The sequence below is a fragment of the Centropristis striata genome, chromosome 18, assembly GCF_030273125.1.
Source record: "Centropristis striata isolate RG_2023a ecotype Rhode Island chromosome 18, C.striata_1.0, whole genome shotgun sequence".
Lineage (NCBI taxonomy): Eukaryota > Metazoa > Chordata > Actinopteri > Perciformes > Serranidae > Centropristis > Centropristis striata.
The window spans coordinates 17,675,007-17,963,364 of NC_081534.1; the positions used below are offsets into that span (position 1 = coordinate 17,675,007).

Sequence of the window (288,358 nt, forward strand, 5' to 3'; positions counted from 1 at the left end):
GTGTAATACATCAGGCAAAAATAGGAGCAGAACAATGCACATTTTCCATCCCTAGCTTCAGATTTATAAGACATTAGACAAGTACGATGTTTGGATCAAGCATCACTTCCGTTTATGAGTCGAGTTTAATCATGTTTGCATGTGCTCATGCATTGTTTTTATGTCGATACAGTTTGTGTTTCATGTGTTCGCAGCATATGCCTGCACACACGGAAGTACTTGTGTTTCTGTTTATTCCACATCTGTTAGTGTCCCACTGTGTGTAAATAAATCTTGTCCCTGAAGTGCTTTCCAATGGCAGTTAAATGATAAGTAACAATGTCTATCATGAGCACAAGGACCAGACTGGTGACGTCTTTGCTCCAAAGCTACGGCCTGTAAATCCAGATTGTTTCTATGTGTTGTTGTGCTCTGTGTGTGTCTGTTTCCTCAGACACTGGCAGAAGGGTGTAACATTTACAACCCCAAAAGTCAGACAGGGTGGGAGCGAATACATATAAAAGGCTCATGGAAACAGAGGCAAGACTTGGAGATAAATGTAAAAGTGACCAAGCCTGAGGCAAGAGGGGATCAAACAGCATTTGCAAACAATTCTTCTCATTTGTTTAAACTTGCACAGAGCACCAGATGAGTTTTGACATGTCGGATAATACAACGTGCCACAAGTAAAGTCGGTTTAGCACGCCTTTTGGCAGTTGACCTACTGGACACCATCTGAGCGGCCCTGGTCGAGCTACCTGTGTGGCTTTCCAACAGGTTTAAACAAATGCTAATAATTATTTGCAACAACTGTTTTCCCCCCCAAACGTCGGGCCAAGGCTGATTGACTTTGAGGGATCACAGCAGCTGAGAAGCTCCATTCAACAGCACCGAGACATGTGGGGAGAAATTCCAACAGAGTAACGCACATATTCCACCTTCATCTAACACATGGCAAAGAGGAATAAGTCAACTTGTCAGATTTTTCTCAGGTCAATAAATGAGCTGAGACACAGAGAGACATAATAAAGCAAAACAGTTTCCATACTTTGCTCGCATGTAGGGACATGTCTGCTTTACGTTATGCGACTGCGAGCCGTGCCTTCTTTTATTGTGTGTTTACTTCACGCTGTTTTACTGTATGCACGATATTTGATGTAACATCCCATCTAATTACCTAATGTGATTAAAGTTTTAGCACCACTTTAACAGTGTATTACAGTCCTCCGCTCAGACATGAGTCATAACTGCTGCATCAAAAAAGGCCACCTCCTCATTCATTTCAATAGGACCACTGTGTCGGATCCCTCTGCCTCCATAACCTTCCAGAGAAATCCTGCTTCAAAGGAGTTTAGAAAGCTGCACAGGGTCTGGGCGCCTGATGAGTCGATGCGTGTAACTATATGTCGACATATCAACTCAATGATCGAATATCATCGATGCAAAGTGAAACTATCGGATACAGATAATCACCTTTTTAATATATGCTTTTATTTTGAAAAAGTTATTGATATTTAAAGGAAAGATTGTTTTTTCTTTAACTGTCTGGAAGAGCTCTGGAAGAGTTTCTTTTTCTGACCACACCCATGCCAACAGAGGTCAGAGGAGCTGGATTTTTTTTTTCATTCTTGCTGGTGTGATATATGCTCTATGATGAATTTTCATTTGTATGACTCTCAATCTGACCGATTTGGAAATGGCTGCCGGGTCCCTCCATATTCTTTCCCAGTCTTTTGAATTTAATGAGACCCCAAAATCCTGTTCCTATTGTAACTGAGTGTGGGCGTTTTGATTTGATGAGGAGCATATTAATAATTTAAATAGACCCTTTAAAGTGATTTGACTTTTTTTTTTTAAATTAAACCTTATAACAGTATAGAGTTGTTAAATTGAGCCCTATTAAATGACATCAGTGCATCAATAATAATAATGTAATAATATATTTAGAATATATAAAACAATCTGAGTGGGTCCATTCTGCATAACAAGTACTTTTACTTTTGATACTTTAAGTACATTTTGATGCTGATACTTTTGTACTTTTACTTCAGTAAGTTTTGAATGCAGGACTTTTACTTGTAGTGGAGTAATTTCACAGAGTGGTATTAGTACTTTTACTTAAGTAAATGAGCTGAATATTTTCCACCACTGCTAATAGGCCTTCAAACTGAATTTGCGACTTTGTATTTTAACTTTCTGATGCATGCTGAAGTGTGTGCTTCCACAGTGGCGTTCTCTGGACAACAAAAACATGCATGTTGACAGTTATCCTGTGGCCAAGTTCATGGAGAGTTCTTGGTTTTTTGTTAAGGTAACCAGAGCAAACCTCTCCTGGCTCTTGCTTCATACTGAATATTCTCATCTCACTCTTGCAAGAAACCAAATTTTCCCAAAATGCTGAACTTTCCTTTAATGCTGAACATCTCTACAGTGTAAACCTGATCCACTGCTAAATTGAGAAACACATTACATACATTCAATTACATCAAATTCAGCTACAGCTGACTTCACTGCTATATTTGCACTTGCTTCTACGGCAATTTTCCCCCCAGACAATGTTCTGCAGTGATAAAAGTCATATCAGAGCAGTGTAAACATGAAACTAGCCTTACTGATTATGATGAAATCATATCTTTGAACTCAACAATAGGGGGCCACCGTGTTGGAAAGTTAACGTGGAGGAAAATGACGTCCAAAACAATAAACTTGTCAAAAGTAGATACCCCTGCCAACGATGTGTTTTGATTATCGAGAAAAGCCGCTTCTGGCCTTGGACTGCACTGGCACAGACTTTTCCGATGATGTATTTGTATCTGCTGCAGAGGTAGAGGATAATAATGAAGTAATAGAAAATCTGAGCAACTTGGCATTTGACAAGAGCAGTGGAGGTGATTTAAAGAGTCTTAATCCAAAGATTTGTAACTATGCCCAAGGTCTGGAACAGCATGTCAGATGAGCTCAGTATCAGATACGTGGGTATATTCTGATGTCACTGGTAAAAAGATACATACTAAAGACATGTTTTCCCTTTACTTTAAATTCCCCTATTATATGCAGCATACAAATATTTTATAAATGGTTTATAGCAGAATATGATGTTGTTGTAAGCAGGTACAAAGACATGTTTTACTGCTGTTTTTTAGTATATTGTCTTTCGCTATCTGTTTATATACCAGCCTATACTTGGAGACACCCACAAATACATTAATAAACTCCTATGACCGCATTCCAGTACAAGAAGTTGGAAAAAAACAAGATGGGTTTGCTGTAGCCAGCTTAGCCATTGTTACTGAATATACTGAAGGTAACACTCAAATAAGTGGGTATTAATGAATTTTTTATTAGGCCTGTCACGATAATTACTATATCGACTTATCGTTCGATATATAGAATTGACACAATAGTTTTTTTCTGGACTATACTGCCTCTTAAAGGAGCCATGCCACTCTTATAGTGAGTTTTTGTGCTTTTTTAGTAATGCTGCAAATGTTTGACAGGCAGTAGGAATTGTCCAAAAAATCTCCCAAACAGCTGCTTATATATTATATATAATATATAATATTATATTCATCTCAGTGCAATTTCTGTTAACAGAGCCTGAGAATAAATTTGATTTGTTTTGATTGTAGTCTATTTATTTATGTTTTATTTATCTAGGATGATTTAACATTTATTTTTCATATTTAAATTCCAATGTTATTGTGATAGTTTGTGGGAAAATATATTGTCTGAAAAAATTTGTTGTCGTCACAGGCCTAATTTTTACACAGTAAAACTTCACACAACTGTGGAAAGTATATGGGTCAAGGTTGACCCAGGAAGTGGGTGTGTTAACTGTGATGGATATTTACAAAAAAAAAACTGTGCAGATAACAATTTCAACATTTGAACTTTGTTTTCTTTTCCACATAAGTTTGGCTAAAATGTGTGATCTTCTGGCTGCTCATGTTTCTTGGCACCTCAGGCTTCTTGTGATGAATCTCAGGAAATAAAGTCAAAAAAGTACCAATGGACATAGGCGGATTATGAGACAATGGGCCCCTGGGCACAGGTATGAAAAAGGGCCCCACCACCTGTCCTATATAGGAGCAAGACACACAGACTATATGTTTTTCTTTTGTCCTCTTTTTGTTGTTATTCTGTGTCACTTTGTCCTGACACATCTCTGTCATTTTGCATCTCTTTTTGGTTGTTTTGTGTCACTTTGCAGCTGTTTTGCTTGTCTTAGTAATTGTTTTGGTCTCTTTGTGGTCATTTTGAGTCTCTTTGTAGTTGCATTGTGTCTCTTTGTTGTCGTTTTGAGTCTCCCTGTACTGGTATTTTATCTCAATGTTGCACTTTAGATCTCTTTGTAGTTGTGTTGTGTCACTTTGTGGTTATTTGGCCATTTTTTCATAGTTGTGAGTTTGCAGCTGTTTTGCCTTGCTTTGTAATCCTTCTTGTAATTCTCTAATCTGTAATGTTTCTTTTTGGTCATTTTGAGCCCCTTTTAGGGCCTCTTTAACACATTTGGCATGTGAAAGCCAGTGGGAGCCCTGATACTTTGGGCCCTTGGGAGGCCCGTTCAGAAATCCATCCATGCCTGCGGGCAAAAAACGGACACGATTCCAAAATACAAGATTATGTATATTTTATGAAAGTGAAAATTGCCTGCTATTCTGCATTTAATTAAATGTAACATATTTTGTTGACAGACAACTGTCTGCAGTGCCAAGCAGTCAAGCATAAATTAAACTTCATGCTCCCTGTCTCCAAGAGTCTTGGTTTATTAGTAACTTCCCCTCGCGTCAGTTCTGTTTCCCTTTTAATTACTCGCCTGCTCAAGACTCTCTTTAGTCCTGTCAGCTTCTCAATACGTCACCTCGCACCACTGATTTGTTTACGAGACCCAAACCAAATCCTCTGGATAAAATGCATCATTCTTTTGTAGCTGTGATAGATTTTCAAAGTTAGACACAGCAGAAACTACAACATCTTAAGTGCTTCTCTCTCTCAGCCCTGGCAGTCGGGACGTTTGGAGCCTCATTAATCGATCATAGTGTATAACATCGACTTCATTAGGAGTTTAACAGGGACTATAAAAACACCACAACTCTTTCACTGCCTCTTTATCAGATCTATAAGCCGATCATGTGAGATTGGATGACATAGTGGATTAAGTTAGCCAACAAAAGCCATGGGAACAATTTCCCTTAATCCTAAACCCTATCTTTGGGCCAGTAAAGGAGAATATCATGTAGAAGCTGCTGCATGAGAACAGATTTCTTCAGTGTCATGAAGGTGTGCACGTGTATTGACACAAGTGCAATTGTTTATGAGCAGCATGCATGTGTGTTGTTGCATATAATGACTCGCGGGACATGTTAAATGCACCTCAGACCTCACACACAGTCACGGAGGAAGGTCAGTAGCAATCAGCGTCAATGCCTAAGTGTAAGTAAATACCCTGCTCTCTCTCCCCGCGTTAATGACGTCTAAAATCTTCTCCAGGTTTGTTTCCATCATGTGAGGTAATTTTAGACATCCGTGTCATTAAATGAGTTTAGCTGTTGACAGAAACTGGAAAACGCTGCAGCACTTTCTCTCTCAGCCCTGACCTGATTACCTGGAAATTAGCTTGCCTTAATAAAAACATATCCTTATTTGACTGCCATGAATTGTGGTATGCCTCGAAACATTAAACGAGCCTTTCATAACAGACTGTGTTTACTTTTTAGAGTTGAATGAATGTTGGCAGCATTTCTTGGGCAACAGGAGCTGAGCTTAAAGACTTCCATAGTATTTTTTCACGACATGAATAGTATATGTCTCTAATTTCTCACCTTATTGTGTCTGCCTTTTTTCTCCCACTGCAGCTCTCACAATAGGAAAGGAGACACTGAGGTTTATATTTCAGACTTCTCCCGTGTACAACCTTTAAGAGATAACAAAAATCTTGTTTTTTGACTCCTTTACGCTCACATCTCGACCCCTGCAGAGTTTCTCCTGTTTATGCGTGACCTATCCACGTGCCAGTAGAATGATATAATTGCGAGGCTCAGCAGGCTGACTTCATAACTGACTTTTACAATGAGCTCAGAGTAGTGAACAGAAAAAAGCCCCGACTTTCATCCAAACCCCATTAAAAGAACAGTCTCTGTCACTGCAGCCTGCTTGTTATGCAATCCTGGAGTTTGGTAAATATTATGTCTCTGAGCAATTTCAGAATTCCCAGCTCTTAATTTTCATTAGAGCTTTTTTTTTTCCTCGTGAAAAGCTTGTTCAGAGGGACATGCCATTTTCTTTGTCTCCCTGTTGTTTATGGCTCCCATCATTCCAGCTGATACTGCAGAGGATACTCGATATTCCCTCCGATTTGCTGCATATCCTCTCTCCTTCCAGTGTGATTTCTCTTCCAATACATGCAACATTTTTTATGTATCCTTACAGAGCTGAAACCTTAGAACTGTACCTTCTATCATATGCCTAATTGTTTTATTTACAGCATGGATACTCAACTTGGTTTTCCCAGAGGCCAGTTAATAAACAAACATTAATATTTATCTAACCTATTAACTAAACTAACTTGGCACAAGGATGGACACGAGGCCTCTATGACAGATAAATCAGATGTTTTTCTGCATTTAATAGCTCCAACTGAGTTTAAGTTGGGTACAAAAGGTTTATGCAACATTAAAACATAGGTGAAACTAAGCCTGGGCGATTATATGATTGCAATTAGTGATCGCAATAAATTTCAGGTTGATAACGGTGATCAGCTGTCAGCATATTTACTCAATCAACCATGTCAGAAATGTGCGTGACAACAGCCAATCAGAGTCGACCTTCTCTTGCCCCACTTCTGTTTATAAGTTACCGGAGAAGTAAACAGAAAGACTGAACGTGGAGCTAAATGCGGAGCTGAGGGCAGTGAAATAGATGTCAGCCATGACTTGGAGCAATAAACCAGGGAGGAACAGGTGAATGTTGGGAAAGAGCAAAGGAAATTACAATCTATCCGCCACTGTATCGAGAGAAAACTAACATTCACAGCACGGCAATTCACACGCAGGTATGGTGCATTCAGTAGCGCTGGAACGGCCATGGTGCGTTCAAGAGCGTGGGGCATATGAGAACTTGCAGAGAAACAAGTTATTACAGAATGGAACTTAGTTCCAAGTTAACAGCGTGGGCTTTTTAACAAAACAAATCTGTTTAATAATTTGAAGTAGTACCACCCAAGTGGTTATGCGGAAAGCATGAAAAGTCTGCACAGCCCCACTGCTGCCAACACACGGAGCATCAGCAGTTCAGCCACTACTAGCGGGACTAATCTCTAGTCTCTATAGTTTTCAGCATAGATGCTTTTAAAACAATATGAAAATGTACATATTTAATTCAGTTATTTTTTTTCTAGTGCTGATAACCCCATTATTATCGTGACACTTCTACTGATAACACCCATTCATTTGCGTGATAATATATTAACAAGGTAAAAATACATATAATAATTCACATGTGTTTGAAATATACTGTACATAAGCACACCTGTCGGAGGGTCTGGGGGATCCAACTCTGGCACAATTTTTTGATGAACAAGCTCTATTCTGATGCATTTTAATGCACTCTGGCACCTTACTGACATTCAAAGTACAGTAGAAATGGCCCACAGGCCTTAAAGTGAGTATCGATGACTCCCAGTGTAGCTGAAATAGATTCAACACTTTCAGAATCTGAGTATCACATATCTAAATATTTCTGCAGATAAATAAAATAAATAAAACATGACATTGTTTGTAAAAATTCATCATTTTCAGAATGATCACTACTCAACACTTTCCCCCTCTCTCTCTTTTCTTTTCTGTATTTAACCTTCAACTGATTCTTTTTGCAATGATTTCAGCTCTCTAGAATGAAGTCTAACTTTTTCCAGCCCAAAAAGCATGTGACCCACTTCTATCAAAAAGAAACAAAAAAAAAAGCAGCAGCATGTGGAAAAGAGTTAGAAGTCCCACATTCTTTCATAAACCACACATTTTTTCATATGAGATTTTAACGTTCCTGTAATTAAGCAATTTTGTGGTATATTCAAATGTATGGAGATTAGCTTTTTCTAGATCAATACAATAATGGCAGGAGTGTCTTACTGGCATTGAGCAGCCGGTTTGAAAAGTAGCTGAATTTATAATGTAAGATCCACGTGTGGAAAGTCAGCTGGGCCTGGACTCAATCAAGCTATTGTGGCCTTTTGCCCTTTTTTTATATAAAGGATCTGCAGCGTGCTCCGTGCACAGACCTTGACTGAAAACTATTACAGAAGATCTGACACACACTGGAAAATAGCTGACATATGATGTTTTAGTGCCGTGTCATTATGGATGGATGTCATGGTGTTAGCTTGGCTGAAAAGACGCAGAATTTCAACATCTTTGGACAAATTTGAAAGGCAGAGTTTGAGTGTGTGTTTGTTTATGTGTACATGTGGTTGATGTTGACAGCGGTCACCATTTCATCCTTCTGTCCTCTGATGTCAGCTTTTGGCTCCTCGATCAAAGCAGATACAACAATTTAGAATCCAATTCTTAATCCAAAGTTTGATGCTTAAGAATGGCAAAGTAGCTCCTTAATGAGAAGAGAAAATGACAACACCAATAGTAATTATACGTTTGATTGGCCAAACTCTGTCTATTACATTGTTGTCTGAGGAGCACATTTTTTCCCTGAGGGACCACCCTGCCCAGGCGAACACAGACTCCACCTAAAAGATTGCATACATCATGCAATTGTGGTCTTAAATAGGCTTTTATCAGTACGAGCTTTACTGGGGAGTTGAGATGCTGCGTAATCAGGTACTAATCAACTATTTCAAGTAGAGGTGGGGGAAAAAATCGATACAGAAGAGTATCGCAATATTTTGCTTGGCATATAATATCGATTCATTGTCGCCAAGTATCGATATTTAGCGTTCCCACAGCCGGCAATATTTACGCCGTTTTTACGCGGAGGCCGTAGCACACTCACATTTGGGAATATACTGGAGATATTGCTATCATATGAAACTAAAAGATCTAAGGAATCTGTAGGCACCAGGTGTGTCTCAGGATATCGCGTTGGGAAGTTGTCGAAATAACGCTGCAAAGTTAGGCTTTTTTTTATGTTTCAAAAAAATTCATAGCAGTGAAGCTTAAAGTTGAGGAAAGTTTGATAAAATGCTGCAGTTGTTGTCGTCCATACATGTTTGATATCAGTTCAGTTCATTTTGACTGAATACTTTGTTGGTTAGTCTGTGGGTTTGACTCTCACTGTGGAGAAATAAAAAGACTGAAGTGAGATGAATAGACCGAGAATTTTCCCTTACTCGACAAAACATTTCTTGATCGAATTTAATTTTGTGGACACAAAATGCAGTTAAACAGTTAAATCGCAATATATTGTATCACATTATCACCATGTCGCAAAATGCTTAAAAATTGCAATAATAACGTACTGTGACTCAAGTATTGGGATAAAATTGTATCGTGGGGCCTCTGAGGATTCCCACCTCTAATTTCAGGAGAGTACAGGTGTAAGAAAATATTGATGAGAATAACAATTTTATGTTTTGAGATACTGTATCGACCCCAAAAACTTAAGATTCGTTGCAGACAGATTGCTTACAATTTGCAGTATATCTCAATATATTTAATCACCTCCTTTATCATGATGCGTATCATATTGCCTGATTCTACTCAAGATCAGGCCTGCCACGATAAGCATTTTTTAATATTGCCCCAGAAATGATTGCAATAATGTAATTTTAAGACTAGTTTATGCCACTGATATGATGATATTATGACATTTTCAAGTACAACCCTTTTTAAAGAGCAATGACCTTTTAATTCTTAAGAATATTCATACATGCATGTGGAAAAATATTGAGATATCCTCAATAAATAAATAAACAACAACAATAGATCAGAAACTACAGCAAAATGTTTCTCAGTTTTTTTTACCTCTGTTCTTTCAGTTTAGGCACTGCTCCCAGGTCTTCTAATAGTCTGTAAAACCCTGCTAAATTTTGGCGCCTTGTTGGCTAAAGTATTGGTGACATTATTAAGTAAACAAATGTGCATGTAAACACAACGGGTAATGTCAAGGTCAGCCAGAATGACGGTGGTCATATCCATATGTCAGACGATAAGTTAGAATTGTATTTATCGTGACAGATCTACTCAAGAGTAGTTGTAAAAATGACAAAAATAAACTCATCTAATTATCATTTGCAGTAAACACTAATTAAAGAAAACAAGCATGAACACATACTATACAGGAACGTAGCTCAAGCCTTTCTACATGCTTCTTCAGGTTCTTGTAGGCAAATGTTCACAGGCTTCTTTGGTTATTTAGAGTTTAGCATTTACGGGATTCTTATTTTCTGCCTCCTGACAGAAGCTGGATCAATTAATTAACTTGCTTAAGTGCTGGCTCCTCAGTAAACCTCTGCGGTTTCCCATTACACCCTTCTCAAGACATTTATATGCATCTTCAGAGAACCATAATTCCTGCCTCAACATAATTATCCTGATGTTGTTTCAGAGACTTATATCACTTCTACTGGCAGGTTATGCTACTTAACTGACACTCTACCTCTAAGTGCTCAGTTGAATTAATTGCCATATCACTGACCATAGGCAGGTGCCATTTAAAACTGTTGCTACTGGCAGACACGGATCCTTATAGGCAGCTGTCACTATGTGGGCTAATGTTCCAAATGTCTGCTATTCATTAGTAAAGGAACGTTTTCATAGCAGATCTTTTGACTTGCCATGGCAGGAAAAGATCAGGTGTAATTAATGACATTAAATGATTGTGGCTGCATTTGATTTAGGTGCTATAGTTTCAGAGCTTTGCTATCATGCATGATTTCTTATGGCATATTTTGAAGATTGCAATGATAATGGCACATTTATGGTGGCTAAATCTTCTAGTTTTATGTTTCTTTAGCGTGCAACCACATTATTAGGAACTGCTACTCCATTTAGTGCCGTAGAAGTTATGTTTAAGATCAGGTGGTCAGGGTTGGTTTTCACCTTACAATGACTCTTATGTCACAAAAAACTACTAAACTCCTAGAAAATATGTTCTGTAAAACTCCATTACTACAGGAACACTTAACTCAAATATTACACACTTCAAGCTAAATTTGGAGCTTATTGTTTTCTTTGTGGTTTTTTTTTGCATATTTTAATATGTTTTGGTTAGCTGTTTTAGCTCCCCTTTTTGTATTTTTTTAATTACATTTTATATATTTCTTTATTAGAATGCTGTGTCATTGATTTCCTGTCCAGCTACAATACAAGCTGAAAGTTTTGAACATTTTCTGTCGAATTAACTAACTTTAATATCAACATCATATATCTCATATAACTTATTAATAACACTTGTGCTTTTTCTTTCGCATGATGAAATGTCTTCAGCTAAAATAGGTGGCTAAGCTAAAGCAGCTAGCTGTATCTGTTGGATGAATACCACACAGTCCGGTAATTAGCGCAGCTAGCATGGCTACTTTCAAGTTGAAATACTAATACGTTTTTACCTTTTTTGACCCACTTAATTTCACAGTACATCACAGCAAATAATTGATAGAGTTCTCCATAGCTAACTACTTCTGTAATTAGACTTTATCTAACTAGCCAAAAAAGGATTTGACAGTTAATGTGGAAGGGATACTTCATATTATGCCCATGTCGTTTGTGTCGCTAACATGTTATCGAGACTGTATCCCAATTCTGACACCGTTAGTTATTGTATCCCAAATCGGACACATCTGCAATGCCGCACTTTCAGGTGTTTTCATGGTCATTTCTAATAAGATCGCCACCACCAGTGTAGATATAATGTATTTTTACATATTTAACAAGTGAACATGTGAACTTTCATTTATGTACATGGAGATTTACATGTCTAATTATAATACGAAAGTAAATCTGTCGCTCCGGGTGTGTTGATAATGGTGGTCGATGACGGAGTTATTTATTTGGCTTTGCCAGAAACATCCAATTTCCCCAAAAAACCCAGCAGCCCCCATTGTTTTATTGTTTTACAGCAAGGAGATCCAACTGTCCAATATGGGATACAGTTAGCGCATGGCTAATTCAGCTGCGTCCTTTTGCCGACTCTGGTACACACAAGGCTAACGCACACGGTTAAAACAATATATGGTTTGAAAGATAAGAAGTTAGACTTTAGTTTCACACCATTTAATTAATTGGAAGCATAACATGATAATTTATATTAGTAGTTAATGTGAAATTTTGATAGAATCTTAGCTGAATGGTGTCCGATTTGGGATACAGTTACTCTAGCAGGAAAAAACAAGTGTGGGCTGATAAATTGATGTCTTGTTTTTTTTGGAGCCTATTTTATGTCCTAGTCTGAACTTGACGAAACAGCAGTTATACCAAGTGTCATTGAAACGCTTCAGCGTGTCAGTGTGCTCTTTTAACATAATTCAATGTAACATCAAAACTTGAGAGATGGTTTTACTTTCACAAGGTCCAAGCTCTTGTTTGAAGCATTGATTTGTATTTTATTAAGATAAAAAAGGCTGTTAAAATGCCCCAATTAGGAGCTTCAGCATCATATGCTCTAAACTCTTTCCAAGAAGCAAAATGCCTCGAGGGGAAGCCGTGGTGCAGAGTTTAAACTTTGGACCACACTGCTGTTTTTCCTGCTTGTAGCTCTCCGTCCTCTCCCTGTATTGGTTATAGTTTATCTATTTTTCTTCGTCCCCCTGACAGCAGTCATCATTTCTGACCGGGACACACACATGCACACAAAACGAGTCTAAGTATGACTTTATCCTCTCTAACATCTGTAGCAGATGTGGTAGCCTTCATGTACACGTGTTTATAAAGAGTGGTTGTCCTCCTGTCTTTTCTCTTCCCTTTCTCTCTTTTCTTTTTTTTTCTTCTCCATTTCCTCCTTGCTTCTTTTTCTCAAGCAAAAAACACTTACATTGATAGAAAATTATTCTTTTTTTTTTTTTTTTTTTTTTTGCATTTTCAGGACCTGATTCCTCATAGATCTTTCTATTGAATATCACGACTCTCCACTCGTGTAAAATGGCACTGCAGCTTCCAGCCAATGAAAATATTTTGGGGCAAAGAGATGCTCATTACTCACTGAAAACACATGGTAGCAGAGGCTTTCATCACACGCAGCGTACCTGGAAAATATGACAACCATCCACCAACGTGTTGATAAATTGGTCAGTAATCACTCTAAAAACAATCATTATCTCTATGACTGGCCAGGGGAAATATTTTATGCCCTCTCAGAACTCGATCATTATTTAATGTCTTTTTAATCTGACTGCCATAGTATGTCGGAGCCAACCTCAACAGGCTACCTTCTGCCTCCTCAGATAAGGAACTGCATCAACTCTGCTCAGACAGTGTAATGGAATAAAAATGTGTGTTTTTGGATACATTCTGCATTCCTGTGTGCACTAGCCCGAGTGAACTTTGAACCCTAATCTTCCAAAAGCATCCTGCTGCAGAGCTCCAGGCTCAGGCCCACTCTGGCACTAGGACCAATCTCCATCATCAGGACCCATGGTGGAAAATCACATGCTTATCAAAATATAATACACTTCCTTATCTGTAGATAACGCTTACATGAAATTGCGTAGTGTATTGTTTTATTAAATCTGGCATTCTGAGCTTATATTGAATACATTGCATCACATATATTATCAGCAAAGCTAGCTCATGTTAGTTAATGTTAGCAAACTCAAAGTTTTTCGCTGATTAACGTTACCCGACTTTATAAATTACAAATTCATAAAAATATTCAGGTTGTATTGATTACATTGGTGCTATATTAGTGGAGGTTGTGTGGCTTATAAAAACTAAAAAACACATGCTATGAAAGCAATTTCAGACCAAAGCCCCTGGGAAAAATGCAGGAGTTGATTCCAACATTGACATGGTGGCGAAATGGTAGAAATAAAATTTACAGGTTCGTCACTTGATGATATTGATTACAGAAATACCTTTTCCATAGACTTACATTGTTAAGAGATGTCCATAAAACAACAGATCATTTTTTTTAAATGTCGCAGCCAGGGCTTTAAATTAACTTTTTTGATCACCAGCCAATCAGATTTTCAACTAGCCAAATTCTTTCCCATTTTAAAGGTGTCTTTTGTCTAGACCTGGCAATCCTTACAGTACATGTTATTCATTTCTGAGTCAACGTTAACTTCACTACTACTATTACTTTCCGCCTTTTGTTTTGTTTCACGCCGTCTTCTCCGTGTCATCATAGCTCGCTCGTAATTGATACCTTGCACGCCAAGCACGTAGCAATGGTCGTATGACATGTCACGACAAAGTGTTCATGGGAAATGTAGGATTAGTTCTACAAGCGGAGTTGCCAGATAAAGATTACGCTTCCCAGAAAAACACACACAAAAATGCCCAAATTCCTTGGAGGAAAAAAGACGAATCTGGCAACAATGACATCTCATTGTTTCTGCAGCCTAATGACTCAAACAGACGCAGTTTTATTTTCTTCGTTCATCACCAGCCAAAGTGGCTAGTAATTTTGCAAATGTTAACCGCCAAAGTAAATTTTAACTGGAATTTGGTAGGTTGGTGGGTGTCAATTTCAAGCCCTCGCCAATAATTTCACTGTCAAAATTTGATCCATTCAGTCTGATAACATTTGGAAAGTCTAGAAAAGCTATACGGTTAAATCATTTTATTCACATTCAAGTTAGTGGAGCACGAAACCAAAAGTCTTTTTTTTTTTGGCATCATGTGCCACTGAGCAACTTTCATAGGGAATAAGCAGAGCCCTGCCCTGCCTGCCTGTATCCAGTTCTTTGTATACATCTATGGTCTGACAGAGGAGGTGGGCCTGAGCCTGGAGCTCTGCAGCTGGACCCTTTAATACCAACAGAGTTGGTGTAGTACTGGGTGTCGTAGTGATCGATGTCAGCCTATAGCATAATGATAAAGTCTATCGTCTCTTGTGGGTTACAAAGGTCCTATTTCATTCCTGGAATGATGATGGGAATTATTGAGAGTAATACGTTAGATTTTGCTGTGAGGCAGATTGTGTTGAAAACAAGAAGCCTGGCTGCTACTGGATATCATCAGTTTCTCTCACCAGTCAAAACTGACAGTTCTAATCAGTTTGACGCCAGCGCTGAAAAGAGCTGCAGCGGTTCTGCTGTTGGGCTTTACGGAAAGAGCTATCAATCTTGAAAATGAATGTCAAAATCTCATAACTGCCGAAATGATTAATTGGCAACACATACAAAATAGAGCACTCCATTCATTAAGCCTCATCTGTGAAATATTTTCCACCTGGTTTATTGTGGCGCTGACCCACTTATGGTCATGCATTTTCCTTTTTTTAATCCCAGTTATTTTGCCCAGATGGACTATAATTCTTATTCAAACAACACATTAAATTCGGAGCGCCATAATTGGATTTGAGCATGAAAATGAAAATATATATTCATGTGAAAGATTTTATCTGAAGGTAGCAACACTGGAAGTGAATCCTCACTTTTCGTCAGGTAATTGGATTAACACTCGAATGATCCAGAATATACCAATGGTAATTGGTTCTTCAAATGTGTATGGTACGCCTTTCCAAATCTAACACAGCAGATGTAGGTACTGTTTCAAGCAGTGGTGGAGGAAGTATTCAGTATGATAGAATGATGAAAAAATACTCCCTTTTCCCCCTATAATTCAGAAAAAGTTACAAAATATAAGCAACCTATGTTCTTAAAATATCAAAAGTTGTGGAGTCATGTAACTACTATAGATTTAGTCAAGTACTGTAGCCTGTTTAATTGCAAATAGGACAGACAAACTTTTCCAGTACCTATATTTTCATAGTAACTTCCATTGCAGATTAAGACTTTTACGCACAAAACATATGCTGAATTTATAAAATATGATACACTGTTACAGAATATATAACCTATGAATAAAATCATTAAAATGGGCTTTTACTACGATCAACTACAACAGCAAAATGCATTTTGCACATTAATTCATCAATAAAGTAACCCAGTAAGATGATACTTAATACTATAACACTCAGCAGCCAATTAAGTACTTTTATTTTTGATACTTTAAGCAGATTTTACTGATAATGGTACATACTTTTACTTGAGTAACATTCTAAATTTAGGAGTATTACAGTAATGGAGTATTTTTACAGTGTGGTTACATTAGTAAAAGTACTCATTATGCAGGAAAATACCTCATATGAGTCCAATATTATTATTCATATACTTTCATATACAAAATGCAGTCATTTATTTGTTTTGTTGTTGTATAATTTATTAATTTTTTACTTTTACTTTTCTTATTCTATTCTGTTTTGGCTGGCTGCTCATCGTACTCTGTATTACGTGAAAAATAAACTATTCCATTTAATTTAACTACAGTTACCGGTTAAATTTAATAGAGTAGAAAATGCAGTATTTAAGTATGAGTATAAAGCAGCACAAATAGAAATGCTCAAGTACTCACATTTGTAATAAATAGTTGTATTTCAAGCCAGATCTTATTACGGTGCAAAATGCATTACAAATCCAATTAGGATATTTATGGGGCAGTGTGTTAATAATCCACATGTGGTTGTTGGTTCCCTCCACATTTGCTCACAGGTTTAATGCCAATGAACTGGTATTTTCTCTCTTTCCCCCTCACCTGCTTCTGTCCACAATATGTTGTTTTTGACATTTCATCAGACTTTAACAGTTGCTGTTCCAGCTGGCTCAACTGAACTTTCTCTGTTAGTCAAATCTTCCATTAGGTTGATGAAGTAGATCTGGATGTCTGGAAGCTTTTGCTGGAGAAGAATGTGGCAGCGGCAGAATATGATATGATTCATGTTGTTGGATTGCTGTGGTTTCCACAACACCTTTATTCAATCTCCCACAATTCCTGAGCAAATATTTGGTCTTTTATTCTTTGTCTGTATACATACAAAACTTACACAGTAACTTTTAATGAATTCTGGTGAATACCAAAAAAAACAAAAAAAATAACAGTATGATGGTTTAAAAACACAAATAAACAAACAAAAAGTAGCTTTCCGAAGCTGTTACATTATGAAATACAAATCTCACGATTGAAAATTAACAGACCTATACACACCTTAAGTGCCCATTCTTACAGTTTGCTTTGCAGCTTGTGCTTTGGTCCAATGTCACTGGTTTTGACTGTGTGTGTGCATTATTGATGAGATAAATAACACGGGGTGAGGACCTGTCTCTGGGATAGTTGGGGATAGTACAAGGACACTTTCAGACAAGAGTTACACTAAGCAAGAGCACACATGCTTCTTTTTTTCCCTCATATACAGACTGCTCCATATAAAAAAGTGCATTGTAATGATATACATTGAGTTGTTTAAAAAGTACTATATTCTCTTTCTGTGAAGCTGTTATAAATTCGTAGTGGTGTTGTTTCATTGTGGCAGGCAAAAGTCTGTTTTTAAGGGCAGGACCGGTGAAGGGAAGCGCCTGCAGCAGGATGCAGAAGGGTCGCCCTCGGTTACAATGTCTCCTCCTGTGTTACCACTTCCCAGGGATGGGCACGCCGCACTCATACCAACCCACGAACGGATGGGGTGTGCGTCGGCCAATAACGCCAAATGAAACTGGCTCCTGTCTGTAGGCACGATAAAATCCTGCGAAAGAAAGAAAAGATAATGCTGTTTGTAACAAAAAAACAACACGTGTCTGGACCTGGATGCAATAAGGAGTGATCATGCCTGGATGTAATCACTTACAAAAAAGCACTTGTTAGCAATTACTTAGTTATTTCTCTGCTTGACAATTCTACAGTCTTCAAGAGCCTCTTAGCATCTGAAATCACAACAAGTTCTCCAACATAAACGGCAGAAGAGGTCGTGTGTCAGAACCACAAATTACAGCACGTAGACACGTAGCACGGCTCGCGGTACGACGCGTTTTAAAAATGGCACACACGTAGGGTCCGTGGTTGTAAAAAAAGGCTGCCGTTTCTTTGGATTTATGTTGTAAACCACTGACCTAGGTTTAGGACAAAAAAATTCTGGTAAGGCATTATAAAAGACAGTTTAAACACTAAATAAATGTACATAAATCCCGAAGTGAAGTAGTAAGGGTAGGGTAGTAGGGTCACGTGACTGCCGCAATTTACGTGAAAAATGTAAGTTACGTTCAAAAACGTGATCCACGTTACTTACGTAAACAACATAACTTTAGTTAAAAATGGTTTACTTTTGTTTTCACAGGGGACATGAACCCAGACCTCCTGGGTGAAAGTCTAACGTTTGTTCAACCCAATTCACCAGCCCATCCACCAACCCAACGCGAGAATCTGCCCTTTTAAACTTCGCTTGGCTGTCATTTACTACTATGTCAGCAAGATGGTGGCAGATGCATTACAGCGGATGGTGAAATACGGAGAAATAACTTGTTTTTCGCTGCCTGTACACACAAACTGAATTGCAGTTTTGGCGGGAGAACAGGCTGGAAATCATGAGGTTTGTGATGTTCTGTAGTTTTCTTATTCAACACGTCCTATGGAAAAGACAAGTATGCAAAGCCTGATAAATGTTATTCCTCTTGGCCTTACTTTTTGAGTAATGCGCACCCCCCCCTTCAGCCAGTGAATACCCCTGTGGGGTGGACATGGAGGTGGTGCCAAGTTATAAGTATCTAGGTGTATACCTGGATAATAAGTTGGACTGGTCCCTAAACACAGACACTCTATAAAAAGGGGCAGAGCTGCCTCTTTTTCTTAAGGATGCTCAGATCTCTTGACATCTGTAGTAAGATGCTGCAGATGTTTTATCAGTCTGTGGTGGTAGTGTGTTGTTTTATGCTGCAGTCTGCTGGGGAGGCAGCATCAGACACAGAGATGCAAGGCGGTTGGACAGACTGTTCTAAAGAGCTGGTTCTGTGGTTGGAGCCAGGTTGGACACACTGGAGGAGGTGGTGGAGAGATGACCTGTCAAGATGTTTGAGGCCATCTTGAAATACCCAGATCATCCGCTACACAAAACCTTTATGGACCAAAAAACAGCTGTGGACGGCTCCTCTCTCTCTGTTGCAGGACGGAGAGATTCAGAAGATCCTTCACTCCTACAGCCATCAGGCTGTCTCATTCCAACAGAGTTACCAGACTCACTGAATTTCCCCTCAGAGATAGATAAAGTAATTTTTGATTTGATTTTTTGATTTTTGATTAAAACAGTGCTCAGCTTTATAGGTAACCACTTATCAAAAACTACAGTGCTCTTTGAAAACATGTCTGGAAAAGGCTGCCTGCTTGGCCTCCGGTGTTCGCTGCTTTCTCTAGAACTCTTCATCCAAACGGCTTCCCACTCAACACTGTGCTTTCTTGGGTTTCTTGGGTAGTGCCCCCCAGCAGTTCTAGAGTATATGCGCCATCAGCTAGCTATCTGGGGTCAGCATGTGTAATAGTTGGATCATTAGTTGTTGTTTTTTCCCAATCAGATGGGCACAAAAACCTGTGGAGCTTACATTAGCAGAGTACAGCACATTGATCATTAACTAACACTTCTATGATACACTAGCAGCTGAAGGTGTACTGAACTTGTATTTTTGTTTAAGAGTAAAATCATTTTTCCCTAACTAGAAACAGCAGCTGGATCATGCTTGCCAAATACACCAGACTCTTGACAAAAAAAGGAGTTTTACTGTGTCATGAAACACACTTCATTCAAAGTAATCAGAAATAAAATAAAACTCACAAAGGGGTTAGTGAGAGTTAATGATTTTTGGAACAGTAGAATGACTGTTTTGTTAGTTTTATTTAGTCTTTGTCATCCGTGAATGAAGTGTGTTGGGGTAAAACTATAGTTTTTGTCAATGGAGTATGGTGTGGAAGGGGAAAGCTGTTTAGCTGCTGTTTCTGGTTAAACAAAAAGGACTTTACACTTTAGGAAAAAGGTCTCAGTAGAGATCCTCAACTTAATGATGTCAGACACTTATCATAACAATCATTCGCAAAAACAAGCACTTTTTATTGTGCTGAAAAGGTTGCTGTGTAGCACTCTATGTTCTTGTATGTCAAACAGAGAAAGTTTTCATAACACCTCCTTGTGCCTGATGACCTCATTAGGCAATGTTGGTTTGGCAGAAACAACCCACCAACTACCGGTAAATGATGCAGACTGCGGTGGATCACTTTCCCCAAGCATCTCATCCTATTATGTACTGATATGACCTGAAACCCGCAAGTGCTTGGAAGTTATGGCATTAATCTAGAAAGTTAAGGTATAATTAGGAAAATGGTCCACAGTAATGAAAAGCATGTGAGATTTTGTCTAAAACATGCAAAACCCCTGTAGGTCCTTTCACAAGTATTCATTTAAAACTACTCTGCATCTGTATTCTGCAGATAAGATCAATGCAGCTGGTCCATTAAGGAGCCAGAGACTCCAGACTGCATGGAAAAAATTATAATAGGTTAGGTCTAAGTATTAAGGCCACAAGTGTGCAACGTGTTTACCTTGTGCAGAGGGCAGATGATTTGAGAGGTAGGTCGGACCTGTCCTCCCGTCCCTGTAGGAGTCCACAAACTGGCAGTGGTCCTCTCCCTGTCCGAATGTATCTCCTATACTGTAGAAGGGCTCTGTAGAGGAAAAGCATGATTGAATTTTAGTAGGATTTTTTTTGATAATAGTGCTTAGAAAGCACTGATTATAACTGGCCTAAAACAGACAATAATAATGTAACGGTACATTACCTCTTAGACCATCTCCCATGAAGATCTTGTATCGCAGAGAGTTACACAACACCACGCCCACAAACTTCCTGTACCATGTCCGCTTGACGTACTGGCTGCCTTTACAGCTGCTGTGGGCTGAGTTATACTTGAAGGTGAATGGGATCCAGATTGGTTCTCCACCTGAGGAGCAGAGGAGGAGAAGCATCATGTGGTGGTGATGTCATGGAAACCTGTTTTTCTTATGGTTGGATTAGGGCTGGGCAATATGAACCAAAAGTCATATCTCAATATATTTAGGCTGAATATCGATATATGATATATATCTCGATATTTTTTTTATCGCAGAGTGAGAGCAAATGTTCAGTCAAAGTCAAAGCCAAATATGACATGTCACAAGTATTTTTATTGAAACCGTTTATCGAAGTGAACATAAATACTGTATAACAACAGGAGTACCTTTTTTTTAATAAAAGCTCCATAAAGTGCACATTTAAATAAAAAAATATCTCAAATAAAAATAGCCTATGAAATAAAATAGGCCACTCTTTTTCTGAAATAAATATATTTATATGAGAAAAGAAAAATTAACATTACAAAATAACTTAATATGACGAACCCTAGTAAGGGCAGCATTTATATATATAAAGAAAGATCCATATCAAAGTTAAAGATATATCGATATACTTTTTATATCGATATATATCGCCCAGCCCTAGATTGGATATTAAATGGTCCCGTCACGGTGTTTTATACATGCAGCCATGCAAATAAAGGTTATACCTTGTAACCTAAATAATGATTAACATCTCTTCCTAACATACATCAAGTGTGAAAAATTTTATATACTATGAGTGATGCTGCAGCACAAGATGTAATTTCTTTTGGCACTGCTGTAATATCAATAACACCGCTCTTTTCCCTGAGAAAGCCTTTGCCTTTCACTGTTATATGTTCCTCCTAAACTCATCTAAATAGCACTTTGAATGTTCTGTTAACACGCAGCTAATATTAGATAACATTTACGAGGTAGGTTACCTTATGTCAGCCGTGTTTATATATAGTTGAAGGACCAAAAGGTTTCAGTAAGTGCACAAAACTTCTCTAAAATAAATAATCTTTATTGGGAAAAACGGAAATAATGATTCACTCATTCACTCATTCCCATCATGTTCAGTTAGGAAGAAGTTTAAAGCAGTTATTGTTTTAGAAAGCACTGAATATTTTGAAGGGTGAATATCGCTTGATCTGTGGGTCCTTCATGAACCATCCAGACCTCTCAGACTGTCTGTAACAGGCCTGCTCTAAATTAAACATACAAGGCACAAAACTTGCTCCAGGCCCATAGTGGTCATCTCTTTGGCCCTAGTGACGTCTCTCTAGCAGCCATCTAAATACTTTGCCTGTACACAGTAGCAATCAAAGGAGTGCTACAGATGGGAAGTAGTTGCAGGTGAAAATCCACACAGAATCATTCATCCTGTCATGTTGTTAAACAAAACGGCTGCTTCTTCTTTAAAACCTCAGCACAGCTTCTTCGGTAGCTGGTTGACCTTAAATTAGAGCGGTGCAGTCGGCGTATGGACTTACCAGGTGGTCTTTCAATGAGAAGAGGATCGTCTGAAAGAAAGAATGCGATCATTTCACAAGGGAGGAAAAGCACACAGACAGCACTTAGGTTTAATGCATTCACCTGATTTTAGAGAATGAAAGACCCATAATCCACATAATGCAGAGTACATCTGGTCGCCTGCTTTTACTTTTATATTTGAATATCTTGCATCGCAATACAGTAAACATCATTGTGGAAGTACAAAAGAAAAACCGAAAGCCGGTTGAAATTAGGCTTGAACTGCAGTCAATGGGGCGTCTGAAAGTTTATCTTTGCAGGCGTTGACAGGATACACACCTGATTCTGTGACATAGGTAAGAGTTTCGCTGACGGGTCCCAAACCAAACACATTCTTGGCCTGCACTTTGAAGTAGTACCTGAATGAAAACAAACCATGACATAAGGATTTAATGAAAGATTTAGTACTAAAAGTGTCATTCTGCCAGCGTTGTTGTGACTGAGTGAAGGTGAGGAAAATCTTAATGACCATAGCAGATGACTGGGCATGTTTCAGTCAGGCTGATTTAAGAGGAGTCTGTTTTATATTCGTATGAATCCAAAGTGAGCGAAGCACAATAAAATGGCTATTTGGCTCGTGTTAAAGGGAGATGAGGGGGAGGGAGAGTGGAGGGGAGGGCGGTGAGGGGAAAAAGAGACATCTAGACAAGTGGAGATTAGCAGATCGGGGGATAAAGGATAAGAATGAACGACAGAGAAAAGGAGGGATGTGGAAAAAGTAAAGCACAGGGATAAATGTGTGCTGACAGGAAATGGATAAATAGGATGAGGTTGAAAGAGAGAAACTCACAGAGGGCTTTAATATGGCATTCTGTCTCCCGGTGGTGGAGGAATTATTAAATCCTATCATATTAAAAACAACAGCACCAGTGACAACTTTGAGAGTTTGCAAACTTTTCCACTGCAGCTGACGGCTCATATGTTTGTGCAAGTATGTGTTCACCGATGCAGTATTGTGTGCATATGTGCTTCCTTTCGCACTGCAAGGTCACATACAGTAAGTTCATGGTCTGTCAATTCCTGGCCAAAAACTTTCACCACGTACTGCCACGAGGCCTGGATCCAATCACCACAGCCACGTGACAACAGTGACCAAAATATATATCAGCACCAGAGAGAGAGAGAGAGAGGAGAGAGAGAGAGAGAAGACAGCAAGGCAGCTGCAGAGAGATGATGTAATGAAAGAAGAAATTGGAGATGGTTGAAAAAAAAAAGAAAATGTGAGTCAGAATATAAAAACAGAAAAGACCACAAAATGCTGCATTGAGCCAAACGAGCCATTTGAAACCTTCGTTACAAAGAGCTTTCAGCTTCATTCAGAGCATCACTCGTCTTTTCAACAGATATAAAATATATGTGGCAACACACTGTGGGCCAAATTACATGCAAATAAGAGTTCAGCCACAAAAAACTGAGCACTTGTTACTTGTATACACATCTACTGTAGTTATACTCTATGAAGGGTTGCAGCTGGATATTCATATTCTCATACTATGCTCATTTGCTTGTGTACAGTGTGAAGAAAAAAATGCGACCAATGGAAAATCTCACCGTCTTATCTCTCCTTTACTTGTCAGTTTTAATTTTTTTTTATACTTGCTCCCTTTTCAAATAAAATGGTTTCAAGATTAATTATAGTGAAGCATTTGTTAAGCCAAATAAACCCACTGTTTTCATTCCTTGGAGGCTTATGGCAACTGACAATAATAATTTTGGTGTTTTAAAAGGGTTAGTTTGGATTCACCAAAGTTACCAAAAACACAAACTTAAATGATCGAGACAGCAAAAGACCACAAACTCCAGTGTTATGTGAGGTAAAAAATTACTGTTGTGGTCAATGGAGTCTGATACAGCTTCAGTTCACCTCCGTGTCAGCGTGGGTTCTCACCGGGTACTCCGGCTTCCACAGTCCAAAAACATGCACTTAGGTTTAATTGGTGACTCTAAATTGCCCATAGGTGTGAATGAGAGCAACCCCTGTCCAGGGTGTACCCCGCCTCTCGCTCAATGTTAGCTGGGATCGGTTCTAGCCCCCGCGACCCAAGTGCGGATAAGCTGTTAAGGATAATGAATGAATGAATGGTTAAGTACATACAACCCCACTTCAATAAATTGATAATCAATAAATTTGAGCTGTGGGAATTAAATCATTGTCAGAACAGGCATTTCTTTAAAGGTCTGAAGTTCAAACTCTTTGCTTTGGACGAAAGTGTCTGCTAAATTGTAGAATTTTAACAAGGTTAGAGTTTGAAAATCATCCAATGGGATGCGATGTTTAAGTCTCACCCCTTTGTAATTCAGATCATTTATCAGTTTTAAGAGGAGAAAAACTTGTGGATCAGAGTAAATTTGTCCACAAGTGAGTGTAAATACGTATGTGTGTGTGTTAAGGAGCAGCTCAGTAGTTCTGGCAGCCAGAAGGAGCCTGGAGCATGGGAAATACCAACACTGTCACATAAACCATCCCAGGATCAACTGTAACCACGGAAGACGCACTATCATGAATACAAACTGGTTGCCAGGGAGGGAATCCCTCTTTGCAGACTCCTGGAAAACTTTACCCCATGCACGCAGCTCTGCAGTTTGTGTTCAGCAGGTGTTTGGTTTCCTAAGAGCCAAAGATGGGACACCTATCATAACACCTTCAGCAGGTCCGGGCCTCTGGGCAAGAGAGTACTTTTATCCCTCTGAAACAGATGTTCTGTGACATATAAGGTTTTAGCAAATGGTAGAAGAGGATTTATATTATCTTACTTGCATCACACTGACATGTGCCTATTCTGATCCTTTAGTGATCCAATGTGAAATCGAGCAAACACTACATTAGCTAAGAGCACTTTTTCAAGCAAAAGGAGCTTTATGCACAGCTGTAAATGTAACAAAAAATATGTTTTTTATGCAGAAACATTCCCTTCCTCTCTTGGGTCCGCGTGCTAAGAGCTGTTTCCAGGCATTTATTTTGATAACCGTAACTCGTGTCTCATAAGACGGGGTCCTGTGGAAATGCACTAATAACTGAAACAGACCGAGGTGTCCGTATCTGTGTGAAAGTGTCAGATAATATGTGCTCTATTTACGTTCTGCTGAATTTTCCAAGATTTCCGCAGAGTTTTACAGCTTGTCACATGTTGGTGCTGATTCAAATGTGTTTCTTCATTTAGCCAAACAGATTTACATCACCCTGAGGGTTTCCTGATTTCTTATACAAGCGTTAGTGTCAGTGTCCAACTCACTCTCTGCCCTGATCAGTGTCAGCCAGGGTCGATATCACTATTGGAAGCATATTCCCACATAAACATGAATTAACATCAGCAGAGACATTTATATATACACGCATGAACTCATACACAAATATCCAGACATGATGCATGTCCTGTGCATTATGTGATGACGGCATAATGATATAAACACTCAGTCACAGCACCCGAGGCAACAACCTCATCATAAACATTACATGCAGGCCAAGGTACGGAGGCAGATCATTGTTTGTAAGTTCAGGTTTCTGTTTTTCTTATTACTCCCATATGTGAGATGATAATGTGAATCACTGGACCTGGAATATTTGCATGTGCTCACACCAACCTGTGGATAACAGTGTGTATTGTGTGCAAGCATACAAAATGATATAAACACACACCAGATGGTCAAATGTTACCTAGAGTTGGGTTTGAGATTCTCCACAGGCAGGTGTGTCCCGCTGGAGGATTTAGAGGACCATCTGTTGTTGAGGACGTCGTCGTATGAAGCACTGTAGACCATGTAGCCTGCAGGGGACAGTGCAGAATATAAGGACAGTGCTCAGTAGGTGTTAGAAAAAAAAGATTAACTGTCAGACATTGTCAATACACTGTAAAAAAATGATAAACAATAGCTACTCAATAAAAATGAGGCAACAGATTGCACTCAATATTATTCATTAAATCTAACTACGTTACAAGTTCAGTTAATAACAACTTAACAGGAAGTGTTAAGTGTCAATTAAAAACGGACTAATTCTATTGTGTTGGATTCATTAAAAATTCTCTTGATTTAGAATTACATACACATAAAGATTATATTTAATGTGATCAAAATAAGTAGATTCTATCTCAAACATTTTTATATTAAAGTTACTTAAACAACTGCCTCAAAATCAAGGACTCATTTATATTAAATACATTTTATCAAATATATTAAGTAAAATGAAATTACTACAGAATAATTTATTACAGTGTATTATATCAAGTTTTATGTGAATCCATAAACCATAAACTGAGGTTCCATTCAGTTCAGTAGGCTCTATTGTTTATGATCTTTGACATTTGTCACCAAAGCACAATTATAATTACAAAATACAGCAAATTAAATTAACAAAAAGTAAAACAGAATAACAATATTATATAATAGGATAAAATAAATAGTGAAATAGGTAAATACAATAATATATATGCATGTAGTAATGATGATAGTGGCGATAATTAGTATGGCACAAGTACATTATACTGGTTGCCTCTTTTGTTGTGGCAGGAAGTGACATATTTAGCACCAGGTGATTTTTCTCTTCCTGTTAGACTTGGGGCAAATCCTCACTAAGATTTCTGTAGTTTTGACTTAGTTTTGAAAGTGTAATTTTGTTTCAACAGCTGCTTCGTCAGTTCTCTCGGGGCAGCCAGGTCTGTCTTGGTTTGACCTTTTTTTCCAGACTGTGGTCACTCAGTCTGTGCTTTGTTAAGGTCTTCTTCAGGTTATGATTAGTTATTGTTGTCAGCTAGTCTGCCACAGTAAACTGTCTGTTTTCAAAATATGCTTCTAGTTTCTGTTGGGAGTGTGTATCTGTTGTATTTTGTTTTATCTTTAGTTATGATTTGATCTTATCTTCGGAGTGATGGTGTAAGTGCTCTGAGGCTGGCTGAGGTTTGTGATGTCAAAAGGTGACGGATCAGTCGGCTGAGGGCATGCAAGGGCTTAACAATGGAATTTGACAGATCTTACAACCCCGATTCCTAAAGAGCTGAAAATGCAAACAAAACTGAATGGGATGATTTGCAAATAATTTGTGATATGTATGCAATTATTAACTGTACAAAGCCTGTATATTTTATATTTAAAGCGACAAACTTTTGTTCATTCACACTGCGTCCCAACCTTTCTAGAATCCGGGCTGTAGAAGTACAGAATGATGGTCTGATTCAGTCCTGCATGCAGAGTTTGGGGCGTACAAGTGCACCCAATGAACACCTGATTTCCTTAATTTCTAGTACTGTTTACTGTAAGCCTCCAAAACTGCAGCTCCAGTTACACTGTGCATGTGTTATACCCAATGATATAACACCATTTGACCCTCTGACTTCTCTTTTTACCCTCCTTGGTACCAAGACAATACTTTTGCAGAACTCTGCATGCATGGTTTCAACATCAAAGGAAAACTGATATTTTGGGACTTAAACACCTTTTTACTTAGAAAAGTCAATACCTCTCACCTATGGCCCTCACATGTCTAAAAGGTAGACATGAAGCTAGCACTAGCAGGCAGTTAGCTTAGCTTAGCATAACATCTGGAAGCAGGTGAAACGGTGAGACAGCTCAGTCCAAAGGTAACAAACCCACTTGCCAGCTTTTTTGCTTTATCAACCATGGACTTGCATGAATATTTATAAAGTATCAACATTTATTTTATACTTTTCTATGAGTAGGTGGTCCCCATATAATTTTAACTGAAGAGAGACCGCAGCCCTGGCATTCTCTGACTGTCCTCCAACCTGCCCGTCTGTTTTCTTCTTCTCAGTCACGCAGACTAATCCTTAGAATCCGGTAAGCAACCTTGGGTCACGAGGCTCTCGATCACTCACTTTAAAAACTATGGAGAGCAGCTCTGCCGCACATCAAACTACCAACTGTTTCTATTGGACTTTTAAGTCTGAGTTTCTGTTTTTGCTGGAGCGTCACCAGCACAGCTGGCTGCTGACAGGGGAGAAGGGAAATACTAGCTACTTTGTTTTTCTTCTTTTGGTTTTTCATTCCTTCTCAATTCTACATTGTTAAACTGAGGTTTGATAGAGTATTATGTAGACTCTTGCCCACTCTATCTTTTCCTGCTCTAGGTATAAATATTTTAAATGTTTCACTAATATTACTCAGTGGATAATATGTATGTTTTGCTGAAAAACCTTTAAGCAAAAGTCCCTCTATGCATCAAAGTAAATGGAACCAGAAGTTGGGTTCAGATAAAAATTCATGCGGATGTCCCTCATCTCTTGAGTCCAACAGCTGTTTCCATCCACTTGCTTTGAAAGCCATGACCCATAACTCGTAATACATAGTTGTGCAAACACGCCGTAATAACTAAAACAGCACCTTGTGATTGTATCCACATGTGTGAACTGTACCTGCATATGTGTGTGAATCACATAATGTCCTCTGCATTTACAGTGTATGTCTTTCCAGTACGACAACACGCTTCAAGAAGTTCACATAAAAGGTTAATATGGCTAAAAGTTCACAGAGGTTCAGCCAACTTATCTTTGACATATCACAAAATGGCAAAGAATCAGTACATCTTCAAAGAAATGAGTTTCTGGAATGCACCATGTTTTGTTAGATAAGGCAAATTCACAGCAAATGGAAGAACAGTGATTCGGTCCAGACAAATTAAGTGCAAAAATGCATCAAAGTAAGTGTCAAGATAGTGTGTGAGCAGGGAGTAAACGATGGAAAATAGAGGGGAAGAAAACACTAGCTACAGTGCAGACCAACTATCTGTTTTACACATCAGCCCTCAGCAAGACCAGGAGCTTGTGTTTCCCTGCCAAAGCAAACGTAGAGCCTCTCTAGCTGGCCAGACGGCTACCTCTGATAGTCCACCATACAGTACGCTGTTATCTGCACTCCCTGTGTTTCCTCTGTGTCACTTTCCAGGTCATAGGATTTTTGGTTTTCCCTGAGCATGAGCCGAGGAGCCCCATTCCATGTGTTCAACACAGTCTGTTTTTTTCATGATTTATTCACAATAAACTGCTGGAGTGAGTTCTTAAAAACCTGAGTCAGGAGTCATGCTGGTTAAACGCATATCCTAAACCACAACAGATGACACAGAGAGAAAAAATTAACAGCAGACAAAAACAGAACAAAATATGACAGATATGTGAGGACTGTAACATTTCTCCTGCTGAACCGGGGTACCTAGCATGCTCGCCATTCTCCCCGCCAGTATTCTTCCTGCCCCCGGGCCTGAAAACATCTTCCTCCCTGCTGTGTGTAAACAAAGAGCAGTCCTGGCTCACTGAGTTTACCATTTAGTTCTCACTTTTTAATTGCAGCGTCTGTTTTCTTACTACCGATTGATTACAACCATGTTTTACAAATGTGCGCTGAAATGTGATGACAAATTGAAAGGGTTTTCTGTCTTTTCTTTTGTTTGAAATGGTGGCGATGGGGAAATTGGTGTATGTGTTTATCTCAAAGTGCACAACTCTTAATGTTTGACGCACTAATTTGTATTTTCTTTGCCAGTTTTTCTAGAAATTTGACTGTTAACAGTTTGAACCAAAAAATGTGTAGCTTCTCTGGATAATGCTTATGTAGGAGGTGCTATCCGTCAGAGAAATTATTTCATTTTTTGTTTTAACCCTCCTCTTATGTTGAGGGTCAAATTGACCCATTTCAAGTTTGAAAATCTAAAAAAATAAATAGTTAAAAGTATTTTTTCATAAAAATATATTTTTTTTAAATGTAAAAAAAAAAATCAATGTCATGTAAAACCATTGTATTTTATGTGTAGGTCTTTGTACATAATGTACATAAAAAAGTATTAACATTCTTTTTTCTAAAACGAGTGAATTATCCTCATTCAACCATGATCTTATACCTTGATTGTTTCCTGTAAGTCGCTTTGGATAAAAGCGTGACTAAATGTAAATGTAATGATATATATATACTTATTACTATATATATATATATATATATATATATATATATATATAGATTGAAAGGGTTAGTAATGGAGTTATTAATGAAATATAAACCATGTTTTTGGGAATTATTTGTTTCTGACACTTTTGGAAAATTAAACATGCCGAGTTATTGCTTTTCCTGAAAAAACGAACGTAACAGGAGGGTTATATCAATTTAATCATTACAGTTTTGACCAGATAAATGCACAAGTCAAAACAAACAAAAATAAACGGTTTGTCCATTCTTCTTACTTGTATTTTAAAACCAAATATGACCTGACAAGTAGTTTTATTGAAACCGTTTATTTAAGTGAACATAAATACTGTTTAACAACAGGAGTACCTTTTTTTTTTTTTTTTTTTTTTTAATCAAACCTCCATAAAGTGCACATTTAAAAAAAAAATATCTTAAATAAAAATAGCCTTTAAAATTGAATAGGCCAATATTTTTCTAAAATAAATATATTTATATGAGAAAAGAATAACGAACATTACAAAATAATTAAATATGACAAACCCCAGTAAGGGCAGCATTTATATATAAAGCAGCTTTCCTGCAGCAAGGATCATAGCGCAAATTTGAACTATATCGATATATGCGATATGGTCTAATTCCATATCACATTTGAAAATGTATTGATATATTTTATATTGATATATCGCCCAGCCTTACGTAAGGTCACCCCTCTGACTGAAATGCTCTGTTTTGGTGCCTATCTCTTTAAGACCCCCTTCCAGAAAAACTGAGTTGGCTCTGATTGATTTGCGATAAAACACAACTTTGAAGAGTGTGTGCAGATTCTGAATCCCATGTTTTCTCATCCTGGCAGCCCACAAAAAACTGGCTTTGGTCTTATTTGTTGGTTTGTAGACTCTCCAAATACCCAGATGTGTGCATAAGTACTGAAAAAATGAGTGTTTTCATCTTATTTCCCTTTTTAAGTTGTGGGGAAAAAAATTTCCTACCTGACACCATATCGTCCTTCAGCGGGCGGCCCCAGTCCAGGATGATAAATGAGTGGCAGCCCTCCATGGCGACCACGGTGAAGTTATGAGGCTTGTGTTTGGGAGGCAGCTTCTGATTGGCTGTCAGGCTGTCCTTCTCTATCAGGTCTTCTAGGACGTCCACCTGAAGATACTCCAGAGCTTCCGTCAAGGAGCAAGGAGAAGCCGGATCCTTCCGGATGTAGTTCACATAGGGAGCTGATGGCAGGAAAAAGTTATAGAAAGAAGTTATTTATTAATTTCCTATAAATTTATGATGAATGCAATATTTATCTTGCAATATTCTTTAAAAAAACAGATCTTAATGGGACAGATTTTTATATGTAAAACAGAATTTAGGATGGTACTACTCATACTTTTTTAACTTTCTCTGCCCTTTTCAGTCATTTTGAACTAATTTGTGGTTTGCTTGTAGTTATTTTTAATTGGGCGAATCATAGGTTAGCCATGTGGCTCATGTCAACGCCCGCCTTTGTGTCCTCTCCTCCCCTTTTTGTTTGTTTTCAGCAACTCTGAAAATGCCAGCTGGACCTACAGCTGTGAATACTTCAGATATCACACAATTCCTAGTCTGCCTGGGATTTGGAGGGAACCACTGGAGCCTGGAGTCGCTCCTGCCTCCCCAGATGATTGTCCCTCTTTGCAAGAGCCAAGAGTCTAACGTGTCAGTTTCTACACATCAACACACAGTCTGTCACATGCTCCTACTGTGTGTGTACACACAATCATATGGCTTATGGATTCAAACACTGAAATACATGATCTGTCTTCAAGGTGTGCATATTTATGTGTCTGTCTATACACAGGGTGCTTGTAAGGCTGTTTTCAGTACAGAATCCACATGTCCAGGATCAATGCAGGCTCATGCACTCAGAAGATCCAGATGTTTCGCTCTGTTCATGTGTCCTCCTGTCTGTCTTCTTCTGCTTGTTGAAAAGCCAAATCCGAGAACACTGACTAACACTGGCGTGTGTGAGCCAGACGTGGATCAAATGACACTGGGAAACAATATCAGGACAGTTCACATAATGTCGACTCTAATATCAGACTAGCAAGGCATAAATTAGCATTGGAATAGTCCAAACATCCTCTTTTTTTTAGTCCATCTGGCTTTTTCTGTAAGGCAGATTCACACAACTGCTAAGAATTATTAGTTAATACCTTTTGTCCCTTGTCTTGCTGTGGGCTAAATTTATTCAAACAATGATGAATAAAGAGTTGAAGGGGAAGTCTCTGTCAAACTGTTCATGCAAAGCATGTCAGTGGACTGGCAGGCTGCAGAAGTTAAACTTAAAATATATTAAACTAATAAATAGGAAGAGAGGAAGTCTCCACATGGAGCCAACAGCCCTCGCTCTCTGCTGAGATCAGCATCCTTAACTTTTATGATTTCCACCGCTCTTCTGCTCTTGCCTGTTTTTATCTCTGAGAAGAGTAATAGCTTTCAGATGGCTCCATCTGATGCGATCACAAGACACTCATTGTTTACCAAGATAGATGGTGTCCAGAGTAAGTCACGTTATTGTCCCGCTGTTGCTTCTGGAGCAACTGATACAGATACTACTGACACTGCACTGATAAATCTTCCCCTTTAAATTATTTCTCACAAAGATCAATATGACAGTGACAGCGAACAAGTCGCATTTAATCTGTCAGTGAATGATGGCGAGGCCATCGCTCAGCGTTTTATCTACATTGTAAGCTTTGAACTTATAGCAGGCTGGGCTTATTCACATTTACAGTGATAACATTTAATTTCTGACTGGCCAGAATCTGTGCATTATTTTCCATTACATCCATTTTAAAGTCAGTTTACCTGCCATTGGAGGTGCTACACTGTCTGTAAAGTCTTTGGAAGAAGCTTTCACAAGTCTGAAAAATTACTCATGGGTTGTGTAGCTAGAGTTGCATTATGGGACGTGTAGTATCCAGTGTTTTTCCAACTTGGCCCGTCTTACTAGTACTTTTGCTTGACTTTTGAAGAGGATTTAAGCTGATTGTAGGTTGTAAGTACTGATTAAGGTGTTTTTTTTTATTGGCTGTCGGCACAGAGAATCTGTAGGGGCGTTTTTAATTAAATTTTACACTATAACTACAAATGCGGACTGACTATAAACAGAAACCAGAACACTCTCAATACCAGAGTAGTGTTGATCAAGTATGTTTGAGCGGCCTTGCTGAACTGCAGTTAAACAGTTTATGTGGAGAGCAAAAGAGGCGGACTGCATTCTTCGATGAAATGAAATCCCGAACCCATCGGCTATCGCCTGATGAGATTTTAGCTATTTCTTTAGAAGCTCTAACGTAGCGAAACTGAGTACTTGTGCTCCACTTATTCTCCATTCTTGCATCTCAAGTTGCTAATCAGACCGTAAACAATGACTGGCACACGGAAAAGGATGTCTTGGCCCGGATGCCCTTTCATTCTGATATCTGCTGGCTACAGTGGAACCAGGGAAATATACTGCTCTGTTGCCCTAGAGGCTAAAATCCGAGTGACAGCTGATGGGCTTCAAGCTTGTCCTGCTCTTAATAGATTCTCTTTTACTTACTTTTAGATAATAAACTGAATTTATTCCAACTACATTAGGTATTTAACAAGCACCTACTGGTATTCATCTGGAGTAAATGCTGGTACTATTAAAATTTGTAGTTACAGTGTCCTCCCAATTGTTATTTTAACAGCGGAAACATGTCGAAAAATACAATCATTAAACAAAGCACTATTGAAAGGACCTCTGACATTATGTCGTTTTTAGAAGGTTGGAGTCAAATTGATGCTGTTTTTATTTCAGTCGGGAGAATATTGCGGTCTGTTTGTGCAACCAGGATGAGGTGATATGGTATGAGGAGCCAAAGTAAGCACGCAGGAACAGTTAAAAGAACACAGGGGGCCGAAGTTTACTGGGATCAAGTCTGCACACCCTGAACAATGTGTCCTCGGTGAACTTTGTGTTTATGATCCAATAACAGAAAGATGGAACAAGCTTTACTAGACTATTGGAGATACACTTATTACCACAAACCAGCGGTTGAGTTCTTTACTGTTGCTGCAATTAGCTACATTATGGACTAGGACAAAAATAACTTCCGACAATAAAGTCTTATTTTTCCCTTTTGTTTGGTCGATGGTTAGTGTAAAGTCTGCGAGGGTCATATATTTATGAGGTATTGCTGAGAATGCCAAGATAGAGGTCCAAATTTATTACTCCCCAACGAAACAAAACAGAGCTCCCATCAGCCTGTCATTATCTACAGCACAGTGAGCCATCCATCACACTTACTCACGAACAGACACACAAAAACACACATACTACTCAGACGCCAAACATACATGGTCAGTCAGGCTCTTTGACTTTCTGCAGAGATATCTGCTATATATTGTTCTGTCATGAAAAGATAATATGTGTGTTTCACTGGCATTTACAGTCATATGAGCTCAGCAGTAATAAAAAGCTATATTTTTGTGCTTCCTGGGAGAGGATGGTTTCTCATGCATCGTATTCTATAACTGGCATTCCTTTTAAAAAAAGTGATCCATCATGCAACGTGGGAATGTGCTATTAAACTGAAATGAGTTTAAAGCTACATAGTAAGCTCAAAGCTTAACCATCAGAAAGGGATAATACCCTGCTCCTTGGGAGAAGAAACTTACTGTGTAGCTGTCTGAGAGAGTTAAAGTTCCTTTTAAAAGAAATCCATCTTGCATAATGGTAATGTGATATTAAACCTGAAATTTAAGTTTAGAGCAACGACAACAAACATGTGGCTAAACTCTGGAAGTTATAACCCTGTTAACTCCACAATAGGTTTGAAAGATAAGTTTAGTGAAACAAAAATCTCCAAAGTAACACCATTTATCATTTATCAACACAGGAATTAGGAAAATAGGATGATAATGGTCCTTGAACAAATCGTGTGACAAACTCTTCCATCAAGGAAGAGATCCAATTCTTGGCTCAAAATTGTTATATTTCCTCCAATATAATTCTACTCTACATGTGATTTAAAATTGCCAAAAATAAACCGTTCACACTAACCAGTTCCAGTAAAAAACATAAAATTCTGCTCTACTCAGCGCCACAGGGAAGCCATAAATGACTGAGCTGAAACTGACAGTAATGTGACAAAAATTCAGCGAAACTTTGACTGAACTGCAGACTGTTTACACCAAGCAGAGAGGACAAGAGAGGGCTGTAAAGATAGGTTGTCAAGATTTGAATAGTTCAATATGTATCGCATGTGGAGCCCCAAATTTTTCCGATATTGATAACAGCTTGTGGGCTCTTGGAAAATATTTTGTATATAGGTTCCTTTTTATTCCAGTTTTATAAATGATCAGAGAAGTTCAAATCCTTCCTTTTTATGATTTAGATTTATGATATCATAACAAAGTTACACTGCACTTGGTTGCATTGTCTCTATAGAGGTGAAGTGAAAAAGGAGGCCACAGTGAGTAAAATGTGACAGGAGAACAGGAGAAAAAATGCCCTGAAACTACTTGTTGTGCACCATACAGAGGAGGAGGAAAGGGAATTTGTGCGTGGGTAAATATTCATAAACATACACTTGTTCACATACCTGTGAATCGCTTCTTCCCACCGAGGTCAATCTCGGATGACGGGCCGTGGTTGTGGGGTCTGGTGTCTGGCCCTGGAGTTGGGATCTCTGTGGTGGTGGTGGTGGTGGTGGTGGTTGCAGCAGTGGTGGTTGTGGGTGGCAGGGTGGTCTGATCAGAATACTCATCTGGCAACAACACGTGTCAGTTAGGTTTTTTATTGAACCAGATTGATATTATTTACATCCTAACTCAATAACACGCTGCTGTGTTTCATTAATCCTTTGTAATTGGCACCGTGATCTACGGAATAAGAGTGTCAAATTGATATAATTAATTGTGGGCAGATGTGTGAGCTCACTTTGAAATAACCCCTTTTTCCCCGAATACCCAGAGCTGTATTCTTATGTAATGTTTTGCTACCCATATTTTCCATGTGAAGGGGGGGCTTGAAGACAACGACCATTTCACAAGTCTCCAAGGCTGACAAATGTGAAGGGATTCAGTGGGTGAAATCCAATTAGTTCCTTCTGCTTTCATCACTTTTTTTTTGCTCCCTGTGCCGCATCAGTGAGCCTTGGCATTACATCATGGTCCACACACATGCAACCAGCTTAGAGCCATTGCAGGGGAATGCTAAGAAAATATCGTAATGCTCGATGTGTTTTTTCCAACATAACCCCCAAAAGAGAGAAAACACCAAATGCTGCTCACATGCAACAGATTCCTTTAGAGATCCAAACACCTGTAGTGAAATTAGTATAAAGATCATCGACCATCAACCAAACGCTGCAGTTTTCCATTCGGCTAGAGTTTGGCTGAAGCCGGGGTTCATCTATTACATTACAAAGCAGCAATGTTAAGAACAGCAAATACATTGTATTAAATCATAAGCCAGGGCATTCTCTTCGGCTTAGTAATGCAGTTCACATGGTCCAGTTTTTTGGAATAAAAGTGATTAAAAACAGCCCATAATGGAAAATATCCAAAACCCCAGCCATGAACCAAGACCAAGCCAAACAAACGTACAAGAAGAGAAACAAAGTGAAGACCACAGGCAAGGCGAGGAGGAAGAGACAGGAAGAGCTACGAGCAAACAGATCCACTGATGGATAAACAGACAATAAACAAACAACAAACAATGGGAGTACAGTGCAGTGTTGTCCATCCCAGCCCAGTGGCGGTAGGTCGGTCAGAAAGCCAAACTCAGCCAATACCTTTCTTAAGAGCTAAAGCATCAGGCACCATGTTCACTGTAACCATGTGGTCCATTTCCATTCCTGAGGATTCCTCTGTCAGAGAAGCAGAACAAGCTGTAGCATCAGTCTATGTACACATTTCTGAATTGGCACACACACGGACATGAACACCCACACTTCCATATTCACTTAAATACAAACTGCAGGTACAAGCATTTATACATGTTGACACTAATGTAACTCTGGCAAGATTTCAGTCAACTTAAGTGTGATAATTGCGTGAAAATGTGTTGCACAGAAACACAGCCTTCCTTGCCTCTTTTTTTAGTGCTTTTTTTTGCACCTCTATGTAGACTTATGCATGTTTTTGTAGTTCTGTATGTTTTTGGTTTTGTATCTCTTTGTAGTTGTTTTTGAAATATTTTTTGTGACTCTTCACTGTGATTGTGTAGCTTTCTTTTGGTTGTTTTGTGCCTTTGGCCTTTTTTTTTGGTAATTCTGTTTTTGAAGTAATTTGCATCTCTGGGTGGTTGTTCTGGGTCTCCTGGTCTTTTTGTTGTGTCTCTATGTGGTCATTTTGCATTTCTTTGTGGGTGGTACATATCTCATTGAGTCACATTTTAAATCCCTCCATCTGTAAAATCCCTTTCAGGCCCCACTTTCTCTATTTTAGGCTTTACAAGTAAACATCTTTCCAGCTGTCTCAGTTTGTTGGGTGTGTTTGAGATTATTGAGGCTAATAATTTGTTCACTTACAATGCATTTGGGGTTTATAATGGAGCACAAATGACACAAATTACCAATCATTCTTTGTTCACATAGTTCTTTGTGTATACTGGTATAAAAACATACTTTTAACTATTTCAGCTTGATTGCACATATACAAATTTGAACTTATAGACTTTGGTTAGTTTAATTATTTTCAAGTTCCCCACCATGAGTGCTGTAATGGCTATACCAGGCATGCTTTATGTGCAAGTGTGTTTCATTCATTGTCTTTGTGCGATAACACTAATGGCAGTGTGCAACTGACAGCTTGTAGTGTCTTTAAATCAGCAGTACTCTGACCACAGCCATGCCCCAGATGTGGAGACTTGCATGAGGTTCCTGTGGTAACACACACACACACACACACACACACACACACACACACACACACACACACACACAAACTGACCAGATCACACTGTTAAGAGGCACACAGTTGTATAGTTATAGGACTCTGTGGCTGCAGACTGAAACATTCATGGCCTTGGCCAAGATGTATAGGACAAACAATACTACCAAGAGATTTAGTGAAGTCATACTTATTAATGTTCACTATTCTGGCTCCAAAATGCTTCACTGAACTTGAGTTCAGTTATGTGGAAAAGCTTTTTACTCAGTAATGTTGCCAGTTGGGGCACTCAGCCTTTAAAATGCTCTCTGCAGTGCGATATGTTGAATTTTGAGTACTTGTTTCTTTGTCAAAGCCTCACCTTCTGGGTAACAATCCAATATTCCTTCTGGATCCAGAACTGGATACCCGTATTCATCTGTTTTGGAGAAGGTTCCTGGTGGACAAGTTGGGAACGGTACTTCAGTTGTAGACTCATCTATGATCCAGTCAGTGGTGGTGGGTACCGGTGTGGTGGTGGGAGCCATGGTGGTGGTTGTGGTGGTCTTGAGGTGAGGAAGGTCCAAGCCAAGTACAGGTTTCCCTCCAAGCATGAGGACCTTGTCTTTGGGGTTGACCACAGGCTGGCTGTCTCGGCCGTGGCCAAACAGAGCCATACCTTCCTGGTTTACAAGTGGACTGCCCATGTGGTCTGGTGGTTGGTGGAGTGGAGGAGCAAGAAGGAGGGGAAAATAGTATTCATGACTGTCTTGAACAGTTAGCAAATAATGATTTAAGCATTTTGTCATAATGGTCAAGCTATAAATTGTATGTTCTATCATATCAATATCATTTAAATTGATTGAATCACCAAAAATCGTGCGTCCATCCTCTCCCAGCACCACTCTCTTAGGTTTGCCCTGGGAGTCTTGCAGAACTTGTCCATCCTGGTTCATCAGAAGCCCTTGCTCCAAGTCTAATACCTTGGGAGACCAAAATATTTGTTTAATCTATACAGAAAGCTATTTAGATAAAATGTTAAATATTGCCTTGCCCTAAGCCTACTTAATGTGAAATTTCCGTGAGGTCAATCTCCTATTCACCACTTTTTCTTATAAACAGATTCATTCAACTATTACGACGGTAACAAAAAATCTGTGGCCTTTCAAAGACCTTAGTTCAACTTTTTAGATCCTCAGAGGGTTAGATGATAGGGTTGATACCCATAAAAACAGAAAGAGAGCAGAACTGACAGGATTCTCAAGGCACAGGCCAGTTGTATGAGTACCATTGCCATCACAACCGTTGTATCAGTGTAAACTTCAGTATAAACTGGCTTATGGCCAGTTGCAGACTCACTAAGCTGAGGTTCTGCAGTAACAACAATATATGTTTGATTACTTCATGGACAGGTACAGTACATTCCTGGAGTCTTGTTGTCATTCTGAGGTCAACAGTCTCCCAGCAAAGACTACCTTTTGACAGATCGAGGCTAGCTCTCTCCCCCTTGTTTTCAGTCTTTATGCTACGCTAAGCATGAAACTACAGCCATAGTTTCATAATTACCACACATAGAGTGTCAGCAATCTTTTGGTCTTCTGAAGTTTCCCCAAATCTTGAAATCTTTTCTTAAAAGTGATGACAGTACAATGTAAACTCTTTAATTTAACAACAAGCCAGTAACACATGAAAGTAGTCAAGAATAATATTCTTAAACATAGTTACCCATTTGGTTCCATCAGGTCCTGTGATAAACTTTTGACCGACAGCTTTGCTAGTTCCATGAGAGGAAGGGGACTCTTTATCACTTGTTGCTGTCAGGTTGGGTCGTCCATTTTTACCTAACAATTATATGATTTAAGCAATGTCATTTTGTCACTTCATAATTTGCTGATTTCTGTATCATACACATTATGTATCATTTCCTCTTTTTGCTCAAGCAAAATCCTTGCACCTTTGGATTTTTACAGTAGCAAGCAGCAATGGGAGCATGCACTTTACCAATGGACTTTACCATTTCCATTGTCAGGCTTTAGTTGTCCTCCATTGGTTGGTTTCCCTCTAACGATGGGATAGCGAGACCGACCCCCCTGGCCCCTAAAGCTGTCTCTGGATGACGATGAAGATGCTGAGGATGATGATGTAGACTGCGAGTTACCTCCTATTAGTCCCCCAGTCTTTGTCACAGTAGTGCCACTGCCAACGTCCCGATCTGAGGTCAGAACTGGCTGGGGCACATTTGAGGAAGAAGAGGAGTCAGATGATGATGAGGAAGAGGAGGAATCCAATGTTGAAGAACCCAGTCTTGAGTTCTGTGCTGGCTGTGGTCTAATGGGAAGCCTAGATCCACCAAACTGCCTGTTAGCAAGCAGTGGAGGGCGTCCCCTCCCGTTCATGCCCACACCGGGACGACGATAAGTTGGAGTGCCATGCCTTGTCCTAGAAGGAGTTTCCCTTGGATCCACACTATCGTTGTCCTCTATGTTTCTGTTTGGATCACCTGAAGTTATAGTCTTTTGGGCTGCTGAAGGATCTGCAACTTTATCATCTTTCCCACTGATTTGTGTACTCCTCTCATTGAGGTAATCCTCATTATGTTCGTTATTATTGTCATTAGAGGTTCCTCTATGGACAGGCTCACTTGAGTCTCTGTGTCCACCTGAGGAATGATGGGAGTTTGAAGAAGTGTCTGCTGGAGAGGAAGATGATGAAGATGATGAGGTAGTTGGGTTTCTGGCTACACTAGATGCTGTATTCTGATTGGTCAAAGAAGGCTTTTCTGAACCCAGCCCCACCCCATTCTTTAGAGAGTCATGAGTCCTCAGATCTTCACTAGTCTCCTGTATTGTTGATACTCCTGCAGCTCCTGTGGCCCCAGAAACCCTGGTGGGTGTCCCCCTCAAGATCGGCCTGCCAGCCCCAATAGAGGATGAAGCCCTTGTCAAGGGGGTCCTACCATCCTGCCTAGAAGATGAAGTTCTTGTCCCTGAACCAAACCTGCCTGGGTAACGGCTAGCTAGCCAAGGGAACCTTTCAGCAAATGATGGGCTAATTCTGGTACGAGGAACCGCAGGTTTCTCATTACTGCTCTCCTCCCCTCGCTCCTCCTCTGTGGGTTGTGGTTTAGAGCTTGAAGTGGGCTCTTCCACTTTGGTTACTTCTGCGTCTGTGTTTTTGTAATTATTGTCATTATTCCTTTCCCTATATGATGTGTCTCGCTCAGGTGATGTGTGTGAAGTTGACTGAGAGGAGCTGGCTGTGTCTGAGGTGGACGGCTGGTTTGATCTGCTCTGTGAAGTTGATGGATTGGAGCCCTGCAAAGTTGTAGAGCCTTCAGTTCTAGACCTTGATGTGGACTGTGTTTTGTCTGAATTATATGCATCTGATGTTGCCTGGCTGTTGGTTCCTGCTCCTGAAGGAGACCTGGATGTTGCTGAGTTTAAAGTATGTGATGCTCCCTGGTTTTGAGTCCTGTCTGTTAAAGTGGTCTGTGAACTACGCGTGTTTGAAGTAACTGGGTCCGAAGTTCTGCTTGGTAAATTTGACTGTGAGGTGACGGCAGGTTTGTTACCATTCAGCATTCGAGTTGAATTCCCTCTGAGCATAATCCTGGGATGTCTTCGACTGTAACCGTATCTTGAGCCCAACCCAGAACCATTGCTGCGCCCGGCTGAAGCTGACCCTCTATCAGCAGATGTAGCCTCCGTCTGCTGTGAATTTGTCTCTTTTACAACTGTAGAGGAGGGTTTTGTGTCTGTTGTGCTGGGCTTATCGTAGGTGTCTTTGCTCTCCGGGTATGTGGAAGCTACATAGTCCTTTCTACTGGCTGCCGACTCTTGAACATGTGAGGAGGAGGACAATGAGGTCATAGAAGGCGAGGATGAATCAGAAGAAGAGGAGGATGAGGCAGAAGACGAGGATGATGAAGAGGAAGATGAAGAGGAGGATGAGGCAGAAGATGAGGACGATGAAGTAGAAGATGAAGAAGAGGAGGAATCATCCTTTGTTCCTGGTTTTTGATGGACCCTGATCTTAATGGGCCTTCTAGGCATTGGTTTGGGACGAGCTTTGGTTGGGGAGGGTGTCACAACTTTGAGGCTGGGGGCCTCCGTAGTCGGAGGCTCTTCATCATATCCCACTTCTTCTTCAAAATCAGGGGAAACATTGTTGTCTGGTTCTTTTGTCTCCGGTACAACCTCCATGGTTGTTGTCTCTTCCACCGGTGCAGGTGTTGTAGGTATTAGCTCTTCTTCTTCCTCTTCTCTATCTTGAGCTCGTCCTCTGGACGACCCTCTGTTCAGCGTGTTCCTGACTGAGCCCCTCACAGAGGAGAAGATGCTGTGATAGGAGCGTGACTGAGATAGTGGGCGTACCCGCCTGCTGGCAGGTGCGGCAGGACGCGACTGAGGGGTTGTAGTCAGTTCTTCTGGCACCTCTGTTGCCTGAAGGTCAGATTCATCATGGTCGGTGTCCTGTTTGGAGGGGGTGTGGGTAGTCCTACGGCTCTCCTGGATTTTTGAGAATGACGAGGCAGCGCTGCTGGCTGGCAGTAGAGAAAATATTGTCATGAATTTAGGTTTGATCAAACTTTAAAGCATGCATTCACACACACACTGTATACAATTGAATATACTTACATCCTGGCATGACAACACTCAAGACCTTGCTCTGTGGTCCCTGTCCCCTCCTGTTGGTGGCTCTAATCTTGAAGATGTACCGGTCTCCTGGTGTTAGGCCATCTACTGTGGCTGAGGTTAGGGTGCCACGGTAATTCACACTTTTCATTCCAAATGGCTTCATAGCAGGAGCATAAGACAGGATGTACTCTGTGTGGAGGAAGAGCACGGTCAACTGGTTTCCATTTAATCATGAAGCAAACTTTAAGCAAACTTTTGAAATATTCCAAAAAGAGAATAGAGTTAAGGAGCGAATAAACTTGGCTCTAGGTGAAGTTTTATCAGAAGATGGTTATATAGGCAATGCATGGCTGTAATTGGATAGAGAAGTAGAGAAGAAGAAGAGGTTGTAAACTGGAAACATTTAACATAATACTATAGAAAAATAAAGACATCTTAAAGAAAGTGGTTCAGTTGGGAAAGTTTTAATGCCACGTTTCATACTGAGGGAGACTAAGACAAATCAACCCTCAAGGGAGTACAAAAACTGTTTTATTGAATTTCTCCATTTCCATAAAGCTTTTTTAATATGATACTTAAAATGCGCATAAAAAAACAGGTGAATGAAAACACAGCTGGTGCGGCCATTCAGGTGAAATAGTTTCAACTATTGCAGAAAATGAATTGATTTAATCCTCCTGGTCTGACCTCTTATTCTCCCATTGGGCTCATCAGGTGGATCCCATGTTGCTATCACGGCCGTTCCTTTCCCCCGTAGCGGCTTGACCTCGAAGTTCTCTGGGGGCCCAGATGGTGCTACCAAGTGAGAAAAACACAAGTGAATGGAGAGACAGCAGTGAGAGGAGGAGCCGCAGGACAGAAACCAGAAGCAGCATAGAGGGAACAGGGTGAGGAAATTGCTGCTTAAAGAATGTAAAAACAATGAGTTTGAGCCAGGAGGCTTCAGCTGAGGGAAGTGCTGCTGCCATACATTGTCAGGAACCTCCCCCTGAGATCATGTATGGAACTACAGATGGATATCTGAGCTGTGAGCCAGGCAGTAAATGTTGACATTACAGTGAACCGCAGCTCAGGAGCTGCTATGACATTGTATAAAAAAAGCTGCAATCATGACGGAGCTGCAGCCAAAGCTGGAATCCAATATCAAATAGGCGTAATAGGCAGTGAATGTGATGAAGTGTGGAATGAGGAAATAAGTAGAAAAGAGCTAACTGACAGAGTTATGCAAGTCTGAATTATTTTCTGCAAGAATAAATTCTCTTTATATTCAGAGGAACATGTTGGCTCTCTGTAGCTGTTCCTCTTCACTCACTACGCATAACATAATGTCCTATAAGTAGTTTTCAGCAGGTCGTGGCTGCATGTGCATACCTGACTCCGGGGTCCTCTGGAAGACGGAGACGCTCCACTTCCCATGATTTTCTCCCTGAGAGATTCTGACAGCAAACTCATACATGCCGTCAGCAGACAGGGTGTCTATCATCATCCTCCTCTGGGTGCTGTCCTTGTACTCCCAGCGTGCTGACTCACCCTTCTCCCTGTATCTAACTGTGTAGGTTCTGAGGACAGAAGAGAAGATAGGGATGTTTTATTCCAGTAGAAATGCATAGCGTCCTTTATTTGTCTTTAATTCACTTTCTTTCACATTACACTTTAAAACTGAACACACCTGATTACTTCTGGGCCGACCTTCCCCATCTCAACAGCAGGGTCAATCCAGGAGATGAGGACCGACTGAGGAGACATGACCCTGACACTGATGTCCCGGGCCACGTACTCTGGTGGCTCTGGACAACACACACACAGACACACACAAAGACATAGGGACAAGAATGTCTGTGGAGTCGTAGGAGTGTCATAACAAAAGAATAAACTATAAAAGAAAAAAGAAAAGGTCTAGAAATGTAAAAAAAAATTCTACATTTTTTTCTTTCTTTTTACATTTTTATATGTAATTTACTTATTTTTTCCCCTTAATTATTCCATATTGTTTTTTTCTGCTTTTGTTATTATTATTATCATTATTATTGTTATTGTTGTTATTATTATTTTCCCTTTATTCTTATTATTTCTATTTCCACTGAATTTATTATTTTTAATGGCACTCCTATGATTCCATAAATGTCATGAACCAAAATAATATTAAAATCCCCTCTAAGATAACTGAATTTGGTAATTGGTCGGCCTCTTATTTCTCACATTTGGTTAACATGACAAAACTTCAGGCACTTATGTAGATGTTAATCTGCTATTTCGTGATACTTACAGTGCAAAAAAACATGTTAAACTTGTAAAATACTGTAGTGGTTCTCTATAAAGCTGCAGGTACCTGGTGTGGTTGTTTTGGTCATGACTGCTCTGTTGGCGCGTGCGCTCTGTCCCAGGGCCTTCTGTGCCTGCAGTGACACCACATGAACGGACTCAGACGCTATGAATAGAAAGGGATACCAGGCACGGCCAGGGTTTACACTATGGACACTAAGTACAAACAAAATGTATACATATAAAGAATGAAATCTCTTTGTAGTCTGCCAGTTCATTCAGTTTAATATTTTACTAAAATCTTTGCCTCTTTAATCTGGTGGTTAAGTGTGTAAAATGTGTGTCCTCTTACTTAGTTTTTGTGTGTTTCGGTTCCTCTGGTCAGATTGGGGCTTGGTGTGGTGTTGGCGTCTCCTTTCCAGCAGCGGAGCTCCTGCCAAAGCTCTCTCAGGCTGCCTGGGACCTGACGAGGACTGAGGCGCCCTCCTGTGTGTCCTAGTATTGGACACACCCACTGGGCGAGCTGTTCTGTCCACCCTGGTGGCCCGCTGAACAGTGGGCTGATTTCTGGCGGCAGTTTGTGGAGACCTGGCTGGACTTGCTGCAGGGGGAGAAGTCAGAGGAGTTCATGTTACCTTTATGACCCTGTAGTTCATTCATAATCTGTGCTGGATTTGCCTTTGGGGCCTTGTTGAAACTATGGAAAATCACTGAGCAGTTCAGATCCAGACACATCTGCTCAGTGATAAACACAATTACATGTTACAGTAATCCAGCAGTGTCAGTGAGCATGCCCAGTTGTCACAAAAGGGACATGCAGTGGAACCACACCATGTCCCCTGTCTCATCTGCTACAGCTTTTGGTGTCCTGCATCAATCCCACCCTAGTCGTGACTCCATTTTGGACCACAACTCAGACACTGACTCAGACAACCAGACAAGCCCCTCAGCTGGCCGCAGCGCTGAGCGATACCACTGGCAACATAACAAAAAACTTCTCTTTTTCATTGTCGTTCGTTTCTTCTCTCTATCCCCCATTCATCCGTTTCTCATAATCACTGTCAGATGAAAAGGATCTGCCCTGTTTCCCATCAGGATAGCTGCATGCACAGCTGAGTACTGACAGGTCAGCTGATGTAAGAAAGTGGATTTGACGAAATTTTGAATTTTAAAGCTGTTATGAGGGCAAAAAAAAATCTGTGATGTCGGGTTTTCCTTTCAGCGAACAGGTAGGGTGGGCCAAGTCAGAATCTTTTTCCAAGAGAGGCCACCACACCCAAACTGTTCCTTCAGTTATGGCTTAAAAAGGCAGAGAGGGAGAATTTCAGCGCTGGTGGGCTTCCACCATTAAACTGTGGGGAAACAAATATGAGACAGAGGATGTGAAGAGGAGTATAAAAGAAAGCTAGAAGGAAGAAAGAGGGGGTTTGTTGGAGCTCTACATTAGTATCTTGTCCGTCTCTGTCTTGCCAGCACAGCTGAGGGGATTTCTCCCCTTTGGATCGAGACAATTTACTGCTGGGTAATGCAACAACTCTCTGATGTTGATGCTTTTCCTGTTTTTAAACCCTTCTCTCCAAGTTTCTCCTGCACCTGTACGAGTTCCTTGGGTAATGTGTTCTGCGTGTTCCTCTTGTCTGTCTGCCAACAAGACAGCAAGCCATCTGTATCTGTTTGTGCGTCTGTTCAATGTATCCTTTTTAACAGCTTCATACGGTATGTTATCTCATAAAACATATGCACACTAGTGTGTATATCTAACAAAGTATGGCTCTGTTTACCACTGTGAAACGGTTCAAATACGTGGTTAACGTTGTGAAAGGGAACTTGTTTAAGTTGAGGATTTGTAATACATTTTTAAATTTCAAATCACATGCTAACTGGGGATTTCCACCGGGCGCGTAACGGCAGCGTATCTCACGAGATCACGAGATAATCCTGAATGTACGGGAAACCGCAAGATCCAGTGATAAACAAAGTATCCCTGACTGCAGTGTGTGTAAAAAGGACACAACAACAACAACAAACAGCTTACTTTGCTTCTCCAATGTGGAAGATCTGTTGATCTGGCCATCTATCCTTATAACAAGAGTGTGATATGTCATAAATGATTGTGTTTCTCTTCCACTTCAACATTCAGTCTCTTGTCATCCATGTCGCCGACCCTCTGACACCCTTTGAATGATTGATTGCTGATCTGGTGCCTCGGTCATAACGTAATGTTGATGTGAAGTAGTTTTAGGCTGCATGAACTGCGTATTGTGTTTTATTTTGAAAGGGGGCGGAAGTGTGTTACGTTGATTCTGTGTCTGATTTCCTGTCTGGTGCAATCTGTTCTGTTGAGCTTGATGCGGTTTACCATCGGCTCGCGGCACAAATAGAAATGCTACGGATTGATCGCGGTGCAGAGCAGAGAGCCGCGGCTGGGACGTTGCTGAGATGGTGGAAATGGTCTCATTGATTACAGTGGCAGGGACCAGCAACGGTTACCGCGGCGCGGCCATTCCGCACCGGTGGAAATCAGGCTTTACTGTTGCTTGCATGAATGCTTCTGAAGCTTATTTTCCCCAAATTTAAATGTATTATTCCAGACTGCCACTCATGTTAATATGCTCTGAAAACAAAATCAGGAACCCAGGATTTAGACACTTGAAACTCTGTTTATTTGAATATCTGTCAGTTACAGTGTGTTACCTCTGTGTTAAATTTATTTGAAACGCAGAATAATTTGAATGTCTGTGCTGAATTACCATCCAATAATAACATATTGATGGTGAATATCACTTTCTGTGTATTTCAGACATTTTTGTCTGCGGTAACAACAATATTGGCCCGTCCTCCGTCTCATACCCACCCTACCTGTTAGAGCATCTCTACTCGTACCAGCTGACTTTAAGAACCATTTGGTTTTAATCAGCCTGAATCTCCATTTCCTTATTTTCTCCTCTCTTTCTCTCTCTCTCTGGAAAGCTGTCACAGTGCATGCATAGCTTGGCCCGGGTCACCACGCCGCGGACCACTAAACCATTGACTCCACAGTGCTCTCACTTGCCAAAACCTTTCTGTCTTTTCCTGGAAGCTTGATGGTCCGAGGTGCTGTGAGGCTGGCCTCCAGACAGACAGACAGACATACCACTGCTGCAGTGGAGACCCACCTCAGTGTGTTCAGCCTGAAGAATGTCACTGTTGTGTGTTCAGGCCCACACCCTCTTTTAAAAACTAGCTGAGGAAGGCAAATTCTTTATCCGCTGTCTTTGCCGTTGCACCACCTTCAAAAGCAAATCTCAACTTTACAGACATAAATTGGTAGATTTGGTTACATTGCTCAGTTTAGCCGCAGTTTAAATTATACAAACAACTTGCAGTGGTAGACTCTCCTGGAGGCAGAAATAATCAGTTTAACCTCAACTGACGAGGACAGAGTTTGTAGCTAACTGACACACAAAAACTGCAGTCAAAATACGAACACTTATGCTTAATTTGTCATTTGCCTTCATTATTTTATGATCTTAAAAGGGCTAGCAGTTAGTACAGTATAAACAATTTGAAAGATTCTCTTTTCCTTTTTCTCTGACCTTTTATTCTTTTTGCTTTTGAAACTCCTTTATTAATCATTCATCATCGCTCTTTCTGTCTTTATTTTATTTTATTTTTTCTCGCTTGTCCTCTGACATGACATGAACGGATTACGAGGATCACTATAGGTAATATATGAGTATTATAGCAATGAAATAATCCCTTGTTTGGCTGTTGGGACGAGACTGGCAGGTCAGTTTTTTTTTTCTCATGATTTTTCTCATGATTTTTCCCACACACTTTGCCTTGTATCCCACTAGCTGGACACTGATTGTTTGTACCTGGGTGAACTTTAATCTCATGATTAATATTTTTGCCATGTGATCCAATTAGACTTCTCGAAGTAAATAGCAAATGCAGGTGGGTGGGGCTTGAAGATACAAGCCACACCCCTCACATCCAGGCCAGCGATGTCTCTGTGGTGCAGTAGATTATTGTGTATAGATGAACTGAAAGGTTGGGGGTTCAAGCCCACGCAGGGATATGTTGTTCACACTCAAAGTTAGTCCCGGCTCACTGGAAGCAAGCCTCAGATTCACTCTGGCCTTGGGACAAGCTGTGTCTTCTTGCCATTTCGCCCTGCTATATTTGTGTTTTTTGGCACTGTGTCTGGTATTTTTTAAATGGTTTGATGCCCAGAAATGTCTTGTATACAGCTAAATGAAAAGAAAAGAGAAAATAGGCAGGGGGCAGGGTCTCTGGAGATACAGCCTCTGGCACACACTTTAGGTGGGTCATAAGTGATTATGATTATAATAATCCTGTCTTTAACGATCCAGGTAACTTATTTTAAATGGACAAGCTATCAGAGTGGCAGAATGTGGCAAATAACAGGAAAATAAACCAACATATCCATATAAATATATGAATATAAAACACATACATGCCAGTGACTTGATTTGTTTTTCCCGCCATTATCCATTAGCTTCCCGGACTACCAACTTGAGATATTAACTGGGATAGTTAACATTAGCCTGTAGATTGGTAGATAACTTTAGCTAATGTAATGCTAACACAAGTGTGCCAGCAAGGTTTCAGAACAGGCTATGTCTTCCTCCTCACTGGGCGTTATTCATGCTTCACTTTGCCAGAAACACAGTGGGTCTTTGGCTCCATTCACCAAGGTTAAACTCAACAAATATGATTAGCTGTGTCTCCAGAGCGGCTCTGCCTCAAACAAATACAGTGAAACTGCAGAGCAGCGTGGTGGTTCGGTGGTTAGCACTGTCGCCTCACAGCAACAAGGTCCTGGGTTCAATTGCTGGTCCCGATCCTCTCAGTCTGGAATCTGAATGGCTTTTCTCCATGTTCCTCACCGCGGCACAAAGACACGCCAAGGCAAGTGGTTTGGCGAGACTAAATTGTCCATGTGGAACAGTATGAACACGAGCGTCTATTTGTGTTCGTTAGACGAGTGACTGTTTACATGACATATGCTTAAATGTCCAGATGCCCCATGATGCTGCTCAGAATGATCAGATAATGGAAATGTTCTAAAAGTCACCGCGTTAAAATGGAAATCAGATGTCCCCTCTCAATGAGGATGTGGCTCTCTGGAATTCTAAAAACTGCATATCCCAAAACAAACTTACTGGTTGAGGTTAACTAAAATTAAAACATTTTATAAGATATGACAACCCTCTGATTTAATAAGAGATTGTGACACCGTGTAAACTTTAAACATTACTTTGTTTTTATTGTGGACAGTGTATGATATTTATTTTAATTTTGATTTGTTTATTGCATTTGCTTTGTAATGCCATTTATTGGTTATATGTTGTTTGTTAATGTATATATAAGAATGTAAAACATTTTATATATATTTATATATATATTGTCTAGTCTAGTCTGAAGCTTAGGTAAGGGAATTTCTTGTTCTTTCACTTCATTGACAGTCACATTTAATTTCCTTAAAGAGCTTAAATAAAGTTAAAAAAAATATTAGTGCTGTAAATAGTTGATTTTGTTATTTAGTGATTATAATTAAATGAGTCATTTCACAAAAACAGGTGTTAGATTTTTAGACATAAAATGAAAAAAAAAATGAAACTGAAAATGTGTTGCATTTTTGCTTTGTAAATGATCAATAATAATAATTATTAATTGATCAAAATTGTTGGGAGTTAATTATATTTTGCTTAACTTATTCAGTTAATAGACTGTGCACTCATTAATATGTCGACACAGCACATTTCACTGTATGGATAATCTTGATATCATGTGACAAACAGTTCTGTCTGCTACTAATTTCCTCTCATTTTGCAGTCTGCTGAGTCTGTTGAGAGCCGTGACAGGCAAATATGTGATAATTGATGCTCTTCACCATAAAAGGCAACAAAACTCTAAAATAAATCTTAAATTTGGATCAGCTACAAGAACAACACACCTAGCTGCAGAGACAGGAATCAATGAGTCAGAGACATGAAGTGTTTTCTCCTCACTGATCCTATAGAGGCGCTACAGTGTGAATCATCATCACATTAGATTCAGCGGTTCCTTTTATACCTACGATGACACCAGATCATTTCAGCAAACCGCTCATAATGGATTAAACCACATAGTTTTACATAGTTAACTCCAGAGAAGCACCACTCCCATGTGTTGTTGGTAAAGATGGCTGGAGATCAGGTTTACCTGCTGATGAGTTGCTGACAGGTGCACCGCCCAATACAGCAAAGCCATCCAGGTTAACCCATTCAGGGTCTAAAAAAGTCAAACAAAACAAAAACTGGTTAAATTATGTTGCCAATAGAAACTTGGTAAGCAACCAGTAAATTATATAACTTTAAAAAGAAGCTTAGATTTGCTGAATCATCTCTACCCGATGAAGTGAATTACACTTTCTAACACAACGTAATGCAAGAACAAAATAAATAAATATATAAATAATATAAAAATACCCACCATTCTGGGAACATACATAAAACGTCATTGACCATTTAAAAAATCTATTTTAATTTATTTTTTTCTAAATTGATGTGAAAAAATTATTGAAAAAATGTATTTAAATAATTTTTTAAAAATGTTTTTGATTTTATTTTATATTATCAATTTTATTCCAATATATATTATTGCTATTTACTTTATCAGTGTGATTTTTGTGTGCCAAAGCACAATTATAAAATAATATGAATGAAAAAAAAACCCTATTGAATTGAGCTGAATTGAAACTGAAAACTTATTCAAATGGGAATATTATTTTTGCGTCCGACTTTTAAATGTGCGTAACCTGCTTTTTCCTCTTATCAGCGAGAGAAGTGGGCCTCTGTTGTCTTTTCCTCTCCATGTCGCCCTCTCTCGACTTGATAAGTCATCCCTCCATCTTTGTTGTTTTTGCAGTGGCTGGCCAGACACATTAATGATGTGGAGGCAAACAGCATGGCCTTATTTATGATGACTGATGCTGCTCTCATGCTGCTGAGGGAACAACACACGATCTGCGAGGAATTTCTGGAAAGGCAACACTGAGACGCTGCTGCGCTGCCAGAGACTTATGGCAAACTGCACCGGAGCTGGAGAGACCACAAGGCCGCCACAGCGCACACTGACTGACTGACTGACAACACACACACACACACACACACACACACACACACACACACACACACACATACACACTAAAGCATATATGCATACTTTTAAACACACTGACACACCATACAAGACAATGCATGATTCAACACTTGGCACCGCCCTATCCTCCACCACAATCACCACCAAACACACATATGTTGCACACAATAAGTGACCACAACACAGGGGATTGTGTTATAGGAGCTGGGCTGGGTTTGGATGTGGAAAAGAAGGGTTGGCTGCAGACTCCGAGCCTCTGATGAAGTATGGCTGGGAGATGCCAAGGACAGAGGAAAATGGAATAATGACAAAAGCAGGCCAGACTGTCAGCACTGCAAACTGTGTGTATAGAAACATAAGGACCTGTCTTATGTTTTACAAGGCAGGATTAGGAATTAAGAAGCCGTTAAGACCTAAAAATAATGTCCGTCTAAAGCCTGAAATAACCGCCGTCTGCAGGGCTGGGATGATGATCGGTGGTCACTCCGCCACCTCCCAGTGTTCTTTCTGTCTGGCAAACTTGGACGACAACATATCCAATGATGAACTAATCCTCTGATAGAAATCAATCGCACATGCACTCACATGCGTGTGCGTCCACCTCACCTCCTGGCGTCTCTGTTTTGTACACAGCTTTGCTCATCCCCCTCCTCATTCTTGGCATTTGTCTTGAGAAAGTGCAGAACTCTGGGATCTGAAAGCTCACTCCGTGGTTTAAGCCAAACCTCTTTTTCTTGCTCTCTGTCCATTTATTTTCCTCTTAATGACTTTTTTCTTGTCAAGCAGTGCTTCCATCACTCCTTAGGTCTATGGGCGGACCATGAGACAGTGGGTCGCTGGGCACAAACATGCAACATCCTCCACCAATTCTTCTACATACATAAGAGCAACACACACTTACTGTATAGTTGTTTAGCCTCTTTTTATGTTATTAATTGTCTATTTGTAGTTGTTACCTATCTCTATATGATTATTATATCACTTTGTAATTGTTTTGGTCTTTTATAAGTTATTTTATTCAGGTTTCTTGACTTTTCTTTGTCATTTTGAGTCTCTTTGTAGTTGATTTGGTCTTTTTGTAGTCCTTTTGGGTCTATTTCTAGTTGTTCTGTCTCTTTGTAGTCATTCTGGGTCTCTTCGTAGTTGCTTTACGTGTCTTTGTAGTTTTAAGCCTTTTTGTATTTGCTCCCTGTGTCTTTGTAGTCATTGTGATTCTCTTAGTAGTTGATTTGTGTCTCTTTGTGGTTGTTTTGCCCCTTTTAGTAGTTGTTGCTGTCTCTTTGCATCTCTTTGTAGTTTATTTGGTCTTTTGGAGTCCTTTTGGGTCTCTTTCTAGTTGCTCTGTCTCTCTGTGGGAATTCTAAGTTTCTTTGTATTTGCTTTGTGTCTCTTTGTAATCATTATGAGTCTCTTTGTAGTTGTTTTGTGTCTCTTTGTGGTTGTTTTGCTCCTTTCTCATATGTCTCTTTTGGTCTCTTTGCACCTATTTTGCATGTCTTTATTGTTGTGTTGGTCTCTTTATAGTTTTTTTGTGTCTCTTTGTCAACATTTATGTATCTTTGTGGTCTTTTTGAGTCCTGACAGCTTTGAGTGACATTTTACTCGGTGAAACCCAGGTGGGTGCCCTGGGCCTGTTTCAGGCCGGTTCAGTAATCCATTCATGCTCAGGTCCCTCAGAAACATACTCATTAGCTCCCACTAGTGATTTGTTCACATCACTCTATCACAGCCTTACCTACATCCTCCAGTAGATGAGAGCGACTGTCCTTTCCCACTTTAGTGAAGCGATAAGACCTCGTGGGTTTGTTGGAGCTGATGACGAAGCGGTCCACAGGTCTTCCATCCAGATGAATGGAAGGCTCCCAGCTCTCCCTCAGACCCTTGTCCACAGATGTCTGTTTCCCATTTTGTGACCGCAGGGGCTTCTCTGCTGCAAAACAAATGACGTCAGGATGAATTGTGTCTGTATAAAATGTATTTTAACATTTATCCCCTATCGTAAAGACTGGTTACATATTGCAGCATTATGTATGACTACTGTTCGAGTTCTGTAAGCTGTTAATAAACCTCTTCTTCAATGCCACTATAACAATTTCCTCTGGATTTATTATACTTGGCATTTAAAGTAACTACGATTCTGACAAAGCATAAACTTACGTGTGAGCCAGCCCTGAAAAATACAAACTAGTTTGAAAGTTAAATAAATAAATGAGGATTTGCTTGGATGGCCACAGGCTCTGGACAATAAGCAATCTTCACTTTCCCTCTTGGCTAGATTTACTGAAAAACAAAACAAAGAAAAAATGAACAACCACTGTGTTTTGGACAGCAAACTCTGCTCTTCTTTTGGTTTGCATGCTCATGCAATGTAGCGGTGACAGCTCAATCATCCAACAATACACCAAGATAATGAAGGAAACCACTGAGCAGGACTTTTAACACAGTATTAAAATAATGAATTCAGTTTGTGTAAAAGATCAAAAGTTGCTAAAAGGCCCCAGAGGATACTTAGACTTGGGAAATAATAAACAACCACATGAGGTATTCAAAACAGCTGAAATGACTCATCATGCCCGAAATAATGGCCTGAGAGCTTCATGGATGCTACAACCACAGCTGACTCAACATAAGCAAGGGGACATTTGTGAAGAGCCTGACCCAATAAACTACATACAAAACATGATCAATATAGAGTCATGGAAAAAATGATTAGACCACCCTTTTCTACAATTTCTTGTTCATTTTAATGCCTGGTACAACTAAAGGTACATTTGTTTGGACGAAAATAATGATAACAACAAAAATAGGTCATAAGAGTTTAAGAGCTGATATCTAGACATTTTCCATGTTTTTCTTGATAATGATTTTGGTTTTTATCAAGAAAACAGCTCTTTAATTAAACTCCTATGACCCATTTTTGTTCTTATCATTATATTTGTCCAAAAAATGTACCTTTAGTTGTACCAGGCATTAAAATGAACAAGAAATTGTAGAAAAGGGTGGTCTAATCATTTTTTTGATTTGATTGTTTTGCTCATTTCAAAGTCAAACAATTACCCAATTTTAGCAGATGGCTAAAGACTTTGGTATGAGGATTCAGCTGGAAGAACTAATTAATAACTTTAATTAATAACAAACGTGTACATTAAATTTTAGTTTAATCAACCATATTATGTATTTCACAAGGAGGAGGTTACGGTTTTGAAAGGAACTGTGGTAGCCAACAGTGTTGGCATGACAGTACCAGTAGGTTATAATCTCCACACTGTACACCAGCATGAATCTGATTGGAGATGCTACACAGCTGCAATTGAGTGCATGATAATGTTACGATCATCAGCCAATACATGCCTGATTTACTGCTCTTTTTGAGCTAATGCTGTGTTTTATTTATAGCAAACATGTTGGCAAGCAGTTGCCTATTAGCACATCAAGCAAATATGGAGTAGCATTAATTCAGGGTTCCTGTTCCTGTCCATCTGATGAATTTAAGTCCAGTATTGGCTTTCATTTAGCTTGTTTTTGGTCTCCACTGACTCCTGAGGGAGATATCTGGCTCTTTAACGGTGAAATGTTGAAACTTGTTTTGAGCTGGACAGACAAGTAGTGTATGCCGAATTTATCATAGCTTTTTTTGTTGTTGTTGCTGGAAACAGCTGCATGCTGCTGCTGGAAAAAGTTCTCATGATGAGAGCAGTGAGAGAGAACAGAAATGAATTGAAAGATGGCTATTGCACTGTTCGCTGTGGTCATTTGGCTGGTATATAATAAAATGCTATTGTTTTTAGTTGTTTTGGGGAAAAATTGGGCCAGCAAAGTGTCGTAGTGCTGGAGATTGACAGTTGGCTAGTTAGCTAGCTAGTTCTGCTGTTCTCTTTTTTCTCTCTTTCTCCTGGAAAAATATTCCCTTAGTAGTTGGGAGTGAGGCCAAGGGACCATTAGACATAGTGTGTCCACTGGCCACCTGCTGTTGGGCTAATGCTAACAGCATAGCATTAAAGCAGGGTGGTATTAGCATGCTAGCGAGCTAACCATCGGAGAGCAGGCTAGTTCTGCCACGCTTAAATGCTACACTGGTTACAGAAAATAATCAAAGTTGTTGTTCATCTGGCGATAGCTTTGTTCTTTCCTACACTGTGACAAAAGTCTGTAGATAAAGCATTTCCTCCTTTAGCAGCTAGCTCCCTATTCGTCCTACTCCTCCACTGCTCGTTTGAATGTTGATGCAAATCACAAGTCGTTTTATACATGAGTTAGCTCACCAACTTCAATAGTTGCAATCACAACGGTACACATAAAAATGGTAATATAGAAGTGCTAATTACTGTACCATTTGATCTGTTGTTGATCCAAAAATATTGTTTAAAGTAGCTTTAAATCCAGGCGGCAACCTCCGGGTCTGAACAGGGAGGCAAACCAGGAAGTGCCTTAAGCCTGCATTCTAACGAAAATTCCAGCAGGGGGTGCTAAGTGTGGCTGCAAAAACATTTCTGTCCATCTATTTCAAAATGAGAAAAATTTTCACTTAATTTATTACCTCAGAAAATGTTTTTAGGACAACTCTATGGTCTCAATTACTAGTAAACAATCTTCTCCAAGACAATTTGATGTTAATAGTGTAAATAATGGCCCCATTTAGAAGAAAATAGAAGATAAAGAATTGTATGATATGGGGCGTGGCTACCTTTGATTGACAGGTCAATAACAAGGCGAGCTGTCATCAGGAGAGAAGCAGAACAACAACGGCAACAAGTCAATTAAGTTATATGGATATAAAAAAAGGTCGTTTACTGGTTTGGTCTCATAACTTTGACCCTTTCACTGTATTTTCACTTAATGTCTTGTTCAGCGTTTGGTTGGACTTATAGACACTCCAAGCTGTTCATTTTTCTGAGGTAAGTAACATACATTTTGTTTTTGTTTTTTGCGAGCCAAAATGAACAACCCAGTTAATGCTAACATGAAACAGTCAGGTTGAGGTGTAGATAGGCGTGTAGTTAGTGTTGTCAGATCCCTCTCGCTCCACCACAGTCCAAATATGGTCTGTTCCCCGTATCGGAAACAAGATGGTGACGAGTGTAACGCTGAACTCGATGCTTCCAACGGGCCACAAACCAATGGGTGACGTCACGGTGACTACGTCAATTACTTATATACAGCCTATGTTTAAATCTCAAGATGCAAACAGTATTCAGTATTCAGGCGCTTGCTAAATGGAGATGATCTTCTTAAATAGAAGTATTTCAGTGCTTATTGGCACACCAGCCTTTTATCGCTGTCACATTTAATTGTCAGTGCTGTCCGTCCCGATCATAAACAGCTGGTGTGAATGACTGTCTGTGCTCCCAAAAGGTTTACAGCAGCCGTTTCAGTTTAACATCGTCACAAAATCACTTCATCGCTTTGAATTCTTGTTGTCTGCAGGTGTGCGCCCAGCTGCATCTTCACTTTCATTTTTCACATTTAGAAGTAATTGCCACTCGTGTGCTGCAGTTTACAGATGGTCGCCACTCTTAAGAGGCCTACAGTGTTGTCTAACTAACTTGGAGTTTTATTACGTGCTGAAAGATTGTCTCCTTGCTGTTTCTGCAGACTCTAGATAGCACTGAGCCTCAGATGCAGACTTGCATCACTTTGTGCCTGAGTGCAAGAAGGAGTGCTAGAGTGTTTTCCCAAAACGAAACACAATCTCTCCTCATTATATCCTCATTAATGCAGGGTTACACTGGAGTCAATTTTATCAGCTGTTTGTGGCAGACTGCATTGACACAAGTCTGGACCAACTTCAGTCGCTCTCACGCTGTTTCTAATAAGGCTGTGTATTACGTAGGAAGGGATCTGCTCCTCTGTCCAGACATCATTCTGTGATTTGGCCTCTTTGGAAATTTATGATCCAAGGGCAAACCAGATATTTCTGATTAAATCAAGACGCCTTCAAGCACAGCAGATGCATAATTTCCATCCAAGAATAAACAGTTTGGGAAGCCGTTAAGGAACTGAGAGGTTGTAACATCATAATCGTATGGAGGGAGGCTTGATTTCATAAAGTTGCCATGAGAAACCAGGACAATAATTTAACATTTAAAAGACAGACAGACAGTATGAGTGTGAGTGAGTTAGACAGCGGAAAGTATTAAGTATGTAAAGAATGAGGGCAGAGCCTGAGGGTCATTATGTCACTGTCTTTTTATGTATGTGTGTGTCTTAAAGAGAGAGTGAAACAGACAGACGCACACGTGTATGTGCATGTGTAGTTTGGTACAAGAGGCATATGCAGGTAAGCCCTGAGGTCAGAGGACTCCTGTAAAACTGTTCTAGAAAATACTTGCGCTCCATGCACCTGCAATGTGCTCCACTTTTACAAGAGCCCCTTCTCACTTCGCACACAAAATCACAGACGCTGACCCACCACTCACCCCTAATGAGTTTGCCATTAACCCCTAATAACTGTCATCCTCCGCAAACTCCCATCAATAACCAGGATAATGAGTGAAACTGTGTGTGTGGGTTAAAGGAGGTATGTGCGGTAGTGTTACAGTGTCAAGCTAAGACTGTCTATTGGTAAGATACTTTAGTATTAGGTATTATAAATACATAACAATTTGCTGTCGGGGCAACAACAAAAACATTCATGCAATGACTGAGGTGCTTTTTTGTCTCCAATATGTGGTTTCTAGAGGCAATTGTTGTAAAAGTTTCCACTTTATGATTTGTGAGATTCTTTTTTTGTATCTTGCAGCACATAAAACATTCAGCAGACATGAAGATATCTTTGCAGTGTTTCTTGGCAGGAAAACATTTATGTTTTTGTTAGTATTAGGGGTATGCATTAGAGGGATTTTTGTGGATTTACCCCTGATATCAGCGACATCAAGCATTATTTGACGATTTATCTTATATCTGATATCGTACACTTGATTATGATTATATACAGAACCCAAAAGTGGTTATTTGGCTCATAATCACAAGGGAATCTATTTTCTGCTACATATTTATCAAATGGTGCTATATAGAACCATTTAGCACTATATTGCTTCAACATATTGTTTCTATATTGTCTACTATATTGTTTCTGCCACTAAATATTATGCTGACAGGGTTTCAGGGAAAATCTATACACAATAAATGAATACATAAACAATATTAAAATCTTACTTAAGGAAAACAAACTACATATATTCATACATATACATACATATTACAAATAGAAATGAAAAGTAAAACAATATTGGAATGTGATTTCAGGCCTTCATTAGTTCTTACTTTATTTGGAAAATCTACAGCAAAGGTTTTTAACATTATATATATTTTAAGTAGCTGTTAGATGGGCCAACTAACAGACTCAAACCTTATTCTGATCATCAGATTGAGCCATGAAAACCATCAGCCATCCATGACATTAGTTTAAAAGGTTGGTTCACCCACATTGCCAAATAAATAAATAGATTAATCTCACTTACCACTGCTCAGTCATGCAGATAGTTTTGGCTTTTTCCCCCCAGGTTCTTAACATAATTGTCGCTGAGGTTTCTCAGATAATGAGATATCCAGATAAAGTCAAATTGACGTGATTATTGTGGTGCTCACAGCATTAAAAACATTTAACTGCAAAGTAGTTTTTTCCAGAAACAATGTTACAATTCACAGACCTCACTGTCAACAGCTTTCAGTGGAAATACTTTCTGCTAAAGCAACAATCCCATGTTGACAGCATGTTGTTCTGTGGATTGTCATGAGTAGCCGTGACACTGATTCTGGAAAAAAATTTGGCTGTTGCTTTTTTAAAATGAATTTCATGTGTGTGTTTGTTTTGAGGCCTGCAAACAACATTCCATTCATCATAACTGTATTAGGGTGGAGATATTGGAAAAAAAATTGGGCAACTAAAACCAAAACTATCTGGCTGGTAAGTGAGAAAATGTGTCTTTTGGTCATTTGGATTAAAGGTTCAGTATGTAGGATTTAGGGGGGATCTATTGGAAGAAATTGAATATAATATTCATAATAATATTTTCATTAGTGTCTAACTGAAATCAAGAATAGGTCTGATTTCATTTACTTAGAATTAGTTCTACATAAAGAGCAGGTCCTTTTCACTGAGTCTGCCATGTCTCTACAGTCAAGTCAAGTCAAGTCAATTTTCTTTATATAGCCAAGAATCACAAATCACAGATTTGCCTCAAAGGGCTTTACAGACTGTACATGGTACAACATGTCACACACAACCTCTGTCCTTTGACCCTCACAGTGACCAGGGAAAAACTCCTCAACAAACCCTTTTAACAAGGTAAAAAAAAAAAGAAACCTCTGGGAGAGCGACTGAGGAGGGATCCCCCTTCCAGGACAGACAATAGATGTTGTTGTACAGGGCAGATCAACAGAGGAGAGTAGTCTTTTAACTATTAACATCAAATAGTCTTGAAGAATATTTTTTACTAGCAATTGAGACCATAGTGTTGTCCTAAAAAAAATTCTGAGGTAATAAGTCAAGTAAGAAGTTTTCTCATTTTGCATTGAAATAGATGGACAGAAATGTTTTTGCAGCCACACTTAGCACCCCCTACTGGAATTTTTGGTAGAATGCAGCTGAAGGCACCTCCTGGTTTGCCTCCCTGTTCAGACCCGGAGGTTGCCGCCTGGTGGGTATATTCTTGCATCTATTGTGAGCAGAACAGTTTTCCATCTGCAGTGTCCCCGCTAAATTTCGCTCAGTACTACACACTGTACCTTTAAAGCAACAGTTAGACCTTTTTTGTAAAATAAGCTTATTTGCTAGAGGAGACCCACCTAATAGCAGGTAGTTTGGCATCAAGTCTACAAATGGGAAAACGTATCAACAGGTGTTTGTTTTCAGACTTTTTTTTACCTCTAAAAAAAGCAGACCAGCTGTTTCCCCAGTATTTCCAGTGTTTATGCTAAGCTAAGCTAAGGATTTCCTGGCTGTAGCTGTCTGGTGTTTACACATGACAGAGGTATCAATTTTCTGATTTAACTCTTGGCAAGAAAGCTTATAATCATATTATCCCAAATGTTGGACTACTCCTTAAAAGAAAAAGCTGCTCCGATCTTAGAAAATATACAAGACTTGAATAGAGATTTGAGCTGCCTTTATGAATATCCAGGTGGGGGGTTGGTGTCGGATGTTGCCAGGAGCTACAGAATTCTTAGTAGCATCTTTGTCAGCCTTTAACTCCTCTGACCTCTGACCTTCAGTAAACTCTTTGTCATCAACTTTGTCATAAAGCCAACACACCAGACTGAGACCATTAGCATGGACACTTTGGCACATCAATCACCAGACTGTCAGACTCAATGCTGTAATTTTAGTAATGGGAGTTAAGCCTCATTTAAAGGGGAAATGTGACTGAGAACGTAATTTCTTTAAAGTAACAGGCTGAAGTGAGTAATTGTTTGACTTGGGAGGCTTACATGCATACATATATGACATTTATAACATGTGACATTAACAAACAGAAGCTGGCCAGTACAATTAGAGTCAAAAACATATTTTACATTTCAGTATTGGTGGTCACGAGCTCGAACCCACAGATTTCTCACATGATGAAGACTGACATCTTACACTGTTAGTTTATGCTATATCCTCCTTATGCTGACTCTGCTGTGACAGGTGTGCTCATGGCCCAGGTGGTACTTGTTTAAACAACTGGAACGGTGCCTCGAGATGACATCATGACGCGAGACATGCCATCGCTGGCAGGTTTGACAGGCAGCCAAGTTACCGGGTCAAGCTATCAAACGTACTTGTGGAAAATATTAGAAATATTAGATCTGTTGCGACTCTGACAGTCATATTTTCCCCAATACAGAGTTATGAAATCCCTGATTCTGAGAGTTTTCTGTGTCACAGGGGTGCTCCTGTGGAATTCCAACATGTTAAGTGGAGCAGAAATTAAATTCCACTGGCCTGCAAAGACATGATTCCCTCTTTCCCGTCACTTTCCTCCCCAATTACTCTCTACACTCTACACTTTCCAGGAGTTGATGGACTGTGGCTGCATGGAAGAAGCTGACATTATTTATTGTCCAAACACACAGTGTTTCTGTTCTCTCTATTTGCATTGCTCCCGCCTAGGTGTCCAGAAATTCCCAAGTGCCCAATTTCATCCACTGTTGTGCAGAATTTCAGACTGACAAGCTGATGACATGTGTGTGGAGAAAGCTAATGAGTAACACTCTCCTCTCCCTTAACTACTACTGTCAAAATGCCCGAGAGGAAAGCATTTAACTCTGGTGGAGCCGCTCGGTGGCCCGCAGCAGTGAACTGTGGTTGTATTAAGTAGCTCCCAGGTGTGAATGTATATAAGTGGATGAATGTGAAGCAGGGTGTTGCAGAAGAAGTGCACTGAAAGTGCTTCCTAAAGAGTGGAAAAGAAAAGGACTCTGAGGACAAATCCACAACAAATAGCAGCTGCCTATATTCAGAGAAAGCAATGACCTCATGCACTAAGTGCTTACAGTTGAGGCATATAGATAGATCAACTGACAGTGTAAGTGGACTCGAGTATGTTGGAGAGAAAAAGAAAGTCTGGCCTTTAAACTCAGCCAGAAGGGTTAGCTCTCTGCCCTTCAAAACTCATCAGGCCTTATGGCACTTTGGATATTTTGACTGTCTGGAGGATGTGGGCTTCTTGCCCTGAAAATTGATTTTACAAACAGTACTTTAAAAACGTTGTGTGTTGCGGTCTGTCAAAAAAAATGTAGGCCTATATCAAATTAATTTGATATCTGCTGACATAGACATAAATAAATCTAATACATTTACAAAAAATACTAAAAAATATATTTTCTTGTGGCATTTTTAATCACTTTTACAAATTTTGCGATCAGGAGCATTTCACCCATCCCTCTCTCAAACAGCTGTTAATTGATCTGCCATTCAAAGCACGCAGCAAAGCAATTCTTTCCAGACGAAACGTGACTGAAAGAAAACCACTTCTTTTCTCCTGAGGTCATTAATCACCACAATCAGACAGATTAGCACCACTCTGGCATCAGAAGAAAGACCAATGATGCATCTTTTTTCTTTTTCTTTCCCCCCCTCTTTTTAATCACTGCTCCTTCAGCATGTGTCCACTGTGTGAGGCAAAGACTTGCTCCATGACCGCTACCGCTGCAGCTAAGACATCAGCATCATATTTTCCCCCCATAAAGTAACAACAGTGAAAATATTGTTAACATTTTTGCTGTAATCACTCACTGAAACTTTTTCTTAACTGCAGATGATAAATCAAGATATACACTGAATTAAATATTCCAATGCATTTAAAATGGCAACAATTAATCATTTTCATGAAAAATGACATCTGCAGCGTCTGGGGAAATATTTCTCGCGTGCACAGAAATGGGTATGTGCGCGCGCACTTTGAAATTCTAGTGTTTTATGCCCTTTCAAAATAACAGCATGAAGACTCTCAGTGCAAATTATTATATTGTAATGCACTAAAGATTGCAGCAATAAACTGTTTAAAGCCACGGTGCATAAAAACACAACAACAAAAAAACTGTCTCGTCGTCAAATTGAATCCATTACACTTTAACAGGAGAAGGCAACAAAGCCCCAACAATTATCAAACGGAAAAATACTTTAAGTGCAAAAACCACGCAGGACAAAAAGTAAACAACTCTTTTACCTGTCCATCCACATCCCGGTGCGCAAAACGTCACAAATAGCGCCAAGAGCGTCCTGCTTGCGGCTAATGCCATAGTGAGTGTGGTGCGCTACTGCTGCGGAGCGACGCACCAGCTGGATGCAGAGGGCTGGGACACACCAGCCCTCCCCTCCCCTCTTCCGATGGGGCTCTCTGCTTTTCACCGTCAACTCTCAGCTCCTCTATGTCAGCAAAAAACGTCCAAAAACTAAAAAAAAGTAATGCATATCAAATCCATAATCCTCTCCAGTCGATTCTGATTTCAAAGAAGTGACTATGCACTGTTAAAAAAGCACTTCAAGTGATTACTGTCTCTATATACGCAGATTTATATTCTTATAATTTAAGTTATACATTTGTAGTTTTTTTTTATTCCTTAACAAAATAGTCAGATGAATGATTCTCAGCTCTTGAAACGTGTCTGCAGGCTGCAGCAGGGTGTCTTTGAGTTTTGAATGAAATAAGGCAATAAAATTGACAGAATGTCTCCCTCTTCAGGGAACAGCACTGCTTTCATCTAAAAGTCTGTCTGGTAGCAGGTGGAGGGAGAAAAAAAACACTGCACGGTGTAGGCAAATTGTTAGTGCCAGAATTATTCATATCTGAATTTTTGAACATGCTGTCCACTTTTAATTTTTGAGCACTAACCACACCTACTCCTCCTGACTTAGTTTCATGTTTAATAGTTTTTTTGAGATGGGTATAGTTGCCTTTATGCACACAGTTCAGTTCCACCTGTCCCGTTCGGTTCCTGTCCTATTATTTTAGACCTTAACTAAACCACTTTGGGATCAAACATTTCCATGACACCATCACCAGGTGTGAGAGAACCCGACTGTGGGCCAAGACTCCAGTAAATGATCTAATCTGTGCTGGCTACAATTACACCATTTTCCCCAAGAAGTCATTTGACCACTAGATGGAGCAGGAAGCCATGTTTTTAAATAAAGTATATCCTGTGTGCCATAAAGGAGAGATTTAGATGAGATGTGATGTTTTCCAGAAGAATAGTAGAGTTAAAGTTTGGTCTGAAATGCTCTTGGTTTTGCGTTTGAATGTTGTAGAAAGTATATTCTTGCTGTCTATTAATCATAGGTTTTTGTCTGATTTTGTGCTCCAGTGAGGCTAAGAGCCCTTTTACATTGTGTAGATAAGAAATATGAGGTTCTAATTTTGTTGATGATGATGGTACATGATTTGATATCTACCAAAACCCTGTACTGTTAATTACATTTTGTAGAAAGTTATATTAAATCATGTAGGAGAAATTGTTGCTTGCATCACTTTCCCCAAGCTTAGTCCCACACTAAAGATAGATAATTTGCTGCATCACTGGACACCTTTGTAGCACTTTCAGCATGCTAGAGCTCTTCAGGTTTACCAGAGATTGTCTTAACTATGTTTTAAAACCTCTTGATCTTTTTGTTATAAGAGCAAAATTCCCACAGGAAAAGCAGCAGCAATCTGACATTGATTCCTTTCTCCTTTCACAGTTTCTTCAGCTCAGAGGTTAATCTATCAGTAATATTCTCATTCACACTGTGATAATTGGATTTTTGTGCCATCACAGTTTTGTTTATTGAAATTTCCAACACATACATGAATCAGCGGTTCAGTTTCTAAATTTAAAAGCCCATTTCCAGACAGGCTAATAAACATAGTTTAATACCGCTATATATACAGAGATAGAGCAATACTAATAAGGATAAAAATATTAAGTTTAAAAATGTTTTTAACACATCAACAAAAACAAAAATAATGGAAAAATAAAGAGATGGAAAATAGAAATATTATATTGATAATGAAATAAACAGTAAAAAAAAACAATTAAAAAGAGTAATACAATTAATTAAAAATAAATACAGTTTAAAGTAAAAAAAAAAAAAAATAATAATTGGAAGTTTTTACTCAGCTGTATCCATCCATCCATCCATCCATCCATCCATCCATCCATCCATCCATCCATCCAAAACAGTCGACAAAATTGTCTTGATTCTGTTGTTTGTAGGTAGTTTTGCTTCAGACCAACATCTCCCTCTGTTGGCCAAAGTCTTTATTTACACTGTGAAAAAAGATTTCAACCATCACTTCTTCATGAATGAATTCATGATTGGCTCTAAAGTCAGAGTGTGATGAGGTCAGATTGAACAATAGGGCTTAAATATTAACCAGGTTTACACCACAGAATAACTGCTCTGTAAATAAAAAGTATTCAGGATAGTGCAGGCTCCTCTGGCTGTTTTTTCAGTTTTGTTACTGAAAAAGGGGGCAGAGCTGACACAAAGTCAATACATGTGTCAGTGGTCATCTTCACGGCCCCCAGGGGCCAGTAAAGTAATTGTAGTTTGTCTTTTCTATGTCTTCTCTGCCCTCAAAACCTTAACATCATAAAGTCATTACTGATGCTGATTGAGTCTCCTGTAGCCTCTCTCCCCCAACCCCCCTCTTTCTCTTTCTCTTTCTCTCACACACACTACTGCGGCGTCTTGCAATAATGCATGAATCAGCACAAAACCAGATAAGTTTTAAACAGAAAAAATATTGTATCGAAGCAGATGGTTGTCTTTTTACTTGCTGAGTGCAAATCTGCCAATATGCACAGACACTGTCATTCATTCATTCATTCACACACACACACACACACACACACACACACACACACACAAGGGGCGAGAGAGGTTTGGATTGCCTCAGTGTACTCAGTACAAGGTGTCCCATCTTGTTATATGTGTGCCCGAGGTTATTTATGTCAGGTTCTGCCGTAAACCCCCTGAGTGAGGTGACAGGAGGCTTGTGATGAAATAGGGCATCTCTGCTGATATTCTGAATCAAGTTGGATGGCACGTCTAGCTGTGTTTATATGAATGGGAGTTGCGTTCCAGTTCTTTACTCTATTTATGTTGTCATTTGTGTGTATGAAGTGAAGCTGTCAACATCTAACCATGTTTAAGACACAAGTATACTTCTTTCTTTCATGCTTTCTTTCCAGTCCATTCAGTCTGTTTCATGTGTTGGTGCTTTTCCTTTGGGGCATCTCATACAGAAATTATGAATTATTGAACAGGCTTTATGTTCCCCTTGTTTTTTTGCAGATTCAAGGAAAGACAAAAACATCTAATAAGCTGTCTTAGACAGTACCTAAAAATAGGATGGTTTAGTAAACAGAAACAACAAGATTTAAGGGGAAACTGTTCCACAATCAGTTACCAGTTTATTCATTTATTCCATATTATTAACATATCATGATCAGTTTTACAGTTGTTAATTCAACTTTTTAGCATATTATCATTTTGAGGGATATAGTTTGTGTGCTGTTGGGCTCTATCGTGTTTTACTGCACTGTTATTTTCTATTATTCTGTCCACCTCATTTGTATCGATAAGGGAGGGCAAAACTGTAGAACCCACAGTGACACAGTAACTGATTATACAGTACATGTCAGACTAGTGTCAGACGACATTGTTGCACAGTCGAGTTTGAGTCCTTCCTGACAGGCAGCTCCATATTTTGGCAGGACCAATCAGCTGTGCCAAGAGTCTGATTGTGTCTCTGTGTCTGCAGGGAGACATCACAGCGCTGTCAGAACGGCTCCTGCTGCAATCGGAACAACTGGGATACTCCTAGTAGTGGTATTTCTGAATGAAGTACCAGCAAAGTTTAACATTTTTTTTTTTTACATGTTATGAATGTTTTGTATTATCTGCAGATTTGCATACTTGAGCTGAAAATGGTCCTTCTTCAGTAGTGGAATGTAACTAAGTACATTTACTCAAGTACTGTACTTAGGTGCAATTTTGAGGTACTTGTAGCACTTTACTTGAGTATTTCCATTTTATGTAACTTGATACTTCTACTCCACTACATTTTGAGGCAAATATTTTACTTTTTGACAGCTTTAGTTACTTTTCAGGTCGGGATTTAACGTAAAAAACATGATCAATTTTAAATGATTAGACATTTTTTCATAAATAAAACCTCATAACAGTATAGTTAAAAGGAGCCCTACCTATTCAAAATTAAAACACTGCTTACATTAATACATCACAACATATAATCTAATAATATATTTAGACTATATATCTGAGTGAGGCAATTCTGCATAAGGAGTACTTTTACTTCTGATACTTTAAATACACATTGATGCTGATACTTTTGTACTTTTACTTGAGTAAGTTTTGAATGCAGGACTTTTACTTGTAATCAAGTAATTTCACAGTGTGGTATAAGTACTACTACTTAAGTAAGTAATCTGAATACTTTTTCGACCAATGTCCTTTCAAAAAACTAAGCCAGGGTCATATTATGCTCATTTACAGGTTCACACTTGTATTTCCCCCTCCCAAAAAAACTCTGCTCTGATTGACTTACAACAAAAATATGGTGCACCTTTGCCAAGAAGGGTAATGACGTGAAGTCACAGGGACAAACAGCGTCATATCATTGGGTTACAACACAAGCTAAGCAAAATCTGGTCTGTTCTTACCAAAAAGCTTCAATATGTGCTGCAAGATCATTGAACACCTTGGTTCTATCAAGTTGAATGCACCCAATGATAACCTCAATTTTGGATTACCCCAATGATATGATGCCATTTTGAGCCTGTGACTCTGACTTTTCCCCCCAGTTTTCCCCCATAATAAGTCCCCTTTCATGACTCCACACATTAAACAGAAATGCCCATGCGACAGTGCTCTCTGGGTGGGTGCTGTCTGTTACCTGTTCTGAATGTTCCAACATCTGGTGAAGCATGTGGTGGTGAATTATTCTCCATTTCCCTGCTGGAGAACTCCCCCAGGACTGGCAGCTACCTGGACTCTGTTTTGAAAACTCTTGGCACAGCTGTTGACCTGCTGCTCTTTCCTTGTAACAGACACGTGGATGACAGCCAGCAGGTAAAATGTGCTTTCTGTTGAGCAGAAAGAAGGACCACTGAACTGCATGGCAAAGTTAATTTGACTCCTGACCTCAGTTTATCCATAATCCATCATTTAAAAAGAGATGAAGGCAGCAGCTAGTCAGAATGTGTTTATGCTTGAATGCCCTAATCGGATGGGCAATTTTAAACTCGTCATTCTGTTCTGAAATCCATTGAAACTGTACTTCTATTCTCTATTTACTGTATTTCACTTATCTTTTCTTATAATTTTAGGGTCTTTGATAAGATGTTTTATAATAATGATATAATAATAATAATAATAATATATTTCAAATACTATCTGCATATTGACTGTATAATAATAATAATAATATAATAATAATGATATATATATATAGGATTAATATTAATGGATTAATATTACGAGTGTATTACTGTGTACATTGCATTTTAATCCTGTAGAAGGTTGTGCAAATTTCAGCTCTATATTGTTGGTTAGTTTAATCTACAGCATATCTCTAAAAAGTCAAATTTTCATGAGCTCTGGAAAAAAACAGTCTTTTTTCCATGTTTGGGATGTTGCATATTCCATCTGATCCAAGATTTTAGAGATACATAGTTTTAACTGGACAGGAAGTGAGTAGAAATTGTAATCTGAAAAGTAAATAAAGCTGTCAGACAAATGTAGTGGAGTAAAAAGTACAATATTTTCCCTCAGCGATGTAGTGAGGTAGAAGTATAAAGTAGCATGAAATGGAAATATTCAAGTAAAATACAACAACCTTGAATTTGTATTATATACAGTAAATGTACTTAGTTACATTCCAACACTTTCTACGGCATACAACATTTCAATATCTATTCCACAATAATATTTTAAAATATACACATTGTGACTTTTTGGAATTATCTATCCTTCCTAAATACATATTGAACAATATACAGTCATGGAAAAAAATATGAGACCACCCTTGTTTTCTTCACCCTATTGTTCGTCTTAATGCCTGGTACAACAAACAACTCATAGCTCATAAGAGTTCAATTTAAGAGCTGATATCTAGACATTTTCCATGGTTTTCCTGATAATGATTTTGGTTATTATCAAAAAACAACAACCATGGAACAAGAAATTGAAGAAAAAAAGTGGTCTAATATTTTTTTTCCATGACTGTATATAGATAGTTATGTATAAGATTATGTTTTATTAGCCATGCATCTGCAGTGAAGATGCAAAATATACAGTAGATATTTTGAGGTATTCTGTACAGTATGCATGGGTAGATTTTTACGCCCCCTTGCAAAAAGGAAGACGCAATTAAATCCCCTCAGATCCCAGAGCTGGGCAGATCTTTTACAATGAGAGCACCCACCACCATCCCCACGCTGGAGCTGAAACACCCCCCGCCTTCCTGCACAACGAGCAGAGTAAAAGCAAGTGGCAGCCCGGAGATGCGCGACAGAGCCAGCAGCCACGGAGCACGGAGCGAGAGGAAATGTTCACTGGAGCTTATAATTAATTCACTATTTTTGTTTATTTCTGTTTGTTAAAGAGAACACACAGCTTATTCTACATGCTGCCCGTATGGAACAAGCTTCTTGTATACAGACGCAAGGAGAGGCTGACCTAAACATCATTAAACACAGATTGCACCAAACCGGTTCAAGTTTTCTCTGTGTGGAGTAAAGATTTTACTCCCCCGACCAGTGTGGACTAATGATGGCTCTAATGGTTCACCTGAAGACGGTCGCTCACCTCCGGGGGAAAGGTGACAGGATCGCCAAAGTTACGTTCAGAGGTAGGATGTCGTTTTTGTCTTAGAGCCTTTATTCTGTGATGTTGGATCAGCATGCGTGGTGTGCACGGACCTGATTTATTTTTAGACGGAGGGGTGGAGATAATCAGCGGTCCTGGATGCGAAAAAAAAAAAAAAAGTTGGGGGAACCCCTCCTTGATCAGTGGTCACCGGAGACGCGCTGCGCATTCATGTTCTGATGCACTTTTTATTTAAAAATGGAAACTTGAATAATGTTCTTCAAACAAGAATGTAGCAACCTTAAACAAAAAATAATTAACCTATGCTTTAAAAGGACAATGCACAAAATCCAACATCTAATGGGAGTTTATTTAATCAGTTTTAACTTGTTATATAAGCATAATTTGGTATACTCCCTTATATCAACATCATGTACTGTAAATTCTCTAAAGCCTTCTTACTTCTAAAGTACTGCAGAAACAAACTGATAACTAGTCTTTTTACAGCTGTCAGGACTTCTCTTAGCTTGAATATGAATAATTGTAGTTTGAATTATTAATAAAAGCCTCAAAAATAAAAAGCAATATGCAACCTTTCATCCATAGGAATATAGTGGCATTACATTGATTTCTCATTAGAGGTTTCCGTGATGTTTCTATAGGTCATTTTACTCATAAAGCAATAAGGGCAAGAGGCCAGCAGGGTTAAGCTGGTGGCATTGATTAGTGAAGAGGAAGTCGGAGGTGGGGGTCTACTTTATCATACCTTCTGGGTAATTGCCAATCCACTAGTACTTTGGCGCTTTATAGCTCCTGCAGGGTCGTTATCCCAACACCGTATCTGCTCCTGCTGCTCAAAGGGAGCAGGGATCACTGTGGGATTGGAGGGACATTTGGAGCGAGTTCAGTGGATTCATTCATCAACATCTAACGTTTCTTTGTGTGAGAGAGAGAAACAGAGACAGGAAGAGAGAGGCGTGTGTGTTTCAGCACCTTGGACAGTGATCATCAGTGTTCAATGCAGCTGATCCCTGATTAGACTCTGCCTGTCAGCATCAGTATTGTGCAGGATGTTAAAAGACCACCACCCCTTCTTCTTCTTCTTCTTCTTCTTCTTATACTGCTCTGAGAATGTGTGTGTGTGTGTGTGTGTGTGTGTGTGTGTGTGTGTGTGTGTGCCCTGGAGAGAGGATGGCTTTCAGTGCTCTGTGCTCTGTGCTGCAGTGAATTCAGCAGAGTCTTGATATTACATGAACCGTGACATCCAAGTCATGGATTAGATCGTCTGCTCTTCCCCTCCCATGGGACAGCTGTCAGCACAGAAGCTGCAGTTCATCTGTTTGCTAAGTTGTTAGCCCACAGTGTGTGTGCATGTGTGTGGCTTTTTTTAACCCCAGTTTCTAGTTACAGTGTGTTATTCAGCCCGAATGAAATTCTGACCTATATGCACATGCAATCTTCTTTACAAACTGTAGTTACCATGAAATATGTGTAAATACATGATTGATGCACTGTACACACCTGCTGAGTAAGGCTGCAAATTGGGGTGTAGGAAAATATCGATATGCATGAGTATTGAAATATAATGTTTTGTGATGCTGTATTTGATATGATATGCAGCAGATATATTGCACCAAAAGTAGTGCAATGATGTTGGATGTTACAGTTATGCAGATTTCACCACTAATTGCATAAAATACGTTTTTTTCTTCTCATATTTAATGCATTTAGTATTTTTTTTTAAATTGGAGATATAGTACTGCCAGATTATTTTCCATAACACAGCCCTAGCTGCAACTAATGCTTATTTTCATTATTTATTAACCTGGCGATGTTTATTCTTGAATCATTGATAAATCCTTTGGTCTATAAAATGCCAGAAAACAGGGGAAAAGGTCCATCCTGGTGACTTGAAGTCCAAGCTGATGCCTTGAAATGTCTTATTTTGTCAGTTCAAAACCAAATTATATTCAGTCTAATGTACAATAAAACATAAAAAGAGGGACATCTTCATTTTGAGAGACTGAAAGACAACATTTATGCATGAAAAAATACTTATTTTTACCCCATGAAGTTCAAAACAGCTGGAATTTAGAGTTTCACCTCAGTTAATGACATAATGGTGGTCATGTAGTCTTTAGACAGGGTAGTATTGTTTTCATTCTCCAGAAAATAAATCACAGTTATTAAAATGCATGACCCTGTTTTGATAGCTGTATCATTATAGAGGTATGAAATTACATATCGGGATAGATCATTTTAGCACCCAGACCTAATCTTCCATACCCAGGGTGCAATTTTAGCCTACCAAAATAAAATATGACATACACAGTATAATAAAATCATCAATGGCAGCATATGTGAGATTCATAATTAGGTCACAGAACAGTGCATCTGGTTATTTTGGCCACTTGGGGGCAGCTCTTATGAAGTTGTGAACACTACATAAGTAAATCATCATCTATTAAGGTGATACGGCGAACCTGCTTGCAAACAGCCATCTACTTACACATTTTCAAGTCGTTATGTCTGGCCACCTGGTGAATTCAAGCCAAACCACTCTTCTATTTGCTGTTTTCGTCTCTAACTAGCCAACTTCTGAGGGAAATATCTGTCTTTTTAGCTGCTAAATGCTCCGTGTTCTCCAGCTACCAGCTAGTTAGCTAGATGCTAGCTTTGGTTAATTCCGGTGTTACGGATTAACAGGTGACCAAATTATCTGGTGACATGTGTTTTACCTTTTCGTGTTTGAATGAGATGAAATGCGCATTGACGTGATACATGCGTATGACCCCGAAGACCAATTCTGACATTGTAATGAAAAGATAAACAAAGAGGACAGCTACGGTATCTTCTAATAGTTTTCAACAGCTGACTGAAAGTCGCCTGTTAACATGGTCACCAGTTAAACCGTAACACCTGCTGGGCTCATTGTCAGCCAACTGGCTAATTTAGAAGATCGCAAATGGTTGTTTAAAAACAGTTACCTGTTCAGACGATATTTTAAAAGTTTCCCAGAGACTACCAGATTATCAGCTGACGGGATATCGTTGAAGATGTTTAGAATTCCAAAATCTGGGATTTTGGAAACAGCTTCAGGACAACAGAAAGTGTTTTAAAACGACCTGGGTTTTTCTAACGTAACAGGTTAATTAAAAGAAACGGACGATCACCACAGTGTGTACTTGGAGCAGTGAAAACAGCAAAGCCGTGGGCCATTCAGTTTAAAAAATGAGCTGCATGAAATCTGTCGTGAAAGCTTCATAAAGCCGAGGGGAGCTGCAGATTCAGGTAATATTTCATTGTAGATGCATCTCTAAACCACCCATTTCACATTGTCATATTTTTGTGAAATAGCAAGCTGGCCCTTCATATTTAAATCACTTACTGTTATTAATTTAAACACTTTATTGGGCTATGAAATATTGATAACACTCATATTTTTTTAGTATTGTCCCCTTATTTTATATCAACTAGCCTATACATACATTTGCTTCCATGTTCTGTAATCCTCGCTTTGGCCTATCTTCTCAGCTCTGCCACAAGTTATTAAAGGGCCTCATAAGTATTTTTCCATACATCATTGAATTGCTTTGTTTAGTTGTTGTCGTCAGGCATTGGATGTAGGTGCTCCATATTACCTACAGTATGTTACATCATATCATAATAGATTATAAAAGTGTCTTTATTTAGCAAGAGCTTGTAAGTAGGACCTTGTGGAGGGAAACCATGAGATTTAATTAAACCAGGAAAGAAAAGTAATCACTTCAGCTGAGTGGTCAGATGTAAAGTGTGTGTTATAATGTTTGACAATTGCTGGTCATTAGATAACAGGTAGCAGAGAGTCACAGGAAAGGTGGGCGAGTGAGAGCAGTCTAACAACAGATACAAGCTGGGATCAAACCCATCGTATGCTGAATCACCAGGGCGCCCACCATATGATTCGTTTTATTTAAAAGGGTGCTGCTTTTAATTGAGTAAATGGTCAGTATTTTGCTAAACAGTAGAGAAAATTTTATTATTTCATTACTCTCTTCACATTGTGAAAGTATCCCTTTCTTCTCCACTTAGTTGCATTTAAAATCAGCCATTTATTGATATGGTAATAGGCTATAATTCCATTACAAATCAAATCAAATCATCAAATCAAACTTTATTTATATAGCGCTTTTCATACATATAAATGCAACACAAAGTGCTTTCCAAAAAACCACATGTATGAACATGTATGTACACATACACAAACATGCACACACACACACACACACACACACACACACACACGCACACAAACACACTCAGACTCACACACAGCACATATTGATTGACAGTGTAGAGACATGGCAAGGCACCGAAGATCCAGATGAGGAGATAGCAACCTGTTTGAGCATCCACACTGAGAGGTGGCAGAGCCCACAACCATAGAGGACACCGTTACAGAGACCACCACGACCCGGGTAGACTGGGGCGGACTCCACACATGGTGCAGACCCCCGGGCCCAGGGAATCTCCAAGACGACATCCCTAACCCAGGATAAAAACTAAAAGACTAAAAGACAACAGGACAGGATAAGAACTTAAGGACAACAGGACAGGATAAAAACTAAAAGACTAACAGACAACAGGACAGGATAAGAACCAAAAGACTTAAGGATAACAGCCCGACCCCAAAGTTAATATATGTCGTGTTGTGATTCTTCTCCTACTCACAGTATTTACATCAGTCTTAAATCCGCAGTCTCTTGAACTGCTGTGGGTTTTTCTAGTCTTTTCCCCGCAGACTGTCAGCAGCGCTTCCTGAAAGCTTTCAGCTCAAACAACTTCCTGTCTAGAGAGGAAGAGGTCTACCAGGAAACCCCAGCCCCCCTATAGAGCCTGGTAGGAAATGTTACATATGAAAAACCGACTCGATGTGTTCTGTCTGACAAGTAAAGACAACTCATAACCAAGAATCAAACATGCCAGTATTTGAAGAAAATAAAAGCCCCAAATCAGAGAATCGATGGCATTCATAGTGTAATATAAAAAAGCAAAAAAGGGGGATGTGTTCCCGGTACAGTCAGGCTAAAACCGGTTCATTATTATCTTGTAGTACCATGGGCAATGAAGCGTTCTTCAAAGGAGAGGCATCAAAACTTAATTGATTTCTTGACAAGTCTTTGATGAAGCCTTGCTGTTATCTGCAGCTCTAGGCTTTATCAAAGAATGACACTCCAGCTCTTGTTGCTTATAGGCTTGGCCTCTGCACAGCAGCCTGCAGGATCACACACACACACACACACACACACACACACACACACACACACACACACACACACACACACTGTGCGTAAGCAGTTACTTTTTAAATTAAAGCATTATTTCCACTCTTAAGATTTCTGCTTCTTCCAACCCAGCTCTCTTCTGCTGTCTGTCTTCACTTGTCATCAGGCTGCTGCTTGGACAATTTGTTTGTCATTTTCTCAATTTTAAATCTTTAATATTTTCTGGGCTGAAACAGAGCTTTGTGTACTCTACTGTATCCCAGAAACATTTTTTTTCAATGTATTTTCTTCCCTGTAGCTCACTGAATGTCTTTTCTCCTCATCCGCTGCTGGAGCAGACATTTACTGTGTGTTTTGTTTGAATTGTGATACCCATTTTGGATGTACACCACCTCTTGTTTTTGGCTCGTTAAATTGGTCAGGAAATAACACAAAATGAAGTCAGTATGAAACAAAGATGAGACGCTCGGAGGCACTCTGATATAGCAAACATTAAGGCAGATTAACAAAGTGCTCTCCACTTTCCTGTTGTTTCTGTTCCCCCTATAGTTCCAGATAAACTAAAGAAAAGCTTTAAAGCATGTCTGCACAGCCGTCATTTGTCTTAACTGGAGTCTTTTCATAATGTTCTCCATCATTCTTTTTTCATCTCCACCTGTCTGCTGAATAAAAATGAACACTCCATTCCTTTTCTTTCTTTCAGCGCAGGTCTTTCAGTGCCATTCAGTCTCTTTTCCTCACTGTTTCCACCAAGGCCAAAAGGCAATCTGATTAGCAGAATGTTGTTTTAGTTTGGTGTGGAGGACCTTACATAAGCTTCACAGGATCTACTTTTCTAAACCCACGTCTCGGTTTGCTGAAAGAAAGAAAAAAAACACTGGTATGACAGCAGTGCCTGTGTTTTGAATAATGTAGGAGGAATATTGTCTCTTTCCCTCTCTGGCATTTAAGTGGTGTTTATTTTCTAAAAATGCTTTTCAAAGGGTGTGGGTTTCGTAAGGTTGTAGATAGTGGGGCGAGGTGGAGAGAGATGGATACACTTGTGGGCAAATTGTATAAGTAAAATGATAACAGAGAAGTTGTATGAAACATATACAGTATCTCACAAAAGTGAGTACACCCCTCTCATTTCTGCAATGTTTTAATTATATCTTGTCATGGGACAACACTGAAGAAATGACACTTTGATACAATGTTTAGTAGTCACTGTAGAGCTTGGATAGCAAAGTAAATTTATTGTTACTTCAAAGTAACTCAAAATACAACAATGAATGTGTAAAATGCTGGCAACAAAAGTGAGTACACCCCAAGTGAAAATCTCAAAATTAAGCCAAAATTGGGACCAATTAGGCATTTTTCCTCCCTGTGTAATGCGACTAGTTAGTGTAACAAGGTGTCAGGTGTGATTGGGGAGCAGGTGTATTAAATTAGGTATTTTCACTCTCATACTGGTCACAGGAAGTTCAACATGGCACCTCATGGCAAAGAACTCTCTGAGGATCTAAAAAAAAGAATTATTGCTCTACATAAAGACGGCCTAGGCTATAAGAAGATTGCCAACACCCTGAAACTGAGCTGTAGCACGGTGGCTAAGACCATACAGCGGTTTAAGAGGACAAGTTCCATTCAAAACAGGCCTCGCCATGGTCGACCAAAGAAGTTGAGTGCGCGCGCTCAGCGTCATATTCAGAGGTTGGCTTTGGAGAACAGGCGTATGAGTGCAGCCAGCATTGCTGTAGAGGTTGAAGCGGTGGGGGGTCAGTCTGTCAGTGCTCAGACCATACGCCGCACACTGCATTCAATTGGTTTGCATGGCTGTCGTCCCAGGAAAAAGCCTCTTCTAAAAAAGATGCACAAGGAAGCTTGCAAAAGGTTTGCTGACGACAAGCAGACTAAGGATATGGGTTACTGGAACCATGTCCTGTGGTCTAATGAAACCAAAATAAACATATTTGGTTCAGATGGTGTCCAGCGTGTGTGGCGGCAACCAGGTGAAGAGTACAAAGACATGTGTGTCTTGCCTACAGTCAAGCATGGTGGTGGTAGCGTCATGGTCTGGGGCTGTATGAGTGCTGCTGGCACTGGGGAGCTACAGTTCATTGAGGGAACAATGAATGCCAACATGTACTGTGGAATACTGAAGCAGAGCATGATCCCCTCCCTTCGTAAACTGGGCCGCGGAGCAGTATTCCAACACGATAACGACCCCAAACACACCTCCAAGACGACCACTGCCTTCCTAAAGAAGTTGAGGGTGAAGGTGATGGACTGGCCAAGCATGTCCCCAGACCTAAACCCTATTGAACATCTGTGAGGCATCCTCAAACGGCAGGTGGAGGAGCGCAAGGTCTCCAACATCCACCAGCTCCGTGATGTCATCATGGAAGAGTGGAAGAGGATTCCAGCGGCGACCTGTGAAGCTCTGGTGAACTCCATGCCTAAAAGGGTTACGGCGGTGCTGGAAAATAATGGTGGCCACACAAAATATTGACATTTGGGTCCAATTTTGACATTTACAGTTTGGGTGTACTCACTTTTGTTGCCAGCATTTTACACATTCATTGTTGTATTTTGAGTTAATTTGAAGTAACAATAAATTTACTTTGCTATCCAAGCTCTACAGTGACTATTAAACATTGTATCAAAGTGTCATTTCTTCAGTGTTGTCCCATGACAAGATATAATTAAAACATTGCAGAAATGAGAGGGGTGTACTCACTTTTGTGAGATACTGTATATACAGTCATGGAAAAAATTCTTAGACCAATTGTTTTCTTCAATTTCTTGTTCATTTTAATGCCTGGTACAACTAAAGGTACATTTGTTTGGACAAATATATTGATAACAACAAAAACTGCTCATAAGAGTTTAATTTAAGAAAATTAATTTAAGAGCTGATATCGACACATTTTCCATGGTTTTCTTGATAATGATGTTGGTTATTATCAAGAAAACCTTGGAAATTGTCTAGATATCAGCTCTTAAATTAAACTCTTCTCAGCTATTTCTGTTGTTATAATTATATTTGTCCAAACAAATGTACCTTTAGTTCTACCAGGCATTAAAATGAACAAGAAATTGAAGAAAACAATGGTCTAAGAATTTTTTCCATGTCTGTATTTTTCAGTTTTGCTTTATTTTCTCTTTCGAAACTAAGAGGAACTTCATGGAAAATAATAATAAAGCATCAAAGCCCAGCAGAATCTACTTATTTTTATTCATAACTTTTAATTACAGCCAAACTAGACAGTGGCTGCAACTTTCTTTTTATGTTCTTGTGCACGTGTGTATATATTTATATATATACATACATGAAGGTGTGTCCACGTGCACCCAAACAAATATGAACACCCACACAAAGCCTCAGATACACAAAGCAAACTACCGCAACAAAGCAGAATACACTCACCATTCATAAGCATCACAAAGCAACCAGGTGAACACAGGCTGTAGCACGCATGAGCGAGTCGGGTTACTGCACAGTGAAAGGTTGTCTGCTCTCTGTATAACCTTGGACAAACACCGCACCAAGACTTATTGTTGTCATGATAATTTAATCATGTGGACATTCTCTAACCCTGGCAAAAAGTCTCTTTTCGTTTATGTTATTTCTAACCCGCTGGAGTCTTCTTCTCTCTGTTTGTTTTTATTCTGAGTCATATTGTAGCCGTTCAGCTGTCTGCGTTTCTTTTCTGTCTCCTGTGGCTCCACATAGTCTCATTTGTGTGTTTATCAGGTGCTTAAGGGATTCATTTGTCTTTTCAGCGGTCTTTAATGTGACAAATGCAAACAGATTATAGATGGTTATATTGATATATGCTTCTCAGTAATTTGGATCTTTAGTTTAGTAAAAGTACCAAAACTAAAATGTAAAAATCTATTTTATTATCTCTGTTATTAGTAAGTTTTAAATGCATAATTATTATCTATTGTGCATTTAAAACCCTGTAAAATGTTTAAACATAGAAGGCAAGGGGCTATCATGCATTAGGAAGTTAAATAAGACATAGAAGACAAGACAGTAATACTATTTAATTAAAAAACTTAGTAGTTCTAGTGGAGAAGAAGTATAAACTACACTGTAAAAATTGTTTGTTACACAACAACAATGTCAAATTTCATCAGAAATAGACATAAAATTAAAAATTGAATATCACTGTAGTAGACACATTTAATTTCCGTAAATCAAGGATTAGTCCAAAACTTTGAAACTGTTTTTTTTTCATGTTAAATTAAATGAGAAATACCATAATGTCACAAGGACACAACTACCCTAAAAATAAAGGGACTACTAAGTATAAATTACGGTTTTGCTGATATTTACATTTCAATTTTTCAGTAGAAAACCCACTAACTGTATTTTTTACGGTGAAGTTCTGGTGACCACAGCTGCCAGTATTTTACCATAAATTAAACAGTTTTAATTTAACAGGTTTTTTTTACAGTGTAGCATAAAGTGGAAAAACTCAGATAAAGCACAATTCCCTTTTAACTTTTTTTCTGCAACAAATAAAACTTTTTAAAAAATATATTACCCCTGACTCAGTCTCATAATGCATCTCATAATAAAAATAAATATGTTTGATTGATTGCCTTTGCTTGTGCCGTATATAGTGTGCTGTCTCAAATGGCCTTTGTTGAACCATTTATCTGTGTCTAACCTCTAAATTCCTCCTCACCTTCCAGGTCTGTCCTTCTACAGCCGCGTGGCAGAGAACTGTGAGGAAGTAGCCCCATTTAATGAGGTCAGTGTCTCTTCACTTCCCCTGTCATACACTAACCCACCTCGATAATGACCGATAAGCAATTATCTCGTAACTTAATAGAAACCGCAACCTCCCAGTCTCCACTGCAGATAAGAATACGCTGATTCCACCACCTGCAGGTTTGGTTAATGAATCTAGTGTTTAGTTATTTAGTGAATGATGAATAATGAAGCCAGTGGAGGTTTTTTTTTTGTTTTTTTTACTTTTAATGTTTGTGTGTTCTTACAGGTGCATCTCAATAGATTAGAATATCATAGAAAAGTTTATTTATGTCAGTAATTCAATTTAAGGAGTGGAAATAACACATTATATACAGTTGAAACCAGAAGTTTACATACACTACATAAAAAGACACATATGCTTTTTTTTCTCACTGTCTGACATGAAATCAGACAATCACTTTTCCTGTTTTAGGTCCGTTAGGATTACCAAAATTAATTCTATTTGCCAAATGCCAGAATAATGAGAGAAGGATTTTTTTAGACAATTTTTTATTACTTTCTTCAAAGTCAGAAGTTTACATACACTAACATTATTATGCCTTGAAACAATTTGGGAAAGCCCAGATGATGCTGTCATGTCTTTGGAAGCTTCTGATAGGTTCATTGACAACATTAGAGTTAATTGGAGACACACCTGTGGATGTATTTTAAGGCACACCTGAAACACACTGCTTCTTTGTGTAACCTTATTGGAAAATTCGAAAGAAACCAACAAAAATATCAGGGAGATAATTGTGGACTTGCACAAGTCTGGTTCATCCTTGGGTGCAATTTCCAGATGCCTGAAGGTGCCACATTCATCTGTTCAAATAATTATACCCAAGTATAAACACCATGGGAATGTCCAGCCATCATAGCGCTCAGGAAGGAGACGGGTTCTGTGTCCCAGAGATGAACGTGCTTTGGTCCAAAATGTGCATATCAACCCAAGAACAAAAGCAAAAGACCTTGTGAAGATGCTGGCTGAAGCTGGTAAGAGTGTGTCATTATCCACAGTGAAACGAGTACTGTACCGACATGGGCTGAAAGGCCACTCTGCCAGGAAGAAGCCATTACTTCAAAAGAAACATAAACAGTTTTGTCAGACCACAGGACATGTCTCCAAAAATTAAGGTCTTTGTCCCTGTGTGCATTTGCAAACTGTAATCAGGCTTTTTTGTTTCTTTTGGAGTAATGGCTTCTTCCTGGCAGAGTGGCCTTTCAGCCCATGTCGGTACAGTACTCGTTTCACTGTGGATAATGACACACTCTTACCAGCTTTAGCCAGCATCTTCACAAGGTCTTTTGCTTTTGTTCTTGGGTTGATATGCACATTTTGGACCAAAGCACGTTCATCTCTGGGACACAGAACCCGTCTCCTTCCTGAGCGGTATGATGGCTGGACATTCCCATGGTGTTTAGATTGGCTATAATTATTTGAACAGATGAATGTGGCACCTTCAGGCATCTGGAAATTGCACCCAAGGATGAACCAGACTTGTGCAAGTCCACAATTCTCTTCCTGACATCTTGGTTGATTTCTTTTGACTTTCCCATGATGTTACACAAAGAAGCAGTGTGTTTCAGGTGTGCCTTAAAATACATCCAAAGGTGTGTCTCGAATTAACTCTAATGTTGTCAATGAACCTATCAGAAGCTTCCAAAGACATGAGAGCATCATCTGGGCTTTCCCAAATTGTTTCAAGGCACAATAATGTTAGTGTATGTAAACTTCTGACTTTGAAGAAAGTAATAAAAAATTGTCTAAAAAATCCTTCTCTCATTATTCTGGCATTTAGCAAATAGAAATAATTTTGGTGATCCTAACGGACCTAAAACAGGATAAGTGATTGTCTGATTTCATGTCAGACAGTGAGAAAAAAAGCATATGTGTCTTTTTATATAGTGTATGTAAACTTCTGGTTTCAACTGTAGATCCATTACACACAGAATGAAATATTTCACTTCTTAATTTATTTAATTTCTTCTAATTATTATGATTATGGCTTACATTTGATGAAGACTTAAAATTCTGTGTCTCAAAGAAAAAAATAATATTACAAAAGACCAATTTTAAAAAGTATGTTTAATATGGAAATGTTGGCCACTGAAAATTATGTCCATCTATATGACTCTTGGTTGGGACTGTTTGACTTTAACTACTGGAAATGGACCTTTCCATCCTATTCTAATTTATTGAGATGCACCTGTAGATGTAAGTGATGACACTAATACAACTCAATCTTAACAGGATGTATCATTATGAATAAATGAGAACAGGATCATTAACACCCACACAATCAGCACTAATATAAAGGAAGCATCTCATAATTTGATTCCCATTAACCAGATAATTTGAATGGTGCTAGCAAAAACAAATTTCAACTAGGTGTCAGTTTTTGGTATTTAATACTTGAAAAAATGCTTCTTTGTAATAAAAGTACATTACATAACAATGAAGCATTTTATATTTCCACATAAGCAAGTGGCGAAAGGATGGAAAACCAAATTATTTTCATTATTACTACAATTAATTGTATAGCTGCTGTTAACATTTAAAGACATCATACACTTGCTGCATCTCTGCAGAGGATAGGTTGCATCCATTGATCAATTTGAACCCTTGACCCTATCCCAGTATGCATTGTGATAGAAGCAGGGTAAATCCTGGGGCATTCACTAACAGCAATATAAAGTCCCCAGGTCACCTAAACCTACATAAATAGGAAATGTTGCAGAATCATCCAGTAGATGTAATTACCAGGATACATGACTGCACCCTAGGGATGCTAATTTAGATTTTTTATTTTCTGACCATTACCCGACCCCTGTTAACCGATCAATGCCTTCTAACAGTTAAAAGACAAGCAGGCTAATGAGTCCCAGTTCATGCGTCTGGGAGATCTTTTGCCGTCTGGCTCTTGTGTTTGATAGCTTCTGACTGTAACCAGTGGTACAGCCACAATGTTGCATTTTGCATAGCCACATTCCCAAGTCTCCACCACTAGTTTAGCTGCAAATGCAAATGCACATTTTGCAAATGCACATTAGTCTGGAACTGGAACTGCAACCAATCAGAGCAACTAACTGTGACCCACAACCAATTGAAGCAACCAAACATAATGATGTAGCTCTGAGTGGCACATGCAAGCTGGGGCGGTGCTTGATCTGTTTTAAAGCAGGAAAAACATGGTGGCCTGGTCACAGACACATTTCAGGAAAACATACACTAAAATGTCTTTCTGAGAACATTTGAGGCAAGGAATATTTGATTTCCGCTGCTTTGACTGTTTGATTTGAATTTTGTGAGTGGTGCTGGACATCAGTCATTTTATCCATCAGTCATTATATGAAACCATTATAGGAGATATATCTGATTTGTCAGAGCAGGAGAGTTATCGGATGCATTTGCCAGGGCAAATAAAACATGAGCTTGCCAGATTGGACTGGTTTCCAAGCTATATTCTGTAAATAGGACCTGCCAGCCTCATCGATATTAGAGGTTTGAATCCCCAGAGGCCACACCATACGATTTTATCCTCATACTTGAGCACTGTTTAACTGCATTTTGTGTCCACAAAATTACATTTATTAAGAATTGTTTTGCCCAATAAGAGAAAATTCTCAGTCTATTCATCTCCCTTCAGTCTTCTTATTTCTCCGCAGTGAGAGTCAAACCTACAGACAGACCAGCAAAGTATTCAGTCAAACTGAACTGAACTGATATCAAACATGTATGGACGACAACAACTGCAGCATTTTATCAAACTTTCAAAAACTTTATTCCGGATTTTTTTTAATGAAACATAAGAAAGCCTAACTTTGCAGCCTTATTTCGACAACTTCTCCACACGATATTTTGACGCACATGTTGCCTTTAGATCTCCTAGTTTCAAATGATCCCAGTATCTTCAGTGTATTCCTAAAAGTGAACCCGCTACAAACAGGAAAAAATAAACTTGGCCATGAATCGAAAATCAATATTGCCACACAAAATATCGCAATACTATGCTGTATGCAGCTCGATTTCCCCCCCACACCTCTAATTGATACAGTGGCATGTATCATGTAGTTCGCTGTTGTGAAAGCCATGAACTTTGCAGAAAACAAGGGCTTAAATGCAACTTCCTCGTGCTAAAGCTCTCCAATAGGCTACTTCTGTAAAATAAAAGAGAAACTCCACACAAACCCTCATGCTTTGAGGCGAACAATGCTGACCAATGAGCCAAGGAACACGTCTTATCACCTAATTAATGTTCTAACTCCAAATCTTACTTATTCTCACTTGTAAATGGCCAGTGTCCTGCCAAGTGTCTGCTAATGGCCCTCTCCTGTTGCCTGATGGCTTATCAGGGTCTGAGAGGCGAGGCAGAGGTAGCGGCCTCCACCCATGCATGACATTGAACACTTGCTGTGTTGTAATTAAACTAGACACTCCACACTCCACTGCTGCAGAGAGGAAGAGCTGGTCCCCTAAATAGCTCCTCTGCCAGAACTTGAAGTTCTTTAAATGTGAATTAAAAAGTTTAATGGAAATGAACGCAGACCTGACGAAGCCTTTCAGAAGGATTTCACTGCAGCCCCTCTGGAGCTGACTGGTCTGTCTCTTTTGCGGCTGCTGCTGCGGGATTCGGAGAAATGATCCCAATAGGATTCCTTCTGGCTCCTGTCACAGTCAGAACCAGTATTATGATGGATTTAAATGCAAAGAGTCGTATAAGGGAGCAGAGAGGGGGTTATAAGAAAGATATGAAGGCTGAGGGATCAAGGGAGAGGTGCTGAAGGAAATCCTCAGTGGCAGGCAGAGTCAGGGAATGAAATAAGAAAAACAAAAGAAAGACGGCCTCAAACACATACAGTACCTTCCTAGGGGAGTTTTTTTCTTTCTGAGATGCTTGCCTCTACAGAGAAAAATATTTTTCCTTTGATGGGCTCACAGGCAGAGGGCTGTTTCCTTTGCTGATAACCAGTGCTTTTGTTTTCTGTCTAATCAGGAAAATAGCTAAATGACTGTACTCATTTTGGAAACTTGAGTCACACACACACACACACACACACACACACACACACACACACACACACACACACACACACACATTCTTAATCCCTAACATTGTGTTTGTCGCTTCATGGGTGAAATATAACAGAGTAAAGTAGACAAAAGGGAGAAATGTGTCAGAACTATATATATATAATGTTGCATTTTATTATTCCCGAGGCCAGACTACAGTAACTGGTATAGAACGGAGTGGCTGGCACTGATATGTGATCTCTTGTGACAGCGGCACCCGATGCTCTGGTCGCGGTCCTGTAGTGCCGGGGAGGTCGTTAGCATCACTCAGCATCAATAAAGCGTCCAGGCTTCCCTTGGGACGACTTGTGCTTCCAGTAGTTCCTGAGTCTGTTTGCATGCGTGGGCGGGTTACATGCTGCTGGTGCCTGAGCGTACATGCACTGTTGTCATAGCCGCCCCCGACCCCCGCCCCACCCACAAACTCTTGAGCAATTCCTCATCACATCCTCCTCATCTGACATCTTCATCCTCAGCACCGGGACATTTGCATGGCTCAGTAAGCCCAGTCCGGCCCCTGGAGTTGAGGGCCATTAGCATAGAGTTGTGTGTCGTGTTGCTTCACGCATGGACTAGCAGGACGCCTTTGAACTCGTATGCGGAAAGACTGTATGGGGAATCTGTATTCATTATTCATTCCACGGTGGGACTTGGCTTTTAGCTGCAGTACACCCGGGCTTCCCCCTCACTAGTTAGACATAACTGGAGCAAAGAACAGAAAGCTCTGCAAGTACTGTATGTGACCACAGGGTTCATTCAGTGTGGCACTATAGATATAGCTGCTGCATGTGTGTATGTGTCCGTGTCAATTAAGATCGTGTGTTTATTAACAAACAAGATGTCAAGAGATTTGGACTATGCAGGCAAGGAAAGGGAATTATTATGCAAACATAATGAGGGCAGGAATATTCCTTCTCCTCCAGCCTCCAGCTGCAACATCCCTACAGTGTAGCTACTAAGTGCGCAGTCTGACTTTTTAATGAGAGTCTTATGATCATGTAATCCTGAGTTCTCAGTCTGTTGACTTTTTCTATGGCTTTTTTAAGCCATTGTGTACCTATTGTTTTCAATTCTGTCTCCTGCAAAGTACGTGTGTATACTATTTATTTGCAGCTCAGTGCCAACCGTATTCTGTTAATTATCGCCATGAGGAAACATGGATAAAGATAGACTTGAGATGCTCTCTTATATATTCCCGATTGTTCTTCCTGATACTTAGTAGTAGCAGCTAATGTAGCCTCAAGCTGCTCGCCTCAAGTGAAGATGAGCAGCAGGCTACAGATGTGCAGTAAACTCACTTCTTTCCAACTCCACACCCACACAATTTTTTTATTTCCATCTCTTCAAAGTCTTCAGTCCCACCTGATGTCATTTGAGGCAATCTATCACACAGCTTCCAGTGGAGACAGAAAATACTTTATATAACTATTTTCTACCTATTTCAATATGATAATTTATTATCTTTCAGTGAAATCTTATATAAAGATATTGTGCATTGTTGATTCTGAACTTTTTTGTGGTCATGTAAAGGCACTCACAGCTCTTATTTAAGGTGAGGAAAACACCAAGGTCTTGGTTTGATATTAACATCAACAGGACTTGTGTTTCCATTAACAAAGTTTCTTTTGCCTCAGGAAAAGCTTGATGGAAACACCAAAATTCAATTAAACTTTCGAAAATGTGCATAAACGTTTTTACGCCTGCTTGAGATGGGTTTTCTCTTTTTTGAAAAATAGTAAAGACAGATGGAAATTCTTTTTCCAAATAAGTTCTGACATCAAACATTTAACTCACATGACTGGTCAGCCATTTCGGATCTGACACGAAAAAACAATTATAGGTTGTCCAATTGAATCCAATTCCTTTTTTTTTTTTTTTTTTTTAATCTCTCAAGCAATCTCTACTTCTTCAGTTTATTGGCAGATTAGCCTACAGCGATACATTACACTTTACTTAATGCAACATTTGAAAATTTAGCTTCAACTTTAATGGAAAGATAGCTAGTGACTTTCTTTCCCCTAACTTTTGACAAAGTGCCTTTGTTGCCTAAATGAAACTACACATGGGACTCAATAAATGAACCCTGGGATAGAGCATAAAAACATTTGGTTTGTACAACAACTTTCCACTAAACACGCCTTTAGAACTTTTACACATAATATAATGTAGAACTTCCTTGGGAACAAACATTGCCAGTGAGCTGACAAAATCCAATTTACAAAATAAATGAGTAGTATATAAAAGCAATGCTATGGGGACAGCTTTTCAGAAATCATTGTGTCAATATTGAGGCTCTTGCAGTTCTTCCTCACTGAAAGCCTCATTAGCTTGAACTCTATAGGGTGTTCTGCGGCTGACCAAAGAGAGTAGGAAGAGACCACAGTGAGGTCACTTCCACAAAACTTCCCCGACCGCCTTGGTAATCAGTTTTAGGAAGTTAGTGGGCTCAAGGAAGGCGTATCTGTTATATGAGAACATACCACCATCAGGGTGAGGTTTTTAAACTAATATTCATCATACCCAGTGGTACAGGATTCATATCCAGTGAGCCACTGGAGAGTAAAATACTCTTAAAACATAACTTCATGCATTAAGGTGATCCATCTCCGGAGATTATATTTCAACGGATGCTTTACTGACCACTTGACCACAAGGAAGAAGAAGAGGAGCAGCAGTTGCCTCTGGAATAGACCCAAGCTGCCATATTTGCCAGTACTAAAAATAGTTTATGAACTTCACCAGTTTTTCAGATTCAGGGCTGCTCCAGGGAGGTGCTTTCCCATCTCTCAGTACGCTGAATTAATGATGATCTGAGCAGAATGTTTTCTTTGCTTACTTAGAGTAGGAGGAAAGCTGAAAGCTGAAATTTGAGCAACCAAAATTAGCACAGTGGATTCTAAAGTTAGCATACTCACTGTATAGAATGTCGTTTAATTACTTTTTGTTTTTAGGCTGGTTTACACATTATTGTTGTGGATTTAGAATGACAAAACAGTGGAATTAATTGTGCTCATGCAATAATATATAACAAAAGTATCTTTTCTGCAAGGATTACTGTGTTTTTACTTTATGTGAGCCCCGAGGAGAAAAAAAAGTATATGTGCGCTCCCATTTGTCTTTTGCTGTTTCCGTGTTTGCCCATGTGCATCAGCTTGTCACTCCGCTGCCTTAATGAGTCACTCTCAGGAGTGACACAGTGCCAAACACTGGCACACAAATCACGAAGAGAAAGAAAAGTAATCTACTTAAAAGTTTCAAAATGATGATATATGATATAAAAACAAAATATGCACAGAAACAGAAAACTAGAATAACATAAATGAGCATGTTGATCAAGAGATTTCTTTCAAGTCAGTGTTTTGAGTTTCAAAGGAGCGTTTGAATTTCCCATTGGCACGTGTGGCATGTGTGTTGTCTTCTTGAAGATCGAAGTGGTGCATTCAATCCTGTTTACTATTAATTTGATATTAAATTTATTTTAGAACTTTTTGGGGGGCTCATGAAAGTTTTACATTTTTATGTTTAAAAATGTATTGTAGTATTTTTTAGGTATCATAAAGCAGCACTGTTTTAGCTTTTAGGTGAAGTTATTTGAAATTGAGCATGTTTAGCAGGCAAGAAAGGAGGAGAATCCCCCCAAAAGATGAGATGAACTCCACAAAGCTACAAATCTCTCTGTAAAAGTCAGATTTTTACACTAATCAGAAGACAGTCTTTTTTTTATAAATTCCTTTAATGACAGATGTTAGATTTTTCTGCATTTACTGCAGTCAGAGGCATTAATTTAAATCCAGTGACAGATGAGACTTCAGGCAGAAGTTTTGTTTTGAAACAAAATTTTGAACTGAGCCATGTTGGTTTTAAAAAGGCTGACTCTACAGAATGAAACAGATCACTTAGTCTTAGTGGAGGTCTGTGCTGAACCAAGCATTGCATTAAAAGAAATTTTGACTTTAGGATTTTTTTCAGCAGCGGGGGTAAATCGTTATTTGTCCTCTGGATGGTATGCACATGTACATTTCAATCAGTAATTTAGAAAGTATAAAATATGACACTCGACTTCAAGCTTTAGAACCAATGTTTCCCACAAGATTTTGTGAGGCTATGATGGGGGAACCCAAACAAAGTCTGGGGGCCCGGGAGCAAGCCCCAGAGAATATTTTTGCCCTAAAAGCCTAAATTTGATGGCCTCTCTTCATATGCCACTATTCCATTTTAATCATTGCATTTTAATGAGTAGTTGTTAAGGAGAACAAGGGTTCTTCTATGTTTTATTCAAGGCATCATATTTGGACATTCTTCTTGAAAATTCTGTAGTGGTCTCTGTTTATACATCCATGTGCTCTTATTTTGAATGCTACATGTGTTCACTTTTATTTTGAAGGTGGGTCTAACATAACTTTTAGTAAATACATGCACCAGGAAAATGTGTGGAGGCTAACTGGCCGCAGTGTGCTTTGTTCTCATCCAGTAACGTTAGCTAGCCATTTGCTCTAACAGGTAGTCTAACCCATATACCGTCTATGATGAAACCTCACTCAGAAACTGGAGTAATGCTAACAGAAAGCTCGCACTGTTACGGTTGTAATGACATCTCCATTCGCTTGTCCCTGCGGCGAGAGAGCGCTGTGGTCACTGCTACAGAATTAAAAAAATAAAACAATCCCCTATTCTGAAGTAGTGGCAGGCATAAAATAGCAGCTGTGGGCCGCTACTACTAAATAAATATAGCGGAAACCCTGTGGTTGTGCTAAATGAAAGGTCAGGGAATTACTCAAGTACTAAAGATCCAAAAGTTCAAGGCAATCCGACCAATAGTTGTTGTAAGTTTGCAGTCTGGACCAAAGAGTTTGACCAACTGACAGATCGTCATTGTCATTCCTCGAGCAATACCGCGTGCATGGCTGATATCTACCGCATTTAACCTCCCACCTTTGTCTGAGTGGATGCCTGTCTGGAGACATCCTGTTCAGAAACCAGCTGGGATGTAGGCAAATTGATTTTCTTGTGGTGCAGTTGTACAAATAGATGAGAGCAAGGGAGGTTTGGTCAGCATATACAGTAATAGCTTAATTCTCATAAGCAGCAGGTGAATCTATAGTTGTAAGCTTTTGTGGTTACTGTGGGCACTGCTGTGATACTGTGAACAGTATAGAGAAATGTTAAGAAGCTTTATGTCGGGGCAATTAAGTTCAAGCAATAACTGTTATCATCCTTGTTCACATATTTCTTATCCTCCACACTTTCAGGCTTTTTAATTAATGCATGCAATATATGCACCCCCAGCTTGGGCTATTGTATTGCTATTTGTAGATGAACAGAAGGTAGTTAAGTAAAAGAAAAAATCCATCTCAGCAGAAAACTTTTTAATTGAGGGGTGAGTGCTATCTCCCCACACAACACCTTCTATTTTCACGAAGTTGTGAAGTAGCCTACATGACGAATGTGTTGTTCTTTATCTCGGCACCATCTGGTCTTCCACAGCAGAAACTAGTGAGCTAATTGCTGTTTTATTCGAGTCCAGCTCGAAACGAAATGTCATTGAATTAACTGGATAGAAAACTCCCGGACCTGTCTGCAGTGCATCTCAATTTTAAGAGAGGAGGACGAGTTTGGAAGTTGAAAAAGCTGCACCCTGCTTTTATATACAAGTAAATCTCACTTTTTCTGTATAGAAGAATAGTAGTTTGTGGTAAAACAGTTCCACACAGCTACTGTTATTACTTGCATTACTTGCACAGTATCGATGCAGTAAAGATTAATAACATAGAAAACAGAACCAACAGCTAGGGCTTGTAGCTGCTACAATCAATGTTATAAAAATATATATACACTCTGTGAAGGAATGATGGAAAGATTTGGTCTGGATTAATGTCAGGATGTCATGACATTTTATATAAAATGTATTGTAAATGAGACTGAGATGAATTCAGAAACACTGAAGCATGGAGATAAACTGACACCGGAGAAACAGAGCGGGGATGGAAAGGAAAACAGGGACGGACAGTCCAATTTGAAAAAGTAAATTGAGACTGAGTTGGGGTGGTGGAGGTGGTGGGCATGCAGCGGACAAGACAAGAATTGGACAAGATTGAGTTTCTCAGGAGAACCAGCTTATCAGAGATGCTGTTTCATCTGGACTGTCAAACACATATTCACACCTAGTGATGGATGTATCCTTCACTCTAGTAAAAGTTGCAATAGTACCAAATGAAATGATAAATTCTGCTCTTTTGCCATTCTATATCTACAACACTGCCCCATTAAAATCACACGGTCATTAACTTTGTTGCCAAGTATGCCAAATTTAGATTCTGCTGTGCTAATTTTGGTTGCTCAAATTTCAGCTTTCTTCCAACTCTAAGCGGGTGAATAAAATATTCTGCTCAGATCATCATTAATTCAGTATACTCAGAGATGGGAAAGCACCTCCCTGGAGCAGCCCTGAATCTGAAACACTGGTGAAGTTCATAAACTATTTTTAGCACCAGCAATATTGGAGGTTGTGTCTCGTCCAGGGGCAACTGATACTTGCTTTCTCTCATTTTATTAAACAGTTGACCACAAGTATTACCTGGACCTCGGCCACCCTAATGCATGAGGTTGTGTTGTAATAGTCTTTGGGTCCATGTGCTTACTTTAACTACTACCTAGGGATGAGCGTTTGGAAGAAACCTGCCAACTCGAGCATCTATAACGTTAACGATCGCTATGATTTTATATATACTCCAATATGTATTAAAACATGCATACATGGAGAAAAGCCTGTTTTGATAATGTACGTTTTTTATTTTGAAAGGACGAAAAGAGACTTCCTGTCATTCGTAAAACTAAAGTGAGGTGATACTGTAAAGATAACGTCAAGGAGTACAATATTTTATGTTTTAGCCCCCGAAGAGGCATGAGGTTAGTTTTCACAGTAATCTTAATATTTAAATGTGTTTTGTGTTTAAATAAGTTTTGGATAAAATTAAACCTAGTAATTCATGCTAGCAAGGTTTGATACAGTAAGCTAGTTTTGCTCAAATTAATCCTCTTGTATTTCTGTGTGTTTTATAATTGTTATTACAACTTTCAGTTTGAAAACTGTGACTTTATCCAACTTAATTCTCAACTCATTGACTTATTGATGTGAGTACTGATAAGCAGTCATAGATAAAATGAAAACTGATAAATACCCAAATCGGTATTCCTTGTGATCGACCAAATTCTTAACGACCATTCATCGATCATCGATTAATTATTACCATCCAGTCAGTACAGTACTCTTGGGTAGTTTAAGCTATAATGATGCATTTGTTTTTTATACATTGATCATATGTTTTGTTTGTAACATTTGAATCTGAAAACATGTGAGTAGCTGTCAAATCAATGCAGTGGGTCCCTATTAACATCAAAGATTTTGTATTTGAATGCATCACTTTAGATTACTGTGTTATACTAAATCAATTTGGATTTCTATATAATTAAAAAGAATGGCTGAATGGCTTTTATTCAATTTAATGAAATAATTATTTTTAATATTATATATAATATTATTTTATTATTATTATTATTATTATTTATCTATTTTGTGTGTTCAATGTTTAATTTGTGTTTTAATTTCATAAGACACTGTCGAAAATAGGCAAGTAAAATAAACATATATTTAATTGTTTATTTTTGTACAAAAATCAATAAAAAAATTAAGTTATAAAAAAGGGGGAAATAATTATAATAACTTAGATTTATATAGCGCCTTTCCAAAAACCCAATGGAATGGCTGAACCTAAGGATATAAAAACGTTTCCTCCTATCTATGAATATTCTGTTATATTAGTGCAGATGTAAAAAGGAACAAGTAGGAAACCCCTGTTTCTTATTACAGATTTGGAGGTGGGGGATAATTGAACTCAGGGCATTAAAAACGCTAAAGCATGACTATTCAGGAAATTTATATCGCCAAAATGAGAGACTCAATGCTTTCACAAGGACAATACTGCTGTGTGATTTAAAATTTGATAAAAAAAGGAAGAAAAAATCATTTGAAGAAGCAGGGTAAAGAAAAGTGAGCGTATATAGGCGAGTGATGCTACAGCATTTAATAATTTACTATTGCAGGGATGGACTTTCTAATGTACCATACATTACAGTAAATTCGGAAAAAAGGCTTTTCTCACCATCTTTAATATTATAGAATATATGGAGCCAGCTGGTAAAGCCAGCTGTAATGAGAATCTGGCTCATATCGCTTCTTTCAGCGGTCTACCCTTATCTCTTTTATCCTTTAAGAATACATCTAAGCCCGCACAAGCAAAGTGTAGAAACCTTCATCATCATAAGATCACAACAAGCCTGTAAACTCAACACAAAAGACTACACACTGCATACAGAATGCTCTTACTGTAAATAATACCATATATCTCCCAAACCTCTCTGTGTGTGAATATGAAATATAGAACATATTCTTCATAATTAATCATAGAGGTGTTTTCATCCTCTGTGTCCATGGCAACAGTCATGAGCTATCAAAGGATGGCGAGCAAGGGGGAAACTGAGGACGGCCCGGTCATCTCTCTGCTCGCCACAATGCTCCGGCGTAGGATCACGGCAGTAATAGCAGCTCTTCAGCTGAGCATTTAGCCCCCCTGATTGGCCGCTGTGGCCTCGAGGCTTCCGGTTATTTAGATCATACCTGTCACTTTTAATGAGTGGCCTCACTTTGCCAATTAGGCCGTGCATCATACAGTACGGAGGGTAAGAGGGGGAGCTGGGAATAGCAGTGAGTGTACTTCAGACAGGCTCGATAAATAGAAAGGGGGTTCTAAAATAAGACTAGTGTTGGTGGGTTTTGTTTATATCAGTGCAGTGGTGATTATTGTTTAGATTACTGCTACACACTTCTATATCCACATAATCTGTGATACATTTTGACAAAGTGAGTCAGACTGAGTGTTGGAGTAGGCGCATTGCAGCAGTTTTACGTCAGTCTCTGGTAGAGGCTCAGTGACTGCTTGACAGCTTCAAGTCTGATGTGTGCAGAGCTACAAACTGTAGAAAACAGAACAAGAACACAGTGTTACTTTACGTTGTGTTGTTTATTTAAGATGATGTTTTGACTTCCTATTAAACTGCTCAGATTTAGGTCGAATGTTTTTTTTTCCCCACACTACTTTATCTTTTTGCCTCCAAAAGATGCAGTTGGATTGAAATTCCCCTTGTGAGAGCCAAGTTATATTTATAGAAGTACAAGATAATAAATAAGAACAATTTCAGTGTGCTGAATCTAAATTTGTTAAAGTCAGATAAACATAATTAGATGTAATTCATGTTTATGTAAGAATAATATTTGGAAAAATATGTTATTTTTTGTACCTTTTGTTATGAGCAGTAAGGCAGGTTACTGTGACTTTAAGAGAATACGTTTTTAGTTGAGGCTCACTGAAGGATCTTGTAAGAACAGAACAGTAGGATAATAAAATTTAACAAGTGTAAATCCAAGGTATTCTGGGCTTCAACCACTACACCCCTGGTATAGTTTTCTGCCAAGGTGTGGCTGAAAGCCCAGGGAAGGTGGACAAAAGCAGTCCAAAAGTTCTATTATAGACTGATTAAAAATATATATATTTTACTACCATTATCCTCAGTCACCATCCTTGCACTTAACTGCAGTCAAGCTGCAACTTTCCTTCGCTACTGCTTGTATGTATTTTACCATTCAAACAAGAATTTTAACAATCAGTATTTCTACCTAAAGGGCTACAAGGTGGTGCCTCACAGCAAGAGGGTCGCCGGTTCGACTCCGGCCTGCGGCTCTTCTGTGTGGAGTTTGCATGTTCTCCCCGTGTCAGCGTGGGTTCTCTCTTCTCTCCAAGTACCCCGGCTTCCTCCCACAGTCCAAAAACATGCATTTAGGATTAACTGGTGACTCTAAATTGCCTGTAGGTGTGAGTGTGTCTGTCTCTCTGTGTCAGCCCTGTGATAGTCTGGTGACCTGTCCAGGGTGTCCCCTCGCGACAAGAGTGCAGATAAACTGTTAAGGGTAATGAATGAATGAATGAATGAATGAATTTCTACCTAAATGTGAGGTCAATCTCATAACCTCTCTCAAATTATCCGGACACTGGAAAGCCTCGTGGTTTCATCAAGGTTAAATTCAATTGAACCTTTGAGCAGGTCAATTCATGACCAGAAGTGAATGTGTCTCACCCTGCTCCCCAGAGAAATAAACAGAGAGTGAATTTCAGTCTAAATGTACTGGTGAAGATCAAACTTTCATGAAAAAGTATATCTGTTTTATTCCAGTGGATTAAATTGGATAGATACTTTAAGGTTGATTTTATAGTCATTTAAGTCAGTTGTTTAAATTCTGAAGCTTGCGGGCGAGTTTTGACAAGTCTGAGAACATCACAGGGATCTCTTGGTTTAAGATTAGAAACTACCAATTTTTTAACAGTGAGTCTTTGTTACAAACTCAGGGTGTGAAGTTTGACAGACCTAAGCCTTTTCTAGGCAGGAAGGATGGGAGATACTGTTAAATTATATTACAGGAAGTAGTATCTGAAGCTTTTGAAACTCGGCCCTCACAAGATGGTAAAATAAGGATATCTTGGCCTTTGGTGTATTATTTCTTTCAAACTTTCAAATTTCCAACTGCAACCTTTTATGAAAGTGCAATTCTACATTGTTGGGAATGCCCCTTTGAATAGCTTATGAGAGTATCACTGCTTAAAAGTTAATTGGTTTACTTTTGTTGTTGCATCAAGGATTGTGAGTTGAGAGACAGTTTATATACATACAAAATTGGCATTTTGTAAGATTTAAGATGTTTGAGAAGATAATGTTTAAATGCAGGTCTTAAGAGTGTTGTTTCTATTCCAGTAGGGAAGGGAATAATTAGTCAATGATCGAGTAATGGTTGTTAAGAATTTGGTAGATCACATGGAATTTTTAATCTATCTGTGTATTTTTTATTTTATCTCTCACTGTATATCAGTACTCACTGAACTGAAACACATCAAGCATTCAGTTCTCTGGCTGTACGCCAATAAGCCAATGAGCTGAGAATTAAGTTGGATAAAGCTACAGTTTGCAAACTGAAAGTTGCAATAACAATTATAAAACACAGAGAAATACAAGAGTATTAATTTGAGCAAAACTAGCTTACTGTATCAAACATTGCTAGCATGAATTACTACTTTAATTTTATTTTTTCTTTATTGTTTCTTCCAAACATCCATTCCTAGTTTCCATTATGAATAAGAACACATTTGTCTCATAAACATGTATTGTAAGACACAAGAAATTAAATCACCCAGATAGAGAAGGATGTCCAAAGACTTTGGCATTATTGGTCAACTGTACAAACTATTTACTTTGTCACATTTTTATCATTTTGATATAACATGCTCCATCAGCTTTATACACTTTCATCTGTAGCCTAAAGGTTATACAACACTGTGCAACCATCTCTGAAATCTTTATTGATCCACCTAAAAAAAAGTTGTTATCATTTATTACTAGCAGCCTTATAGCCCATTAAGGAATGTCCTTGTCCATCCAAGTTTGTCAGGCGACTGGCGGTATAGCTACCCCATAAAGGTTTTTATTGGGGAAACCATGGCAATGCTGAATAAACATAATGATGATGTCTGTAAATCTCATCTGCTGTGTTACATTCAAGTGCCTGCATCCATTCAGGAGGATATATAGCACAGCAGTGTTGCTCAGGGACAGCAGAGTAACATTAAACATTGGGCTAAATGGAGCTCAGTAAAGAAAACTTGGGGTGTGTATGAGTCTCTAGTGATGCTGAAAAAATAATCATCTCTTTCTTCTGAATAACAAAGGACTATGACCTTTTTAGATCTTTATATCTGGCTTTTGATGCCCTTTTTTCAGAAAGTAAGAAATAAGTTTATTGAAGAACTGCTTAGCTTGACAAATGTGAATATTTTGCAGCTTAATGTTGCATAGCACTATCTGAAATTACTTTCTTCTGAGAAAAATTGCACCTTTTTGAAAATGCAGGAGTCAATATTGCAAGGCTGTTGTGTTTTGATTTTTCTAACCCTGTAGCCAAATTCCATTCGATTGTTTAAAACTTATGCTCAGCTGAAGCGCGCTTAAACCTTCCATTTTCTCACCTTAATGGATTCTCTTCTCTCAGTGTATTTGTCTGCTCTGTGTGGGTATTTAAACCACTGTAAGCACTTTTGTCCGTCATGGTGGCTGTGAAGACATTAGGCAACATAAACGGCTTACTCCTTCATGTTCCTGCATGTGTGTTACTCAGAAGATAAGTAGTCTTGGACAGCAGACAATGAAAAACAAGCAAATCGCTGAGACACAAGTAATCTAGTTGACATGGTTGTGAGCGTTTGCACATCTGTGTTTGTTTGTGTAGAAAAATGGAAATGTATAATGCCGTGAGAGCTCATCGCACTGCAAACAAAAACAAAAACAAATAAGCAAATGGGAAAAAATCCTTACCTATTCGACGACACATACACAGGATCTGCCAAAACATCTTCACTTATTTGATGATACCCTAAATATACTCAATTTCACATGCACAACATTTAGAAAAGGCTCTTCAAGAAGCTCACAACTGAAAGATAGAGACATTAAGCTTAGCTTAGCTTAGCTGCAACTGCTCACTTCTTCTATTGAGCTGCAGGTCATAAAAACATACACACAAGTATCGACACCGTAGGTTTCAAAATAGGAACTAAGAAAGGGAACGTCTGGTTTACGCAGACATAAGGTGTCTAGCTTTGAAATGAAATATCACTAGGTGTCCAGTATCGGTTGGCTGTTGCGTCACCACCCAAAATTGACCAATTTTGACAAGCCCAACCTATTGTCGGGGTGAGTCTCACACCCAGAAGAAAGCGAGAAAAAAAAAGAGGAACTTTTTGGTACCCTGTCTTATGCTCCTGGCGTAAACACTGCAGAGTCCTTCACTGCTCATTGCATTTGGCTATTATTCTTTCAATAAATGGTAAACTTTATTCAGTTGTTTTGAGTCTTTTGTAAAAATCAAGTATAGAACAAAAGAACAGGGGCAGAGTGCGGGAGGTTTTAAGAGCCCCGGCTCTAACAGAACATAACAGAAACTGTTTCCAGGGGACACTGAAAAGCAATGCACATGGCTGGGAACTGCAGCCATGGATGTGTAAAGAGAACTAGATACAATGTTGGAGGCGGGGCTCTGCTGATTCCGTAGGAAAGTTGCTCAGAGGTGCATGATGACAAAAAAGTGTAGTTTTTCCATGCATAAAAAATACCCGGATCTTCCACTGCTCTTCTGCATCTAAAGGACCCACAAAAAAGACTTGCGCACTAAAGACTTCCGCCGGCCAAGCCAGCTACTTCCGTTTTAGTGCGCTGCTAACTTGAATGTGAATAAAACGATTTAATCTTATAGCTCTTCTAGAATTTCCAAATGTCAGAAAACCCAATAAATCAAATTCTGACAGCCTTTTTATAGGGGTAAAAAAAATTACTTGTTGATTTACAGATGTTTCTTTACTAAAGTTATGTCTTTGGGAGAAGATTTTCTCATAAATTGTAATTTAACCGTTTCGCCTCTATGTCAAATGGGTATCAATGCCCGTCGCTCTTACTGGGGGATTTTCACACGTTGTTGAGGATGGGGACCTCGGTGACATATCTTTAAACACAATTGTTCCAAATGTAGACTAAATGTACAATCAATCCTAACATCACACAATAAAACCTAGTGTAGTAAAACAGCTCTCTCAGTTTATAAGAAATGTTACCCTTGCTCTTCATTCAGAGAACCAAAGTTATTCACATAACCTAAAAAAGTCTGCTCGCTATGTAAGCTATTGAATCTTGTGACGCAGCGATTCAAAAGGGCTTTTTGTCCACAGTGCTTGTTGCCGTCTCTGCATTATGAAGTTATTGAAGACCAGCCTTTCTGTCAGTGTTGTAAAATGTCTGACAATGCAAGCTTTTGAGCTTCTTTTAATGTTGTAATGCAACAATTCTATTATAATATCTGAATTTTGTGATCACAATGGCAGATATCAGACTTGAATTAATGTCCCATCCATGTGCATTTCTGCTGTTGTGAGCTTTCCAAATGCTGCAGAGATGTGTCGTCAAATTGATTGTTTTCATTTGTTGCCTCATTGGTGAAGATGTTCCTCCTTTTGCTTGTGTTGTATCTGGATTAGTCTTCTTAGTTTGCAGTTTGAGTTGAGCTCTCAGGGCCACCGTACAAATGCATTTCCTGCAACAACACATACATGTGTCTGTATTGTCTGTGCAGTCACAGATGACTGGCTTTCTTGCCTTTCTCTGGGGAAATTAATGTGGCTGCCCAGAGTCCCCGGTGTCGGATAAAGTAAACATAATCAGGTTTGCTGTGGTGTGTATATAGTATTTTAGCTATAGTGTGTGTTATGCTGCGGTATGTGTATATTAGGCGTCATTTCCTCCATTAGCAGTGTGCGCTGTCATCCATGCGACATTAACACCATGCTGGGGCCTCTCTCGGCACACTGGAAGAGATTTAGCTGTTAATGAGATGTGGCACGCCTGTGTTAGCCATAATCGCAGCCAACCACCATCACTCCGAGGCTGAATGTTGCCAGTGAAAATCCAACTAAGAAACAGGCAGCAGCAATGGTCATGCCTGGCTGGAGTCTGGGAAAAGAGATGACAGACTGCAGGCCCTCAGGGCAGGAAGCTCATAGTGATGGTTTAATGCAGTGCACACACACACAAACACACACGTCGGCAGATCCTTGAAGGCAGGTCTAACAGGAGCAGGTGGGAACCCCAGGATTCAGTAATGGGACAATGCTGATGGATCGCTTGTCTGACAGCCTGCAGTGTTTTCCTGAATGAGAGGCCAACATCAGCAGGGGGTGAATGAGTTTTAAATCACCTGTGTACTCATACAGCCTCTTTCCCCAGATATTATAGTACGGAGGAGAGGGCTCAGAGGTGATTTACTGAATATGAATCAACGCATTCATTTATCTCGTCTCTAACCTTTTGAAGGAATTTTTTTCACGTTCTTTACTTAATCTTGCTTCCTTGTCATCGTTAAGCAGCACAGGGGAGCTGAGTAATACATCACTACTTTCTGGCATATTTTACTGCTACGCCTGTTAATGCCTGTAATGAGACTTGTTTATAGGAATTGCTCGATGCTTTTAGCACGTCCATCGTAATGTGCTTTTCTCATAGGTGTTAGCTATGAGATGTTTGTGTCACTGTAAATGATATTCCAAAGGAAGTCCTTTTATAGCATCTATCTTAATTAAACTGATTTATGGTGAATTTTGTAGGTCAGCAAGTAGCAACAAACCTGAGGAGAGTTCTGGATATATTTCCCAACTGATATGAGCTTTGATTAAACATTAAAGCAACATTATTCAAGTTCAAGCTTATTTTCATTTTTTTAAAGCTGTTTAACATTTCCAGAAATAATTATATAATAATTAAATGTAAATTAATTAAATGTATAAATTAGTACACATACAGTTTAGGATTAAAGAAAAGAAAAACAATAAATAGAAAGACAACAGAAATGACTTCCAACAAAACAGTACAGTCGAGTATGATAATATTTCTACCGTACGTAAGTTAACATTTATATTTGATCATTTAATTATATATATATATATATATATATATATATATAAAACTTTAAAGCTGTGCAAAAAATGTAAGTTTCCTACAACTTTGAGTAACTTGGATACTTTAAGGTAATATTTTTTTTATTTTTTATTTAGTCCTCAAATGAGCATAAATGCTGTGTTTAAAGGTATTGTATCATAAAAATGCAGTTTATATCTACTGGTGATTGACAAGTTAATTTTTAAAATTATTAAAACATTAACAATTAAAATGATTAATTATTAGCTTGGGTTGGAGTTATACTACCGACCATTTTAACTCATTTATTCCATTTTAAAGCCTAAGATCCTCAAGTTGGATTGTATTGGTCGCTTAGAAATGTAAATTAAAAGACTTTGGACAGCTGGTGTGATGGTTCAGGCATCATCCAAATGCTGTTTATGACTCTTGATATTTTGTTTTTACTGCTTTTCTAATAACTATACATATACAAGTAGAGTAGTTCATGCCTGATAAAGTACTTTTCACAAATAATTTGTTTTTTATAACTTATTTCATGTGATATATAAAGACTATTTTCAGTCACTGATGTAGCAGCTGTAGTAATAGTATCACATAGACAAGTTACTGTACATAAGTGATAGTCTTTCTCTCTGACTGTACTGCTGGCAGTCTGCTGATAAACAGACTCTGTGTTCATGTAATTTGTAGACAACAGGCCCTTCAAGAGAGATGTACTGTGTGCTTACTGGTGTGAAATAACAATGAGTGTCTGTCTGATCAGCCTGACAGAACCAATTAGTAAAGACATCACTGAGGAGATTTGTGGTGAAAAGGATTTAAAACAGTTGTTTTTTTCTCTCCTTTTTTATACTTGAAAAGAGCCACCTGAAATCTCATTCAACTGTAATTTCAGAACTAATTAAAGTGAAAATGCCATAGGAGGGATAACCTTCAAAGCTGTTTATACACATCTCACAACTGGGACTTATTCTTGAGGATCTCCAAGACATTTATTACCATACAGTTTTGCTTGACTGCTGCTTTTTCCCGTTTACCTTATAGCAAAAAGTTAATGAATATTCCCAGTCGGTGCTATAGCACCTTGGGATGTTTATGGTGATAAATAAAACATGGTGATGTCTTATTCGCTCCAGGTTTGCCCCTCTGTAGCTGATAGGGATTCTTTAAAATTCAAGAACACTTCACGGGAACATATGGATGCTGACATGAGACTTCCTGTTCATCCATTCTGATGACTAAAAGCAAAGGGCTTTCAAAGTCTGAGGCTGTGTCCGAAACGGCTTACTACCAACACTTACTCATCATCATTATTTGTGTCATCATTGCTTAATGGTGTAAAGCAGCACATTGATAATTCCTGTCTAACTAAAATAGAAGGACTCTCTGTCCGTCTTTATGTCTGACTGTCCTTTGATTTTCTTGGCAACCTTTTATCCAGTCGACCCATAGACTGTATATAAATAATGGACGTAGTGACCGTGACGTTGGTTTGTGGCCCGTTGGAAGCATTGAGTTTAGCGTTACACTCGTCGCCATTTTGCGTCGCCATCTTGTTTCCGATACTGGGAGCAGACCATATTTGGACTGTGGAGGAGCGAGAGGGATCTGATGACACTGACTACACGCCTCTCTACACCTCAACCTGACTAATTCATGTTAGCATTAACTGGGATGTTCATTTGGCTAGCAAAAGACAAAAACAAAATGTTCGACTAAGAGACATTCAAAGGAGGATTTTTGTATCTAAACTCTCAAAAGCCAAAGAGCTAAAGTAAATAATGCCAACTGTGATTTGTTTTTTTACTTTTGCGCTGAAGTTGTGACTCTTGCATATCTTCTCAACCCTAAAACCAAGCTCTTCTTTTCTTTTCTTAACATTTATTCAGCAATGGTCTGGTAACATCAATGTATAGCTAAAGGTTAATTGAGGAAAATGGTTCAATTAAAAAAAGGTAAAGAATGATCATGCAGTAAACACATCAAAAAATAAAAAAAAATAAAATAAAAAAATAATAGTGCAAGTAGATTTCCAGCTCTCCACCTTTGTACACGGCCCTCTTCATTTTTTAAAAAAATTTGGTCTGCTTACATTTCTGCACACTGAAAGCAAACCAGACTGAATACAAAACAAGTCAAATGTATCAATTTCACTCTCATTCAGACTAACCAAACGGACTTGGGTTGTGAAAGCGACCTTATAAACCAACCATATTCCGTCTGTTTTTTCCAGATATTTCGATGGCCTATTGCTAGCAGGCTGGATGGAAACGAGATGCTGGAGATCCAAGTGTACAATTACAGCAAAGTCTTCTCCAACAGGTAAGTTTGTGTTCCCAGCTTGTCATTTAACCTCATTTATCACACCAAACTGCATTTTAGAGTAAACTGTTTGTGGCTTCAGTGCCCTTCCTGTCACAGCCTGTGACCAATTGAGACCGACACACAGTGCATGTTTCTCAGATGAAGGAGAATGAGTTTGTATTCCCTGAGAGCTTGTTCTAAATGGACTCAATTGTGTGTGTAACGGACTGCAAACAGCAGAGCTGGCCGTGAATGAGTTTCACATCAGGAGCGTAGCGGAGGTAATGAAACTGCATTTGATCCTCAGTAATGGGCACATTTGTCACTTTAAACTCTCCAAACAATCGCATCAAGAAAAACACACACTGGAATCACATGTTAAGTGTTTCTTATGCTGTCATTATTTACAGTGTGTGTTTGAAATGATTTTGGTTTATTGAATATTTGCAATTCAAGCACATTTTGCTGTCATGGTTTGTAAGTTTTTACTAACAAATCCCAAGCTGGGGAGGATGTTGTTAAATTATGGACCATTTACGACCAAAGAGCTCTTCAGAAAAGCACTGATACTCACACCTGCTTTGAAGGATCTGCACAGCACTCCCAATTACTGGAAAATAAATCATTTGTGCAGAGGCAATGCTGGAAAATTAACCAATTAAGTGATTTCCCTTTACTCCTCGTCCTCCTCCTCCTCCTTGCCTGATTTCTTCTTTTTCTTCATCTTACTTTCCCCTTGAAGTTTGTTTTTCTTTGGTGTGTCTGGATCTGATAAGACGTAGGCTGGTTGTGCCAGGAAGCCTGTCCGTCTCCCGTGTCCGTAACAAATCCAATCAGATCATTACAGCGGCTGCGTTTAACTGGTTGATTTGTCCAGGCTGAGGACACATTATGTCGCCCACACGTTCATTAAAACTTTGTATGGTTGTGTCTGTGTGCGTGTGGGTGGTGATGTATGGTTGTGTGTCCCTGTCTTTATATATAGGCTATCTCGCTTCGGAGGTCATGTCTTCGGTTTGGTTTGTTTGTCTGTCTGTCAGCAGGATAATGGAAAAACGACTGGTCTGATTTTCATCAAGTAGTTGGAATAAGGGTGAAGGATGGGCCATGGAAGAATCCATTACATTATGGAGCAGATCTGAATCGGGGTGCATTAATTAAATATTTTTGCATTGGTGGAGGTCTGTCCTTGTTTATCTGTGTGACCTTATCTCGTCTAGCGTGTGTGAATGCATATCTGTAGGTGGTGACATATTTCTCATCCACTCAGAGAGGTGACTCAGAGTAGGGCTGGGCGATATATCGATATAAGAAATATATCGATATATTTTTAAATGTGATATGGAACTAGACCATATCACATATATTGATATAGTTAATTTTTTTTCTTTCTTTATATATAAATGCCACCCTTCCTTGGGTTTGTCATATTTAGTTCTTTTGTAATGTTCATTATTCTTTTCCCATATAAATATATTTATTTAAAAAAAAGATTGGCCTATTTTATTTCATAGGCTATAAGATATTTTATTTATTCAAATCTGCACTTTATGGAGCTTTAATTTAAAAAAAAAAAGATACTCCTGTTGTCACACAGTATTCATGTTCACTTAAATAAACGGTTTCAATAAAACTACTTGTGACATGTCATATTTGGCTTTGACTGAACTTTTGCTCTCACTTTGTTCATTCGTCTCATCTTTTGCTTTGTGTTTAGTGCTAATTAGAAATTGTTCGTATGATGAAAAGCTAAAGTTTTCTGTTGCTATTTTTTTCCAGTTCTGACAGGAAGATAATGCTCACACAGTTCTGATTAGTCTGGTAGTTTTTCTGTCAAAAAGCAAAAAAACAAAACAAACAAACAATGGAGACACGCAGCAGCAGTCTGGAAACAGTCTTTCATCATTCTGTTGATGGAAACCCAAACACTGGATTTCATTTTTCCATTAGAGGGATAATAAGAAATAAATAAATAAAACATTGCTATTTTTAAAACCTGATGCAATAAGAAACTTTTTCATCCACTCACTGCTTGATAATTCCACAGAAGCAAAATCAACCCTTTAACAAACATACTCTTACATGCAAAGACACTCACCCACACAAATGCACACAGGTACAACACAACACAACACAACACAACATTAGCCCTCATTTTTCACTCATTGACGTGTGTAAATAATTGGAGATGAGTCATAGCTTGTGTTGTTCTCACACCTGCTCCATATGTCCACAAGCAACATTATTACCAGGGTAACTGATCTGCTCCATCACTGTGAGGCCAGTGTGTCACACTATACGACTATAAGTACGATCGCATTACCACAACACAAAGACAAAGCGATGATGCGGCGCGGTGTCTCTGCTGTTGTGGCATATTGACCGTGTTTTACGATTTGTTTTCCCCTGTGGCTGAAGGATATGCTTTTATATTATGCACACTGTGGAATAAACTGTGTGTGAGTTTCTGGAGCAAAGACAAGGTTTAATGATTTTATATTCAACATGCTCAACCTGAGGCCAGTGACTCCCATGAGGGTCCATGGGGGAATGTCAGGGGGTCCTTGTAAATGGTGGTAGTTTTTTAATTAAATATTTTGCAGCAGTGCATGCACAATACCGATGTACACTTGACCTTGTGTTTGTGAAAATAAAAGATAAAGTAGTGGCCTCCAATAAAACTTTTCAGTGTTATACATAGGGTTGCAAAGGGGTGAAAATTTCCGCTAAATTTCAAATTTTAGCTTTCCATGGGAAATTACTGTAAGCTGGGGAATAGATTCATTTGTAAGTAGAATTTTATCAAGTTTAAATTATTTTATTGAACACTCAATTATTCCATTGAACAACAAAAACATGAATGTTGAGTTAAATATTATTTATTTGATCAAAAATGAAGTAAAATGCCCCCCCCCAAAAATCCCAATATAGTCACATTCAAAATGTGAAATGAAAAAAAAAATGAAAAGAGCCCCTCTCCCTTAAAAAAAAAGTCCCATTCAGCATGTAAATGTTGAATTGAACATGTAAATGAATTGATCATGTGATAGAGGAATGCACAGTGTATGTAGGGGCGTGGTCTACGTAGGGGGCGTGGCCTCAGTAGCCCTGCAGTAAGCAGTGTGGTATGTGCATGTGTGAAGGGTACTTGCATGAAATCTGCTTGTTGTGAAGGTCTCTCAGGTTTGTAAATTGGAAGCTCGGAGAAAACACACAAGTAAAAGACTGGTCTCAATGCAGGCTTTATTTAGGTCTCACAGGATCCCAGTCAGAATGAGCCCTGATTTCTGTAATAATTCAAATTTTCATTCTTCTACAGAAGTTTGACTTACACCCAAAACAATTCCTGTTGGCCAGCTACCTATGACATAGACCGGCCAACAGCTGTTCAAGTCTAAGTCTATGTTTGTGATACACTGTGTGTGTGTGTGTGTGTGTGTGTGTGTGTGTGTGTTGCTGTAACAGGCGCATATCTATAGCCTAAACAAGATCACATATTGTGAGAACACACTGCCCTGTCTCATGCCAGAAGGACAGAGCTACAGTGAAGAAAAACACATTGGCATTCTGCCTTATTATAATTCTTCAAATATAATATATCATTGTTTCAGTCAAGATTATGTTAAAACATAATTTCCCCCTAGCTATAATGTGTAAATTCCCTGTTTATTCCCATAATTTCCTGTTAATTCAAATAAATTCCCATGGAAAGTTTCCAACTTAGACAAGATTCCTGGAATATTGCAACCCTAGTTATACACCCCTGTGCATGGTTGTGGAGTCTGCTAAGCCTTTTAACTTTTTTTTTTTTTATGATTCTTTTTAAATAAGAAAGCCTGCACAGGTAGTATAAGACAATTGATCATAGCAGGATTCATAAATCAGAGGTTAGATCACATCAGCTTATAATACAGAGCTCTGATTGAACACGGCCTTAAATAATTAATTCTGGTTAAGGCATCAAAGCAACTCACCAGCAATATTGTTTTATTAACATGATGTTTAATTTTTATCAATATCGCCCCCAAAGCAAAGGCTCATTGCTTTCAGACAAAATCTTTGACTAATTGCTGATATTATTAACAAGGTGTTTGTGCATTCACAGATTATAATGCAGCTTTTTTCATATTTGTTATATTAGGAAGCAACACGAGACTGAAGATGAGGTGTTGATGATGCAGCTCACTGATTATTTATAACACTCTAAGATTATTATCAAACAAGATTAGAATTAAATAAAGTCCGACCGTCAATGGTACTATCTGAACATCAACCGTGAATACTAAAACTTTATTTGTTCCGTTTCTCCTCTGCAGACAGACTCACTCACACCCACACAGATCAGTGAGAAAGAACAATATAAATTTTAACATTCTGGAGGCATGAAAGCTCTGTGTCCTCCTTTGAAAAACATGTGAAACTCTGCAACACTTTTGAACTATTTCTTTGTTGTTTGGAGGGGGCAAGTACATTTTCAATAAGTTAGACTTTTTGACTTCTTTTTCCCTGTTTTATCTTTAAAATGGTTTTATTTTTGTTTTATCAGTTTCCTCTGAAGTGAGATAAAACTGTTTGGAATTCACAAGGATTCTCTTCTTCCTCTTTCTCTCCCCCCTGATTTAAGATGTAATCGAATCATGCAATTTATTTTCTTGAGTTTCTGTTTGTCTTTATGGTTTAGGACATATAATTGTAGCCCAGCAGCGAGGCTCTGCTGCCTTCAAAACTCAACAATTTATTCCTTGGTCTTAAGATACAAGCTTACAAACATAAACCTGCTAGTCTGTTGAATTTTATTTTGGCTTCCTCTTGCCTGAAGCATTGGAATGAACACAGACTTTTACCTTTTTCCATTTCGTATTTCAGCAAAAGCAGAATTAGTTTTTAGCTTTTATTATCTAAATTCTGTTTCTCCCTGTCATTTGATTTATGTAGTTTTAAAACCAATGAGCACAACTGCTTTATAACAAAACTGAATATGTGTAAAATTTTGCATAAATGTGATGAAGCATTTAGGTAATTGTTACCTTGCGCAGCAGAGGTTCTGTGTAACAAACCATCTGCTGCATCATGTTAATATAATTAAGCAAAAACAGATGTTCCTGTTAGGCTCAGGCAGTATCCGTTTTTCATACCTTCCTGACATTTCATAGGGGTATATGGTATACGACAGTATTTGTGTGTCAACTCTCACAAGTTGCAGGCAATATGTTAAAATTGCTAAATAAAATGGCAAAAAACTAAAAATGCATAGTGTGACTGACTAAACTTTACCATAGGTGATTATATGATCGTGAGAAATTTCAGGTCGATCAGCTGTGAGCATATTTACTCGATCAAACATGTCAGAAATGTGTGTGACAACAGCCAATCAGAGTCGACCTTTTCCTGCTCCACTTCCGTTTGTAAGTCGCTGTAGAAGTAAACAGAAAGACTGAACGTGGAGCTAAAGGCAGAGATGAGGGCAGCGAAATAGATGTCAGCCATGTCAGCCGAATATGATGCTGTAATTGAGAAGAAAAGTTGCTCAACTTCAGTTGTGTGTTGTGTGGCGGTGGTTTGGGTATCTCCAAATTGACATGGATCAAATTCAGTCTATGTGTAAGGTATGTCGGTGGTCTGTGCCCTCAAAAACTGGCAACAAATCTGTTTAATCATTTGAAGAAGTACCACCCAAGTAAATATGTGGAAAGCATGAAAATGCGAGCAGAGTCTGCACAGCCTGCCACTGCTGCCAGCACACTATATTGTTATTAAAAATGATGCACTTTTGCAAGTAGCACAATGTTAACAGCATATGTAGTATCATAACTATAATGTAATTATAATGTTTACATTTTAAGACGTCTTCATTATCCCAGACAGTGGTGGAATGTAACTAAGTACATTTACTTAAGTACTGTACTTATGTATAATTATGAGGTACTTGTACTTTACTGGAGTATTATCCTTTTATGTCACTTTATACTTCTACTTCTATACTTCAACATTTACAGGACAATATTGTACTTTTTATTCCACTACATTTAGCTGACAGCTTTAGCTACTTTTCAGGTCGAGATTTAACATAAAAACATGATACATTTAAAGTGATGAGACATTTTTTATTAAGTACTAAGTATTAAGTATTAAGTACATAAAATTAGTCCAATCTTAACAAAATTAAAACACTCCCTACATAAATGCATCAGTACAAATAATCTAATTTTATATCTGGAATATATATAACAATCTGAGTGGGTCCATTCTACATAAAAAGTACTTTTACTTTTGATACTTTAAGTACCTTTTGATGCTGATACTTTTGTACTTATATTGAAGTAAGTTTTGAACGCAGGACTTTTACTTGTAGTGGAGTAATTTCACAGTGCGGTATTAGTACTTTTACTTAAGTAAGATATCTGAATACTTCTTCCATCAGTGTTCCCAGAGGGGGCAGTTTGTTTAGTTTGGGTCTCGCATACCTGCAAAAACACTCTGTGAAGAAGTTCACTGTAGTATTTTTAAATCTTCTACATTTGTTGTACTGTTGAGTAAAAATTGTTTCTATATTTTTCTATGTTCATTTAGTTTGCTTTGTTATTTACTTCGTATGTTAATAAAATATTGAACTAATCTCTAGTTTCTTTAGTTTTTATTACAGATCCCTTAGAACTGGCATTTTGAAAACAATATAAATTGTGATAATAATTGAAATTGGACAATATGAAAAAATATATCGTGATCATTTTTTTGCCATATTGCCCAGGTCTACTTTTTCATCAGGATTGTCTTGTAAGTCACCATGTTTCTCAGCTGAGCTGCCTATAGACTGACCTCTAGTGGCAGTTGAGGTGCACTACACTCGCGGTCAGTTTAATACAGAGATTGAAAGAGCAGCGACTCTATTTTTTACAGTATTAAAAAATCAAACTGTCAGGATTTCTAGGTACCGTAACACTGCCCATGCCTAATTCCTCTCCAGTTATTTTATTTACATACAAACAGTTTCTCAATTATTTTTTTCATCACCCAGCTCTAATTGAATCTTAAAAACAGCCAGCACTGGTTCATGGTTCATGCAAATACTTAGGCGTATTAATTAAGATCTGCTGTATGTAATTAAAAAAAACCCAACTCCATTATTTACTCTTTTGTTTCTCTCACACTTTCTCCAGACTGACATTAAAATAAGCTAAATGTGGGTGAAGCCTTGCATGACTATTGAGATGCTGCAGCAACACTCTGCTTGTAGGAAAACAATAAGGAAAAGCTTTTGCTTTTAAACACACAGCAAGAGTGGCACAACACACTGATGGACAGTGACAGCGAGAACCAAGTCTTAATAGCTTTTTCTGTTGTTTGTGGTTAAGAAATTCTATCATGCTTGTGTTTGTGTCTGTGTTTGTGTTTGTTTGTGTGAAGGGGAAGCACTAGAGTATTGATTTTGTCCATGTGAATCAATAGATATCCAGCCTTGAACACCAGTGAAAGACACGATCAGTGTGTGTGCACCGGTGGGGGGCAGTGCTCGGCATAAGCTCCTCCTCGGCCAAATCACACACACCTGTCAGCTGTGACATTTTCATTTCACACCAACTGTCCTCCAGCTGAGGCAACCAGCAGCAGGGGTGGATTAGTGCAACCTCAAGAACAACTCTTACTCAACTGGGAACAAAAATATTTTACATTTCAAAGCTGTGATTCCGTCATAGTCACACCTCGATTTGCAACGGAAACCCGAGGCTCCCAAAGAAAAATAATACAAATTGAAAGGGAATGGAGGTTTGAATTATAAAGCAGATGAAAGTACTGTTTGCAGAACTACAATCAATAATGGATGACACCTTTTGAAGTGCTAAAAAGTGAGGCAGAACATGATAGGCCCTGCTCGGCTCAATTATTCAGCACTTGTACACATGTTACAATGGCTGAAAGGAAATGACAGAGCATTTTGCTGGACATATTGATCACCACTGTCTAAGGGAAGGAAAGAGATTATTATTATTATACTGTGGTGGGTCTTTTCAGCGCAACTGCTCAGAACTTTCTACCCCTCTTCAAAGAGAAACTTGAATGCAGAAAACCATTAATATCCTTACAGGCTCTCCTCGACTCACGTCAAAGTTGAGCATGGAGTGATTCAGTGGGGAGCCTGGCAGACATATACCTTCACAGTGAAAGCATCTGCTGGCGCCTGAAGGGAAGTGCATACTCTTTTTTTTTTTTTCATAACTAGGATTCAAAGTGAAGTCGAGCTCTGGAATTTTAAATTTTACCTCATTATTAAGTTTTGAAGCTTGGCTGACAATCGTAGCCTCTCTTTCAACTGTGTTTCGAATTCATCAGCACCAACTTCAAGACTGCAAAGAAACAGTATAGCTGAAGTTGGAGCTAAAGAAAGGGGAAGATTGGTTAAAAAAATGCTTTTACTGAAGAAAATGCATATATTGACAGTGAAAAGGCTGCTTTTATTGAAGGAAAGAACGGGTGTTGTGGCTCACAGCGTGTCTGCATGCTGTACCAAGCGAGCTAAAGCCTGACACAGACATAAAACCCCTTTGTGGGAACATTGTCCAATAAACCAACTTCACTTATCAGAGCTGTGTTGCGAGGGGCACTGCCCTTGGAAGGGATGGTAAACTCAGGACCTTATTATGATTATGAGAACATTGCCAGCTACTGAGCCGACGGGTATCCCTGAAACCCACAGCACGAAATTAATCGGCCAAGAAATTGCTGCAAGAGCAGGTGAGCAGGAGGACTCCTTTCTGCACAGCCAGCTCTGCTGAGAGTGAAAGAATAATAGCAGTGATAAACAGCAAACTCTTTATTTGTCCACTGATAAGGACCTTCTGCCTTTGTTGTCATTCTTTGGTTATACACTTAATAAGATTTGTTTTTCATACTGAGATGCAGGTGTGTTTGTGTGCACTTTACTCATTCACTCTCATCTGACTGTCAATGTCTATAGTTGTGTTGGGAAGCTCACATCTTTGGCAGCCATCCCTGTGGATTTCTACTGTGTATGTGTGTGTTTGTGTGTGGGTGTGTGTGTGTGTGTGTGTGTGTGAGAGGATGCCAAGTAGTAATCTATTGATTGTATGCTCTTTTTTATGATATTATCTCTCCCTGTGGTCTCATATGCAGTGCATGGTGATTGTGTGTCTCTCCTTCCTAATGACTGTCTCGTTGCTCCATTTTATTCAAGTATTTTATATGCTGTGTGTGTGTGTGTGTGTGTGTGTGTGTGTGTGTGTGTGCTCCTGACCATTATAGTAGAGATGACATATGGCTGTGGCTCAGTGTGGGCTGTGTTGCATGTTCTTTGTGTGTGGCTGATTGCTCTGCAACAACACACTGTTTTGGGGGAAACTCTTTAAATTATTCACCACCTCTAATTGGCCAACTGAATGGGGACTGTACTAGGTTTCCTCCCACTGTAATTTTCTATGAAGGATCCTTGGGCAGTATAGTAATGAACCTTGTGTTTAGTGATCTTAATGTAACAACAACAAACTCTTGTGTTTCCCCCTATAACAAAGAAGGTCCTCCTTAGTTATTTTAACCCAAACAATTATGTTTCCTGATGGCAGTAATGTGAGGGTTAAAAAATAATGTATTGTGCATTGACAGTATAGCTCTATATCCAAAAACTTGGTTTAATTACCTCGAAATAAGGACTTTGTCTGACATGAGTCGTCCATGTTTGTTTGGTGTTAAGGCACTTCCGTATAATCTGAGCTTTAAGAAAAAATTGTAGAAATGAAATCCCCCTCCACTCAAATGTGTTTTTCTTCTGTTGAGGTCCCCAAAAATGTCTGACCTTCACTATACTGACTTGTATCTGTGCAAATACAGGAGGCAAGCTAGATGAGGTATGTCACTACTATGGGTGGACAATAATTAATGCCGCCATATATCATGTCACATCCTCTTGTGATGCATGACGAGTGACTACTTGGTGAGAATAGTCACGCAGCAGCTCTTCGGCTATTTACACCAGGTCAAGACCCGCCTTGCGATGCTAGGATTGGTCAGGGCCGGTCCTTTTGGCTTAATGTTAACATTAGCTCAGGTTGGAAGTCAGGTTTGACTCCCCACTGTGCACCAGAGAAATGTATGATTTGTTCGATTTAATGTGGATTGGTGGGAAAATGGTAAAGGTTGTTGATCAGTTGCAAAACTGTGGTCTAATGGGTAACAGTAACTTTAGGGTTAGGATTAACTTTTAAGGCCAAGGCCAATGTGTGAATAAGGTGATTCTTTACCATGTTCATTCAAAAAATGGCTCATAACAGGTAGAAATGAATACTTTTGGATGTAATAAGTAGAGGTGTGAATCAGCAGAGGCTCCACAATACGATTTTATCCTGATACCTGAGATATTATTACGATTTTAAGTATTTTGCAGTATGGTGAGTATTGCGATACAATATATTGCGATTTAATCATTTCACTTCATTTTGTGTCTACAAAATTAAATTCAATCAAGGATTGTTTCGTCAAATAAGAGAAAATTCTCAGTCTATTCATCTCACTTCAGTCTTCTCCACAATGAGAGTCAAACCCACAGACTGACCAACAAAGTATTCAGTCAAACTGAACTGAACTGATATCAAACATGAATGGACGACAACAATGATACTTGGCGGCCATGAATCAATGTAATATTGCCCTGCGCTACTCTGTTGTATCGATTTTTTCCCCACCTCTAGTAACAAGTCACTTCTTATTCACTTAAAAAGTTATACTTTATTACTTGTTGGCTACAAACACATGGGAGCTTGTCTTTTCCATGATATGCATCCAAGTGTAAATACTCACATCGCCTATCCACCCCTGTTGCAATTAGCATTGTTAGCTACAAATGCCTGGTGCAATTAGCATCTGCCTACATGCTAAATGCATTGACGGTGAATATGACTTACCAGATTCACTATTTTGTGACTCCCCATGGCAAAGCTTACTACGACTTTGATAACCAATGAAAAGCCCTGAAAGAAACCTGAAACTTACAGCATAGACTTTCAGCATGGAGAGGGAAAACACACTGTAAGATTGTATCAGGTCTTATAGTTTCACAACCACTATACTGTGTGAGCCACTGACGCTTACAGGCTAATAAAAAATACGGATACGGCTATTTCTAGACTCCATGTCTGAGTGTGGAGGCTCACTGATATTTCTTATGACAATGAAAATCAAGCAGAAGCTGACACTATTGGCACAGTCTGCGAATGGCGCGCCATGGAGCTCAGCGGCTGGCACACACACTGTGCTTTCACCTGACAGCCTAGCGTGTGTGCAGCGGTGGTGGGCGGGGCACCAGCCAGATCCAGAGGCAGTCTAACGCTACCTATACATCAGAAGACTTTGAAAATATTTGGAAAAGAATCCTAGAAAACTATCAGCGTTTTAGTCCCAGCCTAGGCTCTTAGTAAAAACTTACAGTGACTACTCCAGTAAAACTCTTTTTACTACTTTTTACTATTTACTTAGATAAGACTTTCAGATTTTAGTCTTGGACTGTGAAAATCTTTTGGTGTAAGCCCAGCATTAGAACTTCCTAACGTTTTTTTCTTTACTTTTTATGTGAGAAACCATTTTAAGCAAAATATTGACCATAACACAATATTTTTCATACATTAAAAGGTGACTAGATGCGAGACAGATGGATGTTGATAAGAACACTATTTGTCTGGTGGATGCAGACACTCTAATATTATATTAATGCAGCATAATCATACTGAAATTATCCATTAACTAAACCATTAGGTTTTACACAAAGAGGGAAAATATGCTGCTTTTCACGACCAAACATGTTAATCTTAGAGTTTACCTTCCCAAACTTAGATGTTGATTTAGTCCCCTGAATTTGTAAAGGTGTTTTGTTTTAATTAAAGTTTAGATGAAACAGTTAAGTGCTGCACATCCTTTAGATGGATCCAAGGTCTCTGCAGCCTTCAGCTGCACTTTTAAAATTAAAACAAGCTGGGAGAACTTTTTCTTTTCTTTCCATTCAAAGGCAACTTTAGAAAATAAAAGCAAAGAATAACATTTTCATCCTGTGTGCTGGTTGAATGAATGGTGTGTTAGTCTTCATTTATTTATTTAGTTGTCCTTGGGGGCACTGATAAGAGCTCAGCAGAAGTGTCTGACAAATGCTACCTGGTGCTGAAAAATTAGCTGTCTAAAATGTTTGCAGACCTGAGTCACACAGCGGAAGCTTTTGGAATAAATTTAGTGTCTCTTTTTTTGGTAAACTATTTCATTATAAATATAAAAGGAATCATAAAAGGAAACATTTCTGTATTACACTGTAGAAATGCTGAATATTTTCCCAAAAGGCATCAGCTCACAAAAGGGAAATTCAGAATAAACAAAATAATAAAAAAATAAAACTTGTGCATTACAATGAGCATTACAATTAGTTGGTTATACGTCAAAATAAATGCTTCAGTTATTGTCTAATTGCTTGCTCTGTTTAATTTTTTCTGCCGATCATATCTAAACGTTGCTTGACAGCAGTAGGGATAAAGAGTTGGGGTCCTGTAGGTTTTTTACCCCTCCCTGTGATCGGCACATCTGGATGATGCCATCGAATGTTTCACATTACGTGTATCAATCTACATAATGTGCATTCTGCGCAGTGGTGGAATGTAACTAAGTACATTTACTCATGTACTATACTTGAGTATTTCCATATATGTAACTCTATACTTTATACTAACAGTATATGGGAGCTCGACCATTACAAAATAAAAATGCTTCTTACATAAATGCATCACAACAAATAATCTAATAATATTTTTAGACTATATATCTGAGTGAGGACATTCTGCATAAAGAGTACTTTTTCTTTTGATACTTTAAGTACATTTTGATACTTTTGTACTCAGCAAACTATACAAAAATGCATAAAGTAAATAATTATTTGTACATTGAGACGAGCGTGCGCACAGGCGTCCGCTACATTCGCACGTGGCATGACACTTGTCACCCGTCACCCCTTCATTATTTGGTGTCCTCGCAATACGCGTGCCTGTACGCACGCCTGTATATCAGTCTTTATGCAGGTGCAAGCAACGCGGTTAAGGCATTTTAGTATAGTTCGCTGGCATAAAATGTGCCCCTCGTGTGTGTGTGTGTGTGTGTGTGTGTGTGTGTGTGTGTGTTTGTGTGTGTGTGTGCTATCTACTTCCTTTAAATGCTTTGAGGAGTGACAGCTGATGCTGTAGCGGGCTGGTGACAATGGCAGTATGGCACTTTCTCAATGACTGTCACATCACTTATCCATCACCACCCAGCACACAGCAGTGTGCTCATGACTCTCATCACTGACACACACTCACCTGCACACTGAGAGATGGAGCAAAAGGAGACCAGATGCTTTTGTTGAATAAAAAAGTACTCTCGGTCTATATTTATTAGTGTAACTGAACAAGTAGATCAACTAGCGATGTGACAGTGACTAAAGGGACTATAGATTTACACAGATGGGCAGCAGAGGAGAAACAAAGGACTCATTGTATTGAAGTAATGCTGTGTATTGATCTCATTGATTTCTGTTCATGGTGAGTGACTCTGTGTTGGTGTTTCCTTGCAGACTGGTGGGGACTTTCTGTATGGTGCTGCAAAAGGTGGCTGAGGAGGGACACCTCGAGCTGACCGACACGCTCATCGACGATAACAACACATCAATAAAGGTAAAACTCAACAACACTTAGTATCAGCCATGTACAGAGGTTGTACTGAGGGAAGGTTAACATATTTGTTTTGCAGAGCTTGTTTATATTCCTGCAGTATCTCTGTTTAATGAGCAATGCTGGTGAAGAACAAAACAGAGTTAAAAGCTGAATAAATAGGGGACAACTCTGAAGGAATGATATGTTGCTTTATATGTGCTGGGCATGTAAATGGATCATTTTTACCGTAAGAACTCTATAAGTGAACTAGGGATGGGAATAACTCATTGATGATTGATTAATGGTCGTTAAGAATTTGGGCAATCACACAGAATTTTTAATCGATCTGTGTATTTTTTTATTTTTAATTTTATCTATGACTGCGTATCAGTATCACTGAACTGAAACACGGCCGGGCATTGCAATAACAATTATTAGACACACAATAACAATTATCTACTATGGTGTTGGGCCTATTTATTGCATACCAGGGATCATGGATCAGTTTGCATATGTCAAAATACTTGAAGAGGTCATGTTGCCTTATGCTGAAGAGGACATGCCCTTGAAATGGGTGTTTCAACAAGACAATGACCCCAAACACACTAGTAAACGAGCAAAATCTTGGTTCCAAACCAACAACATTGATGTTATGGAGTGGCCAGCCCAATCCCCGGACCTTAATCTAATTGAGAACTTGTGGGGTGACATCAAAAATACTGTTTCTGAAGCAAAACCAAGAAATGTAAATTAATTGTGTAATGTTGTTAAAGAATCTTGGAGTGGAATAACAGCTGAAAGGTGCCACAAGTTGGTTGACTCCATGCCACACAGATGTGAAGCAGTTATAAAAAAAACTGTCAAACAACTAAATATTAGTTTAGTGATTCACAGGATTGCTAAATCCTAGAAACAGAAAAGTTTGTACAAAATAGTTGTGAGTTTGTAAAGTCAACAGCAGACACTGCTATATTTTTGAACACACCCCTTTCAACTAATTGCCCAATTGCAAAGCCTTAAGAGCGTGCATATCATGAATGCTGGGTCTTGTTGGTTTTCTGAGAATCTACTGCACCTACTGGTACCTTGTTTGCCATGTAGCAATACAAAATATACTAAAAACATTATAGATGCTCAATTTTGCAGGTTTCTTCCAAACGCCCATCTCTAAAGTGAACAATGGAGCTGCAATAACTTGCACCTGTTTGGATATTCGAAAAGTGGTAGTCATTTTTTTAAGCAAAAAAAGCTTAACATTTGCTGGTTTTATGCTTTTTAATTGTAAGATTTTTCAGATTTTTATTGTCATACATTATAACAAACTGAGTAGCTTTCCATTTTTGGACTAGTTGGACAGGTTCAGTAAAACAAACAATTTGAAGATGTCACCTTGGACCCTGGGAAATTACACGTGGTCCTATTTTTTTTTCTTCACATTATTTACAAAATGAAGTTGCAGCCTTAGTATGCAACATTAATAAAGTGTTTATAGATTGTTGCATTGGTGGCCGGAAATATAACTAAATGTAGGTTTAACAGCTGCCATAGTTATCTGTACATCCAAAATAAGTAGTAAATAACATTTACATGAAGCCTCTTCAACCCCACCAAACCCATGAGAACAAACTAGTACGGTCTAGGCTAAAATATTTTTTTTCTGCACAACACATCTAGAATACTTGAGCCCGGGAAGCCATTAAAAACATGGTTTGGGCTTTAAATATTTAACTTGCATAGCTTCAGAGAAGAGCTGATATAGAATATACTTATTTAGTTAACAGGAAAATCAAATAGGAAAACTAGAGTCCAAAATAGTTTACAAAAGCTTAAATCAAACCATTGACAGTTGTGTAATGATACGTCTCATGTTATAGGAGTAGAATTACAATTAAATCATATGCATTCACAAGCAAATACCCTCAGAGAACTATAAATGGAAAAATCAATCTTCCAGTGCACCTGCAGCGATGGCAATAGGAGAAGTAACGGCTGTCATCTGCCTATAACGGCTCCAGCATTTAAGACCTGCACATTAACAAGGACCTGATGGAAATACAACAGTCTCTTAGCAACATCAGCAAGAGGACACTTTCCATTAACATGAATCCAGATATTCTCTATTGATTGTAAATCGCGTTTGGAGCAGCTAAACTGAGAGCAGCTTAATGGTGAGGATGATTTAGCTGGTGAATACAGAATGTATGACTGTGTGTGTGTGTGTGTGTGTGAGAGAGAGCAATACAATAGGATGTGTGAGGAAGAACTTAACCGTATGATATTTTAAAGCACCCCGGGGTGCAGAGTTGTGTTAGTGGAGCAGGGAGTGCTGATGTGACGTTTCTGAGATGATGACACACAGCATGGGAGTGCTTCAGGGTGCACACACACACACACACACACACACACACACACACACACACACACACACACATTCACATACAATAACATATGTAAAAGTGGCTTTTTGTGAAATCTCACATAAAAGCATGCACACACACAGTACAGAACATTTCAGTACTGTACATCCCTGTAGGGCTAAAACTGAATCCGACATAACCCGAGAGCAACCACTTTACCTACAACTGCACCAGTGTGGTTGCCATAGTGATAAATCTAACTCCTCATGGACTACGGATGCGAGGATATAAGAAAGAGAGAGAGACATGGAGGGAGAAAGGGGAACCAGAGCCCAGAATATATTTAGTTCTCATCTGTCTTTGTCAGTAGAATAAATTGGCCGCTCCGTAATAAAGATGAGGTCATTGTCAGGAGGATAATATTTGTCCAAATACGCCTTCCGAGAAGACACCGAAGACGAACTAGGGTGTCACCGATGCCTCTGGCCTGGATTAAACTAACACTCACTGTCAGTCTGAATTCCCGCAGCAAATACTAGGTCGAAGGAAAGATTTATTGCTCTGTTAAAGTTTGTTGTCTGAATGGAGAGCTTTTTCTAAACACAATTAAATGTCTTGCCCTGGATAAGGTGATACTTAGCTTTTAAGTGTTGAATGTTTCTTTCACTGCAGGTTTGGATTGATTGGTGAATATCATGTCAGTGTCAGAGTGTGTGGGTTGGATGTTGTGTTGAGTTTAGCAATTCAAATCAAAACCAAAAAGAAGTCACACACCAATATAAATTTGTACCTATATACCATGCAGAAACCCACAAAGTTTTTCTTTTTAGCATATTCGTAAAAATATTATTAATAAAATTGAGATAATTACACCTCTCAAAAATGACTCATAAGAACCAAAATCCAGGAAAAAAAATCAGCAAAATGAATTACAAGTAAAATGACAATAACTTAATACATAATATGTAAAGATAAAAAATAATAATTCTTGTTTACTTATAGTACTATTTAACAATCTAGCTGTTTCGTGTAGGGAATATACTACAAAGAAAGTAATTCCTACTTGAAACTGCTCACAACGAGGTCTGTGGATGATCTTGCGTAATCAGGTCATGGTTTATGGAAAGAGACATTGCTGTTGAGTTCTTTAAATGTATATTTTGCCCTTTGGCCACCACAAGTAGAGTGCCTTCTAGTTCCATTATATTCCAGAGACGTACATATGAACTCTCAGATGAATGTCCCTTTGGATAAAAGCGTCTGCTAAATGAAATTGAAATATTGTAACATTGTAAAAGGCAAACATCTCTACAGCTGATGCCACTAACACATCAAAACAATCTAGATTGATGAATAGCGCTACAGATACCAGGATATTACATTGGTTCTATGTATTTTTGATTTGGGGATGAACTATCTCCTTAAAAGATTTTTCAGCCATGCTCAATTTTTATGCACCACATATCTGGAACAAACTCTCAGAAAACTGCAGATCTGCTGCAACTCTCAATTCTTTCAAATCAAGACTGAAGACTTTTAAACAATCATTGCTAATGCTGCACTGTAATTTCTATTCCTTTGAGATTTGCAATTTTAAAATTGTATATTTGAATGTCATTTTATATATGTCTCTTTTAAATGCTTTTAATGTTTTGTGTAAAGCACTTTGAATTGTCTTGTTGTTGAAAGGTGCTATACAAATAAACTTGCCTTGCCTTTTAGCTCTGTGAAGTTGTACTTCTTTGAGCTAAATGCTAACATCAGCATGCTAACATGCTCACAATGACAATGGCAGATGTGTTTTCCATGTTCACTATCTGAGATAAGCTTGTTAGCATGCACACATTTGATAATTACCAGTAACAAAAAATACATCTGATTCTGATTAGTTTTGCAGGTAGTTGGTCATAAACCAGAGCATTGGACAGATTTAGATTTTGACCTAATAATGGTGAATAAAATTCTGGGATCAACAAAGTTTTTACAGTTCATCCTGAGGGAAACATGAATGTGTGTATGAAATTTCATGACAGTCCACCCAACAGTTAAATTTCACTCAAAAACCCTGATGTCAGTCTGAGGATGCTGCCTCAGTTGGTTTCATCCTCTGGGGACCATGAATGTCTGAACAGACTTCCTCAGCAATCCGTCCAACAGTTGTTCAGAAATTTCAGTCTGGACCAAAGTGAAGATGATAACCAATAAAACATAACAGGACTTGAAAGACAGAAACAGCAACATTTTTGACAGGCCAAATAGAAAGATTTAGTACCAAAAAATACAAATATACTATATATAATACATTTAAAGGAAAATATTTTGATATGAATTGACAAGCCTGCAGTCCTCTGGCCCTATTAAAGTTATTTGAATTTATGTTGACAGCTGAAGGAGTCTAAGTCATGGCAGTGATGACAGCACTGGCAAACAAATTATATTAGGGTCAAGGATATTAACTGTGCTTTCAATTTTGTCATTGTAAGAGTTTCTAGATTAGATATGTCAAAAAAGTATTTGGATTAGACTTTGGTGTGGGGATGATAGACACAGCAGCAGGAGCTGAGATTTGAGATAATGAGATCTGCTCAACAGGTGGATTTAAATAAATTAGCATTAATGTTTCTGATGCTTTAAGATAAAATTAGCTTTCCTCCTAATGCACTGAAAGTTTAAAAAATGCTGCATTGCTACCTCTATAGAAGTGAAGGTGCATTAAAGATCTGCTGATAATATAAGATCATTTTCATCTGCTCTCCTGTTTTCAGACCAGCGTTACAATAGAGATCAGATACCAGTCGATGGACGGCACGGTGGGAGTGTGGAATGACGGGGAGTTCCTGGATGTTCCAGACGACCGTGACGGGATGTTTGCTTTTGAAACAGACAGCCTGTTGTCAGGACAGAGTCACGGGTCGGGGACGTCTCCTGGACGGTCCTTACAGGGATCCATACCGACCTTCAGGAAGTGAGTGAAACATAGAAAATATCTCCATATCTTAATTCTGCTGCTTTGAGACAGGCTGTGAAATGCTGCTGACTTTCCCCTGAATACTAATTTGATGATTCTCCACACCAGCAGACAAGATGTGTTGTTCTAATTATGTACTTTGGTTTTTAAGACATCATTACCAGCAACAATGCTACTGGGGCACACATGGGTGAGGAAATAAGTTGAAGTGTTGAGGCTTCATGCTGTCCAACTGATGTAACATCTGTCAATGTTATGGAGGAGGATATATAGGGATCCTGTTCTAGCTGACAATTGGCAGATCCACCAAAGAATGTAGTGGCCAGATGCTGAAACACAGTTAAGAGGATATTGTTGTAAAGTTATCAATTATCTGCTATAAGAATCTACCAATCAGAATGACAGAGTATATAAACTTTATTACAGGCTCCAGACCCAATAGCAAGACATACAACATAAAAAAAACAACAGATACATAAACACATACAAACATACTCTTATTCATGAGAGTTTTAAAAGGCACCCATACCAATGTTTCCACAGATATGATTGATATCTGACCGAGCTGCACCTTGGGCTTGTGAGCATCATTATAATACAGTTTTGTGAGTCATCAAGTCGAGACATACATTTAAACATCAGGTTCCTCAAGAGAGCCTGTAAAGTGCTGAGCCCTGAGTCACAAAAGAGCTTACTAGCACTGCTACTCCTGGGCTTTTTCACTAGTATCCTCAGACAGTCATTGTATGCTACCTGAAGTTTGCGCAGGGTCTCCTTTTTGTAGCTGACACATAATGGGGCTGCATACATAGGGGTGCAGTAAGCACAAAAAAAGTTTACTTTCACATCATCAGAACAGTAGTGGAATTTCCTCACTAACATGTTTGCTTGGACATACAACATTAGTCTCTGCCTGTACATATCAGCATCATCTTCCATGTTGTCAGTGATGATGTGCCCAAGATATTTCGTACAGTTAGATACACAGAGGGATTGCCCTGACCGGTAAAACATTGGAAAGTGCAGCTTCTGATCTTCCTTGGTCCTACATATCAATACAACACTCTTTTTTGCATTGTACTATACGTCAAACTCAACCCCATACTTGGAGCATATATCCAGCAGCTTCTGGAACCCAACAGTGCTGGGGGACATAATAGCCAAATCGTCTGCGTACATCAGATGGTTTAACAGAGTGTTCCCTATCAGACAACCTGTCTTACACTTCCCCAACTGCTTTCAAATAAACTGCATATCAAAAAAAAAAAGCTTGTGGTGATTTACTCTGTCAAATGCCTTGGACGCATCAATAAACCCTAGAAACATTGTAGAGCCCTGCCTTCTGTAGGATTCATCAGTTTCTTTCAAGGCATAGATACATATATCTGTACTGTGCTTAGACTTAAAGCCAAATAGATTTTCTGTGGTGTAAATGAACTCACTCAGTCTATCTAGTAGCACCTTTCCAACACCTTTGAAAGAATGCTATAAGTATATTCTGTAAACATGTTAATATATGAATCAGTGCAGATGGAAGGCGGTTTGAGTGTATTGGCACATCACAGGGAGTAGAAATTAAAAGGGGAACCCAAGTTCATCAAATAGCTTACAGGTGTTGTGGAGTACCACTGCATACATGAAGAAGTTGTATAAAGATTTTTAGGCTCCAGAGAGAACTGCATGACTGATTAGTTGCCTCAAGGGATGTCACTTGAGTCGCTTGTTGCTGAAGACTACAAGGTTGAAAATGGAAAATGAAAATCTCTGCTAGTAGCATAATGCATGCAAACTTTAATTTAACTGACAGCCATAGCATTGCAATGTGGGTAATGTAATTGGCATTTAAAAAGCAGCACTAGCTTTAATTGATTTAATTCATGTTCCACCCAAAGCATACCTGTGATTATTAAGAGACTTAATACAAGCGGTTCACTCTCCTTTCTTTGCACCCAGATTATATGCCTTTTAACCACCAGTTGGACACGCCCTATCTGCACTTGCACCATAGACTTTAGACAAGGGGACGGCAACCTTTACTAACTAAAGATCCATTGAATATCGTAATGGAGCCTTATTTTAAGCCTTACAATGAAGATGAAACAGCCCACAAAGTCTAAATTACCCAACCAACAATTAATTCATATATTAATAGGTCATAATGAGCATTTATTAGTATGACTTTGTCAGAATGTAGCCAGAACCCAAGTGCAAATGAGATGCTGGACACCGAAGAAATATCTCAGGACTTTCATAAGCTATGGTGCACATTTAAGTTGACTATAATGTAAAAATAACATAAAATGTAATGCTGTATAGAAGCAACACATTTTTGTAATTAAAGAATACAAATTGCTTTGGGCCTACACCAACAATCAATGAAAATTAAAATGTAAAGAAATAGAAATTAAATTTCATTTGGTATCATTTTTTGTCATGGCCACTGCAGATGGCCTGAAGAGCCACATGTACCCCTGCTTTATAGATAGCTTAAATAGGACTCATTATGTATGGTTTTGTAGCATCAGTTTTATTACTCTGTTAATTGAAAACTGTCCATTATGGGTCTGACAATTTTACAGGAATGCTAAATGAGTTGAGTATTCTTTTAAGTGTGCAGATATAATGCATTTTAAAGAGGCAACATTGCAGGAACTAAAATACTTTTTTTTTTAAAAACAATGTTCCCAGCTGTCCTCATGAGGTTAAAAATAATACAGTGGAATCTATAAATGTTTTTTGTTGGCTCTGTGGGGATGTGAACATTGTTTTTCAATCGCAACTTCATCAATATTCAAATTGAAATGGAAGAAGGAGAAGCATTGTGTCTGTTTTTAGTTGCCTGGTCTGTATACAGTTTAGAATACTTGGCATATGTTTGTTCACAACAATAGACAAGTAATCCCAGGCTGAACAAAGTTTTATAGATTTAGTATGAAAAACTGTAAGACCTTGGGCCCCTCAGGCTGCTCTTTGCCTCTTCGCGCTATTACTTGGTCTTCCTCTGCGGTTTACTTGTCGTGTTTTTACCGAACAGCGTCTGAAATAATCTGTGGGTGGTATCGATTTCCACTGAGACTATCTGAACAGCCAGACCCCTAAATCCATCATTATGCAGCATGTTGTATGGTCGTATGAAAATGTGTGTATGTGTGAGGTTAAATGCTGTGGAGTGCATGTTTTTGTTTTTGTTTGTTGATACTGAATGACGAAGCTGCACTGTTTTACAGCATAAAATTAAAAAACTGTGCAGGGGTCTGCTGATGTGAGATTCGAAGCAGCCCGAGGAAAACAAGAAATTGAACTTATCTAAGTTTTACAGCATCCCACGGGTGTTATATAACAGATACAGTATTCGGATTTGGTCGACAAAGAAAAAAAGAAAGTACCACTGTGGAGAAACACTGTAAAAGGGTTTAATAAAAGTAGCCACCAAACTCATTAAGCTAAAACTTTATTTTCATATCAAATTTCATTACATTTCCTCACCTATCATCAGGAGAAGAAGCCATCTGCCCTTGCTGTGATGAGGGCATGTCATCTAGCTGCTGTGGCTGCACAGAGCTGTCTGTCAGACTCTGTGAGGACTGCCGTAGGGCTTTTGTGTGAAAAAAAAAGTTGAGAGCCGCTGAGAAAATACCAACTAACTCTCAGCCTTGCCAACAAATCCACCTTTAATCCACCTCACATCGGCGCTGGCCAGACTGATGGGCTTGTGGAAAGATTTTAATAGCCTTGCCACATCCCATCCAAACTCCTTTATACCCTGAATTACCAGCTGCTCAGTGTTTTTCAGCTTGAGAGGTTTTCAGAATTAAACTTGCTAAAGAGTTTTCATTGTGTCCTGAATTCTGACACTATACAGGCAGTGTCAGTCTTCTTATTCTAGTAATGAAGCGTTAATGTAAAGGAGATGATAAATGAGGATGACTCTCCTATTTCTCCAGGGAGGAGGCGGAGGAGGAGGAAAATGATGAGAATGTCATGAACAGTCTAGCCTCAAGGTATATTCCCTACATCCTCCCCGTCTGCCTTATTTACCCACCTTTTGGTTTGTGATTTTGTTTGTTTGTTTTACCTTGCAGATGCAATAATTCTCAGCAGTGTCACTCATCATCAGTAATCACTCTTCTTTGAGAGACTTGACACTAAAAGTGTTGTCAACAGCTGCCAGATGTCTTTGTGAAACTTTGAACTTAAAGCTTGATAACAGGCGTCGGATTTTATTTCTAAAACACTTGAGTGTTAGTCAAACACAAACTCCTCTATTGTGAACTTTTGCACAGGATTGCAGAGTGGAAGAACAAACTGAAGCACTGTAACTACATGCTACATGCAGCTCCGCCTACTGCTGTCAATTTCTGTCCTATCACCTGCAGCCTAAAGGTCATGCATGCAGCTTACAGCAGAGTTTGTTCTCAGTGCTGTTCTCAGTGGGAATGAATTTTCATTATAACTGTACAGTGTGACTGCTGGAGAGTGTAGGTGGCTTATTGGTTCCTCCTCATCCCCTTAATTGAGTGAAATTGCACCCAAAATTGACCATCCCACTGCCACCTCTCCTATCTGCAGCTTCTACAATCGTCTCTGGTCCTGCAGGATGATTTATGGCCGTGCCCATGAAAAATTTTGTGCTATCTGCAGTACCACAATGAGCCAGCTTTGCAAGGGGTTTTGTTATTCCTAATAAATAAATCACCCCCTGTGTGGTTTTGCTGCCAGTGAAGCAGATCTGCTGAATAGTACATGCAGAAGAGCACATGTGCCAGACATGAAGAGAATGGATTTAAGTCTCCAATTGTCATTTGATCTGTGGACATCAAATACTGAAGAAAAAAAAACAGTTGAAATGGGGCTTCGCATCGGAGTTTAATAAGACTTTAACAATGGTGCAACAGGCTACCTAACTTGTAAACTAACTATCTTGTAAAAAGCATTCATGAATTATTTGGCATCGCCTCACTGAAACATATTGCTGTAAATAGTCATTGTGTTTATTCAAACCATTTTAATATGCATGATTCATTTGCATAACATCAAATCGGCACTCAAAGGAGACAGTTCAGCAGGGGCAGAGCTTCTGTTGAAGGGATAATTTACTGAAACAAGTGTTCATTTATTTATTGTGATTTTTTCTGCCAAGTGCGTGACTCATTTGTCCGTCAGTGTAAATAGCTGTGTCTTCAAAGGCAGCACCGGCGTCACATGTTGATAATGCACCATCACATGGCGCCATGGTGCAGGTGTTGTGAGGCCTTTTATCTCACTCGTCTTTATCTCAGTGGGTCTGATCACTGCAGCACTGACTCCCTGTGGAAACACATGACAACAGACATGTCAGCCAATACAGAAACAAGAGCCCAACCGATATCAGTTCTTTGAGACGGATACTGATACTGATTTTAAAGAAGATCTAATTACTCACTATGGACTTATCAAGCTCAACAAAAGTTATCATTGTGATGTCCATGTGTTGTATGATATAACCCGTTTGTTTAAATAACATTTTAGCGTACATGATGCCAGAATAAACAGCAGGGTTTTTCTGACCATATTAAATAGCAAGGCAAGGCAAGGCAAGGCAAATTTATTTGTATAGCATAATTCAACACAAAGTAATTCAAAGTGCTTTACATAAACATTAAAAACAGCAAGACACAATTGAATTGAACAGTAAAAAAAACAGTCAATTAAAACAGGGAAATGGAAATGGAAATAAAAATACAAATATGATAAAATAAGATACAGCAGTATAAGAAAATAGATAAAATAATGAAAAGCACAAGTCAAACATTGCGTAATTAAAAAGTAAGGGCAGTAGAGTACAGCAGATACGTGATAAAGTTAAGAGTACGCTGCAGTAAACAATAGTGTTTTTAGTCCTGATTTAAAGGAGCTGACCGTTTGGGCAGACCTCAGATCTACAGGTAGTTTGTTCCACAGGTGAGGAGCATAATAACTAAAAGTTGCCTCACCCCGCTTAGTTCTTGTTCTTGGGACACGCAACAAGCCAGTTCCAGATGACCTAAGGGGTCTGGATGCTTCGTAGAGAGGTCGCAGATCAAGCATGTAATTTGGTCCGAGGTACTGAACCACATCAAGACCTCCTGGTACTAAACCACATCAAGACCTCCTGGTACTAACCTCAATAGACTATTTACCTCCTGGTAAATAGTCATAATAATGACTTAATTTGTACAGCACCTTTTTCAAAACAATGTTACAAGGTGCTTGACAATAAAAGAAAATACAATTAAAAACTCATTAATAAAAACAATTTAAAAAACATAGAAGGTCAATTAAAAGCATTACGCATTACACTGAAGTTTTGGGTGCAGCATGAGAGTGTTTATTCACGGTGCGTAAGCTAATTGTATAGAATAAAATTTATTTTTGCTGTCTTTTCTGATTGTGCAGCTTCTGTCCTCTCCTATGCTCTTTGTGTGGGTGAGTGTCTGTGAGTGCGGGGCCCAGGCAGCTCCTCCACACAGGTACAATTAAGGGTTAATTGCTTTTTGAAAGGGTGGACTAGAATTATTATGCTATTATATTATCATTATGTCAGTGGCATTAAAGGGTCTTTAAATGACAATAATATCTGTGTTTTATTATTACTGGGACAATATTTAAACCAACAAAATGTGGTTATTATGACAGTACCAGTTAATTGCTGATGATGTAAAAAAGAATAAAGAACAATAAAAATGAAGTTAAATCAAGTTTTATGGCGGATTAGACTTCAATATTTATTGCACACTGGTGCAAGCTGTCAGATTTCAAATGTACAGCACAGTAAGCCCTTGTCAGCAAATAAAAAATCTTCAGATCAGTGAGTCGAAACATTGCTGACACACTGCAATCACAGATAAGGCGTTTTGTGTTATGTGGAAAAAAAACATTTTTTTATAAAAGTCTATACCATAAAATAACACTGTATTTCTTTTCGTTATCAAACCTTCATGCTAGGTGTTAAATTCTCTAAAGAAAATATTGTCGATCTGTTCTCCTGCTTTGTTTCCTTCTGCAGAGACAGATGCTGGATTGAAGCAGTTTTCTTTTGAGTTTTTGACATTCCTTGTTTCTCCTCGTGTAGCTTCATTCTCTCAAGGGACTGCTCAGTGTTTCTCAGCTCTGCTCCTGTGGTTTGCTGTGGTTTGCAGTGGTTCTCATTCTCAGCTTGTGTGATAGTACGGTGATGTAAATTCAAACGAAGTGAGCAAGAGTGTAAGCCCCTCTCCCTTCCTGTTTTTTGGTGTTCCAAGCCCTGATGTAAGAGCAGACAATGACGACATGAATACATGCCTCTTGGGGTAAATCCCAGTTTCTGTATCATCTGTGTGTCTGTCCCAGATAGGAGTCAGGATGTAGGAGCTAGTCTTCTCATTAGAGATGATTATTTATGAGATTTCATAGAAAGGAAATGTCTTTGGATTCCCTTAGACGTCATGAGAGATGTCGAGAGAGAAAAAAGGAACATTTTGTCTCTGAAAGCCTTCAAAGTATGCAGCCCAGTTGATGCAATAACAGAGTAAAAAATGCAAGAGCGCTATTTTGAGTGCATATTAAAATTTTAAAAAAGGGTACATAGAAAAAAACGCTTGTTGTGTGGTGTACCTTCTTATACTCCTATCTTGTGCTTTATTCATCTTCCTTCACCGTGCTTCTATTTTACATGTCTGCTCAGTCTGCATTATGGTGTATTAGCCACAAACACACCATCGAATATAGTATAGGTGTATTTATTCTTAAGATAAATGCACACACACACAAAAGCCCAAAAGATTCTATAAATGTGTTGTTTGCTTTATGTAGGTCATGAACGCTCAAAGCTCCTTTTTTAAAATTTGGTGTGAGTGCATTAAAGTTACATTAGCTTCCGACTTTGTGCTACGCTAATGAGGGTGATGTTTTGAGCGAGATCACAGGCAAAGAATATCAATTACTGCATCAATTTACTTTCTTGTTGCCAAATGAAGAAGCCACACAAAAGCACTCGAGATTAGATGCCAATATCACAGGGATAAATCATGTTGATGTTCTTTTTATATGTTGAAGGTCTCACTCTAGTCAAAGTGGAAAGTTGGAAGAACATTTAAAGCCCTGAGCAGCAGAGGAAGAAACCGGCCAAGGAAAGAAAGTACAGAGAGAGGAGGAGACTGAGAGGACTGCAGGGCATTCGATAAGGTTTCAGGACACACAGTTCTGGTTAAATGAGGGTTTTCATCCTCCAACTGTGTTATCAGGTGGAGCCGATCTTTGCCTGGCTCCAGTCCAGCAGGCACTGGAAGCACCGAAATATATTTAATCTAAGTCTGTTGGAGAGAAAGAGCAGGTGTGTGTAGGATATCTCACTGAGAGCCATTCAGCAGGGCCCCCGGAGCAGAACGTTCAGACAGTATATGTCAATGAATTATTGATCGCAGACGGGTTATTTTTTTGTACACCACACTCATGAAAACTCATGCAAAAGGACAAGACACAAGAAAATGAGAAGACACTGTCACTCTGACAGTACATACTGTATGTCACAATTAGAAAGAAATTCTAGGTATTAAAGTGAGTGCAGGACCACAGCGAGGGTTAAAGACGGGAGTTCACTAATAAAGTTTTTAGCGTGAGAAATTGTGAAACTGTGAAAACAGTTTTGGGTAAAACACATGTTATAATAGTGATTACAAATTAGAAAAATATTGAAAATATCAGATAAACCTGGGTAAAACCAAATGTATTGTAAAAAAAACCATCACAACTGGATTTATATACAGCCATGGAAAAAATTATTAGACCACCCTTGTTTTCTCCTTGCTTTCTTGTTCATTTAATGCCTGGTACAACTAAAGGTACATTGGTTTGGACAAATATAATGATAACAACAAATATAGCTCATTAGAGTTTAATTTAAGAGCTGATTTTCCATGGTTTTATTGGTAATGTTTTTGGTTATTACCAAGAAAACCATGGAAAATGTCTAGATATCAGCTCATAAATTAAACTCTTATGAGCTATTTTTGTTGTGATCATTATATTCGTCCAAACAAATGCATTGTAATTTGACAACACGAGCGCAGCATTTAGAAAACGAGATGCAAAGACCAAACACAACACAATAAGAAAAAGCACTGCAAATAGACCACAACACAACAGAAGTGTTTCCAGAGGACACTTTAAAGTGATGCACATGTCTGGACACGTATGTGATATTATCATGTTATTTCAAAATAATAATAGTTTCCTGTTATATTGCAGTTAAGCAAATCAAATAAATGAATCTGTGCCCAAATGTGTTTGGTTACAGCAGTGAGAAAAATGGCAGATTTAGCCAGCTAATTAGGCGTTTATTCTAACAACAGACCATTTTAACTAAAACCAACTGGCAATGGCAGAACATTAACCTCTTAAAAAATTGCACATACAACTTTTAGTTCTGACCAAGTGTTTTTATTGGAATAGAGGCATTCTAAAGTGCCTTTGACCCCCTACTCACATTCAGTACATCAGCACGGTCTCCTGTGTGATATTACTGAAATATTCAGCACTTCTTTACACATACAGACATGTCCGTGTTTGACCATCTGCTCGCTGCAAGTTCAAGGCCCGGACTCTTGAATTAAACTGCAATTTACACACCCGTCCGCTGCTCCTTACCCCCCGTGCTTGACATGCACATTAAAGATGTATTTATAACTGGAGGGAAAATGTTTCATGCACAGTTTGAAACGCCTGTTTTATGGAGGAGATGGAAATCAAGCTGCCAGGTATACTGGAGAATAACCTTGGGAATAATTCTGCTTTAGATAGATAATTCATCTTTGTCGCAGTTTACACATGTATTAAAGCAATTTATTCATGCTTTCATTTATTATTAATTATCTACAATGCTACAATATAGTTCATTTTTAGCTTTAAGCACACATGTGCATATGTTGCCTGAGTTCTCTGCTTTTTAAATATGCAGTACTGGCTTTGCATACAATAGCAGCATATTATCTCTATATCTGTATTATCGCTATGAGCTTGAATGAACTTCTGAGTGTGTTGAAGTGTGTTTTTTGATGTGCAGTGCTTAGATGTTGCAGTTTACATGATTTACGAATGCATTTATGGTCTTCATTTCAGATCAAAGCGTGTGTTTTCTTTAAAAGTTTGACATGTGACTTTGACTCGTGAGTTTTACCTTCAAACTTCTCAAGTAGAGGGTACATTTGCATGTTTTCATTTCTCTAATTGGAAACTTCAGTTGTGCACTTTCATTGGTTTCTCTCTGACATCTTTGAAGGTTACGTCTTGTCATTAAATCTGCATAAAGGGACGGCTTGTTAAAAGTAAAAAAAAAACCCTTCAAGGTGCATCTCATTTTTAAACAGAGATGTGCCTTCCTGCTGCAAAGCATTTGTCTCTGATGTTTGTCCTTGTATTCACTCTCAGCAAAGGAAAGGAAAAGAGAGGGAAGGGAGTGAAAGACAAGTAAGTAGAATATTTGATGTCTCAATTTGTTTTTCTCCCCGAGTCACCTCTCTCTTTTTCACTGTTCTTGTTCAAAAGACACACTGCTTACTGCTGGCAGGGCACTGCCTTTACCTGCTTTATGCCCCTTTGCTTACACCTGCTCATATAACAGCATATGTTTATGTTTTCCAGAGATGTAACCGTGACTTTTTGTGGTTAATCTCTCTCAGCAACAACTGCAAAAGTTACATGATGTTGTAGTGCCAAAAACCTTTTAGTAAGACTCCGTACCCATGCAGTCTCAGTCTGTGTTGTTTCCTTTATTGAATAGTTTTAATTACCCAAACTTGACAAGACTTACATTGAAAAGAGCAGAAAATGTTCAGTCAAATGTGAATAATTGCTCCAAAGATAATATGGTTTCTTTTGACAAAGACTAACAATCTATATTTTTTAGCTAATGATGTAAACTTCAATTTACACAGAACTGGTCAAAACAGAGTTTATCATTTTATTCCCTATCTCTGTATCCCCTATCTAATTAGAGGTAAAGTGTCTCTAAGACAAGGGTTAAAATTGAGGTCAATGTTATAATTATGTGAAAGTAAAGTAAGATTAGCTTTGGTGAAAGGCATGTAGTTGTAAAGACAAACCAAGAAATGTTCAGTGTACAAGTAACGGTACAAAATTAAATTGTTTGTGTGTATCTGCAGCAGAGTAGGATATTAATAATTCCTTTTTGTCATTAAAGGTGTTTTTCCCCTGGTTAATGAGATTTAGAGGTCATCTTGGTCTCTGGTGGCAATTCAGCTCCTCTCATTTGCACATTCTAAAACACTCTCTGCTCCTAACATTTAGATTTTTAAAGTGTTTTTTCTTCTCACTGTTCAAGTGCAATATTTCATAGCATTAATTTCAGCCTGTTATGAACTCTGGAGGCCCTCTGGTCTTGTGTTTTGGTGGTGCACAGAGCCCAACCCACTCCATCCTTCTCCTCTTTCTCCTCCTCTCTCTGTATCTCCAGCCATCCTCCTCTTTCGCTCTCTCCCTCCCCTCCTCTCTCCTGCATCACCCACTCATCTGTCCAACTGTGGTCTTGCCTGGCTGGTCTGAAGGATCTGCACCTGACAGGTGAAGGATATGGAAATATAGTTCAAAATAGAGAAGAAAGCTTGAGGGAGGAATTCTATTGGGGGCAGATTTATGGTGATCTGACCTCTCTGTGGAGTAGGATCAGTGGTGTCTTTCATGTGGTATGTATGAAAAACACTTTCTCTTTTATTTTGGTAGCTTATCGTTGAATCGTAGATTGATTAAGACAAGGATTACTGGAACATCCGATTTTGCAATTAATCAGGGCTGCAATTCCCAATTTAATTATTGATAAATTGTTTTTCCAATTAGTTGAAATAATTGTGTAGTCAATAACATCTCAGAGTCCAACAGGCTGTAAATTCCTGTGGATTGACTAATTGTCTAATTGTTTCAGTCACAATTAGCAGATGTTACATTCAAAGGTATATTCCAAGGTTTTTCATGCATGCACTGATAAGTCATTAAACTTATACATTAATTAATATATTGTTTGAGACATGACTGGGGATTCCAAGGAGCACATTTTAAAGTGGCCTTGACTTGATTTGATTTGGCAGGAAAAGCTTTTTACCTTTATTTGGACGAATTATTCTTCTGCCTTTCCTGCCTTTTATTCCCTCTTGCGTGCCTCCAGGCTTTTACTTTTAAATCACTCTTTGCCATGAACCCATAAAACGAGATATAAAACCATTTACTTTTCTATACCTTGTAAAACTTTGGGTTAAAGGTTGCCTCTAGAATAACGGGGGAAAGATCAAAGCAGAAATTGAACTCTGATACACTCGTCTCTGAATGCTTGAGGAAACAAAAGGAAAACCTTCCTATTCATTAATTTCCTGACATGGATCCATATCCGACGCAAATTGGACGGTCACACTCATTTTTAATTATTAAGGCCCCTCATTTGTCGTCCCGCTGATGGCATCACAAGCTCTTTGTTGTTGTGGTGACATGTGATCCAGATAATATCAATGTGCAGACACTTGATACTCTTGTTTTGTGATTGAGGGTCTGGAGAGTTGGTGGTGGCGAGCAGAGGGGGGAGGGGGATTAAATCCGCTGGAATTAAATGTCTAGCCGAGTTACAAAGATGTCCATGATATACGTTATGGTGTTGGGTTGCATTTTGATTATGTCCAGGAGTGTGCCGTGGGGTTTTCTGCTCACGTCGAGTTCAGTTATTAATGTTGATCAATTTCTCCTGTGGGTGTGAGTCTGCTGATGGAGAGTGAACTTAATGAGACAATTATAAAGAAAGTTCACTCTCATGATATAAGTTTCCTCTCCTTTCTCCTCCTATCCGCTGTCTCTGATTTCTCCTCCACCAGAGCAGGGAAGGGAGTTTTCTCAGCCATGAAGCTCGGCAAGATCAAGAGTTCGAAGGAGGATCACAAGAAAGGAGGTAAAACAACACTCACGACACAAGACAAGAGCTAATTTAATCCCAAATTATTACTTATCTTGTTAATTGAGATGTTTTATTCAAATCTTGCAAGTTACCTGTAGGCAAAATACTTGTTGAAACGTAACCATAATTACATAATTTTCTATTGAAGAAGACTTTAAACTAGTGATTGTGACCATAAACTCAGGAGGAAGATGTTTACTGAGGTAATAAATCAAGGGAGAAGTAGGGTCATTGCCTCATAGACTTCTATACAATTGGACTTCTTTTGCAGTCAGTGGAGTTGCCCCCTGCTGGCCATCAGAAAGAATGCAGGTTTAAAGCACTTTGGCATTGGCTTCACTTTGCAAGCAACATCCACTTCTTGTATAACTTCTGTGGTTGAAGTTAGGGCTGGGTGATATGGACCAAAAGTCATATCCCGATATATAAAGGCTGAATATCGATATAAGATATATATCCCAATATTTTATCGCAAAGTGAGAGCAAATGTTCAGTCAAAGTCAACGCCAGATATGACATGTCATAAGTAGTTTTATTGAAACTTTTTATTTAAGTGAACATAAATACTGTATAAGAAGAAGATTACCTTCTTTTTTTTTCAAACAAAGCTCCATAACGTGCAGATTTAAATAAATAAAAAAATCTAAAATAAAAATAGCCTATGAAATAAAATAGGCCAATGTTTTTCCAAAATAAATATATTTATAGGAGAAAAGAATAACGAACATTACAAAATAACTAAATATGACAAACCCTAGTGAGGGCAGCATTTATATATAAAGATTTTTTTTTTTAAACTATATAGACATATGCGATATGGTCTTATTCCACATCACATTTAAAAATGTATCTAAATGATATGTCTATATATCTAAATTGTTATTATTCGTATAGTACATATTGACAACACTAGAAATGGCTTGTCTAAATATGGGCCATAGCCTGGAATTACTGAAGTTGTGAGCCCAATCATCAAAAATGTGTGTAATTTGTAATAATGGAATAAAAAAAGTTCTCAATTTAGGCTATTAAATATCCACCAAATGTTTTTTTTAATCAAATCATGTAAACTCCTCCCAACTTTCACAGCAAATGGACATGTCATGATGTCAGTGTCCTCAGTAGGAGTACTGCTGTGGACCTGGTATTAACAACACATTTTTGGTTAGTTGTGGTGATGTCACCATTGTGATATTGTTGTCCAGATGAGCCGGCGGTCCTGGACATGGAGGACCTGGACAGGAAGGCCATGCGTCTGGCTGGAGCACTGGACCCAGACACCATCTCTCTGGCATCTGTCACCGCCGTCACCACCAACGTCTCCAATAAGAGGTCTCGCTTTTTATTCAGAAACTGACACATGCATTTACACACATGGTAGAGAAATACACTCACACACACACACACTTTCTTAATGGGCTCAGTGAGTATCGTACATTTCAAACTGCTGATGCAGCAGGATCATTTTGAAGCTGGTTGCACAATGATGCCATTTAATGGAATATATTTTCAAGAATAAACTTATTCAACCTTGGAAGATGGAAAAATGAGAGCGTTCACAATTTAAGTTTTGAAATTTAGGATTGAGTTTATAATCATGTGGTGTAGTGGTAGCAGATGTACTGACACGAATAGAATAGAATAGAATATCTTTATTGTCATTGTAAGTACAATGACATTTAAAAGTGCCATCTCATCTGTGCAACATATAAAATCAATCAATAAAACTGATAAATAAATGCTGCTAAAAAACAAAACAAACAGATACCCATCACTCATGCACACACAATTGTACATTCCATTGCACTGGTAAACGCTTAGATGGGAAGGTTACTGAGGAGGAAGTGGGTATACTCTCCTATATATCCTAACGGCTTCTTGGCTGATTGCTGGGTATCCTAAAACTGACAGAAAAAGAGGCACCACTTCACCACTGGTGCCAACTCAGTTTCACTGGTGGAGCAGAGGAGAATGTAATCACTGTGTCTTTTCAGGTCAAAGCCAGATATCAAGATGGAGCCGAGCTCTGGACGACCAGTGGATTATCAGGTGTGTGTGTGTGTGTGTGTGTGTGTGTGTGTGTGTGTGTGTGTGTGTGTGTGTGTCAGTGGTGGAATGTAACTAAGTACATTTACTCAAGTACTGTACTTAAGAACAATTTTGAGGTACTTTATACTTCTACTCCACTACATTTAGAGGCAAATATTGTACTTTTTACTCCACTACATTTAGCCGACAGCTTTAGTTACTTTTCAGGTTGAGATTTAACATAAAAAACATGATCAATTTAAAATGATTAGACTTTTTTTATTTTATTTAACCTCATTACAGTATATTGAAAAGTCAAAATGAGCACTATCTCTACAAAATTAAAATGCTGCTTACATAAGTCCATCAGTAATAATTATTTAATAGTCTATTTGGAATATATAAAACAATCTGAGTGGGGTCATTCTGCATAACGAATACTTTTACTTTTGATACTTTAAGTACATTTTGATGCTGATACTTTTGTACTTTTACTGAAGTAAGTTTTGAAGTTTTGAATGCAGGACTTTTACTTAGTGGAGTCATTCTGCAGTGTGGTATTAATACTTTTACTTAAATAAAAGATCTGAATACTTCTTCCATCACTGGTGTGTGTGTGTATGTGTGCGTGCGCGCGTAGATGCGTGTGTGTGCGTGCATGTGTGTGTGAGAGCGATGTTGTTGACTTCAATAAGTGAACTTTATTACACTTATTCCTATAAGGAGTTTTAATTTGATACACCAACATTTGGATGGACTAGTATTTCGGTCATTCATCAAATCAGTCTGAATATAATTTTCCACTGTTGTCATTGTTATAGTTGTGTTGTGGACTCGGACATCCACTTAAGTTTGAAAGATTTTTTAAACAATATAGTTATCTTTATAGTTATCGTTCTTGGTGTGGACATCTGTTTAGATTAGATGATTGAAACCTTTGTCAGCTGTACAAACCCAATTCCAAATAAGTTGGTTATCCTTCTTGACATTTATTCGAATGAAAACTGAACAAAGACAGTGTATTTAATGTTCAGACGGATAAACTTTTGATGCATTCTTTTATTATTCATGTTTCACACATCGCCCCAATTCTTTTGGAATCAGGGTTATATATTGGTGTCTTAAGTAGAGATACGGGGGGCATCTTTATTTTCTTTATATTCAAAGCTGTTCCAAATCTATTCACCACCATATCAGTGAAATAAAGTAAAAGCATTGTGGAGACAGTATAACTGTCCTCAAGTGCTGGTTCCTGGCCTATTTTCATGTCCTATTTTATTAAAAAAAAACATGAATATATTTATACACCAGAAAGACTGAAATCACGGTGTAAGCTACAGACTTATCCCCTCTTTTTATGTTTATCTCTCTGTTCCTCCTCATTATAGGACATCTAATTAAACCAGAGGGATATTACTTGGTATTAGAAACATTTAGCTTAAGATCTAGTTTGTCCAGCCAATGCAACTTTACTTTAACCGGGGGAGATGTCTCAGTAAAAAAAATGTAATCTGGCAGAAACCTTTACTGTCTAGAATTAGAATCATTAGTTTGGGACAGCTCAATTTTCCTTGCCTTTGAGTTGTCCTCAGGGTAATTACTGCGTAAATGCATGATTTATGATGATGGTGTTGCTGCTGGTTGACTCACTGTTGGAGGAGAGTTGGTTTGTTTTATCTTTCAGAGTCATATCTGATTAGCTCATCTGTCTACCATCAGATCAGCATCACAGTGATCGAGGCCCGGCAGCTGATCGGCCTCAACATGGACCCTGTGGTGTGTGTGGAGATTGGAGACGACAAGAAGTACACGTCCATGAAGGAGTCCACTAACTGCCCGTACTACAATGAGGTGAGCTTTAGAAATTTAAACAGCAAGAAGACTCCTATAAACTTAATATAAACGTCCATGCATACAATTGTATTTCCACGGCTGATCTAATTGCATTGTATTGTGGTCATGCTTTTAAGTTGGCATAAGCTGCTTTAAATCACATTGTGGCCAACACTGAGATTCAACAGATTTGTTGTTGAAGCAGGTTGATATTAAAAGTATAATATGTAACTTGTACAACAACACACTGTGGTCACAAAAAACAAATATCCAACTACTTATTATGTAATACAGACTATACAATGAAAATGTTTCTGATGATACGCTCCACTTCATTTCTTATTAGCCGAGTGTTGGTTGCACAAAAAATGTACGTCACGTTTTTTCCATCTTGCCGGCTCCGCTGGTTTACATCGGTCCTGTCTGGAACAGTCTCCCCAGTGTAACGCCTCTGTTACTACCTCCGAAGGCGCTACAGAGTCGGGATCACTTGGTCCCCCCATTAAGCCTCTGGCACGTTCAATTTAAAAGGAGAAACGTCACAGAGCCGTGAATATCACGGCTTGAAGCTACAGTCTGAAAAGGGCTAACGGCATCACATCCCCTTTGCACATGCATCAGAGTTATGGTTGTCAGCCAGGAGCTGTCATAAACTGACTTTTTCTCCAGTTTTAGGCATTGTTAGAGAAAGTGTTTCTCAACATGAACTAGGGCTGGGCGATATGGACCAAAAGTCATATCCCGATATATTTAGGCTGAATATTGATATACGATATATATCCCAATATTTTTTTGCAAAGTGAGAACAAATGTTTAGTCAAAGCCAAATATGACATGTCACAAGTAGTTTTATTGAAACCGTTTATTTAAGTGAACATAAATACTGTATAACAACAGGTGTACCTTTTTTTAAAAAAAAAAAAAAAAAGCTCCATAAAGTGCACATTTAATTAAAAGAAATATCTTTTATATTTCTATGAGAAAATAATAACGAACATTACAAAAGAACCAAATAAGACAAACCCTAGTAAGGGCAGCATTTATATATAAAGAAAGACATTTTTTTTAAAAGTATATATCGATATATGTGATATGGTCTAAGTCCATTTCACATTTAAAAATATATTAAAAAAATTTTTATATCGATATATCGCCCAGCCCTATCATGAACTAAGTAGTTTCTTCCTGTTCTCCTGCAACCAAGCAGATTTCTGGGAAAATGCAATCACATCATGCACAAAGTGAAATGCTGTGTAGAGACATTAAAATACTTCAGATAACACTCTTAACTAGAGAGTTTTTCCAGCTCTGGGTGTTCCTGAACAGCAGATAATCTTCCTGGGTGGGAAGTGTTGGTAGTGTTGGGGGTCATGCAGAGCTCAGCCTCTGGGTTGTGTCCTGCAGGGAGAGGACAGTTAAGCTTCAGCTTGTCTGCTATCGATTTTCTTGTGTTTGTCTTAAAGTCCCCTGTGGACAGACAAACTGGAAACCACAGTGAGCAAGATAATAGTCCTTCACGCTCTCTCTCTCTCCTCGTAACCAGACCTTCCAGTTCATTCACAGTCTGTGCTGTTTCAGATAGCTTCACTGCTCTCAGGAATAATTATGTGAAATTAGCTGCAGTGGAAAACTGCAATCATATCTGGTCACCAGAAGTTCATGATAATATTTGAGAAAGTACATCATCATGAAAAATAGAGTGTCAGCCCATTTCATCACCCTTTTCCTTGTTGCTGTGATTTTTTTATTTTATTTCTTTTTATATTTTTATACTTGTACTTCTTTTTATCCTGATGGAGCATTGCTGGTAAATTTCCACAAAAAAACATGCACTGCATTCAACAGCAAACTCTGCCATCATGTGCAGATAATTAGGCAGCATCCTAATAAAAAAGGAAGTCCGTTAAATAACAACTTTCCATCACTTGTGCAGCCCACACTACTGCAACACTTCTGCTCTGTCTGAGCCAAAGGATGACATGCTTTCTTTCTTAGTTTTGTGATATGTGTGTGTGTGTGTGTGTGTGTATATATATATATATATATATATATACATTTGTATTCTTTTGATTTTGCAGTCAACCAGTGGAAAAGTAGCCTAAAACAAACTACAGCTCATAACTTTTTTTTGTTGTTGCTATTTTTTGTTTTAATGCTTTTACCATGTGGGATGTAGCTTGATTAAGCATGCTAACTGAGAAGTTTTCAATGAATTCTCTATTGTGAATCGTTTATTTTGTAATTTAGTTGTTCACTCTGGCAGATTAATGTATTATGTCTGCTTAAGCCTGAGCAGATATTCCCTCTTTATTTCCATTTTATTCCTCATAAATTTGCATAAATTCCCCTTTAATACCCATGGAAATTTTCCACCTTGATTATTCTATTGAATTAATAATACTGACTCAACAGCACAAATTTAGAGTTATAAATCACCTGTAAAACACCACAGGAAAAGATGCCATCATGAGTAACATAAGGGGGAGCATATTGTCTGATAATAGGTCCATGGTTGTGAAGTCGCCTGCAGCAAAGTCAATGATGTACAGTTCTATCCATGCTGTGGGAGATCATGTATTATTCTTTGTCTCCATTGTCAACAAACACTAGCAGCACATGAAAAAAAAACAAACAAACAGAAATCTCATGGGGCAAATCTGCCTCTTGTAGTGTCTGTGTACCCTGCGTAGCTGCAGTGCCAGTACATCAATAAAAGGTATAACAAAGCTTTGATGTAGAACTTTAAATCAGATATTTCTTTTCCAGGCACTCATCTTTGCCTATGAATAACTGAAAGCTTGAGGGGACGGAGCTGTAATGTGGCTACAATATGAGCTGATCTCCTGTGACGCTGATATGATGATGTTTCTGTTCGTTCCCTCAGTAACTTAGTTGACCTCAGCACTGATATCGCCTGAACTTCAAAGTGGCACATTTTATTCCCAGAGCAAATCTCAAAGAAAAAATGTCTTATCCAGTATGAGGGAATATATATTAACCGGCAAACCGTATCTCTCTACTCTCTGCAGTATTTCGTCTTTGATTTCCACATCCCTCCTGATGTCATGTTTGACAAGATCATCAAGCTCTCAGTAAGTAATCCGTACCCCGAAAGTACACTCTGCAGTACAACTTTTGGTGCATTACATTACTGACATTTCATACTGTATGTTTTAGCCCTCCTGTTGTGTTGCGGGTCAAATTAAAACCATTTCAAAGTTTAAAAATCTAAAAAAAAAACATTGTTAAAAGTATTTATTTAGTAAAAAAAAACATTTAAAAATGTAAAATAAAATAAAAAAAATAAATGTCATGTAAAACCATTGTATTTTATATGTAGGTCTTTCCAATGTACATAAAAAAAAGTTTTTACATGCATTTTTTTATGAGAAAACGAGTGAATTATCCTCATTGAACTTGATCTGTGAGAGGTAAGGAACACCATTGCACTAAATATTGATTGAAATTGTTAGTAATGGATTTATTGATGAAATATAAACAAGGTTTATTGGGATTTTTTTTTATTTCTGACACTGATAATTAAACATGCCCCAGGTCAAATTGACCCATGAACATTATTGCTGTTCCTGAGAAACAAACATAACAGTAGGGTTAATTAGGGATGTTCCAAACAACTGATTACGTTGACGTTGAAGCGCTTTCAAATTGGACTAGTTAGATGACGAAAACACTCAGAAAACAGTCCAAATTAAGCACAATTTAATCTAATTTAGACTAATCTATTTTTTTCAAGATTTAACATAAGTGTTGCACTTTGCACCCATGTGCATTATGAACATTTGCACATTATCCTTTAAAACATGCCAAAAACTCACCAAATAACCAAATTTGACATATATTCAATTGAAAACTCTATATAGACAAAATCTTCTCAGAACTTTTTTAATCAATCTCTTGTGAACATATCACAATGAAAATTAAACCACAATTAACAGAGGATTGTGCCTGAAAACAAAATTGTTCAAATTTTATGGGCGACAGTGTATTTAATGTTCATTCTGATAAACTTTAGTTTTTTAAATATACACTCTGAATACTTTGATGAGTTTTTATACGAAGACATAAAAAGATATTGCTGCTTATTGCCTTAATGCGCTTGATTAACGATCTGAGAGACTAACTGGTTATGTTTAATATAATTTTGGGAACACATCGTGCAGCCCCTTGTCAAACATAAAGTCCATAACCATCTGTTTCCGTATAACACTCACACTGAATTATTTATTGCTGTTTCCAATCCAATAGTGAATCTTTCGGGGTTTGCTCTTGTTTTAATATTTCATTTCTCAATTTTGTCTGCGTAGGTTATTCACTCTAAAAACCTTCTTCGGAGTGGGACCTTGGTGGGAACCTTCAAGATGGATGTTGGGACTGTTTACTCTCAGCCTGGTAAACTACAAGCTGCAGCTCCAATATGAATTTAATTACTGATCATAACAAACATGCTCAGTCTATTACACTAAAACTAGATTTTGTCTTTTGTGAAGTGAAACTGGATTGATTAAAAGGTATCAGTTATTGACTCATTGATTGAAATCCATCCTAGAACATCAGTTTTACCACAAGTGGGCCATCCTGTCCGATCCTGACGACATAACCGCGGGGTGTAAAGGATATGTGAAGTGTGACATCGCTGTGGTCGGGAAGGGCGACAACATCAAGACGCCACACAAGGCCAACGAGACCGATGAAGACGACGTAGAGGGGTAATACACTGTCACTGATTAACAATAAATTCAACTAAAATTTCCATTTTTTTATTTTGTAAAAAGTGATGTAACCACGGTTTCTGCTATATTCATTAAGTAGTGGCGGCCCACCTCTGCTAAATTATGCCCGCCGCTACTTCAGAATAGGGGATTGTTTGATTTTTTTTAAATTCTGTAGCAGTGACCACAGCGCTCTCTCGACGCTGGGAGGAGCTAATGGAGATGTCATAACAACTGTAACAGCGCGAGCACTCTGTTAGCATTACTCCAGTTTCTAAATGAGGTTAGACCATAGACTGTATATAAATAATGGATGTAGTGACTGTGACATCACATGTTGGTTTGTGGCCCATTTGAGGCATCGAGTTTAGCGCTACACTCGTCGCCATTTTGCGTCGCCATCTTGTTTTCCGATACGGGGAGCAGACTATATTTGGACTGTGGAGGAGCGAGAGGGATCTGACGTCACTGACTACACGCCTCTCTACACCTCAACCTGACTGAGAGAAGCCGATGCTAATTCATGTTAGCATTAATTGGACCATTAACTGGGATGTTAGTTTTGGCTAGTAAAAAACAAAAACAACATGTATGTTACTTACCTCAGAAAAATGAACAGCGACTCCTTGGAGTGTCTGATGGTCCAACGGTTGGACCATCAGTTGTTCAGCGTTCGGTTGGACTCCAACCGAACGCTGAACAAGACATTTTTAATGAACAAGACGTTCAAATAAACTGTCATTAAGTGGAAATACAGTGAAAGGAAGATTTTTTACTAGTTATTGAGTCCACAGTGTTGTCCTAAAAAAAATCTGAGGTAATAAATCAAGTGAGAAGTTTTCTCATTTTGCATTGAAATGAATGGACAGAATTTTTTTGCAGCCAAACTAAGCACCCCCTCAGTAGAATGCAGCTTAAGGCACTTCCTGGTTTTCCTCCATGCTCCGACCCGGAGGTTGCCGCCTGGGTTAGACTGCCTGTTAGAGCGAATGGCTAGCTAACGTTACTGGAAGAGAACAAAGCACACTGCGGTCAGTCAGTCAACACATGTAGCTTTCAAAATAAGAGCACATGGATGTGTTAACAGTCCCACCACATAATTTACAAGAAGACTGTCAAAATATGATGCCTTGAATAAAACATAGAAGAACCCTTATTCTCCTTTACAATAAAACATTAAAATATGCAATGATTAAGATGGAATAGTGGCATTAGAATGTGCGAGAGGCACCAAATTTAGGCTTTTAGGGCAAAAATTTTCTCTGGGGGAGCATGCTTCCGAACCACCCTACTCTTTTCGGGTTCCCCTATCATAGTCTCAGAAAATCCTATGAGAAACACTGGTTCTAAAGCTTGTTTTGTAGTTGAGTGTCATTTTTTATACCTTCTAAATTGCTGATTAATATTTATCCGCACACACCATCCACTGGACAAATAACCCTTTACCCCCACTGCTGAAAAAAATCCTAGAGGAAACACTGATAACAAATGTTACAGTGCGACATAATAATAACATTTTAACAGTTGTGTTTAATAAATAAAATAAATAAATAGTTCAATTTATCAGTTGGAGAGAGCCTAAATGCTTTAACCATGCTAAATGAAGCAAATGTTTCACCCTTTTCTAGAATGCTGTCATAAAACATACTTTGGGCTGTTTATAGCACAGTAACATCTAATTTAATGTGGTAAAGAAGTGAAATAATTTGTATACTGTATATAGTGTATGTGTTGAGTATAAATCTTTAATATACCACAGCTGTAAAGTGCTGACAATGGCTTGAAAGGCACCTTGACAATGCTTGAAAAGTGCTTAAAGTTGACTTTTGGAAAGGTATAGAAACCCCGAAACCAGCCAGCCAGTACCTTTAGAAATCCCACAAGCTGCCCTCCTCTTAAATGTGATCAATAACTCTGCAATATTGTCTCTGAATGGGTTTTTGTGCTGCTGTTTGTCACCAGGAACCTCCTGCTCCCAGAGGGCATCCCAGCAGAGAGGCAGTGGGCGAGGTTTTATGTGAAGATCTACCGCGCTGAGGGACTTCCTAAAATGAACACCAATATCATGGCGAATGTGAAGAAGGCTTTTATAGGAGAGAACAGGGACCTGGTCGACCCCTACGTTCAAGTGCAGTTTGCTGGCCAGAAGGTAACTCCCTCCACATCCTGCAATCTCATTTTCTGTCCTAGGTACTACCGGCTTTATTCCTCCCCGAGGGATTGTTATTGGTCCCCTTAATACACTGTGAGCTTGAAAAAGCATGCATCTGTAGTGTGGATTTTCAGATCTTAAATGTACTCAAATAGCTTAACTAATAGCTATGTACTGTATGTTATGATAAGGGAGCAGCATGCATTGTTTATTTAGACTAGAAACCATTAAAAATGGATTACTGTTTAAAATATTCTACGATAATAAACTACCCAAGCTTTTAACTATCTTTATTCAGTTCAATCAAACTCACAGATCCAGTTATCACACATTAACACAAGCCCAGCATACATACATTTCCTATAATATCCTCAACTTTGTTTATTGCTTTTCTCAACAAAAGCAGACAACAAGAAAGACCATACAGGTGACAGGAGAGTAGTAAATGCCAGAATATCTTTCATAGGGGAGGACAGAGGCGACATTTCCTATAATATAAGGAAAAATAAAAGAAAGGAGACAGAGAAAGAGAAAGAAAGGAAAAGCGAGACAAAAAAGGTTGTTGGTTCTTATAAAACCTGCCAGGTGAGCCTTAAGTAGTATGCATTGAGTTCTTGAAACTTGTGATGGAAATAGAAATGGATGTTCTTTTGATTTTTTTTTTTGTAACCTAAATAAAAAGGCTACGTTTCGCTGCATGTGTGTCTCCCACAGCCTCTCGTCTGCTTGTTCTGTCAGTGTTGCAACATTAATTAATCTAGGTGTGTGTCTCGTACTCAGAGAGTATCTGATCTGTGTCTCATGCTGTGTGGAGTCCTTGAATTAGAGAGCCTAGAAAGTCCTAGAAAAGTCTTTGATTTTGATGTTTAAGGCAGTGTGGCTCAAAGTGTTTTAACTGAAGGTGTGCAATCGCATTTTTTCACATTTATGAGATGATAATTTGGTCTTTTTGCATTTGAGGAGTTTGACTATTGTAAGTAATGTAGAGAAGGCATCTTAAAGGATAGGTTTACGTTTGAGCCCATGTGTCTGTTGAAAGGGTTATTATTTGCTGTAGTTCTCCTGTCAGCCATACAATGAGATTCCATCCTTAAGTGATTTCAATATCTCTAACGTGGGACAAAATCCACATTTTCATTTTCGGCAGAAATCGCTTCTGAAGGTCGGCTGAATCAAACACGAGGGTTCTGTCATCTAAATTAGACAAATTTTAATTAGTATTTTGCCGTTTTATTATCTTCTGAGTCTACAATCCTTTTTTGTGTTTCAGCAGATAGGATTTTCTTGCTGAGCCATGGCAGAGAGAGGGAAAAAAGACATTTTGTATTAAAGAGTCTGCAGCTCTGAAAGATAATCCACTTGATTTTATCCATCTATATCCCGACTGCTGAAAGCTCAAAATTAATTTGACACAAAACTATGTGTAATCATCTCTCACGATTAAATTGCCTTATGAAGCGATCTCTTTGGACCCAGTGAGTGCACAAGAAACAATTACAGCAAATAAAAACTGTCTGAATTTACATACAGGCATGTGAATATTGTTTTAGGATGGACTAGGGATGGTCGTCAGGAATGTAGTCGATCACAAGGAATTTTTAATAGATCTGTGTATTTTTTAAATGTTTATTTTATCTATAACTGCGTATCAGTTCTCACTGAACTGAAACGCCAAGCGAATAAGCCAATGAGCGGAGAATTAAGTTGGATAAAGCTACAGTTTGCAAACTGAAAGTTGCAATAACAATTATAAAACACACAGAAATACAAGAGGATTAATTGAAGCAAAACTAGCTTACTGTATCAAACCTTGCTAGCATGAATTACTAGCATGAGTTTCATTTTTTTTTCAAAACTTATTTAAACACAAAACACACTTACAAATATGAAGATTACTGTGAAAACTAACCTCATGCCTCTTTGGGGGCTAAAACATAAAATATGGATTCCTTGACATTATCTTTACAGTTTAATCTCACTTGAGTTAGTTTTCGTATCATCTCATTTTGTCCTTTCAAAATAAAAGCATCCGTTTTTAAAACAGGTTTTTGCATAGCACTGATATATTTTATTTTGCCCAAGTATGCATGTTATATGCATACTGGAGAATGTATAAAAACATAGCGATAAATCAATTAATTGATCGTTAACGTTATAGATGCTCGAGCTGACAGGTTTCTTCCAAACGCCCATCCCTAGGATAGACAAAAATGTGAACCTGTCTTTTAAGCAATTCACATTTACTGCTGACCAGAAGTTTTTCCAGTCTGCTGCTGCTCAGAAGGAGCCTGTGAAGTCGAATAGCACTTTTAAAGTTAATATTATTAAAAGTGTTAATCGGTGCTTGATCGGATACATTCCTCTTCTATGTGTTCTCGACATGCGCTTTTGCAATTTAAAGTAGTTCATCGTATCCACATATCAAAAATCAAATTAGCGTGAATGTAACCTGGTGTTGATCCTATGTGTGATAAATGTAAAGGTGCACCTGCCTCACTTTGTCACATTTATTGGACATGTCCCTCTTTAGGTAACTTTTGGACATTGGTTTTTCATGCGTTATCAGAAATCCTTCATCGTCAAATTGAGCCTAATATTTCATTCATTCATTTATTTATTTTTCTTCCATGTTTTTCTTCCATGTATTTCATCCTTTTAGTTGTTAATCTTTTTTTTCTATCTGTCCATTTACAATTTTTTGTCAGTGGCTGTATATGTATGTATATGTTTGGATAGTTGGGCAGGGGGTTGTGTTGTGTCATGGGTGGATTTTGTACAAAAAAATCAAAAATCCAATTTTTTCCTGTACAGTGATTGTCTTATACATACTTTCTCATCAACAAAAAGACCATTAAAAGAAAAGTGTTAATCAAGTGTTGCTGCTTTGTGTGTCTCCAGGGGAAGACGTCAGTCCAGAAGAGCAGCTATGAGCCGATCTGGAACGAGCAGATCGTCTTCACCGAGCTGTTCCCTCCGCTCTGCAAACGCATGAAGGTCCAGATACGAGACTCGGATAAGGTCAACGACGTCGCCATAGGAACCCACTTTGTTGACCTCCGCAAGATATCAAACGATGGTGACAAAGGTAGATCAACACACGCCGTTTGTCTCGTTAGCATTGATTAGCGGTCGGGCACATCAATTAGTCAGTCTAACGAGTTCATATTTTACTGTATGAGGTAATAAGCTGTGCTGCGTGAATCGAACCACATGACCCGCCTGACCCTTTGCTAATGGCTGTAGGAATTTAGTGGAGGACATTCAGATTGACCTGCAGTCAATACATACATTAGCATATATTAAATCACAGAGTAAGATCCATTGAGAAGAATTTTGCTAATTTTCTGGGAAAAATCTCCACGCAGCAGTAACATTTCTATCAGTGGCTGGAGTATCTTTTTAATGATAAACAAAAAATGTGAGTTCCACCTTGCACAATTTAACACATTATAAACGTCAGTGTCAGGGATAATGTCCATACTATTTCATGTACAGCAGCACAGCATTGAACTTCAAACAATGGTCAAATTGAGCCAAATGTTGTATTTTTTAAGGTTTAAAATCTGCTTCTAAACAGTTGCTGGATGAAACATTTCTATAATAAGCTGGCTCTGGTAAAAGTTCAGTAAAATTGTGGACAATTTTTATATTGTCTTGATAAAAAAAATATGGACTTTAAATCCTGATGTACTCTGAAACTAGTTCAGTATTTCCTCTGTCTCACTTTTTGTTTGTTTATTGGCTTTTTTGGTTTCTGTTTTTGTTGCAAAGGGGTGGGAGGATCAAGAGCATGGTCTAAAGTGCAGAACACAAATCAATTTAGGTCATCTCAACTTTTGCTTGTTAAGCAGAGCTTGATCTGGCCGCAAAGTAAGGTGGAAGGGGCAAAGGGGGTTTAATTTAGATTCTTAATGATCACAGGTGTGTTCTGGGTGTAACATGAATATAAAAGCGAGGTGTGCCTGCACTTGTTACATTGCTGTTTGAAGGGTAGGTTCAGCAAATTGGAGAAGCAAACTGCTGAGGAAATAGATCTGCTTCTATGCACGCTCATTTTCTTTGGCTAGTGGACCCTCAGAGTGGTTAGTGTTCTGGATGTAGATACTTTTAAATATCCTAAATATAATTGATGATTACCACATCATCTTCTTCAGGCATTTCTCTTCTTTCTACCTTCTCCAGGGTTCTTGCCCACCATGGGTCCAGCCTGGGCCAACATGTACGGTTCGACCCGTCAGTACACTCTGATGGATGAGCACCAGGACCTGAATGACGGACTCGGAGAAGGCGTTTCCTTCAGAGCCCGTCTCCTGCTCTCTGTTGCTGTGGAGATCCTGGACACGACCTCGCCAGAACTCATGAGCTCCACTGAGGTGCAGGTGGAAGGCGTCTCAAACATTTCAGAGGTGAGAAGACCCGACTTCAGACAGCTGATGGGTTTTATTTTATAAGTAAACATTACCCATAGGGCAGCTGTGGCTCAGTTGGTAGAGCGGGTTACCCACCGATCGGAGGGTTGGTGGTTCAATCCCTGACCATGGCAGCCAACATGTCGAAGTATCCTTGAACAAGATACTGAACCCCAAATATCTCCCGATGCTGCGTTCATCGGTGTGAGAATGAATGAATGAATGAATGGTGGCAGGTGGCACTGTTTAGGGTAGCATCTGCCACCAGTATGAATGTGTGTGTGAAAGGGTGAATGAGCGCAGTCTGTAGTGTAAAGCACTTTGAGTTGTCGCAAAGCGACTAGAAAAGCGATATATAAATTATGACGTCAACGAACCTTTATCACGTGACGAAAACAAGATGAGACGCAACCTAAATGCTGATCATGGGACGATAACACATGACTAACTAACTGATACATGCTATTGCAACACATACACACTGTACTGCTACAGAGCTAACTGTTAGCCTGTTAGCACTGACTGTCCTGCCTCTTAAAGGAGCCATGCCACTCTTTTAGTGGACACGCAGACTTTTTGCGTTTTTTTAGTGATACTGCAAATGTTTGAATTGCCAGAAATAATATAATATATATCTCAGTGCAATTTCTGTTAACAGAGCCAGAGTCCAGAGCCTAGTCTATTTTATTTGTTTTGATTGAAATGTATTTATTTATGTTTTATTTCTCTATTAGGATGTTTTAATAATGAATTTATTTTCCACATTTCAGTTCCAATGTTCTTGAGATGTACTCAACAATACTATCGTTTATCGTGATAGTTTCTGGGAAAATATATCGTCCTAAAAAATGTGTTACATGTGACAGGCCTACTCCCAGCTCAAATTGTCGAAGATGAGGAGTCCATTGCCATGATGACAAAAATTGACAAAAAGTTGAAAGTGCCAAAAAGACATAACATTTTTAACTAATAATTTAAATGTATGTGTGTGTACTTCTAACATGTTACAATAATAACAATAATATAATATTATGACAACATTGTTTGAATTGTGAAATGGGTTTGGCTAAAATAAGATTTTAGTTTCATCTATAATACTAGGTACTCATACTATATTGACTGGGTTAAATGGAATTGCATTACTAAAAAGAGACTAAAATAAAATTTTCATTAACCAAAACAAGACTAAAATGTCATCAGTTTTCGTCGACTAAAACTAGACGAAAATAGTCACAGATAATTCTGACTAAAATAAAACTAAAATACTCAGACTTTTTGTCGACTGAAACTTGACTAGACTAAAAAGAGTATGCACGTGACTAAAACTGATAAAAACTAAAATGACAACTTGACACAAAGACTAGACTAAGACTGAAATTAAAACAGGCAGCCAAAAACAACACTAGTCACTACAAACAAAATTATCTGACATAGCAGTCAAATAAATATTGTTTTCCTGACCTGTAATCCATGTGAACAGCATGTTGTTTGACCTCTCCTGACCTCCTGAACCACAACAAACAGCATGATGCCACAATCCATCGTCATATTGGCACACAAGCTCATCAGGGAAATCAGAAACATTAGATGCTTTCTTTCAGGGCAAGCTTGCCAGCTATTCAACCTCTTGGCTGTTGATGGTGTAAATGCGTCCCCTGGGAACCTCAGCCCTTCATGCCAGCATGAGTCTTTGCCAGTTGTCAAGTACTTTGATTGAATTAGCAATCTCTTCTTCAAAGCAGAGAAATGCTACAAATTGGCTCATTAACTCCCTGTTGGTTTCATTCATCACTTGTCGTCTGTAACAGAAAATTAATTGCTGTCCATCAATGGTTTTGGATCATTCACAGAAAAGTATATTTGTTATCTTTGTTTATGAGAACAGGGAACTGTGCCAGTAACTTTGGAGGTGTAACAAAAAAACAAATATTTTCTGTCAAGTTCGGACGATTGTGAGCTGGCTGTGGTCCATATGTTGTAGTCAGATTTGTTTAGTTCTTCTAGGAGAGGCTGATCCCAGTTTGAACCAAGGATCAATGCGCAGATCAAAGACATTCTTGTAAGTCTAAACTTCAGCCAGCACAGTTAGTAAGCACTGATCATGTATCACATTCATTTTTCAGACATAAAATCCTCCCGTTGATTTCAGCTACATCTTTGCTCAGCTTGCTCTAAAGTTAAAAATGTCCATATCAAAAAAGCTGCCATAACATGATATATCCAAATAATTTTAAACTTTTACAAATATATATCTTTTAACCAACTTCAGTTCGGATCATAACGGCCAAATATGAATAAATGTTGAGACTTTTAACACTTCAAATGACATGCTTGAAAAAGCACACTGTATTATACTACTATACTATCCATCAGGCTTCTTCCTATTTCTTTTTTTTTTCCAGTCGACTACTCCTCCCAGAGTTTTGGTCGCACATACACCAAAAAGGGGTTCAGCAAACGGTTTTCAAATTATTCGGCAAAAACATGCCAAAAAATACCCCCAATGTTACCCTATGGAGAGGCTAGAGTGGATGACATCATCGCTAAAGTGCGGAGGGAGAGAAAAATTTGGAAACAGCGCTTGAGGCCGCAAATACCACTCTACAGAAGTAATTTATACATAGAAATGTAGGAAAATTCCTCTTCTCACTCACATTGGTCTGCTAAAGCTGTCAGAGTTATAGTTTGGGCGTAGGATGCACAGATGCGCCACCAACACACACCCACAGCCTCATAGACTGCCATGTTAAAAAGGCAGGAACATTTCTGTAGGAAAGCAGAGGTACCAGTTTCTTCTGATTGCTCTAAAAAGAAAATGTATGCATTTTTCTTCACAAAACACATGTAGACGTTCAGGGAGAACTCAGGATGCTCAAAGTGAAGTTGGATCAATCAAAGGAGCGACGGTTTAGCCAAAAACGCTTTCTGTTCGAGGAGAACGTTTTGCTGTTTTTCAATCTCTGTCAATGGCTTCACAGGAGCAGTTGATTTCAGGTGATTGCTCTGCTCTGATTGGTGGACGCACACTAACTGAAAATTGTCAGTTTACACTAACTGATCAGTTTTACTCACTAACTGACGAGTTGTAGACACAAAATAACGAGTTTCACACTACTTTCAGACAGACAGACACACACAGACAAACACGCAAACCAGCACCTGCTTTATTATCTTACATGACTTCCTCCTCTTTTCCATTTCGACATTGTAATCTAATAATGTATGGGTGAGAGTCACGGGCCAGAGTCAAGCACAGTCAAAGTTTCTTTAGAAATGTTCTAGTTGTTTACATAATGCTTTTGTTTTAGTCAAAAATATATATACAGTACTTGAGTAAATATACCTAGTAATATTCCACCACTGGCCCCTCTTGAGTGGGAAGGATCAATGGCACATTCGGGCCAAGCTCTATTGGATAACTAGGAGGCATTGTGATGAACTGCTGCAAATACTTCTTAAAAGAATCGTGAGTATAGTAGTGATTAATATTTAATATTTTAATAACAACCACATGAATGAATAACAAGCATCAGAGGGCAGAAAATATGGTGGATATTAGCAAATTTACAGCTGTAATGTATAAATGAAATGGCTCAGTAAGTCAGAGAGGAGGAGGCAGATGGATTTGATGTGTGTAGTGAATTAAAGAAAGGAGCAGATGCAGTTATTCTTCCACAGACTCTACAATAAAATCGATGCGCTTGAGTCCAATAACATGTTTCACTTCTCTTTATTGCTTCTCCTCATTCCATCAGAGCGCCACTGGGAAAATAGATGAATTCTTCCTGTTTGGTTCCTTCCTGGAGGCCACCATGATCGACAGGAAGATCGGTGACAAAGCGATAAGTTTTGAAATCACAATCGGTAAATAAACCTTTTTCAGCTGCACGCCACAAGTTTACACTATAACAGAGAGATGTGACAGTGTGCAGAAATCAATAGCAACGTGCAATGTTCTTCCCGCCAACAGGTAACTATGGCAACCAGATAGATGGTGTGAGCAAGCCTAAGTCGGCAAAGAAGAAGAAGAAAGATAGTGAGAATGAAGAGGAGGAGAACGAGCTCATACAGAACTCCAGCGAGGACGAGGCGGACGAGGATGCCGACCTGGTCTCCGTCTCCTCCACTCCTCCCATGAAGCCTGTCATCACAGACAGGTCAGAGGTCAACAGGCACAGGGGCAAGGATGCTTAGACAGCAATTACTTTTATATTGCTAGTGTTAGAGCACGGGGGCTTTTAAAGCCTCTAATGCTCACCCGGGCTCTTTTTTCTAAACTTGGTCTTACAAAACACTCAGAACAAATGAATAAAGTTAACCATTTATTGAAAGAATAATAGCCAAATGCAATGCTCAGCGCTGGACTCTGCAATGTGATCTCGATGGCACCACAAGACAGAGTGATTACAAATGTTACACTCCTCTTCTTTGGGTTGGGCAAACCCCGTCCATTGGGTGGGCTTTTTAACACAATTGGTCAATTTTTTTTTTGGGATGCTTTCGGTTGCCCCCCTTAACCGTGCATCTGGGGATTTGACATCTCCTTGACCTTTCAAATTTATGTGTGTGTTTGTTGTCTGCTGAAGCTTTCATCCTTTCTCTCCTCCCTATCCTGCTTCTCATCACAGTCCAGGTCTGAGCTGAACTCCTACACATGCCTTTCCTGAACTTAAGTTTAACTTTTGAACTGACTGTTAAGCGCTTTACAGTTATCAGAGATAATACAATGGACTGCAGACAAACAGCTGGCAAAGCTGTACTAAGATAAGATGAGATAAGATATGATATGACTTTATTTATGCAGTGGGGAAATGTAGTTGTCACAGCAGCTCAAGATACAGACACATACAGTCATGGAAAAAAATGATTAGACCACCCTTGTTTTCTTCAATGTCTTGTTCATTTTAATGCCTGGTACAACTAAAGGTACATTTGTTTGGGCAAATATAATGATAACAACCAAAATAGCTCATAAGAGTATAGAGAGCGAGTTTAATTTAAGGGGTTGATATGAAGACATTTTCCATGGTTTTACTTGATAATAACCAAAATCATTTACAAGAAAACCATGGAAAATGGCTAGCTCTTAAAATAAACTCTTATTAGCTATTTGTTGTTATCATTATATTATATTTGTCCAATCAAATGTACCTTTAGTTGTACCTTGCATTAAAATGAACAAGAAATTGAAGAAAATGAGGCTGGTCTAATAATTTTTTCAATGACTGTAGATATAAGAACAGAATAAGAATAAGAATATAAAAAATAAGACATATACATGCATTCTGTACACATTTTATACATACATACTACTTAAACTTTCAGCTTTTTCCTTGTCATGCAAGGAAAATTGGTTTTGCAGCAAGGTATATAAGAATACATAAAAATCAAAGACATACAGTAAATGGGAGGGGAGATGTCCTGGATACAAGTGGGCTAGAACAGGTGTTGTATGCTGGTTAGCTGGTGTCTAACTTTCACAAAGCACGGCATCAATAACATCTAAAAACATTTCAACAGAGATAAAATAAATTAGATGGGGAGGTTTTCAACACACGTTCAGGTTCTGAACCAAAATTTTAAGTTTTTTTAAGTTTGGCATGTAACAAGTTTCAGACTGTGTGTAGTGGCAATTTCTTGGTCACTTAAGTGGAAGGAGCCAATCTAGTATTTCTGATACGTGTCCACTGTTCCACAATATGAAATGAATCACAGCTTTACTCACAGATTCGTTGATTTTATCTGCATTTTTTTGGGGGATCAAAGAAATCCACAACATCTTTGTCAACTTATAACATATCCAAAAAACTGGTTCAAAGCATGGTCAAGCACGGTCAAAAAACATTTAACGTGACGCTCCTCATCACTTCCATCAGACAAAGAAAAATTCCCTCAACCACCACATGAGCATCCTGACCTATATAATTACAAAACTCCACCCATAAACAAAATATTCACCAAATATATACAAACAATGGATCAATTCATCTAACAAAATAAATACTTGCTAGATCTGAGTTTACAGTACCATTAAAAATCACAGTGGTTAACTGTTTTTTTATTCTTACAGTAAACAAATCAGTACTGAAAACAAAACTAAAAAATCACAGTGTTTAATTATTTTTTTGAATTTTACATTAAAGAAAACAGTATTATAAGTAATACTAAAATCACAGTGTTTAATTGTTTTTATTTTACAGTATAAACAGTACTGTAAATAAAACTACAGTAGATTTACTTAAAATAACAATTACAGTAAGTTACTTGTTAATTGCTGCCAATAAGTTACTCTAAAAATCACAGTAAATTCTTTATAGTGCACATTAAACAAATTCAAATTTTCTAAGTACACAAATAACAAGTAACTAATAGTTACCAGAACTTTTACGTTCTTACTAATTAAAAAGACCATGATTAAATGGACCAAGTCATTTTGTTTCCTCTCTCCAGGAATTACTTCCATCTTCCCTACTTTGAAAAGAAGCCGTGTGTCTACATCAAAAGCTGGTGGCAGGACCAGAGGAGGCGACTTTACAACTCCAACATGATGGACAAGATCGCTGACAAGCTGGTCTGTAGAAAACCATTTTTCACCACTGTGATAAGGCTGAGTATCATCAAAAAAATGATGATACCAGCACCAGTACAGTCTGTATAGTATTCAACACCCTCCGTCCTTTGACTTTCACATCAGATAAGAAAAAACTTGAAATAGAAATAGAAGGAACCTCAGGGAGAGAAACAGAGGAGAGAGACCCTTCCCTCCGACAGACAGAGATGCAATAAATGTTGTCTGTACAGAATACATGAAAAAAATGTGAGAGGAAAGTGGGAGGGGGACAGTATACTATAATACACATAAGTATGTATATGTATGCAGATAAGAGGCATTTGTAAAAGCTGTTTTGAATAAAAACCTGAGTACTAATGACTTGTTTTGTCCTAAGCTGCAGTGTTTTTTGTGTCCTGACAGGAAGAGGGTCTGAATGATGTTCAGGAGATCATTAAGACGGAGAAGGCTTTTCCAGAGCGCAGGCTCAGGGGAGTGCTGGAGGAGCTCAGTGTCGGCTGCAGGCAAGCTACATAATAATAATAATCATTTGTCATGGTCTTGTATTAAAAACTGGCATTGTGACTCAGTGGTCAGTACAGATACAGAAAGATTCTCCTGATGCTGAAAGCTATAAAACTGCTATAAGACCTAAAACTATACAGTGTTTAGCTGATTTTGTATTTCTTCTTCTATTAAAATATATTCCGCTAATATAAAATTAGAAAAAAATCTAAGATAACTCTTTTTAGGATTACTTAATCCTAATCCTAATCCTTAATTGTACATAAATATGATGGCGTCTTAAAAAGGCGACAATTCAAATAGCTGGCTAATATGGTAAATTGGTGTATTTTAAGAGAGAAGCAGTTGTACAAACAGACGATATACTACCGCCCCTAGGGAGCGCTCAAAATGGGCGAAGGAACCAACCCAAGACACGGCATCCGTCATTTGATTGGTCCACTCTCTAGCTGTCTCCCTATTGGCTGGTGAAACACACTATTATAAGCGCAGGGGAGGGACATCTTCAGTCTGAGCAGTTACCTCAACCTGAGAGCTTGTTCTGAGTGCAAGCACAAAAGTTTTGAGATTTTTGAGATTTGAGTTTCTGTTTCACTGAAAAGGAATGCAATCATGCTCTCAAACTGAAAATCTACACTCTTGAATAAAGATAGGATATTTCTTCCATACATTTCATGTTCTTTGAAACATAAACATTAAAGGCTATCAGCACCTTCATGTTGACAATCACATAATAATAATAATAATAATAATAATAATAATAATAATAATAATATGACTTGTATCATAATATGATTTTGATAGTGAGTTTATTAATACGTGTAGAGTAGAGCCACTTTCATGTTTCATTCTGTGAATCTTCTGGTTATTTGCAGTCGCTTTGTGACTCTGGCGAACAAGGATGTGAACCAGGCAGGTAGAACCAAACTGGATCGGGAGCGGCTCAAGTCCTGCATGAGGGAGATGGTATGATTATGTTTCTCATATACAGACAGAAGGAAGTGATAGAGGGGAAGATGAAGCTGTGATTAATCAATTTGGCTCCATGAAGCAACAACATGGAGTCTCTGTAAAGGTTATGCAGGGGAATACATCTTTGGAATACATTTTTCACTTGCTTGAATAATTAATTTCCATACATTTTCATGCATTTGCAATACTGTCACATTCTCAGATCTGTTTCATATTCTGATTCTGTTTGTTTTTGATTGCAAGTACACTTTTGATTTGCTTCAAGAGGACATACAAAGGAATGTGACATGTTCTGGAAAATAAATAGATAAAAGTATAGGATGTAAGTAGGGTTGTAGAGGTGGCTGAAATATGAATAAGTTTCAGTGTTTGAACAGGTACGAGACAGGCCTGGGAACTACATGCGGATAAAGAAAAGAACTGACTATGTTGCATACTTGCCTGAAGGTGCACTACACCGCTGTGTCAAGCAGTCGGTTAAATTGAATATGAATAGACTCCCAGCTATGATTTGTGTTGCAAACAGAAGGATTGTACCGACTTTCTCTTTTTTTACAACCTTCAAAGCTTTTCTTGGACTTTTCAAATAAAACTTTAAATGCTTGTATTTTATGATGTCATCGCCCTGTAAAAAATGGGAAAAAAGGGAAAGAAAATCCTCAAAGAAAATCTTCAATTTATACACTGTGCACCACTGGAAAAAAAGGGTTGAGTCCTTACCGCAGGGCTCAATTCAGGCCTGCGACCCTTTGCTGCATGTCATTCCTCTTTCTGCTTCTGTCTGTTCTGTCCAATTCAGACCACGAAAAAACCTGAGAAATAAACTTGAGTAAAATTATTTATCATAACAAATAAGTTAGTTTCTAATAATTATGTGGTTATATAAATGTAACTTATGGTGATGTTATACTGCTGCTGTAGGCATACTGTCTTTCTTTGCTGCAAGCAGGAGAGCAAACAGTTTTTTGACCGAAGTGATTTTGGAAGGCTAAATGCTAGCAAAGATGGATCGAAGCAAAATTTTTCATTAGATAATAAAGATTTTATGGTTTATGGAGAAAAAAATCCGGAATATTTGTTATATTTCGTAAATAAAAAATTGTACTATTTGTTACAGCCCTAGTATATACACAGTCGCTCATAAAGTTGGAATAAAATATTTTTTACCTCTTTCCATGAAATGATTGTGACAATGTGATTCATCAATAACAAAACTTTATTAATGAATCTCTTCCAAACAAAATATCACAATGAAAATTAAATCACAATTAACAGAGGATTGTGTCTGAAAACAAAATTATTCCAACTTTATAGGCGACTGTGTAGTATGTATATCTGTGTAAGCTGCAGTGCTCCTTTATTTGTCTGATTCACACTCTCTCCTCCTGCAGGACAGCATGGGCCAGCAGTCCAAGCAGATTCGAACTCAGGTGAAGAAGAACACAGTCAGAGACAAACTGAAGCTGGTGCAGAACTTCCTGCAGAAGCTCCGTTTCCTCGCTGACGAGGTACAGATTTAATTCTGTGTAACTTTATGCCGTAACTGAGGAAAGAGCCTTAAATAAGAAACGTATCCTATCCTATCCTATGTATTCATCTCATTCAGCCTCAGCACAGCATCCCAGATGTTTTCGTCTGGATGATGAGCAACAACAAGCGCATCGCCTACGCCCGGATTCCTTCCAAAGACATTCTGTACTCCATAGTGGACGAGGAAACGGGAAAAGACTGTAGTAAAGTCAAAGCCGTCTTTCTCAAGGTAGAGACATCTCCTCCTGCTGCTCCCTTGGTCACAAGCTGGTAGCTTGTCTCATTAAAACACAGCTGTGTGATGATCAGTAGTGGCGAATAGTCAAGATACAGCATGTATTGACATACTATGGTGAATAGGTTTGTGAATATATGACAGCTGCCTCGAGAGAAGGTTAAAAATCAATGAAGTGGCTCCTTAATATTTATGGATTGGCCCATGTTGCAACGTTGTCTGCATAATGCATTATGATTGAGGTGCTGTAATGACCCCAAAGAGAGGATGTGATATGTACTTCCCCGTGTTTTGATTGATTTCTGTTGAATGGAGCGCTCCATAATCATACAGTCAACTGCTGCAACTGTGTACTTTGTGTCCACAGCTGCCTGGTAAGAAGGGGTTCGGCCCTGCAGGATGGACAGTTCAGGCTAAGCTGGAGTTGTATCTGTGGCTCGGCCTCAACAAGCAAAGGAAGGACTTTCTCAACGGTCTGCCGAATGGTTTTGAAGAGATCAAATGTGCTAAAACGGGCCCTGTTCTTCACTCCGGCCCCCCCGTCAGCCTCGTCTACAACAGTAAGCCCATGGATGTAGAACTTTTAATTGAAATAAAAGTTTTTACTTTCATTTACTTGAACTTGAAGATTCTTGATTTAGCATTAAGTTTTAACTCTAAAATCAATTAGAGGCTAAACAAACTCACTCAAGTCTATTGATCCCTTTTACTTTGTGTTCCACTTTTCTAACTTCAATATAAGATAGCAAAGAGGATTGATTGTCAGCTAATGTGATTGTGTGTTTGTGTGTTTGTGTGTGTGTGTCCAACAGTGAAGCAAGTGTTTCAGCTGAGAGCACACATGTACCAGGCCCGTAGTCTGTTTGCTGCCGACAGCAGTGGCCTTTCAGACCCCTTCGCTCGGGTCTTCTTCTCCACACACAGCCAGGTTACTGAGGTAGGACCATGAATGTGTTCATACAGTTCTAAGAAGAACTTCCCACTGAGGAGCTCCCCAAGAACTACATACTTTTAAGGGTTTTTTTTCTCTGTTTGCTTACGCTCCACCGATAGAAACACTAAAGCAACAGTGTATTTTTTCTGTTGCATACAGTCATGGAAAAAATTATTAGACCATTGTTTTCTTTAATTTCTTGTTCACTCTAATGCCTGGTACAACTAAAGGTACATTTGTTTGGACAAATATAATGATCACAACAAAAACAGCTGATAAGAGTTTAATGTAAGAGCTGATATCTAGACATTTTCCATGGTTTTCTCGATAATAACCAAAATCATTATCAAGAAAGAAAGAAATCATATGCTCAGTGAGTAGAGTAGACTAATTATCGGCCCATTGATCCCTGTTTTTCTTGGATTTTTAAAAGGTATTTAAAAGGTAGTAAATAAAAAAAGGGCATTAAAAAGTACAGCAATTAAATTTTCGAACCATCCGCTGCTAAGTGCCAGCAGCAGCACCGTTCAAAAGACCGCAACGGAGCCACAGACAGCAAACTCCAAACTTGATGTGCGGAGCATCAACATTGCGAGCCGAGGTTCAGGAGTTTCCGCTAAAGTCATTGAGTAGTGGCGCCCCACCGCTGCTTTATTATGTACGCCACTACTTCAGAATAGGTGATTGTTTAATTTTTTAACTGCCAGAACGCCAAACACTTGAGATGTCATAACAACCGTAACAGCGCGAGCACTCTGTTAGCATTACTCCAGTTTTTGAGTGAGGTTTCACCATAGACGGTATATGGGTTAGACTGGCTGTTAGAGCGGATGGCTGCTAACGTTACTGGAAGAGAACAAAGCACACTGTGACCAGTCAGCCTACACTTGTTTTCCCGGTGCTTGTATTTACTAAGCGTTACAGTAAGAACGTGTTACACCCTCCTTCAAAATAAAAGCAAACAGATGTAGCTTTCAAAATAAGATCACATGGATGTGCAAACAGTCCACTACAGAATTTACAAGAAGACTGTCCAAATATGATGCCTCAAAAAAAACAGAAGAACCCTTATTCTCCTTTACAATAATTAATTAAAATATGCAATGATTAAAATGGAATAGTGGCATTAGAATGTGCGAGAGGCACCAAATTTAGGCTTTTAGGGCAAAAAAAATTCTCAGGGGGAGCATGCCCCAAGATCCACAGATTTTTGCAGTAAAGGGTCATTTTTTTACTTTCTGAATTGCTGATTAATATTTAAATGCACACACCATCCAGGGGACAAATAACCCTTTACCCCTGCTGCTGAAAAAAATCCTCATGGAAACACTGGGTTCTGTTGTTCCAGTTGCAATAAGTTGCAAGTTACCTCTTTAAATCGTGATGTAATTTGTTACTTCTTTACTCAGCACTTTAATTTTTACTTTTTACACAAGTTCATTAAACCTTTCTGTTTTGAACTTTTTTAAACCTTGTCATATTCTGCCCCTTCATTGAGAAAGAATGATAGAGTGTTGCGGTGGAGAAGTGGTGTGTGCTCTCCCTACACATAACAACGAAATAACATTTTGTCTTGGGTTAGGGTTAAATAGCAAGTAATTGTGTCTAGGTCAGTGCTGCTTTAAAGCAAAAAGTATCTAGTAACTGCATTAGTGACCCCCAACACTGCAGTTAAAAAGGTTTCCACTACAGTTGCAGATCAATGTCGTGTTGGTATTAAAACATTTTGTGATGGTATTAAAAAATGTATTAAAAGGTATTAAATTCAACTTAAGTATTTCTGTATATACCCTGTTATATCGCTCAGGGTTTATCTTGTGCTGAGAGTTTAAAAAAAGTTCCTCGAAACGGCGTTCTAAGAACTTCGGTCCTAGTTCTTGCGGTGCAGACACAATAAAAAGGGGAGATCTTAGAACAATGAATAAGTTCCTCTAGTCTGAAAGCGCTTTAGGTCTACATTTGTGAATGTGTGAACTAACGGGTGAACACAAAGTAAGTTCAACAGAGCTTCCTTTGCCTTAGCTGACCGGAAAAGCCTAAAACCCCAGTCAGAGATGAGGAGTACCGGAAAGGTGGTGATAAACTTTGGCGAGCTTCCACTACTGTAATTGCACAACTATGGAAGAAATATCCTATCTTTATTCAAGAGCGTAGATTTTCCATTTGAGAGCATGATTTTATTCCTTCTCAGTGAAAACTCTTTCTCGTGCTTAGATTTATTCTCCTCATGCTCACATTTTGTGCTCGCACTCAGATTACTGCTGCTCTCCTTCAAAATGTTTGCTTGAACTCAAAAATCACATACTTGTGCTCACATTTCTTCTTTTTGGACACAAACATTTCGCTTGCACTCAAATATGTCCTGTGATCAGATCTAAAGTCCACGCGCTCAAATCTGAAGTCTGTGCTCTCAAAACTTTTGTGTTCGCACTCAGAACAAGCACGTCCTCTCAGGTTGAGGTAACTGCTCAGACTGAAGATGTCCCTGCCCTGCGCTTATAATAGTGTGTTTCACCAGTATAGGTAGACATTAGGGAGACAGCTAGGGTGACAGCTAGAGTGTGGACCAATGAAATGACGGATGCCATATCTTGGGTGCGTTCCTTTGCCCATTTTGAGCGCTCCGTAGGGGCGGGTAGTATATCGTTTGTTTGTAATACACCAATTTACCATATTAGCCAGCTATTTGAATCGTCATCTACTTAAGACGCCAGCGTATTTATGTATAATTAATCTTAAGAAATCCTATAAAGAGTTATCTTAGACTTTTTTCTAATTTTATATTAGCAGGATATATTTTATATAGTATAAATACTCTTCATGGCATAGCAATGTTACAATAGTCAAATGATTAAGTGCATTGCTATTAAATGTATTTTAAAACACGGGACGCCGGTTAAATTTAAATTAATAAGTTACTGTTACAGTTATAGTATCCATGTAACCAGTGTGGCTTTGACCCCCGGGTGTCAACGTAAATAGGCTTACTAATTAGTAATAGATGAAGGTAATACACTGCATTACATGCACCAATGTTCATTTCATATTTTTTAATACCTTTTTAATCACGCTGGTGATACACAGTTTAATTTGGCGGCACCTGACACAGTTGCCGACTCAACAAGTTTGCACATGACACATTCCCTGAGCTGACAATCTGTATCGCTCATAGAGAATATCATCAGGAAAAGCCAACAGATCTTTTCTTCATCTGAACACTTTCCTGGTGAAGTGAGCCAAACTCTGAACACAAACTACCTCACTCGCCCACTAATCTCGTTTTGTGGTACAGCCATCTGAACGAGTGTTTGTATCGATTATGTGTAACCTGACTTGATATGTGTGTGTGCTGCAGATCCTGAGCGAGACTCTGTGTCCTACATGGGACCAGCTGCTGGTGTTTGACGATGTGGAGCTGTTCGGGGAGGCCAGTGAGCTGAGAGACGACCCTCCAATCATTGTAGTGGAAATCTTTGACCAGGACACTGTGGTAGGATTTTACTCAATGTGAATGCATGATAGAGGGACTAATAATAGATGAGAACAGTTTTAAAGCTTTTATTTTGTGCCGATAAATCTAAAAGTGCTTTGCTTCTCCTTCCTTCATGTTCTGACTGTCTGTCCATCCTTGTTTCACTCCACCCTGTCCTTCACCTGATCTCTGACCTTGCTCATGTTGTGCTGGCTTAATAGAGTGTGAAAGCATTAGTACTGTAGAGATTATGTTGAATTAGACGTTTTATTAGCTACTGATTGCTGTCAGCTGGTGTAGCATGAATTGTTTGGTCCATCTAGCTGCTGGAAAAGTTCTAGAAAAAGTTGCATTTCCTCTCATTCGAATAACGGAAGTGGCTGCAGGAGCATTAATGGTTGTAATAGTAGCACTGGTGTAGTTTAGAAAATTTGACTCCCAATACTCAACCACAACACACTGCTGATGTAGATATCTATGTAATGAGTACACCCTTTTTTTTTTGTTCTTTTACACTGTAATCTGTAGTGCGTTTGTGTTAATAGAAGACTGAGGTTTTGCTCTTTCCACATTTTTGTAACCTTCCACCACTCTGATCAAAAGTGACACCAAGTGGCTGCCCTTGGTAACTGCACCTCCTGCACCTGTGTCTAACTCCCTCCCTTTGTCCCCTGACTGTCTCTACTGCCTGCTGTCACAATGTGGTTTTCAGGGTAAGGCAGAGTTCATAGGTCGGACGTTTGCGAAGCCAACCATCAAGATGTGTGACGAGCACTACGGCCCCCCCAGATTCCCACCGCAGCTGGAGTACTACCAGATTTACAGAGGAAACTGCACTGCCGGGGAGCTGCTGGCTGCATTTGAGCTGCTGCAGGTAAAATATGCAAGAACAAACATGCACATAAACACAAACAATGAATGAATGCATTTATATTTGCATGCACACAAACAAATAAATTAATTCTTTAACATAAGTGTGCATGCAACCACATACATAAAGAGAACAACAAATTATTGCTTTTCCATTTGTATGCACACACAGATGCAACTCCAGAGGGTCACCTTCTTGAGAGATTGCATGTCACTGCTGCAGAGTTGGGCTTGGTTATGAGAGAAATGAAAAAGGAAGATTCTTTAATTGTGATGATTTTACATTCATTTTTTTGTTTGTACTACATTGGTTGGTGCGCTACAACAGATGGGAATTCATGACTTTTTATTGAAGCCAATACAGAACAATACATTCTGCTTGTGGTCCAATTATTCATCAATTCCCTTATTGATACCTGATCAAGTTCTGTGTGGAAAGTATGCCACAGACGTCATCAGCATCAACTCTACTGTTGTATGGTCTCTGAGTCTGAATACAGTGTAGATGAAATGAGAGAATATCTATACAGTGTTTGTTTTCATTAGGATTTCTTAGTCAAAGACAAAATATGCTAAGCCTGCGAGGCACCAATGTTATTAAAAATGATTATTTCCCCTCAGTAACTGACATGCTTGAACTGGGAAGCAGTGACACTCTTGCGTAGAGTGTCAAATATGTGTCTTTCCTGAAATTTAAGACAATGTTGGGTAGAAAGATGTTTTTGCATACTGGTCATTGAAATGATCATTTTACAGACATTAACAAGCAGCATTGTTGTACTCTTCCTTGATGAAATGAAGATACCAACTCTTCCTCTTCGCCAGCAAAGTAGATGCATGAGTTTGACGGCATTGTTTTGCAATGTGCAACTGCCAGAATAACAAGGCGGCACTGATAAGAGGGATTGATAAATTCGGAGGCATGCAAGTCTAATGGATTGGACAATTTGGAACCCATTCTCGATTCTCATCTGTATGTGTTACCACCACCAGCTGTAGACTGATGTAAATCCACTGGCTGTACATCGGCATGCTTCCCTAATTACACAGAAAACAGAGACCTGCTCATAAAAGCACTTGTCAATAGTGCTGCTTGTGGTCAAAAACTCAACCTCTCCAAGGAAACTTTAATAATGCACAAAAGATCATGGAATAAACATCGAAAGTAGGGTTTTTATTTCTACCTGTGAAGTATTCTCTACATGTCACCTGCTCTTTGCCTATTTGCACAAGCTGCTCTCCTGTTTCTGTGATCACCTCACCTGCATCATCACATACTCCTTTTAATTGTTTTTCATTACCACTATGCATTCTTGTTTCCCCTTTCTCCTGAAGTCTCCATTTTCTTCCTTGTTTCATCTACCACCATGTCACCACCCTTCCCTTCTATCATTTATTCTCCTGTGAAATATCCGTTTTGCCTCTTTCTCCTTGTGTGCCTCCTCCTGCTGCCTACAGATACCTTTCGATGAGGAGGCAATTAGGCGAGCTCTGATCGCTGTCCATAACTTTGCTGTTCCTCAAATAAAGGTGCTCTTTTCTTGCATTCTCTCTTTTCATCCCACTTTGTCTTACTCCGTTGTCAGTGTTTGTACTGCAGTAACTTTTATCTCTATCAGTGTGACATTAACGTCTGCCTTTTCTGCACTTCCTCAAAATTGTCACAGTAAGCAAAGAAAGAATTATTTCAAATATTAGAGCTGTAGGAAAGAAATAGGACGGAAATCACAGATGCATTGCCTGCTGTTACCGTCACATTTACTTATCATCTCTCCTCCTTTATTAGATTGGCCAAGGAGGAAGGGCAGATCTTCCTGCCCTTGAAGGGCCGACAGACTCAGAGCGTGGGCCCATTCTGCCTGTGCCGCTGGGTATCAGACCTGTCCTGAGTCGCTACCGCATAGAGGTGAGATTTTAACCGCCAGCTCTATTTTTGGAGCTGTAAAGATCCCCTTCTTCTAACGCTGTTTTTCTCTTGTTCAGGTTTTGTTCTGGGGCTTAAGGGACCTGAAGAGGATTAACCTGGCTCAGGTGGATCGGCCACGTGTGGATATAGAGTGTGCAGGTAGAGGTGTGCAGTCAGTCCTCATCCAAAACTACAAGAAAAACCCCAACTTCAGCACCCTGGTGAAATGGTTTGAGGTGGTAAGTAATGACAATAAATTTATTTATATAGCACCTTTTAAAAACAGCAGCTTACAAAGTGCTTTGACAGAGAGCAGTGAATTACACAGAGAATGATGCCATAAAGCTAAAAACAATTCTTACATAAAAAATAAAAAAAACACAATAAGAGACAGAGCAGGAACAATCACAAGACATTCTCAGATACACAGAAAAATAAAAGGTAAAGATAAAAAAAGTAAAAAGGTGAAGAAGTAAAAAAGAGTGGTAAGATCAAAAGCATTACATAAAAGCAAGTATATAAAAGTAGGTTTTAAGAAGTGATTTAAAAGAAGTTACGTAAGTTAAGTACAGCTGTCAGTTTTTATATTAAGATCATAACAATCTTGGATCCAAAATTTTAAATAGTTCCTTAAAATAAGCATGAAACTTAACTTGAAATTTGTCTGGTTTTCTGTACTTGACAGAAAAACAAACTACTTTCTATCGTAACTTATTGCATGAATAATGCAGACTTTCTCCTTTTCATCACTTCACCAACTCTGTGTCTTCATTTTGCCCCCAGGACCTTCCAGAGAATGAACTCCTCCACCCTCCTCTCAACATCCGGGTGGTGGACTGCCGGGCTTTTGGCCGTTACATCCTGGTGGGGTCCCATGCTGTCACCAGCCTGAGACGTTTCATCTACAGCGCCCCAGACAAGACTTCCAACAACTGGGCCACTGCAGGTGCTAACAATCAAGTGAAGGATTATATTTATATTATTGTGATAAATTATTTTATTCTTGGCGAGGAGACTGTTAACTGTGGGAGTGTGTGCAGTTTGTTCTGATGAGTTCAGTGGCCCAGAGAGCTCACAGAGCTGCAACTTAAAAAAACACATGCAAATACACTAAACACAAGCAAATTGAGAAAACTTCTTCATCAATTTGACAACACAAGCACAGCATTCAGAAAACGCACTACAAGGACCACAACACAACACAAAAAGAAAAAGCGCTGCAAGACGAGAACACAACAGAAGTGTTTCCAGAGGACACTTAAAAGTGATGCACACGGCTGGACGTGCATGTGATATTATCACCTTATTTCAAGATAATTGTAATTTCATATTATCACGTTGCATTGTGAAATTATGATGTTATTTCATGATAATGATATTTTCATGATATAACGTGGTATATAGCGTTAGCCCGCTGGCCCTTATCAATCACATTGCAGTTAAACAATTCAAATAAATGAATGATACATGTTTTAGTAGGTCTCTCTCAACGGCACCAAGTTGGTCTTGGTCTTGCTAGCCCGCTAACGCTAGCAAGCTGTCAATCGGCGGCTATCGATTGCCGGCTATCGATCGCCGGCTATCGTTAGCATGCTATGATCAGCAGCTAGCGTTAGCATGCTTTCGTTCGGCCGCTAACCTTAGCAGGCTAGAATCGTTATAGCGTGAAATTATCATTATCTTGAAATAATGTGATAATATCAAAAGTGTGTCCAGACGTGTGCATCACTTTTAAGTGTCCTCTGGAAACACTTCTGTTGAGTTGTGGTCTTTGCATTGCTTTTTCTTATTGTGTTGTGTTGTCGTCATTGATGAAGATGTTTTCTCAATTTGCTTGTGTTTTGTGTTTTTGCATATGTTTTCTTAAGTTGCAGTTGCTGTGAGCTCTCAGGGCCACTGTAGATGAGGGCTTTAGCAGGTCTGTCAGTCCATTAGTTGGAAATAAAATTCAGCAAAGTGATCAAAGCATGAGGGGATTCTTTTTCTATTTTCACCTCTGGAGTGCCTCCTTTTTCATGCTTCTGTTTAAGAGAAAAAAACATTCAATATTTAATGAGGGGCCTGTTAACTGTGGCATTTTGAGAAGCCTTGTGCCAGGTAAGAAAAACTTGGGAACATTGAGAAGCTTTACCTTTAGCTTGACTCCTACTTGTCTTTATTTCTTTAAAAAAAAAAAAAAAAGACCCATTGGTCCCTCAACAAACATGTCTAAGACATTGTTTGTGAATAGTTTTTGGACTTTGTTTTAACCTTTTTGAAATGCCGATCGGACAGGGCTCCTGGTTTGGAAAATTACATAACAAATAATGTTGTACATCACGGTTAAAACAATCTTTCAGAATTAGATTCAAATACTTCTGATCTAGTTCTATTTTCACTAAAGAATGAGTGTTCATTCTTTATTAACTTTGCTGATTTCTCTGCTTGCTTTCTGCCCTTTTTGACCAACTTTTCCTGGCTCTGTCCTCTCTCCATCTGTTGTCTTTTTTTCCCTTTCTCGCACGTCCTTGGCTCTCCTGTCCTCTCCTGCCGCCTGCTGTCTTTGCCTTTTGGCCTTGCTCCAGCCAAGCTAATGAATGGCTACATGGTCCTGACCAATGGCGGCTCCCAGCCTCGCTCCTCACCCAGCCTTTCCTCCCGCACCCTCTCTCGCCCCGCAGGTGACATCATCGTCAACATGGACTCGGAGCCTCCGGTCCGAAAGATGGACACATTTGTCAAGTTAGACGCTGTAAGCTCTTATTGAAGTTCTGTAGAGCATTGCCTTCAAATTTCTATTGTATAACGTGGCTGTTTATATTTGTGGATGGTAGCTCTGCTTTACAGGTACATCTCAAAAATTAGAATATTGTGAAAAATAATTTCAGAAAGTTAAACTCATACATTATATAGATTCATTACACATAGAGCGAAATATGTCAAGCCTGTTTTTCTTTAATAATTAAGTAATTTTGATGATTCTGGCTTAGAGATAATGAAAACACAAAACTCAGTGTCTCAGAAAATTAGAATATTGTGAAGAAGTTCAATATGTGAGTCCTCAGTCAGTGGTGATTTGGGGCCATGTCCTCTGCTGGTGTTGGTCCACTGTGTTTTCTGAAGTCCACAGTCAGCATAGCAGCCATCTAGCAGGACATTTTAGAGCTCTTCATGCTTCCACAAGCTCTTTGGAGATGCTGATTTCATTTTCCAGCAGGACTTGGCACCTGCCCACACTGGCAAAGGTACCAAAAGCTGGTTCAATGACCATGGTGTTACTGGGCTGGACTGGCCAGCAAACTGCTGACCTGAGCCCCATAGGAGTCTATGGGCTGTTGTCAAGAGGAAGGCCTGAAGGACGATATCAGAGCAACATGGTGCCGTAGGCTGATCACCTCCATGCCACGCTATATTAATGCAGTAATTCATGCAAAAGGAGCCCGACCAAATATTGAGTGTATGGAAATGAACATACTTTTCAGAAGCCTGAATATATATATATATAAATATCATTTTTTAATTGATCTTATGTAATATTCTAATTTTCTGAGACACTGAGTTTTGTATTTTCATTATCTGTGAGCCATAATCATCAAAATTACAGGTAATACATGCTTGAAATATTTCACTGTGTAATGAATCTATATGATGCACGAGTTTCACTTTCTGAAATAATTGACAAAAAATATTGAACATTTTCACATTGAGATGTGCCTGTATATTTTTAGATGGTAGCACTGCTTTATGTCCGGTCCTTTTACCTGCCTCTGTACACGTGCTGTACCTACCTGCTTCTCCATTGTGTGTATTAACCCTTGTGTTGTTTTATGTAACGCCCCCTGTCATAGACGTCTGATGCTGTTGTAAAAGTTGACATGGTGAGTAATTGTTCCCGTAGAAAATTGGCAATGAAAATATGTGCGCTGAAGTTATCTGGTGCCTCGTTGGGAACAAAAACAGAGCTGCTGATAATCACTTTACGTGTCTGACCTGTTTCAACAGACAGAAGAGGAGGGCGACAAAGAGAAAAAGAAGAAGAAGAAGAAAAAGAAGGGAGGGGTGGAGGAAGAGGATGAGACGGATGAGAGAGTGCTCGACTGGTGGTCCAAATATTTTGCTTCAATAGAGACCCTGAAGGAGGTTTGTCTGTTCTGTTAGAATATATTCTGTTTATGTCTGCACATTTTTTTAATTTGCCCTCAGTCTTCAAGTCCCATTAACATTGTCTTGCCTGGATTCCAGACCCTCAGAGCCCAGGAGGCAGCTCAGGCAGAGGCAGAGGAAAGAGAGGACCTGGAGATAGCTGCAGAGGCAGCAGGTATTGAACTCGACAAAATCAGCCGGGCTGGCAGCCAGGAAGCCCGGATGCCTGCTGCTTTAACTTCTTTTGAAAGGAATATCAGATTTTAAGTTGGGATTCTGCAAGTGAAGACACATTCATTAATATTTTCACATTACTTTAATTTATTTTTTTGTTAAGTATATTGATCAGCAAGAGAATGTAGACTTGTTTTTCTTATATTATTTGATATTGTGATTGTTTTTTGCAACTTTGGAGCAATCTAGAACAGAATTTCCTCTGGGATGATAAAGTTCTATCTTATCTTATCTTATCTTATCTTATCTTATCTCTTAAAGACTAACTATAGAGGAGACTACAGTGTTTATTATAAAGGGAGTAGTGAATAAGTGAATGAGTGAGTGATTTTGGACTCGTTTTCAGCATTAAACATACAGAAGCATTGTTATGTGCATCCTGCACTTTATCCTTTTGCTCCCACAAATTCATCCTTCATCTGTACTTTGATCATGAGTCCAACATTATCATATTCATGACCATTTCCTTCATCAGCATGACCTCCCAGCTCTGTAGCACACATGAAAGCTGGCTCATACAAACTCACTGAATTAACCAGCATTTACACTGACATGCTTACATTCATTATTGATTAAATTATGAACTGTTAGACTGCAATACGTGCAGCATACAACTTCTTAAAATATGTGAGATGTAGCATAAGAATACATATTGTTAAATTGAGCATCAAACTTAGATATACACTGTAAAAAACATGTTGTTTCTGACATAGTTGTAAAATTAACTACATTTCCTTTGAACCACAGTGGTTTTCCCTCTCACCGACCATTCTTTTTTCTCTGAATTTTGATGTTTTTGGTTCTAGGCAATGGTGGAAAGTAACTAAGTACATTTACTCAAGTAATGTTCTTAAGTACAATTTTGAGGTACTTTGTACCATTGTACTTTTTACTCCACTACATTTAGCTGACAGCTTTAGTTACTAGTTACTTTTTGGGTCAATATTTAACATGAAATGAATACATTTAAAGTGATTAGACATTTGTTTTTAAATTATATCTCATAACAGTATTTTTTTTAGTTAAAATGAGCCCTGTCTTTTCAAAATGAAAACACTGCTTGTATAAATGAATCAATACAAATAATATAATAATATATAAAACAATGTGAGTGGGTCCATTCTGCATAACAAGTACTTTTACTTTTGATACTTTAAGTACATTTTGATGCTGATACTTTTGTACTTTTACTTCAGTAAGTTTTCAATGCAGGACTTTTACTTGTAGTGGAGTAATTTCACAGTGTGATATTAGTACTTTTACTGAAGTAAAGGGTCTGAATACTTTTTCCACCACTGGTTCTAGGAGTGACTTTCTAGCATGTAAGAACATTTGACTACATTTGCAAGATGAGTTCAGGGAAACTTACTCTCCTGATAAATACGTCTGTCAGCTTTCATGTTGAATGACACGTGTAGTGTGCAACCCTTTCCACTCCTCTTCATGACTCCAACCTCCACTTCCACTCACCCCTCAATCAGATTTCAAACCCGATGACCTTCTTCTGAAAGGCTCCAAGACAAAAGAAAAAGGCAAAGAGAAGAAGAGCTCCAAGGACAAGAAGAAGGGTCAGGCTGCAGACGGCTCTGAGAAACGACCGGTCAAATCAAAAGTGGACGAGCTGGTGGTGAGCATGTCATTCACACGAGCACACACTGATATAAAGTCATGGAAAAAATGATTAGACCATTGTTTTCTTCAATGTATTGTTCATCTGAATGCCTGGTACAACTAAAGGTACATTTGTTTGAACAGATAAAATGATAACAACACCTCGTCACTAGCACCTACTGCTGCCCTAATGGCTCCTATGACACTATACCTTGATTGTTTCCCTTTTCTGTAAGTTGCTTTGGATGAAAGCGTCTACTAAAGGACTAAATGTGAATGTAAATTTGGTAATGAATGCTGAGAGCAGGGAGATTTTAGTGTTACACTGTTGTTTTCAAATGACTTAAGTAGCATAGTTAATAGTGTCACTACATTTACTACAGCAATGTAACATGGCCTATGTTAATACGCAACTGTACTAAGTGCTACAGTTAAAACCACTTTAAGTTCCCGCCCCATTCTATAGACAATTAGAGGAACAGTAAATGCCACATTAAAGTGGTGTACATCATCTGAAAACTGTGAACCTGAAGATTTGAGATGCAGCTCAGCACTGTGAATCTAATAAACCTACAACATTAAAACAATAACATTAAAAATTTTCTTTCTGTAGTCGAAGTCCATGCTCAACTATGTTCCACAAGTTACCATTTGTTATATGCATTTGTTGCTGAATAAGGCATTTTTCTAATATCAAGAATGTGTAAAAATGATCAAACCCCCTCCAGAATATTACATCAATACACCAAGACTTTTGTAACAACATCAAAAACCTTAGTCATTTTGGATTTTTCTGTTCTTAGTAGTGCTGAGAAACTCCATGAGTGAGGTGTAAAGACTCTTTGACCTGTAAGAAACACTCAAACATTTGAGTTTGCTATTCACAAGAAGTATCTGCTCATGTGAACCATGCCTCGCAAAAAGAGATCTCTCCAAAGACCTGCGATCAAGAATTGTTTATTGCATCAGACTGTAACAGGTTACAAAGTAACCTCAAAGACTTTAGGGGTTCACCAGTCCACAGTTAGACAAATTGTCCACAAATGGAGATTTAGTACTGTGGCTACTCTCCCTAGAAGTGAGCGCCACCCAAGTTCACTCCAAAGGCCCAACACAGTCCTCCTACCAGTTGGACATGCCCGGAACACCTCTAACAGGAGGCGCCCGGGAGGCATACTTACCAGATGCCCAAACCAACGTAGCCACTTGCTACCATTGGGGTCAAAATGAATTCCCAATTTTATCAAGGTATCCTACAGGTTAATGTCAGAGTGGCAGTCTGCCAGCTGAAGATCAGTAGAAGTTGGCTGATGAAGCAGGACAATGACCCGAAACATCAAAGTAAATCTACCTCGACTTCAAAAAAGAAAATCTGCCTTTTGGAGTGGTCCAGTCAGAACCCAGACCTCAATCCAATAGAGATGCTGTGGAATGACCTCAAGAGAGCCGTTCACACCAGACATCCTAAGAATATGGCTGCACTGAAGCAGTTCTGAAAGGAAGAATGGTCCAAAATTCCTTCTGAACGTTGTTCAGGTCTGATCAGCAGCTATCACAAGCGTTTGGTTGAGTTTATTGCTGCCAAAGGAGGTTCGACCACTTATTTAATCAAGGGTTCACTTACTTTTTCCACCATAAACTCCACTATAAATGTTTAATGGATGTGTTCTATAAAAAACATGACATATAATTGTTTGCGTGGTATTAGGTAAAGCATGTTGTGTTTGTCTATACTTGGGACTTAAATGCAGATCAGATCACATTTTATGACAAATTAATGCAGAAAACTAGGTAATTTCAAAGGATTCACTTACTTTTTCTTGCAACTGTATCTATCAACACATCTGCCAAATGTGGTGCTTCTATCACAAAATGAATATTTTTTATGATATATTAAACATAATTCTGAAAGCCCTTCACAATGTTGTGATTAACCTAGAGGTCACAGTAGCTCATTTTATACAGTGAGGTCAAGATTCAAGAAATTCTCTCATGGGCTCCTATGGGGACTGACATTATCTGACATGAATTAAAGTAGGCTCATTGAAACCACATGGTCTCAACTTTCCAGTGATAGCTAATTTATGTAATTTAAAGTTTAGGGAGCCCAGTATGCACAAATATTCAAAGACAGTGTGCAAAAACGAAAATGTTAATGCATGACAAAAACAATGTGGTTTTTGCCTTAAACTGCATGTTATCAACATGAAGTAGGCCCCTCTTTAGGTCTGTAAAGAGGAGACTTGTGGGAACCCATACAGCTCATTTTCATTCAGACATCATGATGTCAGAGGTTAAATTATCGCTTTGAAAATCGTCATGCCAGATTGCCTAGCAAAAAAAATAGCCTCACTTCCCACCGTATTACCGATATGATTTCCTGGCATGCTTTTTAACAATGGATTCCTTAGCTCTTCTAATTTCATAACATAGATGTAAAAAATTAAGCTCGCTACAGCGCCGTGAGCCCACCAGCTGGTTGATGAGCCCAATGTACCGCGGACGAAACATCGGAACACCAACGGATTCCATTTATTACTGAAACATGCAGAGGCAGTCTCCCCATTTTGTTTCATTTTCTTTAATTTGTTATTGTTTTACATTGTCAAAAAAATATTTTCGATTAACTTTAATGTAGTTAATATTTGTGGTGTTGTAAACATGTGAACAGCAGGTTGGAGGCAGCCCAGGTTCTATCTACTTGTAACAGCTGGCCACCATTTTGGAAAATTGCCGGCCATGGTCATCAGAATGCAAATATGCGATGGCCCAATGTCCAGTCTTTTTCTAAATATATTAAGCTATATGTGTACCAAATTTGGTGCTTTTATCACAAAATGAACAATAAGTTAGCTATGCCGCCCCACTACAGTGGTGAAGAATGATTGGTGTGTCCAAACTTTTGACTGGTAGTGTATATTGCAGATACAAAGACTTTAAAGACTTCATGTGTATGTTGACCTTTGCAGGTGTACAACAAGGAGCTGGAGAGTGAGTACGGAAACTTTGAAGACTGGCTGCACACTTTTAACTTGTACAGAGGAAAGGCCGGGGACGACGATGAACACGCCCTGGATGATGACAGGATTGTTGGCAGATTCAAGGTGGAAAAAACACTGATAAACAAATGCGTCCCGGCCAACAATAGCTGATAGAACCTAAAAATACACTTGTTTTTTTAAACCTGTTGTATCTTTTTCTTTAAACCAGGGGTCCTTATGTATGTACAAGCTACCACTGTCCGAGGAGATCACAAGAGAGGCGGGATTCGACCCTAATATGGGCATGTTCCAGAGCATCCCACATAATGACCCAATCAACGTCCTTGTCCGTGTCTACGTCGTCAGGGTGAGTGGCCTCCTTATCATTAAAAACTATGCAGCAGTTAAGAAGGCAAGGCAAGGAAAGTTTATTTGTATAGCACCTTTCAACAACAGGGCAATTCAAAGTGCTTTACACAAAACATTAAAAGCATCGGAAAGAGACATGTAGAATTACTTTTAAATATAAAAAATTAAGACTAAAAACAAGCAGATAAAATATTTAGGAAAAAATATTTAAGTTTTCAAATTTAACATTTTCAAATTGAAAGCAAGCTGATAAAAGTAGTCTTAGTCTTTAGTCTTGATTTAAAAGAATTGAGAGTTGCAGGAGACCTGCAGTTTTCTGGGAGTTTGTTCCTGATAGCATAAAAGAGCATAAAAGCTGAACGCTGCCTCTCCATGTTTAGTTCTGACTCTGAACCCAGAGCAGACCTGTCCCTGATGATCTGAAAATTATGGGTGGTTCGTAGCTAAGCAGAAGATCAGAAATGTATTTTGGTCCTTGACCATTCAGTGCTTTGTAGACCAACAATAGTATTTTGAAATAAATTCTTTGACAGAGAGGAAGCCAGTGTAAGGACCTCAGAACTGGAGTAATATGATCTACTGTTCCGGTCTTAGTGAGGACTCGAGCAGCAGCGTTAAGAATGAGCTGCAGCTGTCTGATTGACTTTTTAGGGAGACCTGTAAAGACTCTGTTACAGTTGTCGATAAACGCATGGACAAGTTTTCCAAATCCTGCTGAGACGTAAGTCCTTTAATCCTTGATGCATTCTTTAGGTGGTAGTAGGCTGACTTGGTAACTGTTTTAATGTGGCTGTTGAAGTTCAGGTCTGAGTCCATGACTACACCTAAGTTTTTGGCTTGGTTTGTGGTTTTTAGCATTATCGTTTGAAGCTGGGTGCTAACTTTTAATTGTTCTTCCTTGGCTCCAAAAACAATAATTTCATTTTTTTTCTTTGTTTAATTGGAGAAAATTCTGCGTCATCCAATCGTTGATTTGCTCAATGCATTAACTAAGTGCTTGTATTGGCCTATAGTCTCCTGGTGACATTGTTGTGTGTCGTCTGCGTAGCTCTGGTAGCACATTATGTTGCTATTCATGATCTGAGCCTGAGGGAGCATGTAGATGTTAAACAGAAGAGGCCCCAGAATGGAGCCTTGGGGAACTCCACATGTCATTTTTGCACGCTCAGATGTGTAATTACCTATTGCCACAAAGTAGTCCCTGTCTTTCAGGTATGATTCAAACCATTTAAAGAAGTCATATTAAACGGAAACAAGCAAATATTTCTCTGATTTTGTTCTGTTTTTCTCTGCCTCAGGCTACAGATCTTCATCCTGCTGATATTAACGGCAAAGCTGATCCATACGTTGTCATCAAGCTGGGCAAGTCAGAGGTCAAAGACAAAGAGAATTACATCTCCAAACAGCTCAATCCTGTATTTGGCAAGTAAGTTGGGAGAAAGATACTTTTCATTTTTCATTTATCCTGTATTTATTTCTCGAGAAATCATTGAGGGCAACCCCTCATTTACAATGAAGTCGAGTGCACAGAAGAAAACATAATGGAACAACAAACAACCCAGACAGAACACTTGAATAACATTAAAAACAGTTACAGTGAAAGGCAGAGTTATTGGTTATCATAGTTTTAAACTGGCCCATAGTTATAATTGTGTTGAGTTTGAGTGAATGTTGTAAGATATTCCAGGTAGATCCAGTAGAAAAACTGAAAGCAGTTTCTCCAAATTCAGTATTTGTCCGGGGATTGAGCATTAATCTAATCACTTGAACGTGTTGGATATTACGATTAATTTTAAAATAATCTTATTTGCTTTTAAAGCTTTGAATGGCCTTGTCCCACCTTACCTGCAGGGAGCTGCTGCACCCCTACATTTCCAACCAGTTTCTCAGGTCAAGAGGGGAACCAGCATTCCCAAAACTTTGGAATTAATTGCCGCTGCTTACCTCCTCAGTGTCTCATTTTAAATCTCTCCTTAAAACCCACCTCTTCTCTTTGGCTTTTAACACCACGTAGAGTGTTGATCTTATGATTTCATGTTTTTATGTGTATACATGCATATTTTATTTTGTGCGGGCAGTACATTTTATTTATTTTATTTTATTCTATTTTAATTTATTTTATCTTATTGTATTTTACTGTTCTATTGTTTACTTCATCTCTTTTTATTGTAATATCTATTAATTGTTGTGCAGCACTTTGGAAACCTTGTGTTTGCTAAAATTGTGCTATATAAATAAAGTGGATTGGATTGGATAATTACTATGTGACCAGTTTAGTAAAGAGTGCAGAGTGATAAACAGAGTCCAGTGGAGTGAGAGTGGAGGCAGAAGCATGTCTATATATAACATCAGCATAATCCAGAACTGATAGAAAGACAGCCTGAATGATCCATTTCCTACAGAACGAGGGAAGTTTGTTTTGTTTCTGTATAAGTATCTGATTTTTTGTTTTAATTTACTTGCAAGTATGTCAATATGAAATTTAAAATTGAGTTTGGGATCTAACTAGACACCCAAATATTTGTATTCTGAAACCCTTTAAATACTCCATTTAGTTTTAGTTAGTCATCTAAAAATATTCGGAACTAACCTGAATTCATTGTCCTCCTCACATTCTCTTTAAACTCTTAATTCTCGACTTGTCTGTGCGCAGATCATTCGACATTGAGGCCACATTCCCCATGGAGTCCATGCTCACGGTGTCTGTGTACGACTGGGATCTAGTCGGCACTGACGACCTGATCGGAGAGACAAAGATTGACTTGGAGAATCGTTTCTACAGCAAATACAGAGCCACCTGCGGCACTTCATCTAACTATTCTGTGTGAGCACCCATGTCTTTGATCCTCTACATGTTTTAATTACTGGTTTAGTGACAGTGCCATGTTATTAAACCAAGCTGTCTTCATTGTATCCACTTCATCATTTGCTCTACTTTGAAAATTTAAAGTCACTCAAATTTGTAGGCATCTTGAAAGCCCTCAAATTTGTCCTGAATTTGAATCATTTTAGTATTCTGTTCACTATATTAATAGCCGTGTTTCCACTACAGTCGAATACCCGAAATGAGGTGGTTCTCACTCGCTGAAACGCCCCTAATTTGAATATGAGCCGTCCCGAGCGGTCGTTTAACTGGACTTTTTTTGGCCCTGTCGAAGAGCAGGGCCGTTTTTCTCCCCTGAAAAAAGCCTGGTTGCAGGGCGTCCCGGTTGCTCACACTGGTAGAGCGTGTACCATTAAGGCTGAGTCCTCGCTGTAGCGGGTTCGAATCCGGGGTCCCTTTGCCGCATGTCTTCCCCTCTGTCTCCCCCTTTCTATCTGTCACTATCTAATAAAGCAGTAAAATGCCCAAAAATAATTAAAATAAATAAAAAATAATTGCCTGGTTGCTGATTGGATAGAACGCTAAGCAGGTTGTGACGCCACAACAACACAAGTCATTTGTAAAAGCCGGTGAAGTAGCGAGTAGTCACAAGCGACAATAAACATAAGCCCCTTTTATAGTGTGGTCCCGCAGATCCCTAGCCTGGCTAACACCAGACTATTCTCAAATGAGGTCTAGTCTGGCAACGAGCAATGGATTTCTCCGTAGAGGAGGTGTGGTTTACGATCCTCCAGAGCCGTTTATTGGACGCTTAGAATGTCTATCAAAAGCGTCTGTAGGTAGCTCTTAGCCAATCAGATCAGTTATACCAGATGACGTAGTAGAGCAACAGAAATGGATGTTTGTTGTGTGTGTGTCTGTGAGAGAGTGTTGTTTGCTGCTTTGCTCCCCAGTTCTCGCTTTCTGCAAGATTATTTATTTTCACGCTTTATTCCCCCTCATGTCATTCAGCCACACACATCCACTGATTTTATGGGCAATAAACAAGCTGCTGCGGGCCTCTCGGCGGCTCCGCTGTCCGCGGTAGCGGGGCTATTAGCCGTTAGCGGCTATTAGCGCCGCTAGCGGCTAATCGCCCCGCTACCATAACGCCGGTGATCTCAGCGGAGCCGCCGAGAGACCTTTCGCCTTTCAACTTTCGCTCTAAACTATTTAAAACACCATCTACAGCTAAAGAGAGTTTCGCGTCTGCAGCAGCCATGTTGGATCCGGAAAACTACAAGCTTCCAAGTGCCGAGTAGTACGCGTCATCGTCTTGCCGTCCCTCCCCGCTCTGTGATTGGATCCCTAAAACAGGGCTAAGAATCCTTCCTGGTTTCCAGACTGGATGGAGGTTCAAAATTAAATTCGAGCGCGCAAGGCAGTCTGGGTATACCCAGGCTAGCAGATCCCCGCTATTTTGCTGGAAAGATCTGTACCAGCTCTTCGCCTTAGGGTGTTCATAGTGATCCCGCAAAGGCGTGATATTCTGCCCTTTCATAGTGCAGTCCTGAACGAACTGTGCACAGTAGCACATTGCTAAGAGGCTAATAGTTAGCTTTGTAGCAGAACAGTGTGTATGTGCTGCAGAAGGTGTTCACTTAGCGACCTCCATTTGTTTACAACAAGCACCGGACACTCTGAGCACAGTAAGCGATGCTGGTTAATACACAATCAGCGGTGGACACTTTGTGTACAATTAGCATGCCCATTTATGATCGGCTACGCTGTGCACAGTTAGCTATGCTGGTTCGTTTATGATCAGCGGCAGATGTTGTGCACAGTTAGCGACGGCGGCCACAGTTGCGTCTCCAGTGTTTAATCTGTTGCATATGTGACGTCACGGTCGAAACTGTCGCTAAGCGATTACGCGTTGATGGAAAACCATACGTCACCTCCGGAGTGTGGTAAATCCCTCTGGGGCCTTTTTGTGATGGAGACACGCAGAGTGAGCGGACATTTGAGAGGGTGTGGCCTGAGACTTTTCCAGCGGCCACTCTTTCCCATAATGGAAACACGGCTAATACTTACTTTCTGAATGGCTCACATTCCTGAAGATTTTAAAAGTTTGATTGCCTCTTTATCTATCGATGTCAGCCATGGATACAATATTTGGCGGGACCCCATGAAGCCCAGTCAGATCCTGGCGAAGCTCTGTAAGGACGGCAAGATCGATGGACCTCATTATGGGCCAGGAGGAAAAGTCAAGGTGGCCAATCGAATCTTCCTGGGAACTACAGAGATCGAGGATGAAAATGGTACAGCTACAGTTATCTCCTAGACCTGCGGGATCACATAAAAGTCCCACGTAATATTAACCGTTTTTAAATGTCTATTAGATGTGATACCATTGTAATACCATATACAAGTGATTAGTTGTGGTTGTTGTTGTAAAGAGATTTATATTGTTTTTGTTTTATTCTTCCCTGTTTCCTTTTTAATCCTTAAAAAACAATATCCCTACATAATCAGACAGATTTCCCTCGAGAGCCGACTCAATGTTCACCAATCAAGCTCGTCTAGCAAAGAGTTTCACTGCACATTAAGCTTTTGAATTGCAACTTAATATTATACTTAAATTGAGGATATGTTGATCCTACAAACAATGTGAAAGCCATCAAATGTTGCCTATAATCTTCTGTTTGTTAATTTGTTTACATAAAAATAGACTATGAATGTCTACAGTAGCTTGTTCCCAAGTGTTTTGCTTACTTTTTAAAATCTTTTTTTGTTTGTGTCGGTTTCCCAGGTCTGAAGAAGCAGACTGAGGAGCATCTGGCTCTGACGGTGCTGAACCACTGGGAGGAGATCCCGAGGGTCGGCTGGAAGCTCGTCCCTGAACACGTGGAGACCAGACCTCTGCTGAACCCCGACAAACCCGGCATCGAACAGGTAGAGCCACGCTTCTCTCATGACACTTGTTGAAGTTATAGATAACTCCTAGAAACCAACCTTTTTGTCTTTTTTAGGGGGAGATAGCAGGTCAACAGTAGATGCCACAAAGATAAGATAAGATTAGATAAGAGAAGATACCCTTTATTGTCATTGTACAGACACCTATACAAGGAAATTGGTAATACCACAACTGAAGGTGCATTAGGTAAACAAGAATATACAGATAAAACGAGAATAAACAGATAAAAAACATAAATAAACCACTTCTACATAACAATATTTCATAGAGCTCCGCCCATTATGCTTTATCCACGTCCCCTTTCATAAAATGGACAGGTTGCGTACTTTGACAAACTCCTCCTGCAAATTTAACCCGATTGACTTCAAAGTTGATCAGTACCATTATAAGGCCTTTGGGATCAAAATGAAGGATCGTCACACTGTGTGGGCGTGGCATGGCGGCAAAATAGGTCTTTTTTCCATCTAACACGGGGTTGTTTTAACTTTGCCATACTTTGTCCAATTTGCTTCAGAACAGACCAGAACAAGTATGGCTGATGTCTTGAAAAAAACCCCAATAATTAAATAAAATAAGAAGGAGAAGGCAGTAAATATACACCATCTGAAAGCTGAAGATTAATTTGAGATGCAGCTCTATTCAAATTTTGAAAGGTTAGGGTGTATAAGAGGTTAAAACATTGTTATGTCTCATTCTCACAAGTTGTGGCAGCAACTTTTGGGTTGATATCATTTGTCACACAGATTTGGTGCAAAATTAAACCATTCTTTAGTTCACAGGAATTGTTAAAAAGGGTTGATAATCACTCCAAAATACCACACTAAGAGTACCACAACCAAAGGAACACCCTAGGAGAAACCTGCTGAGAAATCCCCTTACTATCAATAGACCTCAGTAAGCCGTACATCCACTGAATGCTTCTCTTTAGTTTTTGCTTGTTTCCAGTGGTGGAAAAAATATTCAGATCCTTTACTAAAGTAAAAGTACTAATACCACACTGTAAAATTACTCCACTACAAGTAAAAGTCCTGCATTGAAAACTTACGAAGTAAAAGTATAAAAGTATCAGCATCAAAATGGCAAAATCCTAATCTACCAACTAGCCCCGCTACCGCTCGCTACTGTAACGCCGGTGATCTGGCTACGAGCCGGGGGACAGCAGAGCCGCTGAGAGACCTGCAGCAGCTCGTCTATTGCCCATAAAATCAGTGGATGTGTGTGGCTGAATGACATGGGGGGGAATAAGGCGTAAAAATAAATAATCTAGCAGAAAGCGAGAACTGGAGAAGCAAAGCAGCAAGCAGCACTCTCTCACAGACACACACGCGCACACACACACACACACACACTGACACACACCAACACACCCGGTAGACTGTGAGCAGCCAGAGCCAGAACATGCTGCAAGAAAATGTTGCAGAAGCAGAATTGAGCATTTTAGTCCCAAAGTGGAGATGGGCTAGTCTGGCTATGTAAACATCAGTCATCTTCTTGCTCGATGCTTCCTCGAATTTCTGTCGCTCTACATACGTCATCTGGTATAATTGATACGATTGGCTAAGAGCTACGTACAGACGCTTATGATAGACATTCGTAGTGCCCAATAAACGGCTCTGGAGGATCGTAAACCACGCCTGAATGAATAGGTAGTATCCAGACTATATCTCATTTGTGATATAGTCTGGCGTCTGGTACAACTAAAGGTACTTTTGTTTTGACAAATTTAATGATGATGAACAACAAAAATAGCTCATACTCTCTCAAGTAAAAACTGATATCTAGCCATTTGCCATGGTTTTCTTGTTAATGATTTTGGTTATTATAAAAAAAACATGGAAAATGGCTCGATATCAGATCTAAAATTAATGTATTTTGAGGTATTTTTTGTTGTTATCATTATATTTGTCCAAACAACCCTTTAGTTGTACCAGGCATTAAAATGAACAAGAAACTGAAGAAGACAATGGTGGTCTAATAATGTTTCCCATGACTTTATATTCAAATATATATTGGATTATTATTATTGATGTATTTATGTAAGCAGCGTTTTAATTTTCTCAAGATAGAGCTCATTTTTCCACTTAATATACTGTTATGAGGTTAAATTCTAAAATTGTATAATCACTTTAAATTGATATTTTTTATGTTCTGTCTTGACCTGAGGAGTAACTAAAGCTGGCCGTTAAATGTAGTGGAATAAAAGTACAATATTTGCCTCAAAATGTAGTGAAGTAGAAGTATAAAGTTACATAAAATGGAAATATGTGAAGACAAGTTCCTCAAAATTGAACTTAAATACAATTCTTGACTAAATGTACTTAGTTAAATTCCACCACTGGTTGTTTCCTTTGGCTGTGAGCATTATTCACCCCTATTCCTGACAACCTAGCATGACATGTTTGGTACCAGCAATGGGCTGTCCATAGTCATCCTGTGGGTCTCTAAGTGTATCTTCTCCTCTGTGCGTTCAAAGGGCCGTATTGAGATGTGGGTGGACATGTTTCCTATGGACATGCCTGCTCCTGGACCTGCGATTGACATATCACCACGTAAACCAAAGAGGTAGGGGTTGAGCTTGGCCAAATAAGACAAACAACAAGATGAATTTGATGTTTTCTGTAAAACCAATGCAGATTTAATGGGAAAGATATTTCTTAATTGCATTCAAAGTGTCTAAAGTTCTTCAGTTTTTCCAACAGAATACGTACTTTAATCCCCAGGTTAAATGATGGTGAGTGTTTGACTAGTTAGCTCTCCATTTACTGCCAAATATAAGTACAACTGTGTGTTCCTTCCTCCCCCCCTTACCAGATATGAGCTCAGGGTGATTATTTGGAATACAGACGAAGTAATACTGGAGGACGATGATTACTTCACTGGGGAAAAGTCCAGTGACATATTTGTCAGGGGGTAGGTACAGCGGGACGCGGCCACCAAGCCTCGTCCCGTGGCTGTGAGCTGTGTGTGGATTTTTTTTTTGCAGTTAACCATTATTTTTTTGTTTTGTTTCCATTTTTGTGTGTGTGTGTGTGTGTGTGTGTGCGTTTTTGTGTTGTTTGTCTTTGTGTTTGTGGTGTGTCTCCTGTCTGTCTGTCTGTCATCCTCTCTCTCTCCTCCGGTCAATGCTCTGCTGCTGTCTAGCTTTGAGCTTCGTGTTGTTATTTGGAACACTGATGACGTAATTCTAGAGGACGATGCTTTCATGACAGGAGAGAAGATGTCTGACATCTATGTCAGGGGGTAAACACACGATTCCATTGCATGGCTCGTACAACTACCTCCCTTCCTTTTCTCCTGAAGCCCTGGAGTCATTTGTTTCTTCCCTTCCCCACTTCCTGTCTCAACTCTCCATCCAGCACGTAACCTCGCTTGTCTCAAACTCTCCAAACAGCACGCTGAAAACTATTGTCAAATGAAAAATGGGTTCAGTCAGGATCAAACCACATGAGTAACTTCAGGTGTACAATCATAATCATATTTATAGTCGTATGATAAAACAATCCACAGATACATGAAGATTTAAAGTTTGTTCATGACCAAAGTGCCTAGAGGGATAATACTATTTTCTATTATTTTGTTGAACTACATTTTGTTTTATATTTGTTTTTATTTGTTTTTATTTGTTTTTACATTTTTATTTTTCATTTTCTTTTATTCTTTTAAATTATAATAATTTATTTATTTAATTTTATTTTGTCAAATTACCATTTTATTTTAATGTTTTATACTACAATTTTCATTTATTTTGTCAATCTCCCTTTTTTCTTTTTTAAAGGTATTGTTTTATTTTATTTTGTTTAACTACATTTTGTTAATTCTCCATTTTCTTTCATTAATAAATTGTTATTTTGTTATAATTTTTAAACTACAATTTTCGTATATTTCTTTTCTTTTCTTCTTTAAACCTATTATTTTATTTTATTTTGTCAAACTTCAATTTTCTTTTATTTTGTTAAACTACATTTCTGTCATTTTGTTAGTATTCTATTTTCTTTAAATCCAATAAACTCCTATTTTCTTTTATTTTTAAAATAACATTTTCTTTAATTTTTCAAACTGCAATTTTATTTAATTTTTTCAAACTATTATTTTTATTTTATTTTGTAAAACTACAGATTTATTTAATTGTTTTAAACTACCTTTTTCTTTTCTTTTTTAAACCTATTATTTTTATTCTATTTTGTCAAACTACCATTTTATTTTTTAAAACTACAATTTTCTTTATTTTCTACCTTTTTTCTTTTTTAAACTTCATTTAATTTTGTCAAACTACATATATTATATTTTGTTAAACTACATTTTGTTTATTTTCCCATTTTCTTTTATTCTATTAAACTACAATTTTCTTTTATTGTTAAACTATTATTATTTTTAAACTACAATTTTCTTTTATTCGTTCAACTACCATTTTCTTTTCTTCTTTAAACCTTTTATTTTATTTTATTTTGGCAAACTACAATTTTATTTTATTTTGTTAAACTACTACGTCATTTTGTTAGTATTCTATTTCTTAAAATCCAATAAACTCCTATTTTCTTTTATTTTTGAAATATCATTGCTTTTCTTTTTTCCAAACTGTCCTTTTATTTTGTCAAACTGCAATTTTTTTTTTCAAACTACCATTTTCTTTATTTTTTTAACAATTATTTTTATGTTATTTTGTCAAGTTTTCTTTTCTTTTTTAAAACAACCTTTTACTTGTATTCTTTAAATCTATTTTTTTTTCAAAGTACTACAAATTTAATTTTCTTTTTCAAACTATTATGTTCTTTTATTTTGCTGAACTGCCTTTCTTCTACTTTGCAAAACCACCATTTTATTTTACTATGTTTATATTATTACTATTATGACTATTATTATTATTATTACTACTACTATTATTATTATTATTTTTTTTTTTTGTCAAACTACCATTTTACTATTTGTATTGAACTTTTACATTGGCAGGGCTTATAAAGATGGGGGATTTTTTAACTATATGTTTTAAGGTTTGTGGTTTGGTCCTGTATTGTGGATTCTACTTGAAATCACTTTACATGAAGACTTTCAAGATATTTTTTATTGTAATTTTAAGGGATTTGGAGCCTCTTGCATGTATATAAGTAAAGAATATGCATGGCGGTACGACAGAGCTCCAATGTTTTTGATAACATTGTCATGTTGCAGACTGGTCCAAGTACTGGACCTTTTTCATGGCAGACATGTTGACTTGTAAGATGCAGATACATTAACCTTTCATCCAATGAATTTGCCCCACATGAACTCAATTTACGGAATTAGTTTACTTTATGAACTCCAACTAAAGTGAATAGATAACACTGCAAATATTCACGGGATGGAAGTGTAATGTGACTGCACGCCTATAATAATAATAATAATAATAGCGCACTTGTGTAACTAATGACATTAATAACGTCTCATTAAGTGTCCCAGTAAGCCATGGCAGTACAGCATGCACAATAATAAATGCTCCTTAGAACTGACAACTAAAATGCAATGCAGCCATTATTGATGATGTTAAACGCACCTTTGCTTTACTTGTTAAGTGTCTACAATGAAAAAGGTCTTTTGATACTTTGCTCCTGTCTAAATTGGTTAATGTCAGTGGTTTACGGAGCCTCCTCACTCCTGCATCCCTTAACCAAATTCACTTCTCCCTCAGCTGACCTGGTGTCACCCCTGGGTGTGTCACCTCAGGACTGCACTGTAACAAACAGGATGCCATCCTTAAACAACTCAAAATACTTGGAGAATGATAAAGTATTTTTAGATTCAGTACTGTAGAGTTTAGTGGCTGACCAAGCTGTCTCTATTGATGGTAAAGAAGGGAGGATGGGGTTGTTTCCGATGGATCTGCTGTGATACAGTGGTTATTAGTTTATTAGCGGTCAACCGATGCTGATATTTAGAGAGCAGGGCGGCCGACGGCTGATATATAATGCCGTTATTGTGTTGTTTTTGTATTTGTTTTTTTTGCATTTGACAAAATACAACGATATAATGCTAATAACTTAAATTACGTTTATTTAACACATTAATGTCTGCATTGTCTGCAGGTTTCTTGTGTTAAATATAATTTTCTGCATTAGTTTCTAAAATAGATCTGCACTCCATCTGCAGTGCACTTGTTGTAATTAAAAATGTTTTTTTTTTTTTTTATCAACCAAATAAATATCTATTGTGTGTAATGGAAAAAAATGAAAAAAAAATGAAGCTAAAATATAAATAAACAAAAAATGTAATGAGAAAAAAAGAAATAAAAAAAACAAAAAAATAATAAAAGAAAGAAAGTTTTAAAGTTTCAATGAGAGAACAAAAATTTGTAAATTTGCATAAATAAAAAATAATGCAATATTGTTTGGATGTTAACTCACAATGGACAGATTTATGTTTGGCCATCTGTAATAATTGAGATAGAAAAAAAATCTGTATTTTGGTAAAAAAAACAAAAATAAAATATTAATGACAATGATCATTCTCTTTATTGAAGGATAAGATAGTAATCTGAGAATTTAGTTGGATGAAGATAACATCTGCAAACTGAAAGTCTCACCCTAGTACAGCTCACATCTGATTATTAAATAAAATATTTGGTACTACTTTTTATATCGAGACTTTGTGACGTAGAAGGAAGTGGGGCGGGCTCAGCAAGTGTCTGTTACTCTGCCACAGATGTGTCTGCAGACATTTTTTTTATAATCAGCCTTGTGAGCGTCGGCAGCAACCAGTGCCAAAATGTCAAAAAGGCATTATTTGGCTCAATAAATCAGTCTACCACTATCGGTTATGATTCGGTTGTTGGGTCACATGCGATCAGGCATGTTTTGGTGACATTGTGTCCTTTGTCAGCAGCTTGTAACCCCAGCCTAACACACAGGTACATCTAAAAAAAATTGACTATCATGAAAAAGTTCAATATTTTTTGTCAATCATTTCAGAAAGTGAAACTCATAAATTATATAGATTCATTACATGTAGAGTGAAATATTTCAAGCCTGTTTTTCTTATCATTTTGATGATTCTGGCTTAAATATACTGAAAACCCAAAACTCAGTGTCTCAGAAAATTAGAATATTGTGAAGAAGTTCAATATGTGAGTCCACAGTCAGTGGTGATTTGGGTCCATGTCCTCTGCTGGTGTTGGTCCACTGTGTTTTCTGAAGTCCACAGTCAACATAGCAGCCATCTACCAGGACATTTTAGAGCTCTTCATGCTTCCACAAGCTCTTTGGAGATGCTGATTTCATTTTCCAGCAGGACTTGGCACCTGCCCACACTGGCAAAGGTACCAAAAGCTGGTTCAGTGACCATGGTGTTACTGGGCTGGACTGGCCGGCAAACTGCTGACCTGAGCCCCATAGGAGTCTATGGGCTGTTGTCAAGAAGAAGGTGAGAGAAACCAGACGCAGATGACCTGAAGGACGATATCAGAGCAACATGGTGCCGTAGGCTGATCACCTCCATGCCACGGCGCATTAATGCAGTAATTCATGCAAAAGGAGCCCAACCAAGTATTGAGGGTATAGAAATGAACAGAAGCCTGACATTTGTGTTTAGAATATACTTTTTTTTAATTGATCTTATGTAATATTCTAGTGTTCTGACACTGAGTTTTGGGTTTTGATTATCTGTGAGCCAGAATCATCAAAATTACAAGAAATACAGGCTTGAAATATTTCACTCTATGTGTAATGAATCTATATAATATACGAGTTTCACTTTCTGAAATGATTGACAAAAAATATTGAACTTTTTCACGATATTCTAATTTTTTTAGATGTTCCTGTACACCAGTGCATCTCAGCTACCAAGTCATAGCACATTTTTTCACTATTCACTGAGATGTTTTAGGCTGACACTTCTTTTGTCAGCTTACTTTTTCATGTCATGTTTTGAGACCTGAGAGTGAAGCTTCCCTCCTGCTCCTCCTCTCTAATGAAGCCAGTCTCACTTTACTGTTAGTGAAAGAGCTGCAGCCAGCACGGACTGACCTCGTAGCCTTTGATCTTCTTCTATCTGCATCCAGACAAGATGAAAGTTGTTGGTTTTTTTCTTCCATTTTAGGAAAATTTCAGATAAATTTCACTAATGGCATTTTTGCAAGCTCTCTGTGTGCATGGCTTTCAACATAGTGTGAAGCTCCAACATCAAATCAGATTTTTATGTATTGTTCAGCACCATTTTTGACATTATCTTACATGTTTATAAATCTGATTTGCTTTTGGGGGGCCACATTATGTGTTTTGAATTTGACCTATTAGCATCCTCTCTCTTGTTGGCAGACTGGTACATTTAACGTGTCCTATGCTCCTGTTTAAATCAACTAAATTCATATTCACTAACTGAAAGACCATTTAAATTTCCTACCTGTTAGACTTTAGAAGTGCATGACTGACAAATCAGACAATTTGTCCACTCATCCAAAACCTGAACCTGAAGGGGAACCTAACTCTGCTCTCTGTGGGTCTTGCTGCAGGTGGCTGAAAGGGCAGCAGGAGGACAAGCAGGACACAGACGTGCACTATCACTCCCTGACTGGTGAGGGAAACTTTAACTGGCGCTTCGTCTTCCCCTTCGATTACCTCATGGCTGAGGAAAAGATCGTCATCTCTAAGAAAGAGTCCATGTTCTCCTGGGATGAGACTGAATATAAGATCCCTCCTCGCCTCACGATGCAGGTCTGGGACGCCGACCACTTCTCTGCTGATGACTTCCTGGGTGAGGACTGATGGGAATTATAATTTTCTATCTGATCTATCACAAAAAAATGCCAAAATATCCCCATCCTCATTGTCTTTGACTATCACCACTCCCAGGTGCGATTGAGTTGGACCTGAACCGGTTCCCTCGTGGCGCCAAGACAGCCAAGCAGTGTTCCCTTGACATGATCCGGAATGAGCAGGAGCTGCCCACCATTTCTATCTTCAAACAAAAGAGGGTCAAGGGCTGGTGGCCGTTTGTGGCTCGCGATGAGAACGATGAGATGGAGCTGACTGTAAGTATTTAAAAAAAATACTGAGCAGAGCAACATAAATAAAGTCACAGCTTCAGTTTGGTACCACATGTGAACTCATCATCAAAACAGCAGATAGAAAGCTATCTCCAAAGGAGTGAAAGCTAATAAAGTCAACATTATAAGGAAGAATGCAAGCAATTAAAACATCCAAGTTGAAAACACTGGGGAAAAGCTCATTATAATAATAATAATAATAATAATTAATTTTATTTATGGGCGTCTTTCTGAACACTCAAGGTCACCTTACCAAATCAAAAATAAAACACTCAGTCCATCAAACAAGCAGTCATAAAAGCAGGCAATAAAACTACATTCAAATACTAATAAAACTACATAATAATAATAATAATAATACTGATAATAACAAATAGTGAAAGCAATTCTCAAAGGAGTAGAATTATTGTGTTTTGCTAAGAGAGAAGATGCTTTCTGAAGAGCTGGGTCTTCAGGAGTTTTTTAAAGGTAGAGAGGGACGCCCCTGCTCTGGTCGGAACTGGTAGTGTGTTCCACCAGCGGGGAACAAGAAGTGCAAAGAGTCTGGATTGCCTTGGACCAATGTTGGGCAGAGCCAGGCACCGTTCATTGGAAGAATGCAATGGTCGTGAGGTAGCATATGCCTGAATCAGGGTTCAAGTAGGTAGCTGCAGTACCGGAGACAACTTTGTCGGCGAGCATTAGAGATTTGAATTCGACGCGAACTGCAACAGGTAGCCAGTGGAGCTCGATGAGCAGTGCTGTGACATGTGACCTTTTTGGCTTGTTGTAGACCAAGGTTCTGGATCATCTGAAGTGGTTTTATTGTGCAGGCTGACAGGCCTGTCAGGATGGCATTGCAGTAGTCAAGTTTTGAGATGATAACAGCTTGTGTCAAGAGTTGAGTGGCATGTTGAGCTAGGTAAGGTCTGATTTTTCTGATGTTGTAAAGTGCAAAGCGGCATGACTGGGTAACTGAGGCAATATGACTGGAAAAGGTGAGTTGGTCATCAATCATCACCTCTAAGTTTCTCACCACCCTGGTGGGGGCAAGACACAGGGAGTCAATTTTGATGTTGATGTCATGGTGTGTTGTAGGTTTAGCAGGGAGGACCAGCAGTTCAGTTTTTGAGAGGTTCAGCTGGAGGTGATGTGCCTTCATCCAAGTGGCTATGTCAGAGAGGCAGTCAGAGACCCGTGCAGAGACTGATGGGTCATCAGGAGGAAATGACAGATAGAGCTGAGTGTCATCTGCATAGCAGTGATAGGAAAAGCCATGTGAGCGGATAACCTGACCCAGAGAGGTGGTGTAGATAGCGAATAGCAGAGGTCCCAGCACTGAGCCCTGGGAAATCCCTGTGGAGAGGCAATGCAAAGTAGACAACTGTCCATGCCAGGATACACTGAATGAGCGTCCTTTCAGGTAGGAATCAAACCAGGTCAGAGCCAAGCCAGAGATGCCCATTTTAGAGAGAGTAGAGAGGAGGAATGCGATGGTTAACTGTGTCAAACGCAGCTGACAAGTCAAGCAGAATAAGGACTGAGGACTTTGCTGCTGCTCTTGCTTCTTTTAAGGCTTCTGTCACAGACAACAGAGCAGTTTCAGTTGAGTGACCGCTTTTGAAACCAGATTGATTTGGATCAAGAAGATCGTTCTGTAGGAGGAATTCTGAAAGTTGCTTAGCGACTGCCTGTTCAATAGTTTTGGATAAGAATGGAAGAAGAGCAGGCCTTGTAGATAAATTACATAGCCTGTTCAGACATGAGTTCATAGTAGAGCAGAGTGAGTCAGTGTCATCATTAGCCTTCAGAGAGGAGAATGTGCTGAGCGGAGGTAGGGCAGAGGCAACAATAGAGGAGAAGCGGGTTGGGGATAAGTTCCGGAGGTTATGACGGAACGTAACCATTGGTGCAGGAGCAGAGGGTTGCTCTGATAGAGTGACATTAAACTGGATAAAAAAGTAATCTGACAGGTGGAGAGTCGTAACCACCAGTGCATCTGTGGCACAGTTACGGATGAGAATTAAGTCAAGGTTCTTGCCAGCTTTGTGAGTAGGAGGACTGTTGACCAGCTGGAGGTCAAAGGAATGAATTAACGACATGAAGTTCTTAGAGTCTGGACTGTCGAAGTGGATGTTCATGTCACCCAGGACAAGCAGCGGACAGTCATGATCAGTTATGGAAGGAAGCAGGGTATCTAGCTCATCTGTAAAGCCACCCAGCTGGCCTAGTGGACGGTAAATGACAACAACGTAGGCTTTAACAGGAGCAGTTACTGCAATGGCATGGTATTCGAAAATGTCATATCTGGTGGAATGTAGCAAAGGGGTGAAATTCCATTTATTGGAAAATAGCAGGCCAGTCCCACCTCCTCGCCCAGAGGAACGGGGGGTGTGGGAGAGGGTGCAATTAGTGGAGAGTGCAGCGGGGGTGGCTGTGTTCTCAGGTTGATCCAGGTCTCAGTGAGAGCAAGGAGCTGAAGAGAAAGGTGGTTTGTGTAAGCCGTAATAAAATCGCTTTTGTCTACTGCAGATTGCCAGTTCCACAGGCCCATGGAAAAGGAAGTGACTGTTTTAGATGGAGATGGAAAAGTCATTTATTTTAGAGAGGATGGATTTGGTGCCAATTAGGAGAAGTTCTGTTTTTTCACTGTTTAGTTTGAGGAGGTTTTAGGTGAGGTTTTAGGTGATTTCCTGAAGACAGTTGGATAGGGAAGTGGGAGGGAGGGACGTGGTGGGTTTGGTGGACAGGTCGAGCTGGGTGTCATCTGCATAGCAATGGAACTGAATGTTATTTTGACTGAAAATACGGCCAAGGGGGAGAAGGTAGATGATGAACAAAAGGGGTCCAAGGCTAGAACCTTAAGGAACACCAGAGGAGAGGGGGAGGAGTGGGAGCTGAATTATTTAAGTTGGACAAACTGATTATAAAGCAGATTAAAAGCAAGCAGCAGCCACCAGGGCCGAAAAAATGCCTTAAATCTGCATCCTTTCTAATGGCCAGCAGGGGGCGACACTACTGGCTGCAAAAAGAAGTCAGATTGTGTAGAAGACTGTTAGTCTCAGTAAACATTCTTATAATGCATAAATCTTCATTTTAATCACTAATTTCTAGTCTTCTTTAATACAACATGATTTTCATTTTGTAAATTATGGTCCAACAGAGTAAAATAGACAATAAAGCAGGATATGTTGTAGGGTGGGGCTAACCATGTGATTGACAGGTAGCTAACACAATACCAAGTTTGGGTATTGCCCAGCCTGGATTTTAACCCTTTCACAGTCTGTTTTCAGTTCATTCAAGTTAGTTGTATGATGTTGGTCTTCTAAATATATTTTGTTCAATGTTGTTGTTCAACCTTTCTCGTCTATACCCTTGGGTACTTCTGGCTCCAGAAATACAAGATGGTTGCAGCCAAAATGATTTATATTAATTTTAATTTGTAACATTTCTCATTTGTTGTGATTGCAGGGTAAGGTAGAAGCTGAGCTTCATCTGGTGACAGCAGAGGAGGCGGAGAAAAGTCCTGTAGGACTGGGACGAAACGAGCCTGATCCACTGGAGAAACCAAAGTAAGATATCAACCTTTATTCAGAATAAATACAGAATCTAAGTCTCACAAACACACACACAATTGTTTCACTAATAACATCTGAGGATGGTTGAGTGGCGCTGACATGACTGTCCCTTAAAACTCCTCTTCCAGAGAATCACTCTGACAGAGCAACAAGCAGCAAACCAAATAATTTTAATTCCAGGCTCAATATTTGATAAAGATGTGTTCTGTTTGACCCCAGCACTGCTTTTTGCCACTGTTAGACTTTCGCACTCGTTTCTCCTCCTACCATCTCTTCACCTGTCTCCCTCTGTCTCTCCCCTCCCTTCCTTTGTGCGTGTGACTCCCCCTTTCTCCCCTCCATCTGCATTCCTTCCTTCCTTTTTCTCCCTCCTCTTCTTTCTCTGCCTCCTTCCACAAAGTCGCCCGGACACCAGTCTAATGTGGTTTCTGAGCCCCCTGAAGTCCATTCGTTACTTCATCTGGCACAACTACCGTTGGCTGATCCTCAAGGTCCTGGGCCTGTTACTGCTGCTGCTCATGCTGGGCCTCTTCCTCTACTCTATCCCTGGCTACCTGGTCAAGAAGATGCTGGGGGCCTGACGCGCTGGTAGCCTCCGCCCCCTCCTCGCTGTTTCTGCTTCTCTATTTGACCCCTTTTTACTCCCTGGATTTTCCTGTAGCTCCTCCTCTCCTGTCCCACTAAAAACTCAGTTTCTTTGTTTCCTCTGTTGTCTCGCTGTAGATTAGTCTCTTCTTTGCTGTATCTTGTCTCAACCTTTTTGCGCAACCAGTGTCTTTTGCCACCAAGTGCCATTACTCATCTTATAAGTGACTAACTGTTTGGTACAGAAACACACAGGGCGGTTTTTATTAGTTAGTAATGTGAGAGGTGTATACTGCCCTACAAAGCCTGACTGCAGTAACTACGCAAAAGGAAAAACTGAGAAAAACTGCTTTAAAGTTTTTCAACGCGTTTTAATTGGCCAGCCAAATTGGTTATATGTAGGTAAGTGATATGACACTTATTTCTACATATATTGATGATGTAATTTTTATGCTCAGAATCATGATTATTTATTTGTCCTTTGAGCCTAAAAACATAGTTACTGCATTGCTGTAAAAGGTCCTAATATTAATGCAAAAACAGAGTGGAGTAACAAAAATGTTGTCGTCTTCTTTCAGCTTTTATATTTTGTTTTCAGTGAATAAACATTTTCAATTTGATTTTGTTATAAGTGTATTTAAAAATGTTTAACAACTCTTTTTTTAAAGACGTGCGTATTTTAGACTTACTATTATAAAGAAATGTTATATTTTAGTCTTAATATAATTTTATCTCACTTTTTTACTTCATCACTGTAGATAATAATTTCCCTTTCAAATAAACTTATAATTTCTATTATTTTTATGTTTAAATTAGTATATATATCCAAAGCAGACCGTGCTAAGTGCAATTACTGCTTGGTTTTGAGTTGGATTTTGTGGTTTTTATATTATAATTTCTCTGAAATAAAGCAAAACTGAAATCTAAAACTTTGCCACAAGATAAAACATCAAGGAGTTCATTTTTAGTTATAACTCAATTTTCACCAAAAATGTAGTTACTGCAGTTAGGCTTTGTAGGGCAGGATAGTTATTAAAGATGAGTTTAATTACATTGAACGACACACTTCAGCTGGTGAGGAGCAGCCATGTTTGTTTGGTTTTCTGGCTCTTCTGTAAATATAAGTGAAATATATCTGCCTCTCTAAATTCTGTCCAGGCGACAACACAACAGATATGCAAAACATTGTTCAAAATATTGTGAACTGTGAGGGAAGTTTTAGTTTTTAAACTTTTGAACTGTAAGTTATGTGTCTAAATAGCTTTATTTACCCCTTGCATTCTTCTGGTACGCCTATATCATGTTGTTGTTTTTGTTTTTATTTTTTTACCATCTGATAAATTTTAACAATTTAATGATAATTACAAATGAGACATACAATTGCTGATCTTAATAAAATAAGATAAAAATGTATTGATCCAACATCCGGGAAATGTTCTTGTTACAGCAGCTAAAGAGTCAAAAAAGGGAAGGAAAAAGTGACTGATTTATAATGGAAAATGGAAAAGATAAAAACAAGACAAAAATACATATAAAATGAAATATAAAAAAGAAATTAAATTGCTATGTACAATATATGCAAGACTAAAATACAAAACTACTAAAAATAATAATAATTTAACACTACTACTACTACTACTACTACTACTACTAATAATAATAATATAATACTACTACTGCTACTACTACTACTACTACTAATAATGATAATATAATACTACTACTGCTACTACTACTACTACTACTAATTATAATAATAATAAATAATAATGTGCATTGTAAGATGCAATATAATTAGAAATAAAAATGAATTGTTTAAAAAACAATAGAATTATAATGCTGTCAGGACAACATTATGCATAATAATAGTGTATAATAGTGATTATACCTGCCCATCAATAAAAAACTGAATAATTAAATAATCTTACAGGATTATGAATAACTAGGTTTCTTGTGTTGAATATGATTTCCTGAATATGATTCAAACCAAAACAAGGGACTCTATGAATACACTCAGAATGAAAAGAGGTACCAGTGGAGGTCTGATTAAAGGACCTGGAGAAACGTCATCAGTCATCCATCCATCCATTTGCATATGTTTTCTATGGTGAAGCTTTTACTCTGTGATGTGATCTTTTGGACTCATTGTATTTATAGAAATGTGAGCATGCTGTTGTAACAAATATAACTCACAAAATAACCACTAACGCCAGCTTTCTCTCTCTTTCTCTTTTACTCCTGCCATGTTCTCTCTCGCCTCTCTCCATCCATCACCTTCATTAACTCAATCCTCCATCCACCTGCATGCCTCCATTCCTCCCTTCAGTCGCCCAGACACCACCTTCCTGTGGTTCCTGAGCCCGCTGAAAGCCATCCGCTACCTGGTGTGCAACCGCTACAAGTGGCTGATCATCAAGATCGTGCTGGCCCTGCTGCTGCTTATCATGCTGGGCCTCTTCCTCTACAGCATGCCGGGCTACCTTGTCAAGAAGCTGCTGGGGGCCTGAGAGGCTGCTGGGAGGACAGGACATGGAGGGGAGGGGAGGGGAGGGGAGGGTGGCCAGCCGGATGGATAGATGAAGGGACGGATGGATGGGGAAGATGCAGAGGTTGATGAAATGCTGGCTTGCTAACCTGAAAGAGAAAACGAGGAGACTCACCCACAGGAAGGGAGGAGAAGGCGCTTCGGATTGCATTATTTCCTCCTCTCTAATCCATTCTAATCGTCACAAACAGCTCGCCACCTTCCACTTTCGCTCTGCAGAGAGAGGCAGTACCGCCCTAAATGACTATTTTCCCCCACAAACTGTCTAATCCTCTATCCAATCTGCAGCAAAGCCTAACAAATCTAACACTCAAGTATCTGGACTCCATCCTTGAACTGACAAAAAACAGCAATCATTTGCCACAAAGTTTAACCCCTGATATTAATTTCTTCTTCTGTTCAAGCAATGTTACATGACAATGAATGTTTCTTTTATCTATTTGTACAACTTTTAAGTTATTTATTAAGTTAAATGGAGCGTTGGGTAAGTGGTCAAACGATTGCATGGACGTTCATTTCAAGTGATGCTGTAAGGGTTCCCATTACTGCTTTAATGTCTGCTGTTGATAGGGAACAAATAAACAATACTGTATGTCTGGTAACACTTGGCTCTAACGCCATTTTTTTAGCATTTATATGCACTATATAGATATTAAATAAAGGATCTACTGCATAAAGGCCCAGACACACCAGTGTGTGATGCTAGATTATGACGTATGTCCCACACTGTTGGCACTCATGGGCTCTTGTCAGGAGCTTTTCGTCTGATAGAGCAGGTTAAATCGGCAGCAGAGTTTGCTTGATTGGCTTCTCAGCTTAAGATAATCAGTGCACGAGAAGAGAAACAGACGTAAGGAAAGAAAGAAAGTTTTCAAGTAGAAGTAGCTATTTTACAAAACTGTGGAAGTGGTGTGCAAGAGAGGCGTTAAAGTTGTTGGCAAACGTATATCTGTAGTCCTACCAGCAGGTGGCGGTAGTCTGTTTTGAATGATGAAAACAGACTATCGCCACCTGCTGGTAAAGATAAAAAAGTTATTTCCTCTAAGACAGGCTCAAAATGTACTTGTTAGATGGATATTGGCTGTAGTTTTTGCACTATGATGTTGTTGTAAGCAGAAAACTGACATTTTTAAGTGTTTATTAATGTCCAGTATTTATACAATCATAACATCTCCCGTAAAGACATATTTTATATTATTACACCTGTGTTTTACGATATTTTAATTTATTATCTGTTTAAACAACAGCCTCCACTTATGGGTGCCCACAGGAGGGGTTAGAGTTGTTCGATTAAATATTAATAAACACTTATAAATGCTTTTAACTACACTTATTGAATGTTTATATGGTGCTTATAAATGCTGAGGAGAGTAAAGCAAAGTGCTGTTTTTTTTGTTTTGTTTTGTAACTCTTAGCTCTTACAGTCTTTGCACACTTCAAGAGTAATAATGAAAAAACCAAGACTAAAGATGTCTATTTTCCTAATGAATACCAATGAGACGCAGAACAAGATGACTTTGAAATTAATCAAATAAACAATATGTGTTCTACAGGGTTCAGTCTAATTGCAGTTGTGAAATGTAAGCAACCAAGCCAGACCTGGTTCGAACAGTATTTGAAAATGATGGTTAAAAAAGAGAATATAAGACTAAAACAAGTTATTTGCAAATATCATTTGATTAAGTCTGGTTGAAACATCTTCAAAAGCAACAAATACCTTAAGGTCATTTCTTTGTTCTACCAAAGTGTAGACTTATACGTCAATATGCATGCATCATTGTGATAACAGACCACAGAGGTCGTGTGTGTTGGCATGACTGTCTCTCCAAATCACCAGCCCTGCTATCTTTAACATTACAGATAATGTAAAGATGATTTCATGGGAATATGAATAAAGTGCACTTGAGTGGAGTGGTGAAAGGGGCTGAAAGGGGCTCTAAACTCTGGCTCCTTCTCCATATCAGATGGCATTGTTTGCAGTGTCCATTACTCCCTTTCAAATTTGCCCGTGCTTGACCTCATTTGTGTTGCCGTCTTTGTTTGTAATTCTGTGTTTCACCGATTACAGAGTTAATGTTTGCACTAAACTTGCCTGTTTTTACAATGAAGTTGTGTTTATATATCTGTTGAAATGTGTGCAATATTTATTTTTTGTCTCTTTTGGCAATTTAAAATAAACCGAATTCCATGAACAGTTGTGGTTGCTGTAGTAGTATCAGCTGGATGGAAATGCAAACTTAAGTCAGGTTTGACTTGATGAAAATACTTTAATAAATCAAAAAATATTATTGTACAACCAGCTGGCAGGTAAACCAAACTTCAAACCACAAAGAAGGCTAAAGGTGAGACTAAATACCCAACGACTAAATACCCAAGGAAAGGAGGCAGAAAACAAGGAAAGGGACTCCAGGGCTGATGGGAAACAGATGAGGCATTTCAGAAATATGCAGACAGTCAATGGGTCCCAATACCCATACTGCCTTACTATTTAGGATGCAAAAAAAGTTTAAATATGCAGAACAAACCAGTTAGTCTCCTTCCTTGAATTCGTTTCTCTTGTTAAACAGAAAAATACTGTTTTGGAAACTCTTCCCATAAAGCATAGTTTCTCAATGTGCAGCCTACAGACCAGTGGCAGCCCTCTTAAAATATTTTGTGAGGCCCCTGAATGTGACAGGAAATGTTTCAATGCTAAATCAGAAAAATTAGTCACGGTAATAGTAAAGTATGTCCAAAAATATTTTTTAAAAACACCATATTATAGCATGTCAAGAAAGAAAAAAACAAAAACGACAAAACCGTAAGTCGAAAAATGGTCAAAATAAAGTTTCTCCAAAAATCTCTAAATACCCTTTAGAATACGACATGGATTATATTGATAAAGTATGTACAAAAAATGTCAAAATGTTGTTTCTCTAAAAATGTCTAAAAACAATTTAGAATACGACGTTGATTATGGTAATATACTTAAAAAAAATTTTTTTTAAAACAACATATCAAAGTGCGTCCAAAATTTGAAAAAATAAATAAATACTACAGTATGTCAAAAAACATCAAAAATGGTGAAAGTGAATTTTGTCCAAAAATGTAAAAATAAAATAAAATAAATAAAAACGCTTTTAAGTACATTTATCATGGTAATAATTAAGTATGTCCTAAAATATGAAAAAAAAATACCATATTATAGTATGTAAAATTTTTTAACAAAAACACCATACTATATAGCATGATGATTTTTGTCAAAAAAGGTCCAATTATAAAATGTCTAAAAATGCTCATAAAAATTGGTCAATTAGAGTCTGTTGATACATATTAGAACATAATATGGCCAGAAATTACAGAAAAACACTATATTATAAAGATGAACCCCTCCAAAAAAAAAAGTTAGACAGTTATATATGTTATAGACACACTATGTCGATTTTTGTCAAAAATTGTCAAATTTTAAAATGCCTGAAAATGTTTCATATGGGTCAAATATAGTCTGTTGATACATTCATTATCATTAACCGCTTATCCACACTTGGGTCGCCAATCCAGCTAACATTGGGCGAGAGGGGTACACCCTGGACAGATCGCCAGACTATCGCAGGGCTGACACATAGAGACAGACAATCACCAAGTTCATGTCTCTGGACTGTCGGAGGAAGCCGGAGTACCCGGTGAGAAGAGAACATGCAAACTCCACAGAAGAGCCACAGGCAGGAGGCGAACCAGCAACCCTCTTACTGTGAGGCGAGAGTGCTCACCACTAGACCACCATGTACCACTCTGTTGATAAATATTAGAACATAATATAGCCAGAAATGACAGGGAAACACGATGTTATGGTATGTCCAAAAATGACCCCCTAAAAAAAAAAGTCATATTTTTTTTGCATGTCGATTTTTGTCAAAAATGGTCAAATTTTGAAATGCATAAAAATATAATGCCTAAAAGGGGTCAATTATAGTCTGTTTATACATGTGGTAGTATAGTTTGTCCAAAATAGCAGAAAAACAACAAATGGGATGTCCAAAAATGACCCCCTCAAAAAAAAAAATAGCTCATGATATCTCAATTTTTGTCAAAAAAAAAAGGTAAAAGTTTAATATGCCTAAAAATGCTTCATAGGTGTAAAATTTTGAAATGCCTTAAAATGCTTCATATGGATCAAATATAGTCTGTTGATACATATTGGAACATAATATGGGCAGAAATGACAGAAAAAACACTATATTATGGGATGTCCAAAATGACCCCTTCAAAAAAAGTCATATTATAGCATGTCGATTTTTGTCAAAAATGGTCAAATTTTAAAATGCCTAAAAATGCTTAAAATAGCCCAATTGTGATCTGTTCATACATGTAGTAGTATAGTTTGTCCAAAAATAGTGAAAAAACACCATATTATGGGATGTCCAAAAATGACCCCCTCAAAAAAAAGTCAAACTATAGCATGTCGATTTGAGTCAAAAATGTTCAAATTTCAAAGTGCCTAAAAATGCTTCAAATGGGTCAATTATGGTCTGTTCATACATGTGTTATCAAAAAGTTTCAAAAATTGTCAAAATAAAGTTTGTCACATGTGATAAAGATGTCATGGCATAGTTTGCCAACAAAGAGGTCATAAAAATGTGATATTAAAAAATGTATATTACGGCATATAAATGCTTTAAAAACACAGTCTAATATATTACAAAGAAATAAGAACACGGTTTTGCCTATAAAAGCTTTAATAACCTTCAGGACACCCTCCGTAAAGGTTTTCTAATTGTTATGTAGTAGTCATTGTTTTTTAGGGCCCGAGCAGGCAACGACCTGCGAGGTCCCTATTGTATTTCGAATGATTATTTATTAGGGACCGAGCACTAACGGTGCAAGGACCCTATTGTAATTGAAGGAATTATTATTATTTTTAGTCCAAATGAATCGCCTTTTTGGGGCCTTTAACATATCACCATTTTTGGAATATAACTCGATCTCCCGTGAAATTTACGTATTCTAGTATTCGCGAGAATGGGCGTGGCAAAATGACTCACTAGCGCCCCCTAAATTTCATATCCTCACACTGGTTTGTCGTAGACACACGAAATTTGGGTTATCCTCAGGAGGGCATTGACAATAATTGTACCAAGTTTTGTATAATAATGCACAAACTATCCCTTTAATCCTCATACAGTGTCTGAAGGAGGACTCTTAACTGATATGTATAAGTTAGAAGATGTACATGTACATTTACTCAAGTACTGGACTTAAAGTAAAATTTTGAGGTACTTTTATGTACATTTTATGTAACTTTATACTTCTACTACCGCACTGTGAAATGACTCCACTCCGCTCATTTTAACTACCTAATAAACTTTTAAGTGGTTTAATTTATAAAAATGGGTAATCATTTTAAATGTATCATGTTTCTCATTTTAAATCTTGACCTGAAAAGTAACTAAAGCTGTCAGCTAAATGTAGAGGAATAAGTACAATATATGTCTCAAAATGTAGTGGAGTAGAAGTATAAAGTTACATAAAATGTACATAAAAGTACCTCAAAATTTTACTTTAAGTCCAGTACTTGAGTAAATGTACATAGTTACTTTCCACCATTGCTACCTGCCTCTTCTAACTTATACATATCAGTTAAGAGTCCTCCTTCAGACACTGTATGAGGATTAAAGGGATAGTTTGTGCATTATTATACAAAACTTGGTACAATTATTGTCAATGCCCTCCTGAGGATAACCCTTTAAGGTTTTATTGATCGGCCCCTAGGTGACACTGTGGTGCCAGTCTAATTTCATATTTGGTACCGTGGCCACACTATAACACTTAAGGCAATGAAATTCATAGGGGTGGTATAGACTGGCCCCTGTAACGCACACATACCGACGGCAGCATGCCCCGACACACGTGTACTGTGAGGGCCCGTTCAGTACTGCTTGTTTAATTTTACAATTGTAATGAGAAGACATTTTTTGAAGAGTTACATTCTTCAGTACTCCTTACATGGAAATTATTGCTGGATGCATGAATGATTGCTGATGAATCTTTGTTTCTCTTTGTGCAGTCGTCCCAGTAGCAGCATGTCGTGGCTGCTCAGCCCACTGAAGACAGTGTGCCTCCTGGCCTGGAGGCAGTACAGGCTGCACTGTGTGATGCTTCTGTCTGCTGTGCTGGCTCTGCTCTTCCTGGCTCTGATGTTCTACTCTTTGCCTGCAGAACTCAGCCACAAGCTCGTCAACACTGCTGGATAAAAACACTGAGTTGTACCATTCTGGAAACACTTTGTATCCCACAGGAACTGCTATGTGCCTTGTTAATGTTGAAGTTAAATGTTCTACCAATGGTCCTCATCCGGGACTGTGAAAATAAAAAAATACACCGGCAACATGATTTAAGAAAGGCTTTATTTTACAGTGAAAAAAAAGTATTGTTACACATATTGATGTTTACACACACATCACACACTGTTATAATCACACCTGGATAATGTTAGAGAAAAAGCGCATTCATTTCTGGCCTGTTAGAGCATACTATAGGATGCTGTCAAAAATATCTTTAAAATGTCATAGTATAGTTTGGCGTCCAAAATATATCTACAGTATATATAAAAAGTAATTGCATAATGTGACATCCAAAATATATTATATTATATAATAATTATATTATATGATATAATTATAAATATAAATATAATTATATTATATTATATAATTTTATATATAATTTTTCACAACCGCCACTTTTCTATGTAAATTGGCTTTAAGTTTAGTTTCCATTTTTTACTTTATTCTTATTTTAGTTTTAATTATAATTGTTTGTGTGGTATTAGGTTAAGTACATTGTGTTTGTCTGTACTTGGGAATTAGATACAGAGAGAGAGAGAGAGAGAGAGAGAGAGAGAGAGAGAGAGAGAGAGATGTCTATCAATGCCCTTTGGTAGATAGGGTGCGGAGGAACAAGGAAGCTGGAAGCCTAATAATCACAGGTAAGGGAATTTTTGTCTGGTCTACGATGGTAATGTTTTTCACCCTTGCATGCATTAATCTACTCATTGATAAATTTGTCAAGTGCATGATCAATCAAGTGTTTGTTGTGTGAAAGAGAGTTTTTTGGTAGTAAAGGTGTGGAGGAACAAGGAAGCTGGAAGCCACAATTTCAACAAAACAGGTTAGAGAACAAATTCTCGGAACAAGATAGTACCGTAATGACATCAGACTGTCAAAATGCCAGATAGGTGGGACATCATGATGTCTTCTGCAGACATAAGACGTGAAGTTTTGAGTTTGACAGACTGAAGGTGAAGTTTGATTCCTCTGAAGACACAAAGTGAGATGAGCCCCATGAATCAGCAGTGTGAGACATTATTGTCTTTTTGTGATTTTTCTTTGACACAAAATAACTGAACTAGAAACAAGAAACAAGATCGACTTTATTGTTGCCTTTGTTGTTATCAAGCTAATATAAAAAATACCAATGACTGTGCTTGTTTGTAGGTGTATTATGACATGGATTCATTGGGAGGACAGTGGATGGTGAGTATTTTAACCAAAGATACTGGATAGAAGGATGCTAGGAAATGGTACACACACCAGTCAACTGACTGGCAAGCCCAAGTCCTTTGTGTCTGATTGCAGGGGTGGAGACTTTTTAAAGTACTTTCTGGTAAATTTTGTTGTTGTTCTGCAAAAGACGAAAACTGGTAACAGGTAGTTGTTGACTGTAATGTACAGGAACACCGATACCCAGAAGCATTTCCTTTGTGCTCTATCAAAGTCAAGCCTGTACTGACAGTTATAACTAAGTTTATATGCACTTTTGGTGTTACAAATGTGATACAAACAGACTAGGGAAGCTTTATGTTGCATACTTTTGCTCAAGTTATGAAATAGCTTAATGTGAAACACAGTATGTCAAGTGCTTATCATCCAGAGTCACAGGGAGCGCTCGAGCAGTTTCACCAGACTTTGAAGTCAATGTTGTATTCCTAATGTACAGAGCTTTCCAGCTTTCCATTACATACTAATGTTGTACAGCATGCAATTTCAAGAAAGGTTGATGCTATTTCACCCTGTCACCCAATGCCAAATGTTTAAGATCGCATTGATGAGGTAGGTAGTGCAAAATATGTAAGGGCTCTCCCACCACTGACCTCCACATCACTGTCCAGAACACAGCGGTTGCCTCCACAGAATCTGTTAAAAACCTTGGTGTGACTCTCAACAACCAACTGTCCCTCAATGCAAACATCACCGCCACCACCAGATCCTGCAGATTCTTGCTGCATAACATCAGGAGAATCCACCCGTTTCTCTCTCAGAAGGCAGCTCAGGTCCTGGTCCAGGCGCTGGTCATCTCACGGCTGGACTACTGCAACTCCCTCATGGCAGGTCAGGCCAGGCTACCAGTCAACTTGTCTGAATGTGAACTTGGGGCAACAGGGACATATCTTGGTAAGCTTGTGGGCTAGGGGACAGTTTGCCCTGTAAGACCAAAGGTTAAGTTATTGACAGGTATCCAGCGGCAACAACAAAGAAAGACCAGATTATTTTTTTTGATTTGTGTGAATATTACTGTAGCTTTTGTCAGAAATGTTCCACTGTGGTGGCCCTGCTTCCCCAGACAGCCAGTCCTGTGGCACCTCTTCATTTGTTTGTTTGTTTGTTTGTTTTTACACCGTACAACATACACACCTGGCTATAAACACATCCCTCACCTACACTACATACTGACAAGTAGGAGTATTGGAGTCACAGGGGAATTTTTGTCTGGTCTAGGATGGCAATGTTTTTCACCCTTGCACGCATTGATCTACACATTGATAAATTTGTCAAGTGTGTGTGATCAATCAAGTGTTTGTTGCGTGAGAGAGAGAGAGAAATGTCTATGAATGTTTTTGGTAGATAAGGTGTGGAGGAACAAGGAAGCTGAAAGCCACAGTTTGAACAAAACAGATTATAGAACAGATTCTCAAGTGAAGTTACCGTAAATACATCAGATTGTCAAAATGCCAGATAGGTGGGACATCACAAAGTCTTCTGCAGATATAAGACGTGAAGTTTTCAGTTGGACAGACTGAAGGCGAAGTTTCTTTCCTCTGAAGACACAACTTGAGGTGAGTCTCATAAATCAGACGCGTGATACATTATTGTCTTCTTGTGATTTTACTTTAACACCAAATGATTGTATAGGACAAAAAGTTGAGCCGATGTTTTTAAACTTTTTTCTTGGATTGCAGTAAATTCCAATCTAAAAATTGCATGTCAATTGTAAAAAAGGTAATTGTGCTGATGTAACGGGCGTGTGTGAAGGGCTTAAAGAAGACGATTCAGCTGACTGTTTCCAGGTTTATTTGCTCCTGCAGAAGACAAGACACAACATTAGTTGCCTTCTGACCCTTTTTTGCCTCCTGCACACTTGCTTCCTCAGAGAAGCCAAGCAGCACTGTCAGGGTAGTTTTCTTTTTCAAAAATGCATATACTTTAGTCATGTGAATACTTCAACATGCATTCAACTCATTTTACCACTTCTAATTGGGAGTTTATACATTTTACAGGAAAACATGTCTTTTCAATGACAACTCTCTTAAAACTACAGAACTGCGTCCTGACCAGGTTCCCTAAAGGAATTCATCAACTCAGACTCAACTCAGACCCCCAAGGATACATGTTTACCCTTGGAAGAAATATTTTGAGCATGACTTTATCAAACGATCTGATTTTGTCTGTATGCAAATGAGCGCATATTTGATGAGTTATGGCCTCATTTGCATATGTAAACATTAAAATATAAAAAAACATGCAATACATTTTTTTCTCATCTTAACATAAGTAATCAACTGAGAAAGTTTCATAGTGATATCTATTTTTTTATTTTTTTTACCCTATTCACCTGTGGTGTCTTGAATTTATTGGCTTATTATGCTATGCTTTTAGCAACCAAGTTAAATTCCATCCATTAGGCCTATAGATGACATTTCTACAATAAAACTTTAGGGTACTCAACATTTCTGGGTTCAAGAAATTACGACTAGACTATTTGTACATTTTCTGGAGGAAAAAATAATATTGGCAGTAGGCAGAGGTAACTTATGATATGAGGTGTTTTATGTGTTACAGGAGACAGGGCTCAGCAGCCTAGCAGAAACGCCATTCCCAAATGGTTAGATATGTTATACAGTGTAGGGGTATCTGGTTCAGATACACATTGCCTCCAGCAGGGGTACCAAAATATTTAGAGGTAAAGCTAATTTAGGTCAATTTTGCTATCGGAAATTGACTAAATTAATATTTAATACTTTAAATGAATTAAAGTTACTCAAGGGGCACCACCTATTCACTTAGGAATAGGAAAAGATAGCAAATCATAGTTAATCAGTCTCATAAAGTTAACAAATTATCAATTTGGAACATTGATTATTAATTATGAATATAATTATAATCGAATTACCTTATTAATATTTAGTAACGGTTGAAGGAATTTTGAGTTCTTTTCCATAGCAGAGGTTTAGCAAATCACTCATTCATGTGCAACATTAAAGGGAGAAGCATATTAATCCAAAAACATATTTATTCTAAATAAAGCAAAGCAAACAGAACACACAATAACTAATCTAAAAGACTATTTACAGTGGAAGTGTAGGTGAGAAAGAATGTGTAACAAAATGGCTGCCGAAAGGCGGTCATTTAAATAAATCAAAATGGCGGAAGCCCTTTTGTTCTTGAAGAACAATAGACCATGCGGTCTTGAAGGTCTATGTGTTGTGGGAAGCCAAATTAAAATATATTTCATGTGGATTAGTGTGTGAGCAAATCAAATGAGTTATAGTTAATTTACATGTACAACTTGAGATATGTAGAGCAATCACAATCATACAACTTCAAGTGATCTAGCTACACAAACTATCCCAACAAATATACTTAAACACACAACAGATCAACACCATTGATTAAAGTTTAACAAACTTGTTCTTGCTTACTAACTGCCCAGTACTATACCACGGAGTCCAGAGTTGAAAGAGAAGCAGAAATCCTTTTAGAGAAGAATCTGGTTCCTGGTTGGGTTTTGGTGGTGGTAGCGTTGGTTGCTGTTGGCTCCAGAAGCTTGGTGAGGGTCTCTGTGATTATGTCCAGTATAGATCACAGGCAGGAAACTTAGAAGCGTCGTGGTGGGCCCACTTGGTTTGGGGCCTCACCGGCCTTCCCTTAGAGCTGGAGACAGAGGGGAATGGCCTGGTCTTCCTCCTGGAAGATCAGACCAGGACAGCAGGCATGCTGTTCCTCAGGGAGTCGAGAAGAGAAGAGAAGAAGGGGTGGCTGCAGGACACTTTTGTGTCTCAACCTGGAAGTTGTATATCCTGTTGGTATCAGCCAATGAGACGCCTTTAGGTATCCCCAGATACCTCTGGGGGTGGGGGTCGTTTGTCTTTGTTTGGAGGGGGACAAAGAACGACCTCCATCTTGAAGTAGTTGAGTTGAGTAGCTGTGACCCCTACAACAGGATAAATAATTTTGGATCGCTTTCTTGCTGTTTGTGTTGCAGCTGTGTCGAATTTAATGCTGATGTTATTTCATGTCGATTCAGTTCTTCTGCATTCTGTATAAAAAACAGTTAAATAATTTGGGACTGTTCCCTGCCTGCCGTGCTGGGTGAATAAATGGAGAGAGAAACAGACCCTCCAAAGATATAATTCCCTTTCAGTCTTTTTGTGTATTAAACGTCCAAAAGAGATAAATTAAGTTAGGCTTACTGCCAAGGTGTATGTCTTTGTCCGCTTCAGCACTGAGCTGAGGACAGCGACAAAGAGCCACACAGGTAGGCTACTGATTCGCTGTCCTCAGTGCCGCAGAAAAGTGCTGAAACGGAGATGAAGGGGAACACAGGGTTCTTTTTCTTTTTCTTTTGGCTTATTTTAACTGGCCCATCCAGTTTTCTGGAGGTCCACCCACAATCAAAATCCGCTAGTGCAGTGTGGTGCAAAGATGAGTGAAAGTTGAAAAAGAAGTAGCATTTGGATGCATTTTGACACTTGTGACAACATGAAGCACAGTGTAGGATTTGTAAAGTGAAGCTCTCCTATTGAGCAGGGTCCACTAATAACTTACACAGGCATTTGAGAACTGGACATCCAACAGTTCAGTTGGAAGAAAAAAGAAAGGGTTGCCTGCTGCTTCTGCCACTACTCCACCTGTTGCTCCTGACATTAAAATGTCAATACCTGTCCTTTTTAATTTCTATGCTTAGGTTTTTATAGGCTTTTTCTATCTCCTTTGTGTGGCAGAGTGGTTCTTAAAGCAAGTTAAATAGTTACAAGAGTAAACTGTAAAAAACAACTGTAAATGCAATTGGCTTCAGAAATGTATTGAAATTTAAGTGATATATGTGTTCAAATACAAATCGCAAGTCAAAACAGTGCTAAATTTGGCTGAATTATAAAAGGTACAAGTGGTAAAATGAAGAGCCATTTGGGAGCCAAAAGAGCCGGCTCTTCTTGATGAGCTGAGCCAAATGATCTGGATCACTAAAAAGAGCCCAGATTCCCATCACTAGTGAGGAAAGCAGGAAGAGGCTATGGAAGCCCAGAAGTCATGCAGAATGCAAAGTGGGGGAAGGTCATTGCAGATGTGTAAAATAACAGAAAACAAAAACGACTCGTTGGGATAAAATTCACAACTACTCAACATACCCATTAAATGATACATAAAATTAATAAACAAGATTAGTAATAATAATTATCATAGCTATGCTGACGACACCCAGCTAATCTTCTCATTTCCCCAGTCTGAAACACATGCAGCAGCACGTATCTCTGCATGTCTGGCCGACATCTCCCAGTGGATGTCCTCGCACCACCTCAAACTCAACCTGGGAAAGACTGAGCTACTCTACCTCCCAGGGAAGGGCTCCCCCACCACTGACCTCCACATCACTGTCCAGAACACGGTGGTTGTCTCCACAGAAACCGCAAAAAACCTTGGCGTGACTCTTGACAACCAACTGTCCCTCTCCACAAACATCACCGCCACTACCAGATCCTGCAGATTCTTGCTATATAACATCAGGAGAATCCGCCCGTTTCCCACTCAGAAGGCAGCTCAGGTCCTGTAATAGTGAATTTGCTGACTGAACTATTTTTAATTTGATCTTTGTTGTATTTTCAGAGCATCAGACACGTCTACATCAGCAGAATTTGATTTCAGTAGAAATCTAATGATGAAGGTGAGTTTGTGAGCTGATATTTCACAGATTTTACACGCCGTTATGAAACTCAGCACTTGAACATCTCGTCTGTTCCAGCTGGTATCAGTCATCCTCCTCCTTGCTCCACTGTTGACCAGCTGCCAGAAGTTTGGCCAACCTGTGGACTGCAGTGAGATCCATCACCATGACAACACCCAATCCAGTGGCGTGTACTGCATCTATCCTGCTGGAGACAGGTCTGCTGTCCTGGTACACCACATAGTATTTTGGCCTTTTGAGATCACAAATGTAACCAAAAAGACTTCACTGTTGGCTAATCAGCTAATACGTATATTTCAAACGTGAAATTATAAAACATACTGTGTTTGTGTGTAGGTGTACTGTGACATGGAGTCATTTGGAGGAGGGTGGACGGTGAGTATTTTACCCAAAGATATGGGATAGAAGGGTGCTAGGAAATGGTACACACTTCCTGTCTCCTAAGTAGTAGCTGTCTCTCCAGCCATTCATTTCAAAGTCTTCCCTCCACAATAATGGAAAGTCCCACACACTCTTACTCTCTTTTAAAGGAAATCTAAAACAATGGCTCAAATCACATCAAAAGTGTGACCACTAACTGGACTTCAGACTACTTGAGCATTACTTTTTATTGGATTGTTATATCCTGTCTGGTTCTGGTATGTGTGGGACTACGGATGCAAACTAGCAGCTTTGCTATAATCTGGCATGTTTACAGAGATGTTTTCGATGTTCATTAATGTGCACTGTCCCTATCCAAAAATAAAGCATTAAACATTAAAGTATTGTGAACGTCAAGAATAATGTATTTATATTTCCTTTTGTTACATTGTATATTTACACAGCTAACAATCACATTTAGTGTTTTGAACGTTGTTCAGCGATGAGGTTCATTTTAACACAGTTTGGCTAACGCCGGCTGTTTGAGACTATTGGTAACTCTTAACGTTATCTATGTTGTAAGATTTGTCAGAGTGAGTTGCTGAGACAAACACAGGTCTACAAAAGAGTTAATTTTCTCCTGATGTGTCCATAAGAAAAATGCCATTTTTGTGTCGGATTTTTCAGAAGACACATGTCCTGTGAATAATGGGTCCAATATTTACTTTGGTGACTCTGGGACAGAAGAACCAGCCATAATCTGTGCCAACTTTCATTCTCCTATTGGAATCAATACACCTGCTGCTAGTCTCCAGAAGGAGCATAGTCGTAACCAAACCTAACTGATACAGAAACAAGAAGTAACTCATCTCATTTTCATCTCAACTCATCCTTCCTCTCATTCCTTCTGAACTGTCTCCTTTTTTAACTGAAATCAATATGAGCACTTCCTGCATGACCTTTTTCTACACTTACAATAAAAATGATACAAAGTAAAACCTTGTTGTGTGGAAACCTGATCCGTCAGATATCTCATGTGTTAAGCTAGCTGACCCCCTATCCTGTCCCCCAGGGGTTCCAGAGGAGGATGGACGGCTCGGTTAACTTCTACAGGCCCTGGGATCAATACAAGGTCGGCTTTGGTAACGCTGCTGGAGAGCACTGGCTAGGTGAGGAATTAAACTAAACTAACAGTCAGGACTTAAGATCACAAATTAACTGTGTTGTGTAACTCCAAAGCGCTGTTTTACGAAGATGGATTTAAAGGTTAGCGAGGTAACTTCAGCTATAATCCTCGGTTTTTGTATCACAAAGATGGTTCTCTTTTAATCTGACTAGATCACCATGGCAACTCATGTTGAGAAGCTAACCTGGTCGGTAGCAGGTTATGTTCTAGATAAAAGACCGGTGTCTATTAAAGCACCGCCTACTAACAAATCAATTCTCTTGGAAAATGGCATTACCCTTTTTGGGAAGATCATGTGGACTTTGTTGTGCAGATAGTGCGAGAGTCTCAGAGGAGGGCGAGAGTTTTTCGGGGCAGACAAAACCCTTAAGAAACCCCAGGGAATATTTATATGAGAAATACATATACGAGAATAAGATATAAATGTAAATGTGTTGAGTCATAACGTTACATTAATGTCACCAAATGGAGCCGTGAAGCTACAGTAGAGTTACTGTATGTAACATAGCTGCAGTTACAGTAGAGTCACTGTGTGTATCGCTGTAGCACTCAACTGATTTGTTTCTTACTGAACTACTGAGTGCAGTTTGTAGTTCTGTGGACATTTAACCACACAGTCAATTAATCTCCTGTAAAATAAGGTTGCATACAATAATACTTCACTATATTATTAATCAGTATGACATTTACTTGCATATGAAATACTGTGTAATTCTTTAAAAAAATAACGTTTTCACATTATGAAGATGAAAAGCTTGGGTTAACTATGTTGAAAACCACCTTTGTGACACCACTTATCTGTGACTGCGGTTGTAAGGCTTAGTGAAGAGGGATAACAAAAAGATATCCTGGGTATGTTGAACTTGATTCATAGTACAGGGCTCAGAAGTGGGACTGTGACCAAAGTTTCGGATCAGTTTATTCTCTTGCTGAATTTAAATGTCAATGAGTTTTATTGAATTATCTCCACCTCTGTACAAAATGTCACACTGCAACTGTATATAGGTCGTTCTTCAGACTGCCAGTCCATATCCATTTTTGTCAGATCCAAATTGATTTTAGTAAGTCTGGACAAATAAAAAACATGTGAATTGCAATTTTTGCAAATCCAAATCACATTCTTTGGAGGTTTGAAATGTGATTACAAACACATTTCTACAGATGTGTCTCAGTCCAGACGCTCAGACGACTCAAAGTGGATTTAACGACAACCACAGAGCCAAACATCAACTGTATCTGTATCTAAAAAAACAACAACACGCCAAGCCACCTGTTGGCATGATGCATTCCTCTAGTCCTTTGCAGATGGGACCACACCTCTTGCACAGAGATTGTCTGCCAACACTTGCCAGGCAACGGCCTCAGCGACTGCATTGATGAACTAAATGTTTATGAGAATACAAATTAGACAAGATTAGATTGCTAGCGCACCCCGCATACCCCTCTGCCGTGAGGCTGAGCTGAGCACAGTGGCTGGTCAGCAGTCTGCCGTTTTAATCATTTTCTGTAGACGGTGTAGCATCTAAGCTTGGTAAAATTAGCAAGCTAACCGCCATGCTTTCACGTCACACTGTTTACAGAAAATTACCCAAAAAGTTTTCAATCAGCTTGTGTTCGAAGTGTGTTTTCCTTTGCTAAGAGTGTCTTGATAACACTTAAAGTTCCATTGTGTGTGTGTGTGTGTGTGTGTGTAGGTCTTGACAACATCCACTACCTAACAAACCACCAAAATTATGAGCTGCTGGTGGACATGGAGGACTTTGAGGGAGCAACTGTGTCGGCTCGGTACACTTCGTTCTCCGTTGGTGCAGAATGTCACGGATACAAACTCAGTGTGTCTGGGTTCATCGATGGGGGGGCAGGTCAGTAAACTGATGCTGGATCTGTGTATCATCTGTTCAAGTATTTATTTCTTTTTTTTGTGATGAAGGCATCAAAAGTTTCTTCTACATCAGGAGCCTCAACGTGTTATCTTAGCCACTGGCTGGTTAGCTAGCTAGCTCCATGCTCCATGCTACACAGGTTACACAAAATGAGCCCAACAAAGCTAGTTGTCACTCTTCTGGTGACAGCAACAAGCTTTCCTACATTATGAAAAGAGTGTGTGGATGAAGCATTAAGTTGTTTATCTAACTGAAGCTCACAAACTAGCAAGCCTCCAGCTTGGCTAGCTAGCTACCTGAGCTGCCGAATATCAGCTCTCAAGGCGGCGGAGCGAGCAATTAGTTAAAGTATGGAGCTAGAAGAGGGACAGTTAACTGAGGTATTGAGAATAAAAACTGGCATTGAAACAACAAATTATTGACACTGAAAAATGTTCAACTGAAAAATAAATAAATTACAATCCCACAATCATGTCATGTTATTTAATTTTTGATATTTTTATGCATTATGATTGTTTTCTAATTTAAATCTTTACATTTTTTCTTGATGTCTTTTTTTTTTTTTTTTTTTACAATGTCAATGGTTTTCAGTTTCAACTTTCTGTCACTCTTCATCAACTCAAACCAGCCCAATTGTGCTAGGAACCGCCCAATCTGGCAACATTGAAAACAATATATGTGATTTTGTCACATGTCAAACCGTCAACAAAGTCAACCTCTTACATCACAGGAGTCATGTAAACTTGTTGACAAACACTTTCTCATATTCTGCAGGAAACGCCCTGAGTCATCACAATGGACGAAAGTTTTCCACCCTAGACAAAGACCAGGACAACTCGCCCCACCACTGTGCCAGATTATACCTGGGGGCCTTCTGGTACGGTAGTTGTCACAAAACAAACCCCAACGGGGTTTACCGTTGGGGGGCTGATGGCACTATCTATGGTGTTGGAGTGGACTGGAAGTTTTGGAAGGGTTATGACTACTCCCTGAAGACCATCAGCATGAAAATCCGTCCTGTGCATTAATTCTCCAGGACCAATTTACAGCAGAATATCAGCTGATGATCTCTTGTGATTTCTTTCTCTTTCTCTCATTAAATAATACATCTAAAATTTGATTATGCTGTCTGTGGTGGCTCAAATCAGATTGTAGAAAATCATAAAAATTGCAGTAAGGACAAATAATTATGCACTGGTATTCGTAGTTATTCCACAGAATAAAGAGAATAAGCTGTTGCTGCTGTACGTTGACAATAAATGATAATCTGAGCAGAAAGCTGATGTGATGTGATGTCTTGTGTCCTGTGTTCTGTCTAGACTCTTATATCACTGATGATGGACTCATGATAGAAATAGTTCCAACACTCAGGTGTCATGGGCAAATTCAAATTGTTAATAAGTTGATTTAACAGGACAAAATTAATTTTATTACATTTTTTAGATTTTTTGTAGACTCCCTCTCTGTAGGTCAGCCCTCCGACTACAGGTGTCCCGGTCACCGGAGTAACAGAGCGGTCAATGGCATCGATGTCGCAGTTTAGGTGATTCGGTTTCTTTACTCTGTACAAATAACAAAGACACATTTATTATTACTATAATTATGTTTATTTATCTTTTATTAATATTCATTTTTACTATAAATCGCCCACTACCCTGCTCACAATGTGGCCGACCCCAATGCCTATCTCTGTGGTAAGTGGGCCTTCAGGGCGGCAGCCGGCAGCTACATGTAGATTTCTCTTGCTGTGCCCGGCGCAGCGCCAGTGGTCAAGGCCCGGTTACCAGACGCTCACTGGGTAGCTCCCCTCGCAGGCCCAGGTGAGGTGTTCCACCAACTTTGCAAAAAGTGACTCGAGATAAAAACGTACTGTTCTGTATCTTTGGCCGACACACACAGTTTAATCCACTAGAAGTTTGGCAGGACTGAAATCTACTGAAACAACATGACAGAAACTATATTATATCACCGTAATTTCCGGACTATTGAGCGCACCTGAATACAAGCCGCACCAACTAAAAATAAAAAATATAAATAAATTGTACATATTTAGGCAGCACTTGCCTATAAGCCGCCGGTGTCCACGTTCTAGAGATATTTACACAGAAAGATGGTACACAGAAAGATTTAATTCAGTTAATTTTTAATTAAATAAATGCTTTTTTCTGCCTGTAACATGGCAGTAAAATGAAAAGCCAGAAAAGTCATTGATCGCTATCTTCCTCCTGCGCACTAAAACCACTGAAGTTGTCTTCTTCAGCGTCGGAGTTGAACAGCCTCAGAATGAGCTCGTCACATCCTTTCTCAGGCTCCCTTTCGTTGTTGCTCTCAATGTCACTTTCGTCTCAAAGCACATTTGTGCTTGTGCTGTCCTCTTCAACACGCAGCAGTCCAGCCTTTCGAAACCTATTGGTGGTCGTGGATTTTTTTTACACTGCTCCACGCTGTCAGATCCACTGGCAGACTTGAGCAAAAGTTGCTCTTTGTATACGGTCAGTTTTGGTAATGATTTCTCGCCGCTAGTTATCAAAGCCTCCCATTCAAATCGGAGTGCAACTTTAAACGCATGATTCACACTGATTCGAGTGGCTGCAAATAATTTGTTGTGCCCCCAGGAATCACAGCTGGAATTGAGTTTGTCCTCTTGATGGCTGCTTTCACAGAATCTGTACTATGGGACCTCATGCTGTCCAAAACAAGCAATGCTTTTTTTCTGTAAGAAAATCCTCCTGGTCGCTTGCCATAGCACTCCGTTAGCCATTCCTTCATTAGGCTTTCCATCATCCACACTTTCGTGTTGACTTTCACAACGATTTCTTTCAGGAGTTTTTCTTTTGGCATAGTCATCCGCTCAGGCCCGGCCCTAACCAATCCGGCGCCCTAGGCAAGATTTTAGGTGGCGCCCCCCTTGCATCGACAGTGTAGTGTATATACTCACAAGAAATGAAATAGCTTTGTTTTTGACCTTTTTTTTACTTAAAGAAAGAAAATTCACAATCAGAATCATTAACAAGATAAAGAATTATAAATAAACAAATGAATACAAAAATAATAAATGAATATATGAAATGCAAACATTTTTACAGTTTTATAAATAGCCTACATAAAGTATAAAATCGAACTAAACAAAAAAATAAAACATGTCAATAAGTTACATAAAACAAATTAAAAATACAATATAAATAAGGCACTGCACAAAACAAGATATTAAAGAAACCAGTAAAGACTTTAACAACTATATTACAAAAAAGGGGATCCTACAGAGTTCTCTAGTTGTGCTTTTTAATACTGCATTAACTAGAATGACTTACAAATTACTGTACACCAGCCCCTCATCAACCTCACATCACCTGCTACAGCCTTACTCTCCTAGTTTTTCTTGCAGCAAAGTCATCAACAACATCATCATATGACAGCTGATTTGAGACCACATGCTTATAATGGAAAGTCCACTGAGACGTTCTTGCATCATAGTAGATCTCAGGTAAGTTTTAAAGAGTTTGAGCTTAGAGAAGCTTCTTTCAGCAGCAGCCACTGTGACAGGAAGAGTGGCAGAGATTCTTAGAGCAATCCACATGTTGGGGTAAATTTCTGCCAGCTTCTTCTCATGCAGGAAGGTCAAGAGTTCCATGTGTGTCATGTTCTTTGATGGCAATGGTGGGAAATTCTGCATTTCCATTGCAAGTTCTGTGCCATTAATGTCCGGCTGGCTGTCATGGGTCAGAGTAGTACTCAGGGTTTTGCACTGCTGTAGCAGCTCTTCTTTTTGTAAATTGTGGAAATTGAGGAGTACACCAAACTTGTCATTTACCTCTCCAAGGTTCTGAAATCTTTCATCAAGAAAAGAGGTGGCTGTATCCACTACCACATAAAAAAATGTGGTTTCCATTTTTTTAAGTGCATCTTGTATGGGCTCATCTGGAGACTCATAACCAAAGTGCCTTTTGGTGGCTCTCAGTCGCTTTTGTTTGAGTTCAGCCTCCACATTCATTTCTTCACACATCTCCTTTGCCGTTGTCTGCGCATCAGAAAATCCAGTGTTTCTGTAGCTGGTGAGGGAATCTTTGGTCTTCTTCAGCAAGTCGACAGCCACATCTAGCTGCATGGAGGGCGACTGCATGAGTTTGCTCACATGCTGGATCTTACTAAGAATGTCATACCAGATGGCTGTACAAATGCAAAAACGATACGATCCAATCTCCTCAGCCAAAGACTGGGCTTCAACCCTCACCACAGGGTCTTTTGTTGTTTCCCTCACCTCCAGAAGAGCCTCTCTGACTTGCCCAGCCTGATACCTGACTGCCTCAATGCTTTTTATCCTGCTTTCCCATCTGGTCTCAGCCCATGATTTCAAAGTGGTTTTAACGTGTTTCAGGAGAACACTCCACCTATGGGTGGAGGCTGAGAAGAGCTTGAAAAGCTTTGTTAAATGCCCAAAGTAGCCAAGGGCATCTGGTGAGCTTTTTGCAGCATCAGCTACTACCAGATTTAAAGTGTGGGCACCACATGGAACAAAGAAAGCTCTTGAGTTTAGCTGAAGCAACCTTGCCTGAACACCTTTATTTTTTCCCTTCATGTTGGCCCCATTGTCATAGGACTGTCCTCTGCAGTCTTCAAAAGGAATGTTAAGCTCCTCTAATCGTTTTAGGATGAGAGTTGACAAATGATCTCCTGTTGACTCCTCTGCAACAAGAAAGCCCAGGAAATGCTCTTTAACTTTAGGTGTGTCTTCTTGTGACACTAACCTGACTATGACAGACAGCTGTTCCTTATGACTCAGATCAGGGGTGCAATCTAAAATGATGGAGAAATACTTTGATGTTTTGATCTCTTCCACAATGCTTTTTATTATTCTTGAACTGATGGAGTCAATCAGTTCATTTTGGATTGTTTTTCCCAGATAATGTACGTGACTGCCAGCTCCACTTTCGACCCTACTGACATGCTGCTTCATCACTGGATCAAATTTAGCCATGAGCTCCACCTCTTTTACAAAATTGCCATTGTCTGGTTTATTTAGTGTGTCTGTAGACCCCCTGAAAGCCATGTTTCTTTCAGCTTCTTTCTTCTCACCTTTTCCCCATTGATTAAGAGTCTGTTAAAATAATCATGCTGACACCTTCTTCCATCTTTCTGTTTTGGGAATGTGAAGCCACTTTCATTTACAAATGGACCTCTGTGAACTAACTCTGTTCGTACCTTTTCAGTTAAAGCAGAAGGCCAGTCAGCAGGGTCTATTGGTGCAGCAGGAGGACCGCTTGATGCTGCTGCATCACTGCTTGGTTCTGCTGATGAGGTGGAGGCAACAGCAGTAGATTTGGTAGATGGCCCAGGGGTTGGATTTAGAAATTTCAACAGCGCATCTGAAAGTATGTGACACCATTGAGTATTACAGTCTAATAATAAAAACATGTTATTCCAGGAATAAAATGAAATAATATGAAATGATATAATATAAATGAAAAACCAAAGAGATATGTATGATGTTAACCATTACAGTGAAATACTGAATATCATGTTATGTTATGATTATCTTTGACCGAATCACAGCAGTGTTGATATTCAAAACAGCATTCCCTCCCATGTGATATTGCTTAATTAACATTAATGATGTGCACTTTAACAACTAGGCTTACAACTATAATATATAAAGGGGTAAACTTTAGCTTACCAGAAGGCAATAAAAATGTAAACAAATGTAAACGCCTGCTTAAAAGATCTAATATTTACAAATGTCCCAGAGGAATGTAAGGTGGGAGTACTGTAATTACCTACATTATTTTCCATAACAACTTAGCCCCCCCCCCCCCCCCTCCACAATATTAACTGACGTTAAAACAGTTAACACTAGCTATTTATTGATTAGCAATTAGCAAATCATGTAGCTTAATGTTAAAAAGCTGAGTTACTATCACGTTCTGTAACAGACAAATAATTTCACGTGACGTTACCTCTGTCTTTGTCTCGTTTCTCCTCCTCTTCTTTTCTTTTTTTTCTTCCTTGCGCACCTGACAGTTTTGTCCGTTTTGACATCTTGACATCTTGTGTTGAGCGTGTAAGGAAGGGGGGCGCGGTGGTGATGTAATGTCATAACATTTCAAACAGATTATATTATTTCTATTAAATAGGCTTTGCTTTTCATTTATATTAATGTGGGATTATTTTTTGTATTAAGAAATAATAGTACCAACTAGTTATAATTTTTTTATTTTTTTTTTTTTCCCCCATTTGTGGCGCTGGCGTGGCGCCCCCTGATGGACGGCGCCCTTAGCATTTGCCTATACGGCCTATGCCACGGGCCGGCCCTGCATCCGCTTAAAAATCACCATTGGTGGAAGCTTTTGTCCGGATGCTGTGCAGCTCAGAACACAAGTGAAATGCGTTCTCACATGGCCAGTTGTTTTCAGCGTGACAATTCACCTTTCTTGTTAACAGTCCTAGTGAGAGGCAGGTCAAACGTCAAAGGTAACTCATCCATATTTATGATCTTGTCATGTCCGAAGGAATTTTCGGCTATCTTTGTTTGAGTGAATTTGTGGAAGCTTGTAACTTTTTTCTCATAGTCGGAAGGGAGTTGCTGACACAGTCGTCCGTGCCCTGATGGACAGGCTTTTTCGTCTCATAAATCTGAGACACCACGATGGTCCACCTCCAAAATCTTCTTTTCGGTGGTGACTGTTTTGGCTTTCAGTCGGATCTGTACGGTGGAAACACCTCAGCCGTCTGCTCTCTGTGTGTTCACCCAGTCCTCAAGAACATTTTCAAGTTCGGGCCGTTTGCTATTATTGCCTCTGAAAGATTTTGTCGTCCTGTTGCATTGAGTCAGTTCTTCGCACTGCCGTCTCCAATGTCTCACCATCGATTCATTGTTGTCAAGCTTACCTGCAGCAGCTCTATTTCCTTCTCCGACAGCCAGATCGATTGCCTTTAACTTAAAAGCTGCATCATATGCATTTCTTCGTGTGTTTTCCATGATGAGGGTGTGTGCATGATGCGCAAAATGACTGTTCAAAATACAATCAAACTAGCGACTTCCTCTGCGTTTTATCTCTTCTACCTGTCTGTCTCGCTCTTGCGCTTCCTGCTCGAGCAACGCCTGGAGAACGTTAGCCCGTGAAAGTCTATAGATTAGCCGCATCATTGTTTTAACTGCAGGGTTCAAAATGTGTGAAAAAAGTAGCGGCTTATAGTCCGAAAATGACGGTATATTATGTTTCACCACTGCCACTTTACACTGTAATTTGGCTTTAAGTGCTATAGTTTCCATTTTTACTTCTCTTCTTATATACCACATATGACTTACACAACACCTGTCCTGACGTGGGTACCCTGGCTTCCAGTACCAGCCATATTCCAGCGACATATAAATATGGTGTTGCATGGCCCTGTTGGAACCCTTTTTCCACAATCACTTTGAATGTTTAATGGATGTGTTCAATAAAAACATGAAATATTATAATTGTTTGCGTGGTATTAGGTTAAGTACATTGTGTATGTCTATACTTGGGACTTAGATGCAGATCAGATCACATTTGATGACAAAAAACATGCAAAAAAAATGCAGAAAACCAGGTAATTTTAGAGGGTTCACATACTTTTTCTTGCCACTGTACCTAATTTGTCTATTAGTAAAAAAATCTGAAAATGTTGTATAGAAAGGTCACCATACCTCATACGCATTGATCTACACATTTTATCAAGTGCATGATCAATCAAGTGTTTGTTGTTGTGTGTGTGTGTGTGTGTGTGTGTGTGTGTGTGTGTGAGAGAGAGAGAGAGAGACAGAGAGCTGTCTATCAATGCCCTTTGGTAGGGTGCGGAGGAACAAGGAAGCTGGAAGTCTTATAATCACAGGTGCGGCAAAACAGGTTTGAGAACAAATTCTCGGAACAAGATAGTACCGTAATGACATCAGACTGTCAAAATGCCAGATAGGTGGGACATCAAGACGTCTTCTGCAGACATAAGATGTGAAGTTTTGAGTTTGACAGACTGAAGGTGAAGTTTTTTTCCTCTGAAGACACAAAGTGAGATGAGCCCCATGAATCAGCATTGTGAGACATTATTGTCTTTTTGTGATTTTTCTTTGACACAAAATGACTGAACTAGAAACAAGATCGACTTTATTGTTGCCTTTGTTGTTATCAAGCTAATATAAAAAATACCAATGACTGTGCTTGTTTGTAGGTGTACTATGACATGGATTCATTGGGAGGACAGTGGATGGGGAGTATTTTAACCAAAGATACTGGATAGAAGGATGCTAGGAAATGGTACACACTTTTTTCATTTCACCTTTATTTATATCGGGAGGGCCAATTGAGAGCAAGCTCTCATTTCCAATGGCGCCCTGATTACAGTACAAATACAATTTAACACATTACACTACATATCATAATAACATATTCTCAACAGAAGCACAACAAATTCAATGAGCACATGCACATTCAGAAATCATAAGATTAATAAAAATGTCTTTAAAATGATTAAAAGGAATCAGTGTATCCCACTGAAGCTGTGACAGTAAATTATTCCATTTAAAAGGAGCGAAATAAACAAAAGCGAATTTCCCTACCTCCGTTTTAACAGCAGGGATATTTAGAGCCAGTGGGTTATATGAACGAGTTGTATAGTTAAAAGATCTGAAGCTCAATAGGCTCGATAAGTAGAATGGAAGTTTTTTCAGTAGTGCCTTATAAATAAACAATATACAGTGTTGCTCCCTTCTTAGAGCCAGGGAAGTCCAACCTACATTTTGATAGAGGTGGCAGTGATGGGTCATGAACCCATCGCCAGTAATAAATCTAATAACAGAATGATAAATTGTATCAAGTGGTTTTAGGACCGAGGGACAATCATGCATATAAATAATGTCACTGTAATCTAAAACGGATAGAAATGTGGCATGGACTATCTGCCTTCTACAGTGCTGAGGAAGACAGGATTTATTTCTATAAAAAAGAATGCCAATATAGGCTTCAGCTTCTTTAAGAGTTCTGCTACATGTAATTTAAAATTTATCATCCAACCAAATACCCAAGTACTTATAACAAGAAACCCTTTCCAGGGGAGTCCCATCTTCTGTGTCGAGGGTGAACTTATCTAAGTCAAAAGTATGTTTTTTTTTGAAAATCAAGTCCTTTGATTTTTCTGGATTTAAAACCAATTTAAGGTTAGACAGAGTTCTCTGGGTAATGCAGAGATCATCTCGAAGATTATTTCGAGCTTGTTCAACAGATGAAACAAAAGAATAAATGATTGAATCATCAGCATAAAGATGAATTAATTAATGACACCACAATTAAAATCATTGATATAAATAGAAAAAAGCAGAGGTCCTAAAACCGAACCCTGCGGTACACCTTTGTATATGTATAAAAATTCTGATATAAAACCATTGCCAGTCACAGCTTGGGATCGATCAGATAAATAATTCTCTACCCATTTACAAGAGTTATAATCAAAACCAATATTACGCTCAAGAAGGGGCTGTAGAAGTAGCTGTAACAGTGCTATGCCCAGGCCTAAAACCAGACTGAAAAACATTTAAAACTGAAAATTCAGATAAAAAAGATCTAATTTGGTTGCTAATCAAGCGTTCTAAAATTTTCCCCAAGCAGGGTAATTTTGAGATTGGACGGTAATTATTCAATTCATTTGTAGGGCCACCTTTGTGCAGGCGAGTTACAAATGCTGTTTTCCATATATTAGGAATAGAACCAGTTAAAAGGGTTAGATTAAAAATGTGCAAAAGGATGTCAACAATAACAGGTGCAGCTAGTATAAGAAGTCGAGTATTCAACTGGTCAGCCCCAGTTGGCTTCCTAGGATCAAGACTACACAGAGCACTGAGAACTTCAGATCTAGTAAAGGGCCTAAAAGAAAAGCTATGGGGACTAGGATTTGCAAGAGTAGGATTGAAATTACTGACCAAACTGGTAGAATGAAAGATATCACCTGCAGCAATAAAATGTCTATTACAAAGAACACATTGTTCTCTTTTATCAGAAATGGAGATGGAGCAAAATTACAAAAATGTAAGAGGACATGATGAACAGAAGGATGGAGATCAATAATGGTAGGAATTAGCTCTATAAAGTCAGTTGTTTTCCCACCGGAGAGACAGTAAGTAATAGAGCCTGGGAGATGCACATTTCTAATAATGTCACCAATTACAAGAATTTCTGGAAGTTGGTTTTTACAGCCTTTATCGTACACAGACAGTCTAGGCGACAGGAGTACATCGGCGACGACTGTGACATCCGGAGTAGTAGAAGAAGAGTTAGAGTCACCTGCACAGATGACGTCATCACTCACCGTGCCGGTGACCGTCTCCATGAATGCCGGAGGGAGCGAGGACTGTGGGGCAGGGAGAGGGGGCCAGGATTCAACGTCGGTTACTGGTGGAGGTGGTGAACATCTAGCCCATTTACCATGGGACGCCGGTGGAGTAGTTGGGGGAGTACGGCGCTTTCTTCCCCGGGGGTGAAGCGCAGCTGGAAGCTCCGGCGTGTTGTTTGAGCATGTAGGCGGTAGCGTTAGCTCAGCTAGCGGGGCGAAGAAGTTTGACAGCGGAATGAGGCCATCATCACTTCCTGTCTCCTAAGCGGGCGTGGTCTCCTCTCCCTCCACTCGTTTGGATGTTTTGTCAAGACTCATTCATTTCTATTTTCTTTTGCTAATATTAGATATTTACAGTAACATTTAGTGTTAGGATGTTAGTTAGCAAAGACATTTGTTTTGACACAGTTTGGCTAACACTGTCTGTTTTGGTGAGACTTGGGGTGTAGAAAACCTACCTTGTGCTTCAACATTTTTTCGGGCCTCTATTGAAGGGCAGTCTCTGCATGTTATAAACTATGTCAAACGTGTCAGCTGACTGGTAAGCCCAATCCGAAGATTGAGCCAACTCCTTTGTGTCTGATTGCAGGGGTGGAGACTTTCTGGTAAATTTTGTTGTTGTTCTGCCAAAGACGAAAAACTGGTAACAGGTAGTTGTTGACTGTAATGTGCAGGAACACCGATACCCAGAAGCATTTCCTTTGTGCTCCATCAAAGTCAAGCCTGTACTGACAGTTATAACTAAGTTTATATGCACTTTTGGTGTTACAAATGTGATACAAACAGACTAGGGAAGCTTTATGTTGCATACTTTTGCTCAAGTTATGAAATAGCTTAATGTGAAACACAGTATGTCAAGTGCTTATCATCCAGAGTCACAGGGAGCGCTCGAGCAGTTTCACCAGACTTTTAAGTCAACGTTGTATTCCTAATGTACAGAGCTTTCCAGCTTTCCATTACATACTGATGTTGTACAGCATGCAATTTCAGGAAAGGATGATGCTATTTAACCCTGTCACCCAATGCCAAGTGTTGACAATTGCATTGCAATGAGGTAGGTAGTGCAAAATATGTAACCAAACTGGATTTTCTGAAGGGTTACTGGCAGGTACTGTTGACGAAAAGGGCAAAGGATACAGCAATCTTTATTACACCTGGGCGCCTTTTCTCTTACAATATGTCATTTGGGCTGTGGAACGCTCCAGCCATATTCCAGTGATGTATGAATATGGTGTTGCATGGGCTATTGGGCTGTACTGCATATTATAGATGATGGTGTCATGTTCAGCGTCTCAAAGCTCTGTTGGATCGCTTGGTTGAGGCCAGGCTACCAGTCAACTTGTCTGAATGTGAACTTGGGGCAACAGGGACAAATCTTGGTAAGCTTGTGGGCTAGGGGACAGTTTGCCCTGTGAGACCAAAGGTTAAGTTATTGACAGGTATCCACTGGCAACAACAAAGAAAGACCAGATGCATATTTTTGGATTTGTGAGGATATTACTGTAGCTTTTGTCAGAAATGTTCCACTGTGGTGGCCCTGCTTCCCCAGACAGCCAGTCCTGTGGCACCTCTTAATTTGTTTGTACACCATACAACATACACACCTGGCTCTAAACGCATCCCTCAGTTTATACTTTGTTAAATTAAAAATGTTGATTTAAGCAAGGCTTAATGTGTGAACCTGCCTTACTTGTTGTGGCCTGAATGACAGCTGCTACTACTATCTAATGATGTCTACTGGAGTAAGACCTATTTAAAACTATATATGCACTTACAATGAAACCATACAGAAGTGTTAACCCAGATGTGTTTATCATACCTATGTTCTTTCATGACATTTGTCAAAATCAGGAAATTTTGTATAGAAATTGTTGGATCAATGCAGAAGAAACTGTGATCGCCCATAAGTTGATGAGGAGCATTGGGGTCGTTGGGGAATTTTTTTCTTGCCTAGGATGGTAATGTTTTTCAGCCTCACACGTATTGATCTACACATTCATTAGTTGTGAAGCATGTGATCAACCAAGTGTTTGTTGTAAGAGACTATGTCTATCAATGTTCTTTGTTAGATAGGGTGTGGCAAAACAGGTTAGAGAACAGATTCTCAAATGAAGTTACCATAAATACATAAGATTGTCAAAATGCCAGATAGGTGGGACATCACAACATCTTCTGCAAATATAAGACGTGAAATTTTGAGTTTGACAGACTGAAGGCGAAGTTTCTTTACTCTGAAGACACAACTTGAGGTGAGTCTCATAATCAGATGCGTGATACATTATTGTCTTCTTGTGATTTTATTTTAACACAAAATGATTGTATAAGACAAGAAGTTGAGCTGATGTTTTTAAACATTTTCATGGAGTGCACTAAATTCCAATATATATTATAAAAAAGGCAATTGTGTAGACAGAATTGCCTTTTTTCCCCCTTAAATTTAGCCTTTAAAAGAAAACCCCGTAAAATGACCTTTTCTACAGTAGTTACTCACCCTGTATTACCTTGAATTTACGAAGAAAAATGTGAGAAATTTTCTTAAGTCACTCCAGCTTTATTAAGATGACTACTGTCCACTTAAATCAGACTAAACTTTTTCTGTTTTAGATCAGTTAGGATTACCAAAATTATTTATATTTGCTAAATGCTAGAATAATGAGAGAGAGAATTTACGAGAGGATTTTATTACTTTCTTCAAAGTCACAAGTTTACATAAATTTCCTTAGTATTTGGTAGCATTTCCTTTTAACTGTATTCCAGCCAGACAACTCAAGTGAGGTAGTGTATGTTTATTGCAACAGCAGAACATATTAGATTTGACGTCTAGGCTCCGACCTCATCATCCCTCAGGCAGTTACATAAGGTATTGAGGAGTGATGTAGTAAAATCCCCCATCAGAGCCTACAGGTGGATGCTAGGGTGGTGGTGGGGCTGAGAAAGCAAGCAGCAATACAGATACAGCAGCAGCATTGGCAGGCAGAGGAAGAGTTGAGGATTACTCTCATCTTAAATATACCGCCCGATTGGATAGAGGGTGTGTTTAGGTGGAGGATGTATGAGGAGTAGGGCATGTCATGTGTGTGGCAGCACGGCTCGAGTTGCCTGCCTGAACTAGCTCCGGGCGCTCCATGACTTGGGTCAAATGTTTTGGATATTCTTCCACAAGCTTCTCACAATAGTTTGCTGGAATTTTGGCTTATTCCTCCTGATAGAACTGATGTAACTCAGTCAGGTTTGTAGGCAGCCTTGCTCACACGTGCCTTTTTAGCTCTGCTCACAAATATTCTATGGGATTTACATCAGGGCTTTATGATGGCCACTCCAAAACATTGGGCCTCATTCACAAACCGTTCTTAAGAACAAATTTGTTCTTAAGTCCTTCTTACGAAGATTGTGGCATTCATGAATTTTTTTCTTATCCAGGATTTTTCTTAGGTAAGAACAAATCCTACAAACACTCAGGATAACTCTTAAGCACATTTCAGTGCTGACATGTTGGCATGGTTGTGTTGTCTTCTTTTGTTAAGTTCAATAAAATACATTACAGTGAAATTTCCGTCATATTTATGTATTTATTTATTAATTTCATTTTTTTTTATTTTTCCTTTTAATTAAATTAAATGTGCCAACGCTTTAACATGAATCAAGTAAATTGGAAATCATGCCCTCCATTAGTGATACCACACGATTTATAGGTGGCATTTCTCCATCCACGGCCAACAAAACAATGACAAATATATTGCTGCTGCCCGAGGGCTCTGTCTGTTCTGGTTCTGTTGCAAGTTGGCTCTGCGGGACTTCATCTGTGATAAAAAATAAATAAATAAATAAAATCAAGCCAAGCTTGCAACCCCTCAGTCCTAAAGTCCTATACTAAAGGCATATTTTGAGCTTACACACTATGGTACTATGGTAAACTCCTGCCTTACAGGGCACACGTTTTAAATATATATATATATATATATTTATATATATATATATATATATATATATATATATATATATTTATATATTTATATATATATATATATGTGTGTGTGTGTGTGTGTATATATATATGTGTGTGTATATATATATATATGTGTGTATTATTCCAGAAAATAAATTGTTTGTGTTGTTGCAACCTGCACTAAGACTGCTTAATATAATTTTCGTCCTCCAAGTGATCTCCTGCAGCAGAACTTCTAGTTCTGAACTGCTAAAGTTTTTTTTTCTTTTTACCTGTACTCCAACGGATTTACGCTTTGCTTTAGGCATTCTCTTGCTGTTTCCTCTGTTTGCCGTCTGCACACGGCCCTGCAGTCCTTTTTATGGGCATTAATGGGCGGTTACCTATGCTAATCCTATGTTAATTAGACTCACCTGCCACGCCCGCTCTATTTACGAGGAGATGGCATTCATCAATTTAAGAACACGGCTGTGAACAATTCAGCGCATTGATGAATCTGACGTAGGGTCTTCTTAGAAATCTTCTTAAGAAGGACTTAAGAAAGAATCTAAGAAGATTCATAAGAAGATATTGGTGAATGAGGCCCATTGACTTTGTTGTCCTTAAGCTACTTTGTTACTAATTTGGCTCTATTCTTCGGGTCCTTGTCCATTTGGAAGACCCATTTGCGCCCAAGTTTTAACTTCCTGGCTGATGTTTTGAGAGGTTGCTTCAATATTTCCACACCTTCAGGGATCTGGAAATTGTACCCAAAGATGAACCAGACTTGCAGAGTGCAGCGGTCCTAAATTTTTTTCATGATATGTTGGCTGATTTGTTTTGATTTTCCTAAGATGTCACACAAGGACGCAGTGTGTTTGAGGTGTGCCTTAAAATACATCCACATACACAGATGTGCCTCCAATTAACTCAAATGTTTTCAACTAAACTATCAAAAGCTTCCAAAGCCATGACATCATCATCTGTGCTTTCCCAAGTTGTTTCAAGGCACAGTAATCTTAGTGTATGTAAACTTGTGACTTTGAAGAAAGTAATAAAAAATTCTCTAGAAAAGTCTCTCTCATTATTTTGGCATTAGAAATAATAGAATAGAAATTATTTTGGTAATCCGAACTGACCTAAAACAGGAAAAGTTGAGATTGATTTAAGGTCAGATAGTGGGGAAAAAAAAGGTTATGCGTCTTTTTATAAAGTGTATATAAACTTCTGGCTTCAACTGTATTATTGATGGAAAGTGACGAAAACAGAACCTGAGCAGCAAAATTTCAAATTTACATGTTCTGCATTCACATAATAATCTGTGAATTTGCTGACTGAACTAGTTTTAATTTGATCTTTGTTGTATTTTCAGAGCATCAGACACATCTACATCAGCAGAATTTGATTTCAGTAGAAACCTTACGATGAAGGTGAGTTTGTGAGCTGATATTTCACAGATTTTACACGCCGTTATGAAACTCAGCACTTGAACATCTCGTCTGTTCCAGCTGGTATCAGTCGTCCTCCTCCTTGCTCCACTGTTGACCAGCTGCCAGAAGTTTGGCCAACCTGTGGACTGCAGTGAGATCCATCACCATGACAACACCCAATCCAGTGGCGTGTACACCATCTCTCCTGCTGGAGACAGGTCTGCTGTCCAGGTACACCACATAGTATTTTGGCCTTTTGAGATCCTGAGTCACGAAATGTAACTAAAAAGACTTCACTGTTGGCTAATATGCTAATATGTATATTTCAAACATGAAATTATAAAACATACTGTGTTTGTGTGTAGGTGTACTGTGACATGGAGTCATTTGGAGGAGGGTGGACGGTGAGTATTTTACCCAAAGATATGGGATAGAAGGACGCTAGGAAATGGTACACACTTCCTGTCTCCTAAGTGGGCGTAGCTACCTCTCATTTCAAAGTATTGTGAATGTCAAGAGTAATTTATTTATATTTTCTTTTGTAACATTATATATTAACACAGCTAAAAATCAAATTAAGTGTTTTGAACGTTGTTTAGCAATGATGTTAGCTTTAGCACAGTTTGGCTAGCGCCGGCTGTTTGAGACTATTGGTAACTCTTAACGTTATCTATGTTGTAAGATTTGTCAGAGTGAGTTGCTGAGACAAACACAGGTCTACAAAAGAGATAATTTTCTCCTGATGTATCCATCAGAAAAATGCCATTTTTGTGTCAGATTTTTCAGAAGACACATGTCCTGTGAATAATGGGTCCAATATTTACTTTGGTGACTCTGGGACAAAAGAACCAGTCATAATATTTGCTGACTTTCATTCTCCTATTGGAATCAATACACCTGCTGTTAGTCTCCTAAAGGGGCATAACCGTGAACAAACCTAGCTGATACAGAAACAAGAAGTAACTCATCAGTGAACTGTCTTCCTTCTGAGCTGTCTCCTTTTTAACTGAAATCAATATGAACACTTCCTGCATGACCTTTTTCTGCACTTACAATAAAAATGATACAAAGTAAAACCTTGTTGTTTGGAAACCTGATCCGTCAGATATCTCATGTGTTAAGCTAGCTGACCCCCTATCCTGTCCCCCAGGTGTTCCAGAGGAGGATGGACGGCTCGGTTAACTTCTACAGGCCCTGGGATCAATACAAGGTTGGCTTTGGTAATGCATCTGGAGAGCACTGGCTAGGTGAGGAATTAAACTAAACTAACAGTCAGGACTTAAGATCACAAATTAACTGTGTTGTGTAACTCCAGAGCGCTGTTTTACGAAGATGGATTTGAAGGTTAGCAAGGTAACTTCAGCTCTAACCCTGGGTTTTTGTATCATGTAGCTATTTTTCCACAATCACGAAGGTGGTTCTCTTTTAATCTGGCTAGAACACCATGGCAACTCATGTTGAGAAGCTAACCTGATCGGTAGTAGGCTATGTTCTCAATAAGAGATAAGTACCTATAAAAGCACTGCCTACTAACCAATCAATTCTCTTGGAAAATGGCATTACCCTTTTTGGGAAGATCCTGTGGACCTTGTTGTTGGTCTCAGAGGAGGGCGAGAGTCTTTAGAGGCCAACAAAACCCTTTAGAAACCCCAAAGAATATTTATATGAGAAATACATGTTCTCAGCAGGGAGAATAAGATATAAATGTAAACATGTTGAGTCTTAACGTTACATTAATGTCACCAAATGGAGCCGTGAAGTTACAGTAGAGTTACTGTGTGTATCGCTGTAGCACTCAGTTGATGTGTTTCTCACTGAATTACTGAGTGCAGTTTGTAGTTCTCTAGACATTTAACCACACAGTCTCTGAAATTAATCTCCTGTAAAATAAGGTTGCATACAATAATATTTCACTATATTATTAATCAGTATGACATTGACTTGCATATGAAATACTGCATAATTCCATTAAAACAAAACGTTATCACATTATGAAGATGAAAAGCTTGGGTTAACTATGTTGAAAACCACCTTTGTGACACCACTTATCTGTGACTGCGGTTGTAAGGCTTAGTGAAGAGAGATAACAAAAAGATATCCTGGGTATGTTGAACTTGATTCATAGTACAGGGCTCAGAAGTGGGACTGTGACCAAAGTTTCAGATCAGTTTATTCTCTTGCTGAATTTAAATGTCAATGAGTTTTATTGAATTATCTCCACCTCTGTACAAAATGTCACACTGCAACTGTATATAGGTCGTTCTTCAGACTGCCAGTCCAAATCCATTTTTGTCAGATCCAAATTGATTTTAGTAAGTCTGGACAAATAAAAAACATGTGAATTGCAATTTCTGCAAATCCAAATCACATTCTTTGGAGGTTTGAAATGTGATTACAAACACATTTCTACAGATGTGTCTCAGTCCAGACGCTCAGACGACTCAAAGTGGATTTAACGACAACAGAGCCAAACATCAACTGTATCTTAAAAAAACAACAACACGCCAAGCCACCTGTTGGCATGATGCATTCCTCTAGTCCTTTGCAGATGGGACCACACCTCTTGCACAGAGATTGTCTGCCAACACTTGCCAGGCAACGGCCACAGCGACTGCATTGATGAATTAAATGTTTATGAGAATACAAATTAGACAAGATTAGATTGCTAGCGCACCCCGCATACCCCTCTGCCGTGAGGCTGAGCTGAGCACAGTGGCTGGTCAGCAGTCTGCTGTTTTAATCATTTTCTGTAGACGGTGTAGCATCTAAGCTTGGTAAAATTAGCAACTAACCGCCATGCTTTCACGTCACACTGTTTACAGAAAATTACCCAAAAAGTTTTCAATCAGCTTGTGTTCGAAGTGTGTTTTCCTTTGCTAAGAGTGTCTTGATAACACTTAAAGTTCCATTGTGTGTGTGTGTGTGTGTGTGTGTGTGTGTGTGTAGGTCTTGACAACATCCACTACCTAACAAACCACCAAAATTATGAGCTGCTGGTGGACATGGAGGACTTTGAGGGAGCAACTGTGTCGGCTCGGTACACTTCGTTCTCCGTTGGTTTAGAATGTCACGGATACAAACTCAGTGTGTCTGGGTTCATCGATGGGGGGGCAGGTCAGTAAACTGATGCTGGATCTGTGTATCATCTGTTCAAGTATTTATTTATTTTTTTTGTGATGAAGGCATTCTTCTACATCAGGAGCCTCAACGTGTTATCTTAGCCACTGGCTGGTTAGCTAGCTAGCTCCATGCTACACAGGTTACACAAAATGAGCCCAACAAAGCTAGTTGTCACTCTTCTGGTGACAGCAACAAGCTTTCCTACATTATGAAAAGAGTGTGTGGATGAAGCATTAAGTTGTTTATCTAACTGAAGCTCACAAACTAGCAAGCCTCCAGCTTGGCTAGCTAGCTACCTAAGCTACCGAATATCAGCTCTCAAGGCGGCGGAGCGAGCAATTAGTTAAAGTATGGAGCTAGAAGAGGGACAGTTAACTGAGGTATTGAGAATAAAAACTGGCATTGAAACAACAAATTATTGACACTGAAAAATGTTCAACTGAAAAATAAATAAATTACAATCCCACAATCATGTCATGTTATTTAATTTTTGATATTTTTATGCATTATGATTGTTTTTAAATTTCAATCTTTACATTTCTTCTTGATGTCTTTTTTTTTTACAATGTCACTGGTTTTCAGTTTCAACTTTCTGTCACTCTTAGTCAACTAAAACCAACCCAATTATGCTGGAAACCGCCCAATCTGGCAACACTGAAAACAATATATGTGAACTTGTCACAAGTCAACCTCTTACATCACAGGAGTCACGTAAACTTGTTGACCAACACTTTCTCATATTCTGCAGGAAACGCCCTGAGTCATCACAATGGACAAAAGTTTTCCACCCTAGACAAAGACCAGGACAACTCGCCCCACCACTGTGCCAGATTATACCTGGGGGCCTTCTGGTACGGTAATTGTCACAAAACAAACCCCAACGGGGTTTACCGTTGGGGGGCTGATGGCACTATCTATGCTGTTGGAGTGGACTGGAGTTTTTGGAAGGGTTATAACTACTCCCTGAAGACCATCAGCATGAAGATCCGTCCTGTGCATTAATTCTCCAGGACCAATTTACAGCAGAATATCAGCTGATGATCTCTTATGATTTCTTTCTCTTTCTCTCATCAAATAATTAATCTAAAATTTGATCATGCATGAAACTGGGCACAGCAGGAGAAAACAAAACTGTGATTTTTATAATTCTTTTGTTATTAATTAAATGATAATCTGAGCAGAAAGCTGATGTGATGTGTTCTGTCTAGACTCTCATATAACTTATGATGGACTCTTCATAGAAATAGTTCCAACACTCAGGTGTCATGGGCAAATACAAATTCTTAATAACTCGATTTAACAGGACAAAATTAATTTTATTACATTTTTTAGATTATAAAACATAATTTTCCATTCATGTTGATACATTAAAATCTCAGGCACTTCATAAAGCTCAAGGAATTCATTGATTATTCTATCAAGAGGACACTGACAGCAATTTTGACCATTAATTACTTTATTAATTCAACTATATGCTGCCTCATAACGTATCACGGTATGTGAAAATCTTTGTGTTTTGGAAAAAACAAACAATCTACACAAGTCACTCTTGTTTTTTTCCCTCACTATTCTGACCAAATTAATAACAAAATAGTAGATAGGGTAAAAAATTACATGGTACTTGCTTTATTAAAACTGAACTCCGTGGACTTCAGTGACATTAATGTTACAGGAGTTGACAGGAGACCTGCAGGAAGTAATTCTGGTTGTGTTTTCTCCATCTGCAGTGCATTTCTGGTCATATTTTCTCTATCGACAGTGCAATGCTGCTCCTGATTTAGGTTTCTTCACTTGCAGTGTAATTCTGGTTCTGTATGTCAGAGTTTGGAGTCGTTACCTGTCTGAAGGAGGTATTTAGTGATGTAGACTCCCTCTCTGTAGGTCAGCCCTCCGACTACAGGTGTCCCGGTCACCGGTGTAACAGAGCGGTCAATGGCATCGATGTCGCAGTTTAGGTGATTCGGTTTCTTTACTCTGTACAAATAACAAAGACACATTTATTATTACTATAATTATGTTTATTTATCTTTTATTAATATTCATTTTTACTATAAATCGCCCGCTACCCCGCTCATAATGTGGCCGACCCCAATGCCTATCTCTGTGGTAAGTGGGCCTTCAGGGCGGCAGCCGGCAGCTACATGTAGATTTCTCTTGCTGTGCCCGGCACAGCGCCAGTGGTCAAGGCCCGGTTACCAGACGCTCACTGGGAAGCTCCCCTCGCAGGCCCAGGTGAGGTGTTCCACCAACTTTGCAAAAAGTGACTCGAGATAAAAACGTACTGTTCTGTATCTTTGGCCGACACACACAGTTTAATCCACTAGAAGTTTGGCAGGACTGAAATCTACTGAATCAACATGACAGAAACTATATTATATCACCGTAATTTCCGGACTATTGAGCGCACCTGAATACAAGCCGCACCAACTAAAAATAAAAAAAAATAAAAAATTGTACATATTTAGGCAGCACTTGCCTATAAGCCGCAGGTGTCCACGTTCTAGAGATATTTACACAGAAAGATTGTACACAGAAAGATTTAATTCAGTTAATTTTTAATCAAATAAATGCTTTTTTCTGCCTGTAACATGGCAGTAAAATGATAGCCCACCAGAAAAGTCATTGATCGCTATCTTCCTCCTGCGCACTAAAACCACTGAAGTTGTCTTCTTCAGCGTCGGAGTTGAACAGCCTCAGAATGAGCTCGTCACATCCTTTTTCAGGCTCCCTTTCGTTGTCGCTCTCAATGTCACTTTCGTCTCAAAGCACATTTGTGCTTGTGCTGTCCTCTTCAACACGCAGCAGTCCAGCCTTTCGAAACCTATTGGTGGTCATGGATTTTTTTTACACTGCACCACGCTGTCAGATCCACTGGCAGACTTGAGCAAAAGTTGCTCTTTGTATGCGGTCATTTTGGTAATGATTTCTCGCCGCTAGTTATCAAAGCCTCCCATTCAAATCGGAGTGCAACTTTAAACGCATGATTCACACTGATTCGAGTGGCTGCAAATAATTTGTTGTGCCCCCAGGAATCACAGCTGGAATTGAGTTTGTCCTCTTGATGGCTGCTTTCACAGAATCTGTACTATGGGACCTCATGCTGTCCAAAACAAGCAATGCTTCTTTTCTGTAAGAAAATCCTCCCGGTCGCTTGCCATAGCACTCCGTTAGCCATTCCTTCATTAGGCTTTCCATCATCCACACTTTCGTGTTGACTTTCACAACGATTAGGAGTTTTTCTTTTAGCATAGTCATCCGCTTAAAAATCACCATTGGTGGAAGCTTTTGTCCGGATGCTGTGCAGCTCAGAACACAAGTGAAATGCGTTCTCACATGGCCAGTTCAGCGTGACAATTCACCTTTCTTGTTAACAGTCCTAGTGAGAGGCAGGTCAAACGTCAAAGGTAACTCATCCATATTTATGATCTTGTCATGTCTGAAGGAATTTTCGGCTATCTTTGTTTGAGTGAATTTGTGGAAGCTTGTAACTTTTTTCTCATAGTCGGAAGGGAGTTGCTGACACACAGTCGTCCGTGCCCTGATGGATAGGCTTTTTCGTCTCATAAATCTGAGACACCACGATGGTCCACCTCCAAAATCTTCTTTTCGGTGGTGACTGTTTTGGCTTTCAGTCGGATCTGTACGGTGGAAACACCTCAGCCGTGTGTGAATGATGCGCAAAATGACTGTTCAAAATACAATCAAACTAGCGTCTTCCTCTGCGTTTTATCTCTTCTGTCTCGCTCTTGCGCTTCCTGCTAAAGCAACGCCTGGAGAACGTTAGCCCGTGAAAGTCTATAGATTAGCCGCATCATTGTTTTAACTGCAGGGTTCAAAATGTGTGAAAAAAGTAGCGGCTTATAGTCCGAACATGACGGTATATTATGTTTCACCACTGCCACTTTACCCTGTAATTTGGCTTTAAGTGCTAGTTTCCATTTTTACTTCTATTCTTATATACCACATATGACTTACACAACACCTGTCCTGATGTGGGTACCCTGGCTTCAAGTACCAGCCATATTCCAGCGACATATAAATATGGTGTTGCATGGCCCTGTTGGAACCCTTTTTCCACAATCACTTTGAATGTTTAATGGATGTGTTCAATAAAAACATGAAATATTATAATTGTTTGTGTGGTATTAGGTTAAGTACATTGTGTATGTCTATACTTGGGACTTAGATGCAGATCAGATCACATTTGATGACAAAATTTTAGAGGGTTCACGTACTTTTTCTTGCCACTGTACCTAATTTGTCTATTAGTAAAAAAATCTGAAAATGTTGTATAGAAAGGTCACCATACCTCATATGCATTGATCTACACATTGCTTATTTTATCAAGTGCATGATCAATCAAGTGTTTGTTGTATGTGTGTGTGTCTGTGTGTGTGTGAGAGAGAGAGAGACAGAGATATGTCTATCAATGCCCTTTGTTAGTTAGGGTGCGGAGGAACTAGGAAGCTGGAAGTCTTATAATCACAGGTGCGGCAAAACAGGTTAGAGAACAAATTCTCGGAACAAGATAGTACCGTAATGACATCAGACTGTCAAAATGCCAGATAGGTGGGACATCACGACGTCTTCTGCAGACATAAGATGTGAAGTTTTGAGTTTGACAGACTGAAGGTGAAATTTGTTTCCTCTGAAGACACAAAGTGAGATGAGCCCCATGAATCAGCAGTGTGAGACATTATCAAGCTAATATAAAAAATACCAATGACTGTGCTTGTTTGTAGGTGTACTATGACATGGATTCATTGGGAGGACAGTGGATGGTGAGTATTTTAACCAAAGATACTGGATAGAAGGATGCCAGGGAAATGGTACATACTTTTTTCATTTCACCGAGGGCCAATTGAGAGCAAGCTCTCATTTCCAATGGCGCCCTGATTACAGTACAAATACAATTTAACACATTACACTACATATCATAATAATGTATACTCAACAGAAGCACAACAAATTCAACGAGCACATGCACATTCAGAAATCATAAGATTAATAAAAATGTCTTTAAAATGATTAAAAGGAATCAGTGTATCCAACTGAAGCTGTGACAGTAAATTATTCCATTTAAAAGGAGCGAAATAAACAAAAGCGAATTTCCCTACCTCCGTTTTAACAGCAGGGATATTTAGAGCCAGTGGGTTATATGAACGAGTTGTATAGTTAAAAGATCTGAAGCTCAATAGGCTCGATAAGTAGAATGGAAGTTTTTTCAGTAGTGCCTTATAAATAAACAATATACAGTGTTGCTCCCTTCTTAGAGCCAGGGAAGTCCAACCTACATTTTGATAGAGATGGCAGTGATGGGTCATGAACCCATCGCCAGTAATAAATCTAATAACAGAATGATAAATTGTATCAAGTGGCTTTAGGACCGAGGGACAAGCATGCATATAAATAATGTCACTGTAATCTAAAACGGATAGAAATGTGGCATGCACTATCTGCATTCTACAGTGCTGAGGAAGACAGGATTTATTTCTATAAAAGAATGCCAATATAGGCTTCAGCTTCTTTAAGAGTTCTGCTACATGTAATTTAAAAGACAATTTATCATCCAACCAAATACCCAAGTACTTATAACAAGAAACCCTTTCCAGGGGAGTCCCATCTTCTGTGTCGAGGGTGAACTTATCTAAGTCAAAAGTATGTTTTTTTGTGAAAATCAAGTACTTTGATTTTTCTGGATTTAAAACCAATTTAAGGTTAGACAGAGTTCTCTGGGTAATGCAGAGATCATCTCAAAGATTATTTCGAGCTTGTTCAACAGATGAAGCAAAAGAATAAATGATTGAATCATCAGCATAAAGATGAATTAAGCTATTAGTGACACCACAATTAAAATCATTGATATAAATAGAAAAAAGCAGAGGTCCTAAAACCGAACCCTGCAGTACACCTTTGTATATGTTTAAAAATTCTGATATAAAACCATTTCCAGTCACAGCTTGGGATCGATCAGATAAATAATGCTCTACCCATTTACAAGAGTTATAATCAAAACCAATATTATGCAAACGCTCAAGAAGGATGGTATGATCAATGTCTAGCGCTTGAGCGATATCCTTCACAACTTTAGAAGTAGCTGTAACAGTGCTGTGCCCAGGCCTAAAACCAGACTGAAAAACATTTAAAACTGAAAATTCAGATAAAAAAGATCTAATTTGGTTGCTAATCAAGCGTTCTAAAATTTTCCCCAAGCAGGGTAATTTTGAGATTGGACGGTAATTATTCAATTCATTTGTAGAGCAGGCGAGTTACAAATGCTGTTTTCCATATATTAGGAATAGAACCAGTTAAAAGGGTTAGATTAAAAATGTGCAAAAGGATGTCAACAATAACAGGTGCAGCTAGTATAAGAAGTCGAGTATTCAACTGGTCAGCCCCAGTTGGCTTCCTAGGATCAAGACTACACAGAGCACTGAGAACTTCAGATCTAGTAAAGGGCCTAAAAGAAAAGCTATGGGGACTAGTATTTGCAAGAGTAGGATTGAAATTGCTGACCAAACTGGTAGAATGAAAGATATCACCTGCAGCAATAAAATGTCTATTAAAAAGAACACATTGTTCTCTTTTATCAGAAATGGAGATGTAACCCTAGCCTACCCAAACTGCCTTGCGCGCTCGAATTTAATTTCGAACTGCGGCGGAGTCTGGAAACCAGGAAGGATTCTTAGCCCTGTTTTAGGGATCCAATCACAGAGCGGGGAGGGACGGCAAGACGATGACGCCTCGGGACTTGGAAGCTTGTAGTTTTCCGGATCCAACATGGCTGCTGCAGACGCGAAACTCTCTTTAGCTGTAGATGGTGTTTTAAATAGTTTAGAGCGAAAGTTGAAAGGCGAAAGGTCTCTCGGCGGCTCCGCTGAGATCACCGGCGTTATGGTAGCGGGGCTATTAGCACCGCTAGCGGCTATTAGCGCTAATAGCCCCGCTACCGCGGACAGCGGAGCCGCCGAGAGGCCCGCAGCAGCTTGTTTATTGCTCATAAAATCAGTGGATGTGTGTGGCTGAATGACATGAGGGGGAATAAAGCGTGAAAATAAATAATCTTGCAGAAAGCGAGAACTGGAGGAGCAAAGCAGCAAACAACACTCTCTCACAGACACACACACACAACAAACATCCATTTCTGTTGCTCTACTACGTCATCTGGTATAACTGATCTGATTGGCTAAGAGCTACCTACAGACGCTTTTGATAGACATTCTAAGCGTCCAATAAACAGCTCTGGAGGATCGTAAACCACACCTCCTCTACGGAAAAATACATTGCTCGTTGCCAGACTAGCCCTCATTTGAGAATAGTCTGGTGTTAGCCAGGCTAATGGAACCCTGCAAAATCTACAAAATTACAAAAATGTAAGAGGACATGATGAACAGAAGGATGGAGATCAATAATGGTAGGACTTAGCTCTATGAAGTCAGTTGTTTTCCCACCGGAGAGACAGTAAGTAATAGAGCCTGGGAGATGCACATTTCTAATAATGTCACCAATTACAAGAATTTCTGGAAGTTGGTTTTTACAGCCTTTATCGTACACAGACAGTCTAGGTGACAGGAGTACATCGGCGACGACTGTGACATCCGGAGTAGTAGAAGAAGAGTGAGAGTCCCCTGCACAGATGACGTCATCACTCACCGTCCCGGTGACCGTCTCCATGAATGCTGGAGGGAGCGAGGACTGTGGGGCAGGGAGAGGGGGCCAGGATTCAACGTCGGTTACTGGTGGAGGTGGTGAACATCTAGCCCATTTACCATGGGACATCGGTGGAGTAGTTGGAGGAGTACGGCGCTTTCTTCCCTGGGGGTGAATCGCAGCTGGAAGCTCCGGCGTGTTGTTTGAGCATGTAGCCGGTAGCGTTAGCTCAGCTAGCGGGGCGAAGAAGTTTGACAGCGGAATGAGGCCATCATCACTTCCTGTCTCCTAAGCGGGCGTGGTCTCCTCTCCCTTCACTCGTTTGGATGTTTTGTCAAGAATCATTAATTTCTATTTTCTTTTGCTAATATTAGATATTTACAGTAACATTTAGTGTTAGGATGTTAGTTAGCAAAGACATTTGTTTTGACACAGTTTGGCTAACACCGTCTGTTTTGGTGAGACTTGGGGTGTAGAAAACCTACCTTGTGCTTCAACATTTTTTCTGGCCTCTATTGAAGGGCAGTCTCTGCATGTTATAAACTATGTCAAACATGTCAGCTGACTGGCAAGCCCAATCCGAAGATTGAGCCAACTCCTTTGTGTCTGATTGCAGAGGTGGAGACTTTCTGGTAAATTTTGTTGTTGTTCTGCCAAAGACGAAAACTGGTAACAGGTAGTTGTTGACTGTAATGTGCAGGAACACCGATACCCAGAAGCATTTCCTTTGTGCTCTATCAAAGTAAAGCCTGTACTGACAGTTATAACTAAGTTTATATGCACTTTTGGTGTTACAAATGTGATACAAACAGACTAGGGAAGCTTTATGTTGCATACTTTTGCTCAAGTTATGAAATAGCTTAATGTGAAACACAGTATGTCAAGTGCTTATCATCCAGAGTCACAGGGAGCGCTCGAGCAGTTTCACCAGACTTTGAAGTCAATGTTGTATTCCTAATGTACAGAGCTTTCCAGCTATCCATTACATACTAATGTTGTACAGCATGCAATTTCAGGAAAGGATGATGCTATTTAACCCTGTCACCCAATGCCAAGTGTTGACAATTGCATTGCAATGAGGTAGGTAGTGCAAAATATGTAACCAAACTGGATTTTCTGAAGGGTTACTGGCAGGTACTGTTGACGAAAAGGGCAAAGGATACAGCAATCTTTATTACACCTGGGCGCCTTTTCTCTTACAATATGTCATTTGGGCTGTGGAACGCTCCAGCCATATTCCAGTGATGTATGAATATGGTGTTGCATGGGCTATTGGGCTGTACTGCATATTATAGATGATGGTGTCATGTTCAGCGTCTCAAAGCTCTGTTAGATCGCTTGGTTGAGGCCAGGCTACCAGTCAACTTGTCTGAATGTGAACTTGGGCAACAGGGACATATCTTGGTAAGCTTGTGGGCTAGGGGACAGTTTGCCCTGTGAGACCAAAGGTTAAGTTATTGACAGGTATCCAGTGGCAACAACAAAGAAAGACCAGATGCATATTTTTGGATTTGTGAGGATATTACTGTAGCTTTTGTCAGAAATGTTCCACTGTGGTGGCCCTGCTTCCCCAGACAGCCAGTCCTGTGGCACCTCTTCATTTGTTTGTTTGTTTTTACACCATACAACATACACACCTGGCTCTAAACGCATCCCTCACCTACACTAAATACTGACAACATGCTTCACACCCTATAAAATTATGTTTTTATACTTTGTTAAATTAAAAATGTTGATTTAAGCAAGGCTCAATGTGTGAACCTGCCTTACTTGTTGTGGCCTGAATGACCAACCCGTTCTCATTCCCGAAGCGTAAAATACAGACGATTTGTCACGCCCCTGAACGTATCATACTGACGAAAAGGGTACCCTTCCACGTGTGTGGGGAACGCTCTGGGTTCTCAATTGACTCCAATATAAACCCGCTCGCGGTGCTGAGAAACGCTTAGAGCAGAGGCTTACAGCCGTCTATTCACTCCAATAATATCCCGACCACGGCCCTCCATTACGCTGCCAGCGACAATCTGAATGGAGAACCGAGGACCCTGTGCACGGAAGTATTTTTCTCCCTATTTTAAGGATTTCTTTTAATGACATCGTCAACATTTCTCAACACAAACACATCAAAGTCTCACTGATAATTCAACAATAAAATAGCTTCATGTTGTGGCTCTCAGTATCATTTTTTTCTCCTTCGATTCTGAGAAATAAACTTTTATTCGTTTGTTTTACGGCATTCCACTGGCGGACATTTCTCTCATTTTTAGTGAAAAAAAAATATATATTTTGACTTTGTTTCAGCATAAAAATGGATTTTGATTACATTTCTAGTGAGAAATATATGTTTTATGTTCTTAATATTCACTCAGTGAATGTACATAATCACTTTGTGGCGAAGATCTCGCCAGAAAAAGACGATCCGCTGTGTTTGTAATCTACCGCGATCATAGCGGATGTGGTCCTATCCTCGCGGATGTGCTGTGCGATCTCATTGAATCGCGCTTCACTGTAAATGGCCCCGACTCTGCTCTCCTGTTTTAGTTAAAATATCTTCATTAAACAAACATTGTTGTCTTTTTTTAGCATAGATAATATACATACAGTGTAATTATTTATTAGACAGTGTGTGATATTCGATATATTGGGTAGAAATAGGTTTTCACAGCCCTAATAGGGAAGAACTACAAAACGAGAGATCTAGGGAGTTGTAGTTTTTTTAATAAAACAGGTTTTTCCCTCAAATTGGAAGTTGGAAATACTTAATTAGTGGCTTTCCATGGGTTTGAGGGGATGTCAATCACATTTTTGGCATCAGAATTTAAATATTGTCTTGTTCAATGGGGGATTTGTTGATTTTTCAGCATATCCTAAAGCCCCCCCACTCCCACCCCTTAGTGACTATGCTCACATTATAGTCCATGTCAACACCTTTCTATAACAGTAGGTCTCATGTCTGTAACCCTTTTTGTCTCTTAGTTATAATCATTTAAATATGCCCCAGGGTTAAGGTTCAAAGGTCAATATCTCAAAGCAAGAATATTATAGAACCTTGAAATTGATATATGTTACTCTCCAGGCCAAGACCTTTCCGGTGATGTATTTGGTTTAGCTCTATGACAAAGTTTTATTTTTTTCAAACCTTGGAAATCTGCCCTAACAGGCTAAGGTTCAGACAGCCCTTTGAGTGCTCAGATTCCGAGATGTGAAAAAATAAAACTTTTTATACAGTCTATGCTCACAACACAATAATTGTTTACTCCCAAATATTTTGAAGTCACACCAGAATACATTTTCGGCACATATGTGACTAAAATGGTTGTGATTTCAAGCCCTGAAAAATATTACTTAATTACATAAATTACAGTTATATTAAGGTACTCTTGAAAATATTTGGGCCAGGTTAATTTGGCTTATATATCTCTCTGTTGGCTATCTCCACTTTCCAATCATTACTCTCCTAAATAAAAGCTCAAGTTAAATAAGTCTTATATGATGCACTTGGACTGAAATGTTTCATATTTCATATTCATATTGAGTTCCATAAAATTACAAGACTGTCTGCATCACAAATGACTATCCTGTGAAATCCTTTAGACGCACCTTTCCAGTACCAGAGGTTTCTCCCCTCTTATTCTCTCTCTGCTCCTCTGCCCTGACTCCTACAGGTCAATGGGGGTGGTGGAGTGATTATTATTAGTGTATCATTATTATTATTATTATCATTCTTATTGTCATTATTATTATTATTATTATCCACATAATCATACGTGAATGAGCTCAGCTCCTGTCTGATGCTGGAGCTGATGCTCCAGAAGGGAGTCAGAAGGGAGAAGTATATGGTAAAAAAGAGTGCACACCTAACTCTATAATCAACCAGGACCTTCACAGTGCATTTCAGACTCACTAGCTAGCTAAGTAGCAGTGTTCTTTTAGAGCTGAAATGTAACTTTTGACCGCAAAACAACAAAGGTAAGGTTTTCAAAATGTGTCAAACAGGGAGCATTTGGTAATTACATGGGACTTTCTGCTGTTAGCTGGGGGGCTTGAGCTAACTTATTGTTACTATCAGCAGTGATGAATACTTACTGTCTTGAAAAAAAATCGTATATCCATTCTTCCACATTCGTTCACGTTCTCCTAATGCTACTCTAGTTGCTTCTGTATGCTCCGCTCACACATGCTGCAGGTACCCAGGTAGAGAGTGCAACCTGGAAAACGTGGACTGGATTTCTGGGATGTGGGTGTGCTCTATAGGAACAGGTGGAATGGATTGGATAAAGACGGACTGACTCGGACTCTCTACCCTCCGCTATGAAGTGAAGGGAAACTAAGATTTATGATCTTATTTAAGTTGATAATGACTGGTTATATGATTATTTATTTGAACTCATATTCTGGCCACATTATATTGAATTTGTCTGCACTTTTTTGTAAAAAAAAAAAAAAAAGAATTAATAAATGAACATAAAATTATTTAGGGGGGCTTAAGAATATTTTAGGGGGGCTGAAGCCCCCCTAAAATAGGCCTAATGACGCCACTGATAATGCCACAATCTTCATAAAATCTTCGTAAGTAGGACTTAAGAACAAATTTGTTCCGTGAATGAGGCCCATTGTTCTTTGTTAGATAGGGTGTGGCAAAACAGGTTAGAGAACAGATTCTCAAATGAAGTTACCATAAATACATAAGATTGTCAAAATGCCAGATAGGTGGGACATCACAACATCTTCTGCAAATATAAGACGTGAAATTTTGAGTTTGACAGACTGAAGGCGAAGTTTCTTTACTCTGAAGACACAACTTGAGGTGAGTCTCATAAATCAGATGCGTGATACATTATTGTCTTCTTGTGATTTTATTTTAACACAAAATGATTGTATAAGACAAGAAGTTGAGCTGATGTTTTTAAACATTTTTTCATGGAGTGCATTAAATTCCAATATATATTATAAACAAGGCAATTGTGTTGACAGAATTGCCTTTTTTCCCCCTTAAATTTAGCCTTTAAAAGAAAACCCCGTAAAATGACCTTTTCTACAGTAGTTACTCACCCTGTATTACCTTGAATTCACGAAGAAAAATGTGAGAAATTTTCTTAAGTCACTCCAGCTTTATTAAGATGACTACTGTCCACTTAAATCAGACTAAACTTTTTCTGTTTTAGATCAGTTAGGATTACCAAAATTATTTATATTTGCTAAATGCTAGAATAATGAGAGAGAGAATTTACGAGAGGATTTTATTACTTTCTTCAAAGTCACAAGTTTACATAAATTTCCTTAGTATTTGGTAGCATTTCCTTTTAACTGTATTCCAGTCACACAACTCAAGTGAGGCAGTGCATGTTTACTGCAACAGCAGAACATATTAGATTTGGCGTCCGACCTCATCATCCCTCAGGCAGTTACATAAGGTATTGAGGAGTGATGTAGTAAAATCCCCCATCAGAGCCTACAGGTGGATGCTAGGGTGGTGGTGGGGCTGAGAAAGCAAGCGGCAATACAGATACAGCAGCAGCATTGGCAGGCAGAGGAAGAGTTGAGGATTACTCTCATCTTAAATATACCGCCCGATTGGATAGAGGGTGTGTTTAGGTGGAGGATGTATGAGGAGTAGGGCATGTCATGTGTGTGGCAGCACGGCTCGAGTTGCAGGCCTGAACTAGCTCCGGGCGTCGCTCCATGTCTTGGGTCAAATGTTTTGGATATTCTTCCACAAGCTTCTCACAATAGTTTGCTGGAATTTTTGCTTATTCCTCCTGATAGAACTGATGTAACTCAGTCAGGTTTGTAGGCAGCCTTGCTCACACGTGCCTTTTTAGCTCTGCTGACAAATATTCTATGGGATTTACATCAGGGCTTTATGATGGCCACTCCAAAACATTGGGCCTCATTCACGAACCGTTCTTAAGAACAAATTTGTTCTTAAGTCCTTCTCACGAAGATTGTGGCATTCATGAATTTTTTTCTTATCCAGGATTTTTCTTAGGTAAGAACAAATCCTACGAACACTCAGGATAACTCTTAAGCACATTTCAGTGCTAACATGTTGGCATGGTTGTGTTGTCTTCTTTTGTTAAGTTCAATAAAATACATTACAGTGAAATTTCCGTCATATTTATGTATTTATTTATTAATTTCATGTTTTTTCATTTTTCATTTTAATTAAATTAAATGTGCCAACGCTTTAACATGAATCAAGTAAATTGGAATTGGAATTGGAATTGGAATGTGTGTGTGTGTGTATATATATGTGTGTGTATATATATATATATATGTGTGTGTATTATTCCAGAAAATAAATTGTTTGTGTTGTTGCAACCTGCACTAAGACTGCTTAATATAATTTTCGTCCTCCAAGTGATCTCCTGCAGCAGAACTTCTAGTTCTGAACTGCTAAAGTTTTTTTTTTCTTTTTACCTGTACTCCAACGGATTTACACTTTGCTTTAGGCATTCTCTTGCTGTTTCCTCTGTGTGCCGTCTACACACGGCCTTGCAGTCCTTTTTATGGGCATTAATGGGCGGTTACCTATGCTAATCCTATGTTAATTAGACTCACCTGCCACGCCCGCTCTATTTACGAGGAGATGGCATTCATCAATTTAAGAACACGGCTGTGAACAATTCAGCGCATTGATGAATCTGACGTAGGGTCTTCTTAGAAATCTTCTTAAGAAGGACTTAAGAAAGAATCTAAGAAGATTCATAAGAAGATATTGGTGACTGAGGCCCATTGACTTTGTTGTCCTTAAGCAACTCTGTTACTAATTTGGCTCTATTCTTAGGGTCCTTGTCCATTTGGAAGACCCATTTGCACCCAAGTTTTAACTTCCTGGCTGATGTTTTGAGAGGTTGCTTCAATATTTCCACACCTTCAGGGATCTGGAAATTGTACCCAAAGATGAACCAGACTTGCAGAGTGCAGCGGTCCTAAATTATTTTCATGATATCTTGGCTGATTTGTTTTGATTTTCCTAAGATGTGCCTTAAAATACATCCACATACACAGATGTGCCTCCAATTAACTCAAATGTTTTCAACTAACCTATCAAAAGCTTCCAAAGCCATGACATCATCATCTGTGCTTTCCCAAGTTGTTTAAAGGCACAGTAATCTTAGGGTATGTAAACTTGTGACTTTGAAGAAAGTAATAAAAAATTCTCTAGAAAAGTCTCTCTCATTATTTTGGCATTAGAAATAATAGAATAGAAATCATTTTGGTAATCCGAACTGACCTAAAACAGGAAAAGTTGAGATTGATTTAAGGTCAGATAGTGGGGGAAAAAAAGGTTATGCGTCTTTTTATAAAGTGTATATAAACTTCTGGCTTCAACTGTATTATTGATGGAAAGTGACGAAAACAGAACCTGAGCAGCAAAATTTCAAATTTACATGTTCTGCATTCACATAATAATCTGTGAATTTGCTGACTGAACTATTTTTAATTTGATCTTTGTTGTATTTTCAGAGCATCAGACACATCTACATCAGCAGAATTTGATTTCAGTAGAAACCTTAACGATGAAGGTGAGTTTGTGAGCTGATATTTCACAGATTTTACACGCCGTTACGAAACTCAGCACTTGAACATCTCGTCTGTTCCAGCTGGTATCAGTCGTCCTCTTCCTTGCTCCACTGTTGACCAGCTGCCAGAAGCTTGGCCAACCTGTGGACTGCAGTGAGATCCATCACCATGACAACACCCAATCCAGTGGCGTGTACACCATCTATCCTGCTGGAGACAGGTCTGCTGTCCAGGTACACCACATAGTATTTTGGCCTTTTGAGATCCTGAGTCACAAAATGTAACCAAAAAGACTTCACTGTTGGCTAATATGCTAATATGTATATTTCAAACATGAAATTATAAAACATACTGTGTTTGTGTGTAGGTGTACTGTGACATGGAGTCATTTGGAGGAGGGTGGACGGTGAGTATTTTACCCAAAGATATGGGATAGAAGGATGCTAGGAAATGGTAAACACTTCCTGTCTCCTAAGTAGTAGCTGCCTCTCATTTCAAAGTATTGTGAATGTAATAATAATTTATTTATATTTTCTTTTGTAACATTATATATTAACACAGCTAAAAATCAAATTTAGCAATGATGCTAGCTTTAGCACAGTTTGGCTAACGCCGGCTGTTTGAGACTATTGGTAACTCTTAACGTTATCTATGTTGTAAGATTTGTCAGAGTGAGTTGCTGAGACAAACACAGGTCTACAAAAGAGATAATTTTCTCCTGATGTATCCATCAGAAAAATGCCATTTTTGTGTCAGATTTTTCAGAAGACACATGTCCTGTGAATAATGGGTCCAATATTTACTTTGGTGACTCTGGGACAGAAGAACCAGTCATAATATTTGCTGACTTTCATTCTCCTATTGGAATCAATACACCTGCTGTTAGTCTCCTAAAGGGGCATAGCCGTGAACAAACCTAGCTGATACAGATACAAGAAGTAACTCATCAGTGAACTGTCTTCCTTCTGAGCTGTCTCCTTTTTAACTGAAATCAATATGAGCACTTCCTGCATGACCTTTTTCTGCACTTACAATAAAAATGATACAAAGTAAAACCTTGTTGTGTGGAAACCTGATATCTCATGTGTTAAGCTAGCTGACCCCCTATCCTGTCCCCCAGGTGTTCCAGAGGAGGATGGACGGCTCGGTTAACTTCTACAGGCCCTGGGATCAATACAAGGTTGGCTTTGGTAACGCTGCTGGAGAGCACTGGCTAGGTGAGGAATTAAACTAAACTAACAGTCAGGACTTAAGATCACAAATTTACTGTGTTGTGTAACTCCAGAGCGCTGTTTTACAAAGATGGATTTGAAGGTTAGCGAGGTAACTTCAGCTCTAACCCTGGGTTTTTGTATCATGTAGCTATTTTTCCACAATCACGAAGGTGGTTCTCTTTTAATCTGACTAGAACACCATGGCAACTCATGTTGAGAAGCTAACCTGATCGGTAGCAGGTTATGTTCTCAATAAGAGATAAGTACCTATAAAAGCACCGCCTACTAACCAATCAGTTCTCTTGGAAAATGGCATTACCCTTTTTGGGAAGATCCTGTGGACCTTGTTGTTGGTCTCAGAGGAGGGCGAGAGTCTTTAGAGGCCAACAAAATCCATTAGAAACCCCAAAGAATATTTATATGAGAAGTACATGTTCTCAGCAGGGAGAATAAGATATAAATGTAAACATGTTGAGTCTTTTTTTTTTTTTTTAAAGATCATTTTTTTGGGCATTTTACTGCTTTATTAGATAGTAACAGATAGAAAGGGGAAGACAGAGGGGAAGACATGCAGCAAAGGGACCTCAGACCGGATTCGAACCCGGGTCCGCTGCAGCAAGGACACGGCCTTAATGGTACACGCTCTACCAGTGTGAGCCACCGGGACGCCCAACATGTTGAGTCTTAACGTTACATTAATGTCACCAAATGGAGCCGTGAAGTTACAGTAGAGTTACTGTGTGTATCGCTGTAGCACTCAGTTGATGTGTTTCTCATTGAATTACTGAGTGCAGTTTGTAGTTCCCTGGACATTTAACCCCACAGTCTCTGAAATTACTCTTCTGTAAAATAAGGTTGCATACAATAATATTTCACTATATTATTAATCAGTATGACATTGACTTGCATATGAAATACTGTATAATTCCATTAAAACAAAACGTTATCACATTATGAAGATGAAAAGCTTGGGTTAACTATGTTGAAAACCACCTTTGTGACACCACTTATCTGTGACTGCGGTTGTAAGGCTTAGTGAAGAGAGATAACAAGAAGATATCCTGGGTATGTTGAACTTGATTCATAGTACAGGGCTCAGAAGTGGGACTATGACCAAAGTTTCGTATCAGTTTATTCTCTTGCTGAATTTAAATGTCAATGAGTTTTATTGAATTATCTCCACCTCTGTACAAAATGTCACACTGCAACTGTATATAGGTCGTTCTTCAGACTGCCAGTCCAAATCCATTTTTGTCAGATCCAAATTGATTTTAGTAAGTCTGGACAAATAAAAAACATGTGAATTGCAATTTTTGCAAATCCAAACCACATTCTTTGGAGGTTTGAAATGTGATAACAAACACATTTCTACAGATGTGTCTCAGTCCAGATGCTCAGACGACTCAAAGTGGATTTAACGACAACAGAGCCAAACATCAACTGTATCTTAAAAAAACAACAACACGCCAAGCCACCTGTCGGCATGATGCATTCCTCTAGTCCTTTGCAGATGGGACCACACCTCTTGCACAGAGATTGTCTGCCAACACTTCCCAGGCAACGGCCACAGCGACTGCATTGATGAATTAAATGTTATGAGAATACAAATTAGACAAGATTAGATTGCTAGCGCACCCTGCATACCCCTCTGCCGTGAGGCTGAGCTGAGCACAGTGGCTGGTCAGCAGTCTGCTGTTTTAATCATTTTCTGTAGACGGTGTAGCATCTAAGCTTGGTAAAACTAGCAAGCTAACCGCCATGCTTTCACGTCACACTGTTTACAGAAAATTACCCAAAAAGTTTTCAATCAGCTTGTGTTCGAAGTGTGTTTTCCTTCGCTAAGAGTGTCTTGATAACACTTAAAGTTCCATTGTGTGTGTGTGTGTGTGTGTGTGTGTGTGTGTGTGTGCAGGTCTTGACAACATCCACTACCTAACAAACCACCAAAATTATGAGCTGCTGGTGGACATGGAGGACTTTGAGGGAGCAAATGTGTCGGCTCGGTACACTTCGTTCTCCGTTGGTGCAGAATGTGACGGATACAATCTCAGTGTGTCTGGGTTCATCGATGGGGGGGCAGGTGAGTAAACTGATGCTGGATCTGTGTATCATCTGTTCAAGTATTTATTTCTTTTTTTGTGATGAAGGCATCAAAAGTTTCTTCTACATCAGGAGCCTCAACTCGTGTTATCTTAGCCACTGGCTGGTTAGCTAGCTAGCTCCATGCTCCATGCTACACAGGTTTCACAAAATGAGCCCAACAAAGCTAGTTGTCACTCTCTGGTGACAGCAACAAGCTTTCCTACATTATGAAAAGAGTGTGTGGATGAAGCATTAAGTTGTTTATCTAACTGAAGCTCACAAACTAGCAAGCCTCCAGCTTGGCTAGCTAGCTACCTGAGCTACCGAATATCACCTCTCAAGGCGGCGGAGCGAGCAATTTAAAGTATGGAGCTAGAAGAGGGACAGTTAACTGAGGTTTTGAGAATAAAAACTGGCATTGAAACAACAAATTATTGACACTGAAAAATGTTCAACTGAAAAATAAATAAATTACAATCCCACAATCATGTCATGTTATTTAATATTTGATATTTTTATGCATTATGATTGTTTTTAAATTTCAATCTTTACATTTCTTCTTGATGTCTTTTTTTTTTTACAATGTCACTGGTTTTCAGTTTCAACTTTCTGTCACTCTTAGTCAACTAAAACCAACCCAATTATGCTAGAAACCGCCCAATCTGGCAACACTTAAACAATATATGTGAACTTGTCACATGTCAAACCCTCAACAAAGTCAACCTCTTACATCACAGGAGTCACGTAAACTTGTTGACCAACACTTTCTCATATTCTGCAGGAAACGCCCTGAGTCATCACAATGGACGAAAGTTTTCCACCCTAGACAAAGACCAGGACAACTCGCCCAACCACTGTGCCAGATTCTACCTGGGGGCCTTCTGGTACGGTAATTGTCACAAAACAAACCCCAACGGGGTTTATCGTTGGGGGGCTGATGGCACTATCTTTGCTGTTGGAGTGGACTGGAAGTTTTGGAAGGGTTATAACTACTCCCTGAAGACCATCAGCATGAAGATCCGCCCTGTGCATTAATTCTCCAGGACCAATTTACAGCAGAATATCAGCTGATGATCTCTTATGATTTCTTTCTCTTTCTCTCATCAAATAATTAATCTAAAATTTGATCATGCATGAAACTGGGCACAGCAGGAGAAAACAAACTGTGATTTTTATAATTCTTTTGTTATTAATTAAATGATAATCTGAGCAGAAAGCTGATGTGATGTGTTCTGTCTAGACTCTCATATAACTTATGATGGACTCTTCATAGAAATAGTTCCAACACTCAGGTGTCATGGGCAAATACAAATTCTTAATAACTCGATTTAACAGGACAAAATTAATTTTATTACATTTTTTAGATTATAAAACATAATTTTCCATTCATGTTGATACATTAAAATCTCAGGCACTTCATAAAGCTCAAGGAATTCATTGATTATTCTATCAAGAGGACACTGACAGCAATTTTGACCATTAATTACTTTATTAATTCAACTATATGCTGCCTCATAACGTATCATGGTATGTGAAAATCTTTGTGTTTTGGAAAAAACAAACAATCTACACAAGTCACTCTTGTTTTTTTCCCTCACTATTCTGACCAAATTAATAACAAAATAGTAGATAAGGTAATAAATGACATGGTACTTACTTTATTAAAACTGAACTCCGTGGACTTCAGTTACATTAATGTTACAGGAGTTGACTTCCTGTCTCATTTCAAAGTATTGTGTATACGTCAAGAATAATGTATTTATATTTTCTTTTGTTACATTATATATTTACACAGCTAACAATCACATTTAGTTTTTTGAACGTTGTATAGCGATGGCGTTCGCTTTAACACAGTTTGGCTAACTGGCCGGCTGTTCTCGTTCTCCCGAGACCATTGGTAACTCTTAACGCTATTTATGTTGTAAAATTTGTCAGAGCAAGGTGCTGAGACAAACACAGGTCTACAACAAAGTTAATTTTCTCCTGATGTGTTAGAATGTTTAGAAGACACGTGCCCTGTGAAGAATGGTTCCAATATTTACTTTGGTGACTCTGGGACAGAAGAACCAGTCATAATCTGTGCCAACTTTCATTCTCCTATTGGAATCAATAGACCTGCTGCTAGTCTCCTAAAGGGGCATAGTCGTAACCAAACCTAACTGATACAGATAGTCATAATTTATGGGGGGGATGGGTGGGTTGCAACCCACCTAATAATCTAAACCAGCCACCACAACCCACCCAATATGATACCATAATGATTGATCATGAATGTTAACTTTTATAAACACAACAATGTGGTAGATTTTCTCAATTTAGCAGCAAAAAATAGTGACATTTGTGTGCGCCCCCTCCCACTCTGAGATTTGGTTTTGCCATCTCAGACCTGTGCGTGCGTACCGCCAACAGTGTCTCCCCACTTATGTATGAAGCATCCGTGGTGATATGAAGACAGCACGAGAGAAAAACAAAGCCTAACCAACAACTTAAAAGAATGAAAATATCTTACACTTACACTACTGCTAGGGCTCCAATGCCACCACTCACGATTCAAATAATGTTAACTGAACAAAAGTTAGTCAACTTTCTGTGCTGTGTCTTAGCTAGTTAGCCAGATTCACTATTCAGTTAACAGGCGACTTTGTCAGCATATTAACCATATAATTAAGAGGTCGCCAGCATCTAGCAATGTAATTATTAAAAAAAAAAGAAAAAAGGGAACACTTCACACTTTCTATTGAGCCCATCTGTGTGTCCAATAGGAGACCCGTGCGCCGTGACAGCCGTCACATGATGGGCTAAAAGCCAATAGGAGAGCTTTGTGTGGTCACTTTATTAGTTTACTGAGTCACAAAATGTAACTAAAAAGACTTCACTGTTGGCTAATCAGCATTTATACAAATTTTAAACATGGAATTATAAAACATACTGTGTTTGTGTGTAGGTGTTCTGTGACATGGATTCATTGGGAGGAGGGTGGACGGTTGGAGTATTGTATTGTTGGAGTATTTTAAGATACTGGATAGAAGGATGCTAGGAAATGGTACACACTTCCTGTCTCCTAAGTGGGCGTAGCTGCCTCTCCAGCCACTCATTTCAAAGTATTGTGAACGTCAAGAATATTGTATTTATATTTTCTTTTGTTACATTATATATTTACACAGCTAACAATCACATTTAATTATGACACATTTATGAAAGTTATTTAGCGATGACGTTCGGCTTAACACAGTTTGCAAACAAACAAGCATCACCTGCTGCTTACTGGCCACTGCAAATGTCTAGTTTTAAAATCTGTTAAATCAATTTATAATTGAATAATTCTGAGTGTTACACCAAAAATATAAAAATGTCATAGTATGCCACCATGGCTTGATTTAATAGAGGCTATATTTTACAGTGAATATTATCATTTTACACACACTGAAATTTTCACACTGTCCCAGTTCTGCTGATAGAGAGGTTTGATTACAGTGTCTCCAGCTCTGTGCTGACCTGTCAGGGAGTCAGAGATGGCTAATGTTAGACAAGAAGCACATTCATTTCTGCCCTGTTGGATTTATAGATGGACAATTTGAATAGACAAGGGCTGTTCTAACAAACATTTTGATTATTGTTTAATCTGCCCTCTTGATAAATTGATTACTCTTTTGGTCTATAAAATGCCATAAAATAGAGAAATATGTAGGGCTGTCCATTCTTAATGCATCATTTAATTAAATGGTCGTTTTGTTCTTAGTCAACAAAGATCTATTTTCATCAATCAATAATTTTTCATGTTTTTTCATGTCGAGTCACTTATTTTCAAAGGACATATGAGCACTTCTTTAATAAACAAAAGTCGACAAAATTCTAAGAGTTAGCTGACTCAGGACTTGAGATTCAGTTGCAGCAACATCCGCAGCTCTGTGTTCTGCTGCTTCAGACCCTGAATCTCAGGGATGAGCTCAGAGATCTCTGTCAGGACCGTCCTGGAAACAAAAAACAACAACACAACTTTTAAATAAGATGGATTTGTGTTTTGTGTGTGTGTGTGTGTGTGTGTGTGTGTGTGTGTGGTTGTTTCTCACAGTTTCTGCTTTAGCTTGCCCTCAGCGGCGTCCCAGAGTTTCAATTTGTCATCAGAGATGATATTTCCCATACTCTCCCAGTAGGCTTTGTCTTCTGAAGTATCCCGAGTCTGAACATGAAAACTCTGTTGTTTGCAGGCCGAGCTCTCCCTTAGAACGAACCAGGAACAGAGAGAATATGATATTCTATCATGACTTCATGTTCAAATCTCACAGATTAACAACCAGTATGCAGATTAACAACCTGTATGCAGGTATAGTATGTGATAGAGAGTAATGTGTAAATTTGGTCTTACCTGGACTGCATGTGCTGCTCAAGGAAACTTTTTAAAACAGGCAGAATTTGGTTGCGATCAATGAGTTCAGAGGTCAGATGAGTCTCCACTTCCTCCGCATTTTTATTAGATTCACCTGAATCAACACAAACATCCTGCAGGCAGACAAAACACACACACATATATAATACAATTATAATCAAATATTGTCAAAGATCCATCCTCATCTCTTTCCCTCCTCACCTCAGTCTGCTCTCTCTGCTTATGTGCGTATTTTAATAAGAATTCAGCCAAACTGGGCACATCCTCCACTTCAATGTTAAAAGTCTGGAAGAGAAAACAACAATAGCGATTGTTTAGTTGTGCTCCGTACTCTCCAACGATACAGCAATGCATTACACTACATGAACTCACAGAAAGGAGAGAAGCCAGCTTCAAAAGGGTCTGTTCTTCCTCCTCCAGGGGAGCCAGCAGGTTCAGGAGTTTATCCTCCACCAGGTAGCCCTGAGATACAGTGGAAGGAAGGGAAACTTTTGTTTGAAGCTACTCGTCACATAATTTCATAGATTATTAAACAAAATGGTAAGAGCAGCGACAACCTGTTTAAAAATTCAAATGGGACACTGACACACTTAAAAAAATTAACCTATCGTTTAATAATTCAACATTTTAGGCAATTGATGCTCTGTCCAAACAAAACCTACCAATCACCACCTGTAAAGCTCAAAAATGAACACATTACATCTGTTTTTTTATCTGTACACAAAGCAGAGTGAAAACAGCATGTTATGTGTGAGACTGTGAGAAAACACATCCTGGTATCATCACTGGGACCAGAAGAGACTGTGAGACTATTTAACACTTATCTCTATCTAACTAAAAGAAATAAATGGTATTTTCTAAAATGTCAAACAATTCCTTTAATATAATATGTGTTTACAGAAACATGTTATTACTTGTTTTTATTAGAAACATTTATTTCTTGTCCTCTTCTGTACACACTGTTTAATAAACCCTTCCTGTAATAAAACATCAATAATAAACTTGTTTCTTACCGCCTCGTCACACAGCAGCTCCATCACTTTTTTCAGTGTCTCTGTCCTCCCTTCCTCCACCTCTGCACCACTCTCGCTCTGCACCGATGTCCCGTCCTTGTACATTTCCACATCCTTCCTCTCAGCGTTATCCTCCACCTTAGGCCTGACTGAGAGGTCCAACCTCATCGGACTCCACTGTGATGCCTGCCCGTTGTCAAACTGCTGGGAGGCAGCTCGGCATGCGGGGCCTTCAGGCTGTTTCTGAGGCTGAATGGGACCTGAGAGCTCCATGAACGGCATGGGAGGTCGCTGCCAGGTCAAACCAAGACTCCTGCAGATTTGCGAGTCAATGACTAAAACTCTGTCCACCAGTTGCTTCACTTCTTCATCAATTGTCAGCCACATCTGCTCAAATTTCCTGGCATTTGCGACTGCCAGGTGCCTGCAGGAAGTTAAGGAGGGGTGGACGTGTATAGAAAAGAAGACAGTCTCACAGTATGTCATTGTTACTTTGACTCCTTAAGGGGAGACAAGGCAGGTGAATAGGGTATTTTTTTAACGTATAGATATCACCATGAAACTTCCCCAGTTTGGTATAGACATTAAGACAATATTTTTTTTGCATTACACGTTTCTGAAATCTAATCGCAAATGAGGAACTCATTTAACATGCTAATATTGCTAATATATTATATTCATATGTTTCCAGGATATAAATCTGAACATTGGATGGGAGCTTTCTAACGATGCCTGTGATGACAAGGTTTAGGAGAAGTCTACAAAATATAGCAAAATATACACCTAAATTTATGTTTTGGATGTTTTCTTTCAAATATTCTGGAAAGAAGATATGTTAAGGGAGAAAAATAGCTCAAAACCTCAAAATTGACCAGTGCATGAGAAAACAGTTTTGTTTTTTGCTTGTAGTGCCTCACCTTAAAAATCCAACGGCCTGGACAACTTTTTTTTAATACATTGTAGATACTGCTATCATATGACCTAAGAAATACATCTGTACCAACCATGTCATGACATTTTACTGGGAAGTGGGCTAAAAAAACCCTCTTTCAGGCTATGATTTATGTTAATATCTACAGTTTAGGGCATTTTTCTAATGCAGTATGTGTTGTTTTGTTTCTTAACAGTCATGGAATTGCATAAATTTGGTATAACTGAGCCCAACTGTATTCCTGTGTGACGATGTAAGTCCTCATAGTAACATTTCATTGTAGTGAGACCATTTTTTAAAAACTTGATCTCACTGTATAAATAAAACCTGCTGGAGAGAGTTCAGAGGATCTATGGATTTCCATATTGACAATAAAGGGGTTTCCAGAACAGGACTAGCAAAAAAACAAATTACAGCGTGGATTTCTTTTATCGTGTTCCTCAAGGTCCTTGTGTCTAAAAGTGGTATTTCTGAGGGGTTTTTGACGGATCAATTCTCCAAAAACAATCCTCCTAAAATTTTAGCATCAAATCTGAGCGACAATTGATGTCAACCCTAAAATTGCTGCAACAACTTATGAAACTAACTGAGCAAGGGAAGGGGGTTTAATGAATTATGACTTACTTTTTTTTCCCCTGTATGCGTTCATATTGCTCAACGCTGCGTTTGTATTCCTCCGACAAGCACTGGCTCTTCTTTGTTAACTGTTTCCTCATACCATAATGACTGGCCTTTAGTTTTTTCATCTCTGTCTGCAGACTGAAACACAAAGCCAGTTTGAGAAACATGGGAGTAAATTAAACATAACAGTGTGTGTGTGTGTGTGTGTGTGTGTGTGTGTGTGTGTGTGTGTGTGTGTGTGTGTGTGCGTGTTTGAGTGTTTGTCTGTGTGTAGGAAAAATTGGGCTACCTAACGAGCCTGCTCTTTATATTGTCCAGGTTGATGGTACGTTGTCTTTTCTCATTCTTCTGGTTGATTTTTTTTAACGTTGTTATCATATTGGTGGCTTTTACCTGTTGTTTTTCTCTTTCCAGAGCCTGCAGAGGCAAGAAAGGGATTAAGGTGACTCGCAAACAACAGACATCAGAAGAAAATGCTGGGTTCATAAGGGGCACTTATTTCATTTAAAGGATAAGCCATTGGGGGTGTCTGTCTTCATATTCGTGCAAACCTGAAATTGTGCATTCAGATCCGTCTGGTAGAGGGTGAATTTATCTGTAGTCTCCAACATCAGATTGTGAATTATCACTTCATACTCCTCCACTTTCTTGCGTCTATGCGCCAGGTTCTCCAGCTAGAAATAGACTAGATATCATTAGATGTACATATAAGACATGGATTAAGATGAAAGAAAGAAGAAAGTTGAGTCTGCATGTGTGGCTCTGTGTGTGTTTATTTCAGTCATCCTCACCTCTTGGTCCCAAATCTTGTTTAAGTGTTGTTCCCATTCAGTCCTGTGTCTTGAAAGTAAGACTTCATTTGCCTGCTGATAAATACTCTACCAACAACACAAGTGCAACCATTAGCAGGACAACAATGGCATAAACAAAGCTGAACAGCCTTTCCCATCTCTAGATTTTGTGCATCCTTGTGTCCTCGCTCCTCTGGTTTGTGAACTGGAAATTGATCTCAACGCTCTATGTTGAAGGAAAATGCAATTCCTTGAATGGATCTCAAGGAGCGAGATGCAACGAGGCTTGCCAGACGTTTTTCAACACTAATGACATTATTCATCTACATTTATTGAGACAAAATACATCCAATTTAAAACACTTGTGAACACAACTTGAGTCTATAATTACCAACACTCCTGGGGCATGGGTTGTAATAAAAAAAATGTAAAAATTAAATAGTAAAAGGTGAAATAAATATCACAATATAATAATGTAAAGCTCACAGTGGTTAAAGCTTACGTTTTAAACGCTATTTTTATGTTTGTTTGATTTGTATCCTACCTCCATCTGGGCCAGCTCCTCCCTGTAGGCCTTCGTCAGGGTTTTGATCTGGTCCTCCATCCTCTCCATCATCAGGGCCAGCTCCTCTTCCTGCTTCCTCAGGTCCTTTACATAGCGATCATCTCTAACTCTCAGCTCCTGTTCAGACAACACAGAATGTGATCAGAAAGACAGATAAATAGATGATAGATAAATAGATGGATAGACGTATAGATTTACCTGTTGCAGTTCATTTATGAGTTTTTTCTTGTCTTCTATGATAGCCACACATAACTGCTGCTGGCTGTTCAGGGCCTCCTGGAGCTCCTGAGGGATCACCTTCTCCTTAGCTACCGACCACCCTCTGGTGATCTCCTCAAATTTTTCCTGGCTGGATTCTGCATCATTCATCAGCTGCTCCAATCTGGACAAACATTGTGGCAAACAGGAGGGAAGAGGAGGGTGGTGTGAAAGATGTAGAAAGTAAATTTGTCCATTAGGTTTTTTAAAAGTAAGTTATCCCTGTAGTAAAAGTGTTGGTTGGTAATAAAGATAATAGTGAATTTTAATATTTACCTAACTCTGCGAGCTTCCTCCAGCTCTGTCCTTCGCATCGACTCTTTGGTGTCAGCTGCAGTTTGGATGTTGGTCACTAAAGTTGTTGAATCTCTTAGCAGGTGGATCATCTTCTGAGGAGTGATTAGCTAACACAGGACAGTTTCTTTCTGAGTACATGTCAGGAAATAATAACAATAACAATTTAATAACAATAATATGACCCGTAGCTTTTTTTGACTGATACATTTTTGGTAGTCATGGTAAGTATAGTATAATGACAAACAATCCCATGTTTATTTCATGAAATTGTTAAAGCAACAGTATTGCATTCATCAAAGTCCAGCTGGAAAAAAGGAATTTAAAAAACATAATCTGGTTTAAAAAGCAAACAAACAGCTTTATTAACAGGAAAAATTGTTTAAAGGTTGTGGGAACATTAAAAGACCCAAGGCACTTCCACATTAAAATAATAGTTACACACACTGAAAGGCCAAATGTGTCGCTTCTGGGAACTTTGAATTATAAGCTAATTATCCTACTTATAATGTATGTTTTTGGATGTTGTATTTAGAGGGATTTTATTAATGATTTAGTTATTTATTGTGTTGTTTCATTCTTTGCTATCTTTACATCCACAGTGGAAATACTTCAAGTCTTGGAATTAATTGTATTATCTTTGATATGATTTTGTTTTATTTGATATCATCCTTTTCACAATAAATTAACTAAAAGGAATACTTAATATCAATAGTCCCAACATGATAATATTGTAATAAATAGTTTTGTGAGTAATATATTGATTAATGAAATTACTGCAGACAGGACATAGACACAGAAGGGTTTGAGGACCAAACAAACCTCTTCACTTTCTTCTTCTTCTTCCTCCTCCTCCTCCTCTTCATCCTGAGGCTGGATCTCACAGGTCTCCTCATGGTTCTCCTCATTGGGGTCTTCTTCAGCCTCCTGTGGAGGGACCCTGAAGGTGTACAGTTAGCAGTTGTAATCAAACTAAAATTACAAGCACGATAAAACATAAATTAACCCATAAAAACCCATGGTGACACGGGTGTAACAAACATTTTAAATGTTCTAGAATCTCCCCATATTCAACTTTATGCTTCACCTAAACTCATTAAATCCCTAAGCGACGTATACTCAACACCCTGGTGTGGTGGTCATGTGACTTTAACAAGAAGAGACTTCTCCAAAATGTGTGTGTGACTGGAAACAGAAATGTGAAAAAGTAGCTAATTTCAAAAAGCTTTTTTTTGTTACTAGGCTAAGTTAAAACCCATTTAACAATTCTAATCCGTTAATAGGGTGTCCTGTATTGCATTTAACCCTATAAAGGTTTTTTTATCTATTATTGAATTATTATTATTTTGTTACTTAAAAACAAATCTGAAAAATAATTTGTTGTTAAACAGCACTATTAATGTCACAATTTTAATATATGTTGTGGAGATGCAGAGAAAAAGGCAAATTTGTGTTTCTGTAAAAAAAAAAAGGTGTCAAATTTATTTATATTAAAATAAGAAATATTATAAAAATAAATACCATAAACGCCCAATGTTACATACGTGTCACATCACAGATCTTTGACATTTAGGGGTATTATTAAAAAACCCATCATAAATGTGTTCTATGTGGTCCACTTGGTCTGTGGTATGTCCCCCATAATTTTCTTTCAATGATAAATGGGTCTGGGTTCTTATGGGTTAAAAACAAAATTGCATTAACGCATAGTTTAATATTAACGTTAGTAGTATATTACAAATAGACCATGCAGCATTAAAAAATATAAGTTTAACAACTGATGGGCTTACCCTTCGTTGGGCAATCTAAGCTGACTTACCCGTTCTTGGCTTCTTGATTTTCGGACATTACAAAGACACTTCTTCTGGATTCTTATGAAACTCTTTAATATTAATTAAAGAGTATGTTGTTCAAAAGTTACCAACCGAAAATGTTATGTTAAATAATCTATCGATGAAGATAGCTAACGTTAAAAAAAAAGTAGCAGGTCTGTTCGTTTAGTAAACGTTGCTATGGCGACAGAGGCACCAGAGTGATACGTGTTGCCTTCAGGTCTTCAGGACTTTCGATAACTCGGAAAAAAAATTGAAAAAAACAACCTGTTTTTATAAATAGAAGAAACGATTTTCCTTTTGTTTTGCCAGCGACGCTATCTGGCCCCCGACCCTTGCACGTTTTAATGCAGAATATCGTTGTTTTTTTCTAGAGTCATAATATAATACATATATACGTTTTTACGTTGCGTTGTATCTTAAATTTATCAATATTTATTTCCCCATATTACTTTCTCATACTTTCTTAAAAATGTCAAAATTCTATAAACAATGGCTTCAATAACAGATCTTTTTTTTTTTTTTTTACATTAACACAGAATAATGCACAATAAAAATAAAATAAAATTACTGACCTTTTTTTTTTTTACATGCAGTTGAATGTGCCATGTCTCCATCAATCTACTTCTACAATATCTATTGGCCATAAAATTATAGAATCCACAAAACATTCTTTAATTATTAAAGGGCATGTTGTTGCATAACAGCATGACCCAAAAGTAACAGCCGTAATTCTAAAATTTTTAATGGGGGGTGGGGGGGACGGGACCCCAAGTTGCTGATCCCCCAGCACAGAACAGGGCAGAACAGGGACTCTGAGTCACTCTGACACATATACAACTGTGAATATGTGGGCTATTGAAATATACAGCAAAATATAGTTGAGTCGTAGCAATGCAAAGAGAGTAAAACACTGATAGATAAGGATCATTAATCATACATGGCTTGGTGCTGCCATCTAGTGGCATTGTAAGCTTTAAACCTCACTGTCTGCACAGCTCCAATACTATCTGTTTTCATTCAGTTATTGGCAATTTATTGCTAAGGCTCTATGATGACTGTTAAGGCAATTAAGACACACAAAAAAGCAGTGGTGAAAGAAGAACTCAGATCCTTTACTTAAGTTTCAAAACAGCACAGCTTATGTTCAAAATTAACAACAACATGCTGCCTGACTGTATTCAGAAAATGTTCAATCTAAGACAAAGCCATTACAATTTCAGAGGGGTGTGTATATTTATACAGTTAAAAACCAGAACCAACACCAAATTACGATGCACCACGGTAACAGCTGTTAATTTATGGAACAAATTGGAGAATGACTTAAAAACATGCAATACCATTAACTTATTTTAAAAAGTACTTAAAAACAGGATGATTAATTTATATAAGTTATGTTAGTAATGAGTGGTAACACGTGCTATGCTGCTGCTATTTTGTTTTGTTTTTATTAATAAATAACAGACTAACTTGAGTTGTAACAGGGTAGGTGTAATAAGCTATGCTTCAGCCTACGTCTTTTCGGTCCAAATGTCTATTATCAATTTTCTTTCTCTGCTTACTTATTGTTTACTTTGATCAATGTTTTTTTTCTGGTTTGTTACTTTTCTTTTAATGACATGTATTGACCGAAATAAACGAAACGAAACGAAACAAAGTTAAAATATACAGATCAAACAGTCGACTCCATTCCAAATGATTCTTATGGTAAAGTAGGCTATATAGTTATTATCAGCAAAATATACTAAAGTAACAGGAAGTAAATGAAGTCATTATGCAGAATGGTTCCTTTCGGTGTTAATTCATAGAAAACTTTATTATTGTTTTTTCTTTTTTGTCTTGTTTTTTCCGTTTATCACTAATTAATACACGTGAGAGCATTTAAATGTTGTGTTTAGGTCTTTATTGTACTTGGTAGAGTAATAGTATAGCACTATAGTAGCAGTATATCACATAAAACTGTTTTGGTAAAAAGGTAACTAGTAAAGCTTTAAAGTAAAAGTGATATAAAAAAGTACACTTTCCCCTAGATTTAGTAGAGTAGAAGTAGCATAAAATGGAAATTCTTAAGTAAAGTCAAGGTATGTCAAAATTGTACTTAAGTATAGTACTTGAGTTATTATACCCAACTACATTCCATCACTGCAAAAACAACAACAACACCTTAGCAAATAACATTTTTGATTATGTTTACAGTGGGGAAAAGGTATCATGAAGCATGAAATGTATAATTACATGTAAGGGCTTTAATAGTGCCCTTCTTTAAAAAAAAAAAAAAAAAGTTACATGTTTATGAGCTGTACCTGTAATGTTATATTCAGGAATTGACTGTAGGTGGCGCTACTGTCTTGTGATTAAAATTCTACTCAGCTTCCACAACCTAATATCCTCAAAACGCTTCATTGTAAAACAAGAAGCATGTATCAAACACATGCAGGTTTAGCAACCTTTCTCTCTCACACTCACACGCACCAAATCCAGACTTTCTAATTCATGCACACACCCCACACAAATGATAACTGTCTTATCAAGCTGATGGCAAGATGGGTCCTCTCTGCTTGTTCTCACAAACAAACCCCACACATGGGTCAGACGTTCCTGCCCTCAGGAGTGCCCCCCTGCCCTTCCTGCCTGTTGGCAGCTCTCGCGCTCGCCCTCACCCCCCGGGGGCACCTCTTCGCTCTTTTGGCCTCAAGTGGCCTCAGTTGCTGCTGAGCCACAAGGGATGTAAGTCAGCCAGCAAAGGTTTCTGACATATGATCCAGCATCTGTGATGTCACCAACAGCTGACTTGTCATAAGACCTTTGTGAAAGAGGGGATGAATGAGGAGAAGGTCTTATTCTCAACAGACCCTTAGCTTGAACGCTGAGTGCTTTTGCATCAAGCTGCAGAGATTACAAACTGAATGACTGCCATTAAAGAGTGATTCTATAATCTATTATAATACCATAAGCTAGGGATTGAAAGACTTTGACCCCACTCGCAGGTGTATAATAAGCCCCATTCACCCTGCATATGCTCTGTGAGAGAGGGTGCATGTGTGTGTGTCTGCTAATTCCTACCCCCAGGGGCATATGTTTACTCCTTCTTCAACAAAGCATCATATTCATTGCTCAGGGGTTGAGAGGTGCATAATCTAAGCCTGACCTTCAGCCAGTTAACTAACTGACAGCTTAGAGTGTTGCTGGTTGGAGAGGGGTTGCATAACAACTTAAGTCCCGACTAACAGTTTCTTAATATTGCAATAACGAACGGACACATTTGCCGCTTCGTAACAGGGGGCTGAACTGTAAAGACAAACGGAAGAGTGGAGGATGGTTGCAGAGGATAGCAGAGAATTCAAAGGCATTTAGTCTAGAGGAGGCCGTGACCTTGTCAAAGAACAAAACAGTCATTTAACAAGAATTAGATTTGACGAATGAAAAAGGAAGGCCAGATTCAGAAACAACATGAAGAGCACCGCCCTCAAATATGAAATGAAGTGGCCTTGTCTCAAGGTAACTTGTGCAAAGAGAAGTATGTTTTTTTCCATCTGCTGGAGCATCTATTGCAAACAGACAGTTTTTCTTCCCAACATAACACTGCACAAGTTCAACCTTTAAATATTAAAAGAGAGTGAGGGGCATTGATGCAGATCTGCAGAGACAAAGAGGCTATTACAGGGGAAAAAGACACTATTCATTTGTTGCCTTCATATTCAATAAAATGATCTCAAGGTCTGTACAGTGGAGGCCACTTGCCAGTCTCTTACAGTCTTTATTTCTCATCATACAAGGTCTGAGTAAATGTTTGTGTCATCATTCAGCATCAACAATCCTCAGTTTGAGCTTCAGCCATCAAACATTCCTGCTTTATTCCCTCCTCGGCTTTAAAGAAGTCAACCAGAGGTCACATATTACAGCTGAGAGCTCAGAGGAAAACATTTTTTACTGTCCATGAGTATTTTTCAATTAAAAGTCTGTCACGTGATTGATTATTTGGTTTCATTTAGACACAGTGATTTGATCTAACATGTGCTCGATCTAAGGAGGATTTTAGATGATGAATAACTCGACTTTATTTGTAGAAATTAATCAATTAAGAGTTGCATTTATTGAAGCTGTTGGAATTTCTTTTTGGAATAGACTTAGGGGTTTTATAGCATGTGTCTTTGAGATCAAATACAGTCTGGATTTATGACATTTACATTGTTAATTACCCCATAAAACTATGAATGGTCTTCTAAGGGCCTTTTACTTGATCTGGTAAATGTTTAAAACATATTTTAGTGTTATGACCTCATTGGAAAGGGCTGATACTCAGCTGTCTTCTTGAGTAACTTATTCAAATGTTTAAAGTATACGACACAACCAAATACACATTATGCACAAGGCAACAATATTGGTATCGAACATACATTAAAAAAAAAAATTATAGTTATTGTTAATTGATGTATGTGATGGAAATTTGCCTTTCTAAATAAAAAGAGCATTATAAAAAAATAGTTATTGTTCAAAGTCAGCTGCAGAGATTGAAGAAGAAAGAAAGACAAGGGAACTCTTTTTTTTTTACATTAGAAGAAACAGTTAGTTTAAAGCACTTTGGAAAACTATAAGCAAGTAATTTATTCTTATTGTTGCTATTACAATTGAGCGTCAATATGCTGTGATTTAAACTATATTTGTGCTTTTCCTTATGGTTTCTTAAGATGAACTTCTAAATATGATTATTTGTAGAGATACAGTAAATTCAAAAACATCAAAACATCCACCGTAAAGCCATGAAAGAACAAAACATGGTTGTTGCGTTATGAAAAGAATCATACCACTTTCTTTAACTGACCTCCAAATCTAATTTATCTAACTTATATTATGGGCTGCAGTGCTGACAAACTGTCAAAGAATAGCTTGTAAAGACTTTTTTTGAAGTTAGTGTTGACTTCCATTCTTGTCTTGTTCATTGTGTTGAATTTGGCAAATCTAATACAACTGCAAAATGGGATTTATTATTATTATTATTATTATTATTATTATTGTTATTATTATTATTATCAGAGAATCCTGGAAGTGTTTGTTTAGTTGAAGACAGAAGATTACTCACTTTGCCTTCCAAAATGGTCCATTTCACTTATCTCTGATCTTATTAAAGACAAAACATTTTCAGAATTTGTTCATTTTGCTGGATTATTACATTTATGGCTACTGCATATAAATGAAGCTACACTACTCACTACTTTGCTCCGACATCTAAACTAAAGATTAATTTCTACCCATTTTGAGTTAGATTAACATGCAATAACTGCAATAATCATGTGTGCATAAACTGTTCATTCTAGTCGTCATTTTCCATCAATACTAAGCATTAATCCATCAGAGAACTGGAGCAAGCAGTCGAGATCAGGATATGAGTCAGTTTACAAAATCATATTAATTTCTTACACATAAACTGTAACACTTACTGTAATACTTTTCTCATAGTCATTTTTTCTTATCAAAGCTTTTTGTGAGTGGATTAGGTGTACAATAATTATACGTGGCATTAGGCCATGATTACTGCTGGATTGTATTTTTTTTGCTGCGCTGCAGTCAGTTCAGTGAGAGGGTAAGTCAGCTGCCTTCATCACGGCATTGGATCATAAACTGTGGCCAATGAAATAGTCACAATGTGGCCCATATCAAACAATAAATGCAGCTTTGGATAAAAGTGTGCACACTTGACACCTCAGCTACAATGAAATATGTTCTTTTTGCAGGTAACTAAAACTCTTTTACACAGCGAAATAAAAAAAGAGAGCCTAAAGCCGACAAATAACAAAATTTGCCTCTCTTTCAAGGTGAAATATGAAGGACCAAACATGAGGAAATATAGCCTGTTAATGCTCAATCATCAAGAAAATACTGGATTTTGTGTCAGATTAATCCAGATTATGACTCAAATTTACTCACTCTGCACTTTACAGCCCCAACCAAAGTCTTTGCATTAGGTTGTAAGTCCTATACTTTGGGTTTTGAGTCCCAAACAAGTCATAAAGTACTCTTCACATGAACAATTTAAAATCAACTAGAGCCAACTAACTACTACTGGGGTGGACATGGAGGTGGTGCCAAGTTATAAGTATCTAGGTGTATACCTGGATAATAAGTTAGACTGGTCCCTAAACACAGACACTCTCCACAAAAAGGGGCAGAGCCGTCTCTTTTTCTTAAGGAAGCTCAGATCTTTTGACATCTGTAGTAAGATGCTGCAGATGTTTTATCAGTCTGTGGTGGTAGTGTGTTGTTTTATGCTGCAGTCTGCTGGGGAGGCAGCATCAGACACAGAGATGCAAGGCGGTTGGACAGACTGGTCTAAAGAGTTGGTTCTGTGGTTGGAGCCAGGTTGGACACACTGGAGGAGGTGGTGGAGAGATGACCTGTCAAGATGTTCGAGGCCATCTTGAAATACCCAGATCATCTGCTACACAAAACCTTTATGGACCAAAAAAACAGCAGTGGACGGCTCCTCTCTCTCCGCTGCAGGACGGAGAGATTCAAAAGATCCTTCGCTCCTACAGCCATCAGGCTGTCTCATTCTAACAGACTTAACAGACTACCTGAATTTACCCTCGGGGATAAATAAAGTAATTTTGATTTGAATAGTGTTAATGTTATTCGATTCATGTAGGGAAGTGATTTGATTTGTAGCAGGATTTTTTAAATAACAGACTTTGGGTGTAGGGGAAGGCATTCACTTTTTTTGAGGCTGTTGTCCCACAATAACCACCCCACATAGCAGCTTAAAGTGCCCCATATTTACATTAGTGGCGTCCTTTGGTGGCCATAATGATTATCACGGAGTATAAAGAATGACAATGCCCACTCAGGGTGGGTTAAACAAAAGCGCAAGACTTCCAGGAGACCTGTGTTCATATCTGTAGTGAGACCGAAATTCAATGTCTTTTATCAGTGTCAACGATAAGAGCAAAAAGCCCTTTGGTTACTTTGCTTGAAGAATAAAAAGTCAAAACATAATTTCCTTGATTGGATATGAGAAGAAATAAAAGTGAGGGCTACAGAGGACAAGATAGGACAAGGAAGTAAGTGAGAGTAGAAGAGAGCAAAAGTCCAAGGTGATGTCTTTAAATGTCTTGAGAGTCATATGATATAAAATGGAAAAAAGCAGGTGATCTCCATATTTAAGAGTTTGAAAACAGCATTTTCGTGCCATTCTGTGCATTGATTAATCAACTTATCCTTACAGCTCTACTTTAAAAGGACCTCCCTCTGCATTATTAAATCTCTGTTTAGGCTTATATGTTAAGACATCTGTAATAAAGGGCTAATCCAATAATAGAACAGTGATAATGGACTGAATGGAGCCATCTGAAGCTCAAGTAGGCTAACCTATATTTTCCTGTTAAAACTAATGTACTCTGCATGCAGGAGGACTTTTACTTGTAATAGAGTATTTTAGAGTGTGATATTATTACTGTAAATACTCTCTGGCTGTAAATCACTAACTCACAGGGGGCCTCAGCTTTTCTATCAGGTTTCTCATTCACGTGGCGGCCTCCGGTGCATTTTGCCGGGAGTTTTCATGACTTTCAGCCCCGCTTAAGGACTCGCTGTGCCTCAGAAAAGCAACGAGGCTTAACGGGAATCAAAGCTGTCATTCTTGAGCTCCGGCCCGCACCTCTCAAAACACTTCACCGTGCGGAGGCCCGTGTTTTTAGCCGCTCTGCTGGCCGCAACTGGATCATATGACTCGGCATATCCGTAATGCTCTTAGACCTGCTGATGGCCAGCAGTGGCTGCGCTCCACAAGACCAAAAAGCCAAAGGAGTTTAACGGATGTGTTGCTGCGATTATTCGGCCAAGTATCTTTATCCCACATCTAGATTAGCTGCTAATGACGAAGGAAAAGCCTCGTTGCAAGAAACACAAGGCCATGTAACCTGAGAACAAGGGCCATTACTGTGTGAAGAAACAGATTTAAACACACATGCTCATAATGTAGCTGCAGTCACAGATGTGGAGCGTTTAGACCCTTTAAATACCAACACAACAACATACAATGCTGCAAGTGAAAGTTCAGCATACAGAGGGGTAGTACTAGGAAAACATACTTAAACCAGATTCAAACAGAATGCATTAAATTCAGAGTTTAAAAACACAAAAGTTTATCAAGGTTTAGTTGTAGGGGAAGGGTTAGGATTTCACCAAAACAAATTTGAGCCAAAGCTTTTAACAGAAGAACTGTAAGACCACAATGCATGTGTGAGGCTTCATTTGAAAGGTCACAGCTTCTAGTTTCTGCAGCTGTGCTTGTTTAGCAAGGGATTAGCAAATTATTGCATTCATTCATAAAACCATGCATTTTCTTCAGGCTTATAATCAGAGCCTCAGCTTCAAAATGACAGTTTTTACTATATTTTCCACCAGTTTCAGACAAAATCAACTAACAGGTTCTCTGAGGTAACAAGTGCAAGAAAAGAAAAGGACAGAAAAATGCATTTTGTTGCTAATCGTTGACATATCCCGAACTATGAAAAAAAAAAAGAGATTCCCAAGTATTTAGTATATACTTACATTTTTGTGATTTCTTTTTAATGAGAGCATTGGTATTCTGCAAACAAACAGGCATTTAAAGGGTTGATGTGTGTGAGAATTAATGAATATTTTGTAGTTATGATAAGGACTTAATTGGTTAAAATATATATAATTGACTGAAAGTGGAAAATCATTTTAAAATATAATTTTCTGGCAGTTTTTGACATGGGAAGAACATTTTAAATTAAGGCACAAGGGTTAAGTAGTATTGCACTTAAGTACTGGACAGTCCTTGAGAAAATATACTTAGTTACTTTTCACCACTTAATTACAATCAGAATAAAACTGGTCGTGGTTAAATTACAGCACACATACAGTATCTGCAGGTCGTTTCTGACTTAAAAAATATTTATTTGGGCTTTTGCATTATTAATTAGGGTTTACATTACTTCACCGCAAATGCATTTCTAATAGAAATCAATTCAACACTCATAAAGGTGGAGGAGCAGTCAGAAACTCCTTAACAAATTGAGTTAAACATCAGTGGGAAATGACAACAAAGCACATTAAAAGCTTTATGCAACCACAAAAACAGTGACTGGAAAACAGGTAACATCACAGTGTGCTACTCTGGAGTGCTCTTACATTATGTGTGTTATGTCTTTATTTACTCGCCCCACCCCGCTGATGTGCCCCCCCCTTCTTACAGCAGATACATGTCAGCACTAATGGACATCAAGTGCTTCCTTTTTCTGCAGCTCTCTTCCAGACATACATTAGAGACAGAAAACCCATTTCTCAACCCATAAATAGAAGAGCACACACACACACACGTCAGCTTACTCACTCTCACACACGCACACACACGCACGCACGCACGCACGCACGCACACGCACACGCACACGCACACGCACACACGCCACTCACTCTTTCTAGTCACATCTGTGTGTCTCAGGCTGCAGGATGTGCCGAACAACGTGAAGATTGTTAACAAATTGAAAGGAAAGAGAGGCCAGGATCAGTGCAGCAACATAAACAACCATCTAATTAGTAGTTTATAAAGTTAATATACTCCGAGTCCACTTAAAAATCCATCAACGATCCAAAATGTCACGCAATTTAAACAAATAAAGCGGATCTCGAACAGTCTGTGTTGAATTTATTTGCTTCTTTTGCTAAAAAAGCCATGAAAATATGAATTCTGCCTCATTTTGAGAAGAATTTTTTTAAAGGTATGAAAGCAAATGTTTAATGTGCTACTTTCATTTTAATTTATCTAGATCCTTGGAGTCCCCTGAATACTTATTGGTATCAACCAATCATCATCCTCCTGAAAAAAAAAACCCAAGGGGGTGCTGTAGTTCAGTCCTCATTCTACATTCAAACCTCAGGCACAAGATGATGAGGGGTCAAATCTTCTCCTAAATAAATAAAGCTGTCTTCTTTTGGAACCTGTCTCCTCCTCAGCTCAATTTGTCCTGAATGTTCATCAGGCTGGCGTACGACTTTGCCCGCTTAGCTGTGAAATAGAAACAGAAATTGCATTACTATACAGAAAATGACCCAAAATTACTTTTCTTGCCTTATTTTGAGTTATTCTGGTAATTAAAGTACAAGATGTTTGTTATATAGTTTTAAAAGTGCATTGATGATGATTCAGAGACATGCCAACTTTCATGTTTCATGAATGCCTCTATTAGTATTCAAATCGCCCATAATTTGTGGGCAAATAAGAAGAATTTCACACCACAGGGCTTCAAGTCCTGTTGTTGAAAATTAGAAGGAGAAAAAAATAACGTATTTAGGTAACTGGTAGTTGTATTAGGGGTAGGGCTGGGCGATATGGACCAAAAGTCATATCCCGATACATTTAGGCTGAATATCGATATACAATATATATCGTGATATTTAAATCGCAAAGTGAGAGCAAATGTTCAGTCAAAGCCAAATATGACATGTCAGAAGTTGTTTTACTGAAACAGTTTATTTAAGTGAACATAAATACTGTTTAACAACAGGAGTACCTTTTTTTCCAAATCAAAGCTCCATAAAGTGCACATTTACATAAAAAAAAATCTTAAATAAAAATAGCCTAAATAAAATAGGCCAATCTTTTTCTGAAAAAATTATATTTATATAAGAAAAGAATAACGAACATTACAAAATAAGTAAATATGACAAACCCTAGTAAGGGCAGGATTTATATATAAAGAAAGAAAACATTTTTTAACTATATATCGATATATGTGATATTGTCTAATTCCATATCACATTTTAAAGTATATCGATATATTTTTTTATATATCGATATATTGTCCAGCCCTAATCAGTACGTGACTCATACAACAGGTGTGAATCACTACAAGAAGGTGAGAAGTTCTCTTATATCACTTGCACATGCTACTTTAAAATAAATGTATTTGCATAAGTGTTTTTTTGTATGAAGCCTAATGTGTCCTTGACCATCACAGGACATTTGTTATGCACTCAGCAGCACCCCATCTCTCCCTCCCTCCCTCCACCCGATACCTAGATTTAAAAAAGTTCCCATCGTCCTCAGCCTTCAAGGCAACCATCAGCCACCAACACACAAAAATAAACCCCCTAACCTTGTCTATGATCCAGAGGTTTGCAGGAGGCAGCCAACACCCCCTCCTCTAACCAGCCAAACTCCAATATCACAGTCAGTCAACTACCCCCCATCCCCCCTCCCCCTCCCTCCACAGAGACCTCAAAACCCTGTCAAAAAATCTCTGTGTGACAATGGGCGAATTAAGCTGGTTACTCACGGTGTATGAGCTTGCGTTTCTTTTGTTCGGAGTGAAGGAAGCTGCTCAAGTAGAAGATGATGGGCAGAAAGAGCATGAAGCTGGACACAGCGATGACAGGCACCGTCTCCTCACGGGGGAAGGAACAATTGAAGTTCTTACTCCACAGTCTGCGAGTCATGTTCATCTGGAACGAGGCAAAGTGCCAAACGCAACACAAACTTCAGCTGAGCACGGTTATAGGAAGCTATTAATTCGACCCTGTTGTTAGGTTTCTGTGCTCAAATGTTGAATCTGAATCTTGAGTTGTTAGTCACAAGGCTGGGAGAGGAATCCATTAACCTGCAGCCTCTAACAACTTAGAAATTAATTTTGAAAGAGAAATTCAGTCTCTGCATTCTGAATCTGAAACAAAGATCCAAGCCGAAATTTTCATTTTTGTCACACAATGTTGCTAGTTTTTCTTGTTAATGCCATATAATATATAACCTAGGGGATATTTTAAGACCAAACTGAATGAAAAAGAACATCTAGTTTTCATAATCAAGACTTAAAAAGTTGTTATGCCTGCAAAAAAAGCATAAAGAAAATCACACTTTGTCTCTGACTTGTTCCTTTTTTGTGTGAAATATTATTTATGTTTCTTCTTCTATCCACAATATCTTCGTATTTTGTTACCACACATTGACCTCTGGGATTCACTAATGTTTTCTTATTGTTGCTCTTCTTGTAGGTAAGAGAATATCTTGAATGAGAGGCTGAGAGCACTCTTACCAAGATAAGAAAAAACAGCAAAAATGTTTGTCCAACAAAAACGGAAAAACTAGGAAAAAGGAAAAACTAGTTTTGAAATTTGAGAAACATAAAAAAGCATGAATATATAGTCAAATTTAGATGATAACATTAATTAGATTATTATATTTAGATAATAGATTGTTTTATGTTTTAGCTGGGATTTTCCTGTAACATCAGTACTGACGCTCTGGAAAATCACGTTCACTTTAAATTAATCTAGAGTATTTTGATTTCACTCCTGCTGAAGATCTTCTTCTTCTTCTTCTTCTTCTTCTTCAGCCTTTTTTGTGGCATCGCATTAACAGAGAGTTAAGAGGACATCTAAGAAGACTTTCTACGTAAGGCCAATGGTTTGGTGTGACACAAACTTCAATTTTTAAGATTAAAGAAGGCCTGAGGGCCAAAGCGTCATCTAATAAACAGAGAGAAAAGCATATGGAGCGAGAGTGTGCAACTATTTTTTTCCTACTCTCAAGAACACATCATCTGGTCATCAGAAACCCCTCTAACTGTCCTGTCTACAGCTTCCTCTAGGGGGTGCAGCTCACTATCTCCCCATCATAAAGAAGAGCTCCCTGACATACATACCGAATCCTCTATGTCAATACACATTGTCTGATTCTGCTCCATTCTGCCGTACAGCTCATTCAGGCCCCTGTATGTGCTCTTACAGTCCGTGCACAGCTCTGTCTTGTTCCCCTGTGAACAACAGACATCAGCGTTAACCTCACAACATGAACCCATCACAGACAAAGTAGTAATCTAGAAATCATCTTCTTGTGCGTGGCGTACATGTTGATACTTCTCGAAGCAGCTGAGAGTTTGGTTGACGGTGCTCATGAAGTACAGCGTGTCATTGGTCAGGCTCTGGAATCCTTCAGTGATGCAGTCTGCAAGACAGGAAGCAAAAACAATCATCAATAGGTCTATTTATTCCATAAAAGTGGAAAATTAAAATCAGATGCACAGTAGCATTTTGTGATGGTTACACATTCACCTATATTATCTAAGGTTTGAGTTAAGTTTCAGTTATTTTGGTGCAGAAAATGAAAAAGTGAAAGAAACACAATTCGTAGATCAATAGATTACTTGATTGACATGGGAATTAAACTGTACTATTTTATGCATTCATTTAAGAAGAAGATTCCATAGTTCAGCCTTCTCAACTGCGAGGATTTGTTGCATTTCTTTGTTGTATGTGATAGCAAACTGAGTATCTTTGCGTTCAGGAGTATTTATCATATGAAACAAGCTACTTGACGACATCAACCACATTGTCTTTCTGGCAGCAAACAGTGTGGATATCTACCAAACCTGATGCAGTTATCTCATATAGTCATAGGCTGATAAGGGTCATACTGGGTATCCTGATGGCTGAAAAGTCTGTCCAATAAAATGAGAGTCACATGTTTGATCTGTGCAATGATGTGTCCGCTGCCGGCTCTAATTAAAGCACCCTAAGAAAAACACTGAACCGAACTGAACGCTGCCTCTACTTGACCCTGCACTCTGACCTCAGGGGTCAAATGGACACCCATGTGTGTGTGAGTCAGAAGTTCAAACAAAGGCACACATTTGCAATTAATAGTAGTGGATGTGGAGGAAAAAACAATTCTCTTTATTACCACTATTTTTATTTTTTTGTGCAATTTCTTCATATATTTTTTTAAAATGCCGAATCAACATAATTAAAATTGAGTTTTTGACAGAATCTGTATCAGCCAAACGGTGTACGATTTGGGATACAGTTACGCTATATAACGTTATATATAACTTTATTGCCATGTGGATACGCATTTTTCTGCTTCTCTTCTGATGACGACTCGCCTTGTTAGTGACCTGTCAATCAAAGGTAGCCATGCCCCAAATCATACGATTCTTTGTCTTCTATTTTCTTCTAAATGGCCATTATTTGAACTATTAACAACAAATTGTCTTGAAGAAGATTTTTTACTAGCGATTGAGACCATAGTGTTGTCCTTAAAAAAAATCTAAGATAATAAATCAAGTGAGAAGTTTTCTGATTTTGCATTGAAATGGACGGACAGAAATGTTTTTGCAGCCACACTTAGCGCCCCCTGCTGGGATTTTCAGTAGAATGCAGCTTAAGGCACTTTACTGGTTTGCCTCCCTGCTCAGACCCGGAGGTTGCTGCCTGCTGCTAACTGAAGGTCCGTCTCCGGAGTTAACATCCGCTCTCCTACTGTTGAAGTAGTCTCACAGTGGCGTGGAGTGAGGCGGAAAAAATGTCAGAAAGACTGGCTGACATGTGATGTGCTTTGTTTTTGGAACTATGCCTCATAGAGAGTCTTTAGGAGGGTATGATTCAACTTTTTTCCCCATGTTCTCGTGTTTGAAGCAAACAAAAGCTGCAAAAAAATGTAATCTCTAATCACAGCATCAACCACAATACTTTTTTTAATTTAGGGTGTCACGATTTCAATTCTACATTGATAATTGATTGAAATGAGATTTAAATTATTTAAATTTGAAAAAAGCATGATGCCATGAAAATGTAACCACCAAATGTGACAGTTGTCAGAGCAATAAACCAATGACCTGTTGATCTTTACGAATCAAGATTTGATCGTGTAGCAACAGCAGAGTAAAGTTATTAAAAGCTATTAAAAATTGAAATGCATATTGAATCAGCACCCAAGTATCGTGATCAAACCGGGAGAAAACATTATCTTCTCAGCTCTAACAACAAATAGAGTCCCAGTCATTCAGATATGTCTGGTTTAGATCCATGCAGAATACTTACTGTGACAGTTGGATTTCTCCCAGATGTCATCCAGGTTGGCGTTCAGCAGGTAAACCAGCATGAGCCGATCACTGCGCAGGAGGCTGTCCCTGCAGCTCACATTACCAGGACCCATCTGAGGAAAAAGAATTCAGATCCCTTACTTAAGAAAAAGCGCTAATACCACACTATGAAATTACTCCACTACAAGTAAAAGTTCTGCATTCAAAACTTACTGAAGTAGAAGTACAAAAGTATTAAAATGTACTTAAAAGTTTCCTACTCGTTGCAGAATGGACCCACTCAAATTGTTTTATATATTCCAAATATATTATTGGATTATTTGTATTGATGCATTTATGTAAGCGGTGTTCAGATTTTCTCAAAGTGGGGCTCAGTTTAACTATTTAATAGACTGTTGTGAGGTAGCCTGGGTATACCCAGACTGCCTTGCGCGCTCGAATTTGATTTCGAACCTCCAGCCAGTCTGGAAACGAGGCGATTATCTTAGCCCTGTTTTAGGGATCCAATCACAGAGCAGGGAGGGACGGCAAGACGATGACGCGTACTACTCGGCACTTAGAAGCTTTCCGGATCCAACATGGCTGCTGCAGACGCGAAACTCTCTTTAGCTGTAGATGGTGTTTTAAATAGTTTAGAGCGAAAGTTGAAAGGCGAAAGGTCTCTCAGCGGCTCCGCTGTCCCCCGGCTCGGAGCCAGATCACCGGTAGCGGGGCTATTAGCGCCGCACGGGCGGTTTCTGCGGCTCGTTGCGCCGAGCCGGCGAGACCGCCGGTCACCGCCGGTGATCTGGCTCCGAGCCGGGGGACAGCGGAGCCCCCAGAGACCCGCAGCAGCTTGTTTATTGCCCATAAAATCAGTGGATGTGTGGCTGAATGACATGAGGGGGAATAAAGCGTGAAAATAAATAATCTTGCAGAAAGCGAGAACTGGAGAAGCAAAGCAGCAAACAACACTCTCTCACAGACACACACACAACAAACATCCATCTCTGTTGCTCTACTACGTCATCTGGTATAACTGATCTGATTGGCTAAGAGCTACCTACAGACGCTTTGATAGACATTCTAAGCGTCCAATAAACGGCTCCGGAGGATCGTAAACCACACCTCCTCTACGGAGAAAAGCATTGTAGGTGTCCAGACCTAATCTCCAATGAGATTTGGTCTGGTGTTAGCCAGGCTAGTTGTGAGGCTTAATTAGAGAAAAAAGGTCTAATCACTTAAAATGTGTCATGTATTTTTACAATAAACTTCGACCTGAAAAGTAACTAAAGCTGTCAGCTAAATGTAGTGGAGTAAAAAGTACAATATCTGCCTCAAAATGTAGTGGAGTAGAAGAATAAAGCTGCTTTATGTACTTAATTACATTCCACCACTGCTGAGGACACAGACAAACTTTATAATGCCCATATCTATACCATTGTATTTCATTATGACTGATAGATCAGATCAGTCAGATAGCAAGTGAAGCAAATGAATTCTTGTTTCCTCTAATTTGTCACCACCAGTCAGTCACATCACAAGACTCATGACTCGTGAGACAGCTGCGCACCAACCACGCCTGTTCCTTTTTATACTGCAAGCTACAAAACACATAGGAATGATCAGTGGTGGAAGTATTCAGATCTCTTACTAGTAAAAGTGGTAAAAGTACTAATACCACACTGTGAAATTACTCCACTACAAGTAAAAGTCCTGCATTCAAAACTTGAAATACGTGAACGTGAAGTAAAAGTACAAAAGTATCAGCATCAAAATGTACCTAAAGTATCAAAAGTAAAAGTACTCTTTATGCAGAATACGCACTCAGAGTGTTTTATTTATTCATTTTAACCACTTAATATACTGTTATGTGGTTTAAAAAAACAAATCCATCTTATCACTTTAAATTGATCATGTTTTTTATGTCAAAAGTAACTAAAGCTGTCAGCTAAATTTAGTGTACAATACAGAGAAAAGAAAGTACAATATTACCTCTAAATGTAGTGAAGTAGAAGTATAAAGTTACATAAAATAGAAATACTCAAGTAAAGTACAAGTACTTCAAAATTGTACTTAAGTACACTACCCTACAAAGCCGAACTGCAGTAACTACATTTTTGGTCAAAATTGAGTTATAACTTTAAAAAAAATGAACTCCTTGATGTCCGTTTTATCTTGTGACAATGTTTAAGACTTCAAATTTGCTTTATTTCAGAGAAATAATGATATAAAAATTGCAGTAACTACAAAATCCAACTCAAAACGAAAGCAGACTGCTCTAACTTTACTTTGACTGTGATACAGTGCAGCCTTGAATTTCTTCATTGTGTTGAATAGTGAAGACAAGAATAATAGAAATTATAAGTTTATTTGATGGGGAAATTATTATCTAGATAGTGATGAAGTAAAAGAAAGAGATAAAATGATAGTAATACTAAAATACAACATTAATATTAAGTCTAAAATACACAAATAAATAAAATAAATAAAAAAGGAGTTGTTAAAAACCATTAAATACATTTATAACAAAATCAATTTGAGAATATTTATTCACTGAAAACTAAATATAAAAGCTGAAAGAAGACGACAACATTGTAGTTACTGCACTCTGTTTCTGCATTACTATTAAAACATTTTACAGCAAAACATTTTTGGGGACAAAATAAATCAAATAAATCGTCATGATTTTTGAGAATGTAGAGATAAGTGTCATATCACTTACCTACCTATATAACCATTTGGCTGGCCAGTTAAAAAATATTTGTAAAAAAAATTTACCCTTTGTGTAGTTACTGCAGTTAGGCTTTGTAGGACAGCACAGTACTTGAGTAAATGTACTTAGTTACTTTCCACCACTGGGGATGATCAGTGGAACGTACCTGGTCTGATGAGATGTTCTGGTAGATTTCTGTGAGGCTGCCATAGCTGGAGAAACAGTTCTGGCAGACTTTAACAGGTCGGGCAGCCAACACCAGACAGTCCACATAGGTGACATACCGCTGCCCGAATATCTTCAGCAGCTCGATGCAGTAGTTGCTGATCTCCAAGTCTTCGGGGAAAGACAGCAGGTTGAGGGAGAAGAGGGAGTTCACAGCAGGCTTAAACACCGGAGAGTTTACCACATCACCAGCAGCAGCAGACGGGCTTAGCTTCAGTTTGTCCGCTAAATCTGAGGCAGCAAGGTTTACTCCTTCGCTAGGAACAAGAGTGTTAATATAAAAAAGTAACAAAACCAAAAACGAGCTGATTTTGTAAGGAGACATAGTGGAAAATGGTGATTAAATCATCTGCTCCTCTTCTGTCACTCCGAACAACCCATGATTTCCTGGTTATCTCCCAACGTGATCATGTGACAGCCTGAAATCTCGCGAGATTAAACCACCGGTACTAGAACTTATTTATATACAGTCTATGTACTAGACCAGTTTTCTTTTCTTTTCTCTTCTTTTCTTTTTTCTCTTCCCTTTCTTTTTTCTCTTTTTTTCTCTTCTTTTCTTTTCTTTTCTTTTCTCTTCTCTTCTCTTCTCTTCTCTTCTCTTCTCTTCTCTTCTCTTCTCTTCTCTTCTTTTCTCTTCGTTTCTTTTCTTTTCCTTTCTTTCTTTTCTCTCGTTTTCTTTTCTTTTCTCTTCTCTTTGTTTATTTTCTCTCATTTTCTTTTCTCTTCTTTTCTTTTCTTTTCTCTTCATTTCTTTTCTCTCATTTTCTTTCTTTTCCTTTCTCTTCTTTTCTTTTCTTTACTCTCTTTTTCTTTTCTTTTCTTTTATCTTCTTTTCTCTTCTCTTCTTTTCTCTCCTGTTCTCTTCTTTCTATCTATCTATCTATCTATCTATCTATCTATCTATCTATCTATCTAAAAAACACAGGTAAGAGTTAATGTTATTTACACCGCAGTGTAGGTCACTGCCGACAGTTTGTTTAAGAGGGGGAGGTGTGAGCATGAGTGCGTGCACGTGCGTGCACGAGTGCATGTGTGCGTGCGTGCGCGTTGGACAGAGATAGCCGCTCCTCCTGGTCTCCTCGTTATTTACGGGTTTTTGACACCATACAATTTTGCAATGTGCGCTCGGCTCGGAGCAAATAATCACGGAGTCAAAGTAAACGATCTGGGCTCCAATCCTGATTGTGATAATTGTCAAAAACCCCCTCGAATCAAGCAACCGCAGTCAATGGTCGTTAATGTGAAATTAGTGGCTCTTGATAACTCGCAGGCCGCATCAATTCCGCAGTCATCAGAGCCTAATGAAAATAAGGGGGGAGAGAGCGCGCACGGCATTAGCGGCCTATTCTGCTGCCTGCATGCGCACAGCTCCAGTGGTAAATATGGATTCTGGCCTCTAATGCTCCTCTCGCTGCACATGGCACCGGCAGCTCATTAACTCTTCTTCGCCTGACCAGAGTTCACCTAATTGTTCAGATGTTCCCCATTCCTTTATTATTTTCTAGTGTGGCTCTCAGAAAGAGAAAATGATTACAACCTGCACTCCTTAAAATCCGGCTTTTTCCTTTTTTTTCTTCTTCCTTTTTTTTCATTTATAAAAATATATATTTTGTGCAGTTATGGATGTTCACTTGGTTGCATCTTAACTTTGAACACCCCCCCCCCCCCCACACACACACACAGTAATTTAATGTTATTATGCTTATTATATCTATCCGTATATGTATTATATGTATTATTATTATTATTTTTTTTATTAATGCATGCAACAAGTATAGACTAAAAAGTGAGTCTCACTTCATCGCATTATTCACTAAGTTGCTTTTATGGTCCTGCTATAAAGTTGTAATAAAATATGTTTTACCTCTTTCCATGAAATTATTGTGACAATGGGATTCATTCTTGACAGATGAAGTGTATATCTTCTCAAAATTTTATCAATCAATTTCTTCCAAACATATCACAATGAAAATGAAAGCACAATTAAGAGAGGATTGTGTCTGAAAACAAAATTATTCCAACTTTATGGGCAACGTGTGTATTGTGTAGTTATGGATATTCACTTGATTACACCTTAACTTTGAAAAAACCCCACAGTTATGCAAATGTATTATTATAATTATTATTGTTATTACATGTATGGTTATATGTATATGATGATGATGATGATAATAATAATAATAATAATAATAATAATAATAATAATAACAATAACAATAACAATAACAATAACAATAGCAATAATTCATGCATAAATTAAAAGTATAAGGCTTAAAAGTGAGTCTCACTTCATCACATTATTCACTAAGTTTTCAATGTCTTTCCACTGCGGTCTAATCAGCAGAGCACCAAGTAAAAATCGGCATATCATTACTATTACAGATGGCCGTTATTGTCAGACGGCAGAAAAAATGCCTTCATTAGCATGTGATAGATAGAAGAAAACCAAGAGGACAAAAATCACTAATTAGGCCCGTAAATTAGATGATGGTGATGATGAGAGCCCTTCAGGAGCGATGGCTTCACTCAGTCCAAGAAGCTTCTCATGATTTCTGTACATGATATAACCACGCAATGCAGGAACTGGTCAAAAGAAGGTGATGATTTGGAGAGAAAAAAAGCTGTAGGCCCCTATAAGCCTGGAGATTAACCACCTATTTAGGGCCTTTAAAGAGAAAGTACTCTGATCCTTTACTTAAGTGAAAGCACCAATACAACAATGTAAAAAATGTCCATTACAAGTAAAAGTCCTGCTTTTAAAATCCCTCAAAAGACTAAACAAGTTCTGTAAAAACATTAAATAACTTTGAGACCATTTATGCTCGAGATGAGCTTTAAATGGTGTCTGAACCCTGAGACTCTCAGCTTTTCTCAAGCAATTTGAATGGTGTCTTTATGACAATTGGCTGATTTACGGACTGTGAGATCACGTGTTACGGATATTTGCAATTGTCATACAATGTGAAAGTTGATATTGACCAAAACTGTCACATTGTCCATTTAAAAACGCCCAGGACAATAGCTGCGTAAAAGGGTATTTAAACTAAACTTCTCATAGATCTCCACGACACCTAAATGCAACTTTTTAAAATTGAAAATAACAAATATGTCCTGTGTTACAAGGAGTTTTTTTTAAAGTTTGTTTTAAAAAAAAGTTAAATATGTTATGCTCATAGGATTGTAATGTATGATGGTGACTTTACACTGCAGCAGAAAGAAAGAGTAGGTTCAGAACTATGTCAAAGACTTTCATTGTCAATGTAGTCTTAAAGGGTTAAGTAGGCTAAATGTATGATAAACTAAAGTAAGAAAAGGAAAATTCTGCACAAAAACATTCCCTGTGAGTAAAATGTTATTATATATGACATTGTTTGGGGCGGCCAGGGTTCGAATCCGGCTCAGATCCCTTTCCCGCATGTCTTCCCCTCTGTCTCCCCCCTTTCACTCTGAATATCTCTATACTATAAATAAAGCTGTAAAATGCCCAAAAAATATCTTTAAAAAAAGATTTTTTGGGATCTGTCAGATCCTCAAACATGCTTTTATTAGCATTGTCCCTTTAATAAGACATTTAAGGTAAAGATTATATGGGATCTGTGAAGTCCATATGGTCAAATCCTTAAAACATGCTTTTATTAGTCCTGCCCCTTTAATAACATATATAAGCTAGGCTAAATAATGTTTGGGATTTGTAAAGTCCTTAAAACATTATTTTACTGGATAATAGATTGATACAAGATATTTATGGTAAAGACTGGTTGGGAACATAACTTTATCAGCCCTGCCCCTTTAATAAGATACTTATACTTAATATTGTTTGGGATCTGGGCTTGTGATTTAAATCCTCTCCGTCCCTGTGAAAGTCTCTAACTGGACAATCACAAAGGGGTTAACTCACACCGGTTCAGCCTTAAACTTGGCTCTTGGCGTGGGGAGAGAAAATAGCTGTAAAGTTATGCAGAAGTTATTCTTCATCCTTCGGGCCGTCCCTAATCCGCCAAAAACCTCATTCTTTCATCGGAGAACTGTGCCTCCTTTCTTGTTCCCCCCTCTCTATACAACATAAAGTCAGACTGCATTTAATGGTTATGTCGGGATGGGAGAGGGGCTTTCTTCTTCCCCTTTTCTCCAGAATATTGCCCTTTTCGTCGTGTGAGTCTCCCAACCCGCAGGGACCCCCATATTCTTCCCTCCGCGTCTGACTCGAATCACAAACTAACCCTGATTTTCACCACTTTGCTGGGAATTGCGGGGAGTGATAATAGAGATTTCGCTTTCATTTTATACGCTTGACTTGGTTATTGTTGCTTTTCTCCTCTCCCGTGATTCTCCCCTTTTCCAGGGATTAGCCCTGACTTCGCCCGCTATACTGGCCGCCGAAGTGCCCCTGAGCCCCGGGATGACAATTGACGCAGATCAAGGCAGGCCTATTCTGCGCCTTTGAAAGGGATCGAGCTGAGCCGGGTTAAAATGAGAGAGTTTTTAATGGAAGAAAACGGACGAGCTTCGGTTTGCTCGCCACAAATTAATTGCTGTAGATCTGGTGGGATGATATGTTGATAAAATTCAATTTTCATCTTATTTAGACGCACTGCAGGCGACACAGACTGCATGATGAGGATGGTGATGGTGATGAAGCTGCTGATGATGTCAGGGGTGATGTATGGGGGCTAATGGTAAGTATAATGTGTAGAATGATGGCAGCAGAGGTGATGATGAAGAACATAATGATTGTGTGATGATATGTGATAAGAATGACGGTGATGGTGACAGTGATGATAGTAGAGATGCTGATGATGACAATGATATGTATGGTGATGGAAGTGCTGCTGCTGCTGATAAAGATGAGGAAGATTATTATAGGCTGCTGGTAAGATGCTGATCAGTGAGGAAGAGGAGGAGGAGGAGGAGGAGGGTAATGCTGAAGATAAGATCAGGATTAAAATCATCTTTATTGGCCAAATATCTTTACACACAATTACAAGTTAATTGTGTCGTTTATAAACACTATGTACATATGGATTTTATTTCAGCTGATACAATAACCGATGATTACCTGCTTTTCGTGGCCGATACCGATAAGATAACCGATAATTTCACATTTTTTTATTCTAAATCAAATTTAAAACCTTTTAATTTCTGCACACCTGAGGTTAAGAAACAATAAAGTGAGCACAGATGGATTATTAAATATCCCACAGCTCTCTGACTGCCTAACTGACATCATTAGTGTTAACACAACAAAAGCAAAATTCTGACTCTTCAATGTTTCTTTTCCTCACATTTTTTTTTGTCTCATAAAGTACATCGAAAAACCTTGCAGTATTACTTAAGTTGTTATAGAGCATTTTGCTAATCGGTCAAATCAAACCAACTTTAAAGGAGCATACCACCATCTCCTGTATCGGGTGTGTACATACTTGATAAACCAATGAAATTTATCTTCCTATTATGGCCTATAATTTAATATCAGAATAATACATAATAATAGACGTTTTTATCAGCCCAACATATTGTAAATTCTCAAAAAACACATAGCTACTATGGACAGGCAAAGTATTGATAAATAGATATATGAACAGAAAATTGGCAATTTATCAATCTGTTGTTCATTGAAAATCTATTAAAGAAGATAAAGGACGTGGAGAGAGTAAATAAATAGCTAATTGTGGGTAATGTAAGTTGCTTTATATATTGTATATGTGTAGTAAAATATCTTACGGGAATGTATCGGTTCATATGATTTCCTACAAAATATGAACAATTTATTAAACGTGAAACGGTTGGTGTTTTAAAAATGCCATAAATGTTGTGACATGCAGCTACTTACTTAAGGTTGGGGAAAAAAACAGGGTGTGAGGAAGCAACTCCCTCACTAGCTGTTGCTTAAGCCCCTTTTTCTTTAACAAAAGTGTACAGACTCATACACAGTTTTCTTTGTTTCCTTTATTTTGTATCAAATGGTTACAGGATAAATTTAGAAATACAAATGATTTACTTTGCATAAAGCTCAGTTTTAAGTGAAAGCCATGACCTGTCCTTTGAGTCCGTTGTGGAGGCCATCTTGTGCTGGTGCTTAAAGAGGAATCACGCCTCAGTTGCAGCCCTTTTATCTTGTATGTGAGCAGGTGGGTACTTGCATCTGATTGGTCAAAGGATGTGTAATGAAAATGACAACTAATTAAGATAAATCTTGAATGATAAAGAAATGATTTACTTAATTTGAATGTATAACATTAATGATTACATATCGAAGAAATTAAGTGGGGTTTGTTGGTGTGACCAAACTAAGAATAGCTATGTATATTTGTGTTTAACCTTGTCACCTCTCATGTTATAGTGCCGACCTGGTAGGCCAGATTGAACTGGCAAGGGGCTCTCATACAACATATATGAGTGAAATGACAGAGGCAGAGGGCTGATAGAGGTACCTGAACTGTTTGAGCTGTGAACAGTTTTTTTGATTCATATTTTATTTTACCTTATTCTATTTTTTGAGACTGAAAATAAAAGTCTGAGTTATTTTTCAGCATAACCTCTGGCTATTGTGATGGTTTTTTTGTCTTCCCCAAGTCTCACTATATTTCCCTGCACCTCACATTGCAACACAGGGTTTGGCTTTATGTCTCTACTTCCATACGTAACTACAAGATACGGTTGTAAGGTAGGTGTGGAACGTGACATATTCACGTATAGACTTTATTTACAAGTTCACTTAGGTTAACAACTTCACTTTTGTTTCAAACAGGGCACCAACAGTGGTCTTGGTCAAAGTCCTGTGTTCATTTGACCCCTCCACTACGCCGCCAGGCTCCCTAATATCTACTACGTCACTTCATTTCCAGCTTTCTACAGCCACTAGAGGTCACCACCTGACAACAAAACCTACAAATTTCCTAGATATACCTATGAACAGTGGACGAGAACAACCTGAAGTTGTTTAGTGTAGCTACAACTCTAATTTACTTCCCTTTCAGACCCTTCGGGCCAAAAAAACGCAATAAAAACTTTACAGATTGATATTTTTTTCTACTATTTTCTGCATAAACCTCTTAAACAACTTTCGCCCCAGTTCAAAACTACCAAATGTTTAAACATTTTTGGCATTTTAACCCTTTAAATGCCAGTTTGATTGCATGGTGTCACCGATGTTTTTTATGGGGAAAAAAAACACAAAAATGTAGTTATTTCCCATATAATAAATAATTTTTGGCGGATAGTTTTGATCAAGACTGAAGTTGATTGAAAGATTTAACCCAAAAAAGTTGAAAAATATATATATCAGTAATATTTTTATAGCGTTTTTGGAAGTGGACATGTCTGCCATCAAGTGGCCATATAGGGGTTTTTACATCTTAAATCTGACACCACACAAAAAACTAAAAATGCACCTAAATCAATTTTGTTGCTAATCTTTGACATATCCAAGGCTGTGACAAAAAAATACAAATGCCCCAGCCAAAAAATATTTATTTTATGGAAAATAACTACATTTTTGTGTGTTTTTTCTTTGAAAAACAGTGAAATCATGTAATCAAACTGGCGTTTAAAGGGTTAAAATCGAGCTGGGCTGAAGTTGTTTAAGAGGTTTATGCAGGAAAAAAATCGCAAAAAATAATA

General features: G+C 38.6%; 7 protein-coding genes across 8 annotated transcripts; 4 read left to right on the plus strand and 3 right to left on the minus strand.

Moving 5' to 3' along the window:
- Positions 1-16,870: 16,870 nt before the first annotated feature.
- Positions 16,871-63,902, minus strand: fndc1 (fibronectin type III domain containing 1). The gene is made up of 22 exons (XM_059355755.1): positions 63,830-63,902; positions 53,914-54,108; positions 51,240-51,308; positions 45,382-45,630; positions 45,097-45,195; positions 44,437-44,554; positions 44,139-44,326; positions 43,455-43,562; positions 42,768-42,956; positions 40,145-42,673; positions 39,856-39,971; positions 39,002-39,113; positions 38,513-38,842; positions 37,053-37,127; positions 35,859-36,023; positions 31,239-31,475; positions 26,000-26,108; positions 22,624-22,703; positions 22,305-22,334; positions 20,736-20,897; positions 20,499-20,621; positions 16,871-17,664 (listed from the first exon to the last, which is right to left on the minus strand). Exons 1-22 carry the CDS (start codon positions 63,900-63,902, stop codon positions 17,549-17,551), a joined length of 5,472 nt encoding a protein of 1,823 aa, XP_059211738.1. The 3' UTR covers positions 16,871-17,548.
- Positions 63,903-70,199: 6,297 nt separating this feature from the next.
- On the plus strand, positions 70,200-199,311 carry otofa (otoferlin a). Its single transcript, XM_059355754.1, has 47 exons — positions 70,200-70,519; positions 80,427-80,485; positions 103,410-103,498; positions 117,069-117,168; positions 122,270-122,469; positions 135,339-135,412; positions 136,624-136,750; positions 137,413-137,467; positions 139,166-139,297; positions 142,309-142,371; positions 143,605-143,689; positions 143,847-144,006; positions 145,972-146,158; positions 149,060-149,246; positions 150,344-150,567; positions 154,326-154,434; positions 154,541-154,727; positions 157,021-157,141; positions 157,544-157,644; positions 158,521-158,611; positions 160,009-160,125; positions 160,224-160,376; positions 160,750-160,942; positions 161,195-161,319; positions 164,672-164,806; positions 165,501-165,662; positions 167,117-167,188; positions 167,445-167,564; positions 167,642-167,803; positions 168,348-168,510; positions 170,129-170,295; positions 171,392-171,421; positions 171,546-171,683; positions 171,786-171,861; positions 173,402-173,547; positions 176,501-176,635; positions 176,742-176,879; positions 178,180-178,307; positions 179,535-179,705; positions 181,842-182,002; positions 182,494-182,636; positions 185,132-185,220; positions 185,470-185,568; positions 191,135-191,376; positions 191,475-191,653; positions 195,119-195,219; positions 198,137-199,311. The coding sequence occupies exons 1-47, from the start codon at positions 70,438-70,440 to the stop codon at positions 198,315-198,317; spliced, it is 6,159 nt and encodes a 2,052-aa protein (XP_059211737.1). The 5' UTR covers positions 70,200-70,437; the 3' UTR covers positions 198,318-199,311.
- A 12,232-nt stretch (positions 199,312-211,543) lies between these two features.
- Positions 211,544-216,278, plus strand: LOC131991535 (microfibril-associated glycoprotein 4-like). Its single transcript, XM_059356988.1, has 6 exons — positions 211,544-211,549; positions 211,610-211,780; positions 211,907-211,945; positions 213,003-213,099; positions 214,811-214,978; positions 215,774-216,278. Exons 1-6 carry the CDS (start codon positions 211,544-211,546, stop codon positions 216,025-216,027), a joined length of 735 nt encoding a protein of 244 aa, XP_059212971.1. The 3' UTR covers positions 216,028-216,278.
- Positions 216,279-230,689: 14,411 nt separating this feature from the next.
- LOC131991536 (microfibril-associated glycoprotein 4-like) lies at positions 230,690-234,889 on the plus strand. Its single transcript, XM_059356991.1, has 6 exons — positions 230,690-230,695; positions 230,756-230,926; positions 231,061-231,099; positions 231,846-231,942; positions 233,642-233,809; positions 234,564-234,889. The coding sequence occupies exons 1-6, from the start codon at positions 230,690-230,692 to the stop codon at positions 234,815-234,817; spliced, it is 735 nt and encodes a 244-aa protein (XP_059212974.1). The 3' UTR covers positions 234,818-234,889.
- Positions 234,890-248,988: 14,099 nt separating this feature from the next.
- On the plus strand, positions 248,989-253,470 carry LOC131991537 (microfibril-associated glycoprotein 4-like). Its single transcript, XM_059356992.1, has 6 exons — positions 248,989-248,994; positions 249,055-249,225; positions 249,360-249,398; positions 250,113-250,209; positions 252,119-252,286; positions 253,070-253,470. Exons 1-6 carry the CDS (start codon positions 248,989-248,991, stop codon positions 253,321-253,323), a joined length of 735 nt encoding a protein of 244 aa, XP_059212975.1. The 3' UTR covers positions 253,324-253,470.
- Positions 253,471-253,615: 145 nt separating this feature from the next.
- drc1 (dynein regulatory complex subunit 1 homolog (Chlamydomonas)) lies at positions 253,616-263,248 on the minus strand. 2 transcript variants are annotated; one of them, XM_059357104.1, is made up of 15 exons: positions 262,968-263,248; positions 261,971-262,088; positions 261,131-261,258; positions 260,795-260,978; positions 260,576-260,713; positions 260,032-260,118; positions 259,792-259,914; positions 259,530-259,657; positions 259,244-259,378; positions 257,689-258,112; positions 257,048-257,137; positions 256,877-256,960; positions 256,671-256,788; positions 256,359-256,382; positions 253,616-256,259 (listed from the first exon to the last, which is right to left on the minus strand). In XM_059357104.1, exons 1-14 carry the CDS (start codon positions 262,994-262,996, stop codon positions 256,369-256,371), a joined length of 1,800 nt encoding a protein of 599 aa, XP_059213087.1. In that variant the 5' UTR covers positions 262,997-263,248; the 3' UTR covers positions 253,616-256,259; positions 256,359-256,368. The 2 variants fall into 2 exon arrangements, with proteins under 2 accessions (XP_059213087.1, XP_059213086.1); XM_059357103.1 differs by having other exon boundaries at positions 256,359-256,508; positions 256,655-256,788; positions 262,968-263,243.
- A 7,853-nt stretch (positions 263,249-271,101) lies between these two features.
- On the minus strand, positions 271,102-281,145 carry ostm1 (osteoclastogenesis associated transmembrane protein 1). Its single transcript, XM_059357145.1, has 6 exons — positions 280,680-281,145; positions 277,817-277,931; positions 275,845-275,942; positions 275,641-275,751; positions 274,279-274,444; positions 271,102-273,008 (listed from the first exon to the last, which is right to left on the minus strand). The coding sequence occupies exons 1-6, from the start codon at positions 281,061-281,063 to the stop codon at positions 272,953-272,955; spliced, it is 930 nt and encodes a 309-aa protein (XP_059213128.1). The 5' UTR covers positions 281,064-281,145; the 3' UTR covers positions 271,102-272,952.
- Positions 281,146-288,358: the final 7,213 nt, after the last annotated feature.

Excerpts from the sequence above, each read along its gene's own strand:
- fndc1 (XM_059355755.1), bottom strand. The coding sequence starts at position 63,902 with ATGGCATTAGCCGCAAGCAGGACGCTCTTGGCGCTATTTGTGACGTTT. Across the intron at positions 42,674-42,767 it reads GAGTGTTGTCATGCCAGGAT|CCAGCAGCGCTGCCTCGTCA; the intron begins GTAAGTATATTC and ends CTCTACTGCCAG. Across the intron at positions 31,476-35,858 it reads TGGGAAGAAGCGATTCACAG|CTCCCTATGTGAACTACATC; the intron begins GTATGTGAACAA and ends TCCTGCCATCAG.
- otofa (XM_059355754.1), top strand. The coding sequence starts at position 70,438 with ATGATGGCTCTAATGGTTCACCTGAAGACGGTCGCTCACCTCCGGGGG. Across the intron at positions 137,468-139,165 it reads GACGACCAGTGGATTATCAG|ATCAGCATCACAGTGATCGA; the intron begins GTGTGTGTGTGT and ends GTCTACCATCAG. Across the intron at positions 154,728-157,020 it reads AAGCCTGTCATCACAGACAG|GAATTACTTCCATCTTCCCT; the intron begins GTCAGAGGTCAA and ends TCCTCTCTCCAG.
- LOC131991535 (XM_059356988.1), top strand. Across the intron at positions 211,946-213,002 it reads CATTTGGAGGAGGGTGGACG|GGGTTCCAGAGGAGGATGGA; the intron begins GTGAGTATTTTA and ends CCTGTCCCCCAG. Across the intron at positions 214,979-215,773 it reads GTTCATCGATGGGGGGGCAG|GAAACGCCCTGAGTCATCAC; the intron begins GTCAGTAAACTG and ends CATATTCTGCAG.
- LOC131991536 (XM_059356991.1), top strand. Across the intron at positions 231,100-231,845 it reads CATTTGGAGGAGGGTGGACG|GTGTTCCAGAGGAGGATGGA; the intron begins GTGAGTATTTTA and ends CCTGTCCCCCAG. Across the intron at positions 231,943-233,641 it reads ATCTGGAGAGCACTGGCTAG|GTCTTGACAACATCCACTAC; the intron begins GTGAGGAATTAA and ends GTGTGTGTGTAG.
- LOC131991537 (XM_059356992.1), top strand. Across the intron at positions 250,210-252,118 it reads TGCTGGAGAGCACTGGCTAG|GTCTTGACAACATCCACTAC; the intron begins GTGAGGAATTAA and ends GTGTGTGTGCAG. Across the intron at positions 252,287-253,069 it reads GTTCATCGATGGGGGGGCAG|GAAACGCCCTGAGTCATCAC; the intron begins GTGAGTAAACTG and ends CATATTCTGCAG.
- drc1 (XM_059357103.1), bottom strand. The coding sequence starts at position 262,996 with ATGTCCGAAAATCAAGAAGCCAAGAACGG. Across the intron at positions 262,089-262,967 it reads AATCAAGAAGCCAAGAACGG|GGTCCCTCCACAGGAGGCTG; the intron begins GTAAGTCAGCTT and ends GTACACCTTCAG. Across the intron at positions 258,113-259,243 it reads CGCATACAGGGGAAAAAAAA|GCACCTGGCAGTCGCAAATG; the intron begins GTAAGTCATAAT and ends AACTTCCTGCAG.
- ostm1 (XM_059357145.1), bottom strand. The coding sequence starts at position 281,063 with ATGTCTCCTTACAAAATCAGCTCGTTTTTGGTTTTGTTACTTTTTTAT. Across the intron at positions 277,932-280,679 it reads AGAACATCTCATCAGACCAG|ATGGGTCCTGGTAATGTGAG; the intron begins GTACGTTCCACT and ends CTTTTTCCTCAG. Across the intron at positions 273,009-274,278 it reads GAAACGCAAGCTCATACACC|CTAAGCGGGCAAAGTCGTAC; the intron begins GTGAGTAACCAG and ends TCTATTTCACAG.